Genomic DNA, 243,793 nt, shown 5'->3' with positions numbered 1-243,793 from the left:
GGGGCCACACTCCAGGCATTGTCTTCTCAAGGTAAGTCTCCATACAGGGTCTAGCTTGAAGCCCAATGTGGGGCTATTTCCCAGCCTCTGAAGGAGTTTCTCTTTGTCTGAATACCACTCAGCCAGGCCTGCTAGGCCGGACATCTGGCCCTGACTCACCATGATATTTCTGCAGGTCTGTTACATTGCTTTTAGAATGCACTGGATAATACCAAAAAGGCAGGTATGGGGAAAACAGCCCAGGGCCCTTTCCCCAGGTGTGGTCGCTTACCCCCTGCCCCAAATCAGCAGCTCTGAGCACCATCTCTCTGGCCATGAGCGGATCATATGGGTCACATCTAGCCTCTGACGGCAGGTTTGGGGTTCTGACCGGGAGCTTAGTCATTGCTGCTCCTCCTTGACAACGCTCATGTCTCCCCCCCTCCCCCCAGGATCAGCCATTTCAAAGAGACATAAAAGGCCAACTCAAAAGGCTTTGCAACTCCCACTTGGTGGGCTCTGGGTTCTTGCATTGCACGGACGTGTGAGTAGGCCCGTCATATGCTACACAGCAGTGCATCGGCCCTGGGCTTCTGCTTTCCCCTCCACCGCCTTGCTGGAACCCTGAAGACTCCCCAGCGAACGGGCTGGAAGGGGAGAGGAAAAAGCAACCCACGGATCCTTTGCAGAACACAAGACGCACAAAAGCAGAAGGCCACAGGCCCGAGCGCCCCAGCCTAACTAGGCCACGGAGGCCCCATGCAGGAGGAGAAGCAGAGATGAGAGGCAGGCTGCTGCCACCCCATGGCAGCAGGGCAGAACGAGCAGGGAAGGCTGCAGTCAAAATAAAAGTCCTTCCTTCCCCACGCCTTATTGCAACTGGCAGGAGAACAGGCCTGAGCCTTGCCAGCCATCCCTCCAGAGCAGGGAGTGAAGCAACAAAGGGTGGGAGCCCGAGAGAAAGGAGCTGCTGGAGGGCGGTTGCTGCTGTCTTTAAAAGGAAAGCAATCCCCAGGGCTGGGCATCTTCCCCGGCCTAAGAACCAAGTGTAGTCCAGGAGCTGTAGTGCACCAGGAAGTGGGGCTTTGTGCATGTGTAGCATTCTCTCTTGCAAAGGGTGCTGGGGTTAAAGGGATTTTAATACCTCCTTGCCGTGTGAGTGGACTGGGCGCATGGATCCAGAGGGCTCACTCTTTGCTCAGCCCCTAGAGAACCATGAGCTTCCTAACACACGCTTCAGCACACCCACGGTCTTTTGTTCTCTAAGAGAAGGACATGGAGCCTTAATTACCTGACAGCTGTCAGTTCCGCCTTTGCTGTGCAAGGGGCGGGGGAGAAGGGAAGCCAGCTGAGAATCAATGCAAATTGAGGCTAAAAGTGGAACATGCCGGATACTGTATGTGTCTGATTTCCAAGAGCACAGGGGTCATCTGGTTACAATCACAGTGGGATTGCTTACGCTTCCTCCTTCTGAACCGTGTTTATGGAACCGTATGAAAGCTTCAAGGGAGGCTACAGTAAAATCAATTGAACTGCTGGGGCAAGGGAGCAGGGGAGACAGTCTCTTCGGATTAGAGAGACATTGATCTTTGCTATTTCTTCTTCTAAAGACCCGAGTACTCCCTTCAAAGTCCATAGGAGTTTTGCCATTAACTTCAACAGAAACATGTATTTCTGCATATATTCTGCACAACTCAGATCTGGGTCCAATAACCATTTATATGCTACCGGTCTTATTACCGGGTAGAGCTCCTTCATTATTGCATTGGTTATATAGAATTCTCTCTCCTCCTCCACCCCACAACCCTCAGACCTTGTAGGTATTTAAGACAGGGACTTATCTTATTAGGGTGCCCTGCGGCTTGCCAGGCACCTGGTCACCTTTGGTTCTCATCTCATTGTTATGTAGGCCCAATAGGATCTTGCAGGTACCAGTCTCTTCTGCCACTCCCCAAACTGCAGAACATCCTCCAAAGACAATTCTCTGTGAAAGACGCATGCAACAGGAGTTTGTCCAGCCGCATCCAGAGGGACAAGTTTATGTCAAAATTAATCAAGGAACCAAAGGATTCGCCGAGAAGACATTCTTGAATGGCCTCTACACCACTGCTACAAGCCTGGGTGCCAAACAAGAGGAAATGGACTTGCTCAGTTATGAGCCTAACTTTGATCTAGTTGGTATTACTGAAACCTGGTGTGATGATTCACACTACTGAAGTGTTAAAAATCAATGGTTATAACCTATTTAAGAAGGATAGAGTGGGGAAAGGGGGAGTGGCACCCTACATCCAAAAAGGCATTACTTGTTTGAGCCACTGATCACTCAGAAGACAGTGATCTTGAAGGCTTATGAATCAGTGTCCTAACAAATAAAGAACAAGCAGGGGATCTCAGTTGGTGTTTGTTACAGACCAAATCATGCTAGGGAACAGGATGACCTATCTAACATGTGTAGGGGAAAAAAGCTGTCTGATTAGGGGGGACTTCAATTTGAGTGACATATGCTGGAGGTCTCATGCTGCCAGTACTAAAACAGCCTCAGAATTTCTAAACATGATCCTAATTCCAAAAGTGTTGCAGCCAACACAAGGAATTCTATATTAGACTTTGCCTTCACAGATCAAAAGGAACCGATCACTGAGCTAAAAATTAATGGTAGCTTAGGTACACGTGATCATGAAGTTCACATTTATAATGTGCAAGCAGAATAAAGCCCAGGCCAGTAATAATTATTTGATGTTTTAATAGGGACAGTTTCACGAAGCTGAAAACAATTATGAACCAAATCTACTGAGAGCAAGAATTTAATTAGAAAAATGTGAATAATTGGGAATCATTTAAGAACATGTTACTATAGGGTAGTCAATAGGTCAACCACAGGCCAAATCTGGATGGTCAGACACTTTTGAATAGACTGCAACATTTTTTAGTCACTTGTTATTGTGGTGTGAAAAATGTTTCTCGGGAGTCTGATTCTTGACTATACCTTGACCAAGAAATTTGGACCTGGACAAAAAAAATAATTGGACTACCCCCTACCTTAGGGGCCCCCAAAATACAATAAAAAAGAAGACCGTAGTGGTTAAAAAAAACTGACTTGGTTTAGCGGGAAAGTGAATAGCACTATATAACAAATGGAAGAAAAGAGAAGTTGATAGTAATGAATATAAATCAGAAGACAGGAATTGTAGAAAACTGATAAGGAAAGCAAAGAGACCAGGAGAAAGCTATGGAACAACAGAGTTAGAGATAGTAAGGACTTTTTAAAATATATTAAGAACATAATTAATCCTGACAATGGTATTGATCCATTACTAGATGGAAATGGTAGAATTATCAATAATAATTCAGAAAAGGCAGAAGTGTTCAATAAATATTTCTGGTCTGTATTTCAGAATCAAAACAGATGAGATAGTATTTTCATTTCATTAGTATTCTCAGCAGGATGTGAAACAGAAACTCCTAAAGTTAAACATTTTAAAATCAGCAGGTCCAGATAACTTGCATCCAAGAGTTTTAGAAGAGTGGATTGAGGAGATTTCTGGACCATTAATGTTGATTTTCAATAAGTCTTGGAGCACTGGGGAAGTTCTAGAAGAATGCTAATATTGTGTCTGCTTTAAAAAGGGTAAATGGGATGTGTGACATTCTATAGCTTGGGGGAGCATCCTGGAACACCATATTCCTCATTTTTTTATAATCATGATCTTACATATAAAGCAGGCCTTGTACGGTATTGGGGGGAAAGGTTATACTCTGCTGAAAGTCATTTCTCTATCCATATGTGTATATCATTAAAGCATATGAAGTTATAAGAATTGTGTTGTATGGTGGTCACTAAAACATGCTGTAAGTTGGGGAATCAGCCAAATATTAGCTCCCCAGAGGCAACAGCATGGAAAATAACCAACACCCAGGCGGGGTATCAATCAACCCATCAACAGCCATTGTCCAGCAAGGGAGCTACAATGCAATGACTCACCTGTATGAGGCCACACCAGGGGAATTGCTCAACCTTGCTGGGAGACTCAGCAATGCCCCAGACATGCCTGGACCTGTGTTTTCCAAGCACGTGGTCTGAGGTCTGGTCTATACTACCCGCCTGAATCGGCGGGTAGAAATCGACCTCTCGGGGATCGATTTATCGCGTCCCATCGGGATGCGACAATCGATCCCCGAATCGGCGCTCTAACTCCACCAGCGGAGGTGGTAGTAAGCGCCGCCGACAAAAAGCGGCAGAAGTCGATTTTCCCGCCGTCCTCACAACGGGGTAAGTCGGCTGCAATACGTCGAATTCAGCTACGCTATTCACGTAGCTGAATTTGCGTATCTTAAATCGACTCCCCCCTGTAGTGTAGATGTACCCTAAGACACTGAGAAGAAGACAAGATTCTAACAGAGGAGATAGTATACAGATTTCACCCTTGAAATCTGCGCCAAAGGACTGCTAATTCATCTTGGGAATTAGCTCTTGTCCAGCCCGGAGCACCCTCTGCAGGTCGGTGTCTCGCATGCCTTAGGGCCCCCATGTCCCTCCCAGACCCCAATGGGGTGAGAAAAACTGCTCAATCTGGTTGTTGCCCAGTCGAATAGGGCTGAGAGTTTAGACTGCGTGGTTATATTTTATTTCTTTTGGTAACTAACTCTGACTTTTTGCCTATCACTTAAAATCTACCCTTTATAATCAATACATTTGTTTTGCTGTTTATCTTTACCAGTGAGTTTGTATGAAGTGTGTGGCAAATCTGCTCAGGTTTGACAAAGGCTGGTATATGTCCACTTTCTATTGATGAAGTGGTGAACCAATTAATAAAACTGCGTTGCTCGTCTTGAGCAGTGCAAGACGGTATATTCCAGAGGTACAGTGCTGGGAGTTGGGGGGGGGGGGAAATTTGGCTCTGGTGCCTTTCTCTGTGTGATTCATGAGTGGCTCTGGGAGCATTCATGCAATCTAGCTGTGTGTAGGGCTCCACATGCTGTTGTGCTGAGTGATCACAGCGCCTGGAGGGGTTTGCTGCTGGTCACTAGCAAGACATTGTGAGAGATGGCCCAGGCTGGAGAGAGTTCAGGGGGTACAGCAACCCCACAGTCCCAGGCTGCACCCCGGGGGGATCTCGGCACTGGATGACTTGAGTAATTATAGGCCTGACATCAATCCCAGGCAAAATAATAGAGCAGCTGATACTGCACTTGATGAATAAAGAATTAAATAAGAGTAATGTAACTAGTGAAAATCAACATGGGTTTATGGAAAATAGAGCCTGTCAAACTTGATTTTTTTATGAGATTACAAGTTTGGTTGATAAAGGTAATAATGTTGATGTAATAGACTTCTGGAAGGTGTTTGACTTGGTACCACATGACATTTTGAATTAAAAACTAGAATGATATAAAATGAACACAGCACACATTACATGGATTAAAAACTGGCTAGCTTTTAGGTCTCAAAATGTAATTGTAAATGGGGAATGATCATCAAGCAGGTATGTTTCCAGTGGGGTCCCTCAGGAATCAGTTCTTGGCCCAATTCTATTTAACATTTTTATCAATGGCCTGGAAGGAAACACAAAAAAATCACTGATAAAGTGTGCAGATGACAAAAAGTGGGGGAGTAGTAAATAATGAAGAGGACAGAGCAATTGGGATCACTTGGTAAACTGGGCACAAGAAAACAATGTGTGTTTTAATACAGCTAAATGGAAATGTATCCATCTAGGACAAAGAATGTAGACCAAACTTGCAGGATGGGGGGCTGTAGCGAGGTCGAGACTCACCCATGCGGCGCCTCCTGCTGGTCGTCTTGGAAATTAGCTCTTGTCCAGCCCGGAGCACCCTCTGCAGGCTGGTGTCTCGCCTGCCTTAGGGCCCCCATGTACCTCCTTGACCCCAGGGCCCCTTACCTTTGGGTTCTGCCCCTGCAGTACCCCCCCTCTGGCTCTCCCCTTCCGGGAAACCCCAACTCTCACCCACCTTACCTCAGCGGCTACTGCCAATCGTCATCTAGCCCCCTCTCATTGGGGCAAACTGCAGTCTGTCATGGCCACGCATCATTGGCAAGGAGGTTGGACCAGCTGTCTCTGCCTAACCCCAGGCTGCAGCCTCTGCAACCTCAGTACCTATTTTGGCCCTTTTAGCAAGGCCCGCAGTCTGGGGATTTACCAGGCTGGAGCTCCCCAGCTCCTCTTGCCTATCCCCAGCCCTGCTCCGTTCCCTGTACCCCTGAGCTCCCGGGCAGCCTGGTCCTTCTCTCGCAAGAGCAAGAGAGAGAGACTGACTCAGCTCCTTGTTCACAACCCTTTTATAGGGCCAGCTGTGGCCTGATTAGGGCATAGCCCCAGCCGTGGCTGCTTCCCCAATCAGCCTGGGTTGGCTGCTTTTACTCCTTTTCTCTAGGGAGTAGGGCAGCCGCCCCACTACAGGGACTATCTTGGGAAGCAATGACTCCGAAAAAGATTTGGAGGTTGTGGTGGATAATCAGCTGAACATGAGCTCCCAGTGCGACTGTGTGGCCAAGAGCATTAACGTGATCCTGGGATGCATAAATGGGTAAATCTCAAATAGAAGTAGGAGAGGTTATTTTATCTCTGTATTTGGCACTGCTGCGACCGCTGCTGGAATCCAGTGTCCAGTTCTGATGTCCACAATTCAAGCAGGACACTGATAAATTGGAGAAGGTTCAGAGATGAGTCACGAGAATGATTAAAAGGATTAGAAAACAAGCCTTATAGTGATAAACTCAAGGAGCTCAATCTATTTAGCTTAACAAAGAGATGGCTAAGGGGTGACTTGATTACAGCTTATAAGTACCTATAGGGGGAACAAATATTTCATAATGGGCTCTTCAGTCCAGCAGAGAAAGGTATAACAATCTACTGGATGCAAGCTGAAACTAGACAAATTCAGAATGAAACTAAGGTGCACATTTTTAACAGCGAGGGTAATTAATCATTGGACCAATTTACCAAGGGTTCTGGTGGATTCTCCAGCACTGACAGCCAGTCTTGATTTAAAAAACTGATTTTCCAAGAGATCTGCTCTAGGAATTATTTCGGGGAAGTTCTCTGGCCTATGTGAGACAGGAGGTCAGACTAGAGGATCACAATAGTCCCTTCTGGCATCGGAATCTATTAATCCATGTTTCTCTTAGTTTTCAAACACTAGAAGACAGAGGCCTCTTTTTCCAACTGTGTCCCCTTTACACTTCATAAACATCTGGGGTGTTCATTTGTGCTTCCGACAGCCCCTTAATACTAACTTATTTCCAAGATAACCCCACACCTTCCCCTCTCTTTTCAAATCTCTTCTGAAATACGTTTTCTTCCCTGATTTTCTCTTGCCCGCTGCTGCTTTTTACAATTGTTACAGAGGGAAGGAGGAAGAACTAGAGGTTAGGACAGGGGACTTGATGTGAGGACTTCTGGGTTCTATTCCCTCATCTGCCACTGACCTATTGGGTAGACGTGGCCAAGTCGCTAAGGCTCAGATTTTCCAAAGAGATCTGGGCCAGATTTCCAAGTGCTTGGCGTCCACAATTGTGGGGTCTGATTTTCAGAGGAGCTCGGCTCCTGCTCAGGCACTGAAATAAAGGCCGGATTTCCTAGAGAGCTCAGCACCCGACATGCCCCGATTGTGAGTGCTTTGCCTTTTGGAAAATCTGGCTCTTAAACGGCCGATCCTGCTTCCACTGGAGTAAAACGGTAAAAGTTCCATCAACTGCAGTGTTGCAGGGTCAGGCCTGTAACTGCTCTGTACCCATTTCACTGTCTGTAAAGTAGGAATAACCATGTTACTATTACCAGTGTAACTGCCCCTCCAACTCCTCCTGGTATAGCCAAGTGCACACCCTCTAGATCTCAGGCCACTGCCTGTCTCTCAGGTTGGACTTGAGATTCTCCCACTTTTAACCCAGGCCTTAGGCTGCAGTGGCCTGTGTATCAATCATGATTTACCTCAGCAGGTCTGACTTATGTCCAGAGTAGACCCTGCACCTCTGTTCCCTCCGGGGCACGGACAGTGCTAATCAGTGACCAAACAGCCTCCTTAAAGCAACGTCTCATGTATTTAGAACAAAAGCATTTCACCGAAAAGACACCTTAAAAACAATAAAGGACACCGTATGCATGTCTAGCATTGCTGGTAGCGAACCATCTTCCACAACGTGATGCTGGTAGGACTAAGGCCCAGACTCTCAAAAGGTATGTGGGCACCTAAGTCCCCTTGAAATCAATGGCAGCTAAATAACTTTGAGGATGTGGGCCTAACTCCCTGCGGACTCTCCTGCAGAGCCTCTCTCTCTCTCTGCTTGTCTCCCTGTTAGAGCCTCTGTCCCGTCCCCTGGGCACCCTACAGCAGCTCACTCCCCTGGTCATGAATCAAGCCTCTCCTAAGCTGCCCTTCCATCTTGCAACTCCCAGCTCTGGTAAAAAAAAAGGTTTGCAACTTGTTGGAGACAGGCAACAGGACCCAGGGTTGCCACCTTTCTAATGGCTAGTAACCAGACCCTGAGGCCCCGCCCCCTGCTCCGCCTCTTAGAATCATAGAATATCAGGGTTGGAAGAGACCTCAAGAGGTATCTAGTCCAACCCCCTGCTCAAAGCAGGACCAATTCCCAACTAAATCATCCCAGCCAGGGCTTTGTCAAGCCGGGCCTTAAAAACCTCTAAGGATGGAGATTCCACCACCTCCCTAGATAACCCATTCCAGTGCTTCGCCACCCTCCTAGTGAAATAGTGTTTTCTAATATCCAACCTGGACCTCCCCCACTGCAACTAGAGACCATTGCTCCTCGTTCTGTCATCTGCTACCACTGAGAACAGCCGAGCTCCATCCTCTTTGGAACCCCCCCGTTCAGGTAGTTGAAAGCAGCTATCAAATCCCCCCTCATTCTTCTCTTCTGCAGACTAAATAATCCCAGTTCCCTCAGCCTCTCCTCATAAGTCATGTGCTCCAGCTCCCTAATCATTTTTGTTGCCCTCCGCTGGACTCTTTCCAATTTTTCCACATCCTTCTTGTAGCGTGGGGCCCAAAACTGGACACAGTACTCCAGATGAGGCCTCACCAATGTCGAATAGAGGGGTATGATCATGTGTCCCTCGATCTGCTGGCAACGCTCCTACTTATACAGCCCAAAATGCCGTTAGCTTTCTTGGCAACAAGGGCACACTGCTGACTCATATCCAGCTTCTCGTCCACTGTAACTCCTAGGTCCTTTTCTGCAGAACTGCTACCTAGCCATTCGGTCCCTAGTCTGTAGCAGTGCATGGGATTCTTCTGTCCTAAGTGCAGGACTCTGCACTTGTCCTTGTTGAACCTCAGATTTCTTTTGGCCCAACCCTCTAATTTGTCTAGGTCCCTCTGTATGCTATCCCTAATCTCCAGCATATCTACCACTGCTCCCAGTTTAGTGTCATCTGCAAACTTGCTGAGGGTGCAGTCCACGCCATCCTCCAGATTATTAACAAAGATATTGAACAAAACCGGCCCCAGGACAGACCCTTGGGGCATTCCGCTTGATACCAGCTGCCAACTAGATATGGAGCCATTGATCACTACCATTGAGCCCGATGATCTAGCCAGCTTTCTATCCACCTTATAGTCCATTCATCTGGCCCATACTACTTTAACTTGCCGGCAAGAATACTGTGGGAGACCGTATCAAAAGCTTTGCTAAAGTAAAGGAATAACACATCCACTGCTTTCCCCTCATCCACAGAGCCAGTTATATCGTCATAGAAGGTAATTAGGTGAGTCAGGCATGACTTGTCCTTGGTGAATCAATACGGACTCTCCTGATCACTTTCCTCTCCTCTAAGTGCTTTAGCATTGATTCCTTAAGGACCTGCTCCATGATTTTTCCAGGGACTGAGGTGAGGCTGACTGGCCTGTAATTCCCCAGATCTTCCTCCTTCCCTTTTTAAAAGATGGGTACTACATTACCCTTTTTCCAGTCATCTGGGATCTCCCCGGATCGCCATAAGTTCTCAAAGATAATGGTCAATGGCTCTACAATCACATCCGCCAACTCCTTTAGCACCCTCGGATGTAGCACATCCGGCCCCATGGACTTGTGCTCGTCCAGCTTTTCTAAATAGACCTGAACCACTTCTTTCTCCACAGAGGGCTTGTCACCTCCTCCCCATGCTGTGCTGCCCAGTGCAGCAGTCTGGGAGCTGACCTTGTTCGTGAAGACAGAGGCAAAAAAAAGCATTGAGTACATTAGCTTTTTCCACATCTTATGTCACTAGGTTGCCTCCCTCATTCAGTAAGGGGGCCACATTTTCCTTGATTTTCTTCTTGTTGCTAACATAGCTGAAGAAACTCTTCTTGTTACTCTTAACATCTCTTGCTAGCTGCAACTCCAAGTGTGATTTGGCCTTCCTGATTTCACTCCTGTATGCCTGAGCAATATTTTTATACTCCTCCCTGGTCATTTGTCCAATCTTCCATTTCTTGTAAGCTTCTTTTTTGTGTTTAAGATCAGCAAGGATTTCACTGTTAAGTCAAGCTGGTCACCTGCCATATTTACTATTCTTTCTACACATCAGGATGGTTTGTTCCTGCAACCTCAGTAAGGATTCTTTAAAATACAGCCAGCTCTCCTGGACTCCTTTCCCCCTCATGTTATTCTCCCAGGGGATCCTGCCTACCAGTTCCCCGAGGGAGTCAAAGTCTGCTTTTCTGAAGTCCAGGGTCCATATTTTGCTGCTCTCCTTTCTTCCTTGTGTCAGGATCCTGAACTTGACCATCTCATGGTCACTGCCTCCCAGATTTCCATCCACTTTTGCTTCCCCTATTAATTCTTCCCAGTTTGTAAGCAAGCAGGTCAAAAAGAGCTCTGCCCCTAGTTGGTTCCTCCAGCACTTGCACCAGGAAATTGTCCCCTACACTTTCCAAAAACTTCCTGGATTGTCTGTGCACTGCTGTATTGGTCTCCCAGCAGATATCGGGTGATTGAAGTCTCCCATGAGAACCAGGGCCTGCGATCTATTAACTTCTGTTAGTTGCCGGAAGAAAGCCTCGTCCACCTCATCCCCCTGGTCTGGTGGTCTATAGCAGACTCCCACCACGACATCCCCTTGTTCTCATACTTCTAAACTTAATCCAGAGACTGTTTTTCTGCAGTTTCATACTGGAGCTCTGAGCAGTCATACTGCTCTCTTACATACAAGACAACTCCCCCACCTTTTCTGTCCTGCCTGTCCTTCCTGAACAGTTTATATCCATCCATGACAGTGCTCCAGTCATGTGAGTTATCCCACCAAGTCTCTGTTATTCCCATCACATCATAGTTCCTTGATTGTGCCAGGACTTCCAGTTCTCCCTGCTTGTTTCCCAGGCTTCTTGCATTTGTGTATACGCACTTTAGATAACTCTTCCCCCCAAGGCCTTGCCCCCTTCTCCACCTCTTCCCTCCTGGTCCCGCCTCTTCTCCAATGGCCCTGCCTCTGCTCCACCTCTTCACCCTCCTCCTCCCCCCAATTAAAAAAAAGAAGAGAGACATCCAGGATTGTCAAATGGCACCTGGACACAATAGTCGAAACCCGTACTGTCTGGGTGAAAACCAGATGGGTGGCAACCCTACATGAAGCTAACAGCTTGCCCTATTGTGTATGCTTGGGTGTCACCTTCAGGCGCAGACCCCCATTAAATTTGAGCATTATAGGCACACAATGAACCTTCCACTACCGTCCAACACAAGTTAGCTCAATTGAGTCATACACAAAATTAAAATAGCCTAATAATTTTCCAGTCACATACTGTGTTCATAAAAGTGATACATCTCAGTGTTCAGAACATTATTACAGGTCCACCTCTGTCACAGATACCTGCCTATCATACAGTGGCTTTGGGAAGTTTAATAATCCTTGGCTGAAAAGGTTATGTGAGGGCAGGGTATGATTATGCCTGTGAAGGATGATGTGCATGAAAGATGCTGTACCCTTAAAGTTGCACTGTACAGTGTTGCAGATGTTCTCCACATATTAAAATGTATAGCTTCTTCTTTCCCCTTCCCCCGCTAAATGCACAGCCATGAAGTGAAACATTTATGGCTAGGACTTGCCTCGGAGCCCGACAGAGTTAGTTCAGCTCCCACTGACTTGTTTTTAATTTAAACATAGGTTTCTTTGGACAATCCCAGTCACTCTTTTTGCAGACTGGTATCTGTGCCTTGTTTGGAGACGTACCTGTCACTCCCAAGGCAGCGGGAGCTCCGAGCATAGGCCTGGCTCATCGGAGTTGGTCACCCAGAAACAGACGTCAGGACTGGAAGCGTGGGCTGAAGTGGCCCATGTACGTCACCCAGTGAGTCTCTGGCAGGGCCACAAATGAAGCTCATCGGTCTCCTGCTATCAGGAACGAGGGCCTGCGGGTGAGCCTCGGACTAGCTACTTCGATCTCTAGGCAGACGAATGAACCCAGATAGACTACAGCAGAACCACCTAGATGGGCCGACCCACTTGATTGGTCATACTCTTAAGTTCAGCAGCACCAGTAGGTCATCAGCCGCTCAATGCTTATGCCCACAACTGCGATTGCTCCTGTACCTGCCTTGTTCCCAGCCCTGATCAGTTCCTGGCTCTGTCCTTTGGCTCGGACTCCTGATTCTGGCTCTGACCCTCAGCGCTGTTCCTGGTCTCTAACTGCCCGCTGCTCTGACCATTAGGCATGACAGCCCATGCCCCAGTCATGATCCAAGCCCTAGTCTGGAGCCCTATGCACTGGACCATGCCGCTCACATAGAAGAACATGTTTTTGACTGTTGCGGAAGCTGAAAGTGAAGCAACTATGTTGGGCCCTGGCAAATCAGGTTGGTAACTCCCCAATATCTTGAGCAACAGGCAAAGTAAGACCAGTAGCTAGACCAACACTGGTGCTGGACATTTAATATCCAGCCCATTGGCTGTACCATCAGGCAAAATCTGCTTTGAGAGAAACCGAAACCAAATTTTTTCCCCTCAAAGTTTTCTATTAAAATCAAAAAATGGAAAAAAAAAAATCGAAATCAACCCAAGGTGTTTCAGGTCGGCTCAATTTCCCGCCTCCCCCCTCCTCCAGATTTTCCCATTCCAATTAGCTCGAGTTGTAAGACAGATGGTGGAGCAGGTCCACCTGGTATTGGTGCTAGTCGGTCTTCTGTAGGAACCAGCAGACCCCAGTTGAGGGATCCTAATGGAGCATATCAGAATATGCTATAGAACCGTGGTGCAATTTACGTATGGCACACAAACCCCCACTGTACCTCCACTGGCAGAAGGCAGGTGGGAAACTCAATGGGCACATTGATCTTGAGCCAACACACAATCTTACAAAAAGCAAGAATTTTATTTACACCTAGAATTGGAACAATCGTTACATTTGGCAGTTTAAAAACCCAGGACAAAAACACTGTGGTGGGTGTGTGAAACTCCGTTCATTTATTTAAATTCTTTTTTTTTTTTTAAACGCAATAAATGTGCCAACGTGCAAAGCAGTACAGAACCATCAGCAATTCTGTCATATAGAATCCAAAAAAGGGTAAAAAGGATCACTGAAGCATTAAAACCATGAGAATTGCTGTAACGAAGGACCCAGGAGTGTTTCTACTAGATTTTTCGGGGGAGATGGGGGGGGGGGTGATTCCAAAATTTTCTCCATCCTAACAGAGAGAGGTATTTTAAAATACAGCCCCTTAAAAACACCCCGTATATTCTAGATTATTCTGAAAGTTCAGGGAGCTTCCTTTCTCTCCAGTCACTAGCAAAGTATATTTAAATTTATTGAACTGAAAGTTCGGTACAATAAAAAGCTTTTTTAAAATGCAGTACCAAGAAATAAAGGATATGGGTCAGGGAGAGCAGGAGAAGCAAAATCCACCCTCCCCCCCAAATTAAAGAGGAAAAGATCAGATTATTTGAGTGCACTGTTTCCCTAGTAGTTTAAGATGAAGAGATAAGGTTAAAAATCGAACTGCTGTCAAACAAGCGAGATTACAGTTTGAACAGACAAAGGGGAGAGACGGAAAGCAGGCAGTTCTAAATGCATTTGGAAGCATGCACATGGTGAATAACCAAAATTGCTCAATCAAGGAGGAGAAAAGTGATCTGTGAGACGAGGACATCTTCCCTTCCCTCCTCTCCCCCCAAATGTGTCCCTCACACACACTGTAAAGTGACAGGTGCCAAAACAGTGTTTAGCAGAACACAAAGCATTGAAAGAGCTGGAAAGATGGAGGCTCCACAATTGGACGGCAGGACGAGAACAAACAAAAAAAAAAGACAAAGGAGGAAGCAAATAAAAAGGACAAAGGAGCTATTTTTGGTATTCTCCAATAAATGCTCAATATAGAAACAATTAGCTTGCAAAAAAAAAAAAAAAAAAAAAATCACTAACGCCCCTACCCTCTCCATTTAAAATAGAACAGTTACTTAAGAAGTTTGCTCTAGGAATTTAAATGAATCACAATGCACTAGGGTGCCATTCTCTGCCCAGAAACAGCAATGGACAAGGAACAATCTTTCCCTGGCTCACTTTTGGAGTTCAGAGATCGGAGCGGAAGATGACCAAGGGCCTGGATAAAGCTGTCAGAATGGAAAGCAATTGAAAGGATTGGGACTCATTAGAAAGGAGACAAAAGTAACAAACTAACGAATGGGATAGAGGCGGTAGATCTTCCGTTCACCCTTTCCACAATAGAACAAACTGAAGAATGAATTCAAAATGGATAAAGGGAAATAGACTTTTTCCACACAAATGCCCATTTACCCTGTGGAACTCACTGCCACAGGATATTGCGACTATGACTTTAGTAGGATTCAAAAAGGGATTGGAGATTGGATATTCTCGTTATCCACATAAATGCCCAGAGTTCTAACAGTAAATATTAAACAAACAAGAATCTTGAAAGGGAGCCACTCTATTGGGAGTCAGGAGAATGCTTCCCCTGAGGTCAGGGTTATCCCATACACGTGGACTGCAAGGTATCTTGCACCTTTTTCTGGAGCATCTCTTGGGAGACAAAATATTGGACTGGATGGACCATGGTCCAGTCTGGCAATTCCTAGGAACCTTGATGCTACTTTAGAAAATGCTAAGCCAGGTTAGGGTGTCATCCAGTGGAAATTTATAATCCAAACTGGCTCCCAGTGACGTCAATGGCAGCTTTGCTAGTGGGCTCCAGTTAGGGTTGCCAACCCTCCAGGATTATCCGGGAGTCTCCAGGAATGAAAGATGAACCTTTAATTAAAGAGAAGGTCATGTGATGAAACCTCCAGGAATTCATTCAACCAAAGTTGGCAACCCTAGCTCCAGTGGAACAGGACTAGGCCCTAAGCGGTTATAAACTGGAGCAGCAAATAGCCTACCCCAGGAGCAAGCTGGGAAACACTCGAGGGGAGTCTCACGCAGGTTACCTGCCAATTCCTTGATAGTCAGCTTGCTGCTGCTCAACCGGGGCATCCTAAAGGCTCCCATAACGATGCATCGAGAGGCGTCGGATTTTCCTGGCAGCAGCCATCAGAGATCAGATTCCGCAGCCCCCCCCCAGCCCAGCGGGCGGATGGAGACGCTGCTCAGCAAGGGGACGCGACCTGCAGCCCGTTCGCCTGCTCCTTCCTGGGGAAGTGGAGACACATTTAAGGCGACGGGGCTTTTAAACCAACACAATGTGCTAGAGGCGCTAGTTGGGGTGAGCAAGCTCCAGCACATTGGCGCGTGGGAGAAGCCAAGGGAGACGAAGGCCCAAGCAAGACGTGCTGTCTAGGGCAAAGCAGGCCTCTTGCACCTGCACTGGCTGGAAGCCTAGGCTAGAGGCTCACAGGCCAGAGGCATTATTTAAAAGGGAAAACTAGGACGACAAATGCTGGCTGAGTAAGCAGAGGGCACGCCAGGGGCTCAATTCCGCTCTGGCGCCACAGTTCAATCTCGTGGTTCAGCTAGAGGCAGGAGGCACCACTAACCCCGGAAGAGCCCATTGAGCACCGGGCAAAGGAGCTTCATAGGTAGAGAGACCCTCCCTTTCCCTCTGTGACCAAAGAGAGAGGAAGGCACAGTGGGAAAGCCCTTAACAACCACCCTTCTGTGTAGGGAAACAGCTATCCTCCCTCAGCCCCAGCCCGCTTTTCCTCTCCCAAGGGCCATCTCAGACTCTGCTCTGTCATCCCCCCTGACATTTCAACCCCACTGAGCGCATAGGGGGTGCATGGGAGTGCCACAGCATGGGATTTAGCTCACCAGCTGCAAATGTAGACGCTAGCCTGGTGAGCGAAGCAGCACCCCCACATATATGCAGCACTCTGTTTCCTATTATCTTAGGTCACAGCAGCCCTTTAGCGTCACATATTCCCCGCCGAATAAGGAAATTGCCCTGGGACTTGTACTGGATTCTTCTGTTCAGAAAACACAGTCCTGCTGCACAGGGATTTGGGCTCAGAGCCAACTGGGCAGAGGCAGCTCATACGGCCTTCTTCCAAACCCATCGCTAGGTAGAGACCTGCGGCATGCCCAAAACTCAGGTTAATCCAAAACCCATTCAAGTCAATAGGTTTCTTTCCATGGTCTTTCTGATGTTTGTACAGCACCTGGCACAATACCTGCGCCACAGTAAGGACTCCTAGGTGCGACCACGATGAAGATAATTAACTTCAATGGGATTTGGATTAGGCTTTAAAGGAGGAACATGAGCAACCGCAAAGTGGGTGCGGGAAAGGGGCAGCAGCATAGACTACGGTGGATGAAGTGTGAGGATCCTGGCAGCTGCCAACGTTCACTGAACAAACAGAGCTAGGACTGGGCAGCAGTTCCAGGAGAAAACTGCTTGTAGGGAGGAGGTAGCAGCTCATTGCAGGGCACAGGTGGGGCACAGGCCCTGGCCAGCAGTCAGATTCAGGTGAAAACATACGAGGACGACAACAAAGCAGCTGGGGGTTGGGGGATGAACTTTCGTCCTGTGGCACCCCATGAATATTTACAGGGAGCAGCACCAGCCCCTTCAGCATGGGAGCAGGGCGTGGGACTGGAGAGGCTGGATCTGGTTCACACGGTTGAGCGATCCTTCAAAACTGGAACAGCAGCAGGAAGTGGCTTTTCATTTCCCTCCTAAGCCTTGGCGATACTCGTGTCAAAGCCTTCTAAAAGAGCCAGGCCACTTGCACGTTCCCATCCACTGCCCAGGCGTCGCTTCCTTCTGTGTCTGGATGATAAAACATTTCCTGGCTCTAGATTTTCTTTAGTTCTGAGATGATGCAGCTGGAGGGCTGCAGCCGGTTTACAACCAATGGTTGGTTTTTTTTTTTTTTTTTTTAATGCATTTTCAAGGAGTGTTGTCCCTAGCAGGGGGCACAAACTGATTAGGCTCCAACCTTTTCTCCCAAGTCTTGGCTATTCCATTTCCTGGAGATGATTTTCCTCCTCTAATTCCCTAGCCTGTAGTGAGCCTGCATACGAAATTGCAGAGCACGCTGACTACACCAGTGATCGGACAACACCTGCTGGCCATTTTGATGAACTGTACGTTCTCAGCACAGCAAGGCACATAATAGAGGTAGTGAACTAAATCTAGCAGCTACTCCCCGTCCCCCCCCGAGCTGATCCAAGCCAATGGGAGTTGAGGGAACTCCCGGAGGATCAGACTCTACCATATTATAGGGTAGCTTGAGAGCAGGCAATTCACTAGTGACTAGGAAATGTGATTCCGCCATTAAGGCGCATACCCGCTCCCCCATCTCAAAGTCATCAGGCTACAGCATGACTAGATGTGCCTGCAAACATCAGACCCTTGATGGAAGTGCAGAACCACTCCTAGGAAAGCACCTCCCTCCCATGGCAGTTAAAGGGCCACACACATCCCCTGTGATCCCAAATCACAGGTGCAGCGTTCTAGGCCACATGTACAGATAGAAATGATCATTTTGCAAGAATCACTATTTTTTCTCAGAATAATTTATTAAATACAGCATTAAAATTTTATTTGTTATGAATTCAGTCATTAAAAACAAGTTTGTATTTCATATATTTATGGACCTGGACAATCATTTTAACACTATCGGTGCAGAGAGAGAGAGAGAGACCGACCAACAGTGCCAGTGCTGCTAGGGAATGGTTATTTCCCCATCCTCCCTTCCCCCAAAGCCGTTCCACACAATTAATGACATTTGCACAGAAAAGAGAGAGCTGTCCCCCAGCAGCCAGCCCTAGGTTAGGTAGAGGCAGGTGGAAGCAGGGGTGATGGAAAGGTTTAAGCTCTCAAGAATTGGCTTCTGCTCGCGGGTGCAGAACTTGAGACCCCTTCTCTTGGGTTCAGCTCTCACGGGTGAAAAATGTCCGCAGCTCCCATCACTGTCCAATGCAGCTGTAGGTGATCAGCATGTCTGATTATCACACTGGTAGGAGGTCAAGATGGGCACCCTCAAAAAACAAAAACCACCATGGCAGAGGCCCCCTGTTGTGGGGGGAGGAGGGGGGGGGGAGTTGCCCCTAACTCTGCCCCTGGAGCATGCACATTCGGTTTGGTTTTGCACTGCGGCTTGCAAAGCTAGTTTTCCTTATGAGCCAGGGAACCCTATTCCAGTGGCAGATCAGCCTCCCCCCCCCCCAAAGACAGCACAAGCTTGTGGGGGGAGCTGCAGACAGCTTTGATGTGGTGAGAAGCAGGAGTAGGCCACAGTCCAAGGGCCTTCCTGGCACTCCCAGCCGCTGCCCAGCAAGGCTCTTTGGGAGGAGAGCATTTCGTGGTATAGGGTCGTTTCAAAGGGCGGGGGGGGTGTTCCCCATCAGGCGCCTTGGGAGAGTTCAGAGGTAGTGTTAGACGGAAGTTTGAAGCATGATTGTCAGTTTCCAGCTGGCTGAGAGCAGCGGAGAGTGGGAGCGAAGAGGTTACGCCCTCCAGCGGATTTGAGTGGCATGGCAGAGCTTATCCCCTTTATACCAAAGCCCTACAGCATTTAAAAGGGATGAAGCCAATAGGGTACTGCAGGTGGTGCTCAGAAAATCCGATAAGGTTTTTATAGACAATTCTATTCCTGCAGGAGACCTCTAAAGACTGGCTTTAAAAGTGCCACGAAAAGGTATTAAGTTGTATAGCACGGGCCCCTTCCCCCCTCACCGCCCCGGACTATCCCCAATACGAACCCTGCTAGGGTTACTGACGAGTGCCTAGGTCAAGGCCCTGGCTCCAGCAGCCCTTGTCTCGTCATGTGCTGGCAACGTTTTAGCTTGCACCTGCTGGAAGCTGGCCAGTCACTTGGCAGCATGGCACCGCCGGGAGCCTGCCCTGTAGGCCCTATATACTCCCTCGGTCTGTGGCTGTACCTTCCGGAGATCTGTTGGGGCAGAGGTTGCCCCATTGATTTGGTGTAAAGGGGGGGTGCAGAGCAGGTAGGAAGGGCGTTGAGGAGGTCAGCTACACCAAAGGCCCATGTGGAAGGATGACTAAGGCTGCCGAGTCCAGTCCCGCTTAGAAACAGCACTCAAAAAACCCACCACATAAAAAAAAAATATGTATCAAAAGAACCCACACGAGCCCACTATTGCGGACAGTAGAGACAACAATTCAGTAGCATTTTCCATAAGGCATCACAGGTGCTTCAATAATAAAGCCGTAAATAAAGTGTTGGATTACAGTACGGGAACACAGACCATTGTGCAAGGTGTCCCGAGGGCAGGCAACATCTCCGCCCCGCTGCGTCAGGAGAGTGGGTGTGAGGGGGCTGTACAATTCCCCTCCCCCCCACATACATACACACACCACGCCCCACACTGCTTCTCACCGCTCGATTTCTTAAAAAAAAAAAAAAAAAAAAAAGACTTAAAAATCTCAGCCCAGGAGTAGCCGGTGGCCCCAAGTACAAGATGCTTTGCGCGGTACCAGACTTGGCAGCAGACGGGGAGCCATGGGGCCTCGGGGCCAGCACCGTCAGGGTTCCAAGCACAGGGCTAGTTGCCGTTGCTGAGGCTGGAGTTGGCGCTGCTGCAGCTCTGTTCATAGGAAGGAGGTGCCTCTATAGGGGAGAGGAAAAAAAATAAGTTTAGGAGTCAGCATCTATAGCTTACTTTGAAGGTTTCCTTCCCACCACTCTGCTCCTCCAGCTAGGGCCAGATGCAAATCCCACTGAAGCCAATGGCAAAAAGTCATCTCAGACTTTACAGGATTAGAGCCCATAAAGAGAGACGCACAAATGAGTGAGTTTTTTTGTGGACAATCTGCCATTCTGCTCCTGTCAGGGCATGAACCGGAGGACAGAGGAGCCAGGAATGACTTTTGTGGCCCACAGAACACCGGAGATGCAGCCCCCAGCCCTGCCGTAGGCCCGGGAAGTACAGGAACTGGTCACTTGCGAGGCTGTAAAGGACGGTCTGTAGCTACTGAAAGAGACTCATACCCCTAGAATTTGTCCGTTCATGCAAGAAAAAAACAAAAAAACCCACACAACTTTCAATTAGGTGGATGGCCATCAACACAGGCACTTATAGTCCTCCAGAGCTCTTTAAAGGTTAAACTTCACAACTCCCTGGTCTGGTAGGGATTAACACTCAGTTTTACAGGTGGTTCCTATCTGTGTTCGACACATGCGTACACAAGCACACCGTGTACCAGAGATCAGAGAATTCTAGCAAGAGCGTCCTGCAGTTGTCATCCTCCTGCGCCGAACCCAGGGGATAAGAGAAGGGGCAGACCAACACCTCCCCAGTTCCTTTATTTCTGCCAATCAGATACAATCCACAGCAGAGGGGAAGGAGGGTGGGTAGTACAATACGGATAGGGACCACACATCTCAAAGAACCTCCAGTTACAGGTAAGTAGCCTCCATTTCTTCTTAAAGTGTGTGTTCCTATGTGTATTCCACACACTGGTGATTGGTAAACTGTATTCAAATCAGGTGTGTGCGCAGGGGTGCAAGGATGCAGTTAGTATAGAGGTTTAATACTGCTGGCCCTGCTCCATCTGCAGACAAGGCCTGGACCAATGCCTAATGTTTCACAAAACTATGAATGGAGCTAGGTTAATGTCCAAATGAATGTAAGAGTCTCATGCTGAGAGCTGCAAACCACATTCCCTCCACCAGTAAGGGGATTATTTATGCCAGGTTAACCAGCTAGCATTTTGATTTGCCGATAAACACGTAATGGCTGAAGGTGGAGAACAGGTCTCCATCCTCAGTTTTTCTTGGGAATGATGGAATACGGGGAGTAGAAACCTTTCCCTTTGTGCGGAGGTGGCACTTGTTGGATGGAGAATCTCCTCCTGAGTGGTCCCTGAAGAGGAACCAGGAAGGGGAGAGGTTTTCTACGGAGTAGCCAAGGTGGCTGATTTCTAATATCCACTTGTCTGTTATGATTACCACCCAGTTGTGGGCAAAGAGGTGGAGGGGGCCACCAAATGCTCCAGGGGCAGAAGTGGATGGCATCAGTAGGGGTAGGAGGTTCTTGATCATCCCATCAAAAGTAATCCCTGGGTGGTGGATGTGCTGGAGTATTTGCAGGTGTGGCACAGGGAGAGAATACCTACGTCTTTGTATCCGCCGATGTTTGCATGGTGGCTCGAAAGGGCACTGGTGGTGGAATGGTGGAGGCAGCAGATTTGGCTCATGCACTTGTGCTTTCTCTTTGGGGCAGGGGTGTAAATGCCTGGGGAGCAGAGGATTGTCCTAGAGTCCTTCAGTGTTTGTAGAGACTCGTCAAACTTCACACTAGATAGATTACACTCGATGGGCAAGTTCTCTAGGACATTCTGAACCTCCTGGAGAAACCCAGAGGAGTGTAGCCAAGACTCATGCCTCATGGAGTATTCCTGTCTCCATCCCACTAGACGCCATGTTAGCAGCATCCATGGCAACTTGAAGGGATGTTTTCACCATCAATTTGCCATCCTCAATGAAGTCTTGAAATTGGGCCCGGTCTTCTTGAGGAAGATTTTGGACTTCAGGGACAAAAACGCCCAGTAACTGTTGAAGTCATTTTGCCAACAGAGCCTGGTAGTTAGCAATACGAAACGGAAGGCTGGTAGAAGATGACCTTCTAGGGAGGAAGGTCAAGCCATTTGGAGCCCTTGTCCACAGGTGCTGCTTTAGGATGCTGCAGCCTAGATCTCCTGGAGGCTGCTTGCACCATCAGGGAGTTGATTGCTGAATGTGAAAAGAAACTCCACTCCTTGGCTGGTACAAAAATCTCACCCCTTGCCCCTTTTCAGGGTGGGGCACAGGAGGCTGGAGAATGCCACCCTACCCTGGCTGGTTCCAGGATGCCCTCACTTACTGGGAGGGCTACTTGGCTGGACGCAGAAGGCTGCAAGATGTCGGAGAGTGTGCTGAGTATCTTGGACATCCTCAAGTGAAACCTGGAGTTCATTCCCCACTCTCTGCAGGAGCTCCTGATATTGCCTGTGGCCATCATGCAGGGATAGGGAAGAAGGGGCAAATTGCCTCATTTAGTGAAGGTGAGAAACACCCATTGCTACCTCAAGATCCAGCTTGAATTTCTTCTCCCTTGTACTACTAACCAGCTCCACTGTGTAGTGTAGAAGAGAGTCAATGGGACTCATGGATGGCTCCAGCTTGTCTAAAATAGGGATCCCATAGACCTGAACAGGTCCAATATGAAGGGCTGACCAGTTGTGGGGGATCCCAAGGAATCACATTACATCAGTCCCTTGGATAGTTGTATCTGGGTGGAGGATGGACTCCAGATCTTTGAGTCTATCTGAACTCCCCTCCATATGTGGGGATGATGGTTCATCTGGAGCTTCCAACCCACCTAGAGAGAAAGCTGGTTCCTGTTCAACCAGAGCCATCTGCACTGGTGGGTAAAGCTCCTGCCTATGGATGGGAGAGGGGAGCATCTCCATTTCCTCAAGGTTCCCTCCTCCAGTGTCAAAATGTCTCAAGACCTGAAAGAAGGGGAGGTTGAGGAAGGGGAGGGTGAAGATATACACTACAGCAGTGATCACCACCCAGTCCATCCTAGAGGATCTCTGGTGGTGCAATGGGGCTGCCGCTAAGGCAGGTTCCCTGCCTGCCCCAGCCCCACGCCAGTCCCAGAAGCAGCCAACGCAGCCCCGGGGGGTGAGGGGAGCAGGGGTCTCCCTCCGTGCCTGCAAGCACTGCCCCTGCAGCTCCCATTGGCCAGGAACAGGGAGCTGTGGCCAACAGGAGCTGCAGGGGTGGTGCTTAGAGAGTGGCAGCACACAGAGCCACATGCCCCTGCCCGCCCCCAGAGGCCGCAGGGGCATGTTGGCCCCTTCCGGGAGTAGCGTGGCACGGCACCAGGGTAGGCTGGGAGCCTGCCTTAGCCTCGCTGCACTGCCGACCGGGAGCCACCCGAGGTAAATGCTGCCCGGTGGGAGGCCACACCCCAATCCCCAGCCCAGAGCCCCCTCTTGGAGCCAGCACCCCAAACCCCCTCCTGCACCCCACTACTCTGCCCCAGCCCAGAGGCCCCCCCTGCACCCAAACTCCCTCCCAGAGCTTGCACACCTCCTCCCTCAGCTTGCACACCTCCTCCCTCCTGCACCCCAACCGCCTGCCCCAGGCTCAGCCCAGAGCCCCCTCCTCCCTCAGTCCAGAGGCCCCCCCCAGCCCATTGAAAGTGAATGAGGGTGGGGGAGAGAAAATGGAGCGAGCAGGACAGGGTAGATCCTGGCTTGCCCTTAAATTCAAAAGTGATCTTGGGCGTAAAAAGGTTGGAGACGACTGCCCTACAGGGAGGTGCAGGTTTTGGTTTGTCTTGAAGTACGAGGTGTTCCTATAGTTGGGACTAGCAGATCTGGCATGTCCCTAGTCCAGGAATGGGTTGATATCGTCAAAGTCTAACTGGGACCTCAGGTGGTCTTGGTGTGCTGATCCTTCGGCTTATCAACTGGAGACGTGGTCAGTACTGGCAGAGCCTTTCATCCTCACGCCTTAGCCTCACGATCAGAGGGCTTACGCTGGCTAAAGTCTTAGGATTTGGGCACGAGGAGGGATTCCGTCTTTTGGGAGCAGACCTAGGAGGACACGTGTCCTCGTACTCACGAGTGCGCCCCTTGCTCTCGTGAGCAGCCCTAGCTGATGACTATTTGGGTGTCGCAGCTCTGGAGCGCGTGCTTGGAGGGCCGTTGCTCATTGGTGGAAGCCGATGTACGGTGTGTGGGGGAGGGTAGAAGGAGTCTCCCTGGCCGGTATCTATCTGAGTTCTCAGATGGAGATCTCCCTCCTCACAAAGGCAGCACTGTTTGATGCTCACAGAGAAGGAAGGGGATAGAGATACAGTTCTTCAGCGAAGCTAAACTTACTACTAAAAGACAAACGACCGCCACCAAGACTCCATCCAGCAGATTTACAGGTTCTGAAGACAAAGACAAAACACAGGGGTATCTACGGCCACAGAAGATTCCCAACTCGGGCCATGCGGTGGTAAGAAGGAACTGGAGAGGTCTCAGTCTGCACTGACTCTTATCCCCTCAGTTCGGAGCACGAGGAGGGCATCTGCGCAGGCACGGACCGACCGACAGACACTACTGTCTCAGGTGCATGGCGTGTGTGCATACCCACGTGTGCAATACACATAGGGACCAGCCCTCGAAGTAGTAGTCATGGTTTTGCTTACCTATGCAGCAGTTAGGTTAGTACCCCTAGATCTCCCCCCCTCCTCCTCCCAGTCAATCAGCATCCTCTCACTCCCCTTGCAATTCAGCCATTCCTTGTTTGTGGATGTTTGGCCTCGAAGAAACAGCTTGGGTCAGTTACACAGCCAAGACGCTGCCTAGTGCCTCAGTTTTTACCCTAGGTGCGAAGGGTGTTCTTACTGCCTTAGGATATTGGTTTGGTCTAAACCTGCTCTCACAGACCCTATATGGGCAGTTCTGGGATAGGCAGGGTTCCATGGATTTTCTCCTTGTGTATAAAGGCATTCCCAAATTCTTACATGCTGGACCATCTCAGACATGTAGAATTTCCCCTCTTTGAGCCAGACCAAATGCCCATTCACATCAAAGAAAAGACTCCCGTTAAACTCGCTTTTCCAGCTCTGTTGCCCACCAGCATGGGCCCAGACATTTGCACCATCCTGTTGGACCAACACCATCTTTTACAAAGATCTTCTCCTCTTCCACAGCTATCCAAGATAATGGTGGCTGTGGGTAGGTAGCCTCACTCAGACATAGCCATGACAGTCATGTCACATAAGGGGGGAGGGCGGGGAGAGAGAGAGAGGAAAAAGATCCTTTATGGGGGCTACTAGACACAGAAACTCTGTGGCTTTCCTGACTAACAGACCGTGTGGCCTTGTCTCCTCCTACAAGGCTCTCCCCATGTCCTGGCCTGGCTCAGCAGCCATGGAAAGAACCACTACACCACACGGCAGGGCTTCAACCACTGCTCTGGAAGCAACGGGGTAAGGGACAATTCTGTACTCCCAACAGCCGCTAGATTGATTTCCCCTCAGAACCTGGACAGTGGCTTTTTTAGAGCTCCGGGAGGGAGTGCTCACCATAGGGGTAACCCCACGTGCTGTACTCCGGAGGCAAGATGAGAGAGCCGGCGGTGGGAACCGGAACCACTGTCCCCTCAGCATAGTAAGGGACGGTCGCTCCTGTCGCCAAGCAAAGCGTGGGGTGGTTTGGGGAGGCAGTCTGGTCTGAGTCCAGCCTTAGGTCCTGGAAGCTCAGTCCTGGAGCGTAGCTGAACGCCTGAAGCTGGGAATGGCTTTTGGTGGGGATTGAAACATTGTCCATTGGGTGATAGCCACTGGCCGCTTCCTCCTCTTCTGGTGGGGCGGACGGAACCACAACGGACGGAATGTGCTGGACCGACCTAGCCGGGGTCACAGGAACCCTGTTCACAGCGATGTTGCCGATGTAAATAGGCAGAGTGACTGAAACCTCTGGCGACTTCAGGGAAACCTGGGGAGAGGGGACGACAAGGGGCATCCAAGTCGGTCAATCCAGGTTCTGCCAAAGGACCAGTTGCTCCAAACACAGGTAGTTCCAGCCACTGAGCAGAGATTAACGAGCCAGATACAGCTCTAGGCCCAAACGTGCCCGAGTGGGAGCGAGTTACTGGGAGATCCTCAGTCTCACGCTGGAGCACCCACCTGGTCTTGTTTGGTGCCTTAACCAAGTTTTTAAGAGAGCTCAGGGCCAAATTTCCAAGTACTCAGGACCCAACGTGCAGAATTCTGCTGAAAGCTTGGCCAGAAGCGTCACCTTTATTCCTACCTCTAGCCGGCTAACCCCAGACTTGCTGAAGTTGGGACAGCTCTGTTCGGCTTGCTGCTGAAAAATGCTACGTAAAGCCGTGCATCTATGGGTGGGGATTGTAGTATTTCCCCTGCACCAAATCGGGAAGCGGACTGGACCTCTAACCCAGGGAGCTGCAGACACATCTGCTGAGCAGTCTGACAGGCAAGTCCTACCACATGGGCGTCTCCTCCAGACCAGTGGTGTTCGCTCCCAGGAGCGCAGTATAGTTTGGAGAGCTTCCCCCAGGCACAAACGCCTCTGGCTCCACCCTCCCCAAGGACTCTGCCTGCTCTGGCCCAGCCCATTGGAAGCACCCTCGGGTGTTCTGCTGGTAGGAAGGGGCAGGGCAGTACCTACTTGGATATAGTAGTCGACATGTATGAGGCTGCAGCCGTGCAGCACAGACTGCGGCAGCGCGGGGACAAGGATCTGCTCCTTCCATTCCGCGTGCTTCCAGGCCTTCACCCCCGAGCCCTCCACCTCAGCAATGGTCCTCAAGTCATAAATCCAGCGCTTGGATTTATAAGCGACCTTCTAGAGAGAGGAGCGAAGAGGGGATTAAGCAGAAAGATTTCTACAAGGTCCATTTCCCTAGGCTTCCAGTTTTGCTCAGGGCTGCCAAGAACTAGAAACCCCTTAAGCGTTGCCGAGCGAGAGTAAGCAGAGGTCTGGCATGACGGACAGCAACCCGGAGTTTCTGCCCTGTTTCAATTATGTGACAGTCGCCATCTTGGTGGACACTCTGGAGACTATATCAAGGACTCCAGAGCTGAAAGCATGGACTACTACAGCTCTCTAGCTGGGGCTGCAAGAGACTCAGTGGAGCAGGCACAGAGTGGGGTGAGGATCTAACCTGCCCTCTGCCTGCGCACTGAGTTACACCTGGACTGCATTCAAGGGGACTTCTCTCCTCCCACCATGCCCAAGTTAGTTAATTCTGGTTCCCCTCTCAGGGTTTGGTTTCTACCTGACCTCCTCCCACCACCACCTACTGTGCACCTGGGGAAGGGAGATGCACAAGGATTTAGAGTTTAGCAGACCCCCCCACATTGATATTATCATTGCGCCTAGGAAGGAAAGCAGGTCTTGTGACACTGCTCTCAGCACCTGTCTGGATGTGGCTCCATCCAAGCCAGCCCAGCATCGGTCCCAGTCCCTGCCGATGACTCTTACCTGGAGGAGACTGGCCACCACCGTGCCAGTGTCCCGGCCAGACTTGTTCTCGATGTCGGTGCGTAGCTGGATTGCCTGCCCCACGATATACCCTTTGAGGTCCGAGGTGGCAGTTAAGATGATGTTTCCACTCTTCACCAGCTTGTAGTTGAACTTCTTGGTGATGGACGTGGTGTTGGGTTGCTGTGGGAGGACAGCAGGTGGTCAGATGTGGGGGCTCAAGAGGGAGTTTGCAGTTTTCAGAAAAAAAATGGTCAAAGGGAATGAGGGTTTGTCTCCCGCCCGAAATCCTAAACACCTGGTCTTCCAACAACCCTGGTATCCTATGCAGTTTGAATGAGGCCGCAGGCGCCTCCGGGTGGATGCCACATCTCCCACATGTGGACAAATACAATGCTATGAGCTACTGTACCCCACAGATAGTCTTCCAGAGTAGGGCAGACTTCGCTGATCCCCAGAGGGCTGTGCAAACCACAGGTAAACAAACACAAAGCAGCTGCCTTTCCCGTACATGCTGTAGTGATCTCAAGGGCCAGTGCCCAGGGAGGGCTAGTCTGTGCAGGCCTGGAGCATTCCTCTTTCACACCAGCAGTGACACAGCCACCCCAGAACAAAGGTCTATTCCTCGGGAAAGATTCCAGGCTGGCAAAAGCCAGACGATGGTGTCATTAGACCCAAAGGGCCATTACAACAATCCCTAGGATAAGGCTGGTTACACGCTCCCCCAGGCCTACACCCAGTAGGATCACCTAGAAAAAGGCTGGTTCTCATGCAGATCTCTGCAGCCCACGCATGAAGGCGGCTGAGATAGTCAGTGGGGCAAGTAGGGTGGTCCAGTCTGGTCCGCCGTAAGCTATTTATAGCCAGTACAGCGTACAGGAAAGACACAGGAGGAGCAGACAGTGGGGCTGTGCAGTGACCCCAGGCCGGCAGCTCCTCCAGCGCAGCTCTACCGTCCCCAGACCTTCCACGCAGCTGTGCACCCGGGTCTCCTGTCCGGGGTCTGTACAGCAGCCCCGCTGGAGGACAGGGCTGGGCTGGTACAGCCGCGCTGGAGGAGCGGCCGGCGTGGGGCTCGGTTGCCAACGTGTCTGAAATAAATATTCTCGGCTGTCAGAGGGAGCTGGTTTGAAGCTCCTCTGCTGGCGATTCTCAAAGCAGGTGCGACTCTGAGCCGGCTATTGTTCCTCTTCTCTTAGCAGCCCACACAGCAGCTGTGCCGTGTCCACCCACTGCGAGCGCTCCCCTCCCCTCCCCCCCGTAACGTGGGATGGATCATGGGGAGGGGCAGGGGAGACCAGGGGGCCCCAGGCTAGGGGAGAGGTGGGGTCACACAGGGAGGTCACATGCCTCCCCTCCCCCTTTAACTGGTGCAGCGTACCGGTAAGAAATGAATACTACTTGCACCACTGGCGCTAGTGGAAACAGGCCCATGGATTTACGGCCCAGACCAACGATGCCCTGCAGTGCTTTGGGTGACAACGTGCTAACCCCTACTGCAGCTCATCCCATGCAGTGCGCTCCATGAGCAACCCTCTCCTCCGAGTTAGAGTTACTCCCCTGGCTTTGAGGGCCACACTGCATAGGGGGAAGAGAGATGCTTGGCTTCCCCTTTATTCCAATGGGAGACGCTCCAGGGTGCAAAAGCCTCTTGCCCGCCCCGTTGCTGCTCTCTTACCTCAATGTCAGGGATGTCATTCAGGTTGAGCGGGCAGAGAATGTAGAAGACCTTGTTGCACTTGTGGTCCTTGGCAAATCGGGGCGTATCTATCACGGCTTTGACCTGATGGACCACCTTCCCAAAAGGGCCTTCAAACGACGTGGGGGCTGATGCTGGATTCACAGGGGGAGAAGGCAGTCAAAAGAGAACGCCTCAAGCAATCAAAAGGGGAGCTCGGACTTAACCACTGAGCCTGAAACACTTTCCTGTGGCTCAAAGCAAGAGGAGAGGCAGAACCTTGCAACTATTTGGGGGTTAGGGTCTCCCAAATGCATTTGAGCCTGTGTGTGAAGAATCCGAGACCAAATTTGGTCCACTGGGATCACTGTAGCCTCCTTTTTACTGAAGGGGCAACCCGTGCCATGCAGTTATGGCATATGGAGAAGTAGGGACAGCACTAACTCCTCTTATTTGTACTATGGTAGTGCCTAGGAGCTCCAGTCATGGACCTGGCCTCACGGTGCTAGGCGCTGTACAAAACAGTGAACAGACGGTCCCTGCCCCAAGGACCTGACCATCTTCTTCCCACTCTGCTCTGGAGAAGTTTACAATACAGAGTTCCCACCAGTGCCCCCACCAGCTCTGGTGAGGAGGTGGGGTCGCTAATGCAGGCAGACTCCAGCAGCTTCCAGCTTATTTTACTACCGTGTGGTTTAGTTAATATGGCCGTAGAGGCACCAGAGGTTCCCAGAGCCTCATCGGCACTAGGCAAAGAAGAATTGTGTAGTTCCTTTTCAGGTGAACCAGCAGTGCAGTCAAGAGGCAGGACTACAACACAGCTTCCATCATCACTATCCCCAGCAGGGGTGTAGGGATCTGAATTTGGCCCCTGGAGACACAAGTCAGGGTTCCCATCAGCACTACAGCTCCCAAGGAGATGGGTTCCGCGGAGATTCTCTAATGAGAAGACAACCTCCAGAGGGATAATTCCTTAAAGGGCCAGTTTACTCAGCAAAGTTGCTCTTCTAAAGAGCTGGAGTCAATTTAAGACCAACTCCAGCTGTGCATTGAGAGGTTGCCCTGAGGGCCTCACTTTAATAGAGGTTATGCTCTTACTGCTAGCGCTCTCCAATGCTTAATGTGCTCTTAGGCCTGGACTAGACCAGGAGAATAGCTCTGGTTTGAAAACATACTGGTGTATGCGACCTTAAATGTGACTTTGCACCTGGCACGGACACGCTTTAATACCACCAAGAGTCACTAGCTGTTTGTGGCTGACTCTGGGCTCCTGCCAGTGTTGCCAGTAGGTACAAAAGTCACGTTTAAAAATCACAGCCAGCCAGCTCTGAATCATCACCTGGTCTCCTAGCGGAGGCAAGGTCTTAAAGGCTTGACAAAGGTCCTTTCCCCACTTGGCCAGCGTGCGATTTTTACCATATAAGCCAGAGGAGAGGAGAGTCTCCTGGAAACACTAGAGTCACTAAGTTTTCACAACCCTGAGCCCCAGAGAGCATCCCAAGCAGTCAGTATCTCCACTGTACCTGGCAGCAGGAACTGGAAGGGAAAGGTGTGCTCGCCAGCTGTCAGAACCCCTGCAAGAGACAGCAAAAGGCAAGTGAGACAACCTGGAAGCATCCTGGGCACTAATGGCGGGAAACGGGATCTCAGTGCATTAGCATGAGGCTCTCCCCCCCCGGAAGACAAACTGCCAGCTGAGAGCACGTGTACAGGACTCATCCCCACAAAGCAGTCCTCTCACCACAGCTGAAGCACTCTCACGCTCAGTGCATGTAATAGGTCAAGATCCATTTGCCTGTCTAAACACTAGCAACAGGGGAGATGTGGGGCGTGATCCTTGGGGCAGCACGTGCTGTGGTCAGAGGAGCAAGGTCTATAGCTGCTGGCTGGCCACAGGTGACTGGTGTGGGACCCAGGAAGGAGATGCATGTGAACAAGGCCAGGATGTGCAGCATGTTCTGCTGGCTGTCCTGGGCTTGGGGAAAAGTTTGGTGGTGGTCAGACCAGTATAATCTTAATCTTCCCCACATGCTGCTCCCCCTCAAGGAGCCCATTTACCTAGGTAAGACTAAACTCCTCTTCCTTCAGCCAGGTTGCTTTGCAGTCTCTGGCTCTCATCAGCGATGTTCCAGCTTTGGCCCTCCTGAGCCCCGGTAGGATTAAAGGCAGAGTCCAGATTCAGACACTGAGACCCTACGGTTTTGAGCCTGGTGTTTAGAAGCCATGGCTGAGATCTCACATATATCAGCTTGAAAAAGCCTTCAGTGCAGTCGACTGGATTTGTCCCACCACCAAGTGCAAGGGTCATACCGTGAACAAGGCCTGTAATGCAATAATCAGGCCTAGATAGATTGCAGATCCCAGAAGTGATCTTTGTGCTTTCAGCACAGCAGGCAGTCTCCCCTCCCTCCGTTTTGCCTGGCACCTACACCCCAGGCCCTCACCTAAAGAGCTGGATGGGCTCCGGCAGGGGCGCTGGAACCATTTGTACAGTGGGGGTGCGGAGAGCCATTGAACCACCCTGTATATAATGGAAAACACTTCAAGCAGGGCGTGCGGCAGCCCCCTCAGCATCCCTAGTTCCAGCACCTATGGCTCCTGCGTCCCACTTCCATCCTTTGAGATGGGAACAGAATTCGAGAGACTGTGGCATGAGAGATACACCTCTACCCCGACAGAACGCTGTCCTCGGGAGCCAAAAAACACCCACTTACCGCGTTATAGGTGAAACTGCGTTATATCAAACTTGCTTTGATCCACCGGAGTGCGCAGCCCTGCCCCCCGCCCCCCCCCCCCAGCACTGCTTTACCGCGTTATATCCGAATTTGTGTTCTATCAGGGTAGAGGTGTAATTGCCGGTCTGGTGGTTTGCCTTAGCAGTTATGGGTATTGGAGACACTTGGATTTGATCAGGCATTGGGAGAAGGGTTTAGATTTTGTACCAGAGACTTCATTTTATTTGGTATCAAGTTCTCCGCTTCAGCATGTGCTGCCCCTTTTCCAAACCCACTATTACTGTAACTACAGTGGCCAAGCAGCAACTCTAGTTAAAGGTCTTTGGACCACATTAGAGGCATTGTAACCTACCGCAAGAGCACTTCTTTGCAATCTGGAGAAACAAGCAGCAAAGAGCCAAGATTCGCTTAGCATGGCTAAAGCAATTAGCCAATCCTGCCTTTTAAATGACAAGCCAACTGCAATGCTCTGTGCGCCGTTCTCATTCCGACCTAGTTCATCAGCAGTTGATAAATTGTAGTTAAGGGCAGATAAGCGATACCGTTATACTCACTATTTAATCTCCAGCAATAAACAGCAAGAACGAAGAGGGTTTTACAGAATTGTTGTTTACATGTACACGTGATGTTTTTAATTGGTAGCATAGCAAGAGGAACCTGCTACCTATGAACTGAAGCTGTGCACGTTCTGCAGGTTACTTACGTCAGCAAGCCAGAGCCAAAACCCAGAACTGAGCGCGCTAGTTTGTTGATGCAAGAAATGGGCTACAATACAGCTGCCAGTCGCTATGTTAACGTAATAGTAGGACCCATTTGTCAGCAGACTAAGCAGGTTATCGGCTGCAGATGGGAAGAGAGACATGGACAGCAATGGAGTTTCCTCTTCCCCATTTGCAGGGAGACATTTTTGCAACATGGAATCCTGTAACAGGGTTGGCCACTTCCTGAATGCCCGTTTGCAGTCGGGGTGCCTCTGCTGACACCTGCTTCTGTTTCCCCCACCCCTTCAGGGCCACACCAGAACGGCGCACGGACTTCTCTCTGGGTCAGCACCACCCCTGCCTGGAGCCAGTTTCACAGAGTTCTGAACAGTCCTCAGGGCCCCAAACTAAAGTCCATCACTGCACAAGATTCCAGACTTTTCACGACCAGAGCTCTTCTTCTTTCCCTGTCTGTTCTCCCAGGCCATCTTCCCAGCTGGAGCTCAGCCCCCTGGCACTGGCCTCTAGGCCCCCAAACTACTCAGCTCAACTCCCATCCAAGAGCCTCCTTTCGGTCCCAGCTGCCTTGGTCTCAGAGTCTTTTTGCAGGAGCCCTTCTCCCGCTCTACAATTTCCTGATCTTAACCCTTACTGCCCTCAGGTGGGGCTTATTCTGTGATCAGGGACAGGTAGCCCCAGGCTCTCCTGCTCAAGGCATGCCACCCTCTTACAACTCCAGACAGATTTCATTCACACCCCAAAGTTGGAAGAGTTTGAATCAAGGTCTGCCCAGTTGCAAGCTTTGCTAGGAATTCTGTTTTTTATTCACGCAGCCGAGTGGTGGGGGCTGTGCAAGGGGGGAAAAAAAAAAAAACCCAGCTGCACACACTACTCGGTACATACAGAAATCAACAAGACTCTCTGACCTTCAATGGAAAGACACACAGAATGTGACAAGCATTAAGATCTTAATTCCTCCCAAATGCCTCATGACTGAACAAATGTATAGGCACCTTGTCCTCTAGAACAGGAAAAGGAATAATCCATTAGACATGCTGTTAGGTTTCAGTCCTCTCCCCCTGTTCCACCCCCAAAAACAAACCACATACATACACACACACACCCCACCAAGGTGTAGGCTAAAGTCTAATAACTAGTCTAGTCACTAGGTGGTGTTGTGTAGCAACTCTTCAATTGCAGGCCTACTCAAGCCCTTGCTGGGAATTACATTAGGATTTCCAGGGTAGAAGGAAATCCTAATGTTTTAAGAAGGGGTTGGAGGAGGTGTCTGTGTGGAGTAGGTTTCTCATTTCCTTTATTTGCCCAGCACTGGCATACAGCTATAGGTTCAGACCAATCCATGATAAAGATCATGCTATAAACTTGCTGGACTGAAGCTATTTAAAATAAACACACACCTCCCACCCCAGCTCTACCAATGTAATTCATACATAGAGTGGCTGAAGCACAGGCCTGGGTGACAGGGGACCTGATTTCCAATCCCCAGCTCTGCCATCAACTCACACCAAGGCTCAGGCAAATTGTTTCACCTGTGTGCCTCAGTTTCCCTACATGTAAACAAGGTAATGTATTCACCTACAACACTGGAGTGGTTGCAAGGATTAGTTATTTGCAAAGCACTGTGGAGATGCCAAACTCTGTATCAAGCGTTCATTGCTACAGCCAAAACCCCCGACTGCTGTCTTTTGGCTTCTCGGCCCTAGTCGTGCACGGTTGAAGTGTGGTTGCAGCATTAGACAGTTGGCTTTGCTATTCTGGAAGCTTTCCAAAGAGGATACACAGGAGACAACACGTGGCCTTCCTCGGAGAGGCACCTGTGCCCAGGAGGATTTCCAGTGGCTGCACACAAAGACTATTTATGAGAACTATTAAAGTGTGTGCGCTCGCGTGTGGCGCGGGGAGGGAAAAGGAATAAAAAAAAATAAAAGTCTGGCATTTTGTGCCCTCCCGTAAGATGGAGGCTGGCTAGCCAACTCCTGCCCCGGCTGGATGCAGACCAGGCCACCCTCAGACAGCTGCACTTCCAAGGGCCTTGCTGAATCTTGAAGTCTGTTATGTCCATTGCTGTGGCTGGGCCACTTGTTCTAGTTATTGCAAGCGATCAGTGCAGTGGAGAGAAACTGAGCTCGGCTGGGTGGTTCTCAGCCTGCCTCAGGAAACAGACAGGTGGGCCTTAAGGTATCAGTGACATTTGTGATGCTCCCATGACCAAGAGCTCACTGAATATGAACTCTTTGTGCTGTTGCCTGAAATTACTTTTCCAGCCCCTCCTCACAGAGCAGCAACGGGTCACTCTCTTCAGTCTTCCTTATTGCTAGAGGGTGGGTTTGCACCATGCTTGATAAAGTCAAGGGTGTAGGCTCAGTGAGGTAAGCACGACCATCCTGCCCCAAAGCCCCAATGCCCCCCAGAATGCCACCGTGGGCTCTGCCAACCACAGCATCCCCTCAAGTGGGACTTTGGAGACAGAAGCTGCCTAGAGGCAGATAGATTAAGGCCTCGCTACTGGCCATGAAGACTAGGGTCTGGGTCATTATGCTGCACCAGAAACTGAACAGGAAGCCAGTGGAACAACATGCTCGAGTCTCTACTTTGTCAAGCAGAGAGAGGCTGCAGGTAGCCAGCAGCATCTCCCCAGTTCAGGTCTGCTCACAGGTGACCCAGGTCAGAGTTGCTCCACCCTGTCCCCACTCTGTCCTGCCCATGCACAGCCCCCTCCCCCTGCCAAGGGTAGGGCAACTTTATGCCAAGAGACCCCTTGCACATGGGGAGTTCTCCAGTGGTCTTGGTGGACAGCAGACTGAGCCCAGCTCATCAGACAGGCTGCTGGGTGCGTGTGTATGTGGGGAGTGCAAACTGGAGTGGCTGAAGGGTTTCAACCTACATCCCCAGGCAGAGCAACACATATCCACCATAGAGGATCCTGGGCTCCTGGCTGAACGGAGATGGAGCCCACGGTTCTCACCACTGTTGAGTGCGCACCAGGAACCGTAAGAGGCTGCAGGTCACGATGATGACTGGAAGGATGCGCCCTCACTAGAGGCGGGGGGGGTGGGGGGGGGGAGGGGAGTGTTCGTAGTGGATACTGGCTCACAGCAAAGGAAAGCCACTGCACCGGCAGCTTTCCCTGGTGCCAGACAAAGCTCAGGGCTGCGATAGCAGCAGGTGTTACAAGGCAGAACCGGGGGGGAGGGGGGGCTGCATTTGCAGAGTGGGTGGAGCCTCGGCTGGGAGTGGCTCTACGGCAGTCTAGCATTTTCAGAAGCACTCAACTGAAGTGTCAGTTTGGGGAGAAAGCAGGTGGGGTTTATGCTCCAAAGCAAGGCGTTAAAGGTGCATCTTCACTGCAAAACCCCCATGACAGCAAGGCTCCGAGCCGGCTCTGCTGACTCAGGGTCATGCTATGGGGCGAAGAACAGCAGTGCAGACACTCCCGCCCGGGCTAGAGCTTGGGCTCGGAAACCCAGCGAGGGGAGCGGGTCATAGAGGCCAGGCTCCAGCCCGAGGCACATCTACCCAGCTATTCTTAGCCCCGCAGCGCAAGCCCAAGTTGGCGGAGCTGGGTTCCGACATTTGTTGCTGCAGGGTGCGGGTGGGTTTTTTTTGCAGTGTCCACGTACCCAAAGCCACAGGTTTGGTAGGAAGCGTCAGGAGGTTGTGAACATTCCAGGGGACCCTGCTTGGCAGATCACGCAGCTGTCACAGCACTGGGATTCCAGGTCACTGGCTTGCTGCCTCTCCGCCCAGCGAGAGTGGGGTGTTTAGTCGTCATGCCGTTCCTCCCAGATCCCTTGTTTGCTGTCCTTGGAGGAAGGGACACCCCTCTCCCGCAATGCACACAGAGCAGGGAGACTCATTCTAATTAGCTGCCATGTCTGACCCATTCAGGGCACAAGCTCCATCCTGCACCACTGCCACAAATCCCCCATGCATTAAGCGGGTGAAACTCCAGATACCTCCGTGGAGGAACAGCCCCCTACCCCCCCCCCCCAGTACCAGGGAGGGAGCAGGGTTGGGAGGCAGGTGTGCGGGAGAGGCAACAGGCTGTTGCAGAGAAATGTACGAGGATAATCTCCACTAGCTCCGTATAGCCCGGATGGCTTGAGTCCCATGACTCACCATCCCACCTCATGCCGGTGTGGCTTCACTGAAGTCCCCACCGAAGTTAAGCCTCCATGAGATGGGAAGGGGAAGATGCAACCTTCTTCACCCTGATGGAGGATGTGCATTAGGTAACCTGCCTAAAGGGGATAAAGCTTTGCTCAGGCACTAGCAGACAGTGCTCATGTGATAGGACGCCGGCCGCTCTTCTGGTTTATTCCTGTTGAAGGCAGGTCCACAGTGCAAGGTAGATTTGGGCAGATGCACCCTAGTGGGATTCCAAAGAGGAGAGGGAACAGTCCACAGCCCTGTTCCTGGAAGCAGGCAGATTGCTCTCCTCTTGTTGGTGCCACGCTGGTGAAAAGGCCAGGGTGCCTCCATCCACACTCTTGACACACAGCACACTTTGCCAGGAGGAGAGTCCGGGGTCAGTGGTGAAGAGTTTTGGCCTATGCTTCGCTGCTACTTCTTCATCTCACGTCCACCAGTACAGATCAACCAGCAGCTGTCACTCACTGACTGCCGGGCAGTCAGTCTGGTGGACCTGCTGGTAGGAGGAAGGCCTGGATGACAAGCACCGCATGGACCATGAGCAGTGGATGTGGGGGAAGAGACAGACACCTCCCTTCTCCCAATAGCTCCCCCAATTCCTCAACTGGGGCCTTTGGGCACCATCATAAGAAAATTGTTCTGGATCTTGCTGGTATTAATTGTGCTCCCTGCAAAAGTTCTAAGAGCCAATTTTAACAAAAAAGGTTTTCCCTTAGATGCAAAAAAAAGGGAGGTTTCCTCTTTAGTCTGCAGCCTGATGTTAAGTCTTGTTACACAGAACCAGCAGGGCTGAGAGATGTGTTTCTAGAGCAACATGAGAAGCGTCCACATGCTGTCTGGTACGAGCGCGTTTTACAGGAACCTGTGGGCAGACTGCCCCCCCACTGTCAGAGGGGGTGTGAAGCAGGTCTTTAAAGCAAAGCCCACAAATTCAACCCCATTTCCTCCCCCTCCCACCCATTCCGGCTTTGATACCCAGAGAGTCTCCTCTTGACACTGTCTAGTCTGCATGATCCCGTTCTTATTTTAAAGCTGCTGTTAGGAGTAAGAACTATGGAGAGGAAGGGGTTGAGAGTTACCACCCTCCGCAAGTGACTAACTCAGGATTTCCAGAAGCCTGAACAAAGGGTGTAGTTTGTACAGACACAAAAAGCTTTTCCTGAAGTTTACATGCAGCTAAAAATACCCCTGAGAAAGTCGCAGAGGCAGCAGGATTAGCAGGGCTCAGTGATGAGGATTCCACCTGCAGCAGCTTCTCCTCCAGGTTGACCAGCAGAACTTGGGGCCTTTGAAGCTTCTCCCCTACAGACTCCTGAGGGGAATAACGGCTTGTCTACACTACAAAATTAGGCCAACTTACAGCCACCGCAGTAATTAAATTGGCTATGGATGTCCACACTACCCCGCTTCTGCCAATGGTGCGTGTCCTCACCAGGAGCCAACAGCTAGAGTGTGGGGCACGGACAGCTGTGCAGGGCTCACAGCTGGACAACTGCAGCTGTGAGCCAGGCATGGGGCTATTTCACAGCAGGGAGCCAACCAGCAGTGCCACAGCTGGTATGATTTCACATTTGGTCTCTGGCTGGGCTGACAGCTGGAGACCATAGGCTCCGGGGCTGACAGCTGGAGCCCCAGACCAAATGCAAAAAAATATCAGCCATGAAACTGACAAGGACCCCGTTCCAGTTCTCCAGCACAAACCACCAGGGGCCACCAGCATAGACTCCAATGCCCTTCCCTCACACCACCCGGGAGCTAAAGCAGTGCTATTATCCCCACTGTACAGATGGGAAACTGAGGCACAGTGAATTTTTCACACCCAAGCAATGTAGATCTAAATTTTAAGGGTAGACCAGGCCTAATGGAACAAGAATGTACCAGTGTACCTGAGCTCTCCCCTCAGGGCACAAGGACCCATGTGGCACCAGCACCCCTCCCCCAGGCCAGGTGTGGAAACTACAAACTTCCTTGTCTTAACTGGACGACTATTTTTTTTAAAAACCCTAATGAAGGCACAGCCAGTCTTCACCTCAGCTTCACTCCAGTTGCCCTCTGTCCATTTTACTCCCTTTGTCTCTTCATTGAGGGACCTCCGTCCCACCTACACCACATCCAATGAATTAACATCAAGGCACTAGCCTGCTGTTCACAAGCCATCATTCTGCTCCCATGGTCTAGTCCTCTCCAACCCTTTGCCTTTCTTAGCTAGGTAGGGCCTTCTCTACATGGGGAAGTGTTACCAGTTACACAGGTCTAGACAGACCAGGGGAACTCCAAGTGTTAACACTTCTCCAGGTAGAAGAGGCCTTTTTTGGGTTTAGTTTAAAACCCCTTCCCAAGCAGCACCAGTAGGCAAATCCCCAATCAACCCAACCCCCAAAACACTTTTGTACCAGAGTAAGATTCCACATGGGGGAGACACCAGCATAAGGGTCGGAGTTTATATTAAAGTTCATACCTTCGCTTTACCAATAAAAAGAAAGGCACAGCCTATAGACAAGGCCTTAGATTGAGGGCTCTTTGGGCAGGACTTCCTACCGCGTTTGTGATTTGTACTGCAGTATGTGAGCCCCGTCATGGACCAGGACCCCACTGTGCCCATGAGTGAGCAAACAGAACAGAGATGATCCCTGCCCCAAAGAGTCTTATGATGTATAAATGAGACAACAGGTGAACACAGAAGAGAGCAGAAGGAAATGAGACACTACTGGTCAGTAGGACAGGTCTACTACTCTGATCAGTGCCCAGTAGTACAACGGGGCCTCAATTCCGGTCCCTACCATAACCACTAACACAAGTCTCTAATGCGGCGATACTCAGAGCTCAGTGGTTCAAGAGCCCAATTAGCAATCAACATTACCCAGAAGACCCCACAGTAGTAGCTGGCTATTGTACTATAAAACAGTAAGACGGGGCAAACATATAACTTATTTGCTGTGAGAATTTTAACAACATAGTGCAAGTTGATAACTTCGTTAACATAGTAAAAGCATCCTGATTTAACTAACCAATCACCCAGTGTTTTAATATCATGTGCTGCAAAGAGTCACCTAGTCAGCGATTGGCCTCTCGGTCTGACTGACCTTGATTATATCTGCATCATGTTCTTTGGCATCCTATCATCTGTGTGTCTTCTATAGTATCCCCACCACTAATCTCTTCAAATGCAGCCAACCCCATACTTTGATTTTGCATCCCACTCTCCTCTTAGCCCTGATCTACACCCCCAAGAGCTGTTGTTACGCCAATCTAACCCCTGGTGTAGATGTGGCTAAGTCAATGGAAGAATTCTTCTGTTGGCCTAGTTACTGCCGCTCAGGGAGGTGGCTTGCTACAAATAGACAGGAAAACCCCTTCTGTCACTGCAGGAAGGGTCTACACTGCGGCGCTGCATCTACATAGTGCTGTAGTGCCCGTAGCGCGGACATGCTGGTCTTCATTTCTCTAGGCCTTGGCTACACTGGCGCTGTACAGCGCTGCAACTTGCTGCGCTCAGGGGTGTGAAAATGCCCCCCCCCCCCCCGAGCGCAGCGAGTACAGCGCCAGCGTAATCAGAGCCTGCAGCGCTGCACGCTATTCCCCTCGGAGAGGTGGAGTACATACAGCGCTGCGAGACAGCTCTCGCGGGGCAACTACCCTCGCGCTGGGAAGTCCTGAGTGTAGCCAAGGCCTGAGTCACTCCACTTTACACTCGCCATCTTTGGAGGAACTCTCATCTCTATTGCTTCCAGCCTTCTGAGGTCTGCTTCAGGCCATAGAGTAATGGGGTATCAAACCCACGTGCTCACATTTTCCACTTCAGTACCAAAACATACCCTTTAGCCATCCACACTTGTGTCTGATTCTGTGCAGCACTTGTGGCGAAGGCACACCGGCTTTGCACCTGATCTGGACGCAGCCTTTGGGACTCAAGCTTCCAAGGTCCACACAAGATTCTACCTGTGCTACAACTTCACCACGGCTGCCTTTCAAACACTTCCTCTAGCACCCCCTTTCCAAGACGCAGCCACTCGGTCTTCTTGGAGTTTATTTTAAGTCCAAGGCAACGACACCAATTTTCCAAAGTTAGTGAGGAATATTCAATGTTGCAGAAACAAGCGCTGAAGAAGTGCTGGAACTATGGAAGGGACATGTTGATGGAGAGCTGACCCCTGCAGTTTGTCCAGGTGCAAGTATTCTAGACATGCCAGATGAACAGGAAAGCTTGCATGGCAGAAGAGATCAGCACTGAGCCACAGTCAGAAGAAAACAGCCCCTAATGTAGATCCACTTACTGGGTAATAAAATAAACAGTTTTAGATCCTGCTTAATTCAGTGAGTTAACAGTCTAAGTGCATCTACATTGAAGTTTGCTTTGATGATAACTAAACTGATGCTGGTGAAAACAAAACCCCCACGTACACCCCACCCAAGAGCAGACCAGCTCTTAATCCACTAGCCTTTGCAAAGCACTAGACCCTTGAATGAACGCCGTTAGAGAAGCATCACAAAAGGAGGTCACCCCATGTACAAAGCGCACAGTGACAACAAGAGGAGCATGGAAATAGGATTCCAGGAGGATCACTCGCTCTCAAATGGGTTCCTGCTACAGCCATCTGCCCTCTTCCCCAGGCAGGACCCTATGCAGCTCTCTCAGGGTACACCTATACAGGGATAAAAAGACCTGAATCCTAGAATATCAGGGTTGGAAGGGACCTCCTGAGGTCATCTAGTCCAACCCCTTGCTCAAAGCAGAGCCAATCCCCAGACAGATTTTTGCCCTAGATCCCTAAATGAGGATTGAACTCACAACCCTGGGTTTAGCAGGCCAATGCTCAAACCACAGAGCTATGGCCGGGCTGGGCTCATGGGGCAGGAAAAAAAAAGTCTGTGTAGATGTTCAGCCCCTGAGCCAGCGCCAGCTGGCCCGGGCCAGTCACAGGTTCTCTCTGTGTAGACGTACTAATAAACAAGGACTTAGGGTTTCTGCCCAGTGTGATGAGGCCTGATGTGCTGAATACACTTGCTGCACTGGCCACTTGCAGTGGGATGCACAGACTCTAAAGGCTAACGACCCAGGGCGACCCTATTCCCCACTGGCTGCCAGAGCAATTGAAATCTAATGACCCTTAAGTACCCCCACATTCCCAGAAGAATAAAGACTTTGTTTGGTCTTTAGACATACAGGCACCAGAAAAGAAAAGGGGCAGGGAGAGAACCTTTGCATCACTCCTTAAACAGCATGACTCGCAGTACTGATGCAGCTAAGCAGGGCTGATCTAGAGGGGAGACAAGGGGTTTAGTACAGCGGCCAGAGGACCAATGACAACCCTACTCACATGGGCCCCCTCCCTTCCAGGGAGGGAGAGGTTACGCAGCGTTTTGTCAGGGCAGACAGTTCAGACTGGTTTATAATTACATTAAGCTCCTGTGTTGTGGTGGTTTCCTGGTTACAAACCACTGCTCCTGGACACAGATTAGTCTTGCAATGCAGGTGGGACAAGACCAAATCATGGTTTAAAGCTTAGGCCAGTGGTTCTCAACTGTGGGTCTGTGGCCCCCTAGGAGCTGCAAGCAGGTTTCAAGGGGTCTGCCAAAATAAACCAGAAAGCAGGGCTACAACTGAAGCCTGAGCCACTTAGCTTTGCAGGGACCCCAGGGAACTGCCCTGCTTGCTACCCCCCCTAACGTCAGCTCTGTGTGGTACAGGTGGGCCGTGGAGTTTTTATAGCATGTTCAGGGGAGGAGGCACCTCAGAAAGCTAAAGGTGGAGAACCTCTGGTTTAGACCATGATCCCAAGCCATCCTATATACCTGCAAAGCCCTAGGCTTGAGCAAGGTCTGAAGACAGGACTTGGTTCCATCTGCCAGACAGAGCCACATCTAGAGGTTAGAGCACCACACTGGGGACCCAGGAGTCCTGGATTCTTCTCCCAGCTCTGCCACTGGCCTGGTGGGTGACCTTGGGCAAGTCACTTCACCTGTGCTTTCAACTGTGCCTCACCTTCCCCACTCATTTGAGAAATCATGGAAAGTGCTATATACAGGTAGGTATTGTTATTCCTGTCAGGCAGGACTAGAGCATAGCTGCGACTGTTTTCTCTCAGTGTAGATAGGACCCAATATGATAAGAGGAGCCTCTGAGAAGGCTTATTAGCAGGGCGAAACTGGCTAATCAAGTTTAACTTGAGATCCATTGTTTAATTAAATCAGCAGAAACAACAAGGCGTCCTTGTGGCACCTTAGAGACAAATTTATTTGGGTATAAGCTTTTGTGGGCTAAAACCCACTTCATCAGATGCAACTTCATCTGACGTGGGTTCTAGCCCACAAAAGCTTATGCCCAAATAAATCTGTTAGTCTCCAAGGTGCCACAAGGATGCCTCGTTGTTTTTATTGTGAATTGAAAGCAATCCCCCACCCCGAGGTACAGAAAAAGTCTCCTTGGTTCAGAGTTTCTGCAACCAATGCTCGTCTTGAGTCTGAAGGACCTGGCCCCATCAGCACACAGCCAGCTTTACTGCAGGAACAGTGGGCAGGGGAGGCGTGGGGGGGGGGGGGGGAGAAATTACATGTCCATGCAGCAGGACTGGCCTCAGTCTCCAGCTCTCCATGTATGTTGTCAAAACAACCTCCACTACCTGTCCCAGAGGGAAGTGCAAGGGCAGAAATGCAGTTCACAGCTAGTGCAGGCCAGACGCCACCGGCACTTACCCATTGCTTTGGGTATCGTAGGACTCAGAGGCAGTGTTCCCTCTCATTTTTCCCCACCCACGTGCGGAATGAATTTTGTTCACCTTCATATTGGTGCAGGTAACAAAATTCATGTGGTGAGGCTGGGGCCGAGGGGTTTGGAGTGTGGGAGGGGGCTCAGGGCTGGGGCAGAGGGTTGGGGTGGGGGGTGGCTGAGAGCTCCAGCTGGGTGCATGGGCTCTGAGGTGGGGCCAGGGATAAGGGGTTTGGGTTGCAGGCTGCCCCAGGGCTACAGGGGGGGAAGGAGAGAGAGAGAGAGAGAGAGAGACAGACAGACAGACACACACACCCCCACCCCCAGCTCTCTCCTGCCACAGCAGCACTGGGGCTGGGCGGAAGAGGCACCCCTCCCCCAGCCACGGCAGGTCCGGCCCAAGGCTGGGTCCAGGCTGGGGGAGGGGCACCCCAGGCACAGCAGGTCTGAGCTGGAGTTGGGGCGCCCCTCCCCCAGCCCACCGTGTTCCTTGAGCACCTGTATGGCACTTAATAGGCTGCTGTGTAGCCTACAGGGAACTTAGCTTAGAAGTCATGTTAGCATGTCCATCACCTCACTAGACCTAGACTAGAAACGGCTGCAGTGTCTCATCCTTGGATGTAGATACAGCCCAAATGGAACAGAGCCAGGCCATGACCTTTAAACTCAGGCTTCCCTGTGTTGGAGAGGCCGGGGGCCCCAGCCCCCCCGCCATGCGAGAGGAGGCTGTTGGCGACACGCACAGCAGTCCGCACGGCATTCTCTCACCAAATGCATAAAAACGCTGCTGCTGCTTTAAACAAAAATGCAAGAGACTTTCGAGACCATTTGACGAACAGCAGGCCCGGCAATATGGTAATTTCTCTCAGGCTACTTATTAGAGAATGATGCATTAACACGCTCAGCCGAATCCTCCGGAGAGGAAGAAATTACACAGTGCCTTTTGTTGGTCCCCCTGCCGCCCATCACAATAGCACAACCTTCCTGTATGCTGTAATTAGCCCTCCAGCGCCAAAGATTTCATTAGAGGAGAGAGGGGCTCCTGCAGACTTCTGGTATTTACAGTGCTGTTAGCACGGCTCTGTCCCAGCACGAATTCTCTTCCAGGTCTGGTGGATTCCACTTAAAGCGTCTTGCTTCTCTGTAGGCATCAGAACTTCAAGTTTTTGGCAGGGCCCAGAAAGAGACGGGGAAGGAGCCGAAGTTCTGCTATGTTGCAAGACACTAGGGTTTTTGTTCTGTGCTTGCAGGGCGCCTGGCACCCTGGGGTCTGAGCCTAGGACTAGAGTCCCTAGGCGCTGTGGTAATAGGGCATCTCAGCAAGAGTAGCAGCTCTCCTCTAGGTTACTACAATCACGATAGTCAGCCAGTGGGCTTCCCACCGCGCAGGCTTTCAGATTAAATGTCATCTTCAGGCCATCCACCTCTCCTTCCCAGGCTCGTAAGTTGCTGCTGCAAGTTACCAAGAGGTCAGGGCTTGTACAACCCCTGGGGCTTGCTCCCAGGCAGCCGTAGCCCAAGGGCCTCAGATGGGAGGTATTCCAGCTCCCTGGTAGGAGAGCACAGGCGGCGACTTAGTGGCACAGCTGATCAAGGTGAAGGAAGACAGCATCTCAAGGGCCGCTCCATCACTGAGCGGGCTTGGCCCCCTCTGCATGTTCTTCCCAGGCCAGAGCTGGAGGGACTGTCTCTAGAGGTGCCACTCTGTTCCTGGTACCTGGTGAGGCCGCTCACCGTAGTGAAGGTTTGTATGATGGGATCAGCTATCAGACAGTATAAAACCACTAGCCTTTGTGCAGTGCTTTGGAATCTGACGGAGAGCACGATACAGTGGAGATTGGGATCTTTACCTCCTCCCCCCCCCCCCCCTTTTAAAAACAAGTGGGGAAACCTGAGGCAGGAGGAGATGAAGTGACCTGCCCAAGGTCACCCAGTAGACTCAGTAGCAGAGCTGGAAATAGGTCTCCTAAGCCCTAGTCTAGTGCTTTAACCACTCAGCCACACTGCCTCCCACGCTGTTGCTCAGAGGCCTTGGGCGCATGTTAGATGGAAGTTATTTCTGAGCCCGGAACAGAGACTCCATGCCAGTCAACAGCCAGTCAGCATGCCCTTTAAAAGGTATTGAAAATGAATTATACTGAGCGTGGAGATGCTGCTCTAGCCCCCCATACAATGCTTGGGTGGCATAGCCAGGCCAAGAGAACTCCTCCAGTGGAGGAGCCGCACATGACAGGCTATCAGGGGACTGAGCATGCGTAGGGGGCTCTATGCTGCTCCCCCTTGCAGCTGCTGATGTAAGGAGCATGGCAGGATGGCAAGAAGCTGTACCAATGCAAGGGACAATTGAGACCTGTGCCAGCCAGCAGGATAGGCAGAATCCAGGCCACCAAAGGGGATTGAAGTCCACCTGTGCCTTCACACCCTCCCCTCCGGGCTGTCTGTGCTCTGTCAGAAGATGCAGCACCAAATCTGCCCAACAATGTGGGTGCGAGGTCGGATTTCTCCAACCCTGCCCCGCCACAGAACATCCCCTTGTTCGAGGCGTTCTATAGACCTAGATCAGGCTTGAGCCGCCTTGAGATGGGGACACTCCGCTGACTCACGCCATTACCACTTCCCCTGGAAGTGTTCCTGTTCTTGAAGAGGGAATGGTTTTTACACCTGCTGCTCAGAACAGGCACGTGTGGGTGCACAGGTATCCTGTGCTGCTGCTCCTCCCCCAGCAAGAGCGAGCCCAGAATCACACGTGGACAGCAAGTGGGAGCTGCAGTCCTCTTGGGGATCTCACAAGCAGGCAGCTCCACACGGGCTGCCCAGCTTAATGGAACCAGCTGACAGGCTTCTACCGCCATGATGGATTCACTTAATGCCGCAGATATCGCTAGTTTATAAATACTAGTGCGCTCACCCCCCAGTGCTCCGGGTGTCGTACAAGAGCAACGCCACCCGCTGAATACACAAGAGGAAATAAGCGAGAGTCCAAGTCGAACAGACAAACCACAAAAGCCAAACCAAGTGGGAGAGTCTGCAAATGCGCCTTTTCCTCACTATGGAAAGCAGACATTTAACGAAGCTTCATTAAAGGGCAACACTGCAGTCAGAAGGAGATGACCTAACTCGGTGTGTACTCAAGCAAAGACCAGAAACCAGAGATCTTGGAAAGCCTCTTGCCCAATTCCATTCGAAATCACCTGGGTCACTCACCAGTTTCCAGTGGTTTTTTTATGTGAAAAATCAGAGCCCATTACGTCACACGTTAGTGCAAACAGCCCAAGGCTACAGACCGCAGCACGTGATCACATACTGAGCGCACGACTCTTCAAACCACAGCAAGCCACAAGCCCATTTCTGACCCTGACGTAGCTACAGAACGAGGGAGTTCAAACCTACTTGGTTCCCGTCAGATTTTAAGATAAATGAATTCCAGTGATTCCCTCTCACACCCCCTCCCCCAAGCAGGGCAACATTATCGTGCTGTGAAAGACAAAATTGGCATTTTAAAAATAAAGTTTACATGTCGTATTTAACAAGCGTCTTCCCGGTCACAGTTCAAGAGCTTGTCTATGCAGTTTCTTTACTGCTTTAACTGCATTTGAGACAAGTATGGTTTAAAGCACCAGTTCTCAACAGGGGGTTTGCAGCCCCCTGGGGGTGCTCAAAGCCTTTCAGGTGGGCCACAGAGCCCCACAGCTAAAACCCAGAGCCTGAGCACCTCCTGCGGGGCTGAAGCCCTGATCCCTGCTGCCCCCTGTGGGGTTGAAACTGGGAGCAGCAGAGCTGAATTCCCAAGCTCCAGCACTCCCCACAGGGCAGAAGCCCTGAGCCCATGGGCAGAGTTGGGGGGCACAGGGGTCGTTGCTCCCCTCTGCCCTCCCCCCCCCCCCCCCCCCCCGCAAAAAAACCACACTGCAGTGCAGTCCCAGGGCAGCTCCACACATCCACTCCACCTCCTTCTCTCCCAGCCCCCTGGCCAGGTCAGAGGCCCTCCTTCTCTCCCAGCCCCCTGGCCAGGTCAGAGGCAGGAAGCCAGAGGCAGGGTAGTGATGCAGGGTTCCCTCGTCTCCAGCTGCTGCTGGGGGTTGAAGCTGCTCTTCAGCTCCCAACACCTTTGCTCATGCAGCCAGTAAGAGCCGCCTCGGTAGGGGACCCGGCTCAGTGGCTGGCAGAGCCCTCTGGGAACAGGGACCGCAGGGGAGCTCCCCCAGCACCCAGCCACTAGCTTCCCCCCTGCACTCACACAGCCCCTAGCTACTCCCTTCCCTGCCCACACAGAGCTACCCCCATCCACACAGAGCCCCTAGCTACCCATCTCCCTGCCCAGAGCTGCCCTCACACAGCCCCTAGCTACTCCCTTCCCTGCCCCCTGAGCTACCCCCCTGCCCTCACACAACTCCTAGCTACTCTTCCCTGCCCACCCAGGGCTACCCCCCTGCCCAAAGCTACCCCTGCCCTCACACAGCCCCCAGCTATCCGTCTCCCTGCACCCTGAGCAGTTTTCAAACTTTTTGAGCTGAGCCCCCCCCCCCCCAATCTTTTGAATTATAATTTTTGGTTATGCCCCCCCCTGCCACCATCCCCACAGCCCAGACAGGCCGGGTGGCCTCCTGAGGTGAGTCACGAGGTGAAGCTGGCACTCCCTCCCGAGACCCCAGTGTGCAGACCTGGCTCAAGCTCTGCTAGCCCCTATGCCCCCCACAGCCCAGAGCCCTGAGTGTCCCCCTGGGCCCTGGAGTTTTTAATAGCATGTTGTGGGGGCCCTCAAAGAAAAAGGCTGACATCCCCCACCGGTTTAAGGTGTACCACCCTGTAGAATGGATGCAGTTACACTAGTGTAAAAGGTGCTGTATATCAACATAGTTTCCATGCTATTTTAGGTTTATTTAGTCTATATTATATATAAATAAAAGTTACCTCTAATCAAAATAATTTGGGTCAGTACAACTGCCCCTCCCCCCAGTGTGTTTAAATGAAGCCTAAAGCTTATGGAAACAAGATTTTTCAACCCCCCACTGATTTCTGGGCAAGGTGGTGTGGGTGGAGGTTGGGGAAAACAAAGAAGATGCCAGGCTACTTATAATGGTATCTTGGAGACTGCGGGCCAGTTTCAATGGCTGTTTTTGCTGAGTCATTGCAGTTTCCCTAGCGAGGTGCAGACCAGGACCTTCCAGGCTGACCGCACCAGTGCTCCAAAATGTGTCCAGTCTAAAACCCGCAAGCTTGGGGTTGCTTTTTTTAAAGGGGGTGGGTGGGTAGGGAAGAGACTGATTGGAAGTACAGAGGAAGCCAGGGATTTTATTTACCTTAGGGAGCATCTCCCTGAATTCAGGTTTTCCCCCTTCTGGTCACAAGGCAGGTGGGGGCCCCCCCAATGTGGCTGAACTGTTAGAGAGAAAACAGTTCCATGAAAAACAGGCAAGATCTGTTTGCAACCTGGCCTTGCAGCCCACCTGCTGGGTTTCCTCTGAATTGGAACAGACATGCTGTCAGGCTTGATAAACTGGCTTCTTGCAAGAGTGAGACGTACTAATGCTGGAGAAAAGCCAGATTTTCCCATTGCTTTGAATGCAAGCATCACATCTGCCACCCCACCTCCAGATAGGGGGTGGCAGCCTGACCTCCTGGCCCCATTCAGGAATCTGGAATAAAGTCACAACGGGCTGGTTGACCGGATTGTTTAGAACAAAGCTGGGAGAGAAGGGAGGGGTGGGGGGGGGAAGACAGGTTAGATGCCTTGATCAGAACACTTTTCAACCACCTTCTTGCTGGTTACTCAACTTCCAGGGGCTTGTTCTCCCTGCCCATCCCAGTTCCAGAAACACTCCAAATTAGCACTCAAGTGTCTTAGGAGGGAGTCTGGGTTGGGCAGGAGGGAGGAAGGAGAAATGTGCAGATGGGAGACTTTGGAAAGTCCTGTCTCTTGGCTGCTTTCCACCTCCTGCTGCTTCGCCACATTCTCCCCAAGCTGCTCCCCGGTGCGTGGGTTTCGTTCAGCTGGGAGTGAAGATACAACTGGTTAAAAGGTCAAGGAGCTTTTACACAGCTCAGCGGCCTGCCCAACTTGTGCCTTTCCCAACCGAAACAAGGCAGCTTTTGTGGCGCGATCTCCAGAGATGGGGGTTGTTCCGTAGCAGGGCGGGCAGCGCTGAGCAGCAGGGATACAGAAAGCGGTGACAGACCTTGGACAGAGAACCGAAGCGGTTTTAAGGAGAGGATGCGGTGTACAGAACAAAGGAGCAGTTACAGCCATAAGACTGGCTTTCCTCTGCTTGCTCGGCGTTCGTTAGAGACACAGGGAACGTCATTCAGTTTTGGAGAGGCCTGAACAGGGATATATGGGAAACCCAAACCTGAGCATCAGCTCTCCCAGCAACCTGGACCCCTAACAGTGTGGGGCAGGGGGAAAGGGAGCAGAAGGGATGCGCAGTTTATGGTGTAGTTGCAACTCTAGTCCTTGGTTCCAGAAATGTATTTACATACATGCCTGCCCCCCACACACACCAAAAAGCTTGCATTTTTGCCAAATTCTGGCAGGGGGAGGGGGAGTTGCACATTGGCTATGCAAAGCCAGCCCAGAGAAAGAGGGAAAAACACATTCCAGAGCAAGGCTCTTCCCTCCTGCCTGCCAACTGGAGGGACTCTGTAGTTGTAAGTGCTATTCCCTTGGTTGAAGCTAAGCTCCAGCCCAATCCCGCCCCCCCCCCCCATTAAACTTTACATTCCCTCCCTCACCCCCTACAGCAGTGGCTCTCAACCCCCCTGTGGCCCATGGGCCACTTGCAGCCCAATCAGCACATAGCTGTGGCCCATGTGACATCCTCAGGGCCATACAGGTAGTATACAGATTGTGTGGATGTGGCTCCCATAACAGAGTTGCATATGGAGCCCACAATGGTAAATCGGTTGAGAACCACGGCTTTACAGGGAGTGTGATAGGGAAGCGGAGGCCCAGGCTTCAGCCTCACATGAAGCCACCACTATGGTCCTCCAGAGCTCCAGCTGAAGTCCTCCCACCAGAAGATGGAAATTCAGGGTCAAGAGATCTCCCGAGCCAAGAAATGGGTACAAGAACTCATGGGGCATCTTTGTACATCACAGGGGAGCAGAGCGCACAGGCTGTTTGCCTGCAGTTCCCTTCCCTTTTGAGAACTAGGCTGTCAACGGACACGTCTAAACATACAAGGACAGGACCACTGTAGGCTACGCAGCTGTCCCTTCTCGAGCTTCTTTTTTGCTCCTCAGAAATAGCTTCTTGTGTGCTTCAGCATCCAAGGAGGTACGGGGCAGGGGGCATTCCTGCCCCCCGACAAGGCACAAAGTAGGAGCATAGTCCAGGAGGAGGAACCCAAACCACCTCCAAATTGTGAGTTCTGGGTACGCTTTCTGGCGTGTCCTGAGGCACTGTACTAATAACCCATATTTAGAAGTCACACACCTTCCTCCAGCACATACAGAAGAGAAAAGCAGCCAAATGAATGGAAAATTGGAGATTCCTTCCTGTTCAGCTGCTTATAACATAGGCCTTGTCCTTCAAATAAAGGAGGGGACAATTTGTCATGCTGGATCTGCATGGCTCTCACTGGCGCACCCACAGAACAGAGGGGTGAGGTAACTGGAGACACAGACGCGTGATTAAAGGGGAAGAGAAGAGGTCAACTTGCCTAAGCTTGAGAACTTGGGACTGCCGAGCTCACCAAGCGAGTTTATTGCACTGTCTGAACATAGAGCCAAGATGCAAATGGAAGGATGAACACACAAGGCCAACCTAGTTCCATTCTCTACCACCCTGAGGTACCAGCTTCTCTCTTACAGCCGGCTTCTGCTGCAATCCAGCCTCCAGTCGCCCAGATGGGATGACTAACACAGCGAGTCTGCGGTTCTAGCACATACCATTCATTCAACAGCGAACGCCCAGCAAATGCCGCCCTGAGCAAAGATCCTACACAAAGAGCTGTTTGTCCTTTCTCCCTCCCCTCACCCATACCCAGAAGATGGTGAACCATTTCAAAGGGGCCTGTAACTCATTATTTTGCCTTTGGCAGGCAGTTGGGAATGTCACACTACATAGCAGGCTCGCACAATGAGTAGACCGTATACATATTCAAATCTACAGTTCGTTTCCACAGGACTGTACCTCAACTGCAAGCCAACGGACCAGGGGACAGCAGCTGAGCTGGAGGTCAGTAGATCTAGGAGTTGGAAACCACCGCCTGCCTCATCAGAAAGTCTCAGGAAAGCCGGACAGAACAGGAACAAAGGGTCAGGGGAGTAATGCACCAATGGTGCACATGTAACCCCGACAGACCCCAGTCATCGGCGTGCGGGATCGAACCTGGGACCTCTGGAGCTAAATGCATGAGCCTCTATTGCATGAGCTAAAAGCCATATGGCCCTTCGCAGCTGTAGAGCAGACTCATCATTCTCTCTCTCTAAGTGGTCTTGTGCCCCTAGATGGGACAGAGCACCACACTCAGGTGGTGTGTGGGTTACACACACCCCCACCCACACACCAACACCATTTAAAAATTAGGTTGACATAGCCACAGCGCTCAGACGTGTGAAAAATTCATACCCCCTGAATGCTGTAGCTTTGCCGACCCCAACTCCTGGTGTAGTCCTGTCTAGGTCAATGGGGAGAGGGGAACCAACCCACCCACCCACCCTTCTCCTGTGGATTAAAACTACAGTGACGGAAAAACTCCCCATCTCTGTAGGAGGCATCTACATGACAGTGTCATAGCACTCAGCATAGCCAGGGCCTCTGTGTCTGTCACTTCCTGGGCGACAGCAACTGATGGTGCCACCACGGTTTTGAGATGCAAAAGGCAATAATACAGTTGGAAGTCACTGACATGACTACCTGGGACTCAGCTGTGAATTTCTATTTGAAATAGTACCAAGTCTCTTCCCATAATTGTACTACACATTTGCAAGACAGCAGAATAAGTGACAGGTGTGTGGGGAGAGAAGTGAAGTGACTAATGCCGGCTTTAGAGTGCAGTTGAATAGCAATAAATAGCTAAACCATCTTATTACTCAACAGATCTGCTCCCTGTGCAGTTTTGAGACGCATCTGCTGACTTTACTGACTGCTTTTTACCCCTGCTAGCCCTGCAAAACCAACACAGCTATAGGCGAATAAGCTGCACTCTGTTCATCATGCTTCAAACAAAACTGGTGGGTAAGTGCCAACTGGAAAACACACACAATTCCTGGCAATTGTAGGCAAGCCTCAAAGTGCCCAGCTTGACCCTCAGATCTCAGGTGGAGTCCGCAGGGCTGGCAGTTTACACACAAAAACCCACCCTGTGTTATTTGAACAGGTGTGTAACATTTAACGCTGGACCACTAAGATGACAGCGCTTTACAAGTTCAGTCATTTTTCAGTTTATGAAAGCATGAACTCAGATCAAGAATATTTTTATTTATGAATAATGGTACCTAGTCTAAGACTCTCTCTATGAAGTTTGCCTGAGACTTCATTTTAAAAAAAATGCAGCCATTTAAAAAAGGTGGACTTTTTGCTGAATGGTTTGTTCCTGTTCTAGTGTGGAAAATAGACGGGCACTTTCTTGCCAAGCTTTGTACTGGAGGATTTTGAAAGACAGATGCTGGCAGGGGAGACAAGAGCCTAGCACAAACAACATGCTCTAGGGCAGGCCTGCACAACTCGTAAAGCGGCGAGGGTCATATTACTCCAAAGAAAACAGCTGAGGGCCGAGTCCCTCCGGCCCCGCCAACCCCCCCCCAGCGCTACCCAGCCGCCCCAAAACACCCCCCTCCCCAGCGGTGCCCGCCCCACGGAAACAAACCCTCCTTTCCCAGCGCCGCTTCACCAAAACAGCCGTATTGAACCTTTGTAATATGTTATAGCAGGCTCCTAAGGTAGTATAATTAAGATAAAAGAAAAAAGTCTTTTTGCTAGAAGTAGAATAAGATCTTCCCCCCCACTTTGTAATGAATTGCCCTGTTGAGTGAATGAGGAAGGCATGGAAGGCAGGCACCTCCAGACAGCTGCAACCCTTGGAGAGGGGATGAGAGCCAGACCAGATCAGTAGACCAGGTCAGCCACCAACTCACTGCTCACCTCCTCAGCCCCGCTGGCCCACCTGCACTCCCGCCACTGCCTGCCCGCTCGCCTCCTCAGCCCCCCTGTCGCTGGCTCACCTGCCCCTCTGCCACTACCCGCCTGCTCACCTCCTCACCCCCTGCCACTGCCCGCTCGCCTTCTCAGCCCCCTCACCCGCCGCTTGCCTATTCACCCCCCGCAGGCCGCACGGTGAGCCCACGTGGGCCACATATGGCCCCCGGGCTGCATGTTGTGCAGGCCTGCTCTAGGGAAATGAGCAAGAGGGATGGGAGGCAGGAGGTCATGAGTGCTACATTCACCTAAAGCGACTGCACCGGCCTCAGTACTACATTGTATTTAAAAAGCACTGTACAGGATTATTTATGCCTGAGGAATAGGCGAAGATCACCGACAGACATTGGTCCAATAAAAGACATCACTTCACCCACCTTGGGGCCAACACAGCCACTACAGCGCTGCAAACAGTGACATGCCCATGGTTACACAGCAAAGTCCGTATCTGATCTGAGTTCTTATACCCACGTCTTTGTGTCTAATGCCCAATCTGCCAGTCCACGCCACCAGCTCCAAGCAAGTGGCTTGACCTTTTTCACTTCAGTTTCCAAATCTATAAAAATAGGGATAATACTCAACTCCTCAGTATATAGCTAAGCACACCTTAAAACGCATCAGATTTTACCCTTGGCAGGTATTCACTAGCTGGTTTTTAGCCGCCTTGCTCAGACAGTCCCTTCTACTTAGGGAATTAATCAAGCAACAAAATTGTAGGAAAGCCACCAAAATTAGCGTTTGACTTTACCTTTCTCCAGCACCTTTTGGTGCATCCCAAAGCCCCTTACAAACATCTAATTCAACACAGGAACCTCTGCAAGGTCTGTATTAAGTGCACTGAAAATAAGGATGAAGTGAAAGACAGCCCAGAAGGTCTGTTTTCACAGGTGTTGAGCACTTGCAGCTCCCACGATCTTGATGTGGAGATTAAGCACTCAACACCTCTGAAGATAAATCAGGTCTTAAGTGAGTTGTCTGTGGCCACAGCTTGGGACGGACTGACTCCCAGCCGCCTCCTATCCTCTCTCAATGTTAGCCAAGACACGGTTACCGGACTTTAGAGATTTTAAGGGCACTGGCAGGGCTTGTCAAGTGAGCCCAGGAAGCAGGGCACCCACACTTCAGTGAACCTCGGTGGGAACTGGCCAGTTAACTGAAGCGGCTTTGGAAACCCAGGCTTAAGTCTCTTGGTTCATTTTGAAGACATCGAAGAGTCTGAGCTCTCTCGACTTCAACAGTCCATTCCCCATCTGTGCCAGGGATTTCCATTCCTTCCTCCACCCCCCAGGTTAGGGCAGGGGAGTCCTAATTTAGAAGCTCCAAGGATCCCAAGGGCCACACCGGTTTCATCTACTTTGAGTGACTCAGGACAGAAGCACTCGTATGACTGTTTCTCCCTCGACAATGATGTAAAGATTCCACAGGCAATGCATGCCCCCAATGGACAGTTCTGCCTCCACCTGGGTGCGGAGGGGGGGGGGGGGGGGAAGGAGGAGGAGGAGGAGGAGGAGAGAGACTGAAGCCTGCGCTTTATTCTGGAAAAATAGGAGGATGCCTGATGGCAACAGCACTGATAGGACAGAATGTATTTGCTTATTTTGCCTGAATCCCTCAATTGAACTTCTGGGGTTGGGACACTTCAAAGTCGCATAGTCCATGCAGCTCACTTTCCCTGTCCGCCACCTAGGCAGCTACATGGTTAAGCTTTTCTAGAGCAGACAGTCCTTCAGATGCAGGATCCTCACAGAAATCATTGGCACAAAAAAAAAAAAAAAAAAAAAAAAAAACCCACCACGCTCCAATGCTCAGACTTTAACCTGTAACCACCTTAAAGTGACTTAAATGGAGTCTTAAGCCAGCCAAAAGCCCTACAGTCCAGCGCAGAAACCATCCAGCTCTCAACTCACTTAGGGCTGTTTTACCTGGAGTGCTTTATAAAACCCTTTGGGATTCACCAGATATTCACCAGCTGGGCGTATGCACTGTCTGGCTTTGTTCTGGGGCTTTTCCTACTCCCCCTCCCACGCTGCAGATGGAAAACAAAAGTTGTGATTCAACCCACTCCTCCAGCTTATCGATCTGTGTGGCAACCCAACAGGAAAGTAACCCTGATAGTTCCTCTTCACCCCCGGGGTCTGGGCTGGAGAGAGGTTTATCCCAGGAAACACTGCAGGATAGAGTTGACCTTTCCCCAGCATGTGCTAAAAGCTCTGCTTGCAGACTGCTGACTTAGCAAAAGCTGTCAGTCCTGTTTTACTGCCTCTTACCCATTTCCCACTAGGAGACGAAGCCTCTGAAGGCCCATTAGTTTGTTTCCTTGCCACACACACTTCAGTATACAAGTTAGAACTACATACACCGCTGTGGCAGGTGAATGCTGGCACCGATCGGTTTCACTTGAAGCCTAGATACAGCGTGAATTATTTGTGGTGTACTGACCTATTTACTGGCTGAAAGGCGGCATTCATTCAAACGCGGAGTCCCTGGAGCACACCCAAGTCATTCTGACTTGTGGCAGGAATATCTAAAACACAGCTCCTCACTGGATGTGCATCTGCTAAGCAAGGGAAGCATTGCAGGGATTTCGTTCTTGCAACAGTCCTAGCACTGAATCGCTACAGTGCGCCTCAGCCCTATGGTTAGGCCAGTGCACTCTGCGGTTCCTGAAGCACCCTGCCTATAAGAGCCAGCGCTGAAGCGGCAGGCAGGGCCTTTGTCGTTTCTAAAGACTTTGGGCAAAACTGGTGCAGCTGCAACACCTGTCGACTCTGATTGCACCAGAGAGCAATCACTGTGCAGTGTAGACATGAGCTAGAGATCTTGGCCCAGATGTTGCAAGCAATGTTTGAAAGCTACAGGAGACAGGCGCTGGGTTGTACTGGCATTCCATGGCCTTTCTGCATAGCGTAGACAACCCCTAGCTGTCTTGCACATAGCCCCGCTAACATGAAGTCACCTGTACTTTGCATGCAGCTGAGCCAGTGTCAACGTAGGGGTATTTCAGGAGATGGAGGCGTTCGGTATCTCGTTGGCACACACATGCAGAACTTGCATCATAATAAAAACCTGCCCAAAAAAGGTATCCAAAGGGAAGGACCCTTCCTACTAATCAGACAGTTCTCCATCACCTATAGCCCCATCCCTTGCTGATCTTACCTTTATCTGCCAGCGAGAGCGTGCTGTTAAAGTACTGCTCCTCTACAGTCCATGCGGTGTCATTGGCCTTGTTGGACACGCCGCAAGATCCAACGCAGCTCACTTTGATAGCTAGGAAAAAAAAAAATACACATCTACATCAATACTGCAATAGAGTTTTCAGTGGTCTTCCCAGGCCAGTAAAAGAAATTTACAAGTCCCAACTTGGGTCTCATCCTGCTACCTCCTGTGGGCTTCCTCCTCTGCTGAGACACAGCCAATTTACTTTTAAGTAGAGCATCTGTGCACTAGTTGCTGTTGACAGTGCCCCTTTTAAACACACACACACACACACACACACACACACACACACACACACACACGGGAGTGGAGATGAGACAGAGGTCAGTGGCGCTCAGTTCAAAGGGTATTTTTCTCCCTTTACTCAAAAGTTATTGCTCTAAATGCAGCATCTTTCTCCAGCAAGCCAGGGCATTTTCTAAGCTAGTCTCATCACACTTGCTCTTGAAAAAGCTTACCCAGAGGCTTTTAACTTGCCTAGCAACTAGGAGCTCAAACCTCCTAGAAAAATCAGTGGGACTTAGGAGCCTTTGAAAATTTTACCTGGTCTCCCATTTTTCTCTGGCTCCCCGCCCCTTCAGTTCAACTAATCCTCCTCAAACACCCCCACACCAGGTAACTTGTGGTTTCAGCCCCAATTCCTGTGCACAAGCAGAGGAACCACTGATCCAAAGGTGGGTCGTTCTCAGTGCCAGAAGGACCTGTTAATGCAGCGAAGGGAGCAGAGAGCGGCAAAAGCCCCACAACCCTTGAACCCTTCAGGGAAAAGGACTTTGTCTCCTTTCATTTGAAGAGAGCCAGATGCACCAAGCCCACCAATAGCTCCCTCTGCCCCTTCACAGCAAAGTCAGTTCACACACTAACCTAGCAGTTATATGAAGAAAGGAGAACCTGTGACGCCATCTGGCCTACCTGTTCTCAAAGGGGCAGCAACGCCACTCGCTCAGCGGGACACAAGGCAAAACTGTTTAGGGGACGGGAGCCGAGATGGTCTGTGAAGGTACTTGCAGAACTCACTGTCCTATCTGAGCATCTCACAAACGTTAATGGATTTTACCCTCACCACACTCCTATGGGAGGAGGGGAAGGGTTGCAGAGATGGGGAAATTGAAGCACAGGTAGATGACGTTTCAAGGTCACGCAGGGACTCTATGGGAGAGCAAGGAACTGAACCTGGGTCTAATCCCACTCCAACATTCTAGCTGCTAGAGCAAAGGTTCCCAAACTTTACTTAAGCGACCCACCAACTGCACTGTCTATTTTGTTATCCACAGGGGGTCCAAATTCATGGGGGGTTCCCCCCCACAGGTCACAGGCCAGTGTCCTTCTCCTTGCCCCACTGACGGGGCACCAGCCACCTGCAGCAGCGCTCTCTGCCCCTGCACTGCAGACCTAATCCCAGCCCAGAAGGGAGGCGGAGGTGGGTGGGGTTGAGCAAGTGGTATTGTGACCCTGGAGCCCAGTTTGAACCAATTGGGGAGGGGGAGGAGGAAGAGAATCAGGGCCAGCCCTGAGGGATAGGAATTGCCACTGGAGGGTGTGTGCAGGATGGGCTTGGTCTCCACCCCCCTCCTCCCTGAGGCCACCTGTCTGCACCTGGCCTATGGCCCACCTAAAACCTTCCCACCACCTGGGAGATGCTGCACTAGACCATCTTTCCCATCCTGGTGGTTCTGAAAGCACAAACCTTCCCTTTCTACTAGGGAAAAGGAGTAGGGGTGGAAAAGTCTCATGCAGGCAGGTTAACATTCAGCACAGCACCAGGCATGATGGCTGGCCAGACCAACCAGCAGGAAATCTTCTCTGCTAGGCTGCAGGGAGGGAACACGGCGCATTCTTGGGGGCAGTAAGGATCAAGACTAAACACTCTGCAATTCTGGTTTCTCGAAAAGCACTTTGGAGGGGGGGGAGGGAATTTTCCTCACTGCTGATCCCTTACAGCTCACCCGGAAGACAGTTCCCTGGCAAGCGAAGTAAGCGGTTGGTGTTTACCTTGGCCGGTCTTGAAACAAAGGCTGGTGCTTTGTGACTTGACAAAACCTTTTACAAAAGGCAAGAGCCCTTGTGCGGAGTTTCAGGAAGGGCTGATCAGAAACTAGGGCAGTACGCTGAACAACTCCCTCTCACCACTGGGTTTATGGAGCTGCCTACGTAGCGAGTAGACCCTGGGCTTTACAACACAGCTATGGCTGGCCCAATTCGGTGTTTAGTACACACCAATTGAGCACCACCAATCCTGGACGGAAGTAACCGTGCTGGAAACATTCTTCTCAACAGGATTTTAGCAGAATAGCTTCACTTGTTCACAGCTTCCCTCTGAAGTCCCCAGCTGCACTATGGACGTAACCGGATCTTTCCCAGATTATAGTATAATTAGAGCCAGGTTTCTAGACCAAGCTTCTGGGCAGCATCTCCAAGATCAGAGACTCTTTAAACCAAAAGATTTTCACTTTGGGTTTTTGGCGGTTATGCCTTCTGAGCTGCTCTGACAGACGGCATCAGGCAGAGCAGTTAGTCCAGCAAACTCATAGTGGAGCTGGAGTCAAAGTATGGCTTTATATCCTGAACTATGGAGAGAGACAGACATGTAAAACTAGACTGTTATACAGAGATTGTCCTCCTACAGTGGGAGCACCACCTCTCTGCTGGGGAGAAGGGTGTGCATGTAGACCTTGATACAAGTTGATGGGACCAGGACTACATCCAGTGTCTTAATACGGTCCTCTCCTGGTTCTCCTCTAGTTCCCTGGCAGCAACTTTAGCTCTTTTGGGGGGGGTCTTCATCCTCTCCCACTCTGAGGCTTCCACAGGGTTCCTCCTTTGGCAGCCTCTCTGGGTGACCCATTGATTTGAAGTAACTGAAGCCACTAAGTATCTGACTCAGATCTACACGGCCCTACCTGAGGGGTCTCCCTCCATCCAATCTTGCATCTAAAACCTGCCTCAGACATCTCCTGCCAGGGGGGAGTCCTGCCATCTTCACTCATCTTGGCCTAAACTTACTCCCCTTCCACTGTTGTGATCCCACCATCCTCCCTGCCCCACAGGCCCATAACCTGGGAATTCTCCTCAGCTCCTCCTCACACAGCCAAGCAAGCAGTGTCCAGATCTTGCTAGAACATTTCAGGTCCATGCAGCTCAATTTCTCAGCCAGGCTCTTCAACATTCACCTTATTGCTGTAGTCTCCTGCCCAGTGTCCCTCACACCCATGTCATACCCTCAAGTCTACAGCTCTGGAGATCATCTCCCTAGCCAGTCCTCTGACCATACCACTCGGAATCGTTGCCTTCCCCTTCCCCACTGCACCGCATTCAGTTTTCTAGTCAGCGTTCTCCCCCATTCAGACTCAAGGTGCCAATTACTCCATTAGGTTTCTTGTGCCATAGTCATCACAGAATGAAGCAAAGAGCAACCACCAGAAGATCCATTGGTTACCAGTTTTTTCTGCATTAACCAGTAGTTCGACGGAATACCCACACACACCCCCTCCATAATGCGTGGAGATTGGCACGTGTACCTAACTCGACTGGCTTAATCCAGAAGAGTTCTTTATATAGCATCATAAAGGGCAATTCTCATTAAGAGTCAATACAATTGAGAGTCCACTGCATTGGACTTCCCTTAACTCAGAGGCAAGGTCTTTTGTAAAAGACTACCAGGCTGGTTTGAGGGATGCCTTCACCACTACAATATTTCCCAAGCAGGTGGCCAAATGAGAGACTAAATTGTCTGGCCATCAGTGGTGATCTCTTGGTCAGCCGTGCAGACATATAGACACCCCTCAGTCTCTGAGCCAGTACAGGTCACCTGACAGGCCCATATTAGAAATCCGCTAGGCAGCTTTGGAAAAATCCAACCCTTCCGCCCTAGCAGGAGGGGGTGCCCACAACAGGGAAGGGAATTCAAAGCTCAGCTACAACCGGTCACTGTTCACCAGGGCAGATACCAGAAAGAACAGCAGAGGGAAGCCCAGGTTTACTGCTGTCAGGACTCCAAAGCACACCAACCACACGTGGAGACGAATTCCACTACATAGTTGCCAGTGTCTCTGGTTTCAGTCCTTCCCACAGGGGGAAGCTCACACCAATTGCTTAGCCAGCCCATCTGTGACAGATGAACTGTTCCAAAACCCAGCCAGCTCCTCTCCCACCACAGTTACATTTTCCCTCACAATGAAGATTGTAATTTTCCTATCAAATTCTTAATCTTTATAGTCCAAAGGACACAACCGGGTCTCAACAGGAAACCTCCACGGGCCATTTCAGACGTTCACAAGCGATCAGCATCTGTTGCAATGTGGGAGGATTACTGCCTGGTAGTTAGGGCCTGCCTGATCTGAGACGGCACTCTGCAAAGTGTGTGTTATCTAGGCACAGATGTATGCATGTGGAACACAGGGGACACAGCCAAGCTTGCGGTTTGCTTTAGTCTAGCGCACAGCTGTGGATGCTTGATCTCCCTTTATCACAGGCCAGAACCATGGCGTCTTTGGCACCTAAGGACTCCTTGGCTTTCTGTCAAGGAAATGGGAGCAAGTCTGTGGTCTAGCTAGGCTACTGTCCTCAACGGTCTGCCATTTATTCGTTTTCTGTCGATCCAGTGGAATCCTGTTACAGGCTCCATTACGGCCATGTTCCTTCTGAGAGTTCTAGCCCCAGACCCGCTACAGGAAGAGCTGTTAGACGGCAGGGTTTCCAGACCACACACGGGCACTGGCATTTCAGCACCAGCTTGCTCAGGTTAGGATTGGCTCACCAAGGCCTAAAATCCCTTGCCTGGAGCTGAGCAGCAGTTACATGGGTGGGAAAACCCTCCTGCCTTTGAAAGAGTAAAAAGGAAAGCTAAAGCCGTCCTCATCCTTTAAAACCAGATTCCCTAATGAGCAGTAGGGGCTGGTGGATGACAGAAAAAGGCTTTGGAAAGATAACTGCACCCCCTATATTGCCAGTTCTCACCATTTTATCATGACTAGCGATTTGGGATGTTTAACCTGTGTCGTGAAAGCACAATGCCAGGTGCCCACTCTGGAATGTTCCCTTATTCAAAATGGCTACCGTGTCCTAGTCCTCTCAGTGGGGCTGAAGCCAGCAACATAACCACCATGTCCCTACGGCCTGCTTGTGGAAGTGACGCTGCCCTTAAAGTTTACAGTGGGAGGTGGCAGTATGGAGGAGATTGGAGTTTGCCAGGCAAAAACAGCTGCCACTCTATGGCTCGGGGGGCTGGACAGCAGAGACACTGACTGATGGATGGGAGCAGGACGGAGAGGGGCCTAAGATAGGCGGAGATAGGGTGGAGTGAAGGAGTCCTGCCGCTTAGGGCTTGGCTACTCTTGCGAGTTACGGCGCAATAAAGCAGCCCTGGGCGCCCTAGCTCACTCCCCGTCCACACTGGCAAGGCACGTAGAGCGCTCTGACTCCGCAGCTACAGCGCTGCTGGTTCTCCGCCTCGGCGAGTGGAATAACGTTTGCTGCGCCCCAGCGTCAGTGTGAACGAGGTGTTGCACTACTGCGCTCTGATCAGCCTCTGGAAATGTCCCATAATCCCCCTAAAGTCAAGTGGCCACTCTTGTCATTGTGAAATCGGCTTCAGGAATGAGGAAGTGCCCTTTCAAAGCTCTGTGTGGAGAAGCCGGCAGCAGCCCCGAGAAAAAGCAAACATTTACTGTTTGCTTGGAGTGAGAGAGAGGCGGGGAGGGGGGTCTGAACTTACAAGACAGCATGCTGACATGCTCTCAGCCCCCCCAAAACCCACTTTCCCCCCACATACACACAACACACTCCCTGTCACACTCCACCCCACCCCACTTGAAAAGCACGTTGCAGTCACTTGCATGCTGGGATAGCTGCCCCAATGCACCGCTCCCAATGCTGCTGCAAGTACCGCAAATGTGGCCACGCCACTGCGCTTGAAGTGGTCAGTGTGGACAGACTGCAGCGCTTCCCCTACTGCGCTCTACCAAGGCAGGTTTAACTCCCAGCGCTCTACAGCTGCAAGTGTAGCCAGGCCCTTACTGTCAGGCAGAGAAGAATGTGAGGGGGCAGGTGGTGGTGTTCAGGGAAGCGCTGCTCCTTGCCAAAGGTTAAGCCAGACTCATTGTTTTTAGGGGCTACCACCACCCACAGCAATGATGGTTAGGAGTCCAAAGTTCTCTAATGAGTATCTAACTCATCAACCCTGTACCAGCGTGATGCATTAATCAGCTCGGTGGTTCTCAAGTTATTTGCCATCCAGCCCGTCTTTTATCAAAAGATATATGCCAGGAGTACTCATGGCAGTTTCCCTGTCTCAGGAGGGGAGGAGGGAGGGAGGGTAAGTGGAGTCTTGATCTGAGCAGCCAAGGAGAGGCATGCATTGAAATTTGACTTTTCAACCTGAAAGCACCACACACAGGCAGAGCAGAGGGGAGTTAGAGAGTCAGACAGACTAAACACTATTTGATCATTTTGGGGCCCAACTTATTTTTGGGGTGGGCTGACTCATGATTTTTAATCTCTTGAGATACAGTATTGTCTGTCTGTAGCACAAGAGAAGTTCCACTGGATCATTACCTAGTGATGGATGGGAAGGTGAACAGTCATGTCCTGGGCACAGAAGTTGCATTTCTCACTGCTCTGGCTCTATGCCACGGGGATTAGCATGTGCTGTACTGGAGGGGCGTTCATGGGGGCAGAGGTTCCAAACGTTCTGCCTGGGTGCACTTCCCAGGGAGGGGAAGGGTGTGGGTAATTTCCCCATCATACTATCCAATTCCAGCTCTTTGAGCCACATTTACAACAAGAAAACAAAACAGCCTCTAAAGTGACACCAGCAGCCCCATATTTCTGCACTTTCCTGTTCCACTGGGTGGACTTGATATTCAAATATTAGGAGCTCCAGGGTTCAACAGAAAAGACACCCAATCCCCCCCACACGTACACAGTGCAAAAACCAGAAGTACCCTGCACTTGCAGAACAGCCAAACCTACCAGATAGGCAGCGGTACCTGCATGCATCCAGAGATGCCCCACGTTATGGGTCTCTAGTAGGAGAATCAAGTGATGGTGAGAGGAAGGCAGACAGATCAGCCACATTTAGCAGGTAAACAGAGTGCTTAGGCTCCTCTGCTGACATCGGCCTCCCCTCCAGGTGATTTAGGAGAGTGGCCAAGTCCTGTTCAGAGCTCAAGTGGCTTTTCTCTGTTGATTCAGAGTGTTGCAGCGCCTACCCTCAGGGAAGCTCAATTTCCATTGTAGATGGGAGAAAAGCAAGGACAGACATGTGAATGAGAAGCTGTGTACAGCACACTCCCCTGCAGGAGAAAACGGGGAAGAGTAGGAAGCAAGCGACAGAGGGCTAAGATCTCTTCTACTTCCCAGAGCGCAAACCAGATGTCGCGAATGTGCACAGAATGTCACCTGCTGTCCTGCATGAGGAGTGAATACAATGCGCAGCAGGAAGTTTGGCAACAAAATAAAATCCAGAAGGTCACAAGCCCTCCCCCCACCCCAGCTACTCTGAATCACCTCAGGCAGGTCTTCCTCCTACAGCCACTTTTGTGAATGAGGATCCCCATGACAACGGGGCTAGGAGTCAGGAGACCAGGGCTCTGTTCCCAGCTCCGCCACTACCTTGCTGTGTGACCTTGGGCAAGTCACTTCCCCTCTGTGTCTTGTTTCTCTGCCCACCCTTGGCTTGATTTTAAGCTCTTCAGGTTAGCAAGCAGCTCTCAGTAGGTCTGCACAGCACCTAACAAACAGGGGCCCCAATTCGGATTGGAGCCAGAGTGCCATTTCAGGAGAGCAGGAAGGTAGATCCTCACCCCCGCCCCCCCAAGTTTCATACCACATTTGGGTGAAGTTCGCAATAGGAGGGAAGACGCTGCCAGCCCCTGCCCATGGAGCTGTGGCTGGCTGCACTGCTAGGGACCAGGAACTTGCCTCCTGATCTGCTGCGCAGAGCTGGGTGGGGGCTGATGTCAGGAGTGGCCTCCATCATGTACCTGGGTGGGTAGAGCGCACCCCTTGCCCTGCCAAGATGCCTGACACAACCCCTACCTACCCACTCCCTGTAACCTGAGCTACCCCCTCTTCTGGCACACAGCACTACCCCCTGCCTGCTCCCTCACTGGGTTTCAAACTTTGAGCTGAGCCCCCCCCAAACCTAGACAGGCTGGGTGGAACTGCTGACGTGAGTCAGAGGATGGAGGTGGTGCTCTCTCATTAGGCCCCAGCATGTGGAGCTGGCCTGAGAACTCAAACTATTTCTCCCCCCCCCCCCCCCCCCACAGCATAGTGTTTTCAGGTGCCTAAGTACCCCCTGGGATCAGTTACAGTTACCCCCTCCCCCTGAAAATCTGAAAACGCACCCTGGTTGGAGCCCCTAATGCAACCAACCCCTAGCACTGACGGGGGAGGCTGGAGGCTGCAGGGACCTCCTTTAGGGGATATTTCAGACAAGGTTCAGGTCACTACTCTGGGGGGTTGGGGGCAGGGAAACAGCTGCATTGCCATTACCAAGGTTAAATTAGAGCTGCTGTGGCGAAGGGATGGGGAATGGCTGTGGGTTGGTGGGATGGAGGGGAAGCGGTGGCACGTTTGGTAAGTTTGTTCTATCCCAGTTGCTCTCCGTGCAACATTATCTGAGTAAACGCTGGAGCCAGTCTACATACAGTGTGTTTGTAAAGTTTATCCAGAGTGCCCAGAGCTTGGGATGGATGCTCTTTAAACAGAGCTGTTTAAATTGCCTGAGCTACAGGGTGCTGGTCTCTGCAGCCCGTGTGTCACGTTAAACACGGACCCCGCTCCCTACTGAGCACAACAGGCCCAGGAGCTAGAGAGGGGCCTTTCCAGCGTGACATGGAGCGAGAGAATGGCATTTCTCAGTCTCTTGAGGGGCAGCTCACTCATTCTAGGATCCAGCAGGGAACAGCAAGTGCTCTGGGAAACTAGAGATTCAGCTTTGTGACATGGAGATTTATCTGAACACCAGCCAATTGTAACTTGGAGGGAGGGTGAGACCTGGGCCCCAATTAGAGGACAGTCAGCCAAGCACCACGTTTTAATTAGATTCTCCGCGTGTACACACACACACAAGCTTGAGACCGGGAGTGCCTCCCACATATCTGCAGCTAGACCCCAGAGACAGGCTTTCAGAAGAGTCAGTCGAGAGCTGAAGGCACCAAAAATAGCAGTAGCCAAGCCAAGCCCTCCCCTCAAGAGAAAGGAGATAATTATCCTGAGCACCCCTGAATAAAGGGGAGGAAGCCCTTCATAACCAGCACAATGTTGGCGATAGCAACAGTACATCCAGGCCCCCACTCCAGTCCCAGTAGGGTAATAAGAGCAAATTAAGTGCTAGTATATAGATCGCACAGGCTGTTTTCAGACCTTGAGCACCATTCTAGCAAATGTGACCGACTGGCTTGGGAAACAGGAGATCAGTGGCGTAGCCACGTGGAGGGAACAGGGGGAGCGATTAAAAAAGTGCCACCTGCTGCAGCGCTTTTACTCTTTGGCGGCACTGAAGGACCCGGCGCTGAAATGCCGCCGAAGACCTGCGGAGCGAGCGAAGATCTCACCACCGAAGACCCGGAGCGCCGCTGGGGGAGTAAAATAAAAGCGCCGCAGCGGGTGGCACCTTTTTTTTTATTGCTCCCCTAGGGGAGTAAAAAGGCGCCAAGAAATTGACAAGGAGTCGCTTGTGCTCAGTGGAGGAGCGTCCGCTGCCCCGCTCCCCCCCAGCTACGCTACTGCATGAGAGGAGTTCTGTGCCCAGCTTGGCCATGGACCAGCTGGGCAGCCTGGGGAAAGTAACATTGCCTCTGGTGACCCTTTAGGCTGACCAGATAGCAAGTGTCAAAAAAATCAGGAGAGCGGGGGGGGGGGGGAAGGGGGGGAAGGAAGAGAGTAAGAGGTGCCTATGTGAGAAAAACACCCAAAAAATCAGGACATCTGGTCACCCTAGTCTAGTGTATGCTGGGGTAGGGCATGCTCAGTGTCGCTTGTTGAAGCCGTTCCACTTGCGTAGTCATTGAGCAGAGAGAGGATGTTGTCTACACAGCGAAGAAAAACCCATTGCTGACCCATGGCAGCTGACTCAGGGGCGGGCTGCAAGGTTGTTTCATTGCTGTGTAGACTTCCAGGCTCAGGCCGCAGCCCCTTTCCATCCTTGGCTTGCCTAGGGAGACTGAGCTCTGCTGGGGGGGCGGGGTCTGATCTCAGTTGGATCTGCTAGACTCTTGTGCAGTACAAATAATTAAGACATTTGTCCCTCTGTCTACACTAGCAGCTGAAGAACCACATTTAGCACCAGTTGATGGGATTGAAGTGGGATGATCGAATGATGGAGGACATGCAGGGCCGGCTCTAACTTTTTTGCTGCCCCAGGCAAAAAAGAGTGCCGCTGCCTACCCCACCCCCCTGCCCCGAGTGCCGGGCTGGGCCGCTCAAACCCCCGCCCCCCGCAAAATGCCGGGCCGGGCCACTGCCGAAACAGTCCCTGTGCTGACCCGCTGAAAACAAAACAAACCAAACAAACAAAAAACAAACCTTGAGCGCCCCTCGCCACCCCATCATTGGCCGCCCCAAGCATGTGCTTGGTCTGCTGGTGCCTGGAGCTGGCCCTGATGACATGTTACTGAACTATCCTTGTCAGCAATGGGTCAATTATCTAGCATGGCCAAGTCACAACAAGGACACATACACGCACACTTCTGCGCCACCTGCCAAGAGTGGGAATCAGTGAGCAGACCTGGCTTCAGAAAAATAAGAAGCCCACATCAATTTGCTGAAGCGGAGGCACGAGATTCTGTATTCCAAGACCTGCAGCAGGTTATAAAATACCACAAAGCGCTCAGCAAGTTGCTGTAACAAGCAGCATGTGTCTCAACATATCAGCAGCTTGAAGGATTCATCTCAGAGACAGAAGTCAAAGCTCAAGTGTGTTTGGAGTTCTTGCCGGCCTTGCTGAGTGTATGGTAGACCCCAGCATTGTATGGAGTTATAATAAAGACAAGACTTTGGGAAGCTGGAAAATTTGTGAAGAACTACAAAATCTCTAGGTAAAAAAAGGAGTTACTTCTAGTCTCTGCTCAACGTGTAGAAGAAAGAAAATTAAAACAGAGTGCATCTTGAAAAGGTCAATGAAAACTTCATTGGTAGCAGAACAAAGGGGACTAGCTTTCAAAAGGTGAAAAGCACCTTAAGTTCACACAGATTTAAAAAAATTTCGACCCCTTCATGTCTGAGGAGCAAGGAAATAGACTGGAGAAAGGGCTGGGAAGCCTCAACAGAAGAGCTGGCAACCTTAGCTTAAATAATTTGCATAAATTGCTAAAATTGGGAAAAGAGACACTCCTAATTAACCAATAACTACTAATTAATTTAGCTGTCCCCACCCTGCTGGGGCTGTCCTATCAGTTCTTGTACATTTTTATATACACCCCCCCCCCACACACACACACACAAAAGTCCTATAACAAACACTAGAGCAAGCCATCCGAGTAAGGTGAGAGGAAAGGGTAAGAGAGATACCTATAGTAAGAGGTGCTGAGGAGGCAGTATTTTGGTTTTGCAAAACCAAAACCAAGAGCGGTTTGGATCCAGATTCTAATTTAGCCGACCCTTCATTTGCAAGGGGGGTGGGATCATTCCCCCACTTAAAAGCATGCTCCGGGAACAGGGTTTATGCTTCTACAAAATGGGGCAGACATGCTAAGACTACGTCAGGGGTCCATGGTGTAACCAGCCCCCTGGCATGGCTATTTGTAATATAGAAGGGGATTCAGATTCCACTGGTCTGGAATAGATGCTTGTCACCCATACGGATTACAGCATTAAAAAGGGTGAGAACTTGAGTTCTTGTGGTAACTGAACTTTGATCATCGTGACAAGAGGAAAAGCACGCTTCCCAGGAGCTGGATTTGCGTCAGATGCGATCACATGAATCACGGTTGAAATAGTTCTAGTCAGAGAAGCGATAAGAGACAAAAACACCTTATCACCGGTGGGTGAACACTGTTCACAAAGCGATCACTCCCTATCGACCTGTCTCCATCCTCAGAGGAAACCTGCACAACATTTTCAAAAGTCGAGCCTGGGGAAGCTTAAATTCAGAACTCTGCTGGATACTAAAAATCAGGGACTAAACAGAGACCCTGGATTTATGGCTTATTACAGGACTCTGTAACCCACTAACCCTCTTTTTGTCCTATGACTGCAGAGGTGTTACCAGGCCACTCTACCTTGAACAGTCCCTTAGAATATGCTCTAACTACTTCTGCTAAACAATCGGTTTTTTCCTGCATTTAGCTGTGACGCTCAGAGTACCTTTCCCAGACCTGAAAGAGCACCGTGTAGCTCAAAAGCCTCTCTCTCACCAACAAAAGTTGGTCCAATAAAAGATATGACCTCACCTACCTTTTCTCTCTGTTCAGAGTCAGATAGACAGTTTATAGTCTAATGACAACATTAAGTTGTGGTTCTGACCCAGGCTACTTTCACCCCCAATTGACCTTGTCGCTTCTGCTCTGCTCAGACCGGTTATACTCTCTGCTCCCATTGTTCGAACTATTACACCACCCTTTGTGGCTCTTCTGAGGCGATGTTGTAACACAACCTGTGTTCAGAGCACAACAACAAAGACAGTCCAGTGCTAGAGAGGTATAAGATTTCCAAGAGCCAGATATGTATAGTCTAGCTAAGGGATGATCAAGCAGGGGATAGCAATCCTTAATTAGATGAAGGATGAAGAGGGAGATTGGCCGGGTGGAGGCCAAGGGTCCTACATTAATAGGAGTTAAAAAGGGAAAGGTAGGCTGAATACCAAGAGTGATGGGAGAGAAATGCAAATCTGAAGTACTCACACCACATTGCTTGGGAGAGTTGGAAGTGGACAGAACAAAGCACTGGAAAAATAGTTTAGAGAACAATTGTGTTTTGTAAGGAGAGGGCTAGACCAAACCCTAGAGGTTTCTTTTCTGCTTGAGGGTGTCGTGGCCTCTTGGCTGACCATAAGGTTTTCCTCAAGTATTAGCACACACCAAAAAGCCATAGTATGCAGTGAGTGCCCAATAGCTCCAAGAAGCTGCAGAACAATCCTTGATTAGCCCAAGATGGAGAACAGCCATTGTACATTTTCCTGCCATTTATATTACGGCAGCAAATCCTAGGAAGACACTGCATAATTCTAGTGTGGTAACTTTAGAGTTCCTCTTTAACCCAATATCATGGGTATTGATCTTCAGGGGTGGAAAAAAGCCTATGTAGTTTTGTACACTAGGCCTGGGAGGTAGACCCTGTACGGAGACACAGGCCATCACAAGAGGGACAGCACAAGAATGGCTGGGATCAAAATCAAGCTGAAAAATTAAGGAGTCTAGAACAGCTATTACTCCAGCAGGTGACTATAAACTATTCAGTGACCTTCTTGGGTTCAGGATTCACTTGTTATTTGAAGGTAGATAAAGTCAGACGGGAATGCAATGCTGCCCAGTGTTCTCAACGCCTCTCACACCACGGTTGCCAATATGCTCAGGCATGAAACAGTGGTCATTAGAGCCAGATTCCCTCACTGATTTCAGCAAGGAGTTCTGCCCCCCCGAGGCATGGCCCAACAGGTAGGACAGCAGCTGCAAGACAGAATGTCCTTGTTTTGCAAAAGGGTTGTGTTGAGCAAAGGGGAGGAGCATCTCCACAGAATGTGTCCTTCCCTACTACTCTACAATAACCCCAACCATGATCAAATCTATCAGAGACACCCCCCCACACACACACACCACTCCCCCCGGAGCAAGAGAAGCAGCTGTAAATGCCACTGTTTTCCCTCTGCTTAAGTAGCTAAGCTGACCAGATTTCTGACGACAGCCATGCACACATGGCTCTACAGACATTCGAGCACACAGCTACCAGAAACAAACACTGCAGTCAGAGTACTGTAGTTTGTAGGGACCAAAGCCAGGGGAGGCGGGAGAGAGAGACCAATTCTAAATATAGGAACCCTCCTCTGAGGGAGCATCTTACGCCCTCATCTCACCACACTTCGCTCTAGGAATCCCACCACCCTGGTGGAAGATGACTGATGCAGAGAGCCAACACAAGACCTACACACCAACGATCCAGTCCCACTTTGAGGGGATAAGTAGGATTTTGCATAGACTTGGTGCTAGACCTCTGGATGGGTGCAACATTCAGCCCTGTGTATGTTGCATCATGCCTTGGGAAACAAGGGAAGTGCTCAAACCTCCCACCTACACAGACTGCTTAAGGGAATCAGCTGAAAGCTGCTTCTTGAAAGGGACTAGGGAAGACAGTTCCTCTTAGAAGCCCATCAGTTAACACTGACTAGCTAGTGGTTGGCTACAACAAATCATGATGGCCAAGGGGGTTGCATTCAGCACTAGCTCAACACTATGTCTGGACTGTGTCTGCAGAAGGGTTGTAGAAAATCCAGATCAACTGCCAAATCCAGCCTGTAGCATCCCTCCCTCTGTAGAGTTCAGCTGCAGGTCTGTATTGCTTGTCAACTCCATCAGACAGTTTGAGTTTGTTCCACCAGGAAGAGAAATAGGAGCAAGTATTCCAGCAGAGTAAAGCTGGATAATACATGCAAAGATTCAAATTAGGCACAGCTCTGGGGCTACAGGCAATTTGCATCCCCTTGGGCAGGACTAGCATCTGGGTTTGTGCAGTCTCTGCATTAGCAATATCCAGACCATCTTCCCCCTGGGTTTTACTTCAAAGGAATCCTAAAGAGCATCCCCCGGCCACACTTTACCCTTCCTTGGCCTTTCAGCACATTGCTGCAAAAGGTTACGTAGCCCGTGTCCATAATGCCAAGAAGCTGGTCAGGTAGGGTTTTTATTTTATTTATTTTTCTGGGTAATTGCATCCATGCTAAGGAGAAGTTTTGATTTAAGCAAATACAGCTTTTTCCCAACAAAGTGCTGTACAGATTCTTCACCGTGGGGCTCTAAGTACAGTTCACTTGTCCAAGTCTCCCCCATGCGACACATGGGTCGATCGTCTCCAGTCTGCAAGGATTTTCTTCCATCACAGACAAATTGAACATGACAAGAGGACCTGTTCTCTTTCCCCACCGGGGATTTCGTCTGCATGCATCCCAGGGGAGGGGAAGAAAAAAGTTAACTGCTGAGTTCATTATAAACAGGAGTCCGTGTGTTTAAACTTCAGGCACTTTTCCCTACTTAGACAACACTTATTTATAGCACCGCGCGGGTTATCAGCACACTGGCTGCCCCTGGAGAAAGAAAAAATGAGTCACCTTGCACAGCTGGAACAAAATCTAACCTGAGAATGTTTACCACGCCTGGTTCTTTACACAAGCTGCAAGGCGGGGAGTGGAAAGTGAACCAATGCATCCCACGTAGACTTTGTTTTGGTTGTTTGGAGGGGGAGGGGAAAAGAAGAAACAAAAGGAAAGTACAACCAATGCGTGCTCATAATTTTCAAAAAACTGCCAGAGACAACTGTAGTATCTTAGCAACAGGCATCAAGCACCTTACCTTCTGGGACATAGTCTAGAAACTGACATCTAGCAGCTTTGCGTTAATATCTCATTTTTAACCCCCTTCTGTCACTCCACTGGCACGGGAGCATCTCTTCACAGATTTCCCATCCCCCAACCCCAGACATACAAGGATTTAGTGAACTCAGAGACTGTGCTTTAGTTCCAAATCCTGCTTCTGCAAGTCTTGTGGAATGGGGAAGGTGCTTTCCCCTGATAACTCTCGTTATCTCCCTTCATCTGACACATGCACAGTGGGCATGTCTGGGTAATTACAGAGCCATGTGATCAGCTGCACCTTTGATTTACCCTTCTGCCTAATAATCCTGACTCCCGGAGACTTATTCTAACACTCCAGATCCTCAAGTAGGTTCATGGGCTTTTAGGATCAACCTGCTGCACAGAGGTTTCCTTTACTCTCCTCCCCCACGTTACCCCAGACTGAAGTCTAGGAAGGACAATATTCCTAGACCTGGGCTTGCAAAGGAAATGGGGGGAAAGACAGAAGGAGCATCTGTAGGGCCACTTCTGGTAGCCCAACATCAGTGCCAGCCTTTCCCCAGTGGGTCATTGTTCTTCTCCCAAAACGTATGGGGGTAGGAGTGCAGAATCCCACCCCTGGAATACAGGTAGGGTTGCCAACTTTCTATTTGCAGAAAACCAAACCCTTGCCCCGCCCCTTCTGAGGCCACGCCCCCTGCTTACTCCATTCCCCCCTCCCTCCATTGCTTGCTCTCCCCCACCTTCGCTCACTCGCTCATTTTCACCGGGCTGGGGCAGGAGGTTGGGGTGCATGCTCCGGCCGAGTTAAGCCAGCATATACCGATACAGCCCTTAGCGCTGTCGTCAGAGAGCCGCACAAACACCCCCACGCTCCTGTGAGCCAAGGCAGTGTTATTACTTCCTAGTTTCAGGGGAACAGAGGCACAGGGAGACTAAGAGTACATCTCTACAGCAAACATCTGCAGCAGTAATCGTCTCAAAACCAAGATCAACCAATTCAGGCTCATGCTACGGGGCTAGCAATCGTGTAGATGTTCCCACTTGGCTCTGAAACCCAGCAAGGCGGGTACGCATGCCTACATCGCTAGGTCCGTTTACCCAGGTTCTGAGACCACAGGTTGCACGCTTTTCTTTGAAGCCACAGTACAGACATCCCCTAGTGACTTACTCACTCACACAGGAAGTTTGTGGCAGAGCTGGGAACTGAATAGAGTCTCAGACTAGCACCCTTGCCACTGAGCCAGACGTCCTCTCATTTCAATTACCAATGGCTCATTCTGATTTAGCTTAAATCTGATCCTAAATGGACTTTAGCTAGACCAAAACAGGTTGCTAAACCTGAAGTAAGAGTGTCCACACCACATTTTACACTGGTTTAAATTCATACCTTAAATTATTCTGGTGCCAGTTTCACATTTAGACAAGCTCTAATGACTCTTTAGGTTCTGGCAAACATTCCCCACGAGGCGCTTTAATACCCGTCAAGTCTACAGCCTAATAAGCTGCCCCTTCAAACACGTTATCCATGTATTGTTCTTTCCCTGCACGCACAAAGCAAACCATCCCACCCGTCTGGCTGCCGGGGCGAGCCAGCAATTCTCTGAATGAGCGAGATCAGCAATAAGCAGTCAGAGGCCCAGAGACCTCGTGCTCAGACATCCTGGGAGCACAGAGTCCTTTAAATCTGGCCAATACCAATGGCAACGTAGCCAGCTCATGAAGGCCATGGGAAGAAAACAATCAATCCTTTCCCCTCAGCAGCCACCATTGTGCGTACCACAGACATTGGTTCAAAGGGGTGGGACCCCATATGGCACTGAAACTCCCGTGTAAAACTCCTGGGACCAATCAGCATTTCACCCATCACCACAAAGGGCTTTAGTCACTGACCAGGCCTGCTGCCTTTCCAGCCTCATTTTAAGAGAGGGCTTCAATAAGGAAAGGAAATTTACACGTCATGGGTTTATTTTTATATCCAAGAAAACAATGGTTCATGTTGGCCCTGATCCTCGATGCTCTGCACTTGTGTAAGTGAGGACACAGGTCGCCAGGCATAGGACAGTTGTCCCCCCCACCCCTTTTTTTTTGGACAGCACCATGTAGTGTCTTTCTGGGATTTAACTAGCAACTACTACAGTCCAGGAAATTGTACACACCCAGTTCCTTCATTTATGTTCATTTTTGCATGGCCTCCTTTTCCAACATACCAAATGGTACCTACTATGCTCAGAAACTTACATGCAACTAAAACACTAGTTAACAGAGGTACAGAGCAGAGATGACAGCCCATTAAACACCTCTTAAGAAGAGGTTAGCCCTTGTGAGACCTCAATCAGATTCTCATTCCAATTGTTTGGGCACCTTCATAGAATATCAGGGTTGGAAGGGGCCTCAGGAGGTCATCTAGTCCAACCCCCTGCTCAAAGCAGGACCCATCCCCAGACAGATTTTTGCCCCAGATCCCTAAATGAGGATTGAACTCACAACCCTGGGTTTACCAGGCCAATGCCCAAACCGCTGAGCTATCCCCTGCCCTCAGTCCACTTCCTGGAGAAATAGGGCCTGCTCTGGCACTTCAGCCATGTCTATGCTAGGAGCACTTTACTGACACACTATACCACCAACGTATTCCTAGTGTGGGTGCAGCTATACCAGCAAAGCTCCACTTTTACTGATATGGCTTAGTCTGTTCCACACACCCACCAGCAAATCCAAGCTATATTGGAAACAGCGCCTCGCATAGCTGCTTCTACACTAGGGGCATCGGTCAGGCAGGGCCGGCTCCAGCATTTCTGCCGCCCCAAGCAAAAAAAAAAAAAAGGCCACCATGATCAGCGGCGGCAGGTCCTTCGCTCCTAGAGGGAGTGAGGGACCTGCCGCCCCCGAATTGCCGCAGGTGCCACCCCAAGCACCTGCTTGTTAAGCTGGTGCCTGGAGCCGGCCCTGCTGTCAGGTGAGGGAATCGCACCTCCTCGCACTTCTGACGGACCAAGCTGTGCCAACAGAAGCCTGTAGTGCAGAGCCAGCCTTAAAGAACATATGGAGCTGAACTTCCCTCTTCAGACTCTATTCCCATTCGTGAGCAGGGTCTGACTTGAGTCACTGGGGCAGGGAAGATGGGGAACAAGGACAACACCTGCGCCTATTTTGGCAAGGAGGTGGTGAAAGGTTGAGACAGTGTATTTGTTCACCTACACAATTTAAGCGTATGACTCAATGTGGACATATCCAGAACAAGCATTTTGTTATCAGAGAAGCCCAAGGTTTTATTCTGAGCTGAAAGTCAATTACAGAGTGCCTGGAAGTGGCAATCTACAGCTAATTTATGACCCCCTCATCCCCAAATTTTTATCAAAAGACATTCCTTCCTGCACTGGGATACTCACAGCATCCCTCCTCTGCAGCCATCCAGCTTTCTAAAAGACTTACACCTCCACAGGCATTATATTATAGGGCTTCCATCAGGCCCTACAATTCCACTCATGTACATCTGACTCCAGTAGGGGTTGCATGCAGATATCCAAGGGCAGTATTTGGTCCCAGACACGATTGTATCGATCCAAGAACTAGTTACAAATATCCCCCATACCATTAGAGTAAAGCCTGTCAATTCTGGGGCAGGCCTTTATATTGCAAGTTTTAAAGACACCCAGCAAAAGTCAAATCACACCAGACACTGGAGTGTCATCTATTTTTAAGTGGGCAAAGGAAATTCAGGATTTGGTCAGCCTGTGAAGAGCATCTCTGTGGTCAGGCATCAGTTCATCTCTGCTTTCAGATCCCAGAAACAAATAGGAAATGGGAGAAGAGCACATCATACATACACAAATCTGCTAACTGGAGGCAGTTACATCCTTTGTACATTTCTTCTCCAAGCACTTTTCACTTCCATACAAAAGAAGTTAGAGAAGCCACAGGAAAGAGATGATTATCTTTCACAGCAATCCTGTAACAGGGCGAAAGAGGTCATGGAATGGCCTGACACGGACATAGATTTGCATTAAAAAAAATAGATTACGACCGAAAACAGCGGGGGATTGATTCTTCCCCATTCTCACTGGGTGCACAGCAACTTTTGAGTATCTTGCCCTCCAAGTTTAACAAACAATTAAATAAAAGACTTAAATACTGAGGTCTAACACCAAGAGCCCAGTTGACACTTCTTTCCATGCGTTTTCTGGTCTGCTTCTTCACCCTCAGCCTCCTTCTTTCGATCATTGATCAGATCCATTCTGCACCTTCCCCTTTACGATAGCCCTCTCCCACATCCTCTGCTCCCCTTTCTCCAACAACCCTTCCCAAATCACCCCTGTTCTCATGGAACCTAAGAGAGCCAACATGATTGCCTACCAAGAAATGGTTGATCCCCCAACTCACTGCAAAATACTTTAGATGTCTCTCTGTCAGAGAGGTTACACGACAATACACCAACTACCCACAAGTCTTCCCCATCACCATGGAAAAGTAAACATGAATTAACAGACTGACCCCCTAGAGCAGAACATTCCCTAGATCAGGGGGCCCTCGGGATCCCAATATGAACTCAGCCTCCCTCTCCATTAAAGGCTATGAATTTTCAAGTGGTAGCCAACAGTAAGAAAAGTTACTCCTTCAAGCAAGGGAGCCACTAAATCCACTCCCCTGCTTAGCAACAGACTTTTATGCTGCAAAGCAACAGTCCTGCCCACTCTTATTTGCTTATTCTCCGGGAACGGTCATGCCCCAGTGCCCCTTCGCCACATTTGGCAGCATATCAGATGCTGGCCACCAGCTCTCAGGTCTACATTCCACCTGCCCAACGATGCACCAAACACCACAGATGGCTCCTGTTCTCATGTCTCCATCAGCAAAGAGGAATTGAACAGCAAAGCTTTGCCCACAGGCGAGGCTGGGGGAGGGGAGGGCGAAAGGAGTGCACCACAGACCAAGTCATACGGCACAAGCTTGAGAATAATTATTTACATGGCATTTCTGATCCACCAGTGAACTAAACAGAGGGGCAGAAATCCCCCTTTTGCTCCATGTCTCAGCAGACAGACTCCGCCACAGAGCTAAGGTGCTCTCCTCCCACACGTAGCGGAATTGGATTCTGAAACTGGGAAGTAGTAAACAGTCAGCCTGACCCAGAATTACACTGTTCATTGCATTGATGTACAGGAACAAGCAGTGGTGAGTGTTAGATCAGCAAAGAAATACCAGGCTAGTTTGAATAGCTAGCATGGGTGTTGCCGGCACAGGGGCCCGAGGATAGCAACAGTGAGGTTCGGTGCCCGGAGTGCTTCACGCCAATAAACATACCGGGGTGGAGAAACAATCAAAGTTTATTTGAGATCTCAAAGTGGTGCAAGGAGACAGGCAAGTCTCAAATCGAGCACACCAGCAAAAACAGTTTCTCTCTTCTTTATACATTTTACAACTAAGCCCCCCCCCCCTCTCCACCCCCCCCTCACTCCCCCTCCCCTTTCTACCAAAGACATGTTTATACATTTAAGCAACTAAATCATTCTAGGGCTATAAATCTAGTTTGTTAGTAACTTCTCTCTAAACAGTTATTTGGTCCTGTTTACCCTTAGTTTATTACCCCTTCCCCAGCTAGAAACAGGCAAACCTCATCATTATTGTTTGGTACCTGAAATGAGCAAGGTCGTAATTGCTAACTAGCTATTTATACATTCCAATTCCTGTCCTTGGTTGTTAAGGTCGATCAGAGTTAAACATGGAAGAACTCTGGCTCAGGCAGGCCTAGTAACCCCAACATGGGGGAGGGGGGTCCAGGGGTGAAGGAGGGACAAGGACACTTGGATACTTCCCCTGAACAGGACACTTGCACACTTCTAGACAGTAAACATGTTTGCTCTGTCCGTGACCTGCATTTCCCAAAAAAGGGCCCACTGCTTGACTGTCACATCCAGAACGGTTTTATAGAAGCGCTATTTGGGGTGACCCAGGAGCTATGTAGTCATCTGTACATATTCCAAATCCACTCTTACTGGAGTTACTGACCATTTGCATCAGTGGGACCCTGTCTTAGATAGGGCACTGCTTCAGATGCCATCTTTTCAATATCATTTTACCATGTTCAGCATAGCCAGCCAGGACCTGCTCCCTAGTGTGGATTCAGGTTAATAACTTCCACTTCCATGTAGCTGGCCCAGTTGGACCTTCAGCTCACCCCCATGGGGATCTTGGCCAGATAAATGGAAGATAGAGATAACCACCTGTGACTTCGCCACAAGTTTTTCCCCTAGCATGGGTGCAAGTTAAGTTAGCTAACCCCACCATCCTTTCCTAATCTAGACAAGCCAGGAGAAGAAAGATGGTCTCAGGGATTGGGTCCTGCTTTGAGTAGGGGGTTGGACTAGATGACCTCCAGAGGTCCCTTCCAACCCTGATATTCTATGGTGTTATAGCATTGGCATTGAATGACATGGTTTCAATTCTCAGCTCTACTATCAATTTCCTCTGTGATCTGGATTTCTGTGCCTCACTTTTGCTATCTATCAAATGGGGCTATAATACCTGTAATAAGGATAAATACCCAGGGGATAATCAGATAGCCCCATCACTGCCGTATTTTAGTGCCTGGATAAAGAGTTAGCATGTTTTAAAAAAGGTATACATCAGACCTAAAATGTGTGTGTATTTGAAATGTTAAAGGTATAGAAGTCTCACTCAGTAGAGCCATTACTATATTACTCTGGACAGCTAAATAAGTGTGTGTGGAACAGAGGAATTTTCAGAGCTCTTTTTAGAAGCACTCTCAGTCTCTTCATTCTTGGTCCGTCACTGGTGGGGGTGTGGGAGTCAGGGCTGTTCTTTTAACAATATTTTCCAGGAGGAGCTCAGTTTGATCATGGAAAGCAGAACTGAAACAATCTTCTTTACCACTGGAAATCAGAAGCTTTAAAGTTGTTGAAAGGTTAAAAAACCACCTCCACAGATGAAGCAAGTGGTTAAATAAATAAAAAAAAAGTCACACACCGTTGTAGTGTTTTCCTTACAACTCTGAAGCCGAGTCTTCCAATTTGACTCAGTCGCCAGTTGTCAAGATGGCAGCTTCCTGTTCTTTAGCAGGGCAGAGTTAGTATTTATGGCTTCATTGTGGGACATTCCTGAAGGGAGACCTCTGGCTAAACACAAATATTTCTAGTTATGGAGCTGGCACCGAAAGGTGGGCAGATCAGAGAAATGTGTTTTGATCTTAAAGGTGCAGGTGTGTTGGTATCGGAGTCCTTTCAAAGGAAATGCTTGAGGTTTCCAATGTGTTGGGCAAGGCAAAATGACCAAGATACTCCTGTGCTGGCCGATTGTGGAATCGGACACAGCATCTGAGAGCCAGACAATATAAGCCATAACATGAAGTAGCCTCAAATTGGTGTATTTTGGGGGGCAAAGATGGTGGGATCTCAGCCTTTGACTAGGGCTCCTAGACACACCACCACAACTAACTGGATGTCCCCCCGGCAGCAGCCCATTGAGAAGTCCCCTTCCTACTGTGAGCACACAGCAACCTTATTGCCGTTGGCCAGAGAGCAAACAGAAGAAGCTGTAAACCTCAGGGGGCAAACTACAACCCCCCAACTCAGCTGCTCAGAGTTGAGATACTAGTCACCCACAAACGCAATAAATAAGATATTAGCCAATCACTAGGGAGGATGGATAGGAATGAATCAGACAGCCTGCGTGCCACTGGCCCTTCATGCGGGCTTCCCATTTGGACACATTCAGACTCCAGCCAGGGGATGGTATCACACCAAATCCTGGAGTCTAAAAATATGCAGACTCCTGCCCCGGAGAGCAGAGCCAGACGTGCAGATTCGCAAGGGCTCACTCAAGCTGTCATAGGGAAACTGGGCCACCGACTGTCTCCCTCTGCAGTGCCACCGCCAGAGGGGAGAGAAGGCTGCTCCGTGAGCTGCTGAGTCAACCAGGACTCCTCTGCCTAGAGCAGATGCTTATGCCGAAGGCCATCCCTGCATGCAATTAACAATAAAACTTGTCTAGCAGCAGTCATCAGCTAGCACTTCCCAACAAGTTTTACAAAAACCCTGCTCAGGTCCCATTACAGCCCACGGCTCACCAGTGTGTTACTAAACATTACCCGAGTACTGAAAGGCCAGGGGCTGGTGAAAAAGTCTTCCTATCTTTGTTGCTAAAGCTTATACAAGACTCCAAAATTTCCTAGGCTCAAGTCCACACAGGTCGCTACAGCAGGGTGGGGGGGAAACTTTTCCAAAATGAAGGGGAAAAAAAGGGCTCATACAACAGATCTTGAGCGGTCAATGGCGTTAAAGAAAACCTGTAACTGAAGGCAAAGTGAGAAAAGAGGAGGGGGGGAGAAGAAGAGGGGGAGAAGAGACACTCTCCAGAAAATCTGAGCCATTACAAACATTGAATCTATCTCCCCTTGTAAGTATTCTCACACTTCTTATCAACCTGTCTGTACTGGGCTAGCTTGATTATCACTTCAAAAGTTTTTTTCTCTTACTTAATTGGCCTCTCAGAGTTGGTAAGACAACTCCCACCTGTTCATGCTCTCTGTATGTGTGTATATATATCTCCTCAATATATGTTCCATTCTATATGCATCCAAAGAAGTGGGCTGTAGTCCACGAAAGCTTATGCTCTAATAAATTTGTTAGTCTCTAAGGTGCCACAAGTACTCTTGTTCTTTCTCCAGAAAATCTAATTGCCTATGGCTGCCTCACACGCAAACAGCAGTCAGTAGTCTGGTGTAACCATAATTACCTCACAGCTGGCCAATAATGCATCAGGGCTAGTTGGACTAGCTCAGACTCCTGTGATACTACAACTCTCTGCGCTATTATTGGGAGCAGGTTCTCGGGAAGAGAGAAGTCAGTCCATAGGTACGGGGAGGGGGGAGAAGGAGAGAGAAATCAGTGACTACTGCATTAGAAGTCTCATGCTGAAAGAGATAAGTAGCATTTAAGGAGAATGGGTGTAAAACACCACCCTCACTGAGCCTCTAACAAGTTCTGTACAATAGCTTTCAGAAGCCAGAAAGACCAATGGGAGAGATGTTTTAAATCGAGACAGGCATACTTGCTTCTACAGCAACTGCGCTTTCCAGACAAGGTCAACAGAACAAGGTCCTGGCCCAGAAGGACTAAATCTAAATACTTGGAAACAGTCCCAAGAATCAGAGACCGAGGCAACGAGAGCAGAAGATGGAGGGAGAGACTCAGCCTTAGGGGAAGCACGAAATAATTTGCATTTCTGAAGCGCCAGGGCTATCAAAGTACTTTGCAAGCAATAATGAAGATAGGGAAGATGCTAATATCTATTTTACAAAAAAAGGAGAAACAGGTACAGACAAAAGTGGTTTGCCCTAAAAGTCACACAGGAAGCCTGTGGCAGAGCTGAGATAGGTGATATTGGTTCTATCCCCAACCACCCCCATCCCATTAACCATCCCTTGTTTATACAGTGAAGCCCTGTTTACGCTAAGGAAATTCTATAAGATAACTTTCCATCACTATCAGGTCAGTTCCATGGGTGTCTGCAGGGCTAGGGTCCCCAACACTGGTAGAGCTGAACTAGCATTAGCAATGATGGGAAAGGGTTTAATTCTTTTTAAAACAGTTTTAGAAGATTTTCCCCCTAGCATAGACCAGGCCTTAGAGTTTGGAAGTTTTCAGAGGAAGATTCCAGTCTAAGTCTGGGTTTCACAACTGGCAGAATTCCAGTGAACTAAAAACAACACAGGATTCGCCTACTCGGCTATGAAAAGTTTTGCAATGGTCAGGTTTGCTAACAAGGAGGTGCCGCAGCGCTCTTCCTCGACTACAGCCAGAGTGCCTGGCACAGACACCATACAGCCTAGCTCCTCAGTCCCCTTACCCTCCCATCCCCACTGTCTGAGAAAGTCTCCCTTCCCCCTCTCCTCAGCCACCACATCAGCGGTCCCCAGACAGCAGCAGGCCTGCTTGCCATTTTCATTAGTCACAGTCCAACTGGACCCAAGGGAAGATGTAGAAATCCCACTTTCAACCGCACTCTGGAGCGCGAGCCCCTCACCAAGGAGCTGCTTCTCACCATCACATCACAACTCCGGAGCCGCGTAGACTGAACAGTGTGAGAAATGGAAGCATCAGATGATCACCTGGACCCAGCTCTGCTGGGCTTTGCCGCCAAGCTACTCAGGTGGTCATCTCTCCGACCTCATGTTTGGGTAAGCATTGGAGTCAGAGCTGTGTCAGCATATTGCTGGCACTTCTGTGAATCAAGTGGTATAGGGGTTTTTTGTTGGTTGGTTTTTTTGGAGGGAAGGGGGCTATTCAGGGGGAGAGAAAGAACATTCTCTGCAAGGTACACAAGTATACACAATCGTTCCCCACTCCCCTGAACTGGTCCTTTACAGTCAATAATTCTATAAAAAGAAAGGCACCAAGACACTCTTCAAACAGTTCTCTCTGAGCACCTTCCATATCAAAATCAGTTCATTTAACATGAGGTGTTGAGAATTCAGATTTTAGGGCAAGTATATGGCCCTCCCTCCCCAAACACACACTACAGTGACAGCTGAGTTTAACCCTTACACTTGCTTGTGTTTCAAATATCCTCCACTGTGGTTTGGCCTCTAAACACAGTCATATCGAGTTAGGACCAAGCACATAACACATGCTCCAACCCAGCTAAAGATGACTTAGGTATGGCTGTGGACTTTTAACTCACTTCAGTCCTAGTCACACAAGCTGGGACAAACTAGAAACAGGCCAGAACCCAGATATTCAGCTTCACACTTCAGATCTTAAAACTATAAGGAAGAGATCTAGTGAGGAGGGGGAGGAAATGGGTGGAAGGGCAGTTTATCCCACATTAGTTTACTGTGGGAACCAGTGTTGAAGACCGGGTACTGGAGTAGATATATCCTGGAGCTGAACCCATCTGACAAGTCCTATGTTCCAAACTCCAGCAATTCCCCAAACTTTATGGGGAAGTTCAGACTCACAGCTGAGCTTTAGGTCAACACTCCAGGTCTGTTTCAGGGTTTTACACCACCGCCCATCACCACAGCATCTGAGTGCCTGCCACATAAAATCAACACTGTTGTCAGAGCCATGCCTGCAACAACGGAATTTGAGCAATTGTTAAAAAGGGGGTCTAAGCAACTGCTCCTCCTGGAGACTCAAGCCTGGGTGAGGACAGGCAGGTTGTGCACACTGTTTAACCACTGCTCCCCAAACCAGGGGTGGGGGTGGGGGGAGCACACATACACACACACATTTGCTTTGACCAGATGGCTCTCACACCTGAAACACACAGAGGAGAAACCCAGTTACCCTGGACAGGGAGATAGTTGCCAGAAGCCCGCTAGTACCCACTATACTTAAACACAGTCTGTTACCAAGGCTATTCCGCCCCCGCATGCACAGACCCTGAGCAGAGAAAGTTTTGTTCCTGCTGCCCATGATCCAAGGAAGAAACTCCCCCATCCCCACCCCTTCCCTGAAAGGGAAGGGGAGGAGGGAGAATGGAGCAGAGGATGGGGGAAGGTGGTGAAATATTAGTCACACTCCTGCTGAAGTCCACAGGAGGTAGAAATGAAACAACAGACAACGTAATCCAAGCCCTACTAGCAAGGAGAGGGGCTGGATGGTCCAAAAAGCTGCCCCCCTCCCCCAGTCCCCTGCATAACAGAACTCCATGAAAACCAGTCTCTTGAAACTCACAAATAATGAAACTCCCAGTACAAGGGCAGTATGCGTGGGGGGGAGTGGAGGGTCAGATGGGGCTCAACATGGTCATCCTGAACTCAACCTCTAAGTTCAGGGGCAGATGGACTAGGAGGACAAGGGGAAGCCAGCAAATGGGGAGGTAAAGCCAGCAGGCGCTGCGGCCGGGAATCTCACAGCCCTGGGGAGCGGGGGCCCTACACCCGGAAATGCAATGGGCGAGGAAAGCGGAATGGCACTACGGCAGGGAAGCTCGCAGCCCGAGAAGGGCGCTATTGGGGGAGAGGGGCCCCGCCGCCCGGGGATGATGCGCGGCGCTGGCACTGCGGCGGAGAAGCTCGCAGCCCGAGGGCGCTATTGGGGGAGAGGGGCCCGGGGACGGGGGGGGGAGGGGGGCGGTGGCACTGCGACGGGGAAGCTCGCAGCCCGAGAAGGGCGCTATTGGGGGAGAGGGGCCCGGGGACGCGGGGGGGGGGTGGCACTGCGGGGAGGGGGGGTGGCACTGCTGCGGGGAAGCCCGCAGCCCGAGGGGGGCGCTATTGGGGGAGAGGGGCCCGGAGACGCGGGGGGGGGGGGGGAGGGTGGCACTGCGGCGGGGAAGCTCGCAGCCCGGCCATGAGGGCTCACCGCGGTACGGCAGGCTCCCGGAGAGGCGCACGGTGACGGTGCCGGCCAGCGGCTCCCCGGGGCTGTAGACGACCCGGCTCTCGCTCAGACGGATCTCGAACAGCTGCAGCTTCCCCATGGCCGGGCCCCGCTGCTGCTCCCCGCAGGGCTCCGGGCGGCGGCGGCTGCTTCTTCCCTGGCCGGCGCGGGGGCGGCTCTACCTGCTGCTAGTGACGCGCCGGGCCGGGCATGTCCTGCCTCTTAAAGGGCCAGCACCGCCCTCCCCCGGGCTGGCAGCCGCCTCCCGCGGCGGGGGATGCCTAGGAGGTGTGGCCCCAAACGGGGTGTCCCGCCCCGGCGCGCCCCATCCCGCACCCTGCAGCTCGCCGGGGAGGGACCCCTGCCTCCTGGTCTGATGCCCTGAGATCTGGATCCAGCCAGGGAGAAAGCCGGTTTCCAAGCAGGGATCTGTTTGTTTCAGAGTGGTCGCCCTGTTAGTCTGTATCAGCAAAAACAACCTGCCTCTCTCTGTCCAACTGCCCGCCTGTCTCAGGGAGATAAAACCAATCGCCTGCAGCGGCTAGGGGCAAAGGGGCTGTGCTCCAAATGCACCACTTCCTGCCCTGAATCGTAAGGAAAGGGGAAACAGGGTGGGCAGGTGCCTCTTGAAGATAAGAGCCATCTGTCCTTTATTCCCAGGCAGTTACCCGACTAGTGGGGAGGATTATGAAGAATCCGGCCTTCCTCAACTAGTGAGGGGTGGGCCGCACCTTGCACCCGAGGTGCCAGGTTGTGAGAATGCTCTGTCCTCAGAACCATCTACCTCCCTCCCTCCTTCTCCTGGTGTGTCTCCATCCCTGTTGTATGTGCTGAGCAAGTCAATACAGTCAAAATACCATTTATTTAGCAATTAACTGGTGTGACTTTAGTGCTGGTGAAAGGCTCCTCCTGGAGACTCAAGCCTGGGTGAGGACAGGCAGGTTGTGCACACTGGAAGAATTAATAAGCCCTGTTTATCCACAGAACAGGGATAGTATTGACAGCAGCCCTGTAAACTTCCCCCCACGCTGCTCCATTTCTCAACTCAGACTTTTAAGAGACTCCAGTTGATATGACCAATTATTCTGTCCTGGGTCTCTCTATGATGAGACTGCCAGTAAAGAGGGGGGCAAGAACTGTCAGTCCTGATGGTAGTTCCTGTGATGAGAATGGCTATCCAGTAGAAATGGACTTGAAATTCCAATTAATTTCACCTGGATCCCTTAGCGGGGAAAGGGAACAGCTGTTGGTTACCACCAACCTGGCTGGATTCACACGGGTGATTCAGGCCTGGGCTCTGCTAGCACTTTTCTTAAAGTCTCCTGCCATTGCACTAGCATTGGTACAGTCCCGCTAGTACTGTAGTAGCAAAAGTGGGAGTGTTCTGTCCCACTAATGATCCCATCCCTAGTGGCTTTCATCCAAGGTACTTTACCAGTGCTAATAATTAAACTTCACCACAACTCTCTGAAGTCAGTAGGCATAGAATTATAGGGCTATAAGGGAGCAAAGGTCATCTAGTGCCAAGAGACAGGATTTGCATCTAAACCATCCAAGACAGGTGGCTCTCCAGCCTCCTTATGAAAATTTCCAGTGAAGGAGCTCCCACAACCTCCCTAGGCAGTCTGTGCCTTTGTCCTTCTGTTCTTACAGTTAGGAAGTTTTTCCTGAGATTTAATCTAGATCTGCTGTGGGGTAGTTTGAATCGATTGCCGCGTCTCCTGCCCTCTGTGGCAAGAGAGAACAACTTTTCTTCAACTTTTTTATGGCAGCCTTTCAAATATCTGAAGACTGCTATTGGGTCCTCCCTTAATCTCCTCTTTTCCAAACTAAAGAGTCTATCCCTTTCATCATCTTTGTTGCTCCCTCTGGATCCTTTCTATACATTGGTGAACAAATCTGGACACAGTACTCCAGCTGAGGCCTAACCAGCGCTGAGTAGAGAGGTGCTATCACTTCCCTTGACTTGCATGCGATGCCTCTGTTAATGGAACCTAAAATTGCATTTGCATTTTTTTGCAACAGCATCGCATTGCTGATTCACGTTGAGGTCGTGATCCACCACAACTCCCAGATTATTCTCAGCAGTGCTGTCATCAAGCCAGTTATCCCCCATTCTGTATTTGTGCATTTGGGTTTTCTTCCTTAAGTGTAGCACCTTACATTTGTCTTTGATTAATTTCATTTTGTGGTCTATAGCCCAGTTCTCCACTGTGTCACCCTCTGAATTTTAGTTCCATCCTCCAAAGTACTGGCAACTCACCCAACTTTGTGTCATCTGCAAACTTGATCCGGACGCTCTCTATTCCTACATTCAGGTCATTAATAAAGATGTTAAACAACACCGGACCCAGAACACATCCCCATGGAATCCCACTTGAGACCTCCCTCCAATCTGATATCATTATTATCTCCACTTTACACAAGGGAAACTGGCACCGAAAAGTGAAATGACATGCCCAAGGCCAAAGTGTGAATAAGTAGCGGAGCCAGGAATAGAACATAGGCACGCTATTCGCTGGTGTATCCACTAGGTATGCTCCCTGTGCTGTAATACAACTGCAAGCTGTAAATTTTATCTCTCTTTCTGGATAATGAGTATTTTTCTTATATGGATGGTTAAGAAACCTCAGAATTGACTCTTTTGCCAGGAGCTACAAGGATCCATGGTTGCAGTTTGCTTAGCAATTTACATGACATAACTATATGGACCCAATGTCTTACCACTTGAATGCCAACTCACTCACCATTCCCTACTCACCTCTTGGTTGATTATGTTCTGCCTATGGGGTATGTACTCATAGGCTATTTACATACCTAATCGTCTGCTCATCTGCAGCTACATGTATGCACTGAAAGTACAATTCTTATCTAACAGCACATAAAGAAGCATGAGGAATGAAAATCACAACTAGAGTTGGTGGGAAAAAAGTATGTTACATTAACATTTGAATTAAAGTATTTTTGTTTCATTTGAATGTTTACAGAATTTTTTTTGACAAAAATGTCTAAACAAAAATTTTATGTTTTAAAAATAAATTGTTCTAAAATGTTTTTGTGGGCGGGGAGGTGTAATCCCACTTTCTCTTACTTTTTAAAAATCTCTCCCTTCCCCTCTTTTTTTCTGCTGAAAAAAGATACATTTTAAAAGTATGATGAAGCGAGATTCTCCCTACAATTTTAAAACAAATTTTTCATTTGGAAAGCTCATCAAAAATCTAAAAGCGTTGAGGAATATGAAATTTTTCCTTGAAAAATGTAACTGTTGTCAAAATCCCAGGTTAAAAAACAAATAACCGCATCTGTTCTCCTTTGGGACCAAAGACACCAGCCTCTACCCGGGGAGCAAAGAGTAGCTGTATTTATGGAATAAAATGAGGATACCAATGTACATATGCAAAGACCAGCAGTAAGTGCAAAATATTATTAGTATATAATAGAGCTATCTGCACGGGGGAAGGTGTAATGATTAAAGCACAGGAGTTTTCTTCTGAATCAGATCTAAGTTCCATTCCTTCGCCGTCTCTTCCTGGGTGACTTGGGCCAGGTGTGTCTCAGTTTCTCCACCTACAAACTGAGGATGATAACACTTACCTTGCCAAGGGAGGTTGTGAGGCTGAATTTGTGAGGTAACCAGTGACTTCAGTGAGAAGTGCTATCGAAATGTCCCTAAATAACTACGTAATGACTGATATGCACATACACATAGGCCAGTTATGTGAACACATCAAGGTGAGGCAACCCCTCTTTATCTTTAGTGCAATTGCAAATCACAGGACCATTTCCAGATGATTTGTGATCCCAGGAGTGTGCTGTGGGAGCCAGGCACGCGTTGTGGATTTCATAGACTGATGAGCACTGTCACAATTCCTTGGCCGGTTATCTTTTCTAGGCAACGTATTAACACTGGAGAGAAAGCCGTGCAGTGTAATGAACCTCCCATAATGTCATAAGCCAGGCTACAGCCATGGTGGGAGAAGAAAAATACTAGTATAGGCAAAGCCAAGGTAGACAAAGCGTGCAGCTGAGTCGGGCCCCTGGATTTATATCAAAAAGATCAAGAGGTGACTTGATTATACTGTCTAAGCACCTTCACGGGTACTAACAGGGCTCTTTAATCTAGCGAAGAAAGGCATAACAAGGACCAATGACAGGAAACTGAAGCCTCATCTGAAAACACATACCCCTCAAGCCAGCTAATTAATTAATGGAGATATCTTATCTCCTAGAACTGAAAGGGACCTTGACAGGTCATCGAGTCCAGCCCCCTGCCTTCACTAGCAGGACCAAGTACTGATTTTGCCCCAGATCCCTAACTGGCCCCCTCAAGGATTGAACTCACAACCCTGGGTTCAGCAGGCCAATGTCTGGATCTTTTCGACTTCTGTTGCAGGCATTTGTAGACAAAGTAGCAAATACCAGAGTATTCCAGGTGAAGTCACACCACGGATTTATTTAAATACTGGTATTATAACATTTCCCTCACCATTCTCTGTCCTCGTCTCAGCACACCGTAACATCTTAGCTGGTTTCTGACCACCACACTCTAGTGTTGTTATTTATTTATGATAGCACCACTCATGGCCTAGGACCCCACTGTGCTAAGAACAGTCCAAAAATATAACAAAATCAAGCCGATGTCTTTATTGAGCTATTCTCTGTGACTCAGAAGTCGCTGCTAATTCTTGACCCATCCATTTATTATTTGTACTGCCATAGCACCTAGGAACCCCAGCCACCGAGCAGGACCCCATTCATAGACTCACAGAGTTTAAAGCCAGAAGGGACCGTTAGATCATCTAGTCTGACCTCCTGGATAGCACAGGCCTTTAAATTTCACCCATTGACCCCGTTTTGATCCCAATAACTTGTGTTGGACTAAAGCATCTCCCCGAAAGGCAGCCAGTCTTGATCTGAAGATGTCAAGAGCTGGAGACGCCACCACTTCACTTAGTAGTTTGTTCCCGCGGTTAATCACTCCCATTGTTAAAAATCTGTGCTCGTTTCTCATTTGAATTTGTCTGGCTTCAGCTTCCAGCCAATGGTTTTGTTCTGCCTTTCTCAGCTAGATTAAAGAGCCCTTTAGTACCCAATATTTTCTCCCTATGAAGGTCCTAATACACTATTATCAATTCACCTCTCTTGATAAGCTAAAGAGATTGAGCTCTTTAAATCTCTCACTATAAGGCAGGGCCGAGGGCCACATCTGGGTGGGGAAATTGTATGCAGAGCTGGGGCAGGGGGTCAGGGTGCAAGAGGGAGTGTGGGGTGTGGGAGGGGGTGTGGTGTGCAGGAAGGGGCTCAGGGAACAGGACTGGGGTGCAGGCAGGGCAGGCGCAACCCATTAGGCGACCATTTGGGGGGCGGCGACCGTGGCAGTATTTCGGCGGCGGGACCTTCTGCCGCCTCTGTGGGGGGCGGCATTTCGGGGCGGGACCTTCCACTGCCTAGAGCGGCAGAAAAGCTGGCGGCGCTCCTGGGTGCAGGAGGGGTGCGGAGTGCAGGAGGGGTTCAGGGCAGGGGTTGGGGTGCAGGAGGGGTGTGGGGTGTACAAAGGTGGCTCAGGGCAGGGAGTTTGGGTGCAGGAGGGGTGCGCGGTGCAGGCAGGGGGCTTAGGGCAGGGAGTTGGGGTACGGGGTGCAGGAGGGGTTCGGGCTCCGAGGTTGCAGTGGCGCGCACCGGGGCCAGGGCAGGCTCCCTGCACGCCTGTCCTGTCCCCGGCCCTGTGCCGCTCCAGGAAGCGCTGCGGCCCCTGGGGGCGGGGGGGGAGAGAGCTCCGCGTGCGCTGCCCTTGCCGCGCCTCCAGGTCCCTCCCGCGAAGCTCCCATTGGCCGCGGTTCCCCATTCCCGGCCAATGGGAGCTGCAGAGGGCAGTGCCTGGAGGCAAGGGCAATGCATGGAGCCCTCTGCCTCCCCACCCGACGGCCGCAGGGATGTGGTGCCAGCCACTTCTGAGAGCGGCGCGGGGCCCATAGCACCATGAGGGGCAATCCCGCGGGTCGGATCCAAAGCCCTGAGGGGCCGGATCCGGCCCACGGACCGTAGTTTGCCCACCCTCTTTTCTTCACCCTTTCCAATTTTTCAATATCCTTTTTAAAACGCGGACCATACACAGTATTCCAGGATTGATCTTACCCCTTCTGTATACAGTGGTAAAATCATCTCCTCACTTCCCTGTTTAGCCATACAAGGATCACCCACTTTTGCTACAGCATTGTACGCAGGACTCATTAGGGGACCAGATGTCCCGAGTTTACAGGGACAGTCCCGATTTTTGGGTCTTTTTCTTCTATAGCTCCTATTACCCCCCGTCCCGATTTTTCACACTTGCTGTCTTGTCACCCTAGGACTCATGCTGAGTTGTGTGTCTACTACGACCCTTAAATCCTTTCCAGACACAGTTCTTGCTGCTCTCCAAAACAGGGCTGTCCAGAGGATTCAGGGGGCCTGGGGCAAAGCAATTTCGGGGGCCCCTTCCATAAAAAAAAGTTGCAATACTATAGAATACGATATTCTCGTGGGGGCCCCTGTGGCGCCCGGGGCCTGAGGCAATTGCCTCACTTGCCCACCCCCTCTGGGCAGCCCTGTTCCAAGATACAGTTCCCCATTCTGTAGGTGTGGCCTGCATTCCTTTTTCCTAAACGTGAAACGTTGCATTTGGCTGTATTAAAACATATTGTGTTTGAATGGGCCAGCATAACTAGTGATTCAGCTCCTTCTGTAGGACTGCCCTGTCTTCATCACCATTTACCACGCCATTACGCTAGGTGCTGTACAAACACAGAACAAAAAGACTGTCCGCGCCCCAAAGAGTTTCCAATCCAAGGGTTTGGCTACATTTAGATGCTGCTGTAGTGCTTCAGTGAAGATGGTACCTATGCTGAAGGGAGGGGTTCTCCCATTGGCTTAAGTACTCCACCTCCCCGAGTGGCAGTAGCTAGGAGAATTCTCAAACCACTGAGCTATCCCTCCCACCTCCTGTCAGCCTAGCGCTGTCTGTGCTTTAGATCAGTTTAACTGCGTTGCTCAGGGGTGCGGATTTTTCACCCCCTTGAGTGATGTAGTTATACTGACCTGATTTCCTAATGTAGACCAGGCCTAAGTACGAGACAAGAGTCGACGGGTGGATTCAGACAGTTGGAAGGGGGAAAACAAGGAAACCATGAAACACGGTTGGTTAACATGATAGGCAATGGTTATAACACACCAGTTGCCTAACAGTTGTCAAGTTTTTTGTAGGCATGGCAAAGAAGAGTTTGAAGAAGGGAATCAGTGCCTATGAAACGCAGAAATTATTCCTTCCATTGGGCATAGCATTTAGAGGAAAATTCCAGCCATTCCATGAACATATTAGCTGCCTTATAGGTGCTCCATATTACTGTTTACTGACATTTCAGAATAAAGTTATCTCAGATCAAAGCCAATAGAATGGACTCTGTCATAGTTAACCTTGAACGTTCCAAGATAAAGGTGAAATTTACTCCGTCCATGGAGATAGCCGTGGTCCTTTGAAAAGACTGACCTGAGATGGAAAGAATCTCTCTCCTACTGATTTTGCTGGAGGACACAGTCCATTTTGAGTGCAACATCCCGGTAAGTTTCAACATGTAGTTAAGAGGGTGTGTATGCACTCATATGTTTATGCATGTACATTTGTTACTGCCCGTGTGTTTGCAGATGTCTACATCCATGCATGAGTTCATTTGTTCATGTGTCTGGGCATGCATGCTGTTATAGGCAGATGGGGATTCGTTATTTACCTCCATGGAACCCCCGAACTGCTGCCTCTCATGCAGACCAGCCCCCACCCTCCGGGGGTCTTCAGCGGCACGCCTGCCCGCGGTCCACTGGTCCCGCGGATTCAGTGGCGTTTCTGCAGGTGATCTGACGGTCCCGCGCCGAATTGCCGCCGAAGCCGCAGGACCGACGGACCTCCCGCAGAAACGCCGCCGAAGGCCGCCTGACTCCCGCCCTCACGGCTTGCTGCGCTGGTGCCTGGAGCCGCCCCTGCCTGGGGAGAGGGCTAAGGGAGAGAAGTCCCACTCCCTGCGAGTCACCTCCTTCCTTTTAATTCTAACTCCAGACTAGCAAAGAGAATCAGGGAGGAGCACTGTCAGCAAGCCAAGGACTCACCTGGGCCAGCCCCATTACCCTGCACGTGCTTACCTGCCATGGGTGCTGTGAGCCTGAACAGGTTAACGCCTCCACCGCACCTTGAGATCCTCTGTTGAAAAGCACCAGAGACGTGCAAGGTATGATTATGATCATGCTAATCTGGTTAGCTGGATTTCTGCTCTCCTCGCTGATGGGAAGTTTCTCTTTGTGACTTTGGCATTAAAATACAGAGAGAGGGACAATGGCTAGATGGGCAATCTCTCTTCCCTCCCTATGCAGTTCAGAGCATAGTGGAAGTTACAGTTAATCTATCTTCATCTACAAGCCCTGCAGGAAATAGGCCTCCCTCAATCCAAGCTCTCATTGAAGTCAATGGGGCTTTGCCTGAGTAAAGACTGAATTAAAACGGAGGGACAGATTCCGATACCATTCTTCCCACTGAATCGTTTTTTGGGCCTTGTCTTCACTGAAAATGAAGGTGTGCTCTTAACTGAAGTTAGCCAACTTCAATTCAAATTCTAGTGAAGCCAAGGCAGCTGCAGCTCCAACACAAGTTTTTTTAAATTGAAGTCTCTTGGGGAGCACACAGACCGGTTACTTGGAGCTGGTGTACTTGGTACCAGCCGTGGTACCTTCAGACACCGCGTGCTTAGCCAACTCTCCAGGCAGCAGCAGGTGCACGGCGGTCTGGATGGCCCGAGAGGGATGGTCGAGGGCTTGTTATAATGCACCACGCCTCCCCAGCAATGCACTCGAAGATGTCATTGACAAAGGAATTCATGATGCCAGGAGTGCCGTCAGCTTTTCTGATGCCCTAGGCGGTGGAAGGGCCTGCCCCGAAATGCCGCCCCCCACAGAGGCAGCGGAAGGTCCCGCCGCCGAAATACCGCTGCGGTCGCCGCCCCCCAAATTGTAGCATCCTAGGCAACCGCCTAGGTCGCCTAATGGGTTGCGCCGGCCCTGCATGATGCCCATGGCCTTAGAAGAGATGCCGGTGTCAGGGTAAACCTGCTTCAGCACCTGGTACACTTAGATGGAGTAACTCTCCTTCCTGGTCTTGTGGTGCTTCTTATCCCCTTTCTTCTGGGTCTTAGTCACCGCTTTCTTGGAGCCCTTCTTGGATGCAAGGGCAGATTTCGCCGGCTCAGGCATCTCGATCGCTACTCACACAGCACAGAACAGGAACAGCAGTGCCCAGTCAAAGACTACAAGGCAGCTTGGGTTTCAACTCGACCCACTAACTTGGCTGAAAACTGCAACTGCCTTGACTTGTCTAGGATCCCAGCTGGGGTTAGCCAGCCTGAGCTGAGAACACACCTCTTGTTCCCTGCAGGGTGCATCTGTACAACAGCTGCAGATGTAATCTTCAGCTCAGGCAGACACACGTGCACTAGCTGTGGTCCAGCCAGCACTCCAAAAATACTAGGGCAGCCCTGGTGGTGTGAGCGGTGGGATGGGCTAGCTGCCCTGAGTATGATCCTGTCTGAAATACTAAGTACATACCCGGCTCGGCTAGCCCCTCCCACCATCTGTGCAACCACAGCTGCACTGCCGTTGCCATCCTTTATTCACAGTGGGGTGAAATGCACACACGTGCAAAAGGCCAGTACAAGGGATTATGCTCTGCTTACATCCTATTTTGAGGGTTTAAGTGGGGTGTTGGCCCTCAGCACAGGGGTGATCCCCTACTCACACCAGTGGTTCAACTGGGACTGCTCCTGTGAGTAAGTGAGACTTGCACAATTGGCCCAAAGTTAACAAAAAGAAGCTAATTTAAAAGTCAATTACATCTGCTCCTCCCCACCCACCGAGATTTAAATACGTATCGAAACTTACAACAAACAGCGCTCAAGGTTGACTGTTTTCCCCATTGGAGAGAAACTCTTTCCACTGCAGTTCAGCCTTTCCCCCGGAAAGAAGGATGATCTAGAAGTTCAGGAGCTCGCCTTCAACGTGGGGAGCTGGGATTCAATTCCCTGAGCTTAGGATGACCAGACAGCAAGTGTGAAAAATTGGGACGGGGGTGGGGGGTAATAGGAGCCTTGATAAGAAAAAGACCCAAAAATCAGGACTGTCCCTATACAATCAGGACATCTGGTCACCCTACCTAAGCTACTACAGACTTCCTGTGTGATCCTGGGCAAGTCACTTAGTTTCACTGTGCTCAATTCCCCAGCTGTGAAATAGGGAGGATGGCACATCCCTATCACTTGGGTGCTGGGAGGCTAAATACAATAATGAATGCAAGGTGCTCAGGTACATATGGCCGTATAAGTACCTAATATAAATAGAGACATGGCTGCCTCCCTCAATTAATCTCCCAGCCATCCACCGCCACAGCAATGGGGAAATTGCCACAGATACCTGCAGTTTGTATTTATATTCTGTCCCCTGCTCACTGGCTCCACCTTCTTCTATTTTCTGCTTTACGCCCTTCCTGAACCCCCTTTCTTTTAGTGTTGGGCCGGGGGTCCCACTTGTTTTCCCAGCATAATTAATCCCCCTGTTCCCTACCATCCCTTTCACCAAGTCAGAAGCAGCACCTTGGTTCTCAGCAATTGATCTGTCCCTCCAAGAGTCCAGACTAAAATCAATCTCCAGCCCTGACAAGTATGTTCAGGTTGCTAGTCTCACCGTTCCCTGGTACACACTCACAAGCCAGACTCACCAGTGCCTTGGGCATGACGTAAAAGCAAAGCCCTGACTGCTCATGGTCATTAAAGAGTCTACCCTCAGCACTTACTGTACAAATCTTACTACAGGCCATGCTGGCCCTGATGGGGCCTGGTCTTCCTTGCACAGCTCTGGTGGCACAAAGCACCAGAACTTAGCTGGCTACCTGGGTCTGGGGTGTCCCCTCCTGTATGAAGAATGGCTTAGACTATCTCCTGAGCCCCCAAGCACAAGGGTGTGGCCAGGGGAAAGGGGACATAGTTGCACCCCCCTAGTGATAATTGCCTGCCAGACCATCTCCTCGGGGCCACAGGCAACTCTGAGGCCAATCTAAGTCTGGACCCAAGATCTGCAAAGCTGCGTGTGGTGCCCAGGAAAGGGTTAATTTCTCAAACAAAGCTGCTTTCAGAAGCTGGAAGGAACCGTGTTCTGCCTTCAGGGCAGGATCAGCCAATGAACATTTCTCCTCATGAGGTAATGCTTCTAGATTAGAGTCTTGTTGGGGGGAATCTGATAAATTCAGAGACCTTCCTTCCCCGCTGAGCATTTCAGCTCAGAGCCCCAGAGGAGCCGGAGAGAGAAACCCCTGACTAGCTCATCCACCAGGCCACAGCAGGATGTTGTTCCCCACAGGACAGTTTACTTTGTTCAGTTATCATTTGATTTGATTTTACATGAGGTAACATGAGAGATTAAAAGGTCATTGGAGCCTAGTTCAATTGGACTCATCATGAGATTGATGAGTAATGCCTGACGAACCTGTACAACTAGCAACAGGAGGTGCAATTAAAAAGTACGCCTTGCCTTGACACAGGTGATCAAGGCACTAACAGTTCTCACTGCGTGGATTAACCTGCACGGCTACTGCTTGTGGAGGTCTCTGGTCTAAAATGAGTGGCCAAGCTAGGTCCTGTCCACACTATAAAGTGCACCAGTGATTTCCTAACCAGCTTGGGACACCAGCATCTGTCCTGGTTACAATAAAAACGACTGAGTTGTGTTCACAGCAGCTTTCTTCATGACTTGACAGGGTGCCTCACCGCGTTTGTAGCAATGCCTTGTGGGAAAATCAGGTCTGCTCTCCCATAGTGCCTTAGCAGGGGGCATGTTGGCCAAGAAGGGCCATGCACAGAGAGCAGCCCAACAGCACAGAGAGCAGTGCAGTCTGTGTGAGGTTGTACCGCACAGAGATCTACACGGCAGCAGGACCAGCCAAACGGGTTACACAGGGTTGTGGTACGATGAGCGGAACTGGAGAAAGAGGGTCAGGTTTCAGGAGGGATCAGGAATGCATGCAGGGCCATGCTCTTACCAGACAAACATGAGCCTTCCAGCGTAACACTGGCCTCTATGGATATGTCTACACAGCAAAGAAAAACCCGTGCCAGCCGACTTGAGCTTGCAGGGCTCAGGCTGTGACGCTGTGTCATTGCTGTGTCAACTCCCAGCCTGGGCTCTGACTGGAGCCCTCGCTGTGGGACCCTCCCACCCCGCAGGGTCCTAGAGCCCAGGTTCTAGCCTGAGCTCCGACGTCCACACAGCAATGAAACAGTCCCACAGCCTGAGCCCCGCAGCTGACACAGTTGTTCTTTGCTGTGCAGACATACCCTATGTATGCTCGGTAAAGATAGCTTCCCTGCAACTCTGCCTGCCCATCGCATCACTTGTCACCAACGAAACCAGGAGAGTCTGTCTCCGCTGAAAATGAATCGCGTGCCCAACTGCCGCAGGACACAGCCACGTACCAGGCTTGGCCGTTGGCAGGGATGAAACGCTGCCAGGTGCCATGGTTGCTGGCTGGGCATTAACCGTGTTGTGTGTGTGTTAGAGACAACTATGTCATTATGGTTTATTTTACCAGTGACTATTGACCACCAGAGCCTCTGGGTTTGGATCTGGATCTGAATCTAAACTTTGCCAAAGCTCAACCTATTATATAGGTAGCCCTGAGCTGAGACGTTCTGCTCCAAATCAGAGCTTCCGGGGCCACATTCTCAGCTGATGTAAATGAACGTTCCTCTACTGAAGTCAAGGGAGTGACTCCCGTTTACACCAGCAGAGGATCTGGCCTCTCAGCATGCTGGTTCGAACCCTTCTCTAACAGTGACTCTGTCTAGTGTACCTTCTCTACTGAGTCTAAGCCGGGGCTTGGCCTGTCCATGACCCCAGCAAGTTCACTGTAGATCAGAACACTTCTAATTGACCTTCTAATGGGGTAACTGAAGCATGCAGCCTACTGTCTGTCAGCAACGGTCTAGGTATCTTTGGTCCTGCCCCAGCACAGGCGGATGGATTGGATGACCTGTCAAGGTCCCATTTCTGTCATTCTATGGCAGTCATTGTTTGTTATATTTTTTTAAAAGAATCACAACACACGCATTACCTGGGGGTTATCAATTACAGTGACCCTCACCCTTTCCAGATGACTGTCCCCCTTTCCGGAGTCTGATTTGTGTTGTCTACCCCCAAGTTTCACCTCACTTAAAAACCACTTGTTAACAAAATCAGACCAAAAAATACAAAAGTGTCACAGCCGCACTATTACTGACAAATTGCCGACTTTCTCATTTTTACCAGATAATTATAAAATAAATCAGTTGTCCTTACATTTCAGTATATAGTATGGTATATACAACAGTATAAATAAGTCATTGTCTGTATGAAATGTTAGTGAATCATAGAATATCAGGGTTGGAAGGGACCTCAGGAGGTCATCTAGTCCAACCCCTAGACAGATTTTTACCCCAGTTCCCTAAATGGCCCCCTCAAGGATTGAACGCATAACCCAGGGTTTAGGAGGCCAATGCTCAAACCACGAAGCTAGGCAAATATCTAGATGGGTTAATGTACCCCTGGAAGAGCTCAGAGTACCCCAGAGACATATGTACCCTGGGTTCAGAACCGCTGATCTATGACCTTTTGCTCCAAGTCACCTTGCCTCGTTAATGGAGTTAATGGAATTGTAATAGCAGCCTCTGTTGTAAGTCAGGCCAGCACCATCTCTAAGCACTGCCTTAATGCACCATCCAGTTCTCCAGCCAAAAAGGTTCCCCCAGTGCTTCCCCGGGTGCCCACGTGTATTTCCTCCGTCTCCATGATGACAGCAGCCGCCGATTCGTTGGGATACGTTAATGTATAGACATCTTGCAGTTTTATAAACTATGCAGATGACAAACGTGTGGCAGTTAACGGTTGTGGAATTGGGGATCGTGGCAAGAAACTGCAGTCTGGTTTAGGTCCCAGGTTGCAGAACGACTGAGAACCCTCCCTCCTTTAACAGCCCTTCCCAGTGGATCTGTTCCTTGTTCAGCTGGATTCTAATAGTGGGCTCAGTATTAAAGGGACTGGAGTGGATGGGCCAGATATTTTTAAGCAATCAGACCATCTAATGTCAAGTAGATTCTGCCTTGAGTTGCTCTATGTTCTGCTCCTGCCAGTTCCATCCCCATGTGTCCAGCGACGACTTCTCCATTGCCATGGTCCTGCCCCCTCTTGCTGTCCCCACAGGCTAGGCTAGTCAACGTCACGGATGTTTTTCATCACTGTTACTGTCAAAGGTGGAAGCTCCAGGGCAGCCCAGATGAAGGCATCTCCACAGCCTTCGCAGAAGATAACGTGCAGAGTGACCTCTTCCTCACTGTATTTGAGCGGCAAGGTGGAAAAGGCCTGCAGCTGAGATACGCCATTATATTTCTTGTTTGTATTACACTAGCACTTAGAGGCCACAGCTCAGTTCAGGGCCCTAGTGTGCCAGGTGCTGGACAAACCTATAGGCTTTGTCTAGACTAAGATTTAAAGGTGTGTTGTTAGATCGTATTAGCTAGCTTCATCGAATGCCTTTTAAAACACTAATCAAGACAAGGCAAGTTGTACTGTAGCCATGGGTGCTGGAACTAGGGGTGGTGGTGGGGCTGCCGTACTGGCCGGCTGACAAGCATCCACCGAAATGCCACCGAAAAGCAGCGTCACCCAGAGGCGTCGCCACCGAAATGCCGCTGATTTTCGGCAGCATTTCGGCGGCGACGCCTCTTGACGTTGCCGCTTCTCGGCGGCATTTTGGCGGATGCTTGTCCGCCGGCCACGGTCCTCGGTGGCTCGGCATCCGGCGCCCGCCACCCGGAAAAGGTTGGGGACCACTGCTCTAAGCTCTAAGGCAGCACATAATAAGAATATAGCAGTTGATCCTCTGTTGTAAGGGAGATCGGAGCTGGAAAGAGGAGAGCAGGAAAGAGCATTCACTGTTAATTCCCTCTACCTCTTAGATGCAAGAGCAAGGAACGGGGAAATAGCCACTTGAGGACTAATTTGTCACAGCATTCCTGATTTAACGCTTGCCAGTGAAGTGAGCGAGCATCATTCTTCCCATGTCACAGGTGGGAACACTAAGGCATGAAGCACTCAAGAGTCTGTACTGTACTGAGTCAATGCCATTGTGATTAGAACTCAGGAGATTCCGGCTCAATCTACTAGACCACGCTGCTCCTGACAGCGGTGACAAGTGCCGGAAGTGGTCCTGGTGACTCAGCAGGTGATGTTCGTCCCTATGAGTCAGGACAAGGCTTTGAAGATGTCAAGTATTATGTAAGCATTAAGTACTGGGATTAGCCAATCATTGGCCCAGTGCATATGATGTTAAGACATTGGGCTACTGGAAGCACTGACTTTGGCATGAGATTTAAACCAAAGTTCCTGACCCCTTATGGGCACTGGACATCATGTGAGATTTTCTCACGAGAGTCGAGGTACTAGTCTCACCCTGCTAGCCAAATTCCAGGCAGGGTGACTAGCTTTTGCATACCTGAAATTCCCCCTGCATCTTCATGGGAGGTGATGTTCCTTCATTCCTCTCCTAAAGAATTGCTCAGTGCTGTTGTACATGGCTGTGTTCCACCCCAGGCATGGTTGCATTTCAGTGGCAAGCAAAATGCTGCTGATCTAGCACGTCTATCTTATAAGCTGTTTTGAGAGCCTTTGGGATCAAAGGTGTTCTAGCAAATAAAATATTCTGATCATAGACCTTTAAAGGCAGCACTATGCTTATGAAGAGAGAGAACTGATTTTCAGTGGGTCTAGTCTGGAGCAGTTGCAATGCTCATTAACTCCAGCGGAAAGAACGAGCCAGCCAAGCTGAACAGCCAGGAATATGGACAAAGAAGCTATTATTGACATTTTAGTTCACGTCTTTACCCATAACACCCTCTCCTGGCCAGAGGCTTTGACTAATACTATTGTTAAATCTAGTGTCCTCTTTATAACCTGCTTTTATAACCAGTTATCAACTGAATTAAAAGGAATGGAATTTATAGTTATGAAAAGCACCTGAAGTCTGAGGAACTCAGAGACTTCTGTCCTGTACAACACACACACACCCATTTCATCTGAGCATTTCCAGGTATGTTGCAAGGCTACATGGAAAAAAAGCTTGACTACCGCCCCCCGGTGGTCACAGACAATACTACAACCTGCCTGTGTTTATGTTGCACTAGCCAAAGACACCATTTCCAGGCCTGATGGGAGCCGTTTGTCTGACTTTCTGCACTTCATCGCACACAGGTGGCAGCGCTGAGTTACTGCCAAGTGTTCTGCAAATCTCACTCCGGCCATGCAGCCTATGGGGCGCCCTTTGCTGTCATAATTCACCTCTTGAAGCAGTTACTTCGACTGAGTGGGATCAGTGTGCACGGTGCTGACCCGTGCATAGAGCATGACAAGCTCTCTGCCCCGAGGCGCTTACAGTTTAAACTCTGGGTCATGTGTGCAGTGTTCTGCTGTCACCAATACACAACGCAGGCTTCCCTCCAGCTAGGAAACCCTTTCTGTTGCAAAACTAAATATCCCAGGAGGTAAATGGGTTAAGGCACAGGGGGAAAGAAGTTTGAGTTCTTGAATTAGTTTTATAAAACCTGTAAAAGTCAAGTCTGCAAACCACACTCCACAAAGATCTCTTCACCCCTACACCCCGATCTGTCCAAAATAAGGAGCCGGGGTGACCAAGTGGACAGAATATTACACTTGGAGTCAGGAGACCTGGCTTCTGTGCCTAGCGCTGCTAGTAGCTTACTCAGGCCTAGCCTACAGTAGGAAAGGTTTGTGGGTGTATGTGGGGGGTCATAGTGGATCATGAACTCCTAATTTGATGCTGTGGCCAAAAGGATTCAGGTGACCATTGGCTGTATAAACAGAGGAATCTTGAGTGGGACTGGAGAGATTATTTTGTACTGGCCACTGGTGCTCCCGCTGCTGGAATCCTGTGGCCAGTTCTGGTGTCCACACTTGAAGGATGTTGGGAAATTGGAAAAGGTTCAGTGAAAAGCCATGAGAATGATTAAAGGATTAGAAAAGCCTACAGGGCACTGACAGAGAGCAGACAATCAGAGTCACTCCCAAGGCTGCAGTGGCTGTCTACCCTAAACAAGGAGGGAGGAAAGGCTAGTCGCTGCCTTGGGCACTTCTCTTCTCACTTCTCACTAGCAGCTTCTCTTCTTAGGCAAACTCCCCCCCAGCTTCATCTTTTTAAGTTCCCCTTCTCCAAGCAGCGCATGCGCTCCAGGTGCACCTAATTAGCAAGTGCAGGGGCTTGCTGCCAGCAGGATGGGGTGTGTCCCATCCCAACTGCCCGCTGTTTCTGGTTCCTGGAGGAGCTGCACTGACCCACCCCATGGAGTTGCAGACAATCCCAGGCCCACAGTGACACATAAACCATTCATCCACTTAATACAATAGGTTCCCCCAAAGGTATTGCCCGGCCCAAAGGTTCAAGGGTGACTGGATTATCCGTTTATAAATAATGACGTGGGGAACAGAAATTTGATCCTGGAGGGCTGTTTGGTCTAGCCAACAAAGGTGTAGCACGATCCAATGGCTGGAAGTTGAAGCTAGACACATTTAGACTAGAAATAAGGTGCCCGTTTTTAACAGGGAGGGTAACTGACCGTTGGAACAACTCACCAAGGGGCGGGGTGGATCTCCAGCCCTGGGGGGTTTTAAATCAAGACTGGAAGTTTTTCTAAAAGCTCTGCCCTTGTTCAAACAGGAATTAACTCAGGGAAGTCCTATGGTCTGTGCCATACAGGAGTTCAGACTAGATAATCACAACGGTCCCTGCCGATCTTCTCAGCTTACCCTTTTTTACCCTTTTGTTTAAACGTCGTCTTTGGGGGACGCAAGCGGGGGGGTCGAAAGAAGAGACGGCAGCCACTTGATGCAGTGACGCGCACCTGGGCACACTAGAACAGCCCGGCTGCGGCCGGTTCCGACAGCTCTTACAGAGATGCCAGGAGCTAAGCGCCAAACCTCACTCAGGGTCCTGCCTCCTCAGCTGCGCCATGGATCTGCTGGGCCCTGAGGAGGAGCTATTTGCAGTTCCCTGATTCTGGAGCCGTCTGGGCCACTGGCATCGTTCAGAGCAGTTCTGGTCCCCAAGGGGCTGTCTGCCAGCCGAGGAGACGGAAGTGGAACAGCACGCTGGTTGTCTCCTCCCACCTGGGAATGCCCCAGCATGCTCCCTACGCCAGGGGCTGCAGAGTGATGGGAGTGAGGCTCGGGATTGACATTTTAGAGCAGACCGTTACTGATGCTCTCTCCTGGCAAACTAGAGCAATTACAGCCGATTGGGCAGGGGTAGGGGCTCAGCCATTCAGGCTGCCCCGTATGAAGGGCTGCGTCTGGAGTCCATAGGATTTGCCTTACCAGATCAACCCACTATCCAGACAGTCTCCTCTGGGAGTGCCCACTGCTCAGAGGACGGTGAAAGAGCCCAGCATGCTGCTGGCCAGTTGAGCAATGGATGCTGCGTGGAGGAAGGAAGGGGATTCCTTCCTGATCCCCTGTGGTGGGGATCCGGGTATGCCCTGCAGCATGGTGACTGATCACTCACCTCTTTTGCCAGCACATGCAAATGTAAGTTATCCAGCTACAGTACCTGACTCTCTGGGTGGGGAGGTGTAAGTTACATCTCCTGCTAGGCTGGCCATCACCCGTTCCCCTGGAGGACACATTGAATGATCAGCTCTCCCATGGCCCTGGCCACTTCCCAACCAGTGCTACGAACGTAACAGGCAGTTTGGTCCCATGCACACCCCACACTTGTTTTTTGCCCACACCCCAGGGACTGAACCGGGGTTCTGCAGCGCTAAAAGCACAAGCTGCTGCAACTTGAGCAAAAGAACTAATCCGGGGGCTGGAACAACTCGTATCCTCTGCGGATCAGTACAGAGAGCGCCCTGTAACACACTCACAACTACTTCCCCCCTCCCACACACACTGGGGGCCTCCATATATCAGTGAAGTCCAGGCTGAATCCTGTCACAGAAATGGACCTATGGCTAGAGATAAGCACAAACCTAAACCTCCGATCCAGGTACCCCAGAACGTTCAGGGAGCTCTGATCTGAATTTTAAATCTTCACAGTTTGAGACCATCTGTCTTTACCACATCCTGTGGTAGGGAGTTCCACATGCCCTGGGAATAGTTTCTTGCTGTTTGCTCTGAATTTGCCAGCTGTTCATTTCAGCAAGGACCCCCTGGTTCTCGTACTGCAGACAGGAAGAGAGGAGGAGGGCTGGGTGCGGCAGGGGCTTCTGTTTTCCACAGACTACTGGTCTCTGACACCACACCAGGCAGGAAGCTGCCACCCAGAAAGGAGGCCTCTGCTGGGGTGAGAGAGAGGACTCACTTGACAGAAAGCAGGGGGTTTGCGGGAAATCGTAGCCACCGATGGGAGTGACTTTGAATCTGGGCCAAATATAGAAAGGGAGGTGCCTGAGCTTACATACTAGGTAAGCATGTGTTATTCCTGTCTGCGCCTGCTGGGGGCAGCAAAACACCCAGAGAAGCATGTCTGTAACCTGTATGTCCCCCAGGGACAGTTGCCTACACAGCCGGTAAGGTCTGGGTTAGACCAGCCGGTGTCCTGCTAACAAGCAGCCCGACTAGGCGCCTACGAGATAAACAGCCTTTTCCTTCGCCACCCACCGGTGGGAGGAGAGCAGTCAGACCTGCAGCCGGGGGAGATGGGAGCTTTGCATCTGAGAGGTGCTTCTTCTCAGGCTGCAAGGACCAGGCTCACAAGACACTAGCCAGGAAAGGAGATTTGTTGTGCAAGCCAGGACTGCCCCCTTATTGTCTGGAAGCTGGTGGGAAGATCTGGGCCCAGGCAGGATCTTAGAGTCGCTGGAGCCCGTGAATAAGACGGATAGGTGCAGGCCAGGTGGATGGCCTGCTTAGACTGTGCTGTTAAAACAGAGATTCTCCCTTCTGCACCTCACATTCCCCGGAGTCACTGCTGGGGACACGACCCCCGGATGTCTGTGGGGAAAGGCTAGCGGATAGAACACTAGGTGGGAACTAGCCAGGAACGGGCACTGGGGACCCCGTTCCAGATGGCAGTGTGCACAGGTGTGTGGCTCTGTGGTTTTGCCTGGGTCCCACCTCTGCTCGCTGCAGCTGGCTGAACAGGGAACGCTTGAATGAGCAGAACATTCTGAACTCTCTCCAAACCCGTTGCTATCAGTCGCTCCCCAGCGTTTCACACACAGCCAGGCAGGGCTCCCAGCACCTAGCAACGGAGGCAACTCGGTCCAGACGCCTGAAGGGAATCTTCAGCTTCTTTGCGTAACTGCATGCAGGGCTAGTCACTGGTCAGATGGTGCCATTGGCTCCCATAAGCTGGCACTGGGCAACCCAAGTTAGTGACAGCAGGGTCTACAGCAGCGTTTCTCAAACTGGGGCCCTCTAAAGGACTTGAGAGCCAGGAACTCCAGAATTTTAACCTCAGGTCTCCCACAGATTAGCTGAACGAGCCACTTCTCTCTGGGTGCCTCTGTTTTACCATCTGTAAAGTGGAGGGAATGATGCTTGCCTGCCTAGCTACATGGATTAGTTAGTTCAGACCGCAGCGTTCACAGAATACACACAGAGAAGTTAGATAACATTCCTTGCTGGCAGGTTGCAATGTAACACTACTTTATTTCTTAGCTTTCAGAACGATAACACACAAGAACCCCGAAAAATCAGAGAGAGAAACAACAGGCTGCTCCTTAAGGCAACAAGACATAGCTCACTCCACCTTGTTTTAAACTGTCTCTATCCAGCCTGGTCCGGCTGTCTGCTGACTCAGATGACCCAGATCACCTGGCTTCCCTCCAGGCGCCCTAGCCTGCAAGCAGGACCAGGAAACCCATTACACGTAAAGTGGTAGCTTGTCCTTTTTAACCACTTTCCAACACACCCCAAAGAGCCATATTAAGTATTAGCAATCTGCACTCCTACTCCTCACTGGGGCCTTTGGGTGCTACTGCAATATAAATAATAGGAGATACATGTTCACCTGCAATTCCAATTCCAAGAGATTCCAGTGCCGGGCTGCATTCCTACCCGTCTTCTGGGCTGGCCTTAAAGCCTTCTATTGACAAGTAGCATTTGCTTTTACTGACCTGGCATGCAGTGATCAGCAGAGGTGGATTAACTCTGACCTCCCCCAAAAGCCCCCTGGCTTCAGAGCTGCCATGATTGTCTCTCATCTCCACAGAGGTGTGGCCAGCCTGGAGGCTGGAAGCCATTTCTCCAAGCTCCTCTGTCTCCTGCCAAAGTCAGGGAGAAATTCACACGTGTCCAAAGGACACGTGGCTGCAGGCAGGAGTGTTGCAACGTGTGGGAAGGTTACTTGAACCAATTACAACCTGGATGCCCTACCCGGGCAGTGACACACCCAGAAGAAGGTGCTCGTGGCAGTGGGTGGCGATTTAGGTTCCAGGCATATGTGAGCTGGAAAGTTCCCTGTAAACAGCTGGCCCCATGAGGGAGCAGTTGGATTTAATACTTAGCTCTTCATCCGTAGATCTCACTGCCTGTTACAAACGAGGGTCACGATCCTCATTCCTGTTTACGGATGGGGCTAGGGAGGCACAGAGATGGGACTTACCCAGACTCACACAACAGCTCAGTGGCAGTGATGGTACAAGGATGCAGGGGACCTGGGCTCTCTCCGTGAGACCCTATCGGACCTGATTCAGTCCTCGGCAGGGGGTTCCGCCTTCCGTGTGTCACCAGAACAAAAGCCTCCATCTCTTGAAGCACAGAGAAGACACAGACATGAATCGAAATAGGAGCCGGCCGTGTCTGGCTGAGGTGCTACAGCCATCGCCGGGGTTGTACGAGCGGCGCTGGAAGATGTGGGATGAACGGCTGCAGCTGACTAGTTTTCCCACAGCACAAACAGGAAATGACAAACATCATGGCTGCACCAGTTCAGCATGTCTCAACGTCTATGTAAATTACCCACAAGCCCCTGGGCCCCCAGTCTTTGAATCGAGGTCTCAGGATTCCCAGAATGCCCTGGGCATAGCCTCTGCTCTATGGCACGCACACGCCCCAACCCAGGTTTGCTGTGTGGCTGTGTGTAAAGCCTTGCACAGGACATTTCATGCCATTGGTGTCCTGGCAAGGGCTCCCTCAAGCGTCTGTAGTGCCTGGCCATGGGGGTGGAGATCTCTTGGGGTCGGGGGGACCATTTCACCATCAGTTCTTCCGGCCATTTTTTGGACCAAAACCACATGCTAGAACATAAGATCTCTGGGAAGATTTTCAAAGGCACAAATACCAGGTACAGGCCAGGTCCTCAGAAGTATTTCGGTGCCTAACTGCCATGGAAATCAATGAGAGATAGGTGCTGAACTACTTTTGAGGATCTGTGCCTAAGCTACCAGTAGCTCTCCATAGGAGCAGGTTGGTCTAGCGGATCAAGGACCCGTATGGGCTTCAGAAGACTTGGGTTCAATTCCTATCTCAGCCACAAACCCCCTGTAGGATAAGTCACTGAATCTTTTCTGTGCCTCAGTTTCCCAGTTATACAAGGGGCATAATGCTTCCCTCGCTCACAGGGGTATTGTGGCAAATAAAATCCACTAGGGACTGTGTTGATGTGACAATGAGTTGAGGGAACTTGCACAACAGCTCGATGTCCCTTTGAAAAATAAGTCTGTGTGTGTTTAGTGCCCCCCCAAAAGCTTAGCACAGGGAGTATAACAATGTTGGATGAACCTGCTTTCCCAAGTGTTCTCTCTGAAAGCGGGTGGTGAGTGGCCAGCCAGAGACGTGATTATAAAGAACCTCTCTGTTCCCTGCTTACATTTCTTTATTCATTTTCCCCAAAGTAAATAGCATTCAATAACAATCCCTTCCCCATTAGCCCAGCATTGCACGCTGACAAGGTGGGAACATTATACTCATATTTGCCCTTTCTCGTTAGGAAGTTACAAAAAATTAGTAATGGGAAATTCTGGTAGTGTCGCTTTCACCACACCCTCGCTGGCAGCTTCTGTTGTCAGGCAGACCAAGGTTCTTCAGTGCATTTATTCTAAATTTACTCCAAGCAGTATTTGGCCCTTGGGTGCTTCTGTTATGTTCAGAGCCGATAGGAAATTTTTGCACAGCCACAGAGTTTTTGTATTTCTGACTGTAGCAGGCTGTGCCAGGTTTCTTAGTAGAGCCCACTTCATAGCTGTGGCCTGGTGTCACGCCCTCCACTCCAAGGGAACATCTCCTGATTTACATAAGCACAAGAGCAAAATCAGGCTCTTAGTTACCGGACACAGAGTCACCAAAAGATATTCAAGGATGAAGCAGTCAGTGGTGACTGGATCCAGTATTAGAAACAGGGCTGGCTTTAGGCTGATTCTCCCAATTCAGGCCCCGCACTCACGCCTAAGAGGGCCCCGCGCCCTAAGGAAGAATGCCTTTTTAATTTTCACTCCCCCGGCAGTGGTCCGGGTCTTCGACAGCATTTCGGCAGCGGCTCCTTCAGTGCCGCGGAAGACCCAGAGCAAGTAGGACCCGCCCCTGAAGTGCCGCCGAAGACCCGGACCGTCACCGAATTGGACCCCGCCGTTCCTAAAGCCGGCCCTGTCTAGAAATCCCAGGAGCACCCAGCAGTTCTGTAAGGTGGCTTGCAATGGCCTGTCATTTGGACAGGTGGGGTTGCTGGTCTCTGGTTCCCATATCACTTTGATGTGCAGAAGCCCTGGGTTTTGTACCATGCCCTTACAGCGTGCTACCTCCTTGGCCTGAGCAAAGCGGTGAGGCTCTTTGGAGACATGGGGAGGTCCCCTCACTGCTAAAAGTGTATCTTAATCAAGGCCAGGACCGCTTGTGTTGTAACTGAGTTCTCTGCCACTGTTATGGCGTAGATAAGCTTTATGGGAGCCCTGCATGCGTTCTGCACACTCAGGGTTTCCTTCACAACTGGCCTGGCGAGACACTTAGTATCTTTAAGCAGAGACACTTCAGTTCTGCAAAATTAAAAAAAAAAAGCTGATCTGTGGTGGGTGCTTAAAGCTGCATCATTCTAGGTGTGCAAATTTTTATTGCCAGTCTACTACGAGCCACTCAGATCAGCCCACAGAGAAGTATGTGTCATACATTTGCATTCATCACCTACATCAGATCTGCTTTTCCTGTGCCCAGCCCTTCAAAAGGAGGCAGCAATTTGGAGCAAGGTTGTTGGATGCCTTAGGCATCCTATAGCAATTGGCTTGCCCTTCAGCCAGGGGGGCCCTCCGGGCACTCACCCATAGTCTAACGCTAACCCTCCAACCAGCTGAGCGAGTGATGGGCATCCAGCTCCCATGCACTGAAATGATCCTGCTCAGGCTTTAAAACTGCCGTGCGTCAATAAACTCTGGACTCAAGCCCCAGGCAGCCTGGTAACGATTGCTTTGAGCCAAACCCCAGGGCCTGGCCCGAATTTCCTTAATGGAGGGTAGGGCAGAACCTACCTTGATGGTGAGGAGTTAATAGGACTTTCCCCAGCTGTAACATTTATGCATTTAAGCCAGGGGTGCCAATGACATGACAAAGCTCAGAGTGATGGGTCCACACCTCCTCTTCCTCACCCCTAGAAATGCCTAAATCACACAGGTGAGTAGCCCAGGTGGGCGCACAAGCAACCCCCGAGAGACCGCTTACCAGGGCTCCTTTGGATGCTTCAGGCCCCGTTAAACGGAGTCTGACTCTCGCTGTAAAAGGAGCCCTGCACCATTAACTAGGAGACTTAGGAATCAGGCCACGGGGCTGGCTGCCGAGTCAGCTGGCCGCACCCTGCTGTGTAAACACCTGCCAGCTGCTCAGCCCGTCCCAGCCATGTTTGCTCAGGGTGCATGAGCTGTTTGTCTTTCGGGGAATCACGGCGAAGGTGGATGGCTTTCAGCTTCCGGCGTCAGGGCAAGGCGGTCCCCCACTGCCCAGCCTGGTTTAGGGTTGGAAGTAGGATGCACAGACCCTGTGCACGCTGCACCGGCAATATGCAGAAATGATCCAGACTGGAAGGGGGCCGTTATGGGGCCCAGAGCAACAGAACCCCGTGCAGTAGGGAGAAAACTGCAAAACTCTTGCTTCCTTCCAAGGAGGTAGCCTGGTGCACTACTGTACGAGAGACCCAGACCTGATTCCCACAGCCCAAGCACTTGCTCCATGGGGCAACAGGCTAGTAGGGGACTCTACTCAGGACAGCCCCGGCTGATCAAAACCATGCTAAACACCTAGGGGACATATGGCATGCAGCCAGAGTACGGACATCAGTATCACTTGCTAGGTGTGTCCATGCATACCATCGTCTGGGCAGCCCGCGTGAGCCGTGTGCTGGGGCTCATTCACAAGCAGCATGGACATAAGGCCCTCCACTGGTCAGCATAAAGGACGGTTGCTGCCAGAGGACCACAAAGGTGGCTAAAAGCAGAGTTAAAAAATGGGGAGGCGGGGGAGGAAGAAATCCACGAGTCTCTGCCAGATTTGGGGGGTGGGGAGCTACTGGGTTGGGACAGGGGATGGACCCACATTGGTCTTGTTCCCCCAGGAGAGCAGACAGGAAGCAATATCTTCTCTTGGACCAGGATGCAATCCCATTCACGCAGGTTAGACACCTCCTGCCTCGAGTTAGTTTCCAGCAGCCGCAGGCATGGTGGTGGGTCGCAAGCAATAATCCAAGTAGTCACCAAGGTTTGAGATACAGCAAGTGTCCCACTAGACTTCATTGCTCTCGTCAGGCCACATTGTGCAGTGATCCCACCAGGTGTCCTGTTCATGGTAAGCAGGGTCAGGCCTTGTTGGGCAGCCCTCAGGGAACAGAGGTGCTGCAGGAAGCAGTTATTGAAGGTTTGTAGGACAAACACCCCAGCATGGATCTCTACTGGTGCCTTTCAGCCAAGAAATACAACTAAAAGGTCCTGACCACCCCGCTCATTAAGGATCCAACACCACTTATCTTCAAGGTTGCTTCATTATCTTGGCCAAATTCCATCTCAGGCAGCCACATACGGCTATCTACATTCCCCATCAGTCAGCAGTTTTGCTTGGAAGAGGTATCTTCTCCCCCGCCAAGTTTCCTAACCAGAACTATTCCTTAGGGCCATCACCACTGCACAGCTGCCACGTCTCACCCCATGGGTGGCTGCCTATCAGTGGTAGATTAAGTGATCTCAGAGTTAAATCTGTGGAGAAACTATAAAAAAAATGCAAAAAACCTTATTTATAGCAGAGAGCAGCTGACATATCAGCCAATAAGACTATTTATTGTTACCTGACAATACAAACATGGCAGGGGGGAAGGAGGTGGAGAGGGAAGAAGAGGGCTGGGGGAGCGAACAAAGTCAGCAGCTTTTACATAGGAGTCTATGTACATCACAGTATAAAGTCAATTAAAAAAATTAAATCCAAGTTTTAAAGCCCTCATGTGTGATCTAAAACCAGTAACCAGGAGTTTGGCTGAGAACTATATAGATTCTCCCTCCCCCCACAAATACAGCTACAAATATTTTTCTAAGCCACCATTTCACAAGACCAGAAGCAAAGTTCTAAAGAGTCTGGACTTTACAGGTGACCAGGTCACACGTTCATAAAACCCACATGAGACACTAGGTTAGAATCAAAACCCCCACCCTCTTCAAGGCCTCATTTGTCTGCATAGTCTGTCGTTTGCATCCCTGTCTCGTTGAGACACGTCGTCCTCACAATGGCCTCTGTGACAGCATACGGGTCGCAGTTGGCTGCAGGCCGGCGGTCCTCGAAGTAGCCACAGCCATCCTGGCCGACTTGGCGGGGGATACGGATGCTGGCCCCTCGGTTGGCCACGCCGGCAGAGAACTCAAAGATGCTCGAAGTCTCGTGGTGCCCGGTCAGTCGCCTGGAGTTGTCCCTGCCCCCCCTGGGGTCGTACACACAGATGTGGTAGTTGTGTCGCTTGCTTAGCTTCTCAATGGCAGCTTCAATACATCTAACCAACAAGGAGAGGAACAGTTTAAAACACGGATATGCATCATGTTGCCCAGTGGAACCCTGGGCCATGGCGGGGGCTCCCAGGCACTACCGCAATACAAGCAATAAAGAGATTGTGTTGAAAATAAGGACTCCGAGTGTGGGGTGTGAACGTGACTGAGAATCCTGCCAAATGCCATTACTCAAGCAAGACACACACGCAGGGCTTCAGGGACAGGTGGCACCTCGGTCTCGCCTGTTCTCTGTCTGGGGCACACAACTGTGGTCTTCAGAGAACCAAAATGTCTTAGTTTGACTGAAGTCACTGGGCCCAACATTGGGTATCCGGATGAAATTCAATGGCCTGTGTTATGCAACTCACACTAGATCAGGGGTGCCCAACTTACGGCCCACCAGAGCATTTCATGAAGCCTGTGACCGGTGTCAACACAACATACTAACGGACGATTCTTTAGAATTTTGTTGTTGTGCGCAAATTTTATGCATGGATTTCTTTATTTGTTTTTAAATAGGTTGTTTCTACGGATAGTATTGTCTATCTAAATAGATAAAAAAACAAGCAAAACTTAAAACACGAATCAACAAAGGGGATTTTAAATCTTATTAAAATATGTAGAATCTGTTTGACCCACACCAGGTTGTGCTTAGATTTATGTGACCATCATGTGTAATAAGGTTGGGCACCACTGCACTAGATGATCCAATGGTCCCTTTTGGCTGCAAAACTACAAAGCCAGTTTTCTGTCTGCCTCATGCGGACCCTGTGCACAGGCTGTGGGGAGGGATTTCACCCATTCTCTAGAAGCCATGTCAGAAAGCCCCTCAGAAAGGTGCTACTAACCACAATGCCCCCAGACAGGCTCATTCACTCACTTGAGACCGCCCTCCTTCCTCATGTCTTCTGTGCTGTAATTGGTGTGGCACCCAGCTCCGTTCCAGTTGCCAGTCATGGGTTTGGGGTCTAACGTGGCCACGACCCCAAAGTCTTCACAGACGCGGTGCAAGATGAACCTTGCCATCCACAGGTGATCTCCCATCTCGATGCCTTCACAAGGCCCGACCTGGAATTCCCACTAGAAGGGGAAAGACAAGCATTAACGCTAAGGTTTGGGTTTCTCCCTTAGCCATTTGCTTTTGACTCAGTCGATCATGGCAGACTCCTGCCCAGTGTTCCGGCACGCATGCCAGTGAGCTATTTATCAAGGGTTTAATCATCCGGCTCCTGCCAATGTGCCAGGCTGCTCCACCCGGGATGGCTAAAGCAGAGGCTTCCGTCATCTGATGCCTTTCAGAGGCAACTTTATAGCACCTGTAGGTATCACCCAGCCTAGCAAGGATCAAGTGCAGGACACGGAAGGAAGTGGACCAAGGAGCTTAGGAGGTCTCACTTCATTGCGGGTTAGAATCAATTCAGGGCTCGTTAAGGTGCAGGGCGGACAACACTGCAGTAAAACCCTCCACTTACCCCGAGCGGGTACAGCCAGTGTAAGATCTTCCCTCCTCCCTGCCTTGCCAATAACCCTCAGCCCTATTCCACAGACAGCAGTGATGGGGGTGAAAAAAAAACAAACCAAACAAAAACTCCAAACAACTCCTCCTGCGTGCGCCAAGACGCTAGGCCTTGTCCACATGGGAAAGTCGCACCGGTTTGACTTAAGGTGCGATTTTAAAAATGGGTGCAACCCTCTCATGTGGAATGAGGAATTAACGTGAGCTAATCTGAAACTGGAGTGTCCATTCAGGGCTGGCGCTAGTTTAAAAGTCACCTTCAGTGAAGTTGGTGCAGCTTTCTCTTGGAGACCAAGCCTTTGCTGTACGAGGTCACGCGACTCAGTGGCAAGGAGGAATCTAGTCTGCACAGTGACTTTGGAAACCCCTGCTTCCACCTTTCAGCACTTGAGACCAGGTTCTCCAGAAGAACCCAGTGCCCCTGGTTGGAGAAGGAGCTAATTTCCCCTTTCCATGTAGATTTGCTGAAGACCACAGATACTCAGGGCAGACAGCTCTCTTCGGTACTGGGCAAGAGGTCAGGTGCTGCAACTGCTGTGAGTAAGTGGAGCAGAGGGAAGCTGGAGACTGGAAGAACCAGATCCCCAGGGAGAGCACTGCAGAGCCAATGCTCGGGGCATTGCCAGGTAAGTATTCCAACTCCCCGTCCGCTTCCTGCTTCAACGAATGCTCCCTTGACAGGACAAATGAGAAATGCTCCTTCCGTACATACCTGGGAGGGCATGACCTCAGCGTTGGTGCCACATATCTTCACCCCGGCATAGATGCATGCCTTGTAGTGGGACTCGACAATATCTCGCCCGTATACCTTGTCTGCTCCAACCCCACAGTAATAAGGCCCTAGAAGGGAGACACAAGACACCACGTCACCAACCAAGGCAAGCTCAAGGGAGGAGCAGTGCCCCTTCATTTCCCATCCCACACGCTTATCTTCTAGTGTGCATTTAGGACTCTGAGACGTTCCCAGGGCTCTCCTTCCAGCACAAGAGCCCCAACAGCCACGGAGATGCCAGGGCTTCCCCAGCGCGGCTCCAGACTGAGCTGAAGGGACTTTGTCTAGGAGCGAGAGCAGTTCAATCTCCCTGGCACATCCAATTGTTGGCCTCTGCTAGGGTGCCAGGAACACGACCAACTGTTGTGTGGACACCTGTCCATCCTATGGGAAAGGTATTGAGACCAAAAGCTGCTCCAGGTGAGAGCTGTTCGGTGGACACGACCAGCAAGGGGACAGATTGGAACAGCAGTTAGGAAGGGAAAAGCTTCATAACCCATTCCCAGCACTCTGGGCCATTTAGTCTCAGGTGTTCCCCAGTATTCCCACAGTAAACTCGGATGAAGCCTCAATTTCCCCACAAACCTCATTTATACTCTAGCTATTGCATTCCTTAGTACTTCGTTCCTGCCACCCCCACACTGGGAAAGCCTCTATTTAATTGGGAGCAGTTCGTTTGTGCAGGCTCTCTGCTGGAAGAAAGGAAGTGACGAACTGCTCCATTACAATCAACTCTACCCCTAACACTAAGCCTGGCTTTTTGAGATCGTTCTGACAGCTACTGTTGCCTGTGCTTATTGCAACAAACTTGGAACCAGACGGAGTGTTAACCTGCTGCAGTTTGCTACAGGTTTCCCTCCTTCAACGGAGGTAGTTAACTCTGCAGTACAAACTCAGAGGGAAAAACAGAGATGTTGAGAATCAACCCCAGTCAGGGGGATCTTAAAGAAAAGAACAAAACCCTCTAGCGTCACTACCCTCCACACAATCCAGTCTAGGCAGCTGAACCAGTTTGTGTGCCGGGGGTGGGGGAATTTGCTGGAGTGTCCAGCCATCACAGGGCCAGTCTTTATATTAATAACCACCTGCACATTTTTTCCCCAGCCAAGTTCTTCAACCCTCGACAAACAAGTTCTAGAATGGAAAAGGTTGTGTAATCTCAGGCAGTGTCAGGAGAGTGGTACCACTGCAGGTCACGTGACCTGCAGGTCACACAATACACAGGTGTGCCACTGGTACTTAGCTGAACTTGGCACAGTGCTGCCTGTAATTTAAGTTTCAGGAAAGAGCTGCATCCATTTGCCTAGAATGCTAATTGCTAGGGTGATTCAGGGGAGAAGCCCATGGCTGGATCAACACCTTCAGAAGGAGTTCTGGCTGTCTGAAGTGAGAACAGCAGCTGAATTAAGCCAGCCAAGGTCATCCACCCAGCAGGACTACTTGGGATGGAAGAGCTTTTTTGCTAGGCTTCACTAACCCAGCAAGTGAAAACAGCCTTGGATGTAGGTCCTGCCATGAGAACTGCATTGGGGAGTGTGTGTATATATATATATAATGTGTGTGTGTGCGCGCGCGCACACACCTGCACCCACACAGAATATGAGGCTCTGCCCACATGGTTCTCGTTGCAGGATTGGAGCCCACGTCATGAACTGCGTAGGGCTTAGCACTGATCCTGTGACGATAGAGGTCAATGGGAACTGCACCTTGTGAAGTCAGTCCTTTCATCGAAGAAGAGGTGCAGGAGTTGGGTAGCACTGCGCTAGCTAGCAGGACTCTGGGAATACTAGTGGGGGGAGGACATTCAGGGGCAGGAGAGTCTAGCTCTTACCTTGTGGACCTGGGAACCCATTATCAGGCCAGCCGTATGGGTGTCCATTGATGCCTAACAGCGTGTACTCTTGCTCCATTCCAAACCATGGGTGGCTGTCCTTAACCAAGTCCATGACCTTTTTACATGTGTTCCTCAAGTTAGTTTCTGGAGAGAAGAGAAATTCCTTAATTAGACCTGAAACACATAACCTGGGGATCAGAACCCTCCAGCATTTCATTCAGCCCTTCACTTGAGGGCCTCTCTTACTGGGGAAGATACTTTTCCTTGCATGGCCCTCTATGAGAGATAGAGGGTTCTCCTCCCGCCACCCTCTCTCTGCTGGGAATCTGCAACCAATATGGTCATTATGAATTCATGACACTATTAATTTGCATGGCGACAGACTGGTCTCAAAGATAAGACTAGGATGGCCCTGGCTGTGGAAAAGTTGGGCTGAGAGGCCGATAAATCCAGACCAACACAAGATGTGTTCAACAGCGGGAAAGGGAATAAGGAAAGTAACTGGTTACACAAGGTCACCTCCTTCTATCCCTGAATAAAATGTTCTCTGCTCACCCACCATTTGCTTTAGCATTGGAGGAAGACAACAGTGCTTGATTTCAAAGGGTGTGTAATTTTATATACAAAGTGCAGATTTAACCCCCTGCCCATTAAAATTGATACAAAAAATCCATAAACATCTAAGTAGCCATATATCCCGCTGCCTCCCCCCACCCCATCACCACAGTATCTGGCCATCTGCTAAGTAGGTATGGATTTAGACCACCACCAGTGGTAGGCAAGTAGTCTTCTCATTTTACAGATGGATACAGTCCCTTAATCAGAAGGGGTCCATCTTCCCACCCTACGTACGTGTCCCCACCAAGCTTTCCTGAGCTCTCTTCCCACCTCACTGCCCCTGGGCCAGCATTCGAGCTGGCTGACAGCTTGCAGAGCTGACTGAACACCGGGCTAGTCTATCTGGCTTTCTCCCTCATGGGAGTGGCACAGAAACCCATCAGAACAGTCCTGAAGATACTGGTGGCCCAAGTGAGACCTGGAACGGAAGAATCCAGGTAAAGGGGAGAAGAAGGAAATGAAACAGATTTTCCCTGTCACAGACAATGGGAGCCTGCAGGCAAGAAGTTGCACTTTTACCTACAGTGTTCATTGAAGAGACCCAAATGCTGCTGCGACAAACCCCAGGGATTTGTAAACGACAAAGCACCAGCAACGTTTTCTTTTAAAGGTCCCACTTCAAACGTTTATAGGGTGGAGAGAAAAATGAAGAGACCCTCTAACTAAGTCAGCTGGGCACCTTCAGAGAAAAGTCAGTTCAGGGATTGGCATTCACTGGGTAAGAGGTAAGTGCCGACTACCATATTCCCCTTTGAATCTCTTTAGCTCTACCAGGATCAGGAACTTGTTCCAATAGAGGCATTTAAACAAGCTTCAGAAACTGAGACATTGTCTCCTGAAGCTCTTGCTGGGGGAGAATCTGACTCCGGTTCAACCCCAAAACGAGCCACTGCTTTAAAGATACAGTTGAGCCCCAGGCTAGCGGCTACGAATCAGCTGATTCCTTTATCTGTAGAGGATGGTTGGCTAATTTAATGAAACAAAATATTGTAACCACAGGAAATTTGTAGTGCATGACACGATACTTTTGCCAGAAAAGCGCTGCCTTCATTTATCAAGCCAAACGCCCCTTGATTCAAGTGATAAGGAAGGTCTCATATTAAACCATATTGCCTTAAACACTAACATGGATAACCTCTCTGTTTGACAGAATACAGCCAAGTGCATGGATTTAAATACCTTTTTGATTATTTTAAGCCATAAATTCAGTCATCTGAGATCACAACAGTTGCCTCTCAGAGCTGTATTATTGCTTGATAAGTGTCCCTAGCCTCTGTTTGCCTGAAGCTGGGAATGGATCACTTGATGATTACCTTATGTATGTTACAAGAACTAACTTAGAGAACCCACCAACATGAATTCACAGACTGAGCTTCAAGCCTGCACACTCCTATTAGACGGGTGTCTCAAAAAGTAGGGCAATTCTTAAAGGTAATTGACAACACAATCATTATTTTTATAAGTCCAGAAGTCAGAATTTAGACTACGATACTTCACACAAAGTGAAATGCCAGAGTCTTAGTGTTTTTACAACCAACCGACCCTATCTTGGGCCACCACACCCCTCAGACCTCCACCATCCCAGAGAAAGCTTTGCATACCAACATGTGGTCCCCACATGCAGGGGATCACCTGACCCTCCTTTGCCCTCACGGGAGCCAGGAGACTCCTCATTCACAACTACACCGCGTTCACTCTCAACAATGATCCGAGATCACTTTAGACAAGGTCAGGAATCAATCAGCTTCTCCACAATCATCCTGAACATGCAGGCCTGCTGTGCGCCTGACAGGTGACTGTACCCGGCTATCGGCCAGGATCAAGGATACAGATATCATAGGAGAGAAGATCAAATTGCTGGAAGTCAGAGAAGCAACACACGAGATGCAGATTTCCTTTCTCAAAGCCACTAGTGGAGCAAGAGGAAAGGAAGCATGGGTGGTGCGGAGCTAAGGTTCCAGGTACCTTAACCGAGCTTTGCTTAGTGGCATACTGGTTTTTATTTAAAATACACTTTAATTCCACAATCATTTCTATGTTTTTAAACCCTAACTGCCAAGTTTCTGTCTTAATGTTCAATATGCTCCATTCTAGAAATCTGGTTACAATAAGTATTCAGGGAGATTGTATATTTGGGACTACAGGTTAAAATTACTTGGTGCTGGCCTGGTCTATGAGGAGTGCGGTGACCTCTGCCGACAGATGCAAGCAGAACATTAGCTACTTTTTGACTACTCAATAGAATTCTCCTGGTCCTTCCAACACCTGCTAAGATTGGTTCCTGCAGATAACCAGCACCAGCGAGGGGGTTTTTGCATGCCTAGGCTAATTGCAAAACAGACTTATAGCTCAGTCACTGATTAGCACATGCAACTTCCCATTGACTTCAAGTGGCATGGGGGGTGCTCAGCTCTTCTGAGAACAAGGCCCTAATATTTTGATGCCGATGGCACTTAGCTGGTGTGTTTGTTTGGTAACACACTGGCTCTGGTAACAACCAGTTTAGGACAGTGCAGACAGACTGGAACCTCACCTGCATGTTTTCTGTTGTATTTCAGGACTTCACACAACACTAGCTTGTTAGGGTCCAGACAGAAGGGGTCTCGGAACATCCTGACTGGTATCAAGAACATATCGCTGTTGGAGCCTTCGGCTTGGTCTGTACTGGATCCATCGAAATTCCATTCTGGGACATCTAGGAGCAAGAGGAAAAGGACAAATCCCTAAGAATAAAAATCCCTTCATTTGATCACGTTACATGTTCAAGAATTTTAAGAAGAGAGCAATCAAGAGCCCAAGGAGGAGATACTCCGCAACATGCCACTGGAAACTGCTTCAAAAGGAAATCCAGGAAGCTTTTGACTCTCCTGTATCTAGATAAAGCCCAGTCCTGTAGCTACTACTTCCATCACTGACCATGAAGGGAACACAAATCCAGCAACAGCCATAGGTGCTAGAAAAAGGGGTGCAGCAGCACCCCCTCATTTGAAGCAGTCTCCATCATTTATAGGGTTTCGTTTTGTAGAATGGCTTTCAGCAAGCACCCCCACAATAACTCCCCTTAACCTCTTTGATGGTTCAAAGAGTAGATTTAGCCTTCAAACAGCTCACAGCATTTTTAGGGACTCATGCACCCGACAGGGTTATCATCTCCATTCCAGCCACAGAGGTGCTGCATGAACTAGAGGTTTGGCCTCCAGGCCTTTGGCTCTGTAGCTGCAGCATCTAGCCAAATCCCATTACAAACCACTTTTGATGGAATCCCATTTAAACATGCTTCTTGGAAATGTGCCCTGCTCTTAAGAGGTAAGAATACTGCCCCCTCACCATCCTACCATTGATGACAGAGAGATTATGGATAGCAAACACGATCATCCCGGAGAAGGCTGGCTAGTTACCATACCACCTTACATACATCTGCAACCCTGTTAGTTTACTTTGTATAATCCGCAGGGAAAAGAGATCTGTTCTGTGCATTATGCCACCAAATGAATCAAACAAACATACAGCAGCTCCTCATATAATGTTAGGTTTCAGAGTAACAGCCGTGCTAGTCTGTATCCGCAAAAAGAAGAACAGGAGTACTTGTGGCACCTTAGAGACTAACAAATTTATTAGAGCATAAGCTTTCGTGGACTGTAGTCCACGAAAGCTTATGCTCTAATAAATTTGTTAGTCTCTAAGGTGCCACAAGTACTCCTGTTCTTCATATAATGTTACTAGTGTTACAGGCCTTGCATCTAAAACTCTTGGCTTCTATATTTTGCTCCATGTACAGACACAAGAGGGTGACTGCTCCAAACAGCTGACAGGCCCAGCATTACCTTCTATGCACTTTGGTTCCTGGTCCATGGTCCGAGTTTTACAGCGGACTCCTTCTCCACTCCCGTCAATCCATACGTAAGTCACCAGGACCCTGCCCCCTTGGGGAAGCCTCATGTACTGGTCCCTGACCACCTTGTTCAGCTTGGAACTGTGTGACACAGACATGATGACGGATCTAGAGAACGGAGGAAAACAAAAAAGGTCCCAGTTATAGATACCCTTCCAGACCAAGGTGTACTCTAGCCATGGGGAGAGCAGGAAAACCTCTCAGCGGCTGGGGCTGACAGCCCCCACAGCTCACTCCTTCCCAGCAGGTAGATGGGAGAGCAGGCAACTTATTTCTCGTTACAGTGGTAACAGAGTCTGGGCAGATGCACAGTTTTATCATCTTGCACCATTTCCTTTCCACTGCGGAGATGGTGCTTTGGCGCCATTTCCTATTTAAATTTTGTAACTGAGGAACGATCGACCATAAAACCCAGAGCAGTTCCACCACCCGATTCAAACAAACAAAAAGCCACCCCGCCCGCCCGCCACAACTACAGCGCCTCCCTGCAGCCTTGGGACGCGTTTGCGATTAGGTCTATCGCTGCACAAAGACAGTCCTGCCCCCCAAGCGCGGCCTTTGTTAAAACAAGGCATTTACAGAGGGCGGGAAATGGACCGTCTGTATCCGGGAGAAGCGATCGAAAGCGCCACAAATCTCCGGCAGAGACCCAGCGACGGCCCTGTACGTTGTCAGGTTGGCGCAGCCACGCGGGGCTCGTCTACACACAAACGCTGGAGCGGTTTGGCTACACCGGCGTGGCCCAAGCACCCCTTCCCCAGCGCGCACGGCGTGTGCGCGGGATAAAAGGGAGCCCCGTGGGGCAGGGGAACGGGCCGGGACTCCGGACTCGTCGCATCCGCTCCACGAGCTGCGCCAGTTCAGTAGTTTCGGTTCAGCGCGATGCGCCGGAGCGGAGCTGCAGGCCCCGGAGCGCCCCAGGGGAGCGGGGGAAGAACTTTCCCGGAGAGGCTGGGGCCGGAGAGGGGCCGTTTCCCCCCGCGGGATCCCCGACCCAGCAGGGCTTGAGCCGCCGCCCGGCGCGCCGGAGCAGGGCGCAGCGTCCCGCCGGAGATCCCCGGGACCGGGACCATCCCCGCCCGGCCGGAGCACGTGGCGCCCGCGCTCCCCACTTACCGTCCCTGGCCGCGCAGGAGCCCAGCGATGCTGCTGCCGCCGCTCCCCGCCTGCAACCCGGCTGCCGCCGCCGCAGCCTCTTATAGGCGCCCCAGCCAGGCAGCGGGGCCGGGGGCAGAGTGGGGCGGCCGCTCCCCAGCTGATGCAAGAGCCGGCAGTGGGTTGGCTCCCTTCGCCCCTCCCCGCGCTCCGGGCTGGCCCCACTGCGCTCCGGGGTGGGGAGTCGCTTTGCGCTCTGTTCTCCCCCCCTCCCCGGGCACGGGCGCAGTTTGCGATTAGTCCCCGCCCAGCCTGCCGGAAGTTTGGAACAAGTTTGGTTCTTTGGTCGGGTTGTTTTCTGTTTGTTATTGTAGGGTCGCCCGGCCTGAAAGGTGGCTGGGACCATGGGTTTTTTTGTGTGTGCTTGCACATGGAGCCAGGCTGGGGGCTGCCTAGGGAGGAGAGGTGCACAGAGGGCAGGGGGTGGATTTTTGAGAAAGTTTAAGGGGGAGGGGGAGTGGAGGAAAAGGGGGTGTTTGGGGCAGCAGTTGTGACCTGTGCATGGAGTGTTGCCCAACACTCTTTTTAAAACCTCAGTTCCTGGAGTCAAGTGATATAGGAATATCAGCTTGCTTTTCAAAAATATGTTTTATTCCTTTGTGGTGCAGAGAAAAAATAAAACAACCCGACAGCAAATAAAAACACAAAATGATTTTTTTTAAAATTATTTTTAAGCCAAGCTCATGATTTTTGGGGACCTGACTCATGAATTATGGATGCATGACCTTGGCAGTACTATGGGATGTACATCCTTTCTGTAGGAGCTCGACTTTGAACATGCTTTTCAGGATCAGTTCTAGCATGGGCTGGGTCTTGAGTTGGTGGGAGCATGGGTGGACCTTATAACTAGGGAATGGCAGAAGCAGCTGGAGAAATTATTGAAGAGGTCTGCTTGAAAAGAAGTGTGCCGTTTTAAAGTTTTTTTTTTTCTTCATTTAAAAACAAAAAATACACATGAGGTTGATCTAACCAGATTCCCAGTCCCGGCACAGTGGTATAAAGCAATAGGTGACACTGCTGGATGAAATGGCACCGTTGGCCAGAGGTCTGCCCACCTATCACACCAAAACGAGATGCCCTTCACAGTAAAGTGTGTGCGGAGCAGCCCGTTTGGGTGCATGCTTTGAGCAGTACCGAAATGGCTAAGAACACTGACATTGAGCATCGATCAATCAAGAAGAAAGACCTGTGGCAGCAAGTCTCAGAGCCCATGTTTTAGTGCTAAATATAGCCATGGAGGTGTTCCCTTCAGGCTCAGAGACCCATCCCCCTCACTGGTTTTCAGAGCCCAAGTGAGACCATCCACCCGATTTTTAATGCCCTAGCTCAAGCCCAAGTCAGCAGGTCTAGGCTCTGAGACTTGCTGCCGTAGGGCTTTTTTTTTTTTTTTTTTTTTGCAGTGTGGACAACACTATTAAGGCTTCTGCGTCATGACTGATACAAATGGGGAAGTTCACATCTTCTTTGGGCTACTGTTTCAGGCTGGCGGCAGACATACGTTCGGGTAACAGTCTGAAGGCTAACTTTAGAATCAAAGGCACCAGGGACAATTTTTGTTTAAAAAACACAACAAAAACTTAAGAGCAGACTGGAGTAAAAGAGTGACAGCTGTTAGGGAAAAGTACTGGTTAGCAGAGGACTGCCAACTTGCCATCTTCACCCTGAAGCATATGGGCATTTATAAGTGAAAACCAGACACAGTTCAGGCCCCATGCATAGAATAAAACCAAGGGCTTGTTGTCACACACAAGTTAAGCATTGGTTTAATTTCAGCACGTTCACAAACCAATTTAGCTGAACAGGCTTGTAGCAGGAACAGGTGACCAGCTAGCCTCGTGGTTAGCTCACAGCCTTACAGGTTCTGCCAGTCTAGTCCTCCCAGGGAGGCCCCAGCTGTGGCCTCAATTACTGCCATGCTCTGAATGCTCTCTCACAGTTCATCACTATAAAGGCGCAAGGGGGGGGGCAAAGTAGGGGGACCCAGGCCCACGCACTTCACCTCATGCTGAACCAGGAGTGTCTCAACGTCTCCAGCTCAGTTACTGAGCAACCCCAAATTACCCCCAGATCACGTGCTACTGAGTCTGGAGTGCCTCTGTCTGGGGCACAGTCACTGGCTTAGCAGACTCTCCTCACTCTTAATGTCTGTTCAGTCAGTCAGTTTCTCTCTGAGCGTTCAGCTCCCAAAGAAGAGAGGGAATCCAAGTCCCTGATGCTAGAGAAGCCCTCACAAAGCAGTTGCCGCTCTCAGCATCTGCCACATACAGCTCATTCCTCCTCTCACCTGTGGTACCAGTGTCTTTTTAAAGCTGTTCCTCCACTGGGAACAGGCCCCGGACCTGTTGAGGGGTAAGGCCTCCCTAGCCCAGGATTGGTCTACTCCCCATCCTCATTCAATGTGGGGCCTGCAGACCCCATCCCAAGGGGCAACCCATGTGTAAATGATTATTTCAGTAGACGAGTGGCTTACTGCAGTTTAGCTTCAATCAATTCCTAAATCGACTGAAGTTAGACAGATAACCCTCTTTTCACTCAAAAGAAGCGTGTCCACAGAGAGGTTTACACCCGTTTAAATAAGTTGGTTTAAAAAAAAAAAAATCACATTGAAAATTAAGCCTGTGCAGATGTGTGCAGACTAGTCCCCAGCGCAGAGGACCAGCATTGCTCACTCTTGGAATTTTATTATGGGGCTTATGATAGTTGGTGGGGTTTTGTTTTCTAAAAAAGGCCCAGCTACTGGACTCATGGGATTACAGCCTGGTCTGCACTTAAAACATAGGTTGACATAGTTATGGGGCTCAGGGTTGCGAAAAATCCATACCCCTGAGTATTGTCCCTAGGCCGACCTAGCCCCTAGTGTAGAGGCAGCTACCCCGATGGAAGAATGCTTCCATCGACCTAGCTACAGTCTTTGGGGAGGTGGAGTTCCTATAGGGATGGAAAACCCCTTTCCATCGCTGTAGTCTGCGTCTACACTATGGGGTTACAGAGGCACAGCTACGGCGCTGTAGCACCCATAGTATAGACATGGCCTACATGGGACTCCCATCTTTAATTAAAAAAGGTAAATTCTAACCCTCAGTTTCGGAGAAAAGCTTGATAACATAAAAGCTCACCCTCCCTCCCTCGAAACAACCCAACAACAAAAAACCAAAACCCCAGCGGGCAAAGAAGGACCACCTTGACATTTTTTTAATCTCATGATTTTTGAGGCCTGACTCAAAGTCATTTGAATGAGCTCACTTTAGTGAAACAGTCGTTACACATCTCTAGGCCATTGCTTTGCCTTGACAATTAAAAACTCTAGCCACTAAACACAAATTACCCCTTACTGCTCTTGATGGGGAGGCAAATAGTAGAGAATTATAAAGCAACAGTCCTGTTGTTTTTCCTCGGAAGGTGCTTTGATCGCCTATGATGATAAATGTTTAGAGACAAGCTGGGTGAGGTAATATCTTTCTTGGGCCAATTTTAGCCGGATGAGACACAGAAGCGTTTGCTATTGCACAAGAACCAGGAAGTGTAGATGCGGACCACAACAAAAGCAAACCTGCTTAGTGTTTTGGACAGCAAGACTGTTGTACTCAACTGTGAGCCAAAAATCAACCCGGCTGTAAGCAAGGCAACTTCATTGGAGTCATGCCCACTTACAAGGCTCAGATAATGAGAGCGCATGTAGGAGTGAGGATTTGCAGAGGCCCTGAACGAAAGGCTGACTTATACTGCATCAGCAGTAGTACTGCTGTGGTAACGTTTGCACTGAGTTCTCCAATCTGAATTCAGTGTCAGAACCTCATATTTTGAGTTGCATCAGTACATTTATATTAACAAGGCCATATGCAAATAGGCAAACTCCATTGGGTTTTCTATCAAACTTGTGATTTGATAAAAAAAAACCAAACCAACCAATAAATATTGTTAGAGAGGTTTCCACATTCCCGGGGTAGAGAATGTCCCAGGGACTCCCATCCTTTCTCTCTGTTCCAGATTAAATGTGCTGTTAGTATGAACATTGGATGAGTCAGTCCTATTTTGCATCAGTCTCCTTAGCTTGTTTACAGCACTCCCTGATTGGGAAACTTCCTTGTTTGATTCCTATGGTGCTTGTTATGTTGGAGGTGGAGCAAAGCAGAAGCCGGAATACCAGAATAAATGAAACAGGCCCTGTGGCTGGCTACCCTCCAACACAGATCTCAGTGGGGAAGAACTTATGTTCTTATGACGATGGAAGGGGAGGAGAAATGGGGGCATGCAGCCTCAAACACTTCTAAGACTCTGGGTTATCTGAAACATTGAAAACTGACCAGAAGTTTTAAAGATAATAAGTTAGAGAATCCCCCAGTTTGCAGCCGTTCCACATAGTCAATAGTGTTAATACTAGAATGGGGGTGGAGGCTTGGGGGAAGTTTCCCTGCCTGCCGCCGCCAATGAGGTTCTTCCCCCTCTATGAATACTGCTCAGTCACCTCTGGCCTAGTTCGTTTATCCAGGCTCACTCTTTCTTAAGAGGATTTATTTCTGGCCTTTGGAATGCACCAAATTCCACCCAATGTGGTATCTATAACCTCTGAACCTTATTCCACCTACCCATTCCCTTCTGCTTTGTCATTGCTTCATTGTGGCTGAGATCCTGTAAGGAGCTCTTTGCAGGTGCAGGAGTCTATCCACAAAGAACTGCTCGCAAGATTGGGGCCTTAGACTGTAAGCTATTGGGGGCAGTATCTTTAGGTGTCTGGAGGCCATCTTGTGCACAGTAGGTGCTGAATGAAGTTGTTTAGTAGTAGCAATAAATAGTCTAGTTGCTGTGTTATAACAATGTTGCTTTACAAAAAAGAATCCCTGAGAATAAAGCCAGCCTATAAATGTGTTATCCCCAACTCTTACAAATTACAGTTTAAACCCCACCTTTTACCAAAGCTATTTGGGATCCTCCAGCATTTAATTCTATAAATGTGGGATTGGGGGTTTTACACCCCTTTTGCAAGACACCCTTTAAAAAGAAAAGAAAAGACACTGCTGAGATATTCTTAGTTGTTGTTTAAAACCTTCTAACTCACTTTTAGAACAAAAATAATCCACCTGTATTCTGAACACCTAGAATTTCACAGATAAAACATTCAGAATCATCCTCTGTATTCTAATCACGGCTATTCAGTTCTCAAACACTGTGGGACTAAGTCTCATCTCATACTGGTGTAACTCTCCTGCCTTGTATAGAGTTACTCTTGATTAACACTGGTGTCAGTGAACTCAGGATCAGGCCTAGATCCCGTTGATTGTAATACGATCTTTTGTCCTACAAGCGTTTTCCATCTAAGGATCTCAACAATCTTTATGAACAATGTACTTAGCTTCAACACACCTTTGACAGGCAGGTACAGTAAATATTATGCACCAGGAGGAAAGCGAACCAAAGATTAAGTGACTTGCCCAAGGTCAGACACGAGTTCTGTGGTGGAGCCAAGAACAGAACGTAGATGTCCTTATATTAGCAATAAGTCACTTAGATTAAATCTTCAAGGAACTTTTCAGAAGACAGTGTCATTATATTAGAAGCCCAATTTTATGTGCAGGCTCTTTCAAGATAAAGGAAGCTGGAAGCAGAGAAACAAAATTCTGTTTTATTGCTACCAACTAATAGCAAAGACAAAATAGAACCCCATTATCAACGCGGTTCAGTGGCTAGAAACAAGCTCTGTGTGTGGCATTCCAAGAAGTAATGCAGGTCTTTTCAGAGGCTTCATCGTGTGGTTTTGCTATTATTAGAGAGAATACAATGGGGAATGGTGATGGAAGGTCTAACTTCCCTGTTGATATACACCACCCTGTCCCTCTGTTCTTCTTGGTGAGCTTTGCAGCCTCTCACTTCTGTCTCTCCCCTCCTACAATTCATTTCTCCCTTGCTGTAGTCCAGGGCCGCCCAGACTGGGCTTCATGAGTCCATGGTGTTCTGTGGACAGGTTGCTGGTCACATAGGAATGGCTCCTCCTCGGTTCCAGCTGCTAACTTCCAATCACAAGGAACAAAAGCTCCATTGAATGGTCTTAGATTACTCCTTTCCCATGTCAGCAGTTGCTGGAGTTGCCACAGGGAAGGTATAAGATAGTGAATGGGGGCACTGGGGTCCACCAGACCAATCTCTTTGCTACATTGTGGCCCTCACGGGGGGAGTGCTGGAGAACTCCGCTGCTGTAACTCCCTTCAGTAAGTTTGGCAGTGACCTGAAATACTTTTCATTATTTCAATCATTCTCTCTCTGACTTTGAGACTTTATCTTTCTGGCTATTTTCTACCTTTAAAAGGAGCTACACCAGAGATATTATCAATGCATTTCTTAAAGCAAATACCCCAGGACTAAATATATTCATTAAAACATGGAGCTCAAGTTGAACAAGTGTATTTCCTTTCAGCACCAACAGTAGGAAATCACCAGCTATAGCAATATTAACATCCAAACCATCCTCAATTCACATGATCTACCAATCATTATATTGCCCAAATGCATGAACTCATCCACCTCCGCAATCAATTTATCACGCAGCATCCACCCTGCTCTCCTTCACGTATACTCAATTCCTCACAACTCAGGCAGAAAACACACAACTTTCACTCTGACAACACTTTGAACCTGTTACCAACAGACGGCCTTATTTTGAGGAGGTCAGAGTTAAGGGTGTGCGTTTGAGTGCACCTGGCTTAAGGAAAGGTGTGCATTGTGGGAGGTTGTGTGCTGGAAGTGAAAGGGAGTTTGTGAAACAACAAGGAACAGGAAGGAAATTATATACCAAACATTAAATCTCAGATTTAATTATAAAACTGAACAAAGAGGCTGTATGGAGAGAAAGGACGGTCCAGTGGACTTGGGTTCCACCACAGAGTTTCCATCTGATCTTGGGCAAGTCACGTAGGCTCAGATCCTTAAAGGTATATTGACACCAAGCCACAAGTGCCTAAATACCTTTGAGGATCTGGGCTCTAGTCTCTGGCCCAAATCCACAAAATGCCATAGGCATTGCAGCGCTGAGTATCACGGCGCCTGGCAACCTACAGGAACAGCCAAGCTAGGGGCCCAGGCACCCTATACAACTCATGGGGGAGACAGGCCCCTTAGAATGCAATCCACAGAAGCCAGTACACCAGTCAGGGAGCGGCTTACGCTGGCCAAGGGGTGATGCCCACGAGAGGGTGTGTGCTGAGCCCTGCCCCTGTCATGGAGATAGGCGCCTAAGGCCAGCTGCAGGGAGGCACCTATCTCAGCTTCGCAATCTGAAACCTGCTGTCAGGAGTCAAGTGGCTCAGGTGCCTAAGGAGCTCCTAGGAGAATAAGTTTGGCTCTTGCCTCGCAAGACAGCCTGAGGAAGAGGAGATCTTGTCCACCGTATAGCTTTTAGCCCAGTGGTTAAAGCACTTGGCTAGGAGGTGGGAGACCCACGTTCAATTCCCCCCTCACTGCCACGTCTCAGGAGTGTGCGCTAGCTATTGAGCTAAGGCGGGGGTGGGCAAACTACGGCCCGTGTCTGGCCCTCAGGTTCCCACTGGGGAGCAGGCACTCCAGTCGCGGAGTGGGGTTGGGGGCTTGCTCCACTCTATGCATGCCGTGGCTCCATGCGGCTCCTGGAAGCAGCGGCATGTCCCTCCTCTGGCTCCTATGTGTAGGGGCAGCCAGGAGGCTCTGCACGCTGCTCCCATCCCAAACGCTGGCTCTGCAGCTCTCATTGGCTGGGAACTGCAGCCAATGGGAGCTGCAGTGGTGGTGCCTGTGGACGAGGCAGAGCTGCCTGGCTGGCACCACGCCTTCACATAGGAGCTGGAGTGGAGATATGCTGCGGCTTCTGGGAGGTGCTTGAGATAAGCGCCACCCAGAGCCTGCACCTCTGACCTCCTCCTATGCCCCAACCCTCTGCCCAAGCCCTGATCCCCCTCTTGCCCTCCGAACCCCTCTGTCCCAGCCCAGAGCACCGTCCTGCACCCCAAAACCCTCATCCCCAGCCCCACCCCAGAGCCCACACCCCTAGCTGGAGCCCTCACCCCCTGCCACACCCCAACTCCCAATTTTGTGAGTATTCATGGCCCGCCATACAATGTCCATACCCAGACGTGGCCCTCAAGCCAAAAAGTTTGCCCACCCCTGAGCTAGGGGATAGTCTGCTGTGGGGCTCCCTCAATCTCTCCTGTTGAAGCTGCTCCACTGTGGCTAAATAACGGAAGAGTGGTTGGAGCAGGGGGACTGGACCCAGGGTCTCCCACCTTCCATCAAGGTGCCCTAACCACTGGGCGTCAGAGTCATTCTCTCTTTCGCAATGACTTAAGTATTTATTCTCAGTGGAGCAGCTTCACCAGGAGAGAGGGAGGGAACCCCACAGCAGAATATCCCCTAGCTCAATGGGTTGAGCACTCTCCGGGGGAGGGACCAAGTTTCAAATAGTTTCCCCCTCCCACCCCAACAGAAAACATAGGTGCGAAAGTGAGTTTAGGCATTGAGAGGGGTGTCAGCAGGAGTTTTGTGGATTGCAGTGGAGCCAAAATTGGGACTTAAGGCACCTAAAGTTTGTGGTTTAAGAGCCTAAATACCTTTGTGGACCCCACCTTTGGTGCTTGAGTTCCCCCTCTGTACAATGGGGGTAATAGCCCTGCCCTACTTCCCAGGGATGTTGTGAGGAAAACATACATTAAAGACGGCGAGGTGCTCAGATACGATGGAAACTACTTCAGACTAGTGCAGGGGTCGGCAACATTTGGCACGCGGCTCACCAGAGTAAGCACCCTGGCGGGCCGGGCCAGTTTATTTACCTGCTGACGCGGCAGGTTTGGCCGATCGCGGCCCCCACTGGCCGCGGTTCGCCATCCCGGGCCAATGGGGGCGGCGGGAAGCGGCGCAGGCGAGGGATGCAGGTAAATAAAGTGGCCCGGCCCGCCAGGTGTTTACCCTGGCAAGCCGCGTGCCAAACGTTGCCGACCCCTGGACTAGTGCTATCCTGGGGATTGCCTATCTAGGATAATCAAGGGAGAGGACTAAGGTGGCAGCATCTTCTCTATACAAAAGCCTTGGTCCAGTCACACATGGAACAACATTTGTCTCTAAACCAAAAGAAAGACAGGTAGATTAGGGAGAAGGCAAAGAGCAGGGACAGGGTGGGGAAGATGCATAAACACCATAAAAGGATTAGAAGGCGCGATGACCCGGGAAGAGAGGTTATGGGAACTTTACTGTATGCACAGCTTAGAGGGAGACAGAGCTTTCTATAGTGGAAGAAATGGGAAGGCAATGCAGTATTTAAGACAGAAGAGGCTGGACTCACAGGGAGCAGTGGCTTGAAAGTGCAGTACTGTACATTTTTCGAAACAGGGAGGTCAACGGAATAACTAGAACACTTTGCCCAGGGTGATAGTTGTTGGGAAGCTGATAAGAGGTGTTCAAAGGTAGACTAGATAAAGCATGGGGGTCATAAACAAACTAAGGAAATACAATGGCTACTATAAGATGGTTGCATAAGTGGTTGGAAAACTGTTCCCAGAGAGTAGTTAGTGGTTCACAGCCATGCTGGAAGGGCATAACAAGTGGGGTCCTGCAGGGATCAGTTCAGGATCTGGTTCTATTCAAGGTCTTCATCAATGATTTAGATAATGGCATAGAGAGTAAACTTATACAGTTTGCGGACGATACCAAGCTGGGAGGGGTTGCAAGTGCTTTGGAGGATAGGATTAAAATTCAAAATGATCTGGACAAATTGGAGAAATGGTCTGAAGTTAATAGGATGAAATTCCATAAGGACAAATGCAAAGTACTCCACTTAGGAAGGAACAATCAGTTGCACACATGCAAAATGGGAAATGACTGCCTAGGAAGGAGTACTGCGGAAAGGGATCTGGGGGTCATAGTGGATCACAAGCTAAATGTGAGTCAGTGTAACACTGTTGGGAAAAAAAAAAAAAAAAAAAAGAAAGAAAAGCAAACATCATTCTGGGATGCATTAGCAGGAGTGCTGTAAGCGAGAGACAAGAAGTAATTCTTCCACTCTACTCCATGCTGATTAGGCCTCAGCTGGAGTATTGTGTTCATTTCTGGGCGCCACATTTCAGGAAAGATGTGGACAAATTGGAGAAAGTCCAGAGAAGGGGAACAAAAATGACTAAAACAACAAGGAGTCTGGTGTCAAGTATCAGGGGGTAGCCGTGTTAGTCTGTATCTACAAAAACAACAAGGAGTCTGGTGGCACCTTAAAGACTAACAGATTTATTTGGGCATAAGCTTTCGTGAGTAAAAATCTCACTTCTTCGGATACATAGAGTGAAAGTTACAGATGTAGGCATTATATACTGACACATGGAGAGCAGGGAGTTACTTCGCAAGTGGAGAACCAGTGTTGACAGGGCCAATTCAATCAGGGTGGATGTAGTCCACTCCCAATAATAGATGAGGAGGTGTCAATTCCAGGAGAGGAAAAGCTGCTTCTGTAATGAGCCAGCCACTCCCAGTCCCTATTCAAGCCCAGATTAATGGTGTTAAATTTGCAAATGAAGTTTAGTTCTGCTGTTTCTCTTTGAAGTCTGTTTCTGAAGTTTTTTTATTCAATGATAGTGACTTTTAAATAGAATGACCAGGGAGATTGAAGTGTTCACTTACTGGCTTATGTATAACGTATTATACATAAGCCAGTAAGTGAACACTTCAATCTCCCTGGTCATTCTATTTTTTGGGGTGATTTTTCACCCCCCTGGGCCAGCGAGTTAGAGCACTATAAAATGTAAGTGTAGACAAGCCCTTAGTCCTGCCATGAGTGCAGGGGACTGGACTAGATGACCTCTCGAGGTCCCTTCCAGTCCTACCATTCTAGGATTCTATGTAAGGGCTTACAGAGAAGACGATCCAGCGCTAGTTCAGGAGGATGGACTAGATGACCCTGTAGATCCAGCCCCTTCATCTGTGATTCAGCCTGCAGCCAGTTCAGTCTCCTTGGCCCATTCAGTCCTTGACGTCTGAGCGGAGGCTTCCAACGGGATTGCCAGCTGGGGTGAGCAATTGATATGGAGGCTTGTTCATTAGGACCTGGACTGCCACCAGCCCATGCCCCTGACCCTGCAAGTTGTTCTGTGCAGGTGGATACATGTGCCAACACAGAGCTGCATCAATTTCAATGGGACTGGGTGCAGGAGTCCATTCCCATGAGACAGCTTGAAGGACATGGCCTAAGTATCTTCTCTGTTGGCATGCCAAATATTGGTGGGATAGGTGTGCCTTTCTAGTGCCATCACTTCAAGAGATGGAGGGATTTTAATCTCCCTTTCACATGCTTGCTTTCTCTCTCAGCTCAGTAACAGTGTGATCTGGTGTGACTCTGTATTCTCATTGTGAATGCATTAGTGTGGCATATGACAACACTGTTAGCAATAGATGCCAGCATCCCTGCTGGAAGCCATCATACGACTTTGTTGCAATATGGTCAGACTGATGTGAGTTGGTATATGTCCCCCGCCCCCAACCGTTATACAATGATCACGTCTGCATTGTTTTTGTAAAACCAGAAGGGTTGGAAGCCCTCCCCCAGAGTGAAAATATTTGTTCAGTGACAGTCTAGCTTATATCTACAAGCCATACAGCCCAACCACTTCCTCCTCTTGTCACTCTTCTCGTGCTGTCACGCCCTTTTTCAGAGATAGCAGTGTGCTAATGATAATGCTTTGAAGTTTGAACCTTCATACAAGGATCTCAAAAATGCCTGAAAGTTATGTCTGCACGTCAGGCACAGCGCTATGAAACTCCAGCTCCCTGACTCTATGGCTGCACCCATGGCTGGCCCGGGTCAGCTGACGCAGGCTTGCGGGGCTGTGAAATGTTCAGGCAGGGGTAGATGTTCCGGCATGGGCTAGAGCTCAAGCACTGAGACCCTGAATGGGCGGGAGGGTCTCAGAGCCCGGGTATCTACACAGCAATTTTTAGCCCTGCGAGCCTCGGTCAGCTGATGTGGGCCAGCGTTGGGGTTTTTATTCCAGTGTGGATGTACCTTAAAGTACTTACAGGGCCCCCCTTACGTCACAATCTATTGTATTTACTCCACAACGGGCCTGTGAGATAGGAAAGCATTAGTCCCATTTTACAGATGGGGCATAGCGAGACTAAGTAATCTTGTCCACGGTCACAGAGGAAACCTGGAGGTAGGTTGCTCTTTCTTAAACAGAACCAGTGGAAGTGACACAACAGATTGCCTGTCTTTCACTACCTGCCATCAGACACCCTGATAGCAAGGCCAGTCTAAAAACCTGAACCAAACTGAATTTTACCATTTCCATGCACAGAACATTGCAGGGGTGTTACCAACCAGGGATGACCCTATATGGCTTATATAGGATTTAAGGAAAATAGTAAGAATGAACTAAAGTCTTGCTGAGAGAGCAGAGTATGTGCACCTCCTCAGCTACAGGCTGCAGAAAGTTGGAGACCAAAATGGCTGCTGATTCTGCTCACCGGCAAAGGCTTTAGAAATTTAAAGGTGCGGTATAGAGAAAATAAGGTAATTCGCTTTCACAGCTGCATACACACCACTCATTAATAAAAATACAGAGCCTATTAGATATGCAAGGAGTGGCTACAAAACTTAGCACAAACTTTTTGGTTTATCTGCTGCCTGCAAATTCCCATTGAAAGTGTTACCCGCAGGAAACATATAGCAACTTCTGGCACCACATGTGGACTCCACTAGTTTGTGGACAAACAGACTCGGTGAAATACTTGGTCATAGTCTCCATTTGGCCAAAGGCTAGCCAACATCTATTTGGTACGGTGGTAACTTGGGGGCATTTCCCCAATTATAACTATGGTACACAGCTGGGCCTTTGGTGAGAGTTGTAATATTTCAGGAAGACGTTTATACATATTAGAGTTTCCAAAGTTTGGGATGTTCATATCCGGGGCTTCACCCATCACAGAGATGAAGACTGCTCCAAAATTTGGATCCCTACTTCCCCAAACCGGACTCTATTCCACTCACTTTCCCCATGTTGATCAGGGATCACCTCCTGCACATACAAGCCAGAGAGACCAGAGGGCCTCATTTTCAGCAGTGCGGAGACCCCACAATGCTATTTGAAGTCAGTGGGAGGTTCAAGTGCTCAGCACCAATGAAGGTCAGGCCCAGAGCATTTGGAAACATCGTAATAAAGCAGCTGCCATGTTACTTTCTGAATATTGGAGATGTTTGGAAAGTAAGCTGCACCGTGTATGCCAGGGAACCCCAGTGCTGCCCCCTCCTTATAGCTGCAGAGCAAGGACAAAACTGATCTAGGATGACTGATGAAAGAAACAATTTCTGTTCATCTCTCTAAGAAAAAATAGATAGTAACCAGGCAGCATGGCAGGGTGTGCTTAAATTTGTGATATGAAAAGCACTTTTCTGTTAGAGATGGCTACAAACCAAGACCGGAGATCTGACCCCACCTGCCCTCAGATTTGGGGAAAATGTTTACCTGAATTAGAAAGAACCACCTGTCTAATGAGCTTGAGCTGGTGCAGGAACCACAAAAGGGTTTAAAATCATAAATACCAAGGTGTTTGCCAAGCGTCCCCTTCTAGAAAGGAGATAAGAGACAAACCCTGCTGATCATATTTCAGAACATGAAGTTCAAGGTCCTTGTTTTCTCCCTGTTCACAACACTTACTGTGTAAGTTATATGAAACAACAACAGAAAGGAGAATGTTTGTTTCTGAGAGTGCTCGGTTATGAAAGCTCGAGAACAGAAGAAAACTGTCCTTCCTCGATGTTAACTTGTTCTTCACTTAACACTTGTTAATATTAGGCACCCTTTATGAAAATAGTCTGAGCAGAGAGAGCGTTTTATAATAGCAGCATCAAGGGCAGTGCCAGTATTTTTGTTATTTTTCAGAGTGGAAGACTCAAAGTCAGAAAGAGAAAGACTGACATGAACACAAGCAGAACCACTGCCAATGTGACTTGAACATACGAAAGAACATAAGAATGGCCATACTGGGTCAGACCAAAGGTCCATCCGGCCCAGTATCCTGTCTGCCAACAGTGGCCAATGCCAGGTGCCCCAGAGGGAGTGAACCTAACAGGTAATGATCAAGTGATCTCTCTCCTGCCATCCATCTCCACCCTCTGACAAACAGAGGCTAGGGACACCATTCCTTACCCAGCCTGGCTAATAGCCATTAATGGACTTAACCTCCATGAATTTATCTAGTTCTCTTTTAAACCCTGTTATAGTCCTAGCCTTCACAACCTCCTCAGGCAAGGAGTTCCACAGGTTGATTGTGCGCTGTGTGAAGAAGAACTTCCTTTTATTTGTTTTAAACCTGCCACCCATTAATTTCATTTGGTGGCCCCTAGTTCTTATATTATGGGAACAAGTAATTAGTCTTCTCAAGAATAAGGAAAAGTTAAGTAGACACTCAAGTGAAAAACTGCACAACTTTCTCTGAAGACTTAGGCAGCTAAGTCTGGAGACTCAGTTAAGCACTAGTTCTCAGCCAGGGGTACATGTACCCCAGAGGTACACAGAGCTCTTCCAGGGGGTCCATCGACTCATCTAGAGATTTGCCTAGCTTTACAACAGGCTACAGGAACAGCACTAGCCAAGTCAGGGCAAACTAACATTTCATACAGACACTGACCTGTTTATCCTGTTCTGTGTGCTATACACTGAACTGTAAGTACAATATTGATATTCCAATTGATTTATTTTCTAATTACATGGTAAAAATGAGACAGTCAGCAATTTGTCAGTAACAGTGCGGCCGTGACACTTCTGTATTTTTATGTCTGATTGTGTAAACAAGTCTTTTTTAAGTGAGGTGAAACTTGGGGGTCCGCAAGACAGATCAGACTCCTGAAAGGGGGACAGTCGTCTGGAAAGGTTGAGAACCACCGAGTTAAGGAACTGGTGAACAGCTTAAGAGGATCACAGGAGCCATCCTTGACTTTGAACGATTATCAATGATGACCTCCCACAGGAGGGACGTGGGAGCATTTTCTGATTCCAGAGACATACACCTGAGCAGACTGACGCCAGCCTGGCTGCTATCACAGAGAACAAAGCACCCTAGCAACCAATCAACACAGCTCGTTTCCCATCAGGATCTACCACTGTATCTGTCTGGTACCGAAGATTTACATAATCAGAGGCTAGAATGAGTTTTTTTTCAGACACATTCACTTCCCTAAACACAAGTATCTAAAAGCAAATTGCATACCAAGCATTCAAAAAAATCATGAGGCAGGCCCCAAAACCTTAAGTTTTCTTTTTTTTTTCCCTTAAGAAATGTTGGGTTCTTCTCTTTTGCTTTCCGGTTTTGGAGCCTTTAGGGTGCATTCGGGTCATCTTTTCAAGCTTTTCTCCACCACTGCGAGAGCTAGAAACTTACTTTGCTTCACATAATCACATGACTCCGGAACATCTTCCTAAAAGCTCATGCTTCATGGTTTCAGCCAGCCAACTGCTGTGGTCAGGAAGGGATTTTTCTTCATCCCATTGTATTTTTCTTTAAATCACCATCCTCTGAATTATTAGGGATGGCCACGGCTGGAGATGGGATATTGGATGGGGAGGGCCAGGGCTTGGAGATGGCACTGAGCATTCTCTCTCAGGTGCTTGGCTGGATGGATTTTGCTCACATGCTCAGGGTCTAACTGATCACCATGTGTGGGGTCAGGAAGGAATTTTCCCCCAGGTCAGATTGACAATGATCTTGGGGGAGTTTCACCTTCTGCTGCAGCATGTGGGTGCAGGTCACTTTCCAGGGTTATCTGGCTGTATCTCACTTAATCATTTACCTGCCATTGCAGGGGCCTCAGGCACTGGTGCACCTCGGTCCCTCCTATTCTCTGCCTGTCATCATAGTCTAGATGACGGAGGACTATAATACTCAAGTCTAATTTCAGTTGTTGGATGGGGTCGGTGGCCTATGATATACAGGAGGTCGAACTAGATGATCTGCTGGTCCCTTCTGGCCTTGAACTCTGTGATTCCATGAGCTGGAACTTTAAGAACATCAAGTACCATGAGACTCATGATAAAAACATGAGAGTTGGCAACAGCAACGTTTTATTCAGTGGAGACCGAAGACCCCAATCCTGCAAGGTGGTTTAGGCAGGCAGACTTCTGCACTCTCCTTGAGCTTTGAGGATCAGGGCCTAAGATACAAACAATGAAGCTGCAGTAATTTGATTCCTGTTTGTGAGAGCAAACAGATCCTGTGTCTCCATCAGAAAATGACGTTTTGTCAAAAGCAAAGAGTTTGGCAGAAAGATGTCGATTTTGGGACAAAGCTTCATTTAGGAAAAACAGAATGGGGCACCTGAAAATGTTTTCAGAACGGAACATTTCAATTTTTAGTTTCTGTCAAAATGAAAGGTTTCCATCGACCCAAAATGCTTTGTTTTACTCCCCCAAAGAATTTTGTTTCAGGAGACATTCCAAAATGTTTTGGGTTTGTTCCATTTCAGAAAAAGGAAAAAAAAAAAAAAAAAAAAGTCAGTTTCCCACAGAACAGAAAATTGGGTCCCTGCTCGACTCTAGTTATTCGAGTGCTTTTACAGCCAAAGACAGCCATTGCTGAAGTTAAGCTCGGATTAAGACCTTTGTTGATATAATTGTTTAATTATATATTACATTGAAAAATATTTACTCTGATCACTTATACTGTGCTCAGACAGTATAGGTCAGGGGTGGGCAAACTTTTTGGCCTGAAGGCCACATCTGGGAATAGAAATTGTATGGCGGGACATGAATGCTCACGAAATTGGTGTTGGGGTGCGGGAGGGGGCTCCGGGCTGGGGCGGGAGAGTGGGGTGTAGGAGGGGGGTGAGGGCTCCAGCTGGGGGTGCAGGCTCTGGGGTGGGACTGGGGATGAGGGGTTGGGGGTGTAGGAGGGTGCTCTGGGCTGGGACCGAGGGGTTCGGAGGGCGGGAGGGGGATCAGGGCTGGGGCAGGGGGTTGGGGCATTGGGAGAGGCTCAGGGGTGCAGGCTCCGGGCAGTGCTTCTCTCAAGTGGCTCCCAGAAGCAGCGACATGTTCCCCCTCCAGCTCCTACGTGGAGGCATGGCCAGGCAGCTCTTCACGCTGCCCCTACAGCTCTGATCGGAGCCCCGGAGAGGGCCATTGGAGCATGTAGGAGTCGGAGCAGAGCCATGCAGCTGCTTCCAGGAGCTGCTTGGAGCAGCCCCCCGACCCTGCTCCCCAGCTGGAGAGGGGCAAGCAGGGGCCGTTGTTTGCCCACCCCGGTATAAGTTTTATTGCTACTGCTGAAACCTCTGAGTAGTAACTGATGGTAAGCTGTTTTGGAATGCAGCCTAATGAATGGTTTTTCTTTGAACACTAAACAGTAATGCTGGGTTACGTATCTGATTGTTTAGCTAGTAGTAATATAATAAACCTCAGTTTATCGGCAGAGTTAAGTCCTTCATCTTAAAGGACACAGGTAAAATGGACTTTAAGTGGCGCAAACAGCCTCCTGCAATGCTCTTCTGAATTAAAATCCTAAACGTACGTGACAATTACCTGACATGCGGCAACCCCAAGCCCTAAACTTCCCTGAATTTTGGGGACGTTCTGATCCAAACTTCATTGCATAAGGCCATCTCACAAACACTGATGCATTTGCTTCACTTTAAATCAAGGTGACTACTTGTGGATAAAGCACAGGCTTAAGTGTTTGTAGGATCAGGAACATGCTGTAAGTTCTGTGGGGCAGGAGCCCCGTCTATTTTTTAATTTTAGGTAAAACACCATGCACCCCCGTGGGGTTATGCTGAATATTATATCATCAATATAATATGTAAGCTCGGTAGAACTCTCAGGTGCCATTGAGGCCTTTGTAAATATGGGCACCTCTAGTTTAGGAAAAAGTAAGACACCTTTTTAATACACATCCCTTCTGCCAGAGGTGCCAGCCTATGTGTTATTCCACATGCACAGAGGACAATTTGTTTTCTTCCTGGAATATAACAGAAAAATAGCTGTGAACGCATAGTATTTTCCCAGGAGGTGAACAGGAAAAGGGACCAGCCCACCTTCTTCATGCACATTCAGAAGTGACCCTCTCCCAGCACCCCATTCGCTGATGAAAGAAGAGCTAGGACTAGTTTCTTCCATTGCTTATATACAATCAACATCCACTGATCACATGTGAGTAAATGGGGGTGGAGAGAGGTCAGAACTTTTCGTTAGGTTTTAAACTTTTCAGATCTTCGCTGTCAGAGCCTAACACAAGGTAAATTCATCACATGACTAAAATTAATCACACCAATTAATTACCTTTCTCACCTTGGCATAACACTCAGCTGTGCGGGTCAGAAGACGCCAGGGCAAAGCTTCTAGGGAGGAGAGAAAGAGAAGAAGCTACCCTCCCTTCCCCTGACTCTTAGCAACTTCCCTCTTTGCTGCGCTCTCCCAATCAGCCTCACCTGAGGTACTCCCCCTTTCAGGTAGCTGAAACCTCAGGTTGGAAGGGAGTAATTGCTTCCCTGTACAGCCCAGGTGGCTATTAACCCCCTCATTGCCAAACACTGTGTGTGGCTTTATGCCCTCCACTGCCCTTTGAAATCCAGCACCAAATGCTTCCGCTTGAGGATTGCAAATTGCCTGGCCTTCTAGTAAGTTATTCACACAAGTTAGCGTGAGTCAAGGCTCAGGAATTCAGTTCTAGGGTTAGCACAAAGCCCTGAGCATTTATTGACTCTGGTTGGTTTCTTGTCCATTGCAAATTTGCAAATGGCTTAAGGAAGCTCTAGGAAAATAGCTACCACGCCCATGGTAGTGGCCAACAGCTGGTGCGTCACAGGAAGGCAAACCTTCCCCTTCTGCCTAGCCAATGGTTAAACAATAACTATTCCTTCCTGAGCCCTCAATGCGCTAAACATTTCTGCATTGCTAGCACATGAGACCGTATCCATCACTAGCACAGTAGCTGAGAATGCTTCACACGCTGTAACATATTTATCCTCCAGACACTATCATGAGGTATAAAAATGCTGTTACCCCCATTTTACAGATGGGAATGGAGGCACAGATGCCCCAATCCTCAGAAGGCTCCACAGCGGCTAACTCCCATTGATTTCAGTAGAAGTTAGGAGCCTGAATACCTTTGAGGACCTGGGCTTGAGAGACTCAGGACTAGACTTTAAAAGGCATTTTGGTGCAGCTAGGCGCCTGGTGGGATTTTCGGACGGGCCTGGTTCCCACTGGGGGAGTTAGGCACCTAGGACTAGCTCTAAAAAGGGGACTTGGGCTCAGGGTTGCAATGCCTGAAGCTGTTATACTTTGTATAAACAAGTAGTTATTAGAAGAGGAACTGGACGTCAGGTTTCTTGGAGCCTAGGAATGTGACCCAACCCCAGGGCCAGAGAGTCATTCCTGCTGTTTTTCTGGCCTAGTAACTATTTGTTTTTACAAAGTGGACTGGCTTCAATAGGAGAGATTGACAGAGTCCCACACCAGACCACCCCACAGCTCTGGGCTTAGGGTATGCACTGGAGAGGTGGGGCCTGCTCCCAATCAGGCGGGGGGGGGGGCGCAACTATCTTGGGGGTGTGTGCTAACCACGAGGCTAACAGTTATCGGGGGATCGCTACCTTTATTCTCCATTTTGCTCAGGGCCTGATCTGTTCTGCAGCCTGTGAGAACTCTCACTGTATCAGGCCCCAGAGGGGTGACGGCCTAGGATGAGATCAGGATTGAGGTGTGAGCTGCACTGGGCGTCAGGAGTTAGCCAGCTGTGTGCATGCCCAGTTGATTTTTAAGTGCCTAAGGGACTTTATTGGTGGAAACTCTAGGGACCGAGGGACTTTAGGGGACTAGAGAGTTAGGTGGCAGCCGATCAGAAATTTTGAGAATTAAACTTTGGACTTAGGTGCCTAAAATAGCAGTTAGGACCCGAATCCTTTTGTGGCTCTAGCCCCGAGGTACGTCCACCTAGGAACGTTTGAAAATCCCACCAGGTGCCGATCTGCATCATTGGGGCCTTTAAAACTCTGACTCTAAGGGAATGTCTACATTGCATCCGGCAACAAGCCTCCCAGCGTGGGGCCACAGACTTGCCCTGGCAGGGCTCTTGCTAACACAGGCGCTGACTCCGTGGGTGCTCTAGGGCTGGAGCACCCACAGAAAAAAATAGTGGGTGCTCAGCACCCACCAGCAGCCCAGCGGATCAGCTCCTCCTGCTCAGCGCCTCCCGCCCGCTGTGGATCAGCAGTTTAGCGGTGTGCAAGAGGTGCTGAGGGGGAGGGAGGGGAGTGGGGACAGGAAGAGGCAGGGGAAGGGGGTGGAGTGGCGGCAGGAAGAGATGGGGCCGGGGGGGCTTGGAGGAAGGGGTGGAGTGGGGGTGGGGCCTGGGGCGGAGCGGGGGTCGAACAGCCCCCGGGATCTGAGTAATTCGGCGCCTAGGTGTGCTAGTGCTCTAAGAATAGCCGTGTAGACGTTCTGATTCGGGCTGGAGCCCACGTTCTCAAGCGTAGGGTGCAGGGTGGGCTTGAGAGCACAGATGCCCCATGACAGTGCAGGGAACTGAGCCAAAGTCTCCCAAATTCCCAGCTAATTCCCTAACCACTGGGCCAATCTTCCTTAACCTCATAGGCAGCAGGTCTGTGCCTCCCCAAGCAGCCCACCCACATTCTGCCCCCAGACTCGCTCCTGCAGTTCCCTGCGCTCTACCCTGGCCCAGACTGGCTGGGGCTGGCTGGCCTCCCGCGGGGACTTGGGGTGGCTGGCACTGGGGGCCGTGGTGCCCACCCGGCGCTCAGACCATGCTCCTCGGCGCACTGGGGCTGGGGGCACTGCGGCTGTGCTGCATGGTGCTGGGGTGGTGGTGCTCTGGGCTCCTGTGAAGAAAGTGGGGGCTGAAAGGAAAGGGGAGGGGTGGAGCCTCAGGGACAAGGGATGTGGCTGGGGGCCAACCTCCCCCAGCGGCTGGGGGCCAACCTCCCCCAGCGGCTGGGGGCCAACCTCCCCCAGCGGCTGGGTCTTCAGCCACCCAATCGTAACCTAATCAGGTAACGGACTCAAAATGTCAGAGAATCTCTAGCGACCCTAAGAAAAGACCTATCTGTTCATCTAATCCATCTCCTTGCCAGTGCAGGATTGTCTCCGGTTGTACACGTAGTAGAATTCTTCCCAGACAGTTTAAATGTCCCAAGCAATAATGCTTCCACCACTTCCCTTGGGAGCCTACTTTGTAGCCTTGTTGGTCTCACTATTCAGAAGATTTTCTTGATAACTCGCCCTCAATTCCACATCCCTTTGATCTAACTTAAGTAGCTCATCTCTTTGGAGAGCATGAGCATGATTCCCTTAACTATGGCCTAGTCAAAATGTAATGATCTTCATCCATTGTCATCATAAGAACAGGAACTGAATAGATACATCAAAGTGAAACTGACTGGGCCTGGGATTTTCAAAAGGAGCTAAACAAGTTAAACTCCTAATTCCCATGAATTTCAGTGGGATTTGAGCCAACTCCATTATGTTCCTTTGAGATCCCGCCCATATCTTTCCCCATTATTCAAGAAGAAATGCAGAAATTAAACAGGCAGCTTGAATAGGAAGTTTAGTTTTTAAATTTTTTTGATTTTATGGGGTTAGAAGCAACATGGGTCAGGGCTTTTTTAAGAAGTCTATGGGACACAATTCTCCGCTCACTCCAGTGTGAATCAAGAGTAACTTTACTGGAGTTGTTGTGTATTGAGTGTGGAGAAAAATGGCTGCTACAAGGTTTACAGCTCTCTGTGGCCTTGGCTACGCTCGCGGATTCACAGCGCTGCCGCGGCAGCGCTGTGAAGCGCGAGTGTAGTCACGCCGCCAGCGCTGCGAGAGCTCTCTCCGAGGGGAATAGCTTGCAGCGCTGCACTCGCTGCGCTCGGGGTGTGTGTGTGTGTGTTTTTTCACACCCCTGAGCGCAGCAAGTGCAGCGCTGTGAATTGCCAGTGTAGCCCAGGCCTGTGTCCCAGTGATTTCTTCCTAAAACTGTTGCCCCCAAGGATATAACAGGAGTCGTACTCAACACAAGAGGAAACTGACAGCTTGTAGGCAAATGATTTTTTTTTTTTAAGGCAGAAACAGTCCTCAGTCTGTTCAGAGATCACAGAGATCATTTTAGTGTATGTAAGCTAGTGAAGAGTTTTTGCATGTCTCGAGTTCCCAAGCAAGCTCTCCCATTTAACTTATCAGGTCTTTTCTTTTTGTTTTAAACAAAGAAATAAGTACAGGTGGGATCTTGCTCTTTGACAATCATTAACCGCCCATGTTTGTTCTCCCACCACTCAGATAGTTTCTTTCCTAAATTGTATGGGATATGGTGAGGAAACAGTCCCTAAACTAGTTCTAACTGGCTAAACCTGGGTCTATGTATCCTACTTGGAGTTTCCCAGTGGTTTCTTTGTAGGGGAAAACTAGGTGGGTTTCCCACACCCAAACACACTCTGGGTTCAATTCTCCTCCCAAAGTGGGTTTACTCCAACAGAATTGAATTGACTTCAGTGGAGGCGCTCCTGATTTTCCCTGTTGTAGTTGGGAGAAGTATCACAGCTTCTACCTGTGTCCTGGCTCTAAGTTATCAACTTCCAGGAGAGGGGAAATCTATTCTCTCCTTGAATATCTTTTCCTGTGCTTCGTACTTTAATATTAGAGGCAGTATGGTCTAGTGGTTAAAGCTTAGGACTGAGGGGGTCTGCCTTTTATGCCTTTGAAAGTCAATGCACATACTTGCCCATCCCGGGGCACATTCGTGCATGGTGCTAGGCAGAAGTCTCCTGCAGAAAAGCAATTTGCATATTGGGTTATTTTTTTCAGTGGTGACAAGATTTAGTTTCTTTTATCAGGCTGCATGAATTCCAGGGGCTTATCTCAATTGTTTCTGCTCCTGGACTCATCAGCAAAGGTGAGAATAGGCTGAGTTCTTCCAGTGTACAGAACCCTACCCAAGCCCAACGTCCGTGTTCTCAGCCTTCCTGCTGATTTTTCATTATCCGATTCTCCGCTTTTCCCCCCGTGGCATTTCCGAGTCTGAGACTCACTGCTCCGGTCCTTGCACAGCCTGAGAAAAGCTCATTAAGTTTTGAATCAATTCTTCACTTCACTCTCTGGCCGTGCAGGGCCGCTAAGTTAGTAGTTACTTTCCTTGGCAGTACAGAATCCTAAACACATTAGGACTGGAATGGACCACTAGTGGGTCATCTCTATCTTTCTTCATTGCAGCAGGATTGATTTCACTATGGCTAAACCATTCCTACGATATGAGCATCTAGTCTAGCCAGGAGTATTTCCAACCATGGTAATTCGTCAACCTCCTTTGGTAGCTTGTCCCATAGTTTTAGCTGTTTTTTTACTGTTACTCCTTTGCTTCACCATTGCCTCTTTTACAGCCCTTCTTCCTGTCTTGTCTGTAGGCTCTCTTTCTCGCTGCCCCATTGGCCAGGAATGCCCTCTCTGACTTACCGCACCACGCGTCCCTCCTTGCCCACAGTCACTCCCATCTGACGTTGTTCATACAAGTGACGAGCTGTGACTTCTGCTTTTCTGCTAACCCCCTCGTCATTTTACTGTTATCTTCTACTTCCAATTAACTGCTTTTCTGTGTTGCTTCCTAGCTGTCATGCAAGTTGGGAGCTCTGTTGGGGGCAGGGACTGTCTTCTTTGTTGGTTCTCAAGGGTTACCATATGTCCACAATCAAAAAAGAGGACACTGGGCGGGGGGAGCCCCGCTCTAGCCCCGCCCCTGCCCCATCCACTCCCTCACACTTCCCAGCCCCTGATTGCCCCCCTCAGAACCTCCAACCCCCCCCCCCCGTTCCTTGTCCCCTGACTGCCCCCTCCTGGGACCCCTGCCACTAACTGCCCCCTAGGACCTCACCCCCTATCTAAGCCTCCCTGCTTCTTGTCCCCTGACTGCCCCCTCCTGAGAACCCCCCACCTTAACTGCCCCCCTACCTGTCCCCTGACTGCCCCGACCCTTATCCACAACCCCACCCCATATTCACACCCCCTCCCCCAGAGAGACCCCCGGGACTCCCACACCCTATCCAACTGCTCCCCGCCCCCTGACAGGACCCCCAGAACTCCCGACCCATCCAACCCCCTCTGCTTCCTGCCTGCCTCGACCCCACTCCACACCCCCACCCTGACAGCCCCCCTCCAGAACCCCTGACCCATCCAATCCCCCCACTCTGTCCCTTGACTGCCCCCTCCAGAAACCCCCTGCCCCTTCTCCAGCCCCCTGGCCCCCTTACCCTGCTGCTCAGAACAGCATGTTGGGCTCTGCGTGGAGCCCGACATGTGGCTGCGCTCCCCAGCGCAACATACAACCCGGTCCTTGCCCCCGCTCAGTGCTGCCGGAGCAGGGCGCTGGGCAGCAGGGGAGGGGGAGCAGGGGAGGAGAAGGAGGAGCTGCCGAGGCCCGATGCGAACGGCCCAGCCAGCCGGCGATCTGAGAATGCAGGGAGGGACGGGAGGGGAGTAGCTCTACATTGGCCTGGCTGGACTCCGGCAGCTGATCTGAAGCTGCAGGGGAAAGGCTCTGGCTGCCGGATCCCCATGCGAGCGGCTGAATTTCCTGTAGCCCTGCCACACTCTGCATGGTGGGGGGGGGGTAAATCCCAGACATTTGTAGCTATTTACAAATTCCCCCCGGACGCTATTTTTAACCCAAAAAGCCAGACATGTCCAGGAAAATCCAGACAAATGGTAACCCTATGGTTGTCTGTTCAACACCTAGTACAACAGGCCGTGGTTCTTGATTGGAATTCCTAAGTGCTACCATAATACAAATAATACTCATAGGTCCTAAATCCTAATCATCCCTTCATGGAAGTGGGAAATATCACAGCTCAGTAGCTTTGATTTTGGTTATGGCCCACCCGTATCCCTCATCAATAGGTGGCCTATTTAGATTATAAGCAGTTCACACAGGCAGACTTGTCTTCTGGATTGTCTCCATTGCAACATGTTAAGAGTTATACAAAGAATAAACCATAAAGGTTTCTTAACGTTTAAAAAACGCAAGAAGAATTCATGAGGGCTTGGCCACAGAGTGTGTGATACTCAACATTTGTGGAAACGAATACAAATGTTACACATGCGGCAAATTACCAGCACTACTATGATGGGTCTTGCACTTTCTCTTCTTGGGGGGGGGGGGGGGGGGGGGGAGGGGAGTCAGGGCACCATTTCTTGCCCCTGAAACTGGAATATTGACTGCCCCACTAGTGTCCTAGAGGAGGGGAGTGGAGAGGAAGGGACCCGGGCCCACCCTCTACTCCAGGTCCCAGCCCAGGGGCCCTAGGGATAGTGGTAAACCACTTGAACTAGCAGTTCCTTCCCCATGGCTACTTCCCTCTCCTGCCCTTCAGCTTGTGGGGGGCTTCCTGCCTTCCCTCTGCACAAGCCAGGTGCCCCTTTACCTTGGTCTTGGTCTCCTTAGCCCACCACAGCACTTCTCCAGACTTTTCTCTACTTCCCTCCAAACTGTTCTCTGTTCCACCACCAATCCTCTCTGCTCCAACTCCTTCCCCCATCTGATTGAAGCAGGAGGTTTTTTATCAGGTGACTGACTTCAGGTGCTCTAATTGGCTTCAGGTGCTCTAATTAATCTATAGCAAACTTTCTTCCCTCTACAGGGAATAAGGCTGCCTTCTAACCCTCTCCTGCTGCCCGCTGGCCAGGCTGTATCACACAAAGCTAGTTGGAGAAAAAGGATTAGGGCCTTGGCTACACTGGCACCGTACAGGGCTGCAACTTGCTGCACTCAAGGGTGTGAAAACGCCCCCCCCCCCGAGTGCAGCTCTGTAAAGCACCAGTGTAATCAGCGCCTGCAGCGCGGCACGCTACTCCCCTTGGAGAGGTGGAGAGAGCTCTAGCAGCACTGGCAGCGCGACTACACTCTCGCTTCACAGCGCTGCCGCTGGGTGAATTGCCAAGTGTAGCCAAGGCCTGAAACATAGATTCCAAGCATTTTCAACAGTTTTAGGCCAAGTCCTGAACTTCTATACACCAGGCTCTGCTTCCTTTTTACAATAGGACGGTTCCCAGTTGCATGGGATGCAGAGTTTGGCACACACAGATAATGTCCTGGATGAATGATGTGATCATATGGTGACTACTGGCTTGATCCTGTATTCCGGGTGCAACCAAAACTCCCACGGCAGTCAATGGGAAAGTAAGGAATGAATCATCAGGCCTTACAAACCTAGGTGTCAGCAGTCTCAATCATGGGTCAAATGTTGGGTCTTGATTGTTGTCCAGCACACCGTTTATTTTTTGGGGTAATCTCATCCCAGAACTTTTGCACAATCCCACATAATGTGCATAACATCCCTAGGCCCCCGTGTGACACCTCCAGCCCATTTTCCATACCCAAGTGGTGTGATTGATTCAGTTGCTTGTGGGTATATATCAACACCAAGTTTCACATCCATTTGCAGAATGTCGTTTCACAATACCCTGTACTTAACATTTATGATTAGTCACTGACAAAAACTAAACATAGTTAATGCAGAGTTAACGTCACCCAGTGCTGTCTCATGCCCTTCCAGAACATGGAGCTTAGCTGAACTCAGATCTCTGAAAGCCAGATATGATGAATTAAGGTAACACAAGCTTGAACCTCTGAAAGCCAGAAAATTCATTGTCAAGGTACATGCTATGTTGCGACTCTGATGTCAGATATGCATCTACGGATTCTTCTTCCCCATCCCAATGTAGCTCATGTACATTTACTCTCCTTGGAACATCACTTTGGTTTGGGCAATTCCCTGCAACAGATTTTGCATGAGCCGCATTAATGTCTAATGCCGTGTGTGGTGCCTATGGGTGGTACATGTCAGAAATGACTGTGGTGTTTGGCTGCGTTTTGTAATTACCACCTAATTCTTATGTTGTACACGGTAGTCCCAGGGTATGACAAGGTGGGTGAGGTAGTATTTTGGAGCGGTGTTAATAGGCCACTTCCCCTTGAATGGTCCCTTGAAATGTGTTAACTACTTATGCAAAACAATCTGTTCCACCTTGTATTTAGCTGTGGCACTCGGCGTTCTTTTCCCAGAGCTCTGTGTAAGCTCAAGAGCTTGTCTCTCTCACCCACAGAAGTTGGTCCAATAAAAGAAGTTACCTCACCCAGTGTGTCCCTCTCATTCATGTGTGTCATTCACCTTTTAGAAATAATTATAGCGCCTTCCGCAGTAGCTGTGCTACTCACGGCAAATTTCCTGAAAGTGCAAAGTCCCTAGACTCCCAGGCAGCAAGTAGCAACACACTCAGCAATCCTTCTCACATATCTTCCGAGATCAGGACTGGAAGACGGTTGATAAACATGGCTGGGTTCAGTGACTACAGCACGGTGCCCTGAGCGGCTCTGCGAGTCTGACACGAGGTCTGCTCCTCCTGCCCGCCTCAGCCATACTTCTACACACGCTCTCCCAGCCGCACCCAGCTCATGCACACTGCAGGCTCTTTGGCGCATCAGTTCTAAACTTCATCCTCACGAGCTTTTGAAATATTGCTTCCCCAAAGGGGCAGTGGGTGCCAGACTGTGACACAGTAGGGAGTGGGGCGGATTGACCTGGGAATGTCGTCTAGTTTTACTGGGACTGTCTGCATTGGGGATGGGATAGCAGGGGATGACTTTATTTGAGGGACGATACCTGAGCTTGTAACCTGAGCCAGGAGGGGGTGGGGCCAGGTGACACCTTTGCCTGGGAAACTGGACAAAGGCGAGAGAAGGAGCCGGGGGGAGGGGAGTGAGTCGGCTGGGGGGGGTTTCTTTCAGTTTTGGGCTGGCTGGGAAGACACAGGGAACCCCAAGTCTGGGGTCTAAGCTCCTTGCCCTCCAGAGGGACCTGGCTGAGGGGTTCTGGTTGTACCTACAAGCCCTGCTTGGAACTGTGTTCCTGTCATCTAATAAACCTTCTGTGTTACGGGCTGGCTGAAAGTCACGGTGAATCGCAGGAAGTGGGGGTGCAGGGCCCTGACTCCCCCACACTCTGTGACACAGATGTTAGCTGAGATCAGGTTGGGGAGATGAGGGTACCACTACCCTGCAAGTGAAGATGGGATTGGCACACGGGAAGGCTTTGATTTAGCTAGCCATGGGTATCAGTAGTAGTGAAGATGTGGAGGGACCACAGGCTTCAATATGAGCTAGCAACCTGAATATGTACCTCAAATCCACATCGACTCCAACCCTGTGCTGTCACTTTGTCACTACTGTGGTTACTGTACTAGCTAGATTAAAGTTAGCATGGGTATGCCTATCCACATTACAATCACACCTTCACTTGCCGTGTAGACATACTGTTTGAGCCCAGGTGTGTGCAAACACAGAAGAACCAGGTAATTTTTATGAGCGTCCGTCTCTTGGGAGCCCTTTGCTCGAATAACTCAAATATAGATCACAAATTCTATCCCATAACCCCATGAGGTACAGCACATTTCAATACAATAGGAGTAATTTGCAGATTTTAGTGCACTTAGAATAGTGCTCTAAGATTTGTGTGCTTACTCCCAGACTTTGTGAATGTTCTGAGCCAGTTCTGAAATGAATGGGTTGGACCGAAGTCTATCATACTGTATAACTCTACCCCAACCTTTGCCATCAGAAGCACCTGTAGAAACTTCCCATTTTCCTCTTTGAGGAAAAGTTCATTTTTCAGTTTCCCTCTCCAGGATTTCACAGGATTTTGTTAGCAACATTACATCTTTCAGATGGAAAATTACATTTTTTTTAAAGCAGAGATCCTTAACATTTTCCATAGTGTGCAACACAGATTCATAGAATCATAGGACTAGAAGGGACCTCCAGAGGTCATCTAGTCCAGTCCCCTGCACTCAGGGCAAGACTAAGTATTATCTCCATCCCTGACAGGTGTTTGTCCAACCTGCTCTTAAAAATCTCCAATGATGGAGATTCCACAACCTCCTTCGGCAATTTATTCCAGTGTTTAACCACCCTGACAGTCAGGAAGTTTTTCCTAATGTCCAACCTAAACCTCCCTTGCTGCAATTTAAGGCCCTTGCTTCTTATCCTATCCTCAGTGGTTAGGGAGAACAATTTTTCTCCCTCTTCCTTGTAACTGCCTTTTATGTACTTGAAAACTGTTATCATGAGCGACTGGAAGGCGAGATGTCACTGAGACATTCTCTACACCATACCAGCCTCTTTCTCTCCCACTTCACAACCCTTTTTGGCAATAGCACAGATATCCCTAAAAGCAACTAGAAAAATTGCTTTCTTAGAAATGTAACATTTCTAGCTGCCTTTAACATGCTAAATAGGGAACAGAGACTGAACTGGAGTGAGGCTCCTGGCTCCAGCAATTCCTGCTTCTGCAGAACTAAAGCTCCACAGGAATCCAAATAGAGCAAATACATTCCCTGCAGAGGTGAAAAGTTGTGCAAAAGTCCCGGTGAAGCTCATAAGCAGGATACGTAAGGGCTGGTCTACATTTAAAATTGAGGAGGACAACCAGAGCTTTGTCAGTCCGGGGTGTGAAAAATTAATTCACCTGAGTGCCATAGCTATGCCAGTCTAACCCCTGCTTCCATTGACCACGCTGCCACCACTCGGGAATGTGGATTAACTACAGCGACATAAAACCTCCTTTTGTCACTGTCGGAAGTGTCTACACTAACGGGCTACCGCACCACCACTGTGCAGCTGTAGAACTCCTAGTGTAAACAAGCCCTACATTTCACAACCTAGAGTGCCTGGTACACATGGCTTACCAATACCATATGCTGGGCCTGCATGCTTTATGGTGGCTGGAGCACTTCTGGGCATAGAGCTGCAGAGCTGGCTTGGAAGGGACCTTGATAGGTCATCTAATCCAGTCCTCTGCATGGAGGCAGGACTAAGTATTACCTAGTCCCTGACAGATGTTTGTCTAACCTGCTCTTAAAATCTCCCAGTGACCCTTGGACTGTGCCTGGAAAATCTGTTAGATGCACAAGACTTTTTCCATGAAAGTTATAATCTTTACCGAGCTTTCATGTAGCACACAGAATTTTTTTTGCTAGTGGATAATTTTTCAATTCTTCACCCAGCTTATTGGTCACATGGCCTGTGTTGTAGTTCTCCTTCTGGTCTGTCAAACGCAACAAGTTTCAAATTCCTAGGTCAAGCTGTTTTTGAGCTTCATGATGTCAGAATAGCCAAAGAAATTCTTCTGTAGGTTCAGATTGAAAGGAGGTTTTGGGGAACAAGTTAACAGACATATGGGAGAGGATTTAAAAAAAAATAAATCAGGCTTTTAATGGAAAAATATCTTACCACCTTAACTATGAAGTTACCACTGAAGCCAACCCTACAGGCCATGGCTGTAAAATTCTTTTTTAAAATAAAATCTTGGCTTCTGTAAAAAAGGACAGACATTGAATATAGACACTAAAGCAGTGGGCTGAGGATACGGTCAATTTTTGGTCCTTAAAATTTCATCAGGGTCTGTCCCTGTAAGAGTCGGGGAATTTCCATGAGTGGGAGTTATTGCCAGAACGCACTCTGTTATGACACTAACAACCAATTCAGATAAGCAGCACATTGGTATTTTTCCCCTCCAGCTGAAAGGGAGTTAATCTCCGAACAAGATCAGGGAGATTGGACCCCTTTAACATTGTTGTGTGTCCAAGACTCTTCCATTCAGCAATGGCCCTTTTTCTGTTGCAATTCAGAGAAACTGCAAAAAAGTTAGGCTTGCTGACGCTTAAATTTTAAGCAAGAAGTCAGAATGCTGAAGTAAAACTATACGCCATAAATAAGGTCCAAGGAAAATTGTGGGTTTTGTTTTCCTCTCTTTTTTTTTTTTAATTCACTGCAGCATCATGGGTGTTTGAATTTCATGGGATGCACATGGGAATAAAGTCCCCCAGACCCCTATGCATGGCCGTGATTTTTCCAACAGTGGCTGCTCATGGGGGTTAGTGGGCCGATTCCATCCCAGAGAAGGATAGGGAGGTAAGGATTAGGGGCCCCACATGGCGCCAGCCAACTGGTCCAGCCCAGCCTGGCTTGCTCCGTGCTGAATTCTGGCCCAGGAAGCAGAATTCTGACCACTGCTGCTTCCTGTCTGTCTGTCCAGCAGAGGGAGAGGGCAGCACTGACAAAAAGTGGCAATCAAGACCCCCGGCACAGCCCACCCCACAGCAGCCCCTGCAAGAGACCACAAAAGCTGAGACCAGGATCTTCCCCTGGGAGCTTGAGCAGGTGTGATGGTTGGGTCTAGTCTATCCGATCCCCCCACAGGGGCAGGGCTACCCCATACATCCTGATCCCCCTGCTGGGGCAGGGCCAGAAATTCCTCTCTCTGACCCTGTGCTCATTTTGTGGCACTCCCGCCTGTCAGCCAATAGCTACACCTCCCCCCAAGTTTCTTTTGAATATGGAGCATGGCAGGGCAGGGCCGGCTCTAACTTTTTTGCCGCCCCAAGCAGCAAAAAAAAGCGCTGCCCCGCCGTAACCCCCCCCCCAGTGCTGCCCTGCCGAACCCCCCCCCCACTGAGTGCTGCGCCGCCGAACCCCCCCCACCGAGCGCCACGCTGCTGAACACTCCCCCACCGAGCGCCGCGCTGCCGAACGCCCCCCGCCCCCCGCGGAGCGCCGCGCCGCCGAACGCCCCCCGGCGAGCGCCGCTGAACAGCCCCTGACCCCCTGCCGCACTGTCGAACACCCCCCGACCTCCACCGAGCGCCGCGCCGCCGAACACCCCCCGCCGAGCGCCGCTGAACAGCCCCTGACCCCCCGCCGCACTGTTGAACACCCTCCGACCTCCGCCAAGCGCCGCACTGCCGAACAGCCCCAGCCCAGTGCTGCGCTGCCGAACACCTCCGCCCCCCACCGAGCGCCACACTGCTGAAGCCCCCCTCGCGCGGAGCACCGCCAAACACCCCCCGCCGCGCGCCGTGCCGCGCTGCCCCCCGCCACCCCAAGATTGGCCGCCCCTTACCAGGGGCCACCCCAAGCACGTGCTTGGTTGCCTGGTGCCTGGAGCCGGCCCTGTGGCTAGGTCCCAGTGGAGTCAACTCACTTGGGATTCTCCATCCACACAAGGGGGCCTCAGCCCACGTATGGACCCTGCCAGTAACTAGGCTGGAGGACGACAGCAACCAGCTCATGACGTCACACGCCGTGGAGGTTCTCATGCCAAGGATCTCTGTGTCTAACCTTTTTCTTATCTCAATGTTCAACAACATGAGGCTTGCCACGGCCCAGAAAATGGCAGCCACCAACTTCAAATGGCCCCCGTATCTTTCACTCAGTCCCACTGTGCTTACTTCATGCAAGTTCTTGATTCAGGAACCTATAACGGGGTTCAGTACTCCCGACTGGGGCAACCTTCCTGTGGGGATTAGCTCACAACCAGTCTGACACTCTCGCTTTCAGTTGTTGGCCCCATGGTCTCTGTCTCCACAGTCAGGCTACTCCCTCTTCACGACTTGGGGTTCTCCCTCTTCGTGGCTTGGCTCTCCAACCAGGTCATTATAGTTTCTCTTTTCCAGGATATCAAAGTCTGTCTGGACCAACTGTCCCAGGCAGTCTTCTGCTCCACTGCCCAGACTTTGCCACTTCCCCAGTGGCTGGTAGGGAACGCCAGCCCTACCCACTACTCTGGGTTCCAGTCCATAGACCCTATGTCTAGCAACCAACGGTTGGCTCATGCTCTGACCTTGTTGCTGTTTCCCTGGGCTCCTTCCTACCTTTTGGCTCTATTTTCTGGCCCCTCTCTGGGTTACCACTGGAGCTTCCTCTGTACCCCGTGGTGATTCCATCCACACCCCCCATCTCAGGTTCTTGCTGAGTCTGTATTCCCAGGCAAGATCTCAGGGCTTACTCCCCCATCCTCTTTGTCTCTTATCAACATCCCAACTCCCTAGGGAGCAACTGTAGAGTTGCTCCCTATAGCCCCTTCTTGCTACCAACTTCCTCTCTTTATCCCTAGCCCAGCTCCTCCCCCATCTGGGCCTCATCAGTCCTGAGTCTCCTCCAGGTGCAGTCTGGCATGGGGTTAATTGGCCCTTTTCCCCACTCAAGTGGTGTGTGGAGTGACACCCCATCCCAGGCCCTCTTTGAGCAGCACTGTGTTATTATTGGTTTGAACTGGTCAGAAAATGGAACTAAAAATGGTCAGGAAACTTTTCAAATGCATGTTTCCATCAGAGTTTCACGGTCACAGTTGTGTTCCAATCAGCTTTATTATTGATGCTACAAAACACCTAGGCACAACGGGGTGAGTTAATGAACGTCTGTGAGAAGCCATAAAAGCACTCACACCACTTTACCCTCTTAGTAGCTCAGTGTGGGTGGTAAGTATTAGCCCCATTTTACAGATGGGGAAACCGAGGCGCAGAGAGGCGTTAAGCAAGTTGGCTAAGGTCACAGAGAGAGTCAGTGGCAGAGACAGGAATAGAACCCAGGTGTCCTGAGTCCCTGGCCTGTGTGATAGTCAGAAGACCAGTCTCGCTCCCACTGTAGGTGTCCAAAAGTTGGAATAATAGGCCAGATCCCCAGCTGGTGTAAACTGGTGTCACGGCATTGAAATCAATGGATCTATGTTGATTTATGTTCAGCTCACCTAACCCAGTTGGTTTTCACTTGGCCGGCTGTGGGAGAGGTTTCTGAATGAGCCTGACCTTGCTCCTATCCCCAAAGAGTCTCAGTTTTTAGCTTGTGTCCCATGGACAGAAGCTTTAAGACACTACAGCTCAGCGAATCAGTTTCACACAGAGGAAGGTTCAGAGAAGGGTGAAAACAGTCCAAACAAACACGGACATAGACGTCACCAGCTTCCCTTTTGCATGGCTATGAAAGCTGATCACCCCAGCCACTCCTGTTATAGCCATGGAAACGGTTGTTGATTAACCACAGCTGAGTGGGTAAGTGCATTCTGTATCATCTGGTCCCAGCCTGAGAAAAAGACTTTGCAAATCATCCCGTCTGGTGATGCATAGTTGTGTACGTTACAGAGCCGCTCTCTCACCACTTATTTGTACCCCTCGGTCTCAGAAAGGGCTGCCCTTTCCGTACCTCCAGAAACCCTGGCCAGAGGGATTTCACCATCGCGCTCGGTGTTTCTGACTCATGCCAATAACGTTCGGCTTCTATGCAAAAACGTGTTGAATCCCTGTACGAGCTGCTGGCCTACTGGACAGACCAACTCCTCCCAGGCCTTTTTTCATTTCTCACTGTCTTGTGAGAACTAAAACACACACACACACACACACACACACACACACACACACACACACACAAAAAACTGGCCATCTGCCTGCTCAATGCCCACTTTGCATGCTCAGTTACAATAACTGCACAGCGGAATTAGGCACACAGTTGCATGCTGTTTGGAAAACCAGACTCAAAAGAATGGAGGATTCGTTGTATCTAGGCCTATTTTTATGCTTCAGACTCTTTCTAGGCTCGTCTCATCTCCATTTCCAGTTACAGCCACTACAGGTAATGAGCCAGATTGTCCCACACAAGAGCAGCGCATGGAGACTACAACCCCCCCCGGCATTGGTGCTCCTGGGGTTGTGTAGCCAGGTCTCCGGGGTGCCCATTTTCTCCTCTCCAACCTGCCATAACTTACCCAGAAAAGTGAATCCAACCCCAGGCTGTATTAACCCTTCCATGGTTTTCCAACCTCTGTCCGAGCCCCAGAGGAAGTGGTGACGACCCCGGCGGCAGAATGAGAGCCAAGGGGGTGGGGGATAGTGGGGGATGCAATTGCGGGATAGAGCTTTGGAGGCAGAGCTACCCCAGAAATGTCTTTGGCCTTTCACACCTGGCTTGAGGGAGAACCCCTCCCCCACCCTCACCAGTTTCAAAAGGGAGGGGGGAGTGTGTACCTGATCCTCAAATCTCAGATCCATTGGCCACCCCCCCAGCAGCGCAGCGGACAGGTGATAAGCACAGGGCTTACAAATGCTCCCGGTAGCACTTTCCCCCTCCAGGCTGTTTTTAAACTAATGTCTGCACCATTCCTTCTTGGAGTTTAGCATCAGGACTCTGTCCCCTGCAAGGATCCACCCTGCAAGATCCGACAAATTACATTATAACAGTTTAATCAATTTCTCCTGTTAGCAGCACCAGCAACCTTTCTTCCTGAGCCAGCTGCTGTGTGTTACTGTGACCGAAGGGCCGCTCGGCAAGAGCTCTCAAACCAAATCTTCCCCCACGCACTTATTTATGGCAGAGAAATTGCGGCTCATTGTGGCTCAGTGACATTCGAAACAACTGATGTTCTGTTATTCTTTGTCCCAGTGTCATGTCGTCCTCCCGCCCACTGCCATCAAGCTACCTGGATGTCTCAGTTTCTTTTGTTTTTACTCACATGGTGGGGTGGAAAGAGCATTATCAGGTCCCTGGTGTGAATAAGGGGTTAACTCCGGCTCAGCACCCTGTCTCTGCTGTTGGGGGCTGACTCAGCAGCTGACACAAGGGGAAGGGGTTACACTGAGTATGAGTCAGCACGCCTGGGTTCTGTTCCTACTTCCACCAGCTCCCAAACAACCTTCTCACTTCCCTAGTGACAGTTGAGGGAGATCCTCTGAAACAGGGCCGGCTCCAGGCACCAGGCTGGCAAGCTGGTGCTTGGGGCGATCGCTCCGGAGAGGGGCGGCACGTCCAGCTATTTGGCGGCGATTCGGCAGACGGTCCCTCACACCCGCTCGGAGCGAAGGACCTCCCACCGAATTGCCGCTGCAGATCGCGATCGCGGCTTTTTTTTCTTTTTTTTGGCTGCTTGGGGCCCTGGAGCCGGCCCTGCTCTGAAATGTGCTTTTATCAAGTGCCTTTGATGCTTAAGGGGATAAATCCTGGTCTGGAGTAAACTGGTGCAAATCCACATGCACTCAGTAGGAGCAGAGCCCGCTTACCCCTGCTATAAATTTGGCCCAAGGTGTCCAGAAACTGCTGCTAAATCAGCAGGAAGGGACCAGATGATATTGGAAACTCTTGGCTTATGTTCACATAGTAGGTTATTATCTATGTCTGCCTACTCCTTATGGAGACAGTGCAAACACAGCATGGAGTAAATAGAAGGGCATTGCCCAGAGGTGAGCGAGACAAATAATCAAAGGGGATAAATCATGTTTGAGTGTGACTGTAATTTCAATCCTGTAACATCATTAACATAATGCAACCTGGAGCTGGAGCTACTATAAGGTGGGTGCATAACTGGTTGGAAAACCGTTCCCAGAGAGTAGTTATCAGTGGTTCACAGCCATGCTGGAAGGGCATAACGAGTGGGGTTCCACAGGGATCAGTTCTGGGTCTGGTTCTGTTCAATGTCTTCATCAATGATTTAGATAATGGCATAGAGAATACACTTATAAAGTTTGCGGACGATACCGAGCTGGGAGGGGTTGCAAGTGCTTTGGAGGATAGGATTAAAATTCAAAATGATGTGGTCAAACTGGAGAAATGGTCTGAAGTAAATAGGATGAAATTCAATAAGGGCAAATGCAAAGTACTCCATTAAGGAAGGAACAATCAATTGCACACATACATAATGGGAAACGACTGCCTAAGAAGGAGTAGTGCAGAAAGAAGGAGGAGTGCAGAAAGAAGGAGGAGTGCAGAAAGGGATCTGAGGTTCATAGTGGACCACAAGCTAAATATGAATCAACAGTGTAACGCCGTTGCAAAAAAAGCTAACATCATTCTGGAATGTATTAGCTGGAGTATTGTAAGCAAGACACGAGAAATGATTCTTCCGCTCTACTCCACACCGATTAGGCCTCAACTGGAGTATTGGGGGGAGGGATAGCTCAGTGGTTTTGAGCATTGGCCTGCTAAACCCAGGGTTGTGAGTTCAATCTTTGAGGGGGCCACTTAGGGATCTGGAGCAAAATCAGTACTTGGTCCTGCTAGTGAAGGCAGGGGGCTGGACTTGGTCTCTTCCAGTTCTAGGAGATAGGATATCTCCATTGTGTCCAGTTCTGGGTGCCACATTTCAGGAAGGATGTGGAGAAAGTCCGGAGAAGAGCAACAAAAATGATTTAAAGGTCTAGAAAACATGACCTATGAGGGAAGATTGAAAAAACTGGGTTTGTTTAGTCTGGAAAAGAGAAGACTGAGAGGGGACATGATAACAGTTTTCAAGTAATAAAAGGTTGTTACAAGGAGGGAGAAAAATTGTTGTTCTTAACCACTGAGGATAGGACAAGAAGCAATGGTCTTAAATTGCAGCAAGGGTGGTTTAGGTTGGACATTAGGAAACACTTCCTAACTATCAGGGTGGTTAAGCACTGAAATAAATTGCCTAGGAAGGTTGTGGAATCTCTATCATTGGGGATTTTTAAGAGCAGGTTAGACAAACACCTGTCAGGGATGGTCTAGATAATACTTAGTCCTGCCATGAGGTCCCTTCCAGTCCTACAATTCTATGATAAGCACAGCTTCATATAAGGCTTCCAATTCTCTTCCCACAGAGCCATCCTGAAGCTTACTACTCCTACAGGACACTCTTCTTTCGCAAAATAATACATTGCACATCTACAGCACCTTCCTGTCAAGGATCTCTGATCATTTGTGATCTTTATAATTTATGATCATATGCCTTAACCTTCGCGAGATGGGAAGTCTAATTTTTCCCATTTTGCCAATGGGGAAACTGAGGCACAAAAGGCTAATGACTTGCCCAAGTAAGTCTGTGGCAGAACTGGGAATAGAACCCAAATCTCCCAGCCCCATGTCTTCATCAGGATATTGTTATAGGGTTTTACAACTCATTTCCCATGGGATGCCCACTGGAGTGCTAGCTGCATTGCTAAAAGTAAATTTTACAAGGCTAAGGAGGCACAAACTACAATATCATTAGTCTCAGTGACAGCTGGCAGGGTCAATAAACCCCACTTACGATTTTTTTCTTGTTTTGGAGTAGCAGCCGTGTTAGTCTGTATCTGCAAAAAGAACAGGAGTACTTGTGGCACCTTAGAGACTAACAAATGTACTAGAGCATAAGCTTTCGTGGGCTACAGCCCACTTAGTCGGATGCATAGAATCGAACATATATTGAGGATATATATATATACACACACATACAGAGAGCATGAACAGGTGGGAGTTGTCTTACCAACTCTGAGAGGCCAATTAAGTAAGTGAAAAAAAACTTTTGAAGTGATAATCAAGATAGCCCAGTACAGACAGTTTGATAAGAAGTGTAAGAGTACTTACAAGGGGAGATAGATTCAATGTTTGTAATGGCTCAGCCATTCCCAGTCCTTATTCAATCCTGAGTTGATTGTATCTAGTTTGCATATAAATTCCAGCTCAGCAGTCTCTCGTTGGAGTCCGTTTTTGAAGTTTTTCTGTTGTAAGATAGCCACCCGCAGGTCTGTCACTGAATGACCAGACAGGTTAAAGTGTTCTCCCACTGGTTTTTGAGTATTATGATTCTTGATGTCAGATTTGTGTCCATTAATTCTTTTGCATAGAGACTGTCCGGTTTGGCCAATGTACATGGCAGAGGGGCATTGCTGGCACATGATGGCATATATCACATTGGTAGATGTGCAGGTGAATGAGCCCCTGATGGTATGGCTGATGTGATTAGGTCCTATGATGATGTCACTTGAATAGATATGTGGTAATTCTGTGCTACTTTTATCACTTCAAAAGTTTTTTTTCACTTACTTAATTGGCCTCTCAGAGTTGGTAAGACAACTCCCACCTGTTCATGCTCTCTGTGGGTAGGTCTATACTTACCTCCGGGTCCGGCGGTAAGCAATCGATCTTCTTGTCTAGATGCGATAAATCTATCCTGGATCGATCCCGGATCTGCTCGCCGTCGACGCCGGTACTCCAGCTCGGCGAGAGGAGTACGCGGCGTCGACGGGGGAGCCTCCCTGCCGCGTCTGGACCTGCGGTAAGTTCGAACTAAGGTACTTCGAATTCAGCTACGTTATTAACGTAACTGAATTTGTGTACCTTAGTTCGAAATGGGGGGTTAGTGTGGACCAGGCCTAAATGTGTGTATATATCTCCTCAATATATGCTCCATTCTATATGCATCCGAAGAAGTGGGCTGTAGTCCACGAAAGCTTATGCTCTAATAAATTTGTTAGTCTCTAAGGTGCCACAAGTCCTCCTGTTCTTTTTGCGGATTTTTTCTTGGATACTCTTTGTGTCAATAGAAATATCAGTAAGTGGGACTGAGGGCTTGTCTACATATCCCTGCCCTAGATTTGCTAGTAAGAAGACAGGGAAAGGGGAAAGAGTCCTTTGGTGAAAAATGTCACAGGAGCAGCAGTGATCTGTATGCTCTGTATAACCTGTATGCTCAAAAGGTCTGTTACATTCCCCCGCCCCCCCCTTGTCCCCTCTCCCTCTTTGAATACCTGTGAAGTGGCTTTCCCCCACCCCTCCCTCCTGGAATGCTTGTGGGATGAATGGGCTGCTTAAAGAGCTGGAAGATCAGAAGAGCTCCTAGATAGACAAGCTGTCTGGGACTGTAATTAGGCAGCGCTCACACACCCAATGCATGGACACTGGCTGAGGTGGAGTGTGACCAACCAGACGTAGCCAAGTCATCTCTAGTCGCAGGCCATGAGGAGCAGGTCCTTACAAGGGGAAGGGGCCACGTGCTCAGGAGTGCACTCACAAGCTTATACCTCCCGTGAAGGCCCTTCGCCCGGACCGCCTGGCCAGTGGTTCTCTGCGTTGCATTCCATCGTGCCTTGGGAAGACTGACCTTCATCACACCGTCCATCACTGTGCTGTGGGACACTTACCTCAAAGGATCCTGACATCTCCAGTGCCGTGCCTGTCCTGGGAGCGTGAGTATGCGAGTGTGAGTGTGAGACCCTCCCCCCCTTCTTTTGAGCTTAGCTATCAGTATAATAAACGTGCTGCTTTCTGCCAAACTCTGGTGGGTCATTAGTCCTCCCTAAGCTTACTAGCTGACCCAATTTCGGGAAACAAAAAGCAGAGAAAGCTACTTCATAGGACCATGCAATCTGGAGCGTCCCCTGGCACCAGTTTGGTTTGGACCCTTTCTCACAGGGCTGATGGGCATTTTTAACATCATTGAACCTTTGTTCATAACCCTTTGGCCTGCAGCGGCTGGTCTGACACCGTGGGCAGCAGAGCACTTGCTGCTGGCCAGCAGTTAGTTGGTCACATGAGCCCAGCTCCTTAAAGGGATGTTAGGCACCTTTGAGGGTCTGGGCCATGGTGCTCTCACAGGCATCCAGGCTCTTCCTTGCAAAGAAAGACTTGGAAACCTGTAAAAGCTGGAACTGGAGGTGGCGGTGGCAGGCTGGCAGCCACTCGTGGGAGCTGCTGAGAGCGAGGAAGGACACAGGGACAGGCCTTGGGACCACAGCCATCACTGGGGATGTCAGCACTGGCGGTCAGCAGGAGAGCAGGGGCCAAAAGAGCAGAGGAGGAGGAAGAACACGTGTGTCCAGAAGAGTACAGGAACCAGGTGGCTGGGCAGTATGGCCAGGAGGGAGACAAGGCGAGCATGAGAAGGGGAAAGGAGGGCCAGCCAGTAGGGAAGCATGTCCTGGGGCAGGGGAGTAGGGGAAGAGAAGCACACGCAGAAAGGGGGAGAAAGAAAACAGAAGGGGGGAGGCAGAGGATGAAAGGAGGGGCACAACCAGACACTGTGGTTATTTCCCTCCCAAAGGGCAAATCACACTGCATGCATTAAAGCCGCTATTGAGAAACGCATTTCTCTCCTAACGGCGCTTTCCCATGGAAGCAATTGCTACAGCTGCCACAGGGATGTTAGGGGATCAGGAACGGAGCAGAGCCAGGGGGCCCATACGACAAAGGAATTTGAGACCCTCAGTCTCTACTGTCCCCTTTTATAGGCTGCTAGCCTGGCTGCCCAGCCCATGAAGGGCACAGTGCCACACCCAGAGGCACAGTTCTGATCTCCAAATGTAAGATATAAGCAAAACATCAAGCACGAAAAACAGATCCTCCGCCCACCCTGGGCTACAGCTTCCAGAAGCGTTTGTCCTTTGCCTCTCACTCCCTCCTTCTTCACAGCCATCTCCTTTGGGCAGCTCGCCCTCTACTGAGCTCATTCAGCCCCTTTTAGGGATCTTCTGAACCCTTTCCAGCTGGGTCTGGCTGTCCCTGGAGCCCCCTGGCCCTTAAGTGGGCAGACCGCCTTGTTACACATCTCCCATCTTCTCCAGAACCTTGCCCAGCCCAGGGCAAGTTCAACAGTTTATTTATACCCTCAACAGGGCACAGTCTTTTCCCGACAGTCACCTCAGCCTCCAGGGTCTCCAGTTTTTGATCCTTCTCTGCCATGCACTGGTTCTGTAGGATGATTGTACGCAAAGCTTCATCAACTCCTCCCCTACCCTCAAGCACTGTCGCTCACCCTTTTCTTGGTACCCCACCTCAGCAGGTGTATTTAGTCTTGGTCCAATTCCTCTCCCATGTTCTTGGCCTGGACAGAACTTCTCCCACGATTGCTCAACGTCCTGGGACTCACCCAGAGCTGTACCCTTCTGCCCAGTATGACTCTGTCCTGGGAACCATCTCTCTTCACTTGTAGAGCCCTGTGTATTTCAGGGGCCTCCCCCACTTCCCCAGGGTCCCAATCAGCAAGAGGCCATGTCTTTAATACCTGTCCCGCCTTTCCATACCCAAAGCACACCTCAGAGGAGTCCTTCCTCCATGGTTGTGCGACAGGCCACTTAGGGGAGGTACGGTTTGGAGGAGATCCCAGCCTCCCCCTTGGTTGAAATAGCACCCCACGTGCATCCATTAGTGGGTAATTTCTCTTAATGTGCCCAGATTAGCCCCATTGGTAACATACTACCAGGACTTCCCAATCCCAGCCACCCCCAGGGGGACTTCCAGTAGGTTGTAGAACTGATCACGGGGCCAAAAACCCTCTTAAAAACCTCTGTCTCAAGCCACCCAGGACTCTCTCCCTTTGTGAGTTTCCCCCAGCCTGCCTTGGTCAGGGCACCTCCTGTTCCTGCCTCCGAAGTGGGTGACTCCTGGTCTGGCAAAGCACTCAGCTCCCTAAGTCCCTGCTCACTCCACCGTCTCACCCACGGAGGCGGGCCAAAGACATATACCCAGTAGGACCTGCAAGGATTGTTCCAGACCCCTCAGGTCCACGATTCTCCCCACAGAACTCGTTTTTTGGCACGACCACCAGGTAGCGAAGTCTCTCAGCCGCTGGGCCGCTACACGCAGACGTGCTCCCCAGGGAAGCGTCTTGATCTGGAACCAGTGGCAATCTGCCTCTGGAGTCAGTCCCAGTCTCTCTAGAATGGCTGCTTTTGCCTCAGGATTTGAGCCAGACCGTTTGTCGCTTGGTGTGCCGCCTGGGCCTCTCCGGTCAGAAATGGTGCCACCCTGGCCACCCAGAGTGACTCCTCTCGGCCAGCAGCACTGGCTGCTCGCTCAAAGGAAGGCCACCTTCTGGCCCCAGCTTCACCAACCCGTGGCCAGTCCTGCCTGAGCTACCCTCTCCAGGACCAGTAAGGCTTCCTCGAATCCCGCTCCCAGGGTGCTTCAGGAGCCATTCTTGTTGCTGGCATTGGCTCTCCGGGTCTGTTTCTGCTGTTCCTGTTGTTGATGCTTTGGCTCCCACCATCGGTCGGAGGATGGCCTCCAGCTTTTCCATTTAGTTTTTGTTCTTTTAAATACTAACTCCCCACTCCCCACCCGACCAAGTCCCTCTCCCCAGCTATCACTTCTGCCAATGTTTCATCTCCCCTCCCCCTTTCCCAGCAGTAGCTTTCAATTTCCCTCTTTGTTGGGTGAGGGGAGGTCTCAGAAAGTCCTGCCAACTATATCAGTTATCACAGGACCACCGTATCCAGTCCGTCTTCAGGCAAGCTGCTGCCTCAGTTTCCCCTCAGTTCCAGGGGGTGGGGGCAGGGGAATCACTTGCCTCCATTCTCCACCAGCTGTAGGGTGCGAGCCTGTCTCCCAGCCCTGGAAGGATTCATCGACACACCCACAGTCTTTTTCCAGGCACCGTTTTATTTTCCAAATGTAAAACGTAGACAAAACATCAAACTCGAAAACAGCTCCTCAGCCCACCCCGAGCTCCAGCTGCCACCGGCTTTTCCCCGTTGTCTCTCAGTCCCTCATTCAGGAACCCACCTCCCTTCCTGCTGCCCCTCCCCTGCAAGTGAGTTCTCTCAGGCCTTTATAGCACTCACCCGACCCCTTCCCAGAGGGGTCTGAAACCAAACAGCGATGGCTGACCCCAGGGGGTCCCCTGCCTCTTACATGGGCAGGCCAACCCCTTACACCTTTACCCTGAAGCAGAACCCCAGAGAGCAAACTCCTCCCTAATGCATTTAACCCTCTCCTCTCTTAGTCACTTACCTAGCCAACCGAATACATTCCCTGAGGATTTACAGCTCTGCAGTTGCATTCAGAGAGCACCTTCCACAGGGTTAATGTTTGAAAGCCCGGCAAGGCCCCCCTGTATGTCTATGCAGCCTTATTATATACAGAGCCCCAGTATAATCACCTCACTGGCACATGGGCGGGGAGGGACAGTGCAGGGAAGACCAAGGAAATGGGAGTCACTTTTAAAAATAAACACACACATCCCCCCCCCCCCCCCCCCCCCCGGTGTATAAAAAACTGCTTCAGAGATGCTCGGAACCCTGCCGTCAATTTCATCAGCTCAGCCAGTCAAGGGACCAGGATCTGCCGAGGCCACAAATGCTGGAAGAAAACACCAACATTTCTAGAATCAGTGGAGAGCACGGACTAGCAACCTCCTTCTTTCCTTCCCCACATGCATTATTCTGACTCCTCCCATCCCAAACCCTTCTCCCCACGTGCCCTCCTGTTTCCCCTCTCCCCTGCCCTCTTCCAACCTTTGCCCTGGGTGTCTTGTTTTAGGTTTTGAAAATCTGGTCTCCTCGGCCTTGCCCTTCCCAATGAGAAAATGAACTTGACCTACACGCATGATGTTGTCAGTCTCTGAGCAGAGAGAGAGAAATACCCATGAGAAGGGAGACGTCACAGTTTAGTGAGTCTGAAAAGCCATTAAACAAGACATCAGCTCATAAAGGAGCTGCACCTGTAGCCCAGCTCACCTGCTGCCAGGGGCATTTTCAATATTTCAGACTCCTCTGCTGCCAAGTCTTCTGAGAAAAACGTGTCCCAACAGCCTCGCTACCTTTCAATCAAGAGAGATGTCTGCAGGGCAGGAGTGGCCTAGAAAAATAAGTGGTGAAAAGATAATGGCCATGTTTTCCTTTATGAATTATTTGCATCCGGAGCCCTGCAAGAGTCCAGGAACTCCTCAGACTCCTTTCAGCTTCTCTGTCCCATTCATGACCAGAGACTCCAGGTTACTAAAAGCTCAGACGGCCCAGCAGGTTACACAGATTCCTTTAAGCGTGTTTCTTAAAATTCTCAAGGCAGAGATTCACATTTCTTTGCTCCCCTTCCCTTTTGGGCGGGGAGGGATAGCTCAGTGGTTTGAGCATTGGTCTACTCAACCCAGGGTTGTGAGCTCAATCTTTGAGGGGGCCACTTAGGGATCGGGGGCAAAATCAGTACTTGGTCCTGCTAGTGAAGGCAGGGGGCTGGACTCAATGACCTTTCAAGGTCCCTTCCAGTTCTAGGAGATAGGATATCTCTATTTTGGGGGTTGGACTAGATGACCTCCTGAGGTCCCTTCCAACCCGGATATTCTATGATTCCCTTGATGGGGAAAACTGCAAATGCTTTGATAAATGAGTCATGCTTTGGTACAACTGCTTATTTGTGTTGTTGCAGCATCTAGGAGTCCCAGGTATGGAGGAGGACCCATTATGTCAGGCGCTGCACGTACACAGAGCAAAAAGACGGTCCCTGCTACGGTGATGGGACCATAGCAAACCGAAGATAAAAAGAATGTCTATTTAAGTGGGTCCCACCCATTGATAGCAGCGAGTACTTGAAGCCTGTGTGGCTGCTTTACTGATGGGCTTCTATGGTCTTGCCTATGGTACAGAATTTTGCAGGACTTAGTAACAGTTCTTGACCCTGCGATTGGCTGAAATTCCCCCCTACCCAGAAGTGCTAGAAAGGCACCAGTAACACAGATTCGGCATCAGTAAAAGTTCAGGGGGGGATTTGAGGGGGTTGACCACAATTATTCAAGTTATGTGCCCTGGGAACTTTAATGACCCACATAGGGAGAATGAGAGCTGGGCCTGAAACGCTTATCATCTGAACGTGACCCCACTTCCCAGGCATCAGGCAAATAGGCACCAGACCTGAACCATCCCTAGTTTTGGCTTTGCAAAACAAGCCACCCTCCTCCTCCACGCCACTTTTACAAGACAGCTTCCCCAGCAGTGCAGTGCCCCCAGCACCGCTGACTCAGTGGGAAGAGTTGCACATGCTGCGTCACTAAAACCACTTCTTGCAGCAACTAGTCTCCCAGCCAAACACTGAGCAGACCCAGCCCTACTTAGTCTGTTTGAGATCGCGGCACTGTGGCAGCTGGCTGATTGCCAGATAGGAGATGTTAGGCAGCAGAGACACAATGCTCCGAGGTTTGCCGGGTAAAGAGCATTACACTGAATTCTCAAAAGCTCTTTCCAGAAATAATGAGAGATTTACAGGAAAGGAGGATTAACTCTGCCTGATATTCATTTTACTGTCAGAAACTCCCCAACCACCCCCATTTGACGTTTCATGTGGATTTGATGCTTCAGTCTGATAGGACTAGGAAGTAAACCAGAGTGAACACTGGCAGACACAGATGTTCAGCCTAGAATCAGAAGGGCATTCAGAGGGCAAAAGAAACCGGAAAAAACAAAACCAAACCCAACATGAATGCTCGTGTCTCCTTAAATACATAAGGATCAGAAAGTGAATTGGAGATACAGAGTCAGCTGTGGCGTAGAGCCTCCCTCCCCACCCCCCTTGCATTGTCCACTGGCTTCTCTCCCCCGAGTCAAGTCACATCAGAGCCAGCCTAGTCCCTGGGGCGGGAGCCATAGGTGAGGGGCCCTCAGCACAGCTCACTGTTTTCAGTGGGAGAGGAGGTGGCTTGAAGCCATCTTTGCACCTTGCAGTCCTGGGCATGTCTGTGCGCCTGGCTGGCCCCCAGGGCTGGCTGCAGGCACCAGATGAGAAAGCACGTGCCTAGGACGGCACATTGTAAGGGGCGGCATTCCGGCCAATCTTGGGGCGGCACATTCCGGCCGCCCTGCCGGGGTTCTTTTTTTTTTTTTTTGCTTTGGCAGCCCGGTCCGCAGCTCTGGAGTCCCTAGCCGGCTCCCTACGCTCCGCCAGTCCCAGCCCAGCCCTGCAGGGGCACGGACCCTGGACCGGGTGGTCAGGAACTAACGATCCCCGCTGCTCACCGTGCCTCCCGGGACGTGCCTCTCCCCACTGCCTGCACCGGCCTCCGCCTCCCCCGGCCCGGCTGAGCCGCCTTTAAAGGAGCGGCTGAGCCAGCACCTCCTGCAGCCCCTGGGGGCTCTCCGCCTGCCCAGCCGGGAGAGACACCCCAAGGTCGGAGAGGAGCCCCTCTTGCCCGGCTATGAGCGGGCTGCAGCGCTTGGCTGCCCACGGGTGGAGGGAGCGGGCGAGCGCCGCCCTTCACCCCCCTGCGAGCTGCCTTGACCGCCCTCCACGCGCTCCCATTTTTTTTTTTGCTTTGGCAGTCCGGCTGCCCCCCCTCCCTTTTTTTTTTTTTGCTTGGGGCGGCAAAAAAGCTAGAGCCGGCCCTGCTGGCCCCCATCATAACAAGTGGCAGCCTTCTGGTTGCTCTACGTTGCACTGGCTGCCAATGGCCACAGAGAGCCATCTTGGCAGCTAGAGCATAGGGGAGCTCTGTTCGCACCCAATAACTGGGGTCGGGTGTGGGAGGGGAAGAGAGTTGCAGGAGCAGCAATGGTGCCTCCACACCACTCGAATACTCTCTGCACTGTGGATTGCCAGGCACCTGTGCCCTGAAGGCAGCTTTGCACCACATGAAGCACAGGGCAAGACTTGACACAGATCTTTATTCTCTGTGAAACACCATGTACACAGCCCTCCAGTAACCCCCAAAGTCTGCTCCAGGGACTCCCACAATGCCCTAAACCCCCTTCCATTTACCCCCATCCACTAGCACACATTATACACCTCCGCCAGTACTACCCAGACTACGGTGCCAATCCGCATAGTACCTAGGCGCCCGCTTCCCATCTTAACCTCTGCTCCTTATACCTGAGAGAAACCCCATCCACAGACCTCTTCCAGAAACCCCACCCTCTCAGTACCTCCTGGAAACCACTTCCATTTCCTCCTCTCCAGTAACCCCCAGAGCCTGCATCCTTTGACTGTCCATCACCTCTCTCATGGAGGACAGGTCCATCAATGGCTATTAGCCAAGATGGTCAGGGACACAGCACTATGCTCTGGGTGTCCCTAAGCCTCTGACTACCAGAAGCTGGGAATAGGCGACAGGGGATGGATCACTCGATAATTGCCCTGTTCTGGTCATTCCCTCTGAAGCATCTGGCACTGGCTACTGTCAGAAGACAGGATACTGGGCTAGATGGACCATTGAGCAGAGACCCAGCACGGCCGTTCTTATGAATGGGGCGGGGGGAAGGATTAATCTTGGAGTTAAACCACAGAAGCTGGATCCTTTCAGAGACCTCTGCACTGACTCTAGAGCACAGTAAAGGCTCAGGGGGACATATTTAATGCATCAGGTCAGCAGCTAGGAGCAGAGGGGGATAAGGGAGCAGAAAAGCTTTCTGGTCTGCAGCTTGACCCCTTTATGTATCTGCAGTGTATGAGCTGCCCAACTCACAAGAGCTGGCCAGGGGGAAATAATGTCTTTATAGCATATGGAGGGAAGGAGGAGCACTGGGAGTCAATAATGCTGGGTTTTATTCCCAGTCCTGCCATTTGCATGTTGTGTGATCTTGGGCAAGTCACTTAACTTACGTACCTCGGTTTGCCAGTCTCTAAAATGGGGGCAGGATACTTTCCTCTGGGGGGAGGTGCTGTGTTTGTAAATCACCTTTAGATCCACCAATGGAAGGCGATGCAGAAAGCCAAACTGTTATTATATTCTCCAAAGCATGCCTTCCACTCCTTTCCTCCAGAACTGCCCTCTGGTAACACCAGGAGTATGTGTGAGACTCAGAGAAAAATTGCCCTGCTTATGTGACCGAACCAGGACCCAGCCATGGAGCATTTACCCTCTAGTCACTGGCTTCCTGAGAATCCAAGAGTGATAGCTCTGCCAGTGTAAATACCTGAGAAAAGGAAGGTCATTCTTCTACAGTGACCAAAGTCCAGGGAAGAATGAGTCAGTATCTTTATTGCAATTCAGGAAGCATTATACTTAGGGCCCTACCAAATTCACAGTCCATTTTGCTCAATTTCATGGTTATAGGCTTTTAAAAATCATAAATTTCATGATTTCACATGTTTAAATCTGATATTTCATGCTGTTGTAATTGTAGGGGTGCTAACCCAAAAAGGAGTTGTGGGAGGGGTCGCAAGATTATTGTAGGGTGGGTTGCGGTACTGCTACCCTTACTTCTGCGCTGCTGCTGGCGGCGCCGCTGCCTTCAGAGCTGAGCAGCGGTTGCTGGCCGGGAGCCCAGCTCTGAAGGCAGCGCCGCCACCAGCAGCAGCGCAGAAGTAAGGGTAGCATGGTATGATATGCTGCCCAGCTCTGACGTCAGCGCAGAAGTAAGGGTGGCAATACTGTGACCCCCCCTGCAACTCTCTTTTGGGTCAGGACCCCCCAGTTTGAGAAATGCTGGTCTCCCCCGTGAAATGTGTATAGTATAGGGTAAAAGCGCACAAAAGACCAGATTTCAGGGGGAGACCAGATTTCACGGTCTGTGATGCGTTTTTCCTGGCTATACATTTGGTAGGGCCCTAATTATACTCCACCTCGTCATCGATCTCTGCCACCCACCGTAGGGGCTTATAGTGCTGGCTCTTAGCACCTGATCAAAAGCATCTCCAAGCCAATGATAATTCATAGCCTCATAGAACTATAGGGTTAGACAGGACTGCAAGGGTCATCTAGTCTAACCCCCTGCCAAGACGCCAGTTGACTTTAACGGGCTCTGGATCAGGCCTGTATTTTCATATTCTGATGTCACAAGAACACACACCCATTGTTCTCACACATGTTTTCTAGGGACAGGGATGTCTCTGCACAGTTAAGGTTGGAACCAGTTTTTTTTAACATAATGGCCATACTTGGTCAGACCAGTGGTCCATCTAGCCCAGTATCCCATCTTCTGACAGTGTCCAGTGCCAGAGACTTCAGGGGAATGAATAGAACAGGGCAATTATCGAGTGATCCATCCCCCATTGTCCAGTCCCAGCATCTGGCAGTCAGAGGCTAAAACCATTTTGATCTCTCTACTCTTGATAGGTGTAACCCAATCTGTTTGAACAGCCTGCTGTGTAGGCATGTGGCAGAGGATTTGGGGGAAAGTTTGAGGTAATCTGACAAGGCCCCACTAAGATCTAATCATTCAAAACCGTGAGAGATGTCACTTCCTGGACAATTTCCTAATTTATTTCTTTATTTGTATGTGCGCATCAGGTGGTGTCCCCAAAAATAACATAGCCAGGAGAGTCCACATTTGGTTTATTCCATTGTCCTGACTGAGAACTGGTGCCTTCCATTATTTTTGTGAAAGCTGGCAGGTTAATTCTGAAGTCATTTCTTTGTTAAATCTGGAGTTTGTAAACTCTGCAACCCATGTGATGGCATTAAGGATGCCCACAGCCAAAAACTTTAGACTTAATAAAATGCATTGTTGAGGCCTTTTAAACTTGCTTTTGCTCTCTGTTCCAATTGGTAGCAACCGCATCACATTTTCACTCATCATCGGTATAAAAAGTTGTCTCGAAAAGACACACACACACACACACACACACACACACACACACACACACACACACACACACACACACACACACACACACACACACACACGGAATTCCCAAACAAAAAACTTTGCTAGTTAGTCAGTGTTAAGGTTGCAACTAGACCAGTAATATATATATTATTTATATTATATATATATAATATAATATAATATAAATATATATATATTATAACATTTATATTTAAATGTTATTTAAAAAAAGAAACATTTGAAAGTTGGGAAATTAATGGAGGTTATAAATCAAGCATTTGAAAGTCCAGAATTTAAAGTATTGTGGAACAAAAAGCCTAAATTCCACTGGGACCCTGGGAAATATTAAGAGGTACAAAGACCAATGCTGTTGTTTATTAGGGAATTGTTGTTTTGCATGACTTGCCAGTTGGCTAGTCTGTGTAATTGTTTTAATGATCCAAGTGGAATTTCTCCCTCTTGTGAAAAGCTTTTCCTTATGAAGTCATGAGAAGATTAGGTTGACCTGGATTCATGCCTTAATTCCTGCCATTAAGAAGGCTTCCTCTTCCCTTTAGCTCCCCCTTTCCCCAATGCATTTAATTGGGGATAATACATCATAATAATTATACTTTGCCCTTCTATAATCCCATCCAGCTGAAGACCTCAAAGTACTTTACAAACATTTATTAAGCCTCACCGCTCCACTGTGAAGTAGGTGGCATTATCACCAGTTTGTAGCTGGCACAGCGCAGTTAAATAACTTGTCCCAGGAAGCGTTTGGTAGAGCTGAGAATACGAACCGTGAGTTCTGAATCCCAATCCTGGTCTTTAATCACCAGAGCCCCCCTCCAGCCCTTGAGGGGGTTTCCTGATTAACTGATAGCTCAAATGACAGCCTTTGCGGAACTCCATGGATTGGAGCTAGTTTTCTTTCCTGGCAAGCATCTAATCTAAGGTACTGGCATAGTTCCCACTACTGTAGCATCTGAGAACCCCCTAATCTTTACAGCAGCCCTGTGAGGTAGGACAGTGTGGTTATTCCCATTTTATGATGGGGGCACTGAGGAACCAAGGCCCAGATCCCAAAGGTATTTAGGCTCCTACATGCCACTGATGTCAGTGACTTGCCCAATATCACACAGGAAGTCTGTGGCAGAGGGAATTGAACCCAGATCTCCCAAATCCTATGCGAGGGCCCTAACCACTAGACCATCCTTCCTCTCTATAAGTGGAATCACCCTTCTTTTCCACCCCCCCCACCCTCAAATCAGTGCCTCTCTGCTGGCTTCTGACTAGAACCCAGAGCTTAAAGTTCAGCCAGGTTCACGATCTTGAGGTTTTCTTTGAGTTGCTGGCTTGCACAAACCCAAGCAAATACTAACAGATGCCCCATTTTAACCCCCACCCTCTGCCATGACACCCTCTTCCCCCACAGACCAACTTGGGATCCTCCCTCATTCCCACCCTTAGACCCTGGCTTCCATTTACCACTAGGTTCCTTCTGGGGGCAAGAAGACAGGGGAGCTATTGACCTGATTCTTCCCTTCCCCCACAAGTCCTTGAGGCGGCAGCTGGCTGGTCCCTGCCTACAAATGGGCTCTTTATTGTTGGCCAGATGGCCTGCTGCCCCCATAGGGGATGGATGTCGAGTAGGTTCATTGCTCTGTGTAGCCCACTATTAATACCGACAGTGGAGCTGCCTGCCTCTAAGCCCCACATTCAGCACCAGGGCTCAGTCTGTAAAGAGAATTCACCCCATTCTAGGGCCTTGGTGCACCTAGAACGTATGACAAGCCAGGCAGTTTCCCTATTACCTGGCAGGTGTTGGGATTAACGGTTGATGGTTTAGGTAACAGTTGGCTATGGGGTGTAGAAAAAAGGTATCTTTATAGCCTGTAGGAATTCAGGTGGTAGAGCAAACTTTGCTATTCCACTCTCTGGCATTCTTCCCCTCCTCCCCATCTGATAAACCACTGTGCATGTTATCGTGAGCAAGCCCATTAGATACATGGAAACGAATAAGCAAATACATAAAAGAAAGAAGTAAATAAAAGTCACTTGCGCTTTTGGAGCACTTGGGTCTCAGTCAAGTTGGCACGGGCCAAAGATTCCAAATGTGGCCATTGATTTTGGGTGTTAAGGATCCATAACTCCCAGTGAAGTCAATGGAAACGAGGTATGGTCCACAGCTAAGAGAAAAAAAAATCATGCTTTAATAATAATGTTATGCTGCAGGTGGTGATGACTGCCAGCAGCTGTCTTTCATCTATGTGCAGTCACGGGGCTCTTTGAGGAGCTGATGGGTGTGCTTTCATTCGGGTTCAATGAGGGAGCAATAAAATGCCGCTTTGCTTAGAGAGAACTGAAACAGAAGCCACTGTCCAAGGTTCTGGGCTGTATGGGAAGGCCGGAGCTTGACCACACCTCAGGGAGAATACAAGGGGTTTCCCTGGAACTGATTGGAACTGTAGAAGCTGGGCTATTGATTGGGGAGTTGTGTGTCAAAGGCAGTTGGGGCCAGAGAGCTAGAGAGTCACTAGTGAGCGTGGCCCTGGGCTGAAGCCAAGAGAGAACTTTTTGGGTACAGGACTGGCTGGAAAGTAGCCTGGGATGTATGAGCAGGAAAATTACCTCCTACTGCATTCAGGGAAACAACTTTGTGGACATTCTTTGTCAATAGAGAGGCACTAAAGAAATATTTGACTCATATTATCAGTTTCCCCTCCTAACAGAAACAACCCAGCAAATACTGGCCCAAATTCTTGCCACTTGGGCTAAGGGGCAACAGTAATAAGGAGCTCTTGTGCAGTACTTTGCATCAGTACACCCCCAAACACTTGACAAAGGAGGTCAGTATCATTACCCCCATTTCACAGATAGGGAAACTTTTGCCCAGAGCAGGTAAAGGACTTGAGCAAAGTCCAGCAGCAAATTTTGAAAAAGAACCTGGTTTTTCTGAGTCCCAGGCCAGTGCGCCATCCACTAGGCCATGCGGGTGTCTCAGGACAGCCAACCAAAAATTGAGGCACTTTGGCCTGAGTTCCTATACTGACTTTCTTGCCCCTTTACAGTACCAGAGTGGTGCAAAGGGGCCTTAGAATGAATATGAATCTCGCTCTTGGAGCCAATATCCTTCTTAAAAATGCGGTGTTTCTCTTCCTCCAGGCATAAGTCTTTTCTCTCTGACACTACTGGAAAACAGGGCCCTGTTGCCTGTTTTCTCCTTTCATTCCCAGGACATACATTAAAAGGCTTTGTAAGGAATCCCAGCCTGTATGTTTTGTTCTCACTCGGAGACCCGCCCCCCATCCGATCTGCACATAATCACTAGGAAATAGGGTTTAATCGCTGCAGAAGGTAAACGGAGCCGTTATCGCTTCTTGAGGGTTGCATTAAGCGGCTGTTTGGACTTGGCTTTGTTGACACGGCTTGGTGTATTTTAGAAATATGTTTCAATGTTAGATTCTTTTGAGCCAAATAGCTCCCCTGGGACAAACCCAGCTGCCATTGTTCTTTTGTTTTCCTCTTCTGGTCATGGGACCTGTTTTTCATGTCGGCGGTATCAGTGATATAACAGGGCTTAGATCATAGTCATGTGTTTTAGGAACTAACGTCCTCTAGGTGTCCCCAGAGCAGGTAAACCACAGACAGAAATAGCACAAGAGTCCTCCTGCCAGTGGCCTTCAACCTTGCCTTGCAGGCCCCATCTTTAGTTGGGGCAGGTAGCTCAGACAGTCCTGCCCATTCAGTCCCCGGCTTTTCTGCAGAAGCTCTCAGCCCAGGGACCGACTCGTCCTGATGGCTCTGGTTTTTGTGACACGGCCGTGGGTCAGTTAGGAATTGGAATGAGATCACCACCATGTTTCCTGTAGATCACAGATCAGGTCTCAGATAGTATAGCCCTTGCTCCCTGCTGATCTAGGCTGGACAAACACCTGTCAGGGATGGTCCAAGTATACTTGGTCCTGCCTCAGCTCAGGTAGCTGGATTTGATGAACTGCAAAGGTCCCTCACATTTCTGTTACTGACTCTCCACTGTCTGCTCTCCCCATGTGCCCCTGTAGGGCAGCTGGTCTGTTTCCCCAGCGCAGGAAGGATGAAATGCCATGGCCAGATTCTGTTCAGGCCCTTCCTTCAGGGCGCAGTTTATTCCTCCAACAAAATACCCACAAAGTAGCTGCAAAATGAAGCTATTCCCCTGACCAAAGCAGGCTGCAGGGGCCCAGAAGCTTCTCATTGTATCTCTTCTCCACTGGTCATAGCAGCCATCTGCTTCCCCCACTCCCTTTCCAAGGGAACCCTCTCAGCCCTTTATAGGAACCGCTTGACTCTTTCCCAGCTGCATCTGATAATCTGCCCGGCCCAGACATGTCTTCTTAAAGGGGCTCTGTCTCCAAACAGGGCTGACTGGCCCCAGATCCCTTGGCCCTTAAAAAGGCAAACCACCCACCTATACCCACATTCTCATGTAGTCAGAGAGGTATCTATCACCATCCACGCTGCAGCCTTTTGCCCAATCCAGTTTTGCTTCTAGCTCCAGATTTTCCTCACTGAAACATGTCCCACCCCATGGCTAAATGGGAATAGGAGAAGGTGGATCTGGGCTCAATGAGAGGCGCTTTCAAGAATGCCACTGATCAGGCAGTGTGCTTTTAAAACTCCATCTTCTTTCCTCCCAGAGACAGGGAAAGATGATGCAGTGTTGCCAGTTCACGTGATTTTCTGTGAAGTCTCATGATAGCTGGCATTTTCTTAAAGCCCCAGCTCCTGGAGTCATGTGACTACACCAAGACCAGAACTTGCATTTAAAAAAAAAATCAGTTTCTATCCCTTGTGGTTGCAAAGATATACTTGAAAGTGTGACCCTTAGATGCTCCAACACCTGGAAACAAATGGAAAGAACCTCAAATGTATTATTATGAGCTCATGATTTTAAAGCCAATCCCCATGTTTGTTTTTTTTGGGGCCTGACTCTTGATTTTTGAATAGTCGGGGTTGTCAACATAGTGATGGGAGCTGGGACACAAGGTTGCTTCTTGTTAATGTAGTAATAATAAACTCCTTGGCATTTAGCCTTGGCATTTTAGTCCAGGATATGGTTATAACCCATCTTATAAACAGGAGGCATCATCTAAGTATCTAGGTAACTAGCCGTGGTTATACACAAAGAAAATACAAGCGAGCAGGGTCTTGTCCATTTCAATATGTCACCTGTGTACAGGAACGAAACTGACAGAACCACAGCAAAACAAATCAAAAGAATCCTTGTGATCATATGTAGCCAAGTCAGGCAAAGTTGAAGATATTCCTGTGTAATGCATGTTATTCCTCAGTTGTTCACTAGATGGCCTTCTTCTCACATGCAATCACTGGAAATGTAAGTAAGGAGTCAGGAAGCAAAGACCTTTCCCCTATTTGTCTGCAGTCTGTGTGCTTGATTTGTAATTAAACTCGGCTTCCCATTCATATAGCTAATGGGGGCTGGTTGAAGTTTTTCCATTGAAGCTGGGATATTATTATTATTATTATTTTTGAAGAAAAATAGTTTTTTAGGCTAAATGAAATTTTTTGCAAAATATCATCTGCTTTTTGCAGAAAATATTGAGGTTTGGTCAAAACTTTTTGGCTGAAAGTTTTCTATAAAAAGTCAGATTTTTTCAAGGAAAGAACTCGTATTCCGGACTAGTTTTGTTGCTAACTTAGCAGCGGTTTGTGGGGGCAAGAGAGAACTGCAGGAGGTTCTGCTAGGAGTTTATCCCAAATCTGCAGAACCGTAGCTTTCTAGCCTACGCTTTGCACAATGTGTGTGTGATACCTTCAGCTGCAGATGTGCTTGAAATAAGCCTATGTGGGTTGCATTGTGGGTGAGCCCATACTATAGCACAAGAAGAGCTTGTGCACCTAAACATTTAGGTCCGTCCACACTCTTCAGAAACAGCGTAGCCACGTTAGTTCAGAGTAAGACTCAAGGGCTGGGTGGGGATATAGCTTTTGGGGCAGCTGGTTTGCGGTTGTAGACTTCCCTTCCTGAGAAGATCAGGTTCACCAGATCCAAATGCAGGAGCCATCTTTACACCCTAGCTTTCCTTCACCAATACTAATAAATCTTCACATTACACCTCTGTCCTGGTGTGAGAGGAGAGAGGGGCCATATTTCCATGCTAACAGACCTGTTAGCACCGTGACGAGCTTGGGATCATTGAGAGAGAGCTGCAAGATGGCATGTTGAGGACCCAGATCCAGCAGGGTCATCCCCGGACATGGTTAAAACCTGATTTGGGCTTGGTGTTTAGATGGGGCTGAATCCTGTTCTTAGCCGCATTCCTGAAGGGTTTTACCGATCTGCTGCAGACCTTTGAACCCCATTTATGCCTGAAGACTTAACTGTATTTTAACCATTTCAGGAGCCTTCCCTGGTTTAATCTAGTCCTTCCGCACAAGGACCAAAGGAAGAGGCAACAAGCTGAAATCTGGACAGGGACTTCCATTTCCCTGGTTTATGAAGAGGCAGCTGTTGAGTGTGTGGGTGAGAGATGGAAGCTCTGCCCTTGCTGGGTGATTTGCACATCAGGTTGTAGCAGCTGTTAGACAATAATTCATGGCTCCGTCCTCCAGGAGGCAGCACCAGCATCAGCAGCTGTGGGAGGATGTAAAGGGATAGGGATAGGCTACCCCTACACACCTCATCATGGCCAGGGGCAGCCCCACAGGTATACCTGACCTTACTTTACCCCAACTGGGGGTTAACCAGTGTGCTTGTTTGATCAGGGCAATGACAAACCAAGCACCCTAATTAACAGAGGATGGTGTCATTTGAGGGAGAATTACCTAATAAGGAGCACTTGGACAAAAGTTTAAGGCTCTTACCTCAAAGAGGTAAGTGGGTCACTCAAAACTTAAGACTCTGAGTCTGGTTAGACCAGTCTTCAGGGGGCTGGAGCAGAGATCACCATCCTGGCTAATTGCACAGTTTCAAGTCTACACCCCCTCTCACTCAGGTTCCTCCTCCTATTTGAAATAGGGTTGTCCTCCGGTGGAGCACGGAGCCACCTTGATTGGGTGCAGGTGGTTCTGATTGCAGATCCTGGCTGGCCCTTTACGTGTAGCATACTCCTTCGTAGAGGGATTTTACCTGGGCAGCATGACAGCTGGTTCTGTTCACCCTGCAGAAATGGAGTGGGCAGTGGAGCAAAGGGAGGACATGTGCTCCCAAAGGAAAAAAAGCACAGAAGGGGAGGACTTGCCCAGAAAGGCCCCCAAAGAACTCAGTTTTGCTTCAGCATCTCCCGTGCTGTGCACTGGCTTCAGGGAAGATCATAGAATTGTAGGACTGGAAGGGACATCGAGCTGTCATCTAGTCCAGTCCCCTGCACTCGTGGCAGGACTCATGATCTAGACCCATCCCTGACGGGTGTTTGTCCAACCTGCTCTTAAAAATCTCCAGGGATGGAGATTCCACAACTTCCCTGGGCAATTTATTCCAGTGCTTAACCACCCTGACAGTTGGGAAGTTTTCCCTAATGTCCAACCTAAACCTCCCTTGCTGCAATTTAAGCCCATTGCCTCTTGTCCTAGCCTCAGAGGTTAAGAAGAACATTTTTTCTTCCGCTTCCTTGTAACAACCTTTTACCTACCTGAAAACTGTTATCATGTCCCCCCCTCAGTCTTCTCTTCTCCAGACTAAACAAACCCAGTTTTTTCAATCTTCCCTCATAGGCCATGTTTTTTAAACATTTAATCATTTTTGTTATACTTCTTTGGACTCTTTCCAATTTGTCCCCATCCTCCCTGAAACGTGGTGCCCAGAACTGAACACGATACTCCACTTGACGCCTAATCAGCGTGGAGTAGAGTGGAAGAATCATTTCTCGTGTCTTGTTTACAACACTCCTACTAATACATCCCAGAATGATGTTTGCTTTTTTGGCAACGGTGTTACACTGTTGACGCATATTTAGCACTATGACCCCCAGTACTCCTTCCTAGGCAGTCATTTCCCGTTTTGTATGTGTGCAACTGATTGTTCCTTCCTAAATGGAGTACTTTGCATTTGTCCCTATGGAATTTCATCCTATTGATGTCAGACCATTTCTCCAATTTGTCCAGATCATTTTGAATTTTAATTCTATCCTCCAAAGCACTTGCAACCCCTCCCAGCTTGGTATCACCCGCAAACTTTATACGTGTACTCTGTATGCCATTATCTACATCACTGATGAAGATATTGAACAGAACCAGACCCAGAACTGATCCCCGTGGAACCCCACTCGTTATGCTCTTCCAGTGTGACTGTTAACTACTGAGAACTACTCTCTGGGAACGGTTTTCCAACCAGTTTTGCACCCACCTTATAGTAGCTCCATCTAGGTTGCATTTTCCTAGGTTATTTATGAGAAGGTCATGCAGGACAGTATCAAAAGCTTTACTAAAATCAAGATATAGCACGTCTACCACTTCCCGCCTATCCACAAGGCTTGTGACCCTATCAAAGATGCTGTAGGCACAGCTGGCAAATAACGCACAGTAAAGGGCCAGACTGATGGCTGTTCTAGCGGTGTAAATTAAGGGTCACTCTGACTGCAGAGGAGTTACTCCTGATTTACACCCGTGCAACTCAGTGTGGCTCAAAGACGGTAGAAACGGTGCAGATCCCCAGTGTTCTGCATGCAGCTACCAAACTCACAGGACCTTAATTGAGAGTTTTGAGGCTGAGATTTTCCAGTGCCCCTGCTAGCGTGATCAGTCTGCTGGTGACTGGATACCCTCTAAAGAGAGTACTTAGCACAGGCGGAGGGTGTGACTTTTCAGTGTCACATTGTCCTGCTTCTAACTTGAGTGGCGCACATCCCATTTGGCCGCCGAGCCAGGGCCTGGCAAGCCCCTTAGCTGGTGTAAGTAGACATAGATCCACTGACTTCAATGGGACTATTCCAATTGACAGGGGCTGATGAGCTCTCTCTTTGGGTTTAGTTTCCTTAGAGTTTGGGAGTGAGAAAAAAATACATTGTGCTTGCCAAGGTGGCCTCACTTTTGGAAACAGACACACGGAGCAGAGGCAGAACCTTCATTTCATTGGGTTTTCAAACCATACAAATCAGAACAAAGACCACTGCAATTTGCACCAATTCACTGAAAGTGAAATGCTGGGTGTGACTCTCCCGACTTGCATGTTTCATTGTGAGTTACACTGGTGCAAAGGGAGTGCAAAACTGCACCACAGCGGAACGGCAGCATTTTGAATAGTGGTAAATGCCTCTGCAACGTTGCCAGGCAATGGGGTTGAGTCAGGTCCATTCATTTTAATGAATATAAATACTGGTAAATGCAAAGTATAATGGGTCACCATGAATTCACGCCCCCACCTGTGGTGCTGATTTACCACTTGGTATGTTTTATACTAGCTAACTAGAGCAGTTAGCATAGAAATCCAGTGTTTCTCCTGATACATTTGTCTGTCCCATTTGTGCAATGCCTTAATACCACACAAATATTTGTACTCACAAGGAGGGGACCCCCAAGCAAACCCCTGGTTTAGATCACATGCACGCCCATGGTGAGGACAGCATGAATTTGGCAGCTTGGAACCATCCTTCCTCAGAGTTGTTAGCAGCTTTATAATAATTATCCAAGCATTATTTATCCAATTATAACATCATTAAAAGTGTTATGGCGCCTTTCCTCTTGCAAGGCACATTAAAGACATGACAATTCCCCTGTGTGGTAGATGTGTCAATACTACAGAGAGAGAGAGATTAAAACCATGGTTGAAGTTTGTAGGATAAATGTGTTTCCGTTACAGAACTGAAGTAGTTAGCAAATACAATAATTAGTAGACTGAGTCAGCAGGTAACAGATGACAAGGTACAGCGGTCAAAGAGCAGCAACGTGAGTTTCTTAAGCTGCATTGTCAAAGCACTGAGCTGGGTTACAGACAGGGCAAGAGAACCTGATGGAGGTGGGGGAGATCCTAACCAAGGAGAGAAATAACCCCTTCCATGGATGGAGAGGAGAGAGAGAGTGGTCTGGTCTAGGGGAGAGACATCCTCAAAGGGAGAGTCATAGCTCCATATCTCAATGCCAGATAGAAGGAGAAGGGAATTGTGCTGGTAATTACAACTTCTGTCATTAACGTGAAATAGAAAAGGAGCTGATGGCAGTGTCACGAGGAGGCATTTGGATCTGGGTAATCTGGGTGCCTGCTGTCACGGCAATGAACGTTTACCAAATATGCAAAATTAGGGCATTGACCCAGAATTTCATCGCCAGATTTCTGTAGTGCTCGCCTTGTAGATTTCTGTACCATCTCGCCACGCAGAGAGGCCTCAAAGGCTCTCAGCTGAGGCCATGCAGGAGTGTGCAGTGTATTTCATCGAACATTTCTGAGCTCACTCGTGCTTTCAGCTTTCTCCCACGTGCCTCGAGAGCCTAGAAACTCGCCAAGCACATTCTCCACGATATGGTGCAACCGATTCTGGAACTTTAAAAAGCCCCAGCAGCTTGGACACTAAGGTTGACAAGTTTTGTAGTGCAGAAGGGACCTTGGGAACCCTCATCTCATCGAATCTACTGCCTGCCACACTGGTATAATTGCATTAAGGGTGGTGCAAACCTCCCTGTCACACACTCATCTTAAAGAGACGGTAATGCCTAAATCTAATGCTGATCACATGGTACTAACCAGACTCACTGCACAGCCATGCTAATTACCATCGTTTGAACACAGCTGTTGTGAACAGAGTCCAACACCTTGTCTACACTGGGAATTTGCCCCGATCCAAGCAATCGGTGGCCTGACACCAATGAATGTTGCTAACGGCATTTTGGGCTGTATAAGTAGGGGCATTGCCAGCAGATCAAGGGACATGATCATTCCCCTCTATTCGGCATTGCTGAGGCCTCATCTGGAGTACTGTGTCCAGTTTTGGGTCCCACACTACAAGAAGGATGTGGAAAAATTGGAAAGAGTCCAGCGGAGGGCAACAAAAATGATTAGGGGGCTGGAGCACATGACTTATGAGGAGAGGCTGAGGGAACTGGGATTGTTTAGTCTCCAGAAGAGAAGAGTGAGGGGGGATTTGACAGCTGCTTTCAACTACCTGAGGGGGGGTTCCAAAGAGGATGGAGCTCGGCTGTTCTCAGTGGTAGCAGATGACAGAACAAGGAGCGATGGTCTCAAGTTGCAGTGGGGGAGGTCTAGGTTGGATATTAGGAAACACTATTTCACTAGGAGGGAGGTGAAGCTCTGGAATGGGTTCCCTAGGGAGGTGGTGGAATCTCCTTCCTTGGAGGTTTTTAAGGTCCAGCTTGACAAAGCCCTGGCTGGGATGATTTAGTGGGGAATTGGTCCTGCTTTGAGCAGGGGGTTGGACTAGATGACCTCCTGAGGTCCCTTCCAACCCTGATATTCTATGATTTAATGGAGACACTATCTATACCCAAGTGTAGACAAGGTAAGCCGTGGTTTGCACTGGGGTGGCATTCCCTGGTTTGAAACAGATGCAAATGGCAGCTTACCTTGTCCACTCTGGTGCAGCTGTGTCAGCAAGTGGCTACCAACAACTGGAATTGGACAAATAGGCCATGTAGACAGGACCCGGTCTTACCCTCCCTGACCATGGATGGAGATTTTTGTCTGAGACTACTGCTGCTCCACTGTGGAATCTATCATAGGGTGTTATCAAGATACACTCCTTTTCCCAGATCTTCCCACCAAGTTTCCTTGCTGGCTGATAAAGCAGCAGGCAGCAGAGGGACCAGGTCTCGCTACAGCACAGTTGGATTAGCAGCCGTCCCCGAAAAAATCTCTATGTTCACCTTGGACATGGAAACCGATCAAGACCCTAGAATGCTGTTAGTAACAGCTGTATTATAACATGTTAAAAGTAGGAGGTGGAAAATGGGGGAGAGGGGGAGATAAAAGGGAGGATCCACTCTTGGGAACCTCATGCCACCTCCCCCATCCATAACTCCAGCTTTGTAATTCTGGAGGTCTCGTTATCCCTGATGGCTAGTGCGGTCTTCCTGTTGATAACGGTCTAGTTCCTCATACTTCTCCAGCACCTTTCATCCAAGGATGTCACTGTTCTTCTGTGCTGAAGCCCAGAGAGTTTAAGCGGTTTGCCCAAGGCATCGGAAAGTCAGTGGCAAAGACAGGAATTGAGCCCAGGAATCCCTTGTTTATTATACTAGCCAATCGGCATACGTTACACACCATCTTAATATGCATTACATATTCTAGGATTACAAATATTAGCACAAAGCTTTATATTTGAACGATATTTTGCTTACACGGGTATCCCATAACACTTTGCAAAGCTGAAGTCAGCTTTGACCCTAGCAAACACTACATTTGTTCTATGACCCCGTCGTGGTGCCTTCCTGGGTAGCTGAATACAGGATCCGAAACAGAGATAGGACAAGTAAAGAACAAAACAAGAAGTTAAGTCCCAGGCAGAGACTGCGAAGAGCTACAAAAGGATCTCTCAAAACTGGGTGACTGGGCAACAAAATGGCAGATGAAAGTCAATGTTGATAAATGCAAAGTAATGCACAATGGAAAACATAATCCCAACTGTACATATGAAATCATAGGGTCTAAATTAGCTGTTACCACTCAAGAAAGAGATCTTGGAGTCCTTGTGGATAGTTCTCTGAAAACCTCCACTCAGTGTGCAGCAGCGGTCAAAAAAGTGAACAGAATGTTGGGAATCATTAAGAAAGGGATAGATAATAAGACCGGAAATATCATATTGCCTCTATATAAATCCATGGTACGCCCACATCTTGAATACTGCGTGCAGACGTGGTCACCCCATCTCAAAAAAGAGATATTGGAATTGGAAAATGTTCAGAAAAGGGCAACTAAAATGATTAGGGGTATGGAACGGTGCCCATCTGAGGAGAGATTAATAAGACTGGGACTTTTCAGCTTGGAAAAGTGATGACTAAGGGAGATAATATAAAGGTCTATAAAATCATGACTGGTGTGGAGAAAGAGTAAATAACACTTCCTTATTTACTTTCTCATAACACACAAACTAGGGGCCACCAAATGAAATGAATAGGCAGCAGGTTTAAAACAAACAAAAGGAAATATTTCTTCACACAATGCACTGTCAATCTGTAGAACTCTTTGCCACAGGATGTTGTGAAGGCCAAGACTATAACAGGGTTCAAAAAAGAACTAGATAAATTCATGGACGATAGATCCATCAATGGCTATTAGCCAGGATGGGCAGGGATGGTGGCCCTAGCTTCTGTTTGCCAGAAACTGGGAATGGGCAATAAGGAATGGATCACTTGATAATTACCTGTTCTGTTCATTCCCTCTGGGGCACCTGGTATTGGCTGCTGTTGGAAGACAGGATACTGGGCTAGATGGACCTTTGGTCTGACCCAGTATGGCCGTTCTTATGATATATTTTATTATTATTATTATTAAATTAAGGAACAGTTGCGAATGGGTGGATTGGATTTTAGTGACGTACAGAGAGTTTTGTAACTTGTAAAACCACACTATAAATATAGCTAGCTTAAATGCATATTTTGGAAGCACACTTTCTGTGTAAGGTGAACATCCTGCAAGATAAAAATTGGTCGTGTGCCAGTAATACATTTTAACGTTTTTAGAAGGTCTCTTTCTATAAGTCTATAATATCTAACTAAACTATTGTTGTATGTAACGTAAATAAGGTTTAAAAATGTTTAAGAAGTGTCATTTAAAATTAAATTAAAATGCAGAGCCGGGACCCGGGCAGTGTGAGTGCCACTGAAAATCCGCTTGCGTGCCGCCTTTGGCACGCATGCCATAGGTTGCCTGCCCCTGTTCTAGATTCTGCAGCCAATGCCATGAAGTGGGGATAGGATGTTCACCCGGAGGAAGGTTCTCTTTCCTATATGCATTTGTGCTGGGTTCACAAGTCCTGCACCTTGCATTGCTCGTCACCTTCAGAGACATTTTTTTCTCCTGGTGAGAAACTGCATTATGATTTACATGGAAGACAAGGGTTCGACGTGTTTTGCAGAAATGGGGTTTTTCACTGGGTTTGCTAACCGTGAGAAACTCTCTTTTAGTTTACAGTCTTAGGTCCAAATCGTCAACCCCACTTTAGCTGTGCTGGGCCATTCCAGCAGCACCAAGGAAAACAAAAGTTGGTAGATCCAGCTATCTGAGGATTTCCCCTTACAGCTGTCAGTTTGGGGGGTGTGTGTGACTGGGAGAAGTATATGGCAAGAACACCCTTACACTCCAGTGATCCCCTGGCTACAGGAATGATCCCTTGGAGACCATTATAGCTGGTAGACCATAGAGCAGTCCTGAGGGTGCTCTAAGTTATGCCAGGGGGTGAACTGACATCCAGCAGCCCTGGGGATCAAGGTATGTTTACAGTGCAGTCATAGGGTAGGATTCCAGCTCATGTAGCCATACATGAGTTAGCTTTAATCTAGCTAGCTTGAGCACGGGAGCAATGAAGGAGCAGCAGCAGGCACTTCAGCATGGACTACCCCCATGAGTAATTAGTGTTGCAGGCGGCCATGCACAGCATACACTGAAGTGGGGACTCCCACAGCTTCACTTCTCTGGTACCTAAGCGAATTAGATTAAATCTAGCTTGGATGTCTCTCCGTGAGCTGCAATCCTACCCCATCATTGCAGGGGAGACGCACCTTTAGAGCCACGTTTGCTGCCTCCAAACTGTGTCGAGCAGAGTTCTGGCACTGCTGAAGATCTGGCTCCTAGAATTGACAGCACCTCTGACCGGTCCCCCTGGAAGTGCTAGCATGGGCCCTGAATCCTGCAAATTCACTTTAAGAACCGGAATTTTCTCAGGGATTTTGAGAAGGACTCATTAAACTTCTCACTAGCGAAGTTGTAGATCAAAGGATTGAGACAGCAGTTCACCATGGTGAAAAGCCAAGAGGCATAATACACAATTTCCACCTGGTGCAGGCGCTCACAGGACAGGTTGTAATACTTTACAATCACTCCTATGGTCCGGCTCACATGCAGTGGCACAAAGCAGATGACAAAGATAGCCAGGGACACCATTATCATCTGTAAGGACTTTGTTTTCATCACCCTGCCCCGGAGGCTCGTACTGTTCATTTTAGCAATGGTAGCTCCCAGCAAGGCATAGCAGGTCAAGGAGATGCCAAAGGGGAGGAGGAAGTTGACCGTCACCAGGAAGATATTGTAGTACAAGTAAAGAGAGGTGAACTCCGATTGATGGATACTCATGCATTTCACAGAGCCATCGATGGATGAAGTCTTGAGGACGACGAACAAGGGCAGCCCTTGGATGCTTAGGAGAAACCATACAAACAAGCTGAGCTTCTTCAGGAAGGACTTCTTCTTCCAAAGGGTCCTGGAGCTGTAGTGAACGACAGCAACGTACCTGTGAATGCTGATGAGCGTCAGGAAGTAGATGCTGCCATATAAGTGAGTGCTGAGGATGAAGATTTTGAACTGGCAGAGGAACTGACCAAATGGCCAGCTGTTGCCCATGCTGAAATAGGCCACAATCAGCGGCACAATGGGAATAAGAAGGGCATCCGCTAAGACTAGGTTGAACTGGAGGATCATGCCAGAATTCCACTGCTTGATATGGAACCAGAATATCCACAGACTGATGCTGTTCAGAACGAGGCAGGCCAAGAAGAGAATGCTCAGCAGGACGGGGATGACATGGGGCAGCACCTGTGACTTGCACTCTGTGCTGGCGTTCGTGACAGGATGAAAGCTGGTGGCGCTAAACACTTGGGAAGAAGTCTCCATACTTTGGGTGACCTGCAGCAGAAGGGGCAAGAAAGAGAAAGTATTGACACTTTTAGGGTCCCTCTTCTCCTTTGAGGAGATAACGATGAGCCGAATTTTAGAACAATGCCAGGAAGTACGTCAGAAGCAGGTCTGCAGCACAGTTACTGGGTCCTGCAAGTCCACTGCAATATGATGTCCCTTTGGCTAACGGCATCTGCCAAGCATATTAAACTAAGTATTTAGCCAACCAAAGAATGAGATACAGTAGATAGGGCTGAATTTGGCTTGCTCTTTCATAAGCAAATGCAAACCCATGGAAAACAGTAGCTTTGAGCCTGCTTATACCAGGGTTCAATTTTCCCAGTGTATTACGGGGAAAGTGAAAAGGTTACATTTAAAGCACCGAGCAAATTATTATAGGTGGGTCCTAAGAACTGAAGTCCTGTCTGCTCCCCATGGACCTGTAAATAGCTGGGATGTTTTTCTTAGTAATAGGGGCTTTGGCCAAAAGTTTCCCCTCTTCCCACTGTTGTGCGAGGTGTTTTACATGGCTGATTGCTGCCCTTTGCCCCAGAGATGGCTGCATTTCAGTTGTGTAGCATACTTTCTGAAGCATTTTTGGATTCTTCAGTAATGTCAGGCATTACTGACTACCCCAGGGGAAACGTTGGAACAAATGAGCCCTGACCCGGTGTATTTTTAAACACTTGGTTCCAAAAGCCACTTTAAAATGCTGGAATCATCCACTTTAGAAAGACTTCACACCCGTTCAATGAAATATTCAGCTGCATTTCCCTCTCAGTGCATTGTCTTATGGGTCTTGTAATTCAGGTGGATCTGACTCAGAAGAAAATATTTCAGTTCAATTTTCCTGATGGCAAATTGGAATTTTCTCCCCCCCACCCACAGAAAGTTTTGATTTTGCAGAAATTGCATTTGCTGTCAGAAAATCATCCCGGCAGGAAATTCCCAACCCGCTGGGAGGCAGCATACGCCTCCCAGGTCAGGTACTGAGACTCAGGAGAGCAATATCTGATATTGTTGAGCATAAGCCCTACTTCAGAGAGCACCAGTCCTGGGGTCTTTTGTTGAGGGAGGGCAGAGGGGATGAGAGTGATGATGGACTGCTCTGCCACTCCCCCCAAGTCTTTCCTGGTGTTAACCCCTCCACCTCCCAAGCCCTGTAACACAGCTACCTTTCTTCCCGCCAACAAGGACCAGACGGGATTCCCCTTTGGGACCCCCAAATGCTGCTCTTTTAATTAGAATCTTCAGGGCAGGACACAGAGCTGTGACCTGGCAGGCACACGTCACGGGACTTGATTCATTTTAATCGACCATCACCTGGGCCCACACAAGTGAAACCCTCAGCCCCACTGACAGGTTGTTTACAGCTCAATTTTCAAACATGGGAGCCTAACGTTGGGGATGTAGGTCATGGGTAGAGCCACGCAGCTTCACCCCTTCCACCCAAGGCCCTGCCCGTACCCAGCCTCTGTCAGAGCCTCGAGCGCCCCCCCTTCCTCACAACCGGAGGAGCCCCAGCTGAACCCCCTCGGGCTCCTGCCAGCTTGGGGGAGAGGGTGGAGCATGGGCGGGGCCAGAGCTTAGCCTCCCCTGGCCTGTTATACCTGTGTCATAAATATACAGTTAAGGATTAATTCCTCTTTTACCTGTAAGGGGTTAGGAAGTTCACATAACCTGGCTGACACCTGACCAGAGGGACCAACGGGGGGACAAGATGCTTTCAAAGAGGGAGGAGGGGAAAAGCCTTTGTCTGTTCTGTGTGGGCTTTTGCCAGACAGGGAGAAGGAACCATCCCACTCTTAACAGGGTAGTGAGTAATTAGAGAAGGAATGTATTAAATTTCTGTTGCAAAATAGAGGGAGAATCAAATTGGGTTTCTGTGTAACTTTAAAGTTTTGCCCAGAGGGAAATCCTCTGTGTTTTGAATCTGTTGTCTGTGAGATTATCTTGCTTTCTTATCTCACAGAGGTATTCCTTTCACCATTTTTTTTTGGCTTTAATTAAAATTCTTCTTTTAAGGGGAAAAAAAAGTAATTTAATAAATTCCTTCTCTAATTACTACTCTGTTAGGAGTGGGATGGTTCCTTCTCCCTGTCCGGCAAAAGCCCACACAGAACAGACAAAGACTTTTTCCCTCCTCCCTCTTTGAAAGCATGTTGTCCTCCCATTGGTCTCTCTGGTCAGGTGTCAGCCAGGTTATGTGATCTTCTTAAGCCCTTACAGGTAAAAGAGGAATTAACCCTTAACTGTATGTTTATGACAATCCGCCGCCCATGATGTATATCCATATTAAAGCACCTAAGTAGACATTTCAAGCTCTTAAATCTGCACTGAGGTGCAGGTATTTTGGTGCATAAACGTAGGTACCCTGCAACATCAGTCACTGCTCAGCTTTCGAAGCTTGTGTTGTCCCCCCAAAAATGCCACAGTGTTTTGGACAAAATGCTACGGCGTACCGTACACTACTTCTCGTTTTTCGTCAGTCATCTTAAAGCCTACACAGGCCCGGAAAGGAAGCTCATGTCAGACTGCCTATCAGGCACCCTCAGCGAGCTAGTGCAACTGCTTCTTCCTGCCCTGGGTCCGTAACGTGGGGTATAAGACATTCACAGGACTCGTCGCTGGAGACCACATTCACAGTAATGAGCTATGTATTGTTAGCTAGCTAGCTGGGTGTGGCTGGAGCCGTGTGTGGGAGGAAGTGAGCGTGAGAATGTTCGTTGTCCCCCCACAGTCACAGAGGTATTCTTAGAACATACATAGTTTCATTCTCTCATGAGAATGAGTGAGTTAGACAATTAAATTGCATCTTTCTGTTCACTTCAGGGCCACTCCGTGTCTTTATATTGTGGCTCTCCAAAGAACTGGCTAAAGGATTTGTGAGGGGGTTTAGAGGGGAGTGTTATCTGCTTGTTAGCACAGTGGACCAAGAATCAGGATATCTGGATTCAAGTCCTCGGTTTTCCACCAGCCCTGAGACACCTTGGGTGACTTTAACCACTCTGTGCCTCTTTGTCAAATGGGGGAATCTTAATTATTACCCAGTCCAGGGGGTTGTTGAAGCTTAATTATTGTTTGCAAAGCCCCGATGAGGCTCAGGTGAGAAGAGTTACTGCTATACAATTGCAAATTGCTATCAGGGAAGGTGATGCAAATTCTGCTTCTTGCTACTTTATGCTACAAAGCAATTCCTTCCAGATTAGCATCATAAACCCGTAGCTGCCTCCCACCAGGATCTTCCAAACCAAGCAGCCTACATGGCTTTCCAAAGCAAGTCCGAGACAACAAATGTTAGGGGCCACCTACTTCAGCGGGCAGTGACACTGTACTCAAAGCTATGGACACATTTGGAGTGGACTCTTTCTGCTCTCTCCAGAGCAGTAGCTTTGTTGGCTCAAAGAATGACCACAGATTTCAGACAGGCAGCTGCCCGCTCTACAAGGATAAAAGGCCATGGGCTTCATTTTCCTCTCATGGGGATACATCAGGAACAACAGTGGTATAAAACCAGTGTGAGATCAGGACTGGGCTCAGTTCAGAGCCCCCTCCTTGGACCTGATCCTACTCTCAAGGGAAGTTTTGCCCGAGTAAAGAGTGCAGGTCAAGCACCAGAGTCCGAGCAAGGACTTACAACGATATGCAAGAGGAGAAGATTTGAGGTACAGTACAAAGAAAAGGGCCAGGAATTGCCTAGTAAATTGAGAGCAGCTTTAAACTAACAAAACAAGCCAGAAAAAGCCAATTGAGCGTTATTTAACGTGACATGGAATTATACAAGCCATAAACCATAAGTAAGGGCCAGATTCTATTCTCAGTCACCGCAGTGTAAATAGAATTACTCCGGATTTAAGAGGAGCCGAGAATAGAATCCGACCCTGGATCTCCGCACAAAGCAATCATTTTGGTTTACTATTCGGCATTAAAATTCCCCCCTCTTGGCATTCATGCAGCCTTATTGACTTCGGGGGTGGGTGGGTTGCCCGGGTCTAATTGAATGGTGAATTTGGCTTTTGGCTATCATCCCATATGCATGTTGATTGTTAAAAACAGAATATTAATAAGCCATTTTGAACAAGCTGTCTGGGGGAAACTTACCACCCTTCTCATGGAGAGGAGCTGTACTTCACCAGCTGAGTTGCAGCCTTCCCAGCCGGAAGCCACATGGATACAAATTCATTCAAGTTTGCAGATAGAGGCAGAGCTGATGGGACGGAAGAGGCTTAGGTGACTCTCAGGAGGAAGAGACGGTTCGGCAATGACACTGCAGCAGCCTAGGGTGTTTCAGTCAGCAACAGAAGTGGGTGATACAGTGTTCCAGGAAACAGTTTGAGTGCTTGCTTTGCAAAAGCACCTTTGAGCTTGTGAGCTCCTGGTCATCTCCCTCTGTGGTGTCTACAGGGCTTGCAGAGACAACAGAGCCTTGAGGCAGCCAACTCCTTCCTCCAAGCAATTCAAGCACCGCCTATGCCCAGGTGGAATTGTACCACTCAGAAAAGGATCAGTCTGCCAGGGGACGAGCGGGATCTGAGCTCCAAAACAGACTTGGAAATGGTTCCCCCCAATAATATACACAAATCCAGGAGGAAACAAGGAACCAATCTGAAAGATTATAGGGAGTACAGAGCCATCTTGGGCTTGGTAGGCAGAGGGTTACCACGGTCTTGCAGAGTGGTGGATAAACCCACACCTGGTGTGCTGATTGCAGGGATTGACAGGTGAGGGTGGCCTGGGCAGCTGTGATGAGTTAGACAATCTCAGTTTTGGCCGTGAAGCACAACTGCATTACACCCATTTATTACTAGTAATGAAAGTAGCTGGGCAGTGGAGTGCTGATCCAAAGACCATCTCTGAAAAGCCCTCACTTCAGTCCCATGAGGGAAATAATTATGAATAGCGAGATCAGCCCAGGTTGGATCAGCCAGGAATTTACCTACCCAATGAATCACAGAATCCTAGAATATCAGGGTTGGAAGGGACCTCAGGAGGTCATCTAGTCCAACCCCCTGCTCAAAGCAGGACCAATCCCCAGCTAAATCATCCCAGCCAGGGCTTTGTCAAGCCGGGCCTTAAAAACTTCTAAGGAAGGAGATTCCACCACCTCCCTAGGTAACCCATTCCAGTGCTTCACCACCCTCCTAGTGAAATAGTGTTTCCTAATATCCAATGAGGACACTGATGACACTGCTTCTGCTGATAGCCTGACCCAGGAGTAAGGCTCCAGACCAGTATAATCCTAGGGACAAGCCATGGGCCCTAAAGGTAAAGATGTCACACTTACTAATGCCATGGAGAGCAATTTCAAACCCTTTTTATTCCTTGACATCCAGATCAACTCACGAAGGACCATCCAATGACATTTTCTGGGGACTCAGGATTTCATTTTTGTTCACCTTGCCTACTGAACACCTCAAACATCACCCGATTTGGGGGAAAGTCCACAAAGTCTGAGGAAATTGGTTTTATTTTATGTTTAGCAAAATGACTTCCTCCCTGAGATCCAGGCCCATGCCAAATTTGTCATGTTTAAGTTGAGCCATTTTTCAGCTGGTTGTGTGCAAAAAAAGGCCTGCAAAATGGGACTACAGCAGAAAAAGTGTACTGTTGAAACCCGTCCCTCCTTCCCTTTTTATACCACTTGAAAATGGGTGAATGGATTTTGCTCAAGCTTTCAAGCTGAGTACTGAGGCCAATACTTTTTTATATAATTCGCGATTAATCTGTGGAACTCACTGCTACAAGATATCATTGAGGGCAAGAGTTTAGCATGAATCACAAAACATCCACAGTTGGGGGGAGATAGCTCAGTGGTTTGAGCATTGGCCTCCTAATCCCAGGGTTGTGAGTTCAATCCTTGAGGGGGGCCACTTAGGGATCTGGGGCAAAATCAGTACTTGGTCCTGCTAGTGAAGGCATGGGGCTGGACTCAATGACCTTTCAGGGTCCCTTCCAGTTCTATGAGATAGGTATATCTCCATATAAAAATGCATAAGGGGCAACCTTCATGCTTCAGGGCATAAGCCACTCACTGACTGTCTGGGGTTAGGTACACACTTCCCTTATGGGCACGATATTCCAAAATTGTCCACTCCTTGGTTTCTTGTGCATTCCCCTGAAGCATCTAGTACTGGCCAGTATTGGAGACAATACACTGGACTAGATGGATACTGCTCTGATCTGGCGTGGCAGCCCCAGTGTTCCTCTAAGAAGTTTCAGCCCAAAAGGGAAGTTTCTGTGAAAAGTTAGAGTGGGTTAGAGCGTAGCAATCATATCAACCTTAACCCTAGAGCGTGTGACCACACTGCTTTTCTTAGCTTTGGGGAGACTTCAAACAGTTGCTTCTTTTATAAAGAGCTTTGAGTTCTACTGATGAAAAGTGCTCTAGTAAGACCTAGGCATTATTATTATTATTTATTATGTCCCTACAGGAGCATTTGGGGCAGTGTTTAAGATCACAAATCCACGGCTGCAACCAGCCACATTACTCCAGGCACTGTCCGGCCATTGTCTGGCACTTCAGGAGTTGTCCAGCGGTTCTCAAAGGCCATGGAGTTCTTTGTAGGTGGGGTTGAACTTACAATTACATATTTCAGCCCTTTGATTTTCAAAACTGAAAAATAATGGGAGCATAATGCAGTTGCTGAGGCTGGTCTTGTGCCAGAGACGTGTCTGTTTGCATTGGTTCCAGTTCTCAGATTCTTGTCTGAGGCCCCGTGCAAAGTGTAGCACAAAGTGAAGCAGAAGTGGCCCCTGTAATAGGGATATGGCTTTTGTCATGCTAGTGGGGGTGGTTTTCTTGTAAGGGCCATAATTTCTTTTTATTTTTTTAAACTTTCTTTTTATTGTTTTTATGTAACATATAAATACGTAATGAAACAAAACATAAATACGTGCACAAGATGGAAACACCATATAAATAACGACATTCAGTGTTCACTATTTGTAAAACCCGGGGGGGAAAATAAAACAAGTAAATCAACAAACAACCGCCCCCCCCCCCCGAACCCGTAGAGGTCACGCAGGCCATCAATTGTTCGAGTGACTAAATAGATAAATAAATGAGAACATAACCTCTGAGAAAGGCTACGATTATGTCATGGAATCTGTGACTTCCAGAGACCTCCGTGACATTTTCTGCCCCAGGGCTGGAGCTGTCAGGTAGCAGCCCCGTCTCTCACCCGCAGCTGGCGTCAGGCCCCCAGCAGCTCCTAGCTGTCAGGCAGCAGGGGGACCTAGAGCTCCCAGCCCCCGTAGGCAGTGGGGGGACCCCACAGCTCCCAGCTGCTGAGAGTGACGGGGGCTCCCACTCGCTGCAGGCCACGGGGCTCCCCGCAGCCACTCAGCCATGGCGGGTGGCGAGGGGCCCCCCCAGCAGCAGCCCAGCTGCAGTGGCCCATAGGGGGACCCCAGAGCTCCCAGCCGCTGCAGTGGGGAGAGAGGGGATCCCAGAGCCCCCAGCCGCTGTGGGTGCTGGACCCTTCTCCCTCCCCATTTTGTCAGGGATTCACGGATAGGTCACGAGCTTCTGTGAATTTTTTTTATTGCCCGCGACCTGCCCGTGACTTTTACTAAAAATATCTGTGACAAAATCTGAACCTCACCTCTGAATACTGGGGACTAATATATACTAAACTGCAAAAGGACACAATCGTTTCAGGGGTCACCGCACATTCTCATGTTTTCCCCAAGCGTCGCTATTAGACAGACTCAGTTTCCCACTGATGCAGCAGCAGAGAGCTCACTAAGCCAGGCTGTACAGGAGGGAGGAATTGCAGATTTCCATTTTCTCAAAATAACTTATTTGGCCACTAAAATTAGTTACTGCAATTACCTGGTCATACCAACATCCAGCACCCCTAAAATACACACGCTTGGAGAAGGAGAGCAATGCTTAAAGGTTTTGAGAAAGCACTGAATATGGTGTTCCAGAAGACATGCATTTTTGGACAGGTATAGAGGATGTGTGGTAGGTTGGCACGGGGCTGTTTGCATCTCCAGCATTCATACTGGAGTCCAGTAATACCTGTTTAATATCTTGTTCTGGAAGAATCACAGGGATAAAGAACTTGAGGTAGTTTTCATATTAAGCCAGTTATCCTCCCAGCTGCAAGACGAAGTTCATTTCCCCATTTTATTTTGAGACAGAGTTTGAGTGTGTAATGCAATAAGCCACCTATAAACAATTCCTACAAAGTGACTTTTGCATAACACGGTCTTCTAGTGGCGAGAGAGTTGAAACGGACCAGTTGTCACATATCTTCGCATGAATCCTTGAAGAAGAAACTGTGAGCCGGCAGTAGCTGACATTTGTTGCACATGTCCTCGAAGGAGGCCAGTCTGTCGTCTTGTATTATATCTTTAATTTTTGTTAATCCTTTTTCTATTCAAGTTGGCTTAAGTATGGAGTTGGCCTTGATCCTGAGGCATGGCTTTGCCCATAGTGGTGTGAGGAGAGAATTAGTAAGATTGGATGCTGTAAACATATTGCAGGATGCCCCCTGTGGATGCAAAGATACTTGTGGTTTCTTTGACTATAAAGAGTACAAGTGAAACTAACCATGACTGTAGCATCTTTGAATTCTGGTGCTGTGTCTCACCAGCAACAGATTAAAACAAGCTCTCCAGGTTTGAATTTTGGTATTGCCTTAGATTAGAAGGACATCAGATGGCCACACTGCAGGGTGGCTTTTGCACTAGGCACTCATTATGTATTGAGCTTGGGGCTTTTAGCAAAGGACATTTGCTTCTTTTAAAACATGCTTTAGACCAGTGCTTCTCAAAGCCAGTCCGCCGCTTGTTCAGGGAAAGCCCCTGGTGGTCCAGGCCGGTTTGTTTACCTGCCATGTCCGCAGGTTTGGCCGATCGCGGCTCCCACTGGCTGCGATTCACTGTCCCAGGCCAATGGGGGCTGCGGGAAGCGGCGCGGGCCAAGGGATGTGCTGCCTGCCCTTCCCGCAGCCCCCATTGGCCTGGAGCGGCGAACTGCGGCCAGTGGGAGCCGCGATTGGCCGAACCTGCGGACGTGGCAGGTAAACAAACCAGCCCAGACCGCCGGGGGCTTTCCCTACACGAGCGGCGGCCCGAGTTTGAGAAGCACTGCTTTAGACAATAAAAACTTCATTCTTGGTGCATTTCAGTCCTATTGTTTAATAGGACCATGCATTTATTTAAGGCCTATTCTGATACCATCAGCCACATTGAATAGCGCCTCACTGAACAAGTAGTCTCACTGGGTCTCCTAAGTGGCTCAGCGCAGGGGTGGATTCTGCCCACTGAACTCAAAGACTGCTGGGAGGTGTGCAAGGAATGAGCAAAGAGGACGACAGTCTAAATGTTTTTCATGTAATTCAGTTTATTTGAAGATCTACAGAAAAAGTAAACACAGAATATAAACCGATCGTATGGTCAACATAACCAGGTATTCACACCCATTAATGTTTCCTTAACAAAGCAGTTATCAGGACAGCCCGACTGCATCACCCTTAGTAGCTTCCAGGACTACTGGCTTCAGCTGAGGGCAGGTTCTTGGCTTTTATAACCAGGGGCAATCCCATCATGCATTGCACAAACAATTAAGTAAAACCATCTTTTATATACAATTGCTCTTAATCAAATTCATGTTAAGACTAGAAAGACAAGGGAGGGGCCAGCAGACCACGCACAGCAAGGAAAAACAATCCAATTGTATGTTTCTCCCACAGAACTAGAGCTATTTGAAAAAAAGGGGTTCCCTAATATTTCCGCTACTAAAGCACATTGTGTTTGGTTTGCTGTTATTCAGGGGTTCTGTTATTTATTATTCACGACACACTGGGAATTTCTGAAAATGCCCACAAATTCGAAGCGTGCCTGTAGCAGGGTGGCCACCCCGTTCCTGCCCGGAGCAGTTAAAATAGCCCTGGAGAGGGCTGCAGCTGGGAAAGGAAAGGCTGATTGGGGGGAAGCAGCCACAGGTGGGGCCATGCCCCAATCAGGCCACGGCTGGCCCTATAAGAGGGCTGAGGGCCAGAGGCAGGGGAGACACTCTCTCTAGCTTCATTGAGAGAGAAGGACCTGGCTGCCCGGGAGCTGAGGAGGGTACCTAGGGTGGAGCAGTGCTGGGGAAGGGCAGAGGGAGCTGGGGAGCTCCAGCCTAGCAAAACCCCAGGCTGCAGGCCGAGTTAAGGGCCCACAAGAGGGTACTAGGGCTGCAGAGGGACAGTCCAGGGTTAGGCAGAGGCAGCTGGTCCAACCCCCCTTGCTGATGATGAGTGGTTTACAGACTGCGTCTGCCCCAGTGAGTGGGGGCTAGATGGTGACTGGCAGTCGTCACTGAGGTGAGGTGGGGATAGAGGGTTGGGAGTTCCCCTGGGTGGGGAGACCCAGATTGTGGGTTACTGCTGGGGGCAGAATCCTGATGTAGAGGGGCACCGGGGTCTGGGAGGGACACGGGGCCAGCGGCAGGAGAGACACCGGCCTGCAGAGCGCTCCGGGCTGGAAGAGCTAATTCCCAGGACAACCAGCAGGAGGCACCGCGCCGGTGAGTCGTCGCCTCGCTACAGTGCCACAGATTTTGGCAAGACTGGTTATTCACTGAAATTCAGTACCAGAAAGTGAGTTATTTGCTACTTATTGTTTGGATTCTCTAAGTTAAAAAATTGAAATCACCCAATCAGGGAGCAGACACAACCCCATGTGACTTAAGGGGTCAGTCACACACCATGATAGTCAAAGCGAACAATTTGAAAACAACCCAACACCACAAACGTTGAAAAACATTCGGTGAAGCCTTCCATATAATGAATCCATGAGAAGGAATCAGAGAGCGGAAGAGGCGCACACAGAAAAAAAGCTTCATTCATGCTGACTGTTCTGTTCAACAAATAAGGCAGCCAGTTCTACCTACAAAGGACACCATTCATTTTTAGAGGACATGTGAAGCTTATTACAAGAGTCCGTCCAATAGTAACAGATCCTCTTCCATTCTTAATTTGACTCGGCTACATGTGACTGCAGGAGGTGAAAACTGAGACTTTTCCCTACACCATAATGTCAATGCTTCAAATAAAGACTCTACTAAGAGAAACACTATCTTTCAGCACCATCTATCTGTTCATTCAAACGCTGCTGTTACATTAGACACTGCTGCTCAGATCCAGCCGAACTACGCTGGTTGGGAGATGTTATGAATAGATTTTAGCAGGTGGACTAATTCCTAATGTGGTGCTATGCCATGCAGTGAGATGGATCTCTATGTCTCAGATGCATTTCAGCGTGGTGGGTGTAAGAAAGAGACAGTTCTTTTCTCCCTGTGAGTGAGAGTCATTCCTGTGCAGAGGGCCAACAGTTCACAAGTGATTAATTCTGAGTGCTGCGATTTTTAGATGCCCAAATTGAGACACCGTAAAGGAGACTAACTTTTAGAAGGTGGGTGCTCAGGAGTTTCTGGGAATCGGGCCCCTATAAAGTGTCCCAGGTTAGGTACCCAAAAATCAGCAATGACTGTTGAAAATTTTGCCTGTCCATCATTTAAGTCCTCAAATTAGAATTTCAGTGGGACTGAAATAGCGTGTGGCCCTCCACAGAGGGATGAATTTCACTCTGTAGGAGTTAAGTGCAACCCACTTGCCCTAGGAAAGAAAAGGAAGAGTCACCCCGAAAAGCTACAATAATGGATGTTTCTGAAATACGTGGACGAGCTCATTCTTCTCTTTGCAGCGTGACAAAAATAAACGTCACCCCACCCCTGGCTGATCTCACCCAGTGGCTGTGATGGGTCTCGTCCGGGTGTGTCCTCCCTGAGGAACAGCACCTTGATCCCTGGATGAAACTTATTCTTGCCTCTTCAGCTGTGCCCGACTCAGCAATCTCGGAGCAATAAAGGCTTGGTCAGTCTCAGGAAGAGACGTGTCAGGCAGAGATGCAGACTGTGGTACCTGGATGCTTTCACACTGGCTACTGCAAGATGACTGGTAGGTGGCCCTCACAGTGCAGACTTCACAAGGGATTGTGTTTCTCAGGATCAGTGAGCATCCCATGCCAAGCTTCAGAAAGGACCCACGAGGCATCCTCATGCCTTCCTGATGATTCGCCCCGCTTTCCTCCAATCCCGGTACCGCTCTCTCCGCGCCGAGTGCAGCAAACGCCTGGAGGAGCCAGAGTGGTTTGATCGTGTGAAGCTACAAAAAACATAAAATGAGCCATTGTTACTGATATGCTTCAGTGCTAGGAGTCAGTCCCTAGGAGTCAGTGAGCTGACAACCTTAGGCACAGGAATGGGCCTTAAGGGGAGGAGCATCCCAGACTCCTAGGTAAGGGCCAATGCTTGATCGGTTTGGATGAGGACCTGCACTTTCCCTGAAGTTCAAGGTGTTGCTAGTCTGCGTATGAGTGCGATCTCACTGCGTGCTGCTGTAATGCTGACAGACCCTGGTTATAAGCAGGCGGGATCGAACCTGGGACCTCTGGAGCTTAGTGCATGAGCCTCTACTGATTGAGCTAAAAGCCAACTGGCTGTAGAGCAGACACATTTAACGCTCTCTCTAAGTGGTCTCGGTGCCACTAGATGGGACAGAACACCACACTGAGGAGGTGTGTGGGTTACACTGCCCCAGCTTTGCACAGCCAGCCAGCACCGCAGACCTCGAGCGAACCACTCCATGACCACAGGAGCCGTTAAGGTACGAAGGCACCAGGCCTGGTTTATTGTGGACAAAGCACGGTAATAGCACCTGAAAGACTTTACCAGGATTCTAAGACGTATGCCCGTGGCAATGGACACAGCTCAGTGAATGGCGGGACTTTCCATTCCCCCCTCGGCTGGACCAAGACACTCTCTCAGAGATACCTCTTTGTACCCCGATACACACAAGTTAGTACTGCCCCTCTGACATAGTTAGTTACTGCCTCCTGACGTGGCGAATTATCACCCATCACCTTGTACATGTTGGTTCGATTAAAACCTCTTTCATTTATTACACTGTTATTCTGACCTTATCTTTTAGGAGGGGTCAGTGTGTTCCTGTTATCTGTGGGGAATGTTTTTGTACCATCCTTGTTACTGGGATGTTCTGGTACCACTCTTCTGGAATGTGTTTGCGTGAGTAATCTGTGCCTAGCACTTCTTACGAATTTGTGTTTCTGCAATATCAGCCCTGCTCTTGCCAGATTCTGTGAACCTGAAAGCAGGCGGGGCCTGACGTTTGCTCACAGCCTGACTTTTGCTAACTTCGCTTTATATCAGCAAAGCTTGCCCAAAACTTTAGCTCAGGTCTCCAATACAAGGGCTTATATTTCAGGCTCTCTTCCTACTACGCAAGGGTTTGAGATCACAAGCGTGGAAGTCTGGCCCGTTTCCTCTTAGCGCTTCTGAAACTGGGATGATTCTGGGAACTCCATCAATGCTGCAAAGCTGCTAGTTATGGTAATAAGCCAGCTACTAAATCAGGAGTGTCTAAATGTTGCAATACCAACGGCCGCAGGGGCAACTTGTCTTTGAATCTGAGGGTGGGATTTTCAAAAGTGCCCATGGACGCTAGGAGCACAAATCCCACTGCAAGCCAACTGGATTTGTGCTGCTTATTGTCTTCGGTGCTTTGAAAGCCCCACTCTACAGGTAGATATTCTGCTAAAACACCCAAAATAAATGCACACAAACCTAACGTTTGCTTGTACTTTTGCTTTCCATGATACGTTGCTAGAAACTGCTTGTTGGTTGCCTTCGCCAGCCTTAAAAACTTGGACGTGATGGGCTTTGCTCCACCCTGACCTGGGCAATTAGAGAGCGTATTTGTGACCGTGATGTCAGCTTCTAAATAGAACATCACGGCGTCTGCCTAAACGCTCACGAGTGAAGCTGGGCTCATGGGAACGTGTGGGGGAAGTGAGTCGCATACTAGAGATTAGCTGAATCACAACATGAAATTCAGACTGGTGACATTCCCCACTTAGGGTGACCATATTTCCCAAAGGGAAAACGGGACACCACATAGGGCTAGCCCCAAGCCCTTCCCTTCTCCCCGTGTGGGGCTGGCCTGAATGGGGGTAGTGTCGCTGCTCGCCTGAGCCCTACTTCCCCCTACATGGGGCTGGCATTGCCACTCACCCCCCCGCCACATTCCTCCACATTCCACTTTTTTAACAAAAGTGGGCATTTGTCCTGTTTCCTCTTGCCAACCGATCACGTTTTCAAGAGCAAATTGGACAAATGCCCATTTTTGCCCAAAAAGTTGGGACAGCCAGGATAGGGCTTAAGAACGGGACTGTCCTGGCCAAAAGAGGATGTATGGTTACCCCACTTCACTGCTGTTTTAACCCAAGTTAGCCAACCCAAGTTAAAGACACACCTGTTAGGGTAGACATGCCCTGACACCTAGCTCTTAGTGTTGGCCCCTCTGGAAGAGGGTGAATTTTGCCTTCAGGATTTGTCTGGACTAGGCTCAAAGGTGCTGTAGAGAGTGTTAGCTAGCATGTGCTAATGTCTTCTAAAACTCTAGACAAGGCAAATTAGAATAATAGAATATCAGGGCTGGAAGGGACCTTAGGAAGTCATCTAGTCCAACCTACTGCTCAAAACAGGGCCAATTCCCAGACAGTTTTTTGTCCTAAATCCCTAAATGGCCCCCTCAAGGATTGAACTCACAACCTTGGGTTTAGCAGGTCAATGCTCAAACCACTGAGCTATCCCTCCTGCCCCACTGTGAGAATTTTGACTTTGATGTCAGTGATAACACAATTAGTCTTATAACCTGAAGAAAAGCTCTGTGTAGTTCAAAAGCTTGTCCCTCTCACCAACGGAAGTTGGTCCAATGAAAGACCAACTTGGCTACAATAAGTCACTGCAAATAGTCCTACTGCAAGTCATTCTTCTAATACTGGTGGCTCTGCTTGTTAGGATAAGTTGTTTCACTAGCATCCATGGCTGTGAGTCCTAGTGCAAGTCATTTAACCAGTATTTGTACCAATCTTAATGCAAGTCATTTTGCTAGGCAGGAAGTGCAGTTTACAGCTGAGGTTCTCAAACTGGTGGGGGCATGCTTCCCTGGGGGGGAGCACAGAATGTATTTGGGGGGTTGGAGGGCATGAGAAACTTTAAGAAAAAACTTACTGCACACATTCAGAGCTGGGCGGTCAGAGAGCAATGGTTGCTGGCCGGGCGCCCAGCTGTGAAGGCAGTGCCGCTACCAGCAGCAGCAGATAAGTAAGGATGCCAATACCATACTATGTCACCATTACTTCGCCACGGCTGCTGGCAGTGGCACGGCCTTCAGAGCTGGGTGATCGGCCAGCAGCTGCCACTCTCTGCTCTGCCTTCAGAGCTGGGCGATCGCAGAGCAGTGGCAACTGGCCGGGCGGGAGAGAGACAAACTACTCCAGATACAAAGAAGGGGGCAGGGCAGTGATGAGCTCCCAAAATCCTAATAACCGGTTCCCTACCGGGTCCTCGGCGGCACTTCGGCGGCCAAGCGGGGCTTCACTCACTCCGGCTCAGAACTGCAACCCATCAACCCCCCAGCTCCTTGTCCCCTGACTACCCCATCCCGAGACCCCGCACCCTAACTGCCCCCTAGGATCCTACCCCCTACCCAACTCGCCCCGCTCCCTGTCCCGACTGCCCCAACCCCATCTACCATCACCCCCACAACAGACCCCCAGAACTCCCACACCTACCCAACCCCCCTGTTCCCCGTCCCCTGACTGCCCACCCAGAACCTCCGCCCCCTCCAACCGCTCCCTGCCCCTTATCCAACCCCTCCTCCCAGCCCCGGCCCCCATGCTGCTCAAAGTGACAGGTCCCATGGGCCAGATGTGGCCCGCGGACTGGAGTTTGCCCACCTGCCGGCCCCTTTAATAACTGGTTCTACACCGGCTTCTAAATTTAACAACCGGTTCTTGCGAACCGGTGCGAACCGGCTCCAGCTCACCACTGGGGCAGGGGCGCAATTACATACGTTTGAGAACCACTGGTCTAGTGCAGGGGTGGCCAGCCTGAGCCTGAGAAGGAGCCAGAATTTATCAATGTACATTGCCAAAGAGCCACAGTAATACGTCAGCAGCCCCCCATCAGCTCCCCACCCCTGCTCTCAGCGCCTCCCGTCCCACCAGCAGCCCCGACGATCAGCGCCTCCCCCTCCCTCCCCGCACCTCCCGATCAGCTGTTTCAGGGTGTGCAGGAGGCTCGGAGAGGGGGAAGGAGCGAGGGCATGGCAGGCTCAGGGGAGGGGATGGGAAGAGGTGGAGTGGGGGCAGAGCCAGGGGTTGAGCAGTGAGCCCCCCCGCCCCCCCAGCACATTGGAAAGTTGGCGCCTGTAGCTCCAGCCCTGGAGTCGGTGCCTATACAAGGAGCCGCATATTAACCTCTGAGGAGCCACCCCTGGGCTAGAGGCTTGGGCACTGACGTGGGAGTCAAGAGACCTGGGTTCTATTTGCAGTTTAGCCACTGGCCTGTGCAATATTGGGCAAGCCACTTTGCTTTATGTTCCCACCCTTTGTCTGTCTTATCTAGAGACCACAAGCTCTCTGGGGACATGCCTGTCTCTTATGTGTATGTGCAGCACCCACACCATGGTGCCCTGATCTGGGCTGGAGCCTCTAGGGTACTAATAGAATATAAACAATAACCCCTCCGTGGCTCTTGGGCGCCATTGCAAGCTGTTTCACTTCTGCTTTGGCTCTGCGACCCAGTGAGAATTGTGTCACTGGTACCTTTTGCTCCAAGGCCAGGAGACTGTCATTTCACTACTGCCAGCGGCTCGGAGACCTGGGATCGTTTGAATGATGGGAAACAGAACAGCTTTTTTCGAGCGGCATTTTAATGGCTCCTCTTTCTCTTTGAATAGGAGTTCTCTTTCTTTAATCTTTTAGCAGTGTGTGTTGCATACGTGCCTGATGAATTGATGCCAAATAATATGTCGTCATAAAACTCCAGAATTATTACGGACACGGTTATCACAAGCGTGAGGATGTTATGTTCCTGGAATGCAAGGCTAAGGATCGCACAGACACACACTTAATAGTAAGTATTAAGGACATTTGGGGCTTTTCTTTTGAAGCCTCATCTCCCCACACAATATTTCATGTTGTGCAGGGGGGAAAAAACGATTAGTATAATGGGCAGAGTCCAAACAAAGAGTGGGGGAGAGAGCACTCGATAGTAACATAATCTCTAGTGATTTAATCTAAAATGCTCAGATTGCAAGTCCTCTGTTGAGGTTTATGTCACACTGATGAATATTGTGCATGAAATATAGTTATCCACATTCTTTTCCTCCAATATACGCTGTTTGGGAGACTAAGTCACTCAGTTATAGTATATAGCCACATTAAAACAAATCATAAGCATAAATCCGTGACTATCAATCAAATCCACAATGTGTTTGTATTGTGCATGGTCAAAAGATTAACAGCCCTAACCCACGATAGTGTATTCACACAGTGCAGAGGGAGATATACGTACACAATGTAACCATCTATAAGAGAGCAACCTTCCCCGTCTTTACCTACATGAATCAAGCATCCAGCTAGTCCCCTCTTCTTTAATATTAAGCATCAACTCACCTAGAGGACCAAACTGGACCCACTTGCTTCTTAGGTTTGGTTACCTGCTTCTGATACTCCATCCAGCCACTGACCAACTCATGGAGGATCACCACATAGAGAAGGAAAATCAGAATCCTTGGGTCCATTCGGGGCACTTCGGGATCTGCTTCATTGGGCACAGGAGACATTGGGCCAAGAGAGCAAAGGAAGATCAGCTGGAGAGGTACGATTCCTACTGGGCCTCTCACTCTCGCTGTAGCAGAGGGAGGTGGAGAGTCGGGAAAGGCTGCTGCTGAAGGGAAGCCTTGCTGGCTGCAATCGTGCAGAGCAAATGAATGCTGTAAAATCTCCCCAGGGATAGAAGGCTGATGCCTATTACGGAAAGCAGCATCAACACAGCTGCTGAGGTTACAGACGTCTCCGTTAATGCTGTTGATGATCTCCTCTGCTACTTGATTCTTGTCTTCTCTCTCTCTCATGCTATTTCTGCATTACTCTGCAGCCGTCAGCTTCCTACACTTTTATCACACAAGCAATCCAGCTTCAGAACAATCCATTTTGATTGGCGGGAGTAGGAGAGAGTTGGCTTTTGTACCCCGTAGGCTTAGGAACTGTAGCGTTGTATATGCCAAAAATCAACTGATCTGGAGTCTCTTGCTGGTCTCCTCCCAGTATTTCTGTTAGGATTATGACCCACAGCTGACAAGTATCAAATCAAATTCTTTCTATATGGATTTCTCAGGCAGAACATCTCTCCCCCCCTTGCTTTTTTCTCTCTCCTTTTTTTTTTTTGCTCCCGCTGCTATTATTCATTATTTAAACCTTCAATTGGTATTTAACTCTGTAAAGCATTTGAGACTTGTCCAGTGTAGGAGAAAGGGGTACATAATATCATTAGGTCTCAATCTTTACTACACCAGCACTTCCCTCTCCACTTTCTGGACCCTCTCCTATTTAGCAAGATGGGAAAGGTAGGGTGGTCTTGACCTCAGCACCTGTGCACGACCCCCTGGCTATACAAAACAAACTGGCATTATATTTCACAGAACAGTAAAGGTTTCTCTGAATAGTCTGCCTTGTCTGGATACTTGAAGGACTAATGGAGAGAGCCACGTCTATTCAGCACTTAAAATCAAGAGGCAGCATTTACAAAAGATTCTGCCTTGGGTTTTAGAAGAAGCCCTTCCTCAGTCAAAACTCCCATGTGCATCAGTGAGCGATTGCGAGAATCAGACCTGCAGGATCAGGCCTTTAACAGTAGAAATGTCTAGAATCATAGAAGATTCGGGTTGGAAGAGACCTCAGGAGGTCATCTAGTCCAACCCCCTGCTCAAAGCAGGACCAACACCAACTAAATCATCCAGCTAGAGCTTTGTCAAGCCGGGCGTTAAAAACCACCACCTCTCTAGGTAACCCATTCCAGTGCTTCACCACCCTCCTAGTGAAATAGTGTTTCCTAATATCCAACCTAGACCTCCCCTAGTGCAACTTGAGACCATTGCTCCTTATTCTGTCATCTGCCACCACTGAGAACAGCCGAGCTCCATCCTCTTTGGAACCCCCCTTCAGGTAGCTGAAGGCTGCTATCGAATCCCCCCTCATTCTTCTCTTCTGCAGACTAAATAACCCAAGTTCCCTCAGCCTCTTCTCATAAATCATGTGCCCCAGGCCCCTAATCATTTTCATTGCCCTCCGCTGGATCCTCTCTAATTTGTCCACATCCCTTCTGTAGTGGGGGCCCCAAAACTGGGCCTGAACCTCTTCCCCCAATGATAATAAGAAAGGCACTTCTTTGCCCCTGCCAGGGATAAAGAGAGGATCCCCTTCAACCTCCTCCCCCATCAGTGATCTGGACCCCTCCAGTGATAAATCCAAGGCCCGATCCAATTGGTCTAGCGCCACTGAATGGAACTGTGAGAATTTACACCAGCTAGGGATCGGGCCCAGAATGACACAAAGTGAACCTGATGACCTTTACATTGCTGACTACTATGGAAACAGGAATTGCTGAACTGGATCAGATCAACTGTCCATCTAACACAGAATCCTCTTTCCCACAGGGACCAGGACAAAATGCTTCAGGGAAAGGTGGGAAAGCCCCATAATGTAAATGTTGCAGTAATCAGGGAGACATGGCTTCCCAACTCCAGGCAATTAGTGGTAGCCTTATGTTTTGAAGCATGAGGTTAGCTATTTCCCAGAGTCTTTTGCCCTATTGAACGTAGCCTGCAGATATTTTTATTATTTACACAGATAATAAGAAAAATACGTTGCTGTCATGTAGCACTCTTGAGCTGTCCAGCCAATGGTCTGATCCTTTTTTGAATCCTGCTAAGCTCTTTGCATATTATTATCTGCTTATATAGACTTCATTGCTCTAGTGTTGGAGCATCATGTCCCAGTGAGTTCCAAAGGCTGTTTGTTATGTTAAGAAAAAGTGTTTGAGCTAATGGATACTTTTGTGCAATAGGCATATTTTCAACATTTTTCTTTTAAACACATCACCTCTGTTATGTACATGATGATTCACAAAGATGATTCATAAACATTAAATAGGTTATAACTCTGTATCTTAAACACATCCAATGATAGTTACAGTGCAAACTGACTGTGTAAATTAAATTGCGTTAGAACTTTTATTCAGCTATCAAATACTCTTCAGTTAATGGAACAAGAAGTGCTGAATAATGTTTTTTTTAATTGCATAATTTGGGAAGAGATCCTAATTATTCATATAATCAAGAGAATAAAATAAACAAGAACTGAGGGTGTTTGGCAACTTATAAAATGTTAACAAGAGGGAGGAATGGAAATACTTGAAGTTCAGCATGAAAGGATGGTGAAACCATGTTTCTATAGCAACAGAGACAGTTGCCAGGCTGCAGGAGATAGGTTCTGATGTACTGCATAACTCATATTGCATGGGAGTTCCTACTAAAGACAACACTGACATTTTATAAATCACTCTCTACACTTTTTAATTAATAAAGGGCATAGGGCGACCCCTTTGCTTACTGTGGTGAGCTCACATGAAGTCAGTGGACCCACTCGTGTGAGAAAGTGTTCACTGGTCTGAACAAAAGGAGGCACAATTTGACCCTAAAGAGTTTTATTTGTTGACGTGCTGCATCTTGTGAATACAAAATGATTCCCACGCCCCCTGATTATTGGAGAAAATTACAGCTGGTTGAATAATAACATTGTAACCCTTCCCCCCACAGATTGGAAGGTATATTCATGAATAAACAGCCTTACTTCACTGGGTTGCCACAATGAACATTCCAGCAACCACTGGATACACCTGAAAATGTTCACGTCTTGACATTTATATGAATTTTAGCGCACAGATTCTTCATCCAAAAGCCACCGGAAGCACAAACATTGCGCAATATTTGCTACTTGATATATATTAATTTCCTGTATAAAAGTTTCATCCAATCCGGGAACAGGAAGAATACGATATGGCCTAGTTTACACTTCAGAGCGATGTCAGTTAAGAGTGAAAAAAAAAAATAAGGTCCCACCTGAGACAGCTGTGTTGGCAAAAGCCCTAGTGTAGATGTAGTTATGTGAGCAAAAAAGTCTTTTTGCCAGCATCGCTTATTTTGTTCAGGAAACCGGAATAAGATGTGTCTACATTAGGATGGTTTGCCAGTATAGGTTTACTGGCAAGCCTGTTCTAGTGTAGACAAGGCCTATGTGACATAAATGACCACTCACACATGGCAAATAGTAAAAACAAACCATAGGCTGGAAAGCGTTCTTCCAAACTGTTTGGTGAATACCTATGAACAACAAGTACATTCACAACTATAAGGGTTACTTTGTGAATGATTCGAAAACAGAACCAAGGCTAACTTCACGGTGAATATTATTTGCAATGAATCATTTTACCCGCTCTATTGAAAACATGAATCACTCCTCTCCCAAAGAGATACTTGTTTTGAACTTCCCAGCACCAGATATTAGGGATAACAGATACTGTTGCATAGTTAAGGAATTCTTTACATGAGTCTAATTTGAATCTACTGAACTAAATTCACTGTTGGTATACACAGGCAAAATTTGTCTGAAGGCAATGGAGTTGTGCCTAATTGTTCCTTTTGCAAATTTGGCCCAGTCTTTAAAAGTAGAAGGGACTTTACAATTATTTATCTTGTTTGTGAAAATATTTTATCCTGTGTGGGAGTGAGGAGAAGAAGCAGATACTCATTGCATTATGTGTCCAAGGCAAAACTGATGCTTATGGGATGGCTTTGGAGCGTGCAGGAAAAGTGCTCTGGGTATTTTATTATTCTGTTATTATGAATATAGTTCCTTAGACTATCCTAATGGCCAGACAGGTCATTGCTCCTTTGACTGGGCTCTCGAATGAGAGGGGCATTAAAACAAGGTTCCTTCCCATGGAGCAGGATAAGGTCTCCCAACCCTTCCTCCCAGGAGCCAGGAAAATGTTTTCAGGGTCCTGCCCACACCCATGTTCCACCATCCAGGGAATCAAATAACTCCAAGCCTGTTTCCTCTTCCCACCAGGCATCCCCACACTAGCTAAGGGTAGCGCCACCTCTTCTCCCAATGATGATAAGGCACTTCTTTGCCCCTGCCAGGGATAAAGAGAAGATCCCCTTCAACCTCCTCCCTTATCAGTGCTCTGGAGTGGACCCCTGCAGTGACAAGCCTCTTCCCCAGAGAGCCGGCACGTTGCCCAGTGTGACAGCGTCTGTGCACTACCCCAATGGGCAGGGGGCAGGATGCAGCGCCGCCCCACCCCTGCGTCAGGACAGAGGCAGGACATAGGGAGCTGTCCCTGGTGCTGAAGAGCAACCCTGCAGCAGCCACAGCCCCTCCTGCATCCTTGCGGCAGGCGCCCTGTTCCCTTGACTGCGGAGGGCGGAACGCCCTGCACCTGACCGTTGTCAGCCCCTCTGAGCCCCGGGGAAGCGGGTGGAACGCTCATTGTCTGAACGTTCCGGGGCGGGGCGACTGGAACGTTCAGTGTCTGAACGTTCCAATGCTGGGACAGAGCCGCAAGCCGGAGGGGTTGGTTCCCCCCACCTCATTGTTCTCCCGTGTGGGGCTGAGGGGCAACGGCTCTCCCCCCAGTAGCGGCTACTTTCTCGGGTGAGTCCCCCGCCTGCCCTGCTCTCACACCAAGGGGGGCTCTGCATTGGACTTTTTGCAGGACGACCCCCGCCTAGGGTGCCCTCGATGTTGGTCGGGGAGACTGCTGTGTTAGAGGGAAGCCCGTCTGCGCCCGTGATGCCCCTGGAGGCTCATCAAAGGCAGCTGAACTTTGTAGCACTCATGTATGGAGGGGACGGGGAGGTGGGAGGGTTAAAATGTATTTACCTTGCTGTCTGCTCTGACACCTTCAGGTGGGACCAGAGTATAGCAATCAGTGCATCTCCTTTGTCCCCTCCACACAGGCATATTATCATCTCCCTCTAACTGGATCTCAAATTTGGTAAAGCTACTTATATGGTCCGCCCCTCTCCCCTGACTGGAGTATCCAAGTACCTCACAATTTTTCATATATTGATCCTTACGCCACCGCGGTGAGGCAGGGCAGTGCTGTTATCCCTCACTTTACAGATGGGGAACTGAGGTACAAAGAGGTTGCCCCAGGTCACTCTGGAGGTCTATGACAAAGCAAAGAATGTAACCTGGGTCTCCCAAGTCCTGGGCTAACACTCTAACCACTGGACCATCCTGCCTTTCATAAAAACAAAAAAAGCTTTTTTTTTTTCTATTCACCACCCATACACTGGTACTATTTTCTCTTCTTTGGTTTATGATCAGATGTTAATTCCGTTCCTAATTGCACAGTCATTTCTTTTCCTTATTCTGTCCCCCCTCCTCCCTCTCCGCCACTCTCATTTCAAATCAAGAGCTTGGCAGAAAGAAACTCTCAACCTCTAGTCCTAATATTGAGGACAACTGGAACTCAGATAAAACTAAGCCCTTGCTTAAGTGCTCTGCTGAACTGAGGTCTGTGTGAATAAAGGCTACAGATCTGGATCCCAGAGAGATCAATCCTGTGAAGTGCTCCATGTTCAATCCTGTGAAGTCCTCAACTCACATTTAAGTCAAGAAGAGCTCAGCAAATCATAAAACCAATTCGGCAAGTCTTTGCTCTTGCACTTTTGACCAGCTCACCTGCCCTGTGTCCACTGACTCTTTTCTGCTGTGACAACTTCTAACATTCCTAACCTCTGCACAGCTTCAAAAAGCTGCCTTTTAAAACCAGAGCAAAACCACCAAGCTGCTACAAAATATGTGTGCTGCTTTCTCCCATCTGTGGAGTTCCCTCTTCCCCTCCCCTTGCCCCAAGTGACAAGGGCCCGAGGTGCAGAAAAAGCAATATTCAGTCCTGGACTAGTGAAAAGTTTAAAAAGCAAATACTTTGTGAACCTGTAGGGCTAGAAATGCATTCATTATCCCACCTGATTGCTGAAAACCCTTCTTTCCAATGTAGTCCATCAGTTCTGTCCATTAGAAACACAGGGAAATATCAGGCTGTCAACTGAAATTATTATATATACACAAAAGCCATTTCAGAGGTTTTAAAAAATGTATTAGTTATAATTTCCCTCTCTGTTGTAGGCCTGTAGAGTTAGACTCACAATACTAATGCAGGTTTGCTGTAATGAGAGAACGATATGAAAATCACCAATATATATTTTATAATCTCCTTAAACTACCTCAGTTTCCTATAAACTAAAGTATGTGGCATAAACAAAACATATGATGGGGTAGGTTAGACTCAGGCAAGAAGCATTACTAGCATTTGTGGAGAAAAAACTATGCTGATTTGAAAGTCGTTTAATAGGAGATGTTGTCATAGGATATATGTTAAGCAAAATTGTATGATGGGGTATGTTATGGGGTGAAGCCCAAAAAAGAACTGGGTGCATGGAGACAAAGAGGGTATGTCTACACTGCACACTAAGCTTGGGGTCTGACTCAGGTTTGAACCCAAACCCTCCTTCTGTCCACACACAGGTCCAAGCCCTGTCACTTTGCACTGTGGACACACCTCAAGACACAGACCCGAGCCAGAAGGTCTGCGTAGTGCAGTTTGGATGAATTAGTATGGCTGAGAGACCTGGGTCCAGCATTTATAAGCCCAGATTTACAATGCAGTGTGGACACAAGCATGGGCTTGGAAACACCAAGTCCACAAGCCCAGGTCTCACAGAGCTGGGTTTATAAAGCAGTGTACATGTATCCGGGGGCTTGGACTCTTGACCAAGAGTTCCACCCAGACGGCTCACTTGGAACTTTGGGGGTTTGAATTCGAAGGCTGGTCCATTGGCTCCTCTGAGGAGAGGGAGCAGCAGCCCAGACAGCGTGGGAGAGCTAGTCTGCAGATACAAGGGGCTGGGCTCAGATAAGATTAGGCTGTCCCTATTGGAATAAGATAGGAAGGTTACTGGACACCATTGTCACATTTACTCGGGTTAGTGTTTTGTCAAACCCAGAGGTCAGTGAGGCAGTCAATTGGTGGGTTTTGAAGAGTTCTGCACGGCCCTCGAAACACAGTTAAGAAGAAAAGTGGGTGCCCTGAGAAGATCAGAGGGGTAAAAAGGCTGTGTTAGTGACCTGGAGACACCACTGTTGAATAGTGTGTGCACCCAGGAAGGGGCAGGTCATTACAGCATTTTTTTGGGATGGGTCAAAATTCCCTCATGGGCAATCAGCATGAATATTTGTCAGCTGGCACTGGCTAGAAAGAGCTACTGTTTCACCCAGTGCTGGCTCCTTGCTGCAGCCAGGTGCACTGAGGAGGAGAGCACTATATTATTGGCAAAAATCAAACGCTAATGGAGTCGGTTTGACATCACATTCCTGATACTCTGTCCCAGATAGAGAGATGCGAGACAAGCAGTAGTGAGCGACAACATTGTGGACCATTAAGGATTTTGGTTGAGTATTAATTTGACTCGTGCATTGCTTTGCTACTCGGGAATAATGCAGCCATGCTAATAAAGTCTTTATACTAAACCTTCATGTAACATGTATACACACACAAATGCACACATGGACATTACATAAATGTCTGTGTAATTTATTAATAAATGTAATTTATCCCATAAACACTGGAATAAATTGCTTAGGGAGGTTGTGGAATCTCCATCTCTGGAGATATTTAAGAGTAGGTTAGATAAATGTCTATTAGGGATGGTCTAGACAGTATTTGGTCCTGCCATGCGGGCAGGGGACTGGACTCGATGACCTCTCGAGGTCCCTTCCAGTCCTAGAATCTATGAATCTATGAATTACTATTAATATTATAGCTTTGATTTGTGTCTGTCATTTACAGAACAGCAAGTTATTTGTTTAATGTGGGTCTGAGATTCTCTCTATATAATAATCCTTCCCCTCTCCTTTTGTCTTCAGATAAATAATTCTCTAGTTTTACAATAAAGGACAAAGATCAAGAAGGCATAAAGACAGCATGGCTGAAGCAGCCCAATTGAAGGAAATCCTCTTGCAGTCTGGTATGGGAGGCAGGCAGGATTCAGGACCAAATGTTAGACAGCCGAGAATTAAGAAAAACTCTGAGAAACAGAAGGAGATGAAAACCAGACTCTCCCACTGGGTCACAAAACGACCAATATCAGGTCTTGTGGGACAGAAACCAGCCCAGAGGAGAACTCTTTCGGACCAGGATTTAAGTACCCACAAGAGGTAATGCAACATGCCCTGTCTGCTGCTCCTTGCATGCATTTATATTATCTCATTCTCTAAGGGTACATCTACACTGGAGTGGGAAGGTGTAATTTCCAGCTTGAGTAGACATACCTGCACTAGCTCGAAAAATAGGTTGTGTCTGCAGTGGAACAGGTTAACCCGCCCGAGTACGTACCGAGGGTCTCGGATGGAATCAGACGCAGGTTGGCTAAACTCTACGACTTCTTGCATCCCCGCAGCTGCACTTCTATTTTTGGTGTGCTTGTTCAATCAGAGCTAGCTCTGGTATGTCTACCTGATTTGGAATTGACACCTCCAGGGCCAGCGTCGACGTAGTGGTTAACATGCAGAAATCCCTAGGGAACGAACACGTTAGTGTGCACAGCTACTTTGAGAAAATGGTCTGGGACTAATGTCAGCCCTGTATTTCTCCAATACACTAGTTCCTGTTGTTTTCAGGTATTTGAGCACGCAGAAAAGTTCAGAATCCCGGCTGAAATGCCACCAAGTCCCCAGTTTTCAGATGGTGGCAACACCCAGTCACTTCTCCTCTGGTCTGACTGCTGCAGCCTCATTTGCACCCCCCTGTGCTCAGGGACTTCCCTGCTAGTTAGATGCATCATCCTTCTTAAATCCCATCGCTTCTGAGGCTTTAGCCGTGCCATGCACACTGGGGTGTCAGCAATGGGGAAGCGCTGGGATGCAGGGAAGTCTGAATGGGGTCAGAGCAATGGGATTCAGTGAAGGACCTATTATGTCCTGTCACTGTCTTTTTTGCAGTGGCTATTTTTCTGTCTTGTGGAGGGTGATTTGGGTCTAGTTACCACTAGAGGAGGAGATGAGACAGAGATGTGGTGAGTATCCCTGCTCTCCCTTAGTTGGTACTTACATTCAGTCCAATACTAAATTTAGTGTGCCGCTTCCCTTGGGTGTGCAGGAAGGCCAGAACTCATTTACCTTCAAGCTCCCTAGAAGCCACCCCTGGCCCCATTGAGTCCTTCCACTTAGAAAACAGTATAATTGAAGTCTTGAGTTGGAAAAAATACCTGGTGGGTGCAGTGCTTTTAAGCCACGTCATTCATTGTTCCATAAATCACATGGGGTGCTAATCAGATTGCTTACTAAGACTTCAGAAGAAGAGCATGAAAGCCTCACAAACCGCAAACTGCAACACACAGACTTCACCTACAAAGGCAAAACTCATTGTTAAGACATCGAATCAAACAGCGAGCTGGGTGAGGTGCTCAAGTTCCCCTCACTTATTTGTAATATTCATTTTTTAGAGGAAAACAACTTTGTCACACTGAAAACATTGGGGTATGTTTGTCCCCAGTGTAAGGCGATTGAAACCATTGGGTTACAACAGGGATTAATTTGGCTCATATATTAAAGAACTGGAAACCATGTTTAGTTTCTCACACACAGGATGTTTATACAAAACCGACAGAGTGGGCGGAGCAACTGCTATGGTAGCCCACTGGGGTCTCACTCCAAGATACCTGCAGAATCCAGATGCTACAGTGCTCCCCCAAAGCCAGGAATCAAACAAAACTCTGGAAGTGTAAGTACCGCCATAGACTATATACATATCAATCCTTTATTGCTGGAGAAAGTGTGTATTCGAATCTGAATTCCTCAAAGAACACCAGAACGATACAGCACTAGCAGCAGTGGTGCTAACCACATTCCCACCATCACTTCTTCACCAATGTGTTTCCACCCTGTTGTGGTGGGACCACATCTAGTGGGCGTGAAGGTAGGTCAGTCTCCATGGCCCATTCTGTCTTTGGCCTCTGCAGGGATTGTTTAACAAGGAGGCCTATTGTGCTAGGCAGGGACGGCTCTATGTTTTTGCCGCCCCAAGCATGGCTAGTCACACGGATTCGGAGGCGTTTCTGCGGGTGATCTGCCGGTCCCGCACCTTCGGCGTCCCCGCCGCCGAATTGCTGCCAAAGCTGTGGGACCGGCGGACCTCCAGCAGGCATGCCGCCGAAGATTACCTGTCTGCCGCCCTCACAGTGACCGGCAGGCCGCCCCCTGCGGCTTACTGCTCCGGGCACACGCTTGCTGCGCTGGTGCCTGGAGCCGCCCCTGGTGCTAGGAGCTTTGTAATTAGGTGGTCATCTGTCAACTAGGGATTAGACTGAGACCATCAAACCCATTTCATATAGCCCATCAGATGGGAACAACTTTTGGCTCCTGGCTACATGAGGAGGATTTGAACTGGTGACCTAGAAGTGAAGGTTTCTGTATCCCATTAATAATCTCTTGCGACAAATGTCTTCATTTTAACTTCAGAGCATGGTATTATTTGCAAGAGAAGTACAATTAAGAGTCTGCCACCAACAAATACTCTGTCCAACTTCCCTGAATTTGATTCTTCCCCTGTGTTTCATGGGGATTCACTTCATCTGGAAATACATTTGACCTTTCTTTTCTTACTCGTCTCTTTTCCTTTCTAACTGCAGGGAAAGCGGTACAGTCCTGTGACAAGAGGTGAAGACAGAAGTGTGGCCTGCAGAGGGCACCACTTACAGCCATCACAAGCTCAAAGACACAGTGCTTTCAGCGGACTGGGGGAGAATAAGAGGTAATACACTCTCCTGAACACAATCTTAACTGATTGACTTATAGGCTATGATGGAAGAATAGACCAATGGGCAAGTATTTACCTGAAGAACGGCATTTCTTTTCAGGTTTGTATCAATGTGCGACCTGTTAAATGCAGTTATGGTCAGAACAGTGACTGTAAAAAGTAGCACACATCAGATCTTCTTGCATGTCTCTGAGGCATTGCCACTGAGTTCACTGAACAACAACAAAGAAGTTTTTACTCCTGTTAACCCTGCAGAGCAATTTTGGGAGAGTGAGCTGAATTCATGTGGCCAAAGCATCGTCAGCTATGTGTACTGAGTTGCAGCTGGAGAATTATTCCTGGGGGATAGTGTGTGAACCAGGAACAGCCCCCTTGACCCAGGGAGGGTTGGTAGCTAGAGAAACAATCTTTTTACTTGTAAACTGAGCAAATTTGATACTGAGTCACTGAGAGAACAGACATGGCCCTGGAGCAGGGGTGGGCAAACTTTTTGGCCCGAGGGCCACATCTGGGTATGGACATTGTATGGTGGGTGATGAATGCTCATGAAATTGGGGTTGGGGTTCAGGAGGGGGGTGAGGGCTCTGGGGTGGGGCCAGAAAAAAAAAAGTTCAGGGTGCGGGAGAGGGCTCCGGGCTGGGGCAGAGGGTTGAGGTGTGGGGGCGAGGGCTTCGGCTGGGGGTGCAGGTTCTGGAGTGGGACTCAGGATGAAGGGTTTGGAGTGCAGGAGGGTGCTCCGGGCTGGGACTGAGGGGTTTAGAGGGCAGGAGGGGAATCAGGGCTAGGACAGGGGGTTGGGGCACAGGAGGGGGTCAGGGGTGCAGGCTCTGGCCAGCACTTACCTCAAGCAGCTCGCAGAAGCAGCGGCATGTCTCTTCTCTGGCTCCAGCATGGCCAGGCAGCTCTGCACTGCCCCGTCCCCAGGTGCCACCCCTGCAGCTCTCATTGGCTGCAGTTCCCAGCCAATGGGAGCTACAGAGGCAGCACCTGTGGATGGGGCAATGTGCAGAGCCCCCTGGCTGCCCCTAAACATAGGAACCAGATGGGGGACATGCCACTGCTTCCAGGAGCCACGGTGTGCGGAGCGGCCCCCGACCCTGTTCCCCAGCAGGAACTCGAGGGCAGGATTAAATTGGCTTGCGGGCCAGACGTGGCCTGCGGGCCGTAGTTTGCCCACCCCTGCCGTGGAGCCTGTCCTGCTGTTTTTAGAGTTGCTTTTCAGGGTATAAGCACTCTTTAAGCTTTTGAAATAGTATTTTATATGTTCTTGATACAAACGCCACCCTTCCCCTTCAACCTTCACACCCTCACATCGGGCACATGTAATCGCTATGATCTGAGTAGCAAGTAGAGAGTAGCATAGGTGAAAAGATTTGATACTCAGGTCTGGTCACCTGCTTTTCTCACACCTGGACTTGAGAAGAGGCGAACACTTGGTCTAACTCTGATGCTTTCCCTGTCTTGTTTTCTGGGTAAAGGCTGTCCCCTGAAGATCTGGAGAAGAAGCGATATCAAACCATTGCAGAATACCAGTTTATGGCGCCAGGTAAGAAGTCCATATCCAATAGGCAAGTGTCTTACAAGAAGTACGGTAGTTAATTCTCATGCAACATGTAACTTTCTCTTCCCATATCAGACAAGCTCTTCTAACCAGCACAGCAGGCTGTAATCATCCTTAAAAGCTTTGCAACTAAGTGACATTACTACAATATTCTTAGTGTTTCTTTATAGGGAATGTCATTGTATTATTAGCAAAGGTAAAGCTGGAAAGTTTAAAGGCGACGCTGTAGGAGCACCGTGTTAAGATACTTGATTGCATTCCATGCTGCTGATTGAACTGCACTGGAAACGAAGCTTTATATTCTATGCACCTTGTCAATAAGACACCTCTACCTGGCATTTAAAATTGTATTGTGCATTAATTAAGAAGCAAACAATTACACACTTCTCTTTAGAAATTAGTGTCTCTCCTCCAGGAGTCCCACCAAGGGGCTCAGTTGTGAAGGTGCGGGTTTTGTGATGTGGTCATCATCAATCCACCTCCCTGCTGATTCCTCATAGGCCCCAAAGCAGATGGTAAGAACTCATGACAATAGAAATCCAAGAGCTTTAGCCATTTTCAGGAGAATTTACTGGATTATCCAACCTCTTAGCTTTCATTAGAACAAGTCTGTACAACATCCCTGGCTAGATTCCCTCAGCTTCAGTGGAGTTACACCAGGAACAAACTGGACCCCATCTGGTTTTGAAGAAGGCCTCTAGAACATGAATGGCTGCACCATGCGTGTGAATCTGCTGACAGGCTGAAACACTAGCACAAAGGTCCTGTCCACACCACAGGGAAATGGCACTAGCCTGGTTTCTAAATGTAGTTTCTTCTAAGAAAGGAGAAAACATGTCAGCATTGGTTTCTCCAGCCTCCATGTGTCAGACCTAACTGTGTTCAGAACTGCTTTACAAACCTAGCCGGGGCACTAAGACAGGGTGCAAATGAGTTTCTAGCACAGAGGAACTATGCTAGGAAAGTGCAAAGCTGTTCACAACTGTTGTCAACCACAATTCTCTAAGTCCTGCCCAATCTTGGCTTGACATGGTTTGCCCACTACTGTCGATGGACCCATACTATGCTCTTTGGCCATGGCAGGAGCAGTCAGACTGACCCCAATAGAACTAGGGGTTGGCTACACTTGGGGTAACAAGTGCTGATCATCACACTAGCAGGCAGACCATCTCCAGCTGCAGGTCAGAAAGGGACAGAGTGAAGCTGTATCGATCACTCTGTCAACCATGTCTCCTTATCATGGTACAGATAACAGCATAGGCCAGGACTGTCTGGGGAAACAGAGCTGAAGGTGTACTAGCACCTTTGTGGGAAGGCTCAGGTGTAACATCTCTGGCTAACACAGTGTCTCTGTGTTATAGATAGGGCTGGAGAGAAGTACAAAGCTCCCATGTTTGTAGTGTTGAGTCTGGAGATTAATGATCAACCACCACTTTTCTGCTGTTCCTGTTATCAGATACGACCGGACTCCACAACTGATGCATCCACCTTGCTCTGCTGTTCCATTCATTGCAAAGGGCTCTTCATTGCCTTTACTTAGCCAATAGGAATAAGGCTGCAAGATTGGAATATGTGCATATTTGATCAGATGTTTTTAAATGACTCAAATCAAGGTTAGAAGGGTGGAGAGCTGTGGGCCTTCACAAGGCTCCCCCCCACATGTTGTATGCCAGGATGCAGTTTGCAGGACTCGGGAGGTGGTTTCGATGCACCTTGGTTCAGTGGCAGTGAAGATGGGTGACTTCCATATTCCTGTAAGTATACTGAATGACACACTTGGGTTCTCAGTGATATCTGGCATCAACATCCCAGCACACGGGGGAAGTGAAATGGAAAATAAGGCGGAGAACTCTGCAGCTTTGGGGGTGATCTTGAGACCGCAAAGGCAACGAATGGAAAATATTTGCTTCCTTGTTTGAAATTGCTTTGTCTAAGGCTCTCTGGCAGAAATGCCATATTGATCATTGTACTTTTATTCCAGGAAAGACCTTTTACTATTGTACCAGGGAGAATGTGAAGCAGCATCTGCACTCCATTTACCTAGCTCATCAGCCAGGTCAGAAGCCACCTAAATCAGCCCTTCAAACAAACTGGCCTCCTGTTTGCTGCCAGGAGAGACATAGGATCCTCAGGTACGAGCTGTCACACAGCCTTTTCTCTGGGTTTGAGAGCAGTGCTGTAAACATGGACCCAACTACAAGGGTTTGGCCACCTCAAGACGTGCTAGGCTAGCTCTTCTCTAGCGAAACGGGGACCCATCATGACCCCGCCAGCGCAGGCTGTAGTGCAAACAGGACTCAGGGGGTTTTACCACCAGGATGTTTCTATCCCAGGCATTTTTTTAAACCACCCTCCTAGAAGAAGGTGATCAAATTGCCTGAACCCTGTCAACTCTACAGTTCCAGGGTTGGTACCACTGGTGGGGATTTTCAGGTCCTAATTTTCCATGTGTAGACGAGACCCCAGTGTAGACAGGTCTAAATTGTGTTAGGAAACAACTTTAGCTGGAATCCTGTTTAAAGCAGAGCTTAGCCAGCACCAAAGCATGTGTCCCTCTTATATTGAAACTACTGAGCTAAGTAACAGGCTGCAACCGAAGCAGGTTTGCCAACTCCTCAGACCACTACATTATCAGGGCTAGCTCCAACTCCACCAAAGCCAAGGGCAGTCTACTGCTAGGGAGGGGTTTTATTTACAAGGAAGAGCACATATTAACTCTCCGGATACACACAGCACACTGGAAATGATCTTTAGGTGATTGAAAAGCCCCAAAGCAGTTGTCCCAGCAAACTGCCCTAGAGAAGGTATCCTAATACCCTCAAATTGCTGGTTCTCTTCCCCTTTTCATCCTTTGCATCACAGCCTGCTGGAGTCATTAATTCATGATAGTCCCAGGTGTCATTCTGAGGGATAACGTCAACGGGCTAGAGATTGCCTCTGGGCCTCCTCGGTGTCCTTTTGCTCCAGAACATTCAAGGAGATGGATGTGGCGAAGCGGTCTATTTCGAATGAGTTTTGGCCTCACCCTGAGTGGTTGCAGGTGCTCACTGTCTCTCAGAATTAAGCCCCTTATTGTAAATATTCCATCTGGTAGATGCATTGTGGTGAACCAGGGAGCATTTCTCACCGTACCATCAATGACCCTCAAGCGTTCGGAGTGGTGGAATCACCCGTTAGGGCCAGGAGCGTCAGAAGGGTTCAGCACCCAGCCGGGGACGCAGATTTTCAGTGGGTGTTGAACTCCTTCAAACACTTGACCCTTATTTAGGTGCCTAAATGGGAGCGGAGTGTGTTGAAAATCTGGCCTTAGTGGGGGGTGCAGAGCTCTCGAGCCCACCTCTGCTCAGGCTGGATCTTTTTATACAGGTGTCATTGCATGTTTTTTAAAGCCTTTTGTTCATGCTTAAAGATGCCAGCAGCACTGAGTCCAAGGGCAAAAGGAGGCTCCACTCAGCATGCCCGCTGGCTCCTCACTGCCCAAGGTGCTATGCTTCCTCGGGGCAGTTTTCTCCAACTCCTCTCTGGTATCCCTCTGTGGGAGATAGAATATCAGGGGTGGAAGGACCTCAGGAAGTCATCTAGTCCAACCCCCTACTCAAAGCAGGACCACTCCCCAGACAGATTTTTACCCCAGTTCCCTAAATGGCCCCCACAAGGATTGAACTCACAACCCTGGGTTTAGCAGGCCAATGTTCAAACCACTGAGCTATCCCTCCCTCCGGGTCTGCATGCAAGAGATGCGATCAGCTCTACTCAGTAGCTCCTGGTGCTACCAATGGAACCCCTAAGGCTTCTGTGGGGGCGACTGCTGCCTCTCATCTCGCAGCCCCTATACAAACTAAGTTGTATGCAAAGTTAGGGTGGTGTCCCACAGGATAAAAACAGCTTCCTGGCACGAATAAAGCAGGAGTGGAGGCACTGTTAGGGTATGCATCTCATAGAGTCAAAAGCACCCACTGATTTCAGAGTTTTATCCATTTATCAGCGTTTTATGACTGGGTCCTTTAACGTGTAAACTTTAGGGCAGAGGAAAATGCCCCAGGAAGTGAGACGCAGAATTGTTTCTAAATTGTTTACAATGTTTTCCTAAAGGTTTCTGGTGCATTAAGCTGGTTTCTCATTCAGGGCCCAGACCTGAGGTCCTTTCTGGAGCTGATGGGAAAATTTTCATTGAAGCAGTTTGGTTACTGACTAACACAAGTATACTGAAAAAAGCTACTCTAATTATTACACGGAAGCCCAGTTCCTCAAATATATTTAGGCTCCTAACGTCCATTGATATCAATGGAAGTTGAACCCAAATACCTTCGAGGATCTAGACCTGAGTGCTTATCTTCTTTTCTTGTTCAATTGCCAAACTATTTCACTACAACACAAACAGGAAATGCTTTGAGAAAATAAGATGTTTCACTTTGTACTAAGTAGCTGCTGCCCTCAGTGAATTTAGAAATAAAATAAATTCAAATATTTCAACGACTAGATTTGTCATAATGTGGCAAATCATGTTGTATTAGAACAAATCAATAGCGGTAGGGCATAGTATAGCGGTAGGGCATAGTATAGCGGTAGGGCATAGTATGACACATTATGTCCTATGATGATATAACTGGATATCACGTGTCATTATGCCACACTGCTGCTAGCATAGCACGAAATAGTGCAAACGTAAAAGGAATATACAACTAAAACAGCAAAACCAAGTTCAAACCAAAACGTTCATTTTGAAATGAAATTTCTACATTTTTCTGGACTGGAACTTTCAGAACGTCCCTTTCACAGGAAATTTGGAGAACACTGGTTTTTGTTCCGATTCAGACGAAGAACAAATTTTGAAATATTGACGTTTCTTACGAAATGGGAATGCCAAGTTTCAATCAGACAAAACTCCCCTTGACTTGCAGATTATGTCCCAGCTGAGAAGAGAGGGATTTTTTACTAGTGAATCAGTCAGATTGGCTGCTACAAATTCAGTGGGTTGGCAGCAAAGAATCCACTCAGGGTTTTCCTTTCTCAACCTCAGGTGGCCGTGTGTTTTCTCGGGAGGTCATGCTAACTGCTGTCCCACTGTGTGTTTCAGAGTAGCAGCCGTGTTAGTCTGTATCCGCAAAAAGAAGAACAGGAGTACTTGTGGCACCTTAGAGACTAACAAATTTATTAGAGCATAAGCTTTCGTGGACTACAGCCCACTGTGTTTTCCTTTACAACTAGGAGAAATCCACTCACTGGTGCCACTGGTGAATTTCTGGGAGACGTCTCCAGCCTGCACACATCCCCCATGTCACATGGCATGATGGAGCTAGCACACAAGGTCAGCAAGTTAGCGCTTGTCAGCAAAAGAACGCGTGTGCATCAAGAGAACTCCCCCAAGAGGAGAGCAGAGAATCGAAGCCATGTGCCACCGCAGCCAAACACTGAAAAACCCATCCTCTCAGCCAAGGAGCTCCAACTAAGCAGTGCAACGGAAGGAAAGGAAAGCAAGGAAGGGCAGGCCGTGGAACAGGGATTCGATGCAAATACATTGCCACGAGTTTCTGGTATAAAGACGCTACAGGCTTTAAAAGCTGTTCAAGAAATAATCAACAAGGGAAGAGGAAGGGATCACGCTGTTACCGCTCTGAAAAAGACACCTGGCACTGGAAATAGCCAGGCCCTAAAGAACATCGTAGGGCTCAGTTTTAGCAAGGACTCAGCAGATAGAAAGGATACGGCTGAAGCCTTATTGAACCTCCCACAAAACAGCAACTGTAAAGATACTGGGGTAGCTCATGACAGTAAGGACAGCGCCATTATCATCCCCACGCTCGATCGTCCACTCACGCCAGACGAGAGCACAGACGTGGAATTGCTATCCAATGTGCATTCAAGCAACTCTAAGCTTGCTGAATCTCCAGCAGGGGAGAGGGGTCAGGCGTCTCATCCCAGAACAGTAAGACCCAGTGACCTGTCTTTTACCTCATTATGGGAAAAACCTTTAGGTGTTCTCAAACACTGCATCTCCATGGAGAAGAGCAGATGCAGCACTTATAGGTTCTCAGGAACCCTGCAAGGACCCTTGGACCCAGAGAATGAAAAGGATGCATTCTGTAGTATGGACAGTCTTTCTGTTCCCTTCCAAAGGAAGTGCCTGGGAACAGAAGTCCTCTTTTCATTGTCCGATGATGATGATGTTGCTGATGATGAGTAGCAGAGGAAGAGAGATGGGAACCAGTGACAAATACTTCAGCTGGGACCCAGGAGCTGTTCGTATGACTGAGGGGGATGTGGAAAGCTTGCTTTAAAGAAAATGGAAGTATTGGAAGCTAAGTATCTTTGAGAATAGAAACATTGTCACTTGTTATTAACTCTTCTTACCAAGCCTTGTGCTAGTGTATTTTCAAACTTGTTCGTCACGGATTGACTCTTAAAGAATTTAAGATGAACCATGTGCAGGAAGGGGGAGAGGGGGGGAGAAGGGGGAAGAATTTGGTTGGAATTTGAAACTATCTGAGGTCACTGCCACTTTTAGACTTGTAGGTATGACAAAAGAAAGGGTCTGATTCTCTGTTACTGCACTTAGGCAGAGAAGGTGGGGAAAGGTGGCTTTAAGCCATCGTTAGGTTTCCTGTATCCAGCCTTTGGCGTAAATTAATGCGGCCTCAGAGTTGCCCTAACTTAAGCGGTGCTTCCCAATGGCCCCCGCATCCCATGGGAACTGGAGAAAGACAGCTGTAGTGCAGTGCACTTTGGCTGTGCCTCTGACACACCCTTGGTCGGTACGCTGTGTCCTGGGGCCATTGTGGAGTGGTTATAGAGTTCTTGCTCCTCCAGGTACCAAAGTGGACCCGTAGATTTGCAGGGAGAGCTGAAAAAACACATGGAACTCCCAGTCACACAACAGACATGAGCGGGGATGGTGGAGAGTTCACATACAGGCTCTACACTGGCTTGGAGGCCCCCCTGGTAAGGGGTATTCTCAGGGGGCCATTTCTATCCACTTTAAATCCCCTTTATGCTGACAGAGGAGCATAACAGGGCTGTAGTGTAACGGAGAATCGGGCCCAGAATTCTTTAACAACCCACATTTGTCCCAAAGTTATTCCAAGGCTCCACTTGTGCAGAGCCATTGTGCACGCATCAAATGTGCTGATAACAGCTTCCAAAGACCTTCTTTACATATAATAGGCATCCGTGAATGAATTGACAAATGCTTTGTTAAGACCACATGATTTTGTGGCAGCAAAGCAAGTGGGGAATTGTTTTCTCTCCTTTGAGCATGCTAATGCTAGTGTTTAAACCCACACTTGGGGCGTTACCTTGCTTTAGAAGCAGTTTCCATTATTGTTTTTGACACGTAACATTTAGCTCGTGCTCGCAATCATGGAGAGAACTGGGTTTTGGAAGGCAATTGTCTGGGAATGTTACACAACCAGCCTCAACACACACATCTCTCACTGGCTGACATCAAAACCAAGCAGCCATCATCCCTTCTGTGAGTCTCGGGTCTCTAAACGGAGGCAAACGATAACCCAAAGGGGTAAAATCTGCTCTGAATGAGTTTAAGCCAGAATCCCGACAGCTGCGTCATGATGTACCAGTGCCGCAGTGCCATTGTATGGAGGTTCATAGATTCCAACGCCAGAAAGAACCATTGTGATCATCAAGTCAGATCTACATAACACAGATCAGAGAACTTCCCCCAAGTAATTTCTGGATGAACTAGATCAGGGGTTCTCAAACTGGGGGTCGGGACCCCTCAGGGGGTCATGAGGTTATTACAGGGGGGGGGTCACGAGCTGTCAGCCTCCACCCCAAACCCTGCTTTGCCTCCAGCATTTATAATGGTGTTAAATATGTAAAAAAGTGTTTGTAATGTATAAGGGGGGGCCGCACCCAGAGGCTTGCTGTGTGAAAGGGGTCATCAGTACAAAAGTTTGAGAATCACTGAACTAGACAGATCTTTTAGAAAACCACAATCTTGATTTAAAGATTGACTGTGATGGAGCATCCAACACCACCCTTGGTAAATCGTTCCACTGGTTAATTACCCGCCCTGTTAAAAATGTACGTCTTATTTCCAGTCTGAATTTTCTAACTTTAACTTCCAGACCTCGGAAGTTGTTACACCTTTGCCTGCTAGACTGCAGAGCCCGTTGCCAAGTATTTGTTCTCCATGTAGGTACTTATAGACTGATCATTACCTCTTAACCGTCTCCTTCCATATGCATTTGTCTTCATTCAAATGTGATCAGACCTAACACTTTGGAAAGTTTCCTGTTCACTGTCTAGAACAGGGGTCTCGAACACGTGGCTCTTCCCTGCGGCCCGTGGAGCTCCCCACACTCCCCCCCGTTACTTCCTATCGCCGCCAAACCCCCGCCCCCCCCCGCGTTATTTTCTGTGCCTGTTAAACTCCCCGTGCGCTGCTCCCCAATGTTTGGGGCACCTGCCACCCCCCCCCCCGGAGTGTCTCCTGGCACCCACTTGCTGCCTCCTCACCGCCCCGGAGCCTGGAGCCTGCAGCACACCTGGAATGCGGGTTCCGGCAGGTCCTAGTGTCCCTCTTCACTAGGGCCAGGGCAGGCTGCCCTTCCCCTGCCCTTCTGCCCTAGTCCTGAGCCTCTCTCTTCAGTGAGGTGCTGCCACCCTGGAGTCCCTCTAAGTAAGCGGCGCCAGGCCGGAGCCCGCACCCCAACCCCCTGTCCGGACCCCCCTGCCACCCCCTGCACCCCACCCCCTGCTGCACCTCTCACCTCTCCTGCACCCCAACTCCCTGCACTGAGCCCCCTGCCACACCCCACACTCCAATCCCCTGCCCTGAGCCCCCTGCTGCACACCTCCTGCACCTCAACTCCCTGCCCTGAGCCCCCATCACACCCCGCACCCCTCCTGCACCCTAACCCCCTGTCTGGAGCCCCTGCCACATCCCACATCCTCCCACACCCCAACTCCCTGCTGCACCCCTCACCCCTCCTGCACCCCACACCCCAATTCCCTGCCCTGAGCCCCCACCCTACCCTACACACCTCCTGCACCTCAACTCCCTGCCCTGAGCCCCCATCACACCCCGCACCCCTCCTGCACCACCTGGGGGCAGAGTTGGGGTGAGGACTTCAGGGAAGGGGTTGGAATGGGGGCAGGGGCGAGGTGGGGCAGGGGCGGGGCCTCATGGAAGGGGTGGGGGCAGCGAGGGGGGGTGTCATAGAATATCAGGGTTGGAAGGGACCTCAGGAGGTCATCTAGTCCAACCCCCTGCTCAAAGCAGGACCAATCCCCAGCTAAATGATGCGGCCCTCGGGCCAATGCACTAGTCCTCATGCAGCCCTCGTGGTCATTTGAGTTTGAGACCCCTGAGATAGAGGGACAAAGTTAGGCAGCAGCCTATCTCCAAACAGCTCTCAGCAGCTCAGCTAGGATGATGTGGTTAATATATCAGAGCAGCTTCATTTGCTTTCTTTGTATCACAGCAGTTCACGAGATGACTACAGGGAGCGGAGTCCATGGGTCAGTTTGTATTCTGGCTTTGTTGTGGAACGGTACTGAACATGTGCTCTGAGGGTTAAACAGACACGGAGTGTAAATCCAATGCCCCTTTCACAGTCTAATGCAGTAATAATTGTTTACTTAGATCTAACTTTATTTGACATGTTTTGGGTTCAATACTCAGCTAGCGTAAATCACATGAAACTATACTAATTGACACTACGTGAGGGACCTTGCCCTATTAGATAACTGAGGTGCTCATGCTGCCTATAGTTAAGGTGGCTTAAAACTTTCCATTACAAGACCTTGTTTTCATTTTGTTATAACTTGGCCAAACTTTAACCATTCAGGCTGGAATGTCGGGGGGTGTCTGCCTCAATATTTTTTAGAAAGGTTCAGCTAAAATGGCTCAAGAACAAGACTAGGGTAAAATGTTTCGCTAATATTAAAAAAAAAAAAATCTTACAATTGTTTCATGGGGAAGCTTTAGCACGTCCATGTTTTGTAGGAAGGACTTGAAATTTGGCAGGAGGAGTTGCCCTGCTGTTAGGGGTATGATTTTTGCCATCCCCTATGAAAATCTGACCAAATTTGGCCAAATTTTAAGCCTTTAAAATTTTTTTTTTTGCAGTTCACACCTGCTTAGTAGAAACTTGTCAGTTAAATTTTCTGAAGATTCCATCTGCGCTAGGCATGATCCAGCCCAGGGCTGCAGGTGTCGATCAGGACTTTCTCCGCAGTTACGTCTCCTGGTTGCTGGGGTCCACTGTGTCACTGGGCACCAGAACGGAGAGCCAGGCCTCCTGTGTCCCAGGGCCACCCTACTTGAGCCCAGGCAGTGTGTAGAAGGCTTCATGGGCATGGACATGCAGAGGGGTGAGTGATGGGGGTAGAGAGGAGATGGGTTACGAGAGTCAGAGGTTGAATAGGAACAAGGGAGGAGGTGAAGAAGCTAGGGGTATAGAGGTGCAGAGGGGAGGTGGTCGGGTTGTGGGGTGGTTAGATAAGAGGAGAGGGACTGAAGCTGGAGTGCAGCAGATAGCAGAGGAGGATACTGGGAGAGGCTGAAGAACACCAGACTGATAGCTTTTATTCTTGTCGCCTCCTTCAGCTGCTCCATATCAAGGAGCAGGACAAGATCAGAAATGAGGCTATTTGAAGCCAAACCCAGCAACTGCATCCCTCAGCACTGGTCGGCTGTGGCAGCTTTCTTGGTATGGACATACTAGAAGAACAGAGCCCCAATGAATTCTGGAGTGTGTACACCCCGGGATGCTGCTACACGGCCAACAATCACGCGTGCCAAAAGCTTTGGTGGCATAACAAGACTGCTAGTGATGGATGTAAACAGAATGTACAATCAGACTACCGTAAGTGCCTTGCCAGAGATCAGGCTGGGTGGGGCCTGATTTGCAAGGAGACTATGTTCCCTTGGGATTGGCCGTGATGACAACGATTTAAAAAAAGTAAAAGAAAATGTGAAAAGAACATTAACGTTGCGAAGTCAAGCATTCCAAAAATTAGGCAATTCAGGTTGCCTACGCAACCTGTACAAGAACGGACTCACCACTTGTGCGCCTCCTCAGAGTTGAGCGTCGTATAGCAGTTATTTCCTCTCTAGTGGCCCCTGCTGGTTGCTTCAGACCTGCAATGGTCTCTGCTAATGCAACTCAGCCCCCCGGCTACGTTATGTTCTAGCTCCTCACCTAGGAAAAACAACCAATAGTCCAAGGTCTTCAGCACCAACTCTGGGCCCCCAGGGTCTTTGCATCCTTCTCTCTGAGTTTTCAGTCCTCCTTACCCCCCTTTGTAAGGGCTCGTAGGGGAACCTAAGCCTTCCCACTGCAGTCTGCTCTATCAGACTCCTTGCAGCTGCCTTCCTGGACTTCAGTAGCTTTCCCCCTATAATCTCTCTAGCTTCATCTTTCTTTCAGGGCCAGGACTTGCAGGGCTGTGTAATCCCCAAGGAATCCCAGACCAAGAGAACAAACCTAAACCAACTTCTGACCTCCTCAGGCTTGACTGTTCCTCCACTGAACACCTCCCAGGGCTGTTCCCTGGAAGTCCAGATCCTGCTCTTTTTCCAGGACTCACCCCCATAGCTTGCTCCACCCCCAGTCGCTGTTCTAATTTTGTCCTGGCCTCTTGCTAACCTTCTATTCAGGAGAGGACCCCAAAATCATCTCTCCCCCAGGTTTCCTTCTCGATCCTGCCAGTCTGTCCACTCTCTCACACTGCACCCAGTTCTCTCTGCATCCTCCTCCTGCTCCAAACTTTTTTCTTTATAGTAACTACCCAGGTTCTCTCCAGCTGGGTCTCATCTTTAATTGGGCCTGCTTCCCTGCAACCAGGTGTCTTAATGGAGCTCTCCAGCTCCAGTTAACTCTCATCATAAATCTTAATTCAACTCCCTTGTAATTAAAGACTGCATCATATTGCATATGTACATGATGATATACTAGTTTTTCCATAGGATCCCATCCTCCTTCAGTGCATGGGACAGACCTGCTCTTGGGATGAATCAGGGTTGCGTACTGAAGGAGGTGGTTGTCTGCAGGATCTCTCAGTTGAGTGCAGCCCTGGAGAACTGGATTCGAGTCCTGCCTCTGCCACCAAGTTCCTGAGTGATTCTGAGCAAGTCACTTAAACCAAACTTTTTACAAGTGGCCACTAAATTGTGTTTTCCTCATGTTCTGGGTGTCTAACGTGACACCTGGGGCCAGACTTGCAGGCATGCTGAGCATGTACAGTTGCAACTGAGGTGGCTTGGAGCTGTGCTCTGAACAGATAAAGTACTATAAAATCCTAAGCACACTGAAAAATCATAGAGACTAACACATTTATTTGGGCATAAGCTTTTGTGGGCTAAAACCTACTTCATTGGATGCATGCAGTGGAAAATACAGTAGGAAGATATAGATACACAGAGAACATGAAAAAATGGGTGTTGCCATACTAACTCTAACAAGACTAATAGATTAAGGTGGGCTATTATCAGCAGGAGAAAAACAACGTTTGTAGTGATAATCAGGATGGCCCATTTCCAACAGGTAACAAGAAGGTGTGAGTAACAGTAGGTGAAAATTAGCATGGGGAAATAGTTTTTACTTTGTGTAATGACCCATCCACTCCCAGTCTTTATTCAAGCCTAATGTAATGGTGTCCAGTTTGCAAATTTGTTAGTCTCTAAGGTGGCCACAAGGACTCCTCGTTCTTTTTGCTGATACAGACTAACACGGCTACCACTCTGAAACCTGAAAAATCATACATTATTGGTTTGTGGACACCAGGGGGCGGTCAACACTAGGACTGCAGTCTGTCCTTGGAAATTAGTTACCTGCTGCTCCTTAAAGAAACTTCCCAGTGAATTATGGAGACACCGGTCACAGTTCCATAATTATGGTTGAGTTTCCATTTTACTCATAGAGCGTGAAATGAATTTTCTGAGCATTTACTAGTAAACCTGTTTAATTAGCTAAAGTGGAAATTTAATTTAAATCTGGGTCTTTTAAGAACTTTAGCATCTGCCAATCTTTTTTTTGTCCTGAAAGAACTTAACAGAATAAAACTTCCCAGACAGCTAACATGATGCAGAGCAGCATTTGAAGGAATTATGTTGTAATTAAGTTAGATAAAAACGATTTGTTAGTAACTTAATTATTATGATTTTTATACCAAGTAAAAGTACATGAAGAGAACATTCAGGTTGCAAAGTCAAGCATTCCCAAATTAGGAAATTCCAGAATTAAATACAGCCTTAATTCAGCCTTCTTGTGCATGTGCATTATAATACAGTCTTTAATTACGTGCTCACTCACTATTTTTTTCTAAAGGACCCCTGCCTCATTCAGTGAATGAATCCAATATTTCTTCTTATCCTCATTCAATGTGTGGCCCATAGGCTTATTTACCACACGCCATTCAAACCCTGCGGTGAATATAGAATTATTAGTTTCCTCATAGACTCATAGACTTTAAGGTCAGAAGGGACCATTATGATCATCTAGTCTGACCCCCTGCATGCTGCAGGCCACAAAAGCCGTCCCAACCCCTTTCCCTTGACACTGCTGTTGAAGTCCCTGAATCCTGTGATTTAAAGACTTCAAGTCGCAGAGAATCCTCCAGCTAGCGACCCCTGCCCCATGCTGCGGAGGAAGGTGAAAAACCTCCAGGGCCTCTGCCAATCTACCCTGGAGGAAAATTCCTTCCCGACCCCAAATATGGCGATCAATAGAACCCCGAGCATGTAGGCAAGATTCTCCAGCCAGACCCTCATTGGCCATTGATACTATTTACCAGCGATGGCACGCTGTTGATTTGACTAAAATCACGTTATCCCATTCAACCATTCCCTCCATAAACTTATCCTCACGCATGTGTTCTCGCCTTACTAGCGGAGTGCTTCACAGACTTACTGAATCTATCTATACAACACCCCTGTGAGATTAGGTGGTGGTATTATTCCCATTTTACAGCTCAGGAACTGAGGCACAGACAGAGTAAGGCCAAAATTGTCAGAGGTGTTCACTAATTCTCGGTGCCCCATGTGAGACACCTAGGGATTATTAAACATACACCACTACATCTTTGCTGCCATGACTCATGGTCCGCAACACCCAGCTCTGTTCACATATGGAGGCACAATGAGAATTCATACCAAAAAAAAAATCGCTGCTTTATAGTCCAGTTTTATTTTGCCACGTGAGTCAAGTATGGCAAGATCCAATCCAAGAACATATTAAGACCAAAGGAAAGGAAAAGATCCACTGCAGACAGGAGCTCTGAAGCAATATACAGAGTTCTGAAGTCTGCACTCAGGGCCAGGGAGAACAGAGAGAGAACATGCAACACGGACACAACTTCTAGTTGAGGCTGTGTTGAGATTTCCCTTAAAGCAGAAGTTTTTGTAATTTCAGGCAATAAAATGAAAGTGTTTTCATCTCCAAGTCTGCATAGCAGGAGCTGTGGATAGCAGCAGACTCTCCAGGATGTTCACTTTTAGAAAAATTATCTACTTTTAAAAAATAAATATCTGAAAATGGCCCATTCTTGATACTCTACCCAGAGTGTCTCCCTTCTTTTTGCTCTTCTGTAACTTAACAAAGAAATTCGTAACTTCAGTATTTTGAAGGCATAACCCTTATCGCGTCAATCAGTGCATCAGACAAGCTATTTGAGCGTCGACAAAACACAAAATGTTTTTTCCTTTTGCAACAAGCCAACCTGAGTATGGATTATGCAGCTGCTTCCATTCTCTACTGCTGCCAAGGTGCCCCCTCCCCAACCAAACCCGAGCCAGGGACGGAGGGTGGCCAAGCAAGGGAAGCAGCTGGGGAGATGGGACAGATGGGTGTGCGGTGGTCACTGGGGGGAACCATATGGGGCCAGCATGCAGGCTGGTCGACTATCAGAGACTTACTAGCTGGGGAAACTGGCAGGAGAGCAGCTCTTCCAACAGCTTCAGGTCCATGGTCTCCCTCTTGTCTGCAGTCAGCCTCAGATACCATCGCTCCTTGCTCTCCCTTCCCAAATGACAGGGGGCCAGGGAGGGGATGTGCCACAGGGTAGTTAGCAGCATATGGAATGGGGACGAGGGTGCACTGGGAGCAGGATTCCTGGTGTAGCAGCACAGAGGTGGGTTGTGCTACAGCAGGGGGACAGGAGGAGTCCTAAAGCAACTAGCGCTACTGGAGCACTAATCCTGAGTGACTGCCCCAAGCATGGCCTCGCCCCAGTACACCGGGGGGGGGGGGGGGGAGGAGACTACAGAGAGCACTGGACTGGGACGGGAGACCTGGGCACTATGCACAGCTCTGACACTGACCTGCTAGGTGACCGCAGGTAAATCACATCAACGCTTTGTTCCTCAATTTCCCCAGTGAAATGGGAACGATGATGATGACGCTGACCTCCTTTGTAAAGCGCTTTAAAAGCTAGTGATGAAAAGCGCTTGAGAACCACTAGGTGTTTGTATTATAGAGCTGTGTCCTGGAGGCAGAAATTGAGCGTGTGGCTCTAGGAAACCCCATCCTGGTATACACACACTTCCTCCTATGCCACCCCTCTAACATGGGAGTAGCTCCCCATAAAACAGCTGCATGGGCTTTCCTCCTGCAGGCTCTTCCTCTGCAGCTGCTGTGCTGTGGCTGCTACTTTCCACGCTGACCACTGTTTCCTTGTACTCCCGTCTCTCTGGTGCAGCCCTTTGTTGTCTCGTGTCTTAGGTGGCAAGCTCCTGAGGGCAGGGATAGTCTTGTTATGAGCCCATGGCCCCTCTGGTGGTACGTTGGCTCATGCAAGCCATCTCCAAGTGACTAACCACCACATGCATGGAGTGAGGTGACTTGGGTGGCCCTCTGCTCAGTGCAGCTAGCCTCCAAGGGGCCAGCCCACACTGATATCTGCGTTCCATTGCTCCACTTCAGTGGCAGGCAGCCAGAGCCCCCTCGACCAATGGCGCAAGAGGTGGCAAATGGCAGCTTGGCCAGTAGGGAGCCTCAAGGGTCCCCGCAGTTGGCCATGGGCTGTACTGGACTAGAAGACCTCTTGATGTCCCTTTCAGTCCTACAATTCTATGGTCTTTGGACCACAGGGAGTATCAGGCGCTGCTCACTTTGGACTGGGGACTTCAGTCACCTGCTGGCAGCAACTCAACACGTCTGCTCCGTTCCTAATGAACGTCCTGAGTTTCCGGGTCCCAGTGATGGCCCTGGTAGATGCTGCCACAGCATCAGGGCAGCATCATGTGGGGATGAAGGGGGGTGACCTCGTGCAGGCTCTTCAGTGCAAAGAGAGTCAACCAGCCTGAGCTTGGGAGATGGGTACAAATATTGAGGGGAGATGTGAGAGGGATGGGAGGTGCAGCCTGTCTGTGACTCTGGGTTCACAAAAAGCAGCCTTTAAATTGAAACGCCTGAGCTTTTCCAACCCTCTCCTCTCCTTCCTACCTGGGCTGCTGTCCAAGGTCCGGGACGGCTGCCAATTACCAGTTGCCGTGGAATAAGCTGGGGATCAGGTTGGTGAACAGCCAACCCCTGACATCAGAAGCAGGTGCCTAACTTGCCAGGTGCACCGCAACTATGTCGCCCCCTATGTCTGAGAGTGAGCCACAAACCCAACGAGGGAGCTGGAACTAGGCCCCGCCCTGCCTGTCCTGCTCCCATGGGGATTGACCAACAGGTATGCACAGCCCTTGTCTCCATGAGGTCACAGGGAAGCACCCGTTTTGAACAAAGTATAAAATCTGCAGCCTTGTTCCCTTTTGTTGAGAACCATCTCTCAGCTTTAAAGCTCCAAAGAAGCAAGGTGGGGACAAAGAGCGAAACTGCTCAGACTTCAAGGGTTCGCTCCCTCTGCCTGATTACACAACCGGGTTTTCACTGCCCCAGAAAACTGTAAGTCTAAAAATGCAAGAAGATACAAAGTTTAAAAACAAGACTTGTCTTTTGAAAAAAAAAAAAAAAAATCATACAAGCTGAGTAGATCCACAAGAAGCCACCTAGCTATCCTTAGGCAAAGTAAACCTATGCAATACACTGCATACTAAGCATGCTCAAGGACAAACTGCAGTGTCTGACAATGTCCTGCTTCTGCAAAAGGCTCAGTGGCTTTAGGTTAGTTTCCACCATGGTAGCCAGCGACACATTGAAACGCCTCCACTCTGCAGGACGCAAAGGTTAGTTTCTCTTGTCTCAGAGTCCCGCTCATGTGGTTCAGAGCGAGGCTGGGGTGGGCACTGTGGGCAAAGTCAGTTCCATGGATGGAGTTTCAGCCACCTGGGCTGGACTGGGTTTGCGAAGCTCCAGTTTCTCGCTGAGCTGGTTATAAAGATCCTTCACAGCTTCGCCGCTCTGCGGAACGAGCATTGGGAAAACAAACAAACAAAAGAAGCTGTTACTAGCTGGAACATGAAGTACTAGGATTACTGGGAGTGTTTCAACACAGAGGAAAGTGGGGAGAGGACGTCATGATATAATTAAGTCAATACTCCATACACTCTGAAAGCTGCTATCTAAACAGAACACAGGCTCCAGTAAGCAGCTTCAGGGAATGCAGTTGCCTTCATTTGCAATTACTTTTCCTTTTGTGACCCTTCTTACCTGCTTGGTAGGTTCCAAAGCCTTCTGGAGTGATTCTAATTTGGCAGGTGCCACTTTGTGATGCAGGTGAAGTAGCAATCTTAGCATGTGTCTATGGACATTCTCTTTTCTGTAAAGAGCAATTGTAAAGTGGTGAAAGCAATGTACAGAACACAATGTACAGAACACAACCACACTTTAGAGAGAAAGTTACACAACAACAACGTCAGAGCGTTCAAACACTGGGAGTTTTGTTTTCAATCATCAAAAATACTTAAGTTGTAAAGGAATTGCTTGCATGCTACAGGACGTTAGGCTTCTATAGGCTTGCCAGGAATTAATACAAGGGTTTAGAACTACTAACAGGCTCTTTATGTGCATTTATAAATTAGAGGGCTGAAGTTAAATATAATGTTTAAAGCAGAAATTCGATCTGCTACTGCACGGTAAGGAGGATGTTGCCCCACTGCAACTTCTGTCTCTGAATAACGATTTAGGGTTTGTGTAATCGTTTATAAACCAACACTTGCTATTTCCAGTGATTTTATTTCTACAGAATTGGTTGCAAAATCTAAACATATAAAAAAATCCACCACAACAGCTATCATACCCTTTCCAGAGTGAGCTAAGTGAAGAGTCTGCAGACAGGCTAAACAATAGCTCAGAGAGGTGTGAACTGTCCCATTCATCTTGTAAATATCGTGCTTTCTGAAGGATGTCGGTTACCTTGAGCAGGCAGTGAGGAAGAAGCCATCGAAGAGACTGGTACAGAAGTCCTCCAGCGCAAATTCATCAGCCAGCAAGGTGAGGTTACCGGTGAGCAGGTGCAGGAAAATATCACTGAAGGCCAGGTCACTGAATGTCTCGACTGCACAACACGAAGGACAATGACTAACAGGCTGGCAAGCATTTCCCTGAAAGCTTTACCATATTAGCAGAAGACAAGCCTGCTGAAAAACTTTATGTGCACTTTGCTGACTGGCCACGGCAGGTGGCTGACTACCCTACCCAGGTATAAAGGGAGGTGGGAAAGAACCCAGGATGTGGGCTGAACAGCTATTGAGGAAGAATTCTGGGAGCAGCTAAGCCTGGGCTAGATTCAGTGTTGTTTCATTACAAGTTCCCTTTTTGGATAAAGTGGAAAGTTCTGATCCACTGCAACTTTTGGGGACTGTTTAGAGCAGGAAGCTACCTGCTCAGTGACACAATATATCTTCCAGTAATATTCCGACCAGTCTACAGCTAATCACATTGCTAGTACAGTGTCTTTCATCCGAGCAATTACAAACAAACACTCAAGAATCTTCACAAAACTCCTGCTCGGTAGGAAAACATCACCACTGAACAGGTAAGTAAACTCATGGGACTTGCACAGGCTCACACAGTGAATCACTAGCAGACCTGAAACTAGCAGAATCCAAGAGCTGTCACCACTAACCACAGTCACCCCCATAGCCCTTATTTTCCTCCTTCTAGGCCTTCTATATGTGACAAGTGGGTACAAAACATAAGAGGAAAACAAGACTCACCTAGTGCTGGCAGGAGCCTGAGAAAAGCATTCTTGTTCCTCTGTTTAGTTATGTGAAGTATGTAATATAGCCCAACCTCACAGGCTATTCTGTGCTCCTGGAGGAATCTGTTATGGCACAAACAAAGTTTCTTAACCAATAGAACAAGAACTCATTTACGAAGAGGACCTTAAGAAGACAGGGTCCACAACCTGGAAGCCACAGAGTAGGAAGCAGGGAAATGTCTCAATAGCTAATCTGAAGTCTCCTGTGAAGTGGTGGCTAAGAGAAAGTGTTCAGATCTAGGAGAGCTGTCTGCTGCCATGGCCCAAAGAAATAATTGTTCAACAACATTGTTACTTTCCAATAATCAGTACTAACTGAACAGTTAATAATAAGAAGGAAGCTTCAGGATCAAGCTAAACACAATGGAAAATCTGATTCTGCTTCATTGGAAAGTTTCCCAGCTCAGACACCAATTCTGCTATGAAATAGTTGTGAGTGTGATTCTAACTGGATGTGGTATTCTGGGTACTGACATTCAAACAAGAAGAGTACTGGGAATAAGTGTAAGATCTGAACACAACTGAGCATACGGAGATCTTTTCTGTCTGCTTTGCAAAGACGTGAGAAGTTTCTTTTTTAACCTCCAAACATTTAGGATTTCAAAGAGAAACTGAAGTCCTCTCATCACATGTATAGTCATCTTATTTCTAGTAGCGCATTTGAAGGTGCTCATTCTCTCGCTAAAAAGTATTGGTGGTCAGTCCAAATGCGCCTAAATTCAGTAATACCATTACAGTGGTTGCTTTCCTCTGCTTGTGAAGGACACACAAATGTCTTCTTTATTTGAAAACAGCAATGCAAAAAAACCTTATGAATTTGTTTTGCAAAGACTGAACTGAAATGTCAGAGCAAGAAACATTATTGCGATGGTCCACCTCCTTGGGCCAGGCCTATATAAAAATCAACAGTAAGAAATATTGCTCCACACAGAGGGTCCTGTGTCACCTTTAAGACTAACAGAAGTATTGGGAGCATAAGCTTTTGTGGGTAAGAACCTCACTTCTTCAGATGCAAGATTCAGTCTTATGCTCCCAATACTTCTGTTAGTCTTAAAGGTGCCACAGGACCCTCTGTTGCTTTTTACAGATTCAGACGAACACGGCTACCCCTCCGATACTTGCTCCACACAGGTTGCGTCAATGTTTTCAAATAGAGGAGACACTGAGAACTTTATGAGAGGATGACACAGGCTCTGCTTCCTTGAAAATGAGGGCAAAGCCATTTGATGTGCCTCGTTTAAAAGCAGTGTCGATGATCAGTCCCTCACACCTCCCTAATTGTGTTACTGCTGAGCACCAGCCATGTTTGTTAGTCAAAGAACTATTCTCTTTCTAATCATTACAAAGGCCTGAACTGAACCTTCATTCTTCCATGGGTCACAAAAGCTTTAAGTACTACAGCAAACCTCTTGTGCTTTCACTCCAAGGTCTCTTTAACCCACTTACGCACAATCTGGTTTAAACAGCAGTAGCTCATGGTTAATTAATTTTGGCAATACGTTACACCGCAAAATTTTCTTTTTAATGTCAGCTCTGTCTACAATGGACTTCCCTCAGTAGTGTCCATGTAGAAATAACTCAGGCCAAAGGCACCAAGACAATATTATTCTCTTCTCATAGGCATATGCCGAATCGGGCCTAACTTTAAGTACACGAATAGTCACACTGACTATAGAGTACCTTGCTGAAACAGGGCCTTCGTGTTTTGTTCCGTTTCTTGTGCAGTTGCCTTTCAATCTGAGCCCTTGATAAAAATGCCACAGTATTTGAGCTCTCTGACTGGAAACGTCTAAACTGGACAGCACCCTCACGGGCTCCACAGCAGCACAATCTCTAGTGACCTATTCAAGATCTGGAGTTTTACTGGTGTCTTTTTAATCAACTGTTCCACTGAATGGAACTGAAGCCTTGAATTTGTTAGGGTTAATTCTTCTCTCTTAATTGTGCCAGGTTGCACATAATAGGCTTCCTCGGTGGTATAGTTTAGCTACCTAAGACTACGCCTAGACTACAAATTATTTCAGTATAATTTACATAATTCAGGGGTGTGAATAATCCACATCTCTGAGTGACGCAAGTTATACCAACCGAAGCACCGGTGTGGACCATGGTATGTCGGCAGCAGAACTTCTCCAACTGACATAGCTGAGAAAGAAGCTATTGAGCTGATGGGAGAGGTCTCTCCCGTTGGCTTAGAGAGTCTGCACGAGAAGCAATGCAGCTGCGTCGCTGTAACTGATGTAGTGTAGACACAGCCTAATGCTTTGTTGGAAAAAGGATCTAATGTGCGTAGGTGGATGACATACTTGGTGAAAGCTTCGGGAATGGTGCTGGGGTAGGGAATTGGCCCTTTCTCTTCCGATGGCAGTTTCTGATCTACGTTGAATGTGTAGTCATCCACCACAAAGGACATCAGCATCGGCAAGAACTTGGTGATCAACTCATGTTCCTTAAAGGGGGGAAAAAAGCCATTGCAATATAAAAAAAAGCCATTCAGCATTTATGTAACTTTCCATCCAAGAATCTCAAAGTGTTTAGGTGACATGTAATATTCCCATCCTACAGCTAGAAAAACTAAGGTAAACCATTTACCTATGACCACACAGCAAACCAATGGTAGACAGGAACATAAAACACTGGTATCCAGCACCAAGTCCCTGCTCTAACCACTGACTTCTCTTTTCATGTCCTCCAGTAGAATATAAGGAGATAATCAGAAAACTATCCTTCACTTTGTACACAAGGACACTATTGAATGAATTTTCTGCTGTAACAGAATTATCCTGTGATATACATATCTGGTCTAGAGCACCTTATCCTATATTATTGCTGGACACAGAGGGTCTGGGTAAGGACAGGGTAGTATGCTAATGAGTACAAGTCATCTTGTTAATTCCCTGAACCAGTATTAACCATTGCACACTTAGTCATGCTCCCAAGAGGAGTGCCAGGGGAAAGTCACACTCATTTCCTCCATTCCCACAGCAGTTGAAAATTACTTATTTTGTATCAAACTAAAACAACGGGAAGCGGCAGCGTATGGAACCACAAAGTTCATTAAAAATGAAGCAGGTTGTGGAGCTTTCTCCATATAGCACCAACAGGTGAAGAAGGAACCTTTCAATTAAGTTATGAGGTAAGCCAAGGCTTTGTCGAGGGCGATGCAAGTACCTAATCACCTTAGTATTTGACTATTCATGAACACACACCTGGGGGTGCTGGGACAATTGTAGAGTAGGGGGTGCGGAGAGCCATTGAACCAAACTGTAAACCCTGTATATGCCGGAAACCACTTCAAGGCAGGGGGTGCAGGAGCACCCCTAGTTCCAGCACCTATGCAAACACCTATGGAAAACGTACATCACTGAGGTAAACGTGCAGTCAGCTAGCAGTTTATACAGTCAATGCCTCAATCACCCTCCCTGGGGAAGAGCTGCACCACTTTGCAGCACAGAACAGAAACAGCAATGGAATTTTTGGAGGTTCCTCTCACTGCCCAGTATTGTGGTTAACCTCTCTTCTGTAGAGAGCTGAATAGAACTTCTCCCAGAGCTACCAAACCTGTTCAGAGTGCAGGCCAGAGGGAAAGTGGGAGGAGGGTCACCTGAGCGATCCAAAATACGCTTTCCAGGGGTTGAATGTGATACCGCCACAGCATTCCTATCACAACACTGGGGAGGCAGACGTGCTAGCCACTGAATGACAATGCAATAAGCTGCTATTAGAGTTCAGGGCCAGCCCCAGCAATACTATTTTCACATTCATTCTGATCTACAGTCTCGCCATTTGGGTGGAGATCCCAGGAGTTATGAGCTATTGGTGCTGAATTTGTTAGAGGCAAAACTCAGATATAAAAAAGTTAAAGCTTAGATGTTCAAGACTACAAAAAAAGAAAAGAAAAGGGGGCGGGAGGGGGGAGGAGTTGACAAGAGGACCCACTTGTGTACACTCTCACCCTATTGGTGCATGCAAATGCCAGGTGTCTTCTGTACAAACAGGACGTTTACAAATTTTGCAAGTGCTTATTAAAGGCATTTGGAAAAGGTGACCCTGAGGATTTTTTAAGAGAGAGGAAGATGAAGAAATCAATGAGGAAATACTCTTCAAGAAGCTTACCATTTTAGGCTCCCTGAAGACTTGACTGTCAATCATATCCCAGGCCCCTTGTCCCAGAGACAGCATCCTTAACAGCAGCAAGAGGTCTGGGCTTTCCTGGAAATTCAAATTTAATAAAAGTGATGTTCTTCCTCAATTCTCAACCTGTTGGAGATTTATTTGGAAGTAATTTATATTCAGAGGTTTTCTTGGATTCAGAAGCATTAGCCAGAGACGTTAGATCGCAAAAGACGGCTAGGGGCTGTCAATTTCTATGATTTAAATAATGAATTATAACTCAAGGGCCACAAACAGCTGCAAATGCTACAGAACACACCTCAGTGTAATCATTTGATAGTGTGCTTGGAGATAGTCAGGCCATCTGATCAGACGACTGGCTAGAGACCTTTCAAAAACAACGTGACATCACAAAGTACAATATGTGTCAGAATGAAACTATCCATGTTTGTCAGTAAATATCCAATACTGAGTGTGTAAAAATGACATTGGCCTTTTTGCAAGCTTGAAAGGATAAAAAGAAATTATTTAATTTGACAATGAAAAAGCAGCCCAAGGGATGAAATATAGGAAGTGTTTCTATTTAGATCCTTGTATGGTTCCCATCATAGCATCTGAGTCCTGATCCACTGGGGGCAAAGATTCACATTCTTGTTGCACAGCCCGTGAGTACCCAGTTCATACCAGGGAAACTGAGGATCCAACCAGCAGACCGCATTCTAAGTCCTTTCTAGGGCTGAACGGCGTTCACTTGCCAGCCGCCATTCCCGATGTAATTCTGCCTCCCCCGCCGAGGGATTGTCGGCAGCCGAACGCAGCATTACAGAGAGCAAGTGCCTCACAACATTATGAAGTGTACCATCTTCTTCTCCGTGTGGCTGATGTAAACGCAGAGCAACACCTATAATTCTACATTCAGATGGTTCAATAAAGCGTACAATAGAGAGAACTCTCTCTCCGTTACCCCATTCAGCAGGAATTGACTTTACCAGATCCCCCTACCACCAGCCCAAAGCAAAGCAAGACACCAAGTTTAGCACAGGGAGTAAAGAATGCTGTAACTGAAGCAGGAATTTAAGTAGGCAGAAAGCAGTTGCCTGCAAGTATGCATAATTAGAAGAGCATGCATCTAGTAGAGAGTGAGAAATGTTAAGGGGGCACTGTCAACTTGAAAAATCACATTTGTCTGAAAATTGTGTACCTACCATAATTACATAACACCTAAAATGACTACAAATGAAAGAAATGAGGACAAAATATATGTTTTTCCTCTTTTTCAGTTTACTTGTGCATTTGATAGCACACAGTTTCATTCCTTCTCCTGTAATGTCAGTCAGTTTCTCCCTTGCTGAAAAATGCAGTCTCGTTATACCCTGAACAGGGCTCATTTGTAATCTGTGCAGGTTTCTCAGACTCACCCTGGGTAAGGTGTCTTGCCCAACCAGCTCTTGCAGATGCCGTATGGTACTCAGAGCTAAGGTGTTAATGGCAAAGGGATCACACAAGATCATTGATAAATCTCTGAAGGGAAACAGAACCACAAATGCATTTTATATATACTAACAAACCCCATGGCCCAACCACACACCCAGCCACAGAATACCAAAACCTATGAGGGAAGGAAGACAGGCAGCAAAAACTATAATGATAAAACCTAATGTATTATTTCAACTGTAATACGTTTCTGCCTTAGATCACTAATTAGATGCTTATAAGTGGCAAGTCCTGCCTGATAAAAAACAACAACCCCGTTAACTTGTATTTTACAGGCCACTGACTAGTTAGAGCCCTGGGATAGGATACTGAGAATAAACCTGTTATCTTGCTGAATGCACTAAGAAGGGCTATGTTTAGCAATGATTGGTTTTGTTACTAGACACTTGTGGAGAATTAACAACTGAAGTAATTCTCAGCCCCTCTGGATAATGGGAACGTCGCTATCAATCCCTCAGTTTCTTGAGCCTGAACTGCTCACCCCAATACTTGTTCTTGTCCTTTCTTCACTCCGTCCAGGAACCCTTGCAGCTCTCGAGCTCTCTTGTTATCCACAAACTTCTCCCGAATGCAGGCATCTAAGCACCAGGTGAACTGCAAAGAAAGGCAACGTTGTTAACACACTCATGGCAACTCCTCTAAACTACCATTACAATATATGAATCACCTCAAGGCTTCACTGTAATACTGTTGGCTCGATATTTAATTAAATACACCCACATAAGCCTTTCCGACCTTCCCCAACAGTTGTACAGGAAGCTGCAACATTAGATCCACCACACGTCAGTTTTAAGACTCTTGCCCACTTTTCAAAGGCTTCAGATCTAGTGACAAAACAGGTCCTTAATCGGTGAGGCTTTTGCATTAAGCTCCTACAGGTATTCTAATTATATTCAAATACCTCCATCAGTGCAACAGAACATGGGTTCATGTGGCAGCACGTGAAGGGGGAAGACAAAGTTTCCAATCCATACAAACAGCAACAACCTCTAACCAGCAGTATCTGCTGCTTGCACAGTCCTGTGTGTGTTGGGAAGTTCTAGAGGCAGTCTGACATCAGGAGCAGAGGAAGCCCAACAGGCATCCAAACACACAAGATCATTCTATGGAGCTGTTGTACTGCAGGTTCAACTGGCATCACCTTTTCCTCTCCCCCAACAAGCATTCCCTGAAAATTAACACGTACTATATACCATGTAGTATGTGAATATATCTCATGGCCCACCCCCATCAATGTGGAATCACGTTCACAATGGAGTACATGGTAACTGAGGGGGCAGTATCACTTAGTGGTATTGGAAGTCAGATGGGATTGGAACATGGGATTGGAAGTCAGATGATCTGGACTTTATTCCTGGCTCTATCACTGACTTACATTGGAAATTTGGACAAGCCATAACCCCTATGTGTTAGTCTCCCTGTCTATATTAAAACCACATATTCCTCACAAGGATGTTGTGGGTCTTGATCAATTCATGTTTCTGAAGTGCTTGGAGCCCACTGTACAGAAGGTGCTAAATATATTTCTCATCACTGGTATCTTTTCTTCAGAAGCACACGTCGCACGAGAAATGAACTGTGTAAATAACGTAACCAGGACGTAAGTGTAGAGAAAAGAATGCGACTCTGCATTTATAGTGGATGAATGACTTAATTCACATGACAAATGCCAACGCAGTGCTAAATAAGACAGCAAAACTTCTTATATTTTAATAGTTGTTAATTTTATGCTCTTTATACTTCAAGCTCCATAGC

At 49.0% G+C, this 243,793-nt stretch overlaps 4 protein-coding genes, 1 long non-coding RNA gene and 1 pseudogene across 9 annotated transcripts in view; all 6 read right to left on the bottom strand.

The window, feature by feature from the left end:
- Positions 1–19,747: 19,747 nt before the first annotated feature.
- On the bottom strand, positions 19,748–84,752 carry ARRDC1 (arrestin domain containing 1). Of its 2 annotated transcripts, XM_005309133.4 has the most exons (8): positions 84,519–84,751; positions 56,628–56,738; positions 30,542–30,592; positions 29,019–29,173; positions 27,341–27,523; positions 26,525–26,701; positions 25,417–25,828; positions 19,748–19,952 (listed from the first exon to the last, which is right to left on the bottom strand). In XM_005309133.4, the coding sequence occupies exons 1-8, from the start codon at positions 84,634–84,636 to the stop codon at positions 19,888–19,890; spliced, it is 1,272 nt and encodes a 423-aa protein (XP_005309190.1). In that variant the 5' UTR covers positions 84,637–84,751; the 3' UTR covers positions 19,748–19,887. The 2 variants fall into 2 exon arrangements, with proteins under 2 accessions (XP_005309190.1, XP_042715615.1); XM_042859681.2 differs by lacking the exon at positions 30,542–30,592 and having other exon boundaries at positions 84,519–84,752.
- An 8,493-nt stretch (positions 84,753–93,245) lies between these two features.
- LOC101945618 (histone H2B 8-like) lies at positions 93,246–93,803 on the bottom strand (annotated as a pseudogene).
- A 17,040-nt stretch (positions 93,804–110,843) lies between these two features.
- LOC101945891 (glutamine synthetase) lies at positions 110,844–139,933 on the bottom strand. Of its 4 annotated transcripts, none has more exons than XM_024110875.3 (7): positions 139,646–139,933; positions 120,148–120,323; positions 118,857–119,018; positions 115,703–115,849; positions 113,812–113,939; positions 112,464–112,663; positions 110,844–111,588 (listed from the first exon to the last, which is right to left on the bottom strand). In XM_024110875.3, exons 1-7 carry the CDS (start codon positions 139,651–139,653, stop codon positions 111,267–111,269), a joined length of 1,143 nt encoding a protein of 380 aa, XP_023966643.1. In that variant the 5' UTR covers positions 139,654–139,933; the 3' UTR covers positions 110,844–111,266. The 4 variants fall into 4 exon arrangements, with proteins under 4 accessions (XP_023966643.1, XP_065428597.1, XP_005309191.1 ...); XM_065572525.1 differs by having other exon boundaries at positions 139,637–139,772; XM_005309134.5 differs by lacking the exon at positions 139,646–139,933 and adding an exon at positions 121,332–121,473.
- A 45,621-nt stretch (positions 139,934–185,554) lies between these two features.
- LOC101947727 (P2Y purinoceptor 4-like) lies at positions 185,555–186,949 on the bottom strand. The gene has a single exon (XM_005309141.3). It carries the CDS (start codon positions 186,945–186,947, stop codon positions 185,976–185,978), a length of 972 nt encoding a protein of 323 aa, XP_005309198.2. The 5' UTR covers positions 186,948–186,949; the 3' UTR covers positions 185,555–185,975.
- Positions 186,950–196,285: 9,336 nt separating this feature from the next.
- LOC101946363 (uncharacterized) lies at positions 196,286–216,856 on the bottom strand. Its single transcript, XR_010593567.1, has 3 exons — positions 214,211–216,856; positions 204,489–210,993; positions 196,286–199,111 (listed from the first exon to the last, which is right to left on the bottom strand). It is a non-coding gene; the product is annotated as an uncharacterized LOC101946363 (long non-coding RNA).
- Positions 216,857–234,204: 17,348 nt separating this feature from the next.
- NELFB (negative elongation factor complex member B) overlaps positions 234,205–243,793 on the bottom strand; it is a 14,983-nt gene continuing 5,394 nt past the window's right edge. Inside the window, exons 6-13 of the mRNA XM_005309137.5 lie at positions 242,520–242,632; positions 241,963–242,065; positions 240,548–240,643; positions 238,738–238,880; positions 236,388–236,494; positions 235,585–235,726; positions 234,880–234,988; positions 234,205–234,630 (exon numbers count right to left, since the gene is read on the bottom strand). Coding sequence (XP_005309194.1) covers positions 234,493–234,630; positions 234,880–234,988; positions 235,585–235,726; positions 236,388–236,494; positions 238,738–238,880; positions 240,548–240,643; positions 241,963–242,065; positions 242,520–242,632 — 951 coding nt within the window. The 3' untranslated portion in view covers positions 234,205–234,492. The remainder of the gene's footprint in view (positions 234,631–234,879; positions 234,989–235,584; positions 235,727–236,387; positions 236,495–238,737; positions 238,881–240,547; positions 240,644–241,962; positions 242,066–242,519; positions 242,633–243,793) is intronic.

Source organism: Chrysemys picta, chromosome 18, assembly GCF_011386835.1.
Source record: "Chrysemys picta bellii isolate R12L10 chromosome 18, ASM1138683v2, whole genome shotgun sequence".
NCBI lineage: Eukaryota > Metazoa > Chordata > Testudines > Emydidae > Chrysemys > Chrysemys picta.
The sequence above is the reverse complement of the archived record's forward strand: the minus strand, read 5'-3'. Positions and strand labels throughout refer to the sequence as shown.

Excerpts from the sequence above, each read along its gene's own strand:
- LOC101945891 (XM_024110875.3), bottom strand. Across the intron at positions 112,664-113,811 it reads CTGAGGTCATGCCCTCCCAG|TGGGAATTCCAGGTCGGGCC; the intron begins GTATGTACGGAA and ends TTCCCCTTCTAG. Across the intron at positions 111,589-112,463 it reads AGGAAGGAGGGCGGTCTCAA|ATGTATTGAAGCTGCCATTG; the intron begins GTGAGTGAATGA and ends CTTGTTGGTTAG.
- ARRDC1 (XM_005309133.4), bottom strand. The coding sequence starts at position 84,636 with ATGGGGAAGCTGCAGCTGTTCGAGATCCGTCTGAGCGAGAGCCGGGTC. Across the intron at positions 56,739-84,518 it reads CGGGAGCCTGCCGTACCGCG|CTATCAAAGTGAGCTGCGTT; the intron begins GTGAGCCCTCAT and ends TTTTTTTCCTAG. Across the intron at positions 29,174-30,541 it reads CTTCCAGTTCCTGCTGCCAG|CATCAGCCCCCACGTCGTTT; the intron begins GTACAGTGGAGA and ends CTGTGAATCCAG.
- LOC101947727 (XM_005309141.3), bottom strand. The coding sequence starts at position 186,947 with ATGGAGACTTCTTCCCAAGTGTTTAGCGCCACCAGCTTTCATCCTGTC.